The sequence below is a fragment of the Pteronotus mesoamericanus genome, unplaced genomic scaffold (genome assembly GCF_021234165.1).
Source record: "Pteronotus mesoamericanus isolate MK-2021 breed Mesoamerican mustached bat unplaced genomic scaffold, CSHL_Meso_final contig_347, whole genome shotgun sequence".
NCBI classification, from domain to species: Eukaryota; Metazoa; Chordata; class Mammalia; order Chiroptera; family Mormoopidae; genus Pteronotus; species Pteronotus mesoamericanus.
In genome coordinates this window covers 2,404,909-2,658,075 of record NW_026555137.1, presented here as the reverse complement: position 1 = coordinate 2,658,075, position 253,167 = coordinate 2,404,909, and the positions used below count along the sequence as shown (strand labels likewise).

General features: G+C 46.1%; 6 protein-coding genes across 13 annotated transcripts; 3 read left to right on the top strand and 3 right to left on the bottom strand.

The window, feature by feature from the left end:
* Window positions 1–12,801: 12,801 nt before the first annotated feature.
* On the top strand, window positions 12,802–72,570 carry LOC129072952 (complement factor H-like). Of its 5 annotated transcripts, XM_054576566.1 has the most exons (27): window positions 12,804–13,108; window positions 21,434–21,619; window positions 21,967–22,072; window positions 25,126–25,202; window positions 26,658–26,849; window positions 27,903–28,073; window positions 31,833–32,006; window positions 33,340–33,534; window positions 33,951–34,127; window positions 36,795–36,977; window positions 38,508–38,684; window positions 40,629–40,805; window positions 41,725–41,907; window positions 42,278–42,457; window positions 43,916–44,092; window positions 46,861–47,037; window positions 47,513–47,722; window positions 49,061–49,234; window positions 49,917–50,099; window positions 51,098–51,271; window positions 51,801–51,991; window positions 61,834–62,023; window positions 62,440–62,616; window positions 64,552–64,734; window positions 67,856–68,032; window positions 68,240–68,422; window positions 72,127–72,562. In XM_054576566.1, the coding sequence occupies exons 1-27, from the start codon at window positions 13,027–13,029 to the stop codon at window positions 72,321–72,323; spliced, it is 4,653 nt and encodes a 1,550-aa protein (XP_054432541.1). In that variant the 5' UTR covers window positions 12,804–13,026; the 3' UTR covers window positions 72,324–72,562. The 5 variants fall into 5 exon arrangements, with proteins under 5 accessions (XP_054432539.1, XP_054432541.1, XP_054432538.1 ...); XM_054576562.1 differs by lacking the exons at window positions 61,834–62,023; window positions 62,440–62,616; window positions 64,552–64,734; ... (1 more) ...; window positions 68,240–68,422; window positions 72,127–72,562 and adding an exon at window positions 52,413–52,786 and having other exon boundaries at window positions 12,806–13,108; window positions 51,801–51,983; XM_054576563.1 differs by lacking the exons at window positions 51,098–51,271; window positions 61,834–62,023; window positions 62,440–62,616; ... (2 more) ...; window positions 68,240–68,422; window positions 72,127–72,562 and adding an exon at window positions 52,413–52,786 and having other exon boundaries at window positions 12,805–13,108; window positions 51,801–51,983.
* Window positions 72,571–74,564: 1,994 nt separating this feature from the next.
* On the top strand, window positions 74,565–90,450 carry LOC129072954 (complement factor H-related protein 4-like). Of its 3 annotated transcripts, XM_054576567.1 has the most exons (9): window positions 74,565–74,743; window positions 75,147–75,320; window positions 76,660–76,854; window positions 77,282–77,458; window positions 79,394–79,576; window positions 85,578–85,694; window positions 86,086–86,262; window positions 86,470–86,652; window positions 89,992–90,450. In XM_054576567.1, the coding sequence occupies exons 1-9, from the start codon at window positions 74,683–74,685 to the stop codon at window positions 90,186–90,188; spliced, it is 1,464 nt and encodes a 487-aa protein (XP_054432542.1). In that variant the 5' UTR covers window positions 74,565–74,682; the 3' UTR covers window positions 90,189–90,450. The 3 variants fall into 3 exon arrangements, with proteins under 3 accessions (XP_054432542.1, XP_054432543.1, XP_054432544.1); XM_054576568.1 differs by lacking the exon at window positions 85,578–85,694; XM_054576569.1 differs by lacking the exons at window positions 79,394–79,576; window positions 85,578–85,694.
* A 985-nt stretch (window positions 90,451–91,435) lies between these two features.
* Window positions 91,436–101,607, top strand: LOC129072955 (complement factor H-related protein 2-like). Its single transcript, XM_054576570.1, has 5 exons — window positions 91,436–91,610; window positions 97,273–97,467; window positions 98,545–98,721; window positions 100,223–100,405; window positions 100,835–101,607. The coding sequence occupies exons 1-5, from the start codon at window positions 91,550–91,552 to the stop codon at window positions 101,032–101,034; spliced, it is 816 nt and encodes a 271-aa protein (XP_054432545.1). The 5' UTR covers window positions 91,436–91,549; the 3' UTR covers window positions 101,035–101,607.
* A 2,744-nt stretch (window positions 101,608–104,351) lies between these two features.
* F13B (coagulation factor XIII B chain) lies at window positions 104,352–118,081 on the bottom strand. Of its 2 annotated transcripts, none has more exons than XM_054576445.1 (12): window positions 117,969–118,081; window positions 115,998–116,198; window positions 115,043–115,228; window positions 114,127–114,303; window positions 113,566–113,742; window positions 110,907–111,086; window positions 110,624–110,809; window positions 109,197–109,379; window positions 107,463–107,663; window positions 106,554–106,736; window positions 105,429–105,642; window positions 104,352–104,476 (listed from the first exon to the last, which is right to left on the bottom strand). In XM_054576445.1, exons 1-12 carry the CDS (start codon window positions 118,030–118,032, stop codon window positions 104,443–104,445), a joined length of 1,986 nt encoding a protein of 661 aa, XP_054432420.1. In that variant the 5' UTR covers window positions 118,033–118,081; the 3' UTR covers window positions 104,352–104,442. The 2 variants fall into 2 exon arrangements, with proteins under 2 accessions (XP_054432420.1, XP_054432422.1); XM_054576447.1 differs by having other exon boundaries at window positions 104,372–104,476; window positions 105,552–105,642.
* A 6,604-nt stretch (window positions 118,082–124,685) lies between these two features.
* Window positions 124,686–152,613, bottom strand: ASPM (assembly factor for spindle microtubules). The gene is made up of 25 exons (XM_054576444.1): window positions 152,350–152,613; window positions 150,482–150,625; window positions 148,846–150,322; window positions 146,823–146,927; window positions 146,107–146,253; window positions 145,203–145,448; window positions 144,893–144,960; window positions 142,932–143,073; window positions 142,248–142,378; window positions 141,444–141,619; window positions 140,793–140,938; window positions 140,627–140,712; window positions 139,990–140,211; window positions 138,733–138,940; window positions 138,491–138,630; window positions 138,256–138,384; window positions 136,224–136,418; window positions 130,579–134,814; window positions 130,286–130,435; window positions 129,327–129,518; window positions 128,670–128,862; window positions 128,399–128,553; window positions 126,771–126,947; window positions 126,108–126,277; window positions 124,686–124,788 (listed from the first exon to the last, which is right to left on the bottom strand). The coding sequence occupies exons 1-25, from the start codon at window positions 152,611–152,613 to the stop codon at window positions 124,686–124,688; spliced, it is 9,402 nt and encodes a 3,133-aa protein (XP_054432419.1).
* Window positions 152,614–157,498: 4,885 nt separating this feature from the next.
* ZBTB41 (zinc finger and BTB domain containing 41) lies at window positions 157,499–177,196 on the bottom strand. The gene is given in 12 exon segments (XM_054576561.1): window positions 157,499–159,970; window positions 159,972–160,435; window positions 161,485–161,573; window positions 163,459–163,564; window positions 164,940–165,046; window positions 166,408–166,503; window positions 168,397–168,526; window positions 170,385–170,532; window positions 171,326–171,395; window positions 172,106–172,313; window positions 175,227–176,485; window positions 177,112–177,196. Coding segments are annotated over 11 exon segments (2,766 nt in total). The 5' UTR covers window positions 176,356–176,485; window positions 177,112–177,196; the 3' UTR covers window positions 157,499–159,751.
* Between the last annotated feature and the right edge of the window lie 75,971 nt (window positions 177,197–253,167).

The window sequence follows — 253,167 nt, the reverse complement described above, 5'->3', positions numbered from 1 at the left end:
TTGGAGGTGATTCAGCAGAGGCAACAGAGAGCTAAAATAAATTACGCAGCAGCCGTCTCAGTATGACTAACATGGAAGTCCAATCTCCCTCGCTGTCATGCAATGTCCCAAGGCTATAAGCAAACAGTTTTCATCGCAGAGAGAAGTGGCATAAACATAGCCCATAACAACAAATTAAGGAAATTAGAAAAAGCTCACACATTTTTTATACTGAACAATGTTAGATATCTTGAGATCACCGGTATGTATAAAAACATAAGATCCTGGACATTCGTATATTTTCTTTACCTATAGTGTGATGTTGTAAATATTAATTATACTACCCGTATATACCAAATGTGCATTTTTATTTCTTTTCAAGTAACTCATCACTTCACGGTATTAAACGGTATGTCTGTGTCCATTGTGATATTGATTTGGTCAGCTTGAAGGTATAAATTATTAAAACTTTGAGTGTTGGCTATATATTTTTCTAATGTTGTATATAAACTGAGTAAAACAGAAAAATAGAAGTACTGATACTAGTGAGAAGACACTGAGTTTCATACTTAGCGACTGAGGAAGGAGAGGAAATGAATAAACACGATCATAAGCTGCAACCATTTAGCCTCAGATGAACATTCTGACTTTAGTCTTCAGGGAAAGAACAAGGTCAGAGAAAATAAGATATATCATTAAAGCCAGAGATACATTATTGAAGAGGTTGATACCTAAAAGATGTTATGTTATTCATGATCGCACATTATTTTAGCTCTCTGAGACTGGACTATTTCATTCAGCATGTACATCTGCTACTTCCAAGTAGTGAGTCAGCATGTATATGATTTCAGTATAAAGACTACCTTTTCACCCCGAAATCACTCCAGACTGGAACGTACAAAAGTTGTATCCTATTATTCACACACACACACACCCACGTTAGAAAATCTCTTTTCCTGTTATTTCATCAGATAGGCTCTGAATTCTGGAAGTGGGCACAGGGTGTCCTCAAACCTTGCCCTTTTCCGCCCCTCCCCGGGCCCCGGCGCCCGGCAGCGTAGCCCCCCAGCAGGCTGAACGGGGGGCGCCGGCGCGCACCGGTTCCGAGTCCGGACCCGCTAGGGGTGCAGCCCTGTGCCGGGCCAGCGTGACTTCGGGCGATACACTATTTCTGGTTCCCCATCTACCAAGTGCAATCACGATAGCACTTAGTTTTTGAGGCTCAAATACACGAATACATCTAAATATTTTTAATGGCGTTCACCATGAGTTTCACATTGTTGTTACACGTGTTTTTCAAAATGGGGGCATGAACATTTTAAGAAGCCTTTTTTCCCAATATAAACATGTCTTTGGTGTATAGCAACTAATGAATTTAATTATGTTTTTCAAATTCCACACAACCAGCTGAACAGCTTTGATTACCTTTTAAGAGATAAACTACAGTATGTACCCTCAGAGTAATTGAAGCAAATAAATGGACTAAGGTTAAAAAGAAAAGAAAACTGGCTGCTCAGTGGTTCTCCTGAACTCCCATGGAAATAATAAATATGGACAATCAGAAAATATTTCAAATATTCTCCAGGTAGAAGCCAGATCACATAGGCATTTAAAATTAAAACAAACATCTTGAATTAGACTCACTCTCAAAGCAAACAATAAATATATATCCACCATATTGAGTTTGTATGCACCAGGCTGAAAATGTGCGGCCAATCTGAATGAGTAACGCAGTTTTTACCCTGGATCCACACAAACGTTAAGGTTGCATAAAATAAGAACATGAAGCAACCTGGACATGTGGGGCCACGTCAGTCATTAAGAAGCTACTCCACCACCTCCTACTCAGATGTCAATACAAAATATATTGAAATACTGATTAGCCTGCAGAAGGGCCATAAATGGCGCATAAGCATACGAGGGCTAGCACCCCCCACGTTGAGGACATGGAAAGATGCCCACAAGCCCATGCGCTCACTGGGGTTTCAACCTGGAAGAGTCATCAAGTTGCTCGGTGTAGAACAGAAAAGCTGAATGCCATTAGATGTTAATGACATGATGGCAAACAATGAGTTTTTCCACTAATTTCCAGAATCATTCGTAGATTATTACCCTAGGCGTTAACTACCAAATTCTCTAAGTCCATCATTTCCCTATGACTTATCCGTTTTGCTCAGGCAAATCTTTAAAATAATGTACCCATAGTTTAATTACACTAGAATACAGGTCAAAGGGGGCTGAGACAGCTGACATAATAGATCGAATTGTTTTGTTTTTTTAACTTCCCAGCGATTGTCCCTCTTTTCCTCATGTTCCTTTGCTGCTGAAATCTCTTGTGGAAGATCAGCTTCCTGATAAAGCCAATCTCAGGTGATGGACTAATTCCAAATTCACAGGTGGAAATCAGTGGCTTAAAAAGAGAAACCTAGAAGTTAGGTCATTTGTTCTAGAATCGTGTGAGAGCTCATGAGCAGGAATGAATTAAAGTGGAGAAAAAATATAGATACCCAGTCATGACTCAATAGTAACAAAGAGATCCATGTCAGTGATACTACAAACGCTGAAAGAAGGACCAAGTGAGCGGGTCAAGTGAAGAGTGAAATATGGGCGCTGATACTGGGGGCACTTCTAAGGACTCGCCAGGGTTAGATACAGAAAGAGGGGTTGTAGAAAGAGCGACATCGAAGAATATTAAGGTGAATGTGACAGACCCACACAGGCGCATCGGTAATTCTCAGATAAGGAGGTTTCGACATTTGGAAAAGGCTAAGAGTCAAAATGTCTAGGTGTGTAACTTAAGACGTTCTCGATGACTAGTGACAGTACCTCATCTAGTATTCTGTAAAAAATTGAAGACATGTGTTCATTGTCCTGCCTTCTACATCCCTCCCTGTGATTTCAGGGTGGCTGCAGAAGGGCTGGGATGAGTTTAGCCACTTCCAACAGAAACAAGAGAGAGCCTTTAAATCCAGTAGTGGCAGCAAAGGGTGGAGCTCCTGGGGTAAATACCCAGGGTCCTTTGTTTTCCAATCTGCCCCTAGAGAATAAAGATCACAGAAATAGCCCAGTCTCATGGTTTATTCTTTCTTCCAATCCTTTGGAAAACAAAAGAGCCTTCAGATGCTCTGCCTGTATTTAAAGAAGAAATATACCTTTTCTGAGATTGCATAGCCACCAAGATGTTGAGATAGAACGTCCCAGTTATTGTATTAGACTGAGCATCCGGTCCTTGTATGTGTGAGTCCTGCAGCACCTTCCACTCAATTGTGGCAGGATTCCAGCATCCACGCCTGCACACCTGCATGGGCACGGGACCCAGGCTGGGCCACACGTCGCAGACGATGAGAAGGAAGCATCTTCTCTGTGTGGCTCTCCCTGCAGGGCTCCCAACTAGGGACGTGTGTCCTTCCTGTGAAAGACTTGGGAACAGGCGGTGTTTTGCAGAAACTTGTAGGAATCAGTAAGTTCTCTTTTTACTTAGGATGGTTTGAACTGAATTTCTATCCGTTGTCCTTGAAAAGCTTACGAACTAATAAATATATTTATGCTGCCGACAGCAATCTCCTCGGCAATCTATAAATAATGTCTTTCTCGGCGCAATACCAGAAGCATGCCTCATCAGACTGGCAGCTGTGCATTTTGTCTCTGAGCAGATTCGCTGCTGTTGGGATGTCGAAAGCATTGGCAAGGATTAGCAGACCACGCCAGGCCCCAGACCTCACCTTCCGCGGTATCTACATGCCCACCCCCAGCAGCAGACCGCCTGATCCCATAGAAAAACGTCAGACTGCATAATGACAGCCTTCAACACATAAGCAGTGAGAAAATCCTTTGCTGACCAAGGTTTTACCCAATTTCAGTGAATGAAGCATTCTTTGCTTCTGTACTTGTATCTGTTTTCCTCTGTAATGCCAGCTGGAACAACAATGAAATATAAGAAATAGAGACTGCTCTGGTTTCACTGGGACCAGGAGAGAGTCACAGCTTGAATCACAAATTCCAAACAGAAATTTGAGGGAAAGAGGGGGAGGGACTAAGAAGTGCAAACGGGCAGTTCCAGATCAGTCACAGGGACGTAAAATACTGCCCAGGGAATATAGTCAATAATGATTGTAACACCTGTGCACAGTGCCAGCTGGATACGAGAAATATCAAGGGGAACACTATAAAAGGTGTATGATTGGCCCAACACCGAGCTGCACACCTGAAGCCAATACAAAATAAAATCAAAAGTAACCTGTAAAAACAAATGATTGGGGTCAAAATGGCAGGTGACAAGAGTGAGTGCCCACTTCCTTGAAGGAGGTCAAAGCAGCTCCCCCGGAAGGGCTGGATGAGCACAGGTGTTCCGACGCAAGGCTGCCGAGCGGGGGGCCTGGGTGAGGGGCTAGGCACACGCGTCTTATTTCCAGAAAGCAGACAAGGGCGAGCACGCACCACGGTCATCTTGGCGACAGCTAATCCAAGCCAGATGAAAATACCTCAATCTCGGCTAAACAGGTCAGAGACAGCCAGAACACAGGGCTCTAAGTGGCAATGCTGAAGACCCCCTGCTCACCAGACATGTGATATGGGACAAGGAGCCGCAAGCTGAAAACGCAAAGGATTTTGATTTCGACGTGGATAAAGAATTCTATGAAGATAATGTTCTATTTTCTAAACATGGGGAGGTTTAATTTATAGTAATTCCTTATGTAGGTTATAAAGAATTGTGTGTGTGTTAAATGTTGACTAAAAAATAATCAACAAAACAAACAAGTCAGCAAAACAGAACCAGAGACATGGAAATAAAAAACAAACTGAGAGTGGCCAGAGGGGAGGGGGGAAGGAGATAATGGGGAAAGAAGGGGAAGGGTCGTCAAGACATACAAATAAGGAACAGAAGGACCTGCAGGCGAAGACAATGGGGAAGGGGAGGGTTGAACGGGGGAGGGAGGGGCAGGGTGCTGTGGTGGGGGAGAAACGGAGACAACTGTAACCGAATGCCAATAAAAAAAACTGCAAAAAGGAAAGTGTCTAAAAGGTTTTTTAAAAGGTAGAATGAAAAATAGGAGAGAATGGAACGAATCTGTGTATCTTTGTATGTGGGTTTGAATAAAAAGCCGTCGAATAGAATGAAACTGCTAAATAAGTGACTCAGACTACAGTGCATTATCGCTACGAACACACCCACAAATTACTAAAGTGAACACATCCGACGACGCTGCGAACGGGAAGGATTTGGGGGACGGGGCCCCTCAGTTACTGTGGAGAGGCAGGGGTGCTGGTGTCGGTGTCGCAGACGCTCCTCGGCGGCGCGCACTCAATCCGAACTCATGCATTCCCTCCGGCTTCATTCCTAGGTATATAGTTTAAAAATGTAAATTCATGCGCACCGAAAAACACGTAACATGTATGAAAAATGCCCATAGCAACACACCTCATGACGGTCAAGAAACACCCCCGTGCCCATCAGCTGTTGAATGAATCAAGAAACCGCGATTCAGTCACACGGTAGAATATCATCCAACAATGGGAAAAACCAAGCGCCGCGTGAGGACAACGCTCCCAATTACAAGCTGGGTGAAAGAAGACCCAACGGAACAGACCGTGCAAGGCGGCATTGACACAGTGTCTCCAGCACCTGCCTTAGAAGTCAGGCGAGTGAGGAGGGACGCTGGGCCTGCTAGGAATTGCTGTTTAATGAAATAGGTCCCCATTTCATGGGTCTTGAGTGGATAGGATTTATGCTCGTTTGTTTCTAATATTTTAATAAAACATCTTTCTCCCCCGAAAAGACCTTGCTAAATAGGCTTGTAATCCCTAGCCTAAGGTAAAGAACAAAATGTATTATTGAACGCATGGCCATGATTCAAGATTCAAACGTCCTTTCCACATAAGTCCAAACCTTGATACCAGCAGGTATGGAAGGAAATACAGGCTACTTTCAAATGGCTCCTTAATTCAAATGGGATTGTTAAAAATATACATGCCTTCTTTCAATTGGTATTATGCTATCAGTAAACAAATGCTTTTACTAAAAAACAAAATATATATATAAAATGACCTTTCACTTTTTTGTGTCTATGTGAAATTTTATTTACCAAGGAACTTCTTTGTTTTCTGTGTTTTTAAAAAACAGGCGAAAGTAATCTACCTGTGAGAACCCGGGTAACAGTGACCCCACAGGGAACAATGAAGAGGCTTCCAGAATGCTGGTCGTGGACCGTTTTTGCCATTCATACGCCGCTTCCACTGCTGAATTAGCATTTATAAAATTAATGCTCTTTAGACATGCGATTTGCATGTTTCGTATCTCTGTTATAATGCAATACATTTTATATTTTTAAAAAGAGTAGAAAAGCAAGATCAGAGAGATGAGATTAGTGGAAGACACCAAGGCTGTTGACATTTCCTACACCTCTGCGTGACATGACATTCCAATGGCATGCCTTCTTTTGTAAATTGAAAAGCTTAATAAAGTTAGATTTAAGTTGGTTAAAAAAAATGAAAAGTATCCTATGGCATCCAGGGAAAAAAATCATACAAGAGAGAATAATATGAATAACATTCAAATATTGCACGTTACCAAGTTAAAAGCGAGTAAAAATAATGTTTATAAAGTCCTCATGAAAAAAAAAAAGCAAGCCTTAAGACATTTTATACTCAGTCAAGTTGACATTTTACTATAAAAGAAATTCATGAATATGCAATAAATCAAGGAAGAATCCAAGAGCCTGTCTTAAAATTTTGATTGTGAAATGCAAGGGGGAAAAAATATCAAAGATGAGTCAAAATTAGGACCTCAGTCACAGAGAAACCACAGCCAGAAAACACGGGCAGTGAAAAAAATAGTAAATCCGCTTGGATACAAAACTAAGATTTGAAGAAAATGGAAAACCTAGTTATAAAATTGAATGTAAATGTTAGACGCAGAGAATAAAGGTGAAACCTGACGAAATCAGGAAGGAGTGAACGGAGAGGGGCTGGAGGCACACACGAGGGCCACCTTCGTAGTTTTTATACGGCGAGTGCGCGCATGGAACCTGCTTTGGACAATGAAATGGGAGTTGAAGGCAGCCGCGCGTGTAAGACATTGGAGACGACGCCTGGGTCTTTCTCTGCGTCTGCGAGGAGCTGTTGGGCTGAGAGTGTGTATTACAAGATGTCCGGGAGTTCTTCCCCCCCGGATTCCTCGGGGTCCTGCCTGGGACCGAACTCCCTTCTGCTGTTCGGTCACTGTGCCCAGCCCACGTCTCCCGGAGTCGCAGGCACAGCCGGCTCACACGGCAGCCCGGCCCGCGAGATGCCCGGAGCTTTAACTGCGTCCCCGGCCGTGGGCCGTCTCCCCAGATGCCTGATGCCCGGCCCAGGAGGGGAACGGCGTCCTCCAAAATGCCAAGGTCCCTGCAAAGCCTTGCCTGCCCCTCTTTGTTGTTCTTGGAGGCTCTGTCAGCTCGCACCCTTGCGATCCCAGCTCCTGGAAAACACGCATCTTCACAACCTCCCGGCGCGGCGCCTGGCCTCGAATTTCCTGTGCGTTCGGCGTGCACCTGCCGCTCGCAAAGCCCGCAGGGGCCTGTGGCAGAGATGGGTCTCTGCCGCGCCGTGACCTTGGGGGTCCCGGGGAAGGTCCACGTTGTCCCTCCCGCGTGAAGGCAGGCTGGGCTCAGAAGCGTGTTACCAGAAGCGTGTGCTCATCAGGGCCTTGTCCTTGAAGTCTTTGAAGATGAAGCACTTTTGCACGAACGCTTGTGTTAATAACTTAATAATATATTAATCACTTAGGGTAATAACATATTTAATAAATAATAAAAATAATGTATGTATACAAAATAACCTAAAGGAAGCATCGTCACTTCTTATTAGACAATGCTTCCCAGGTAATTTAACATATCTAATAAGCTTAATTAATTTAATATTTCTAATAAAAAGAGAGAATATATCTTTAGAGATGTTCCAGGGATCCTCCTAAAGAGCCCCAAGTTAGTTCAAGGTCAATAAGACTTCATTTAAAATTTAATTCTGGTGAAGTCTGTAATAAATGTCAAAAGATATAAAACGCCCAATTAAACAGGATCATAGGTCATGGTGAGAAAATATTTAGTTACTCATTTAACCAAAGTCACAATTAAAGAAATCAAAGGCAAATCCAGGGTGTTTTACAGTTGTAAAAAAAAAAAAAAAAACCCCAATAAACAAAAACTTCGCCCTTTGAATGGAGAAGAATCAGTTTTCCTTCAACAATCTAAGACTCGATAAAGCAAACGGGAAACACAGGAAATCATTGTCATAAAGCACAGAATCGCTGTTTCCTAGACAGATTACGCAAAAGGTAAACATAAGCCTTTCACAATCTTATAAAGAACAGAACAAGAGTCCAAGAAAACGGTCCTATCAGCAAATGAGAGAGAATTAAGTTTCAGTTTTACATAAATATGCTATTAACATGAAAGCTAATTTTTAAGACAACCAAAGAGAACTTTCTTATGAAGTAGTGTTGGCAACATCCTTGGGTCCTTGGGAGGCAGAAGAACCTCACGCAAGCGCAGTGTGTCCTGCTGAGCCTCCTACACCTCCCGACGCCGGAAAGGCCCCTTAACCTTCGCTCCAGACTTCAGCCATGAGTCAGACACTCTCTCCCGTGGCCCAAGCTTTTCCCTGATATTTGTGGAGAAGACTTAAAATGTGTGTATTTCCCCTTGACAAATAACCTTATGCAAGATTTGGACAGATTTGGGGCCAGGTAGCTTCCGTGCAGCACTCTGTGTTTTAAAAGGCCTCTCTCCCACCTTCCACCCCACACCTGATTTTTCCTTCACTCTCTGTGGACAAAGTTTTAGTTTTTGCCCGCGGTGTTTACATGTGCCAAAGAGACGAAAAGATTCACAACTTCAAGGGGCAGAGCAAAAGGATGTACCGTATCTCCTAGGAGTTTGGGTGGGCACATCTCTATTATCAGGAGTCTAGCTGATTGGTATTTAAACTCTTCCTTTGTTTTAGGGATGGGAGAACACGGAGTCACTTGTTCATCTCATGGACCAATTCTAAGAGTTTTCTCTGTTCAGGGCAAAAACTGGTCACAAAGTTTGGGAGTCACACGCGCTTACAAGAGTCAGAACGGCGGTCAGCCAAGTGTTTACACATCTAACCATGCAACCAGGCAGCCTGGGTTCGAATCTGAAGTAGGCCACTAAGTCACCTGCATAAAAAGGGGGTGATAGAGCCAGTTTACGAGGTTTATGAGGGAATTAGAGTAGATAATGTATTTAATACAGCGCCTCACACATAAAAGTTAATCATCAACCAGCCATAGTTGCTAGGTCAGGGAGAGCATGAAGCAGTCTCAGCGGAGAGGCAAACAAGGGACTTTTGCTCACAGATTCTTAATAGAGGCTTGAAAAGTCTCCGAAAGGTACAGCGAGGCTGTGTGTGGACCCCTGGGATGGGAGTGTGGGGACCAGGGAAAGGGGCCAGGAGAAGAGGAGGGTGCAGGGGAAGGAGGCCCGACCTCCCCACAGGCCCCCGGCTCCCAGGCTCCCCGGCTCCCCGGCTCCCCAGCAGGCCGAAGCAAGTTCCAGGGAGATGGTAGTGCTTGTCCTCCTCTTCCTTTAAGAGGCTGGATTATTTGAAGAGCTTGCCATCTAGTTGAAGAAAAGCACCTAATAAAATAAGTGCAATAAATAAGAATGGAGGCCCTTGTGTTTTCATTTCCTCCCAAATAGAATTAAAGAGAATGCAGAGACATTGTTCTTTGCTTTCCTATAAGTGATTACATTAGCTGATGCCAGCAGAGCAGCAGCGCCCGCTGGGAAGAAGCGAAAGCACGGGCGTCCTGGGAGGGAGGAGAGGGCCCCCCCCCTCGCCCCCGGCATGGAGGGCACTGGGTTCACGTGGCCCTTCACCTCGGTCCGCGCTTACCTGGGGTAAGCCGCACACTGTTTTTCACGGGACCAAGGAGGAAAGACGAGAATTCCCTACGTTCTCTCTGGATCAGATGTAGAAGAACTGGATTTTTAATTTAACTAATTTAAACTTCAACAAGAGTAAGTGTGTTTGTGGCTGCCATTATAAACAAGGGTTCAGAAGCCAGAGCGATCAATGGCCTATGACAACCCAATGACAAAAATCGTTATTCAGTGATTAGCTTCAGGAAATATTCAAAGTACAAAGCACCGTCCCTTAAAAAGATGTCTCTAGGACTATATAAGGGGCCTTAAGGTGTTATAGATGTCATAGACTGACCTTTGCTGTTACCTGTCGCTTTTAATACTGCACGTAATCAAGAAAGATCCGGTGTTTTGGGATGTCACATACAGTTTGGATGGACCACCTAAAAAAGGACGCAGACTGAGAACAAATATTAGGTTTGAAAGCAAGTATTGACTTAAAATTAGAAATTAGAAGTGAATTATTGCCAATCACAAAGTCAAAAAATTTACAAATACCATAGACATTATAAAAACCAGAAACAACCTAATATTTACATTAATTGTCTGATACCTTTAATTTTTACACTTTTGGCTGAATTTTGGATTATAATCTCTTCAGGTGACACAGTTTTTCTAATATTTACTGTATGGAGACAGTAGAATAATAACTCAGTCTTTTCTTTAGCATGTGTGATTTAAATCTGTGACTTGTTATTGAAATATTGAAAAGATCTTTCAGGTTCACAACTCATGATTGTACTGTTCTATAAATTGTTAGGATTGTTGTCAAGTTTTGGAAAAACTCTTGTCAACTTTTCTTGATATAATGAAGTACCAAATGTCAGGGCATTAAAAGGCTTTTTGTGCTGGGATCAGTATTAAATACTCTTTGAGCCGAGGTGCGTAAACTAGCTTGCCCTCGACGTCGTTGCCGAGACAACGGTGTCACGGTGTCTTCGCTGATGTCATTGCCTCATGCAGACAGGAGCAAACCCCCATCCTCGCCTCACCTAAATTGCTATGTGTTTGATGACGATCGTTTCCATACGTTAACAAACGTGTTTCCTCTTCATTGCCCGTACAGCTCCGGTCCCGGGCACCACCGAGCACGCTCACATGCGTGTGCGGTGTCCTCAACCGTTGTGCCGCGGTGCCGACGGACTGCGCACACGGGTGACAGGCATATTCCCAGGGGCCAGTCTTACCCTCGCAGGGCCCCGGGTTCCCACGTTGTTTACCACTGTGATTGCGGAGTATCCGTGACGGGCCGCAAGCTGGGCGGGTTCTCGGCCTGACCTCCCGGTTGAGTCCCGCGCCTGCCCCGGGCTGCCTGGTGTCAGCTGGCGCGGTGGAAGCGTCATGGGAGGCGAGTTTGTGCTCTTGCTGTTAAGACATCTTTTCAGTTTTTACGAAAACATCATAACCATGAAGAAACATCACTGGGGTTGCTTTGAGGTCCTCGGCTGTGTCTGTTCGAATGAGAACTCCTGAGGCTACATTTCATTAGTGCCGACTCTGTCCGGCAGGCCTGCCTTTGTCTCCTCGTTCCGCCTCCGTGCCATTGCTGCACAGTGAATTCCTTCAGCGACCTGCTCGCCTGGTTCGCGTCCTTCCCAGTCGTCCCCTCTCCGCCCACCCTAACACAACGGCCCAAGGTACCCCAATACTGCACTTGGTGCATTCCTTTTCCTTGATTACATCTATCAAAGGTTACATATTGCCTGTGAAATAATGTACAATTTTTTAAATCTGAAATTCAAAGCTCTCCTCATTCAAAAGCCCTCTTATTTCCTTGGCAACTTCCCTGTACAACACCAATGCTCCAGTGTTGGGACTCTGATTGATTCTAGAACATTCTATGCTTACCTATATACTTTGCTCAGTCTTTGCTCAGGTGCACGCTTCCCTTAAACTACCACTTAATAATGAAATATTCTTGAGACCATCCCAAATCAAGTCTTTGTAGGAAGTAGCTGCTTCTTCCTCCACACTCCTGTAGTATGTATTGATTTTAACAGTCGCTTGCCACTTAGTATAGATATGACCGACTTCTAATTTTAAAAATATGAAATGCTGATTTTTTTAAACTTTGAATAATACGGCAGCCCACACTAGAATCTACTCAGATGCCCCTTCACGGGCACGCAGATAAATAAAATGTGGCTTATTCAAGTAACGGACTATTACACAGCTATAAAAATTAATAGTCTGTAACTACATGCAAAAGTGTGGTTGAATGACCTAACCAAAATTTTTAGTGAAAGGATCCAAACTCAAAAGGATCACTATATTATCTGATTTATGTAAAGTGTAAACACTGGCCAATCGATTCCATGTTTTTTGAGACCAGGCTAGGGGGTGCCCTGTGTGGTGGAGAGGGAGGGCCTGGCCCAGAGGGGGCACTTGGGTTCCTGGGTCCCAGCGAGAGAGTCCTGTTCAGTGACTTCAACTCTTAATATTCAGCGAACATTTTGCTTCTGTTCCCTTCCTGCATACTCTCTCAGGACAGAGTTTTAAAAGCCAGCATTCCCATTTCGTGCTTTTAGAATTCTTCAACTCCCTTATGCCCCAGGGGAGTGAACCTGTTGCTTGGCACACAGGAAGATTAATTTCACAAATTGCAGGAAAAGCAGGCGCCCCAGGTCAGCCCGCCTTGCATTCTTGGCAAAGTTTACCCACGTTGTCGTCGTGGGAGCCTTGGCTACCCTCGGGCTCCGTAAAGGGTTTTTGGAAGAGCTTCCGCACGCCATCTCCTGGGCTCCCGCGCTCTCAGCCTGAGTGCGCTTTGAGTAACTAGAGCGTCTCCGAACCCAGGGGGCATCGCTCCTTAGGGCTTTGCACCTTTCCAGAACCCGAGCAGCGTCCAGCAGAGGCCCTGCCTGGGTTTATAAAGACAAAGCAAGAGCTGGCTCAGCGGGAGTCCCTGACAGTGTCTGCAAACTCTGCCAACTGCTGCCGCTGGCGGTGGATTTTTTTTCTCTAACTTTGCAAAGGCTGCTGATGGGAGGGGCCTTTGGCCACCTCTCTGTTTTCCAAGCTAAGTTTCAAAACCCCCTCCCGGAGCAAGTACTTTCCTGCCCTAACCACAGCTTCTCTGCGCAGAGGACCAGAGAGAGTGAGCGCTGTCCGCTATGAAATGTGCCCCTGGAAGATCCCCATCATGAGATTCCCAGCAGCGGTCCTGTGCCTGGTGTTGTGCACTGTTTGTGTAGCACAAGGTAAGAGTGAGAAACGAAAGACTGTGTTTTCTCTAAGTCTAATATCAAGCATTTGCTAATACGCTTTTCACAGGGGTATTAAAAATGGGGTCTAGAAAATGCGGGGTTTTTACTGCTCTGTAGCTTGGTGTTTAGTGGCTTGGACAGTGTGAAGTCCAAATCCTATACAAAGCTTATCTGAGTGAATACAAACAACCTGATTGTTTACTGTAATTCTTTCTAATGTAAAATTCCAGAAAATATTCTTAAATATTTTTGAACATTATAATATGTATAATCGCTTCCCTGGTAACTGTCTTAAACTATGTTCTTTTTTTACTTGGAATTTTTACTGAAATGCTTTAGGTCAAAGTATTAAGCAGTATGTGAACATATACAGAACCTGAACATAAATTAGACAATAAAATTCTTATTTTATATAATGATTGGATTTATTTCTGATACAGATATTAACTCTCTCTAAAGAAATATTTATTTATCATTTAGAACTGATACTGTTATGGCCTAAAAGGCTTGTGGATGAGTATTGGATCCTTAGAATCAAAATATCCCCTAAGTTTGAAAAAAAAAAATGAAAATGCAATCTCTGTGATACCTGCGTTGTTGAAAAGGGGTTTTCCCCTGTGGTTTGTATGTAAAGTATATTCTAGAAGAACACTCTTTAGCTGTAGTGAATGTGCATGTAGGAGTTTTTTTTCCCCAGTATCAGGGGGATAATTTTTGGGTTTATCATTAAATTTAATTCTATCACTGTCTCTCAATAGATCTGTAAGTTTCTTCCTGGAGGAAATCTGCTTTCCTAGTTCATGACAGGCAACTATGTGAGAGGTGGCGCATTGACATTTTCCAACTGAATGAGTTACTTATCACTCAGAAATCCCCAGTCCTCTTCAGCAAGGCAGCAGGTTTTGAGTGAAACGCTTCCTCCTGTGCCCGCCTCTAACTACTGAGGAACGTCGTTAGCAAGTAACAGGAAAGCCTCTGTCCCTGAGGGTCCTCTACTACAGAGTAAAGGCAGATATCTTTTATTTTACTTGTATCCTTTAGTAATTTATTTAAGTCTATTCCAATGTGTTTAACTCTTTTTGAAAAATACAGCTTTTTTAGTTATACATTCTGATATACTCGGGTGTAATTTTTTAGCTTGTAAACTTTACATCAGCTACTTTTTACACTAGGTATGCCATGATTTCCCTACACATATCAATATTACAATTAGTATTTAAAAGTAAAATATTATTTATTGACACACCGTTCAGAACAATGTTAATGTTACTAACCATAGAGAACTTTTTCTTTACGTGTCTTCTTTTAGTAGGAATACTTTTAGGGTTACACCATGTACATGTTGTTTTTTGAGGTTTTATGGAGACATCATTTGTCATGCAGAGATTTGTCTTATTTCTCGCTCATGTTTAAAACTCCAGAATCGTGCCAAGTTTAATAAACTGCTTCGGTGATTACCAAGTGCAATTTGAAATGTCAGGATTCAGTGCTACCAAGTATTAAGGGATAAAAGTTAAATAAAATGAGTTTAAATTCTTTGCTGATGTAATTGATTTCAGATGACTTCTAGAACTTCTCTTTCACATTTAAGCATGACGTCGGCGTCCACCGGGGAACTGGTCACTGTGCGTGCCACAGGGAGACTGACCGTATGCCTGGCCCCTTCCTGCCAGGTGATGAGCAGATGCCACGTGGACACAACACTCACGCTGGCCTTGCGACCTACACAAAGGCATCCGTGATGCACAGCCAGTGGAGGGAAATGGTGTGAATTTTCAGTGATTAGAGAAGAGCCGTTTTTTTCCTTGTCTGCAGATTAGTCCTGAAACTAAATTAGTTTGCCGTGACTTATTTTAAGTTGATAACTTTTCCGCAACAATTTTAGTGGGGGAAGGTAGAAATGGATGAAGAGCAGGATAAGAACCAGACTAAGTAATTCTGGAAGATGGCGCATTTCCAGGTAGGCTCGGTCCGGCGGGCTCAGGGACCCCGGCATCGCCTGGGGTGGGGTGGGGACATGCCGAAGCAAGCCTTCTCCTTTTAAGGCTAGCCTGTCCTGGCAGGGCATCTGCTCCCGGCGTGCTTGCAGAAGATGGTAAACTAGAATGGGACTGTTTCTGTATTGCTAAAATTATTCTCAGCTAGAAGGACGTTTCCAAACAGAAGTGGAAGCCCAGGTTAGTAACGATTCTTCACTCTCGGCCTTTGATCGTCAGCCCTGGAGCCAGAATCTAAGGTGATCCTTTTTCATTTGCTCGAACCCTGATTGTTCCACTGCCGTTACCACTTTCCCTCCTTTCCAGCTCTGCCTCCTCCCCTCCCCTGACACCCTTCTGCCCGCTGTCCGGCCGTGGCCTGCTGCTCACCAGCCCATCCTGTTCTCTAAACCCGAGTGCGCTTGACCCATTTCTTAATAACTGCAACCAGTCTCAGAACACAGTGCTTGAAAAGGACATGATGTAACGAAGAAAAAAGTTATTACAGTTTAGCTTGAAATGATAAGGAAACATAAAAATGGCTCAGAGAAAGTGATGGGATAGAAAAAAATCACAAAGATAATAAAGGGAAAGGAGAATAGAAGATTTGACAGAGTACTTTTACTTGTTGTTGACATTTTAACGAAGAGAGCCAAGTTTCTCATAAACCTTGTTAATTAGAAATCCAATAGATTGAAAAGAGATTGTAAAAATCTTCCTTCAAAGGTTGCCAAAAGATATTTTTGAGCTAAGTTGATCTCTGACTTCAGAGAGTATAACATAAACTCAAACCTAGGGCCATGGGCAGGCTGGACAGCGGGGTCGCAGAGGTGAGAGCTTCTCGGGTTCGCCACCTGAATTTTTGGTCCTGTGTCCTCCTCTCTCTCCTTTTATATTTGCTCCCATCTATGGTCCTTCCACAGGCCGTCCGTAACTACGGATACAATGGAAAAGCCCCCAGAGACTTTCGTATTTGTTCATTTCTTCATTCAATGATTCTTTCTTGACTAACTGCTGGGTCCTGCGCTCACTGACCAGCACTTTCCAAAAGAGGGCCGCTCAGTGGGGAAAACAGAAGGAATGATTATTGCACTTTGTTAACACATTACATTTTATCATATAAAGTATCGTGATGGAGATTAACAAAGGAGACTGTAGGGTCCTTTCGGGAAGGCGAAAGGCCTACGCTGGGCTGACGGGGCCGAGGGACGGCGCCCGCCCGGGGAGCTCGGCCGCCAGACGCGAGGCGGGGAGCGCGCGGGCCTCAGGGTTGTGATGGGAAATTCTCTTCTGCTCTTTCTCACTACCAACGTTTTAAAAGAAATTGTATAAGCATCTGTTTGAATTTCGTAAACATGAATTCGTTTCTTCAAATGATTATTAAATGCAGCATAGTCTTTTTCTGCTTTTCTAGAGTTTATTTAAAAAAAACTTTATTGTAAGTAATATTTTATTTACGTGAGTATTTATTTATATTACTTCCCAAACTACCTTTAATTATTCTGTTATTTGTAAAATAACTTGAATATCTCCTGTTTTGAAAAGTGAGTGGGATATCATATACCTGCATATATAAGTAATGTGCATATATACAAATGAGGAGATAGGAAGGAAATTTAATATCAAATATTTTTGCTACTTCCATTTTGTCCATTTTTAAACTGATTTTTAGTTTTGCTTTATAATATATTTTAATAATTACTAAGTTTTCAAGGAACATGTATGAATGACCCATGGACATGGACAACAGAGTGGGAATTGACTGGGAGCGGGGGGGGGGGGGGAGGGGGGGCGGGGGGGATGGGGGGAGGGGGGAAAGGGGGGAAAATTGAGACACCTGTCATAGAATAAACATGATTTATAAATTAAAAAAGAAAGCAAGTAAAAAAAAATTACTAAGTTTAGAATTAGGCTATTTAAAAAGTAGAATCTGCTGTTTCTTCCCAAAATTATTTTAGAAAAATAGATTAATTGAACAGAGAGACCAACTTTAGTTTACCAAAGCAATGCGGAACAAATTTGATTAGGTTTTCTCAAAAGTATAATTTTATTATGATTTATTTAATTTGATTAAGAATACTTTTCAAACAATGTGTGTGTGTATGTGCACACACACATTAAACACAAGTAATTAGCTCTGTGTTTGCATGTCAATAATACTCCTTCAAAATTTGAAAGTGGAAAATTGGGTGAATACTGATTATTAAAATATCAAGTGTATTTGTTTTTTAACTTTAACCAAAATTTTATAACCATGTCCCTCAAATTAAAGTAAAATGAATTCTGTTCCAGTCTAATAGCCAAATCTATTCATACTCTTTATTTATAGACTGAATAATTTTAAATTGGAAAGTCAGAACCAAGTGAGTAAACAGTTCACCCAGGTAGTGTTTTACAAAGAAAAAATGAATTGATATTTAATGGACTATGCAAACACAAGATGAAGTACTCATCGTTTAAATCCAAGTAAATATTTAGACTTAAGAAAGCTTAGTTTACTCATTAACTTAGAACTTGAGAAATGTGATGGCTATTCAAAAATAACAATAGTAATGACTTTCAGATGACTCCTACCTCAAACCATGTTCCCATGCTTCTGAAACTATTTTCATTTCCTTTAATTCAAGCGAATGTGGTGAATGTACCTACATGCCAATAATTCTTTTTCTAATTGAAGTTTTCGAGAATGCATTTGAACAGTTAGCTCTTTGTCAATTCAGGCAAATAAAAGTTATATCCTAAGATAGGTCTAATTATTGTTGTAACACAATTTAGCGAATCATTACTGTAAATATTTTGTTATGACGTGAGTGGATAACACCCAAAGTATTCACGAGCAGGACAAAAGCAGGCAGGAAGCACAGGAGGCATTAGGAGATGTGGGTGCTAATGAAAATTCCTCCACCGTAAAAACAGGCAGAGGGGGTCCTTACCCTGGGGAGCCTATATAGGTGAAATTCTAGTAAACATAAACGTAATTATGGATCATGAGCTGTATTGTAAAGGAAGTCGTATGGAAAGGCAGCCAGAAAGATGAGACAAAGCCAGCCGTCACCAGTCTGCAGTCAGGATGCTTCAGGGTCAAGGCACCGGAAGAGAGCACCCAGAGCAAAGCTCGCGGAGAGCTGGGGAAGATCGCAGGCGGAGCAGGGGTGTTATATCCTTTCTTACAAGGTCAAGAGATGCCTTTCAAAGTCCCCTGAAAGAAGCACAGAACTTTAGGTATTATTCGGAGTGAAAGGAGAAATCAACTTGGAGGCTCTGGCTGTACAGGAAGCAGGAGTCAACGCAGACTCCAGGACAGAGAATAAATGTTGTGAGAAGCTGATGGGAAGATTGTGGGAGACATGTATCTTTTTGCCTTTTATAGCTGGTTGTTAAAAACAATTCGGTAAATTTGAAAAATCAAGAATTAGAGGTATAAATCTGGAAATATAACAATAACCAATAAGAAAACTCATTGACTAGGGCCAGCAAATGGGCTGAATTTTTTGTGGCTGAATTCCTCTTTTGTTAAGATCACTACATTAGTAAAGATAATTTAAATCAAATTAATTAATTGAAAATAACTCTGCTACCCTTTCCTTGTATTAGTTTAATAACAGAATGGGAACTGAGTTTCTCAAAATCTCACTATATTAGTGGAAAAATGTTCTCTACTCACTATATAGGCATCTTCCATTTGAAATTTAACTTATTTATTTTACTAATAATCTGAAGACCATGAAGTGGGTCTGAACATCAAAAGTGAAAAACACTCTTATTAGTCTGTAATTAAGCAAGAAATTTTCATCTAAAAACAAAGGAACATTGAAGTTGTAAAAAAATAAAACAAAAACTTGCTTTGGGTGGCTGAAGGGGGCGGGCTCTTTGTGTGCTTTTCTGACAGGGTATTACCGCCATCTAGTGGCAAAAAACATATTTACTTAACTTACAAAAATCAAAACTACTGTGGAATCATTTATTACAAAGTTCCCTGAGAAAAATGTGCTAAAAACTTGTAAAAACTTCAGAGGAAAATTAGCACCTATGGAATCCCACACAAATAGTATTTATTACAGAAAAATATAGTTTCATAGGAGCTTTCTATTCTATGAGGTGTTGTGAAACGTTTTAATAATGAATATTTTCTGGGATGAGACCTGGCTCTGTTGATTCTTTTTTTCCCTTGTCCTTTAAAAAGAAATTCTAGAATAGAATGTTAATCTGTGAGTTTTAAAGCCAAGTCAGGAAGGGAGTTATTGAATGTAAAAATACCAATAAATGTGTGGTGATAACTATGTATCTTTAAATTTGTCATTTTTAAAAGCAGTGTGTTGGGGGCTTACTAGCGTAATCACTCTAACATCAGGGGTAGTTATATATAAATTAAGTGATAGGAAAGATTAAAATGTTAGCCATAGTAATAGTAGGCATGAGCTTCATTGTTCATTTTCTGTGTTCTCTTTATATGTCATTTAATTCATTAATTTTTGCAAAATAAGAATCATACAGTACATGCAGATTCTGCTACTTCAGTGTTCATTGTAAAATATAATACATGAGTAAATAAACTGTGATTGTACTGTAGTACAATTAATTATAATCATCATGTCCAGAAGTAGACCATCCGCCATAACCTGTAGGTTTCTTTTAGATTAATATTCCTGCCTTCCTCCTAGAAGAAAATGTTATCTTAATATTTATGCTAATTACATTTTTGCTCTTCTTCAATGGTTTCAGAGCCTGTGTACTCATTCCTGATCTATATGTCTGTTCTTGAATTTTATATAGATTAAATAATCCTGTGGTAGTTGACGTACCTTTCTTTCTCCTTCGTGTGATTATTTCTTTTTTCTTCTCACGTCCCTTTGTAGTCCTGGTATATTATTCCATTGCAAGTCAATGCCGTTCATTCTTACGCATGCAGCTCTTGGTGGCCGTCGGAGCTGTTTCCGTATTTGATTGTTAAGAAAATTGTGTGGCTATTAAGTGTTCCCACGCTTGAAGTCGAGTTCCCTTGTGCACATATTCCTAGAAATAAAATCTCTGGGTGAGAAGCAACTGCACCGCGAGCTGCCGGATGCTTTTTTGTCTCGGCACCTCCGATTTTCCTCCTGCCGTCAATCCCTCGTGCTCCACGTTCTTTCCACGTGGTAGGACTTTTGGAGACTTCTCAAATATTGACCAATATCATGTTATTTTCCTTAGGGTTTCATATGGTTTTACTTTTCAGTGGGAGCAATTCTTCCATGAGTTTATGGGCCGCTTGCATTTTTTCCTCTTTGGTAAAACACATGTTCCTGTCCTTCACCATTATCTTCTTTGAGTTTTTTAATTGCCCATCTCAGCTTTTGATAACTAGGTTATTTCTCCTTGTATGTTTTATAAAAATAGCAGATGAATTCTGCTAAGTCTATACATGGATGCTGGAGTTTTCTTTGTATGCTTTGGTTCTAGAACTCTTGAAGTTTTGAAATTTCTTTGAGTCGGTTTTAAGTCTTTTTTTCCCTAGGAATTCATCTAATTTCATCAGTATCCTGTTAAAATCTTTTTTTTTAATTGAGAGATTTTTTAAAAATATTTTATTTATTCTCAGAGAGAGGAGAATGGAAGGCAAAAGAGGGGGGAACATCAATGTGTGGTTGCGTCTCACACACCCCCAGCTGGGGACCCAGCCTGCAACCCAGGCCTGTGCTCTGACTGGGAATCGAACCAGCGGCCCCTTGGTTCACGGGCCAGCGCTCAATCCACTGAGCCACACCAGCCAGGGCTGTTAAAATCTCCTTGATGTTTACAAGGTTCCTAAAGGAGTCCCTTTCTGATTCTACATCATGGTTATTGGTGCCTTCTTTCTTTTTTATATCTTGATCAGTTTTGTCAGATTTTTATCACTCTTATCAAAATTGATGGCCCTGTTCCATCCTAGTCTATCTTCTTTGAAATGTTTTCATATATTTTTGTGTCGCTTCACCATATTTCATATTTTTAAAGAAAATTAATCTATCTGCATCTCTCTGATTACTTATTTAATAACTTACTTCCCTACTAGAGCAGATACTTTGTCTTTTTTATTCATTATTTTTTCTTTACAACTTCGATTAGTGCCCAAGAAATATTTTCCAACTGCAGTGCATCAGTTAAAACAATATAGTAGAGTAGAACTATTTCTCTGGAAAGTAGTTCTTTCTAGAACTCTTCTTACAAATTTATGCAAATTCAACTTCTGTAAGCATGCGTGTGTATGTGTGTGTACACACACACATCTGGCTGTACCTAGAACCACGTAGTTATTTTTAAAAGCAAAAATAACCTAAGAATAAATAATTATATGAAGCTCTTGCTCCGCCTTTATCGTTTGCAGATTGTGAAGGACCTCCTCCAAAAAAAGAGAGGGAAATTCTCACGGGTCTCTGGTCTGAACAAAGCTACCCAGAGGGCACCAAGGTCGTATACAAGTGCCGCCCTGGGTACAGGACATACGGCGTGATTACAGTGCAGTGCACGGCGGGGCAGTGGACGGACCTCAACCCATCAAAAACATGCCAGAGTAAGTAAGCCATGCCTTTGTTTTTTAATTTATGAAAACTTTCAGTTGCGAAAATACTGAATGTTTACTACTGTAGCGATATGGACTGCATTATATCGCTGCTCTCACTTACATACTAAACACACCACCACCATTATTCTTTAAAAAGGGGGTGGTAATCTTCCAAAACTCAGAGACGAAACCTACAGATCAGTTCAGTTCTCAAGTAATAGCCTTGCCATTCTTCACTCTTGCACGGCCTCAATACTGTCCTCTGACATAAAGCAAATGTCCTTGTCCCTGACCCCTCCATGTAAAACACATTTCCCACGCTTCGTGCCGCTGTGACATCCTTTCCTTCGTTTCAGAAAAGCCCTGTGGCCACCCTGGAGACACGCCCTTTGGGTCATTTGATCTTGTAGAAGGAAACAAATTTGAATACGGTGCCAAGGTCGTTTATACATGCGACGAGGGGTGAGTGGCCAGTATAAAATGAGGTCTCTGGTTGAGGTAATGGATCATGCATATGATAAATAAGAACTATCCTAATTTATATTTCAAAGGTTACTATATTTTTCTATGAGCCTTTTTACAGGTAGCATGCATGGAACCCCCAAAATTAAAATTAAATAATGAAAATGATTATATCTGGACTCCGTGTTATCTCCTCAACGTTGAAAAATTACAGTGAAGTGTAATTACTCTGTTAGAGTAGGAGGGTGGGAAAGTAGTATGTGTATAAATAAGAGTTCACTCCAACGAGTCCTCACTACATGCTATCATGTGCAGAGGATTATGGGAATTCAGTGGGTCAGGAACAAAGGACATGGTGAAAAATTAGACGACCTACTACCTGTTTTGATAAAAATCTTATAAAATTTGGGAGAAGCAGGACTTTAACACTGAAATAGTAATAACTATTCTTTAGGGTCCCCTGGTCTGTAAATTATTTTTATCATGTGGGCCCAGAAATGCTCCTGTGTTTATAATCGTTGACTCTGGTCTGTCGCTGGGCGTTCAGGTCAAGTCTTAGCACCCGCTTGCGTCCCTAGGACCTTTCTCCCCTGTCGTTCCCAGCCAGGTCACACACGGGTTCTGGAGAACGTTCCTGACACGGTAGGAAACCAGGGACCAGGCGTGCGCAGAGCTCGGAGCCGCCAGGGCCACCGCAGCTGTCTGCCGCATCATTGCAAATCGGATCGAGAGATTACAAATGCTGTCTTACTCCCTCCGCATTGACTTCTTGACGCGAGGCAGTCACGGGGAGTACTTGAGCGGCTTCGGCTTTGGAGTCAGCCTGCATCCCAAAGCTCGACCCTCAACAAATGGATGTGTTTAAAAACCTCCCACTTCACTCCCATCTCCCCCCTTATGAGAGCAGAAATGCGCGGGGCGCACCGGGGCACTGGTGTGAGAAATACCCGAGGCACCCGCTGGAAGCCCTCGGCTCTCCCAGGGCTCCGCAGACCCCCCCCCGCCCCCGCGTTCGGCCCTGCGATCAGTCTCCCCGCGCTCCCCGCCTGAGGGTCATTTTCGGCCCAGCCTTCCGTCCCGTGACCGCCAAGGGGAAGACCCTGGGGCGAGCGCTCCGGTGTCCCCCACTCTTCACCTCGGAAGCGTCCCTTTCGGTCCAGGCTAGTTCGGCCTGTCCAGGCTGCCCCTCTGACCTGGAAAGGAGAGTGGAAGCTCCCAGGCGCCATCCGCTGCGTCTCGGGAGCCAGGCGCGCTTAGCCCTCGGGAAAGAGACGAGCGGCCCGCGGGCCTGTGACGCTGGCTCTGCGCCGCCCGCCTGGGCCTCCGTCCCCTTGTGTGAATCGCGGGCGTCCTCAGCTGGGGACACCAGCAAAGCAACAGTCTTTGCACCCAGCTGCGGGCTCCGACGGGGCCAGATTATTTGTCAGCGCAAAGAAGTCCTTGGGTCACGGAAGGTCAGCAAACAGAAGTATTTTCCGCTGTTTTTAAATGTCATTGGAGATATTGCTGGGCCTGTCTGAGGGCATGTGAATCTGTTGACCCAGCTGTGGGACCTAATGGTAGAATGGGTGTACTACACCCATGGTTTCTGCCTGTAAACTTGACCTCGGACCCGTTGTCCCCGCTCCCCCACTCGTTGCTGAATAGCCATTTAGCTGAATACCAGCCCCTTAGGAGGACTTTCGGTTCGGCTGCCCAGTGTCGTCCTCTCGCAGGAAGGGAGTTTGAAGGAGGCACTGTGCAAACAGTTCGCTTGGCATTTCGCCTGGCTGGGGCTGCAAAACAGGAGCCCTTGTCCCCCGGCCCCACGAGCCCCTGTGTGGACGGTCGCCCCCTCTTCCCCGTCCCCGCAGGCACGCGGGCTACGGGAGGTTTGGGGTTGAACTGGGCGGAACTGCTGAAGGGGCCCTGGGCGGATGGGCAGGGCTCTGGTCTAGGCGCAAAGTGGGAACCGGGGAATCTGCTGCCTCGGGCGGAGGGGCCAGGGCGGACCTTTGACGGGGCTTCGCTGTTGGACTCCAAGCTCTGTGGTTCGCAGTTAACCCGCTGAAGTGTTCCCTTCCCTTAGGGAATAGGAGCAGACCAGTAAGACTCAACGGAAGACGAAGTATATTTTGAGGAAGAGAGTTCGTTTGGTCTACTTGTGCAGTCGGTGGAACTATATACATCCTTATTCGCAGATGGAGGAAACATTTGTCTGTGTAGAACTATTGAGGAATTTATCAAAGCCCCTTACAACACTAAGTGCCTCGCCATTATCAAAATGCCTTCCCGCTATTTAATTTGGGGGGACCAGCTTCGGCCTCATGGCTACCCACCGGAGCTTTGTGGAGGCGGCTTTGCCTGGATCGATGGCTGCCTGTTCTGCACCTGCCTCAGGAACTGCCCTTCATGTAGAGAATTTTAGATTTTATGGGCAGCCTTGATGAGCCACTATAACCAGATAAATTCTGCACTGCATGGGCTCTGTTAGCAGACTGGACTCCATGGTCACACTTCGGAAAGACTGTCTAGGCCAGAGACGGGGACAAGTGCTGAAAATGCATCCCACCCCAAGGAGTTTTTGCTGGCACCGTCCTTGATTGCATAAAAAGCCCAAAGTGACCAGAAGACACTCCTGTCTTGGAGGGGTGGACAGTGGAATAAAGCTGAAGGAGGGGGACCCCATGGTTGGCTGCTGATTACTATCATTTTATGGTTTTTCTTTTGGGTGACAACTGACGGAGCTTTACTGTTAAGTGCAATGAATTAACTGACTCAGTGAAGAAACAACAGCAAATTGTGCATGAAACAGTGGATCTATGTCACCAACCAAGGAGTAAAATTATTCCCAGTCTGTCTCCATGAGCATTTGCGGCCCTTTCTTAAGAAAAAAAAAAAAGAAAGAAAGATAAAAACGAGATTTAAGAGATAAAAACAGAGAGAGATAAAGAAGAAAATGTATATGCTCTTCATGTTCCCTGAAATGGAGATTGGACATTCAGAAAGTTATCAAAGTTAAAACTGCACATAAACACACATCAGCTCATGGCCCTGTTATTTCTGGGTTTCAGGTACCGAATGATAGGAGAGGTTAATTTCCGAGAATGTGAAGCGGATGGATGGAGTAATAACGTTCCTCTCTGTGAAGGTAGATAAAATACTGAAAATGCCAAAGGTCTTTTGAAACATCTTACATTAAAATATCCTTAAAGTCTATAATCAAATATTTCTTACTGAAATTATTTTTATGGTTTCTAACAGTGTGGAGTGTATATCTAACCTTTTTAGCACTGCATTATTTTGTGTTTCAATAACCAAATATGAGTGCAGTCTCATCTGACCTAATATTTAAAGTATTAGAGCTTAGGAAACCTAACACTTACTTTTCCTTCCTTTTGGATTCTCACCTCTAGAAAGAACACAGATATCACTATTTAACCTGATGATCAGAATTTCAGCTTGATTGGATCCCCAAAATCCGCCCCCCAGGCACAGGCTTTCTTGGCACAGCCGATGTGGAGAACGTGACTGAGACCTCGCTCCCTTCCGCCTGCCCGGGGCGGGGGGCGGGCCGGGGCGGGGGTGTTCCATAGTCTTAGCCTCTCTGAAAAGAGAAGAGAAGAGAGAGCTCTGCCCTTTCGTCCTGACCCAGAAAGCGAATAGTGAGAATGGGACCATGCCGATCCTGTCTGCAGAATTTGAGCGAGTAATCCCAGTATCTGGTCATCGTGGGAAAAAAGAGGTCAATTAGAACGGGGTTTCCCAGTTCCATGGTGAGGAGTAAAAAGAGAGGGTGAGAGAAAGAAGCAGGAAGGATGGTAAGTGGGGGGAGGGGTGAGAAAAGGGAGAAGGAGGAGGAGGAGAAATGTGGCCCCGCCAAAAAGAGGAGGCAGGTGCCCTAGAGAACACCTACCTCGGCCATCACCTGGGGCGTTAGTTAAAGTCTGACCTTTGGGGTTACTGAAGACGCCCTGGGGGTACCTGCGGAGTGACAGGCAGGGAGGTGGCTGTAGGCTCTCCGTTTTAACAAGCATCCTGGGTCATTTGACTGTGAAATGGAGCTTGAATGCCATAACCTAAGGGATACCGGAAAATATTACATAAAATCTAAAGCAGCACTTAAATTATTCTGAATGCTGATGTGGAAGAGGAAGGAAATTTTAAACCTATTTCCCTAATGAAGTAAACGTAATAAAAAAGTTTGCTGTTACACCTTTAGGAGTATAGTGTTACATGGGTGTGGAACTTAAGTGGAAATTGTCTATTTAATTATCCCAAGCTTTATATTTCTCACTTGTTTCAGAAGCATTTGTTTGTTCCTACAAAAATATAAACTGTTTATCAAAGCGGTAGTTCTCTTTGCCCACCTCCATAGAAACGTACCGAAGAGAAACTCAATACGGGTTTTCCCTTAGCAGGCTTCGTCTCCAGCAAACAGGTATATTGAATGCTTTTTGGGAAAACAAAACCAGAACCACAACCCACATCTAAGTAATTCTCTCCAATCTTATCTTGCTGAACTTATATTTCTACATGGATCTATGCATATTTTTCATGATAGAGTTTCCAACTTCTATTAGAAAAAGTCCTATTTCCTTTTCAGTCATTAGGTGTTTACCCGTGGCCGATCCGGAGAACGGCAGGGCCATCACTGGCGCGATGGAACTGAACCAGGAACACTTTTTTGGACAGGTGGTGAAGTTTGAGTGTAATTCAGGCTTCATGCTTGCCGGCCCTCAAGAAATCCATTGCTCGGAAAATGGTGTTTGGAGTGGAGAAAGACCAAGTTGTGTGGGTAAGCTACACCTGCTATTTATTTGATTATGCGAATGATTTTGGGTTTTCTCATGAACATATGCACTTGAAAGCACTGTGCCTCCTAAAAAATCTAAGTGATACTGCTAATAAGTACCGTTTATTGAGCACTTTCTACTTCCCAGAAATTCCTCTGAGTTCTTTATACGCGTCATTTCATTTTACATGACGCGTGTCAGTCATGTCAGCCATTTTCACCTCTGTCTTATCATTTGAGGGAACTGTGGTATAAGGACATTAACTCGCATGTCCACGGTCACCCTGCATAAATGGTAAAGCTAATACCCAAACCCAGGTTTTCTGACACTGAAGTCTATGCGCCACGCTGAAGAATTCGACTTTCATTCAGGCTGAAGGGGGCGTTCATGGAAGGATCTTAAGTGAAGCAATGAAGTGACAAGAAAAAAAAGGTCATTAAGTTACAAACAGGAAAAGCCGTTGGAAAGGTGGGAGAATAGACTCTGGGAAATTAGCTCCTGTCGCCGTTACCCCGGGGGGATGGTGTCAAACATGGCGGCCGGGGGTCCCGGCGGAACACTTAGGCGAGGGCAAAACCACACAAGCGGAAGGTCGGTCACTTTTTAGAGCTATAATGACCAAGAGCTTAATTGATTTCTTTGACAAAATCAATAGGTAATAGTTCTGTCAATAATTATTCTATTATTGATAACAAGGAAATACGTAATTTTGCAGGTTACTCAGTGACAATACTTATCACAATAGCCTCATGGCTATGTTCAATTTGATATACACGGTTGATGAATGTGGCTGCCACTATTTATTTCAGCAGGACTATCTTATCCTCCGATCAAATGAAATTAGCAACATAATTATAATCAGAATTTTAACTTCTTTCAAAAATGAACATGAAGAGCAACAGATAAATTCATCAGGCATCCAAGTGAGAACAGAGCTTTCTCTTGGTTGCCTGCTTTATTCAATGGGAACAGAATTACGTCTCCTTATAGCTATGCCTTGGATACAGTCCATTAATATATAACAGACATTCTGGAATGCAATCCCTTCTATTTAGAAATTTCCTGCCAAAGACCAGATATTCTACACGGAGTGCCTCTATCCTTGAAGAACTCTTACAAGGAGAACGAGAGACTTCAATACAAATGCTCTGAGGGCTACAGTTACAGCGACAGAGCAGAGGCAGTTTGTACTCAGTCTGGGTGGACCCCGCCCCCCTCATGCAAAGGTACGTTCCCTTCCTCTTCGAAAGCTTTTTCTCTGTGTCCTGCCCATTGTTGTAGTGACCTTCACTCCCTGTACCTCACCTAAATGTGTCACAGGTGCACCTTACTTTCCTGCTACAGCAGAAAGACCTACCTGCTGATCATGAAGAACTCCAAAATTATATATATTTGCCTTAAATCTATAAGACATTTGAAATTAAATAATAAAAGAAATGTTGAAAGGAAACACTGTAGGATAAAACACTTCAATCTTCTTCCATCTGGTCTATGGTTTGTATGTGTCAGGGGTTTTATCTGAGGGAAATTTATCAAAACTTCAGTCTCTGTACCCAGTAAGGGACAATCTCTGACAACAAGTTACTGACAAGAATAAGTAAAAGTACCAAGACCTGCTAAATAAAAACCACCCTTGATCCAAATTTATCTGTGCGCTGTGCAAACTGGATTTTCTACTGATTCACAGTAGAGAGTGCCAATATTGAATTATTATTATTTCAAATCTTAATGTCTGTTTTTAACAGCAGACACACGCAGCCTCTCACACTTGGGCGGTCTCAAGTGTTAGCATTTTGGAGAGAGGCGCCTTTCCTTGGCAATGTTGTGGCAGCACCCTCTATTTTAATGGAGATCATAAGAGTAGGGGATGAAAATTTGTCAGAGGGTGTAGGCCCGCTGCTTGAAAGCAACCACCAGAAGTTCTTCTCCTCTTAATGAACCTAACAAAATTTCCCAAAATTATTTGGTTTTTCTCTTAGTGATGCTTGTGATTTATTTTGTAGCATTGTAGCGTTTGACGTCAAACCCTGGTGTTAAGTTTAGCTTTACTATGAAGTGGAAACTAAGGTACGTCGATTGGGCTGCGATGGGAATAGGGAAACATGACGGATACAGCAGATTAAAGTGAGCGGAAAGCTCTTCCCATATTGAAGGTGCATTTGAGGTTAGTGTCAACATCAAACACTGAAGATATACTTCACCTAAAACTTGTACTTAGGTGGTCATATATATTTTCTCATTTTTAATATGATCATTGCTAATACATGTAAGTACCTTGGCTAATTAGATCATGTTTACGATAGAGACATAACCAAAGCTTACTCTGGCAGAATGGGGTATAAATTTAAGTCCCAGTGAGAGACTACTACAAAACTCTGGGGGCTAAAGGTGCACCGCAGGAATACGGCCTGGAGAAGAGGACATATTCAAGCAATCGCAACCCTAGGGTCTGACTAAATGCCTGAATGCTCGGAGGAAGAAAATGGGGGTGTGCCTCAGGCTTCTGTCATGGGGTCCTGTGTCAGAAATTAAAATATTGAAAGAAGAATGATGATTTTAGTTGGATATGTAGTAAGTTGGATATGCCTTTGGTTATATGCATGAACCTGTCCAGTGTGAAGCTGCCGTTGGATACACACATTAGAATCTTGTGGTAGAAGATGTTAACATAAATGGTAGTAGCTTTTGATCATGGATATGTCTTGAATCACGCAGAGAATGTGAAGGGAAAGCCAACGAAGTCAAGGATAATTACTCACGCAGAACCGTAACTGCTCATTCACACGTATCTATGTCGTCTTTCGGGATGACGCTTCTGGGGAAGTGATAAGGACCAATGGCAGGATCCGGAGGAGAACTGTTGAAGGAACAAGGCGTGAAAGCAGACGTGGTAGGAACAAGCTTGGCTGCCGGAAGGCCTGGCAGGCTGCTATGCTGGCAGCGCGGAGCATAAGGAGGAAGGTCGTAGGGGAAGAGACCCGAGAAGGCAGGGCCCCAAGTTTAGTAGAGCAGTGGAAGGGGAGCAGCTATAAGGAGACTAAATTAAACAAAATGGCGTTGTTCACGCCAAGATAAGGAGAGACAGGACGACATAAGAAAGTGAGGCACTGGAGGACTTCAGGAAGTCAGTGATGACTTGTGTGAAGGTTTGCAGAGGGTTTTTATCGATTTAGTTCAACAAATAATTAAGGAGCCCCAATTCTACACCAGCCACTGCGATATGTGCAATACAAGAGTTGGGGGATTTGGAAACTGGAGAACTTTGGTGACTTTTGCCAGAGAGATGCCAGCACAGTGGAGACACCAGAAGGCAGAGAGACGAAGGCTGAAAAGCACATGGGAGGCTGAGCCAAGCGAAGACAGCGCTCACAACAAGGCGCCTGAAGGATCCTGGCTGTGAAGCAGAGGAGAAAGCTCATGCGTTCGCTCCGCTCAGACAACAGCAGAGAGAAGGGACTTAACACTGGAGAAGTTTGAGCATCGAGAGCAAGCGATTGACGGAGTGGGAGAGAGGGAAGGGACAAACAAAGGTTTGCAATCCATGGGAAAATAAAAGGTCTGAGAGGCTTGCTTGAATATAAAAATAGGAAAAGGCTGACGTTCAGAACAGAGGCAGCTAACGTTAAAGGGACTTTAAGAAGCTCAAGAGAACCTGCAGCTGGTCGTCTCAGTTGTTTTCTAGGGAGGCAAGACTCACTATCTAGCAATAAAAGAATGTGTTAGGCAACTTGAGTAAAATGAGGAGACTGTTGGCCACTTACTGTGGGGAATAGAATAGGAAGTAAATTAGGGTTCTATAACTGGATTTGGGCAACACTGAATGTCCGCCACAGGTTTTTGAGTCCGAAGTAAAACATGGCACCAAGGTAAATGGTAACAGAAACTTTCTACAATAGTTTAAAGGGATGGTATTAATTATCTTGATCTTGGCAATCATTCCTCAGTGTGTATTTATATCAAGTCATCATGTTCTACACTTTAAATGCATACAGTTGTATTTGACAATTATTCCTCCATAAAGTTGGAAAAATAAATTAGTTAATTGAATTGAACAAAAAAGGCATAGCATTTTATCTCACAAGGGATATTGCAAGTTGATCTATTGTTGAGATGTAGCAAAGCTGATAGAAAGGACTGAGAGAAGGAGCTTCATCCATTCGGTCACGGGACACAGACCCAGGTCAGACCCCGCCTGTCCCCTTTTATAAGCCGAGTTTTGTTAGAACGCAGCCCTGCCCGCCTGCTCACGGATTGTCTGCGGCTGCTTCTGCAATACAAAGGCAGAGCTGAATGGTCGGCACAGACTTTTTATCTGGCCCTTCATCTCCAAACCCTGGACGAGGTTATCCTGTTACAGTGAAGAAAAATATATTCCAAAATTTCATTAGCTTCATAAAGTAAACTCTATTTCCTCACCATGCAGGCATCCAGGGTAGGTCAGAAAGGGACTCTGCTCATTCTATTAATGGTAAGAATCAAGAGACAGAGGCATGGTCTTTCCTTGCCCATCTCTGACCACTGCTGCTGTGGGGGATAAAAGATAAAAATTCATGCAATGGCTTTTAAAACGTCCTTCCTAAAAGGAAACATTACTGCCACACGTATTTCATTCAAGTCAAGGAAGAGACGCAGGATGTGTGTGGGCAGTTCTGTTCGAAACATCAGAAGCCAAGGAGGTTGAGGGAAGAGGAAAGCGTAGGTGAAGTCATCTGTTAGGAATTCATGGCCACGCGTGGAAGAGCATGGTGGATACGATGGCTTTGGAGAAAGAGGACCCAAGAACACAGGGGGAACAAACACGTCAGGTGAGCAAGGTGAGGTGGGGGGAATCAGCGATGTGGGGAAGGTTGGGAGGCTGTGCTCCCTCTAATGACATTTTGTTCCATGGTAAAGACAAAAAAATGACCTCCACTCTCTTCTCAAGGACTCGATTCTTTGCATGCGCAGTGACTTCTGCATTCTCCACATGTCCTTTTTCTTTTCAGAAGTAACGTGTGACCCTCCAAGAATTGCGAACAGCCACTACATCGCTGACAGGCCCAAATACAGACTCGGGCATGTGGTCACGTACCAGTGTAAGAGCGGCTTTTATCACTCAACCCGAGGCAGCACGTCACGCTGCACTGTTATTGGCTGGGAACCTCCTCCGAGATGTAGCTGTAAGTTCCACGCTTATCACGGCCCGCTGCCTAACTCTGAAATTTCTTCTGTTGAACAAAAAATAATGGGGACCAAGTCCCAATGACCGCATCCTGGGAATGCAGGGCAGGGGACGGGGCAGTGCGCGTGGCTCTTCAGAGTAGCCAATCCACATGAACTTCAAAAGACATTTTTCTTAATGAAGACCTAACATTTGGTACTCAATGTTAAATATGTGTGGGTGTGAATATGTATTTCTCTCACTATTATTCTAACATGTGGATTAAAACATTGGGTAAGAATGCTACCACTTAACAGCTAGCATATCAGTTAGTTATTGCTGTGTAACAAACTTCCCCGTAACACACTGCTGCGAACCACACCCTCAGCTGACTCACCCCCGTTCCCAGCCGCGCTCCGGGCAGCACTCGGGACGCGGGCCCAGGGCGTGGGCCGAGGGCTGGGGGGGGCAGGGACCTGCTGCCAAGAGGGCGCCCTCCCCTGGCGGAGCAGGAGCCTCAGGGCCTCACCACGGGGCGCCTCCTTAGGAGCCTGAGTGTCAGTGACGGTGCCCAGAGCGAGTGATCTGAGACACAAGGAGGAAGGACACCTCTGCGTCGGCTGTGACCTGCTCACTGACTGTCTCCTCAGCCGGTCGTTCCCTGTGGAAGAGGGTCCCAGAGTCCAGGCCTCACCCAAGGGGCGGGGCACTGGCTCCTCCTGGGGGAGGAGAGGTGGAGGCACTGTGGGTTGTCTGACACCATCACGTGTCACAAAATGCCACTCAGTTCAGCCGGGCGTCTATGTCTGGGGGTTTCTTTGGCCCCCTTTCCAAGTGCTTCCTGCCTCCACCACCACGTTCCTCGTCCTCACGGGTCAGGTCGCTGTAGCGGGGGGTCCACCCTGCGGCTGGGAGTCCATGGGGGAGAGTGAAATGATGCCAATAGGAGGTCAACGGTCTCAGTGTCAGTTCAGGACAAGCGCCCACATGAATGTGACAGCGCGATGCCCTTAGAGAGGATGCTGGCATCTCCGTGACACGGACCTCAGTGCGTGTGCCAGTCACAGGGAGGATGGAAGTTATTCATTTAGATAGAACTGTCCGGTAACCTTGTATTGTTTCAGGTGTACAACGGAATGACTCCATGTGTGCATGTATTGCGAAATGATCAGCAAACAGGTGTTATTTACACCATCTGAATTTATAACTCTTCTTGTCCTAGATCCCTGACGCAATGAGTATAATTATGGTAATAAGAAATATGATTCATCAAGGAAACCATTAATGTCTCATTAGATTCTATTAAAGTAAAACATTATTTATACTGTGTTTTTGTTTGTTTTTATTGCAAGTTAAGCCATGTGAGTTTCCAGAAATAAAACATGGGAAACTGTACAGGGAAGACCAAAACAGACCATACTTCCCAGCTTCTGTAGGACAGTGGTACTACTACAGCTGCGATGACAACTATGTGACTGCTACACGACACTTCTGGGATAGGATTACTTGCACACGAGACGGATGGTCGCCGAAAGTGCCGTGCCGCAGTAAGTAAAGCCCTTCGTCCTGGTGCGCGTGCAGGTATTTCCGAGAGGAGGTAGAATTACTCGGGTGAGAACAATGACGCTGTGTGACCAAAATAAGGTCCAGGGATGTATGCTGTGAGCAGAAAGAACAATATAGGTTGTTCGTTCTGAGAGGTTTCTCATTAGAAACACGAGAGGGAAAAGGAGACTCCACAAGAATACCTATGTCATTTATGCGTATTCTAATAGTGAACTACCGAGAATTATATTTAATAATGCTTGTCAAAGAACATTTGGTACCAGCCTCAGGATGTCTTAATCTACATGTTATTTTTGGTTGCTTCTGCATTGTAATATAAATATCATGAGCATAAATTGTAATTTATTATTTTGTCCCAATTATTGGGCCTCTTTCATTATCATTTTATCATTCTTAGGAATATGTGTTTTCAATTATTTGGAGCACGGATATTCTCCATGGTCTCCACAAGAATACTTTCAGAATGACTCGGTTACAGTTACCTGCCATCCTGGATACAGTCTCCGAAATCAGCAGACCTCCCTGACATGTAGGGAGAATGGCTGGTCCCCTCCTCCCAAATGCGTCCGTGTTGGTAAGAAAGCTGGTCTAAGATCCAGTCTGTTTGTGATCTTGTAAGATGTACCTGTAATTTCTGGGGCAAAATGTTTATATCAGCTTCTTGTTTGGCCAATGGACTAATTGGGTTCTTTTCAGGTGTGTTTAAGTGGAAATGCCAATATCTTGACACATCACTAGCATAATAAAGATGCCTACTGGTAGACATTAGTTTTTAAAAAACCAGCCAAAGACCGCAAAGAGGAACCATCTAACAATGGAGTGGCGAGGGCAGGGCGACCTGCTGGCCGTTTATTCGTGTCTTTGTGTCTTCCCCGCAAAGAACAAGGATTTTGAACACCGCAGCGGATGAGGGCATCTCTGCGAGAGTCCGGGAATCTAGCAGACAGGATTCCCACACCCCTGGGGCCCACAGATCCAAGGCTGGATCCTCGCAGGGTCGGGAGCTGAGGTGTGGCCGCCCTGAGCTGGCCCCGCCCCTGGAGAGCGCCCTCTGGTGGTTGGGGCGGAGACCTCGCGTCTCCCTGGTTTTGCACTGGGTTTTGGAAGGCTGCGGGTGATCAGGTTGACTCGGTCCACTCAAGGCTTGTTCCTAAGCTGGTAAAGCTGGTTTGGGTGCCTGCCCGCGAGGACCAGTTCATTCAGAACAAGGATGAAGAAGGCCTCCTCTGGCCTCTCTGCTAAGGAGGAGGGTTGAAGGACACCTTCGCAATGGGGCTGATCCAGTATGAGTGTCCGCCAGTGCTGGGTGGGCCTGCGAACCTTTGAGTTCAGGGTTTCCTGCCAGCTCTCCCTGGAGTTGCTCTTCCCTGCCCATTGTCCCGGGGCTCGGCCCTGCCCCGAAGTGTGATATAGTCAGCTCTGCAGATCTGTGGAGCGCTCTCCTTCCACCACTCTTTCCCCGCGGTTCGGTGGATCGCAAGCTCAGGGACGTCACCCTGCCTGAGAACGCCGGGTTTTGCCTCTTCAGTCCGGTGTGACTGACGTTTTGGCTTGGGTGTGTTCTTCCGTGTTGCAATCTGGAAAAGCCACACCCACCAACTAAAGCCACTTGGAGGATGGAGCTCGCATCCTTAGCCTTATCTTCAGGAATCAGAGCCGCGCGCTGGCCTTGTGCGTGCAGCTCCCAAGGTTAATTTCATAGCTTTGGTGCAGATTCTTCATTGTGTGGGCCTGGAACTCTCTTCCATATTCTCACCTTGCTTTTATAAGTTTTATTGAATTTCTCCAAAGAACCACCTTTAACTCTCCATTTTCTTTAGTGTTTGTTTTCAATTGATTTCTGCCGACATTGTTATTCTTTTCAAACCTGTTTTTCTTTTTTCGATGTTAATGGGCTATAATTGAAAAAATGGGATGGCATGTACGGAAGCTTATTTTGACATAAGCACACGTTGTGAAATGACCACCAGGTCCAGGCAGTGTCCATACCCGTCACCCATGTAGGTACGGTCGTGTTGCACGTGGCAGGAACTCTAGGCCCCACCTCCTCAGCAACGTTTAATTCTCTCCCTGGGGGAGGGCTCGTGGAAGGGCGCACGGCAGGCGGGGGCGTTCCCCTCCACTGGGCAGACGGCATTAGAACAACTTATTTTTGACATTTATTTTATTTTTAACTTTCTTTTTATTGTTGACACTATTACCGATGTCCCCTGCCCGCCTTTGCCCCCCCCCCCCCCCCCCCCCGTCACGCCGACCCCATTTCCTCCCTGGGCCGTTATAGTAATTCTCATAAGGCATTCTGAGTATTTAAAGTCTGTCTTAGTTCCTAGATCTTTTTTATAATATCTTTTTAAAAATTGATGTTGTTCAGTTACATTTTCCCCTTGCTCACCCTAACCCCGTGCCCTCCCCTGCTTCCATAGGCCAACGGCCCCGTGCCCGTGCCCACGCGCCCTCTATTCCTGTTCCTTCACCTGCCTCTTGCCCTTCCTTCCCCCATCCTCTTCCCTCCCCCCCTCTGGTCACTGTCTCTTTGTTCTTTATTTCCAAGTCTCTGGTTTTATTTTCCTCATTTGTTTTGTTGATTAGGTTCACTGATAGGAGAGATCATATGGTATTTGTCTTTTACCACCTGGCTTATTCCACTGAGCATAATGCTCTCCAATTCCATTCATGATGTCACAAAGGGTAGAGGTTCCTTCTTTCTACTGCATAGTACCCCATTGTATAAATGTACCACAGTTTATTGCTCTGCTCCTTTACTGATGGGTGCTTAGGCTGCTTCCAGCACTTGGCTACAGTAAACAGCCCTGCTTTGAACATTGGGGTGCATAGGTTGCTTTGAATTAGTGAGTCAGGATTCTTAGGGTATAGTTCCAGCAGCGGCATCGCTGGATCAAAAGCCAGTTTCATCTTTAGCTTTTTGAGGAAATTCCATACTGTTTCCCACAGCCTCTGTGCGGGTCTGCAATCCCACAGGCAGTACACGGGGGTTCCCTCTTCTCCACAGCCTCCCCAGCACTCATTGTCTTTTGATTTATTAATGATGACAATATCTTGATTTAATATTTTTGGAATCACATAGCTTATTTTCTCTGACACAACACCTTGAATGATGAGGATTTTCCAAGGTTTTCAATGACAACAGACACCTTATTTCTTACTTGTAATATTGTTTGATCCTGATGAACATGTTTATGGGCCATATGCTTATCTTTCCGTCACACTCTCTTCCCTTTAGTAACATGTTTAAAGTCGGATATAGAAATTGAGAATGGATTTATTTCGGAACCTGAATCTGCATATCCCTTATATAACGAAGCAAAATACAAGTGCAAACCAGGTTATGTAACAGAAGAAGGTCAAACATCAGGATCCGTCACATGTCTGCAGCGTGGATGGTCCGCTCGTCCCAGATGCATCAGTAAGTCACTCATGACGTTTGCGTGATCGCCCTGATAACCGTGGCACAGATGTTTACTCTACCTGGTTGCTTTTCCTGGGGGTGGCGGGAGCTGAGGTGGTTCCATTGGAAAAGACAAATGAAAAAGTATTTGAGAAAATGTATGTAATCTTTTGCCTTTTATAATTAATTACTGGTAGGCAGATGTGAGGCCATCTTTCAGCTGAAGGACTTTCCACGGTAAAAGCCCCTGTGATCTACAAAGTGGTGCAGGAGCCGTCTGTGCGTCGTGGTGGCCGCTCATTTATTTCTGGCTGAGACCGTGGCCTGTCCCTGTTTTTAGGGGATCGGACTTTTATGTCCGAGTGGTCATTCCAGATGTTAAAGTTATGCTTTTAAGTGAAAATGTGGGTTCACAGCACATAATTTTGGAATTATGTCTCCTGTGTAATTTATATGGTTGATACTGCAGAGTAGGCCCTCTTCTGGGAAAAAAAAATATTTTTAAGACAACAACATCAACATCTAGTTAGACGAGACTAAGTAATACTTGTAGCTTCCTCGATGTTCATGAGACTATTCTAAGAACACGCCACTCATTTTATCTTATGTATCCCAAAGCCACTTAATTATGTTTTGCATTCACTTGAAGTGACGAGAATACTTAAAATATCCATCTTTAATTTTTTAATTTTTTTCAATTTCTATACTTACTGTGGGAACTAGCCAAAGAAAAAGTGATGAAGGTTGCCTTCACATCAAACGCATTCTATATTAAATTGTGATCAATTACCCATTACAGCACCCCTATTCGGAGAGAAAAAATGTCTCTATTATTATTTTTATATGTGTTTTTTCTTTATTTTTTAAATCTTTAAACTAGCTGGCTACATGTTATAAAATGTGAGGTAAGCTATTTAAAGTAGTATTAACATCACTCCAGGAAGGTGTTTGTAAAAACGGAGACTATTTTTTTAGCAACTTAATTTCTTATTATAAATGTAGAACTATCTCTACATTCAGCCTTGAAAAGTGTAGAATATATAATAATTCAGAAAATATTTGAGAAAAGCTAAATTACCACGTGAGGTTTAAAAATTAATATGTTTTAAAGTAGAATTCTATAGAATGTTTAAGAATCACTCTCATTTTGAAAATTAACCTTTTCATTGAACCAATAATATCTTTTTTGGCATCGATGTCACAGCTGCTGCTGAGTGTGGCACCTGCATTTATAGCGCTTTCCGCTTTGCTAAAGCAAACGCCCAGGATACCTGTTGCGGTCTAGATTATTGCTAGCAGGGAGTACATGTCTGAGGATAGCGGAATTGAGAAGAAGGTTCTTACATTGTTCAGATGATTTAAACAATGATAAAACTGCTTCGTAGAAACACACGGCTTTGTCTTGAATAACAAATTTAGGATGATGACTTAGCACTGGTATTCTTAGATTATTTTAGTATGATACATTTCCTTGGGATGGGACTTACTCCATTAGAGTGTCTGTTAAATAATACTAGGCATGAAATCTTCAATTCTATTATGCATTAGAATCTTGTGATATGCCAGTGTTTGAGAACGCCGAAGCCAAAACCAATGGCACATGGTTTAAGGTCAATGACAGGTTGGAATATGAATGCCAGGACGGATATAAAAACAGAGACGGAGACATCACAGGCTCCATAATATGTAAGGACAATGGTTGGTCTGATACACCCACCTGTCACAGTAAGTCGTTTTTCAGGATTATCGTAATAAAATTCGTTTAAACTGTTTGCTTTTTAAATAAACTTGGGTTACGTGGAATTACTATTAATAAATGATGATTAAAACTAAGGTGTCTCTTGATTTAATGTAATTCGGGAGGAGAGGGTGTTTTGAAATCAAAAGATACCAATCTATCAACCCAGTGCCTTGATGTGACCTGTAGTCCACACACATCACAGATTTGTCATTAAAGTAAGCACATGCTGTCTCTCCAAACGTAAGCTTTTATATATTGTAAAGGTATGTAAAACTGGACTCTCATTACCAAAATTATATTTTCCTACAACTTCCTCAGCAGTTTTGCTCCCAAGTTTGCATTCACACCTAAGTCTCTGCTTGAGTGTTAATTGTAAAGGTATGTAAAACTGGACTCTCATTACCAAAATTATATTTTCCTACAACTTCCTCAGCAGTTTTGCTCCCAAGTTTGCATTCACACCTAAGTCTCTGCTTGAGTGTTAATTGCTGCAGGTCCCGAGAAGAGCTCTCTGTTTTCTGATTTCCAGTAGTTCTCTGGACGGTTACATGAATCCCCTTGATGTTTGCCCATCAGCTGTGTGTTCTCCAGGGTTAGAAATAGAACTTCAATCCCTGGGCAGCTGAGCGATGCAGAGTAGTCCCGCTGTAGGGACCGATGTGTGCCAGGCTTTGCGTTCAAAACAGTACTTGGGAAACATCAGCGGTTCTCCTCGAGCTGCGGGAGAATTTTAGGCGGGGATTGGGGGGGGGTGATGGCTGAGGAGAAGCAGAGCAGGGGACAGATTGGGGGTACATTTTGGGGGTAGAAAACACAGGTAATTGAAGTGAGGAGTGTGGACTCCGGATCTGGTGGTCCGTGTTCGGGGGTCACTAAGGTGGGAGCGTAGACTCTGGTCCTGCAGAGCCCATCCCGGGGTCGTCACGGGTGGAGGAAATAAAGCAAGCCATCCCGGACACTTGTCCGTCTGCCAGGAGAGGGGACGGCACTTCCCTCTAGTGGAAAAGGCCCCGAGCCCCTGTGTCCAAAGCCTTATATTGGAACGGTTGTCAGTGGAGATAGGGGGTAGGAATGTACAGGTGATCTCATTACCTCAGGTAATGTGGCTGGCCGTTGGGTGTCAGACAGGGTAAGCATCAAGGGGCGCTTGTGTTTACTTTGAATCGTTTCCGTAAGTAGCCGGCGCGTGGAGCTGCCTCCCTGTGAGGTGCCGCAGGCAGTGGGAAGGGCACTCGGAGAGGGACACCTCAGCTTGACTTGGCACGTGAGTGTCCCGGGGACAGTCAGGACCGGGCTGCACACTGCAGAGCTGAATCTGTAGGCCTGGCCAGGAGACGTGCATTTGACATTGTCACATCAGAAGTGGTGGCATCAAACTGGGAGAGAATAGAGAATAAAAAAAGGTGGTCCAATCTGTGATTTTCTGAGACCCAGACTTATTTCTATAGCCAGTTTGATTTATTATTTAAGTGACTTTCAGTGCTCCTCTAACTGAAATATATCAGAAATGCCACTCTGAGGGTCCTGTTTCCCATGTATGTCAAACAGAAATGCCACTTTTTATTTAAGCATGCAAATTAAAATTGGAGCATCGGTGTTCTTTTTGTGAGAGAGAGGGTTTTTTTGATAAAACAAAAAAAAGTAACGTTAAATTTCGTAGATGTCAGTGATAAAATCAGGTCCACTATGAGGAAGTTGATCTTGCAGACAAATTTTCAGGACACATACGTTGTTGTTCAGAGAGTCCCGCATGAATTTGAAGGGTGTGTGAAAGCTGATAGATAAATGTTTATCCAGGAAGAGGACTTACTTGATGCCGCTCTGAATATGCAACGCCCAGCAACTTATTTTTGCACAACATATAATGTTTACATTTGTGATGATTAATTATATATTCTCATTAAAGTATTTGATAAATTATTTTGTAGAAAAAGAATGTATTGTTCCTGATATAGAGCAAAACATAATTGCTGCGCCCCAGAAAGAACAATATATTATCGGGGACGTGCTGAAATTCTCCTGCAGACATAGACTTAAACTTGTTGGACCAGATTCAGTTCAGTGTTACAGCTTTGGATGGTCCCCGGATCCTCCGACATGTAAAGGTGACTGTTTATCTGATAATTGCTCAAACAAGAATTAGAATTTTGGTTGTCGCATTGTTCTTCTCTATTAGTCTTCTGTTGGTTGCCAGTGTGTCTATAATCTAGGGCATTAAGCCAGAGGTTTACTTGAGAAAGACACGTGTTGGTAGGAGGCACCTCGGGTTTCCTTATTTAGGACGTTAACCTTCGATGGTGGCTGATGCTGGAGTCACTTCTTCAGTCGTACTTTTGCGTCTTGTTCTATCAGCATGGGCTTCGCTTCAAGTTTCACTGAGTGTGTCTCAACAGTATTTCAGCATTTACAGTCAATTCCATCACCGACATGACTTAAAATTTGTTGAGCAAGTGCTTGCCTCAAATGATGGTATTTTCTCAAAAAGTTGTGGCCCTGGCCAGGGAGCTCATTTGGTTAGAGCATCATTGCACTGCACCAAGGTTGCAGGTTCAAACTCGGGTCCGGGCACATACAAGAAGCAACCACTGAAAGCACCAATAAATGGAACAACCAACCCACATTTCTCTCTCTCTCTCTCCCCCCCCCACCATCATCTTCCCCCTTCCTCTCTACCTCTAAACCCAAGAAATCAAGAGAAATTTAAAAGTTTTGATAAAATGTCTCTAAGGAACGTGAGTATCATTGTAAGTTACGCAATCATATTTGTTAATTAGTGCGCATTTGTTTTTAGCTTATCTAGAATACGGAACATGTTCCCTGGGCCTAAATATACTTCCACTATACTGATTTGGTGTAAGTAACAGAACTGGGAGACATGAATCCAGTGTAAACACCTATCTTTTCCTTTGTCGAAGACCGCTCTAATAAAGTCGATAAGAAGTAATAAACCGAGGGCAAGTTTCACGGATTTTAAGTTGTAAAATAGACCGTTGAACCCCTAATTATACGGCATCTCTACCGTAGAGGAGGTGAGCCCCTGCGGCCCACACCCTGAGCTCCCCCACGGCCACGCCGCAGACACGCCGAGGGAGGAGTACAAGCACGGCGAGGTTGTGGAGTACGCCTGCGGCCCCCGGTTTCTGCTGAAGGGCTCTAAGAAAATCCAGTGTGTAGATGGACGGTGGACACCCTTGCCCCAGTGTGTAGGTAATGGAAACAAATTTTAGTATTTTGACTTAAGTCAACACTTTGTGTTTCCATTCATAGAAACACATAATTTATATTTTATTTTATTTCATTTCATTTTTTTCCCAGTTGCTTTTAGGAGATTACTTTTTTTAAATCTTTTTATTGGCGTTCAGTTACAGCTGTCCCCATTTTCCCCCATTTCTCTCCCCTTGCCTAGCCACCCTCCACCTCCCGCATTCAATCCTCTCCCCATTGTCTTCGTCCCCAAGACCTTTATTCATGTTCCTGGACTTGGCCCGCTCCCTTCTTTCTCTGTTAGCCCCCTCCCCCTCCCCCCGGTCACTGTCAGTTTGCTCCTTGTTAACAATCATTTGTGACATTTTCACAGAGGAGAACAGTTCATGTGAAGATATACCTGCAGTCGATCACGGCTCCATCGATTCCCATGCCCCTCCCTACCACCACGGGGAGTCAGTGGACGTCAGCTGCAGAAAAGGCTTTACAATGACTGGTCACAGGACAGTTACATGTATTCGCGGAAAGTGGACCCAACTACCTCAGTGTATTGGTGAGAATACCTTTCGAAAATTGACATTTAATGAAACTTAATATTTTAAGTGTAAAACCCTTGCAGCCACATTTTTGAAACTTGGAGATATTCTTGAAAATATGAGGTCCTAAATTATAATGAGCCCTAAGATTTCTTGTTTATCGTTCAATACTGTCTACAGAGGAAAAATTGAAACCAGCGATAGAATTTTATGAATCTGTTTCTGATGTTAACATTTATTACAAGTATGGAAGTTAAAGTTTACTTGTAGATAGAGACAGGATTAATATTTTCTCCTTCTATTTTTATTTGGTAGCTCCCCATAGTCTAGCTTTGCTTCTGAAGATGTTTATTTTTTCCTGATAAAGAAACTTTTTCAGAAAGCAGTCCTCACTGGACTTAGGGCACCAACCGCACAGCTCCTGACTGAATGCGAATGTGCCTTCAGTTACACCCACTGAAGATGAACGTCGGTTTTGTCTTTCTCAACACTTGGGACAAGTTCTGGAGAAACAGGACTAATTCACAAGACTCTAATGTGTTTCAAATTAGTCCCCTTTATTATTTTTTTTCAAGGCTGCATTCCAAAATCCTCACTATTTTTTGGCCTATTAGTTGAATTTTCTTTGCTCTGTTCATCTCACTTGACTCCGTCATTAACAAATTATTAACAGTACCTGAGGCCTCCACTGACATCAAATTCCAAAAGGATTTGCCTTAGGCGTGGAATTTTTGAGATATATAGTTGAATAAAAACTTTAACAGTCCATTTATACCATGCTGAAGTCAGCATAAATTTGGTATTATGGCATTGTAATAGTGTTGGATTATAGGACGATCTAGTGTATAAAACAGCTTCTCAAAGATTCTAAAGTATATATACAAAATAGGTCATGGCTGAAGCACCTAATTTCTTGTTCTTGACTTTGGTGATCATGCACAAGCTATGCTTACATAGTCACATTCTATACACCTTAGATCAACTTTTCTTGTTATTTTACATTAACTTTATTGAAACAATTTAATTCAGCTGGCAACTTCATGTATTCTGTTTCCACAGATCTTTTTTTTTTCTTTTACCATTTTAAGATTGTGGATTAAAAACAATGTAGAAATGTTTGATATCAAGAAAAGAATGGATGTGAACATTTGCACAGATTTCAAATGGGACCAGATTTAGTCATGTGATCACCCTTCAGTACGTTGACAAAGCAGAAAGCCTCTGTGTTCTTGCCTGCCCCAAAGTGCCAGGTGTCTTAATGAGAGTAACTCTCTCTGAGGCATCAATAATGGACACAGGGCTACGTTCCTATGTGATAGCCCACCTCACGCCACGGGATCAGGAATGACTTTGCTGGTAGAATTTGTGGACCTACATTCAAATCTCATTATATTCTGGACTCTGTAACTACTTCTTGTTTTAGTTGCTTAGATTCTCATATTCAGTGTTTTCAAGGGAATATTTTCATTTTATAGCAACAGGTCACGTTAAGACATGTATATCACCCAAGTCAGATGATTATGAGATAACCCAGTCTGATATGGGTAGCTCTGAGGATAGTATGAAAGTAAATTACATGTGTAGGAGAACGTCAGAGCGGAAACACTCAGTCTGCGTAAATGGAAAGTGGGACCCCCCAGTAAACTGCACAGGTAAGCTCTTGATTATAACGTTTCCAGATTTCACTCTATTTCTTCCTACCTTGCAAAGGAGTGTCTTTGTGTCGTTAAATTTTTTCTTAACTATGTTTACAAATAGTTCCCAGCCGGAAGGTGATTTAGAATATACCCTGAGCGCTGCTCCCAGGTATTAGCTGCCTCATGTGTCCACATCAGCAGGGTAACCGACCACCGGGAAACATGGCAACTTCGGCTCTGGGCAGTGGCTGTGCTCATTGCTATGGCGATGCCATCGCTACTAATTTTGTATCTTACACGTGGGCTGACACCTATGCCTGCAACTCTTCCGTATTCCCCAGAATTACTAGGGATATGTGTATCCATCTATTGATGTTTCCATCTGTCTCTGGCTCTCTGCCCATCGAGTCATCCATCATTTTGTTTTTCCACGTCTGTCTTGGAAACAGTCTTATTAGGGCCACCAACTCCAACAGCGCAGGGCGCATTCCCCTCCCCGCTTGTCACGTCTGTATTGGCCTTCGCCAACTCTAGGGCACTTCGATGCACCATCCTCGGCATTTTTACGAATTTCCTCAGGCCTGGAATACACAGAAAGTAGTTTCATACCAATACAAAGTTCCACTTATTTTCAGATCTCCTTAATGGAAACAAGCAATTATTACAGTCAGTGAAATACATGTGTCTGTCTGTGTTTTCTTATACGAAGCTTTATATTGTGTTTGCATTTATATTTAGGTGTATCATTCATGGTAAATTAAGTGTGAGTATGGTGTAAAAGAAGGGTCGGTGTTCTTTTTTGTATAGGGACATTTAATTGTCCTAGCAATATGAGCGGGAGAGACTTCGAAATAAAAATCAGTTGTGTCTGGAAGTGACCGTTTATTTCTCGACCCTCCGTTTCGTCTGTACACTCAATTTTCTATCCTTACCCCCACCGCTTTGCCTTGGCAAGCATAACTTCACAGTAAGTCTTGGAGTCTGATGTGTTTTCACCACTTACGCTCCTTGTACTCAAGATTGTTTTAATTGTCTGGTCTTTTCATTAGCGTAGAAATTACAGGAAAAGCTTGTCGATTTCTGCAGTGGATCTCGTTGTGAAAAGAAAGGGATGGCTTGTCTAATGAAAGATAAATTAGGGAGATCTGGCATCTTCACCATACTGAGTGTTCAATTCATAAACTTCATATATCTCTTCAGTTATTTACTTTGGCTTCTATTTTCCCTGCCGTGATTTGAGTAGAAGATTTAGAGTTTTTTTAAGTGTATTTATATTTTGTATTTTATATTTCAAATGGTATTTTGCATGTTTACATTTTCCAATTTTTGCTCTAACTATAAAGAAATGTACTTAATTTTTAGATATTGATTTTATACTCTGAAACTATGCAAAATTATATTATTCATTTTATTTATTCTTTCGTAGATCAAGTGTGTCATTCAAATACACTATTAGATTTCCACTGGTGCCTTTTAATTTTGCTACTCTGTTTTCTTTATTGCACTTGCTGGAACATCAGTGCAGTGTTGAAAGGAAGTGAGGAAAACAACCATCTTTATCCTATTTCTGACCTCTGGGAGACAGGGCTTAATTTCTTACCCCAATTACACTGTTAGTTTAGAATTTTGTAGATGCCTTTTAACAACTTAAGTGAATTTCCTTCTACTTCCACTTTGTGTAGTGAGGAATTTTATCATCAACTACTGTTGATGTTTTTAAATGCTTTTTTTGAACTTATCGACATAATGAGACTTTCTTAATTTTCTTAACATTGACCTTCATGTAAAAATCTCTCATTCCTGGAGTTAACTCTAGTTGGCGGCAATATGTTATTCTTTCTTTATGTTCATGTACTGGAATTGCTGACACATTTTTAAGGCTTTTTTCATCTGTGTTCACGGGGGTGTTAAATTACAGTTAGTTTTTCTTGTAACGCCTCTGCCAGGTGTTGCTGTTAAGGTTATGGTGGGCTCAGAAACCCCACAGAGAAGTGTTCTTTGCTCTTCTGTCTTCTGAATGTGCATGTGTAATATTATTACACATGGTGTTATTATATTGTTTTTTCCTTTAAACAATCGACAGAATTCACCTGTGAAAGCATCTGATATGTAGTTTGGTTTCCTTTAAAGATTGTTTGCTGATTAATTGAATTTCTTTAACAGAGAGTAGGCTATTTAAATTTCCTATATTGGTTTTTGACCAGTTAAGGCAAGCTAGGGAACAAAACCTTGCGGGCCAGTTTTAAACTCTTAACAGTACATCAGTCACTAGTCAGCACATCTAATTCATATCTCAGCCACGAGTCTGTGTCCTATTAATTGATCTCTAACTAAATGCAATTCTGACCTATGGCTATTCAGCTTCTATTGGTACAACATCTGGTGAGGGTTTTCATTGGCTCCCAATACATTTGATCATTGATATCTGTAAAAAAGATTCCGGTGTCAGTCTTGATTTAATGTGTGTTGTTGAATTGATAATCCAATTAGGACATTCTACTGGCTGGAAATCATTAAAATAGGTTTTCCCTAAATTATCCAAGATTGACCACAAAGAATAAAAGAACAAATCTACGAAGAAGGCCATGAGGATATAAACCCAATGTGGTATGTTAGAATGCTAAAAAAGGAAAAAAAATTATAACATACTTAAACCTAAAACATAACATGATAATTTGATCTTTTCAGATGCATTATTTCTGACCGTTTTCTTTCTTGAATTGGCCTCTTAATATTTTTAACTTGTGACTTTTCCTCAAGAAATCTGACTTTAATATTTCTAGAAATACCAAGATGTCCGCCTCCACCTCAGATTCCCAAATCTGAAAATATGACAACTACAGTGAATTATCAGGAAGGAGAAACAATCTCTATTCTCTGTCAAAACAATTCTCTGATTCAGGAAGCAGAAGATATCGTGTGCCAGGGTGGAATCTGGAAGTCAGTCCCACGCTGCATTGGTCAGTAGTGTGTCATTTGCATTGCACCTGTCTATCAAATGAGGGTACAGCTCCCCTGTGCTTTGTGTAAAGAAACAAGATGAAGCTCTTTCTCCATATCCATTCCCCTTCACCACGAAACCCTACACCGCAACCTAGGTACAGTAAGCAGTCAGCACTGTGCCCCTTGTGTTGCGAAATGAGTGCAGACAGACGCGTTGGGTTTCTGCGGAGATACCAGACGCGATTGCTCTCGGTGCGAGTTTTACTCCTCAGGATGAACAGGAGGGAACAAAGGGACCAAGGGAGTGAGTGGGTGGTAGCATTGATTTTATGGAGCCCTGTGTCTTTGCAAGTTTCAAGTATCGTTTAGTTATTAAATAATTTTATTTGTTCAAATCATTCTTATTCAAAAACCCCAAACGTGTCTGATGTTATTTTCCGTTGCAAACGTGATCTTTGTACCTGACCCTTCAACCTCTGTTCTTCATCGTAGAGAAAACGCCATGTCCTCAGCCACCTTATATAGAACATGGAACTGTTAATTCCTCCAGATCAGAAGAAGAAGGAGGGGAAAGACTGGAGCCCAAGCTCTATGTGCATGGCACTGAATTAGGTTATGTTTGTAAAGAGGGCTTCAAGTTGACTGGGAGACATACGATAATGTGCCACCTGGGGAAATGGAGTCGTCCCCCTCAGTGTGTAGGTGAGGACATCGTGCAACTAAAATTCTGTTTTCGGTGCAATTCATTAATATAATCATCATCAAAGTCAGGAGATATAATTTATAGATTTGTAAGTTTACAGATCCATTTATATCTTTACATGCCATTTATCTAGTAACATATTTTACCTAATAATTCTTGCATAAACCTATCCTATTTTTGTTAATGCCATGGGTTTATTATGACATCGCTTTACCATTTCTTTTTCTCTTTATTGTTGCTGTTGCCACACTTACTAATGTCCCCATTCCCTGCTCTTCTTGCCCTTCCTACCAGCCTCCACCTGCCCCGCTTTATCTCTGGCCACCACCTTGCTGTCATCTGTGCCCATGGGCTATGCATAGATGGCCTTCAGCGACGTTCCTCACCTTCGTCCGTCGAGTCCCTCTCTCCCGCGTTCCCTCTGACAGCTCTCAGTCTCTCCCTTGTGTCCATACCCCTGGTCTATTTTGTTCACCAGTTTATTTCGTTCACTCGAGTCCACAGATAAGTGAGATCGCATGACACCTGTCTTTCTTTGACTAGCTTGTTTCACTTAGCTCAGTTTTCTCCAGGTGCATCCACACAGTTGCAAAAGGTAGGATTTGCTTCTTTTTCCTGGAGCAGCCACTGTGGAGAAGAGTATGGAGTTACCTCAACATATGAAAAGAGGAATTGCCTTCTCACCCAGCGATCCCAGGCCTGCGATTATATCCAGAGTCCCCTGAAACACCAGTTTGAAAGACTATATGTCCCCCTATGTCCATAGCAGCAGTGTTTACAGTAACCAAGATGCGGAAACAGTCCAAGGGCCTATCAGTCCATAAGCGGATAAAAAAACGTGTAGCACATGAAATCACTTTTAACTACGGCATTTTCCCTGCTAAAACTGCATGTGTAGGGAAATTAAACCTAAGTATTCATAAAGGTATAGCTATTCCTATTTCTGAATATTCGTATATGTTGTAGTGAAGTCTCACACCCAGGTTTTTAAAAAACTTACGTTTTTTCCACAATGTCTTTTCTGACCTCTTACAATAGATGATAGTTTTCTTAACATGACTCTAAATGTGGCTCTTTTCACTCCTCACGGCTAGTTGAAGAAGCGTGGGTAGCCCCATTCCGAACTATATTGACGTATTCCATTTCAGCTCTTCTCAAGTCGGGGGCGGGACGCGCACCACAATGCTGGTTGCAGGAAACACCTGCGCGCCTTTTCCGTGACGTGCTATTCTTAGCACCTCTGCGATCAAACAAAAGTACTTACCGTGACAACCAGTGCCTGAAATAACTGTCAGAGTGAGGGAAATATGCAGGCATTTTTTCCGTGTTTCTTTCAGGACTTCCTTGTGACTCGCCACCCTCTATTTCCAATGATGCGAATCGTAACAGGAAAAACAGCTACAAGCATGGAGAAGAGTTTACATACAGATGTGCCCAGGGGTTTACGGTTCACGGACCTGCGTCCGTAACATGTTCCGGAGGGAAATGGGGCCCCCCGCCAGAATGCATAAGTACAGTGTATTTCTTCCTTCTCGGGCTGATAAATATCTGTGATTTAGAGCATCCATGATATGAAGTTAAAACTGCAGTCATTCTAGAATTTAATAAGCTATCTCCAGAAAGTTCTGGATTCTGGTAGAGAATGGGTAGCCCTAGTCACACGAACAGGTTGGCAATGGGAACCCAGTTATTGCACTTAGACGTCACTGGTGTTCGTGCGCCTCATGCTCTGATGTGCGTACACGCTGAGGCTCCCCATCTCTGGGCGCACAGCTGTCCCCGCTCATCAGCCCCGTCGTCAACCAACTCTCTGTTAGTTTCCCGGTTACCTGCTTGTAAATACTCATGGAATTTCCTAAGATGTTCCACGTAATTCTGGGAAAGAGATTTGACAGAAGTGAAGGATAGAAATAGGGCTACAACGTAGGTGGCCTCTATGGACGAAAAAGAATTGGAACGTCAGAGGATGGTCCCGATCTCTTCAGGGTTCAGGACCGTCCCGTATGATACTTGTGATACATGTAGAGTCTTCCAGTGAAATCGAATCAAGACTGCTAAGATATTTTCAAGTTATAAGACAACTGTTGTACAGTATGCATTGGTTTGGTGGGTACCTATTCTTTGAGAGTAAAATTATTGGCCCATATGTATTTTAAAAGATTTCCTGAACAAGTATTTTGTTGTTCCTTTCAGAAAGGACTTGCTCTTCCCCGCCCAGCTTTGATAATGCCATACCCAGAGGTCTAAGCCAGAACAAGAGATCTTATCAATCAGGAGAGGAAGTAGCTTATGAGTGTCAACAATATTACCAAATGCATGGATCCAATGTGGTACGGTGCATAAATGGCAGATGGATAGGGAATCCAACATGCCGAGGTATTTTGATAAACTTTTGAAATTTACTTTTTGAAGTGTCTCAAATCATATAATATAGAATCGCTTCTTGCGTCATGAAAAACCGAACACAGGTTATGTCTTAGGTCAGAGCAAGGGAGGTTCGTGCTTTAAGCTAGAGGGATGGAGTGTGCACGTGGCGGCTGACCGTAGAGCTCCAGTGTCCTCTGCGAGTGGCCCTGAAATGGCAGCGTCAGTGCCTTCTGGGAAACTGGTGGACATGCAGATGCAAGTTCACTGGCTCACTCGGAAGCAGCGTCAAACACTTCGGGTTGCGACCTGGAACCCCTTTATCAATCCCTCGCAGGTCCCATACACACTTTTGCTCGGGAACGTTAGTGCTTCGTAGCCACGGAACCTCGTTGCTCATGGCAGCGCCCTTCACCATTTGCCCCCCTAAAATTACGACAGCGTTTCTGTAAAATTATAAATTCATTTTTCTCTCATTTTCCTCACCCTCTGTTTGGATCTTTGAGAGTTCACCTCCCTTCTCTAACTATGTGGTAGTCCTCAAAGCATTCAATTCTTGACTTATTTCCTAAGTAAATGGCTACTGTACCTATTTTTCTAAGGGCCTAAAATTGCAATTAAGAAACATGATTTCAAAGCAAATCTGATGCCAAATAATCTGTTATTGTGAGTTTTAGGGTTTACAAATTCACCTTGAATTTATATAGCTTATATTTCTTTTACTAAACTAAAGGGAAATGTCCAGAAAAACCATCAGGTACATTGGCTAAAAATGTCTATCAGTCTTCGAGGGAGGGTGGGAAAGAATTTTAGGGTGTAGAAGCTTAACTCTCACCAACAAAACCCCAATTATCTTTATTTCTCAATCACACATGTCAATTTATGACATTTTTCAGTCTTCAAGACCCATTCATATTGACTTTCAGTCCGGAAATATATGGGAATCCCAATTGTTGATTTGAGTTCTAAAGAATCCTACAGTAGGTATCCAATTTTTTCTTTTTATTCAGACACTTCCTGTGGGAGTCCTCCCAAAGTGGAAAATGCCAATATACGAAGCACTAAACCTAGGTATCTATCTGGGGATGCAGTGCTTTATGAATGCATCAAACCTTTTGACCCCTTTGGGGAGGTAGAGGTGATGTGTTTAAATGGACATTGGACAGATCCACCTCAATGCAAAGGTACAGTATCTTACTCTTCTCCTCAGCCCCGTTTTAGGGTCTTTATTTGGGACAAAATGCGTTGATGGGAATACATACTGAAGTAGTTCCTACGGAATAAATGAACTCATGCAAGTAAAATGATGGTGCTCACAGCCCAGTTCTCTCTGTGGACTGAATAAGTAATAAGGTATATTCACACTATGGAAGATTTGGCTGCAATAGGAGTAGCGATGCTCTGTGCTGGGCGTTCCAGAGGGAGGGTTGAGAGTCCACGCACCTTCCTGGGGGTTTTCGGCCCAGGTGTCCCTCCGGCTTCTCAGCCACCGCCTGTGGCTGCAGGGTCCAAGCTGCCCGTATCCCCTCTCTTCTTACCTGTCTCTCTGGCTGCTCCTGCTCATCCTTGGCTACAATACTCTTGTTCAGCCGCCCTGCATTTGTGCTGCTCACTCTCTGATTTAGTGGTAAATCCAGTTTGGCACCAGGTCGAGGTTGGCGTAGCTTCCACCTACTCCAGAGGCACCTGAACTCAAAGACTATCCTTTTTCAGAGTCCAGAGGAAAGTGTGGGCCCCCTCCCACTATCGACAATGGAGACATCACCACATTCTCCTCAGCGGTCTACGCTCCAGGAGCGTCCGTGCAGTACCAATGCCATGCTTACTATGAACTGCAGGGAAACAGGGAAGTAACCTGCCGTGACGGACAGTGGTCAGAACCACCCAGATGCTTAGGTAAGTGCGTTCCTGCCCTCACGGGTCCTGGGACATCTGTGTAGAGGGTGTGATGTTCTGCCGTGTATAAGAGAACTTGCACGGATTAACCATTACTCTGTCGAATGTTGGACTGCCTGATAGTGATGCACGAGCAGATGATGTTTGCAAAATTCTTAAGTAACAAGAGCAACAAAGGTTCTTTTATGAAAACTCTCCACATGATAAGTGGTCCTGTGAACTTTGGTGACAACATTTAGTTACCACACAGAGTACGTCATGTTTACAATGACTTACATCTACATGATGGCTTTTCAGTGAATTCCATTGGAAAAGGTTTTGAGAATAAATTCCTGGGTCAGCGTAGAAGATTCTGAAAGGCGGTCTAAAATTCAGCAGTGAGCATCTGTATGCCGCTTAATGTTTTATGTCCATTGTTTTTACCTTCAGAGCCATGTGTCATATCAGAAGAAATGATGGAAAAACATAACATACAGTTCAGATGGAGGAATGAGAGAAAACTTTATTCTAAAACAGGTGATACTATTGAATTTGACTGTCGATCTTGGCGTCATCGTCGAAAGTCACCACATTCTGCATTTCGAGTAACATGCCAGGAAGGGAAAATTGCTTATCCCACTTGTGAATAAAATGAGAGTTATAGTGCAGTCTTAAAATTTAAATACAGACATTCCTTGAGAATTCTTGATATTGATCCAATTCTCAATTTATTTTTTCAGGTATGGTTTAGCTCATTGTTATTCATAAGTCAGAATTTATGTTGCTATCATTATAATCTGAGACCAGTCAATCACTTCTGAAAGTTATTTCATTAAAATGTGGCAAACCACAATGCTGTGTGTTCCGTGCATGAAACGTCCGTGACCAAAATGAGATGCCGGCCCCTCACGGCCTGCAGGCCCCCGGCCGTTCCCCTCACCTTCTCAACACTTGCTCCGTCTCTTCCGGGGCAGTTTCAGGCTCTTGTTTCAGAGGCAATGGGAAAATATGCTTGTCTCTATCTTCGAAATATAATCACTTCACAAACATGTAAAAACCAAACTATGTCACACCCGTGTTGGCAATAAGATGTCACCTGTTAACCTGTATCCACAGCGAAATATTCACCAGACGTGGGAAAAGGCATGGCCTTCCACTACATGTCCCCCAGCACATGAATCATTCAAAGCAATTAGAACCTCATTCAATGCATAACTAGTGTAATACTGCCGTGAACACCGGTGAAAATGCAGCATCAAACATAACCACATACACGCATTCCCACAGCATGCTGTGGGCAGTGTCTAAATGTTCATAGAACAGAGATTGGCAGGAAGTGCAATGAAACGCTTACCATAACTATGGTTGAATTGAAAGATAATGGGGTAGGAGTTGGGGTTGAATTCCTGTATTCTCCCATTTTTCTATCTTGAACCTATACCACCTTTGAACCACAAAAATGGGATTTTAAAATATATATACACCCAAGTAAGACAAAACATGTTGAGAACCAGAAAGAACTCTTCATAATGATGTTTGGATCAAATATGATTTTCTTGATTTTGCTGATACAGAGTTTTTGAAACATTCAAACACAAGAGTCTGAAATATGAGATTTGTGTTTGTGCATTTCAAGCACAAACTCAACTAAAATCAGTTGAGTATAGACATTTTTATTTTCTGCAGAAACATTAATACCTTAAGATGAAAGTGAAGATATAAACCTTACATTTTGCAAGAGCATAGATGGGTCCAGAGAGCCTTAGCGAAGTGAAATAGGCCAGGCAGAGAAAAACAAACTCCATAAGATTTCACCCTTATGTGGAATCTAATGAATGAAAAAAACCAGCAGAGAAAATGGAGACAGACTCACAGATACAAAAGCAGACTGACAGCTGTCAGAGGGGAGATTTGGGGGGCTACGTGACAAAGATGAAGGGGTTAAAAAAAGTAAAATAAAACTCGTGGACATAGACAACAGTGTGGTGATAGCCGGGGGGAGAGGGAGGAGAGGCGGGTGAAGCAGGACAGTTAGGACGGAAGGAGGCCGATGGGGCGGTGCACACCTTGCCATGTAGACGTGATGTGTTGTGGAGTGTGCGCCTGGAACCTATATAATTTACTCACCAATGTTACCCCAGCAAAATCAAGAAAAGATTTCAGAAATGAAAATAAAGATAAAAGTAATTAAGCTACAAATACTTTGAGGCGGTACCTTGTGACCTGGTATTAAAACCAAAGGCGGGACCTTGCTCGGGTGAGGATACTGGCTGTCACCAAGGACCTTGTGTATGGAATGGGAGTCACTGGGACAGCCGGTTCCTCTCACGTAAAGGATCGTCGTCACAACGGACGAGTTTCTTGGCTACTCGTGTTAATATTTGTGTATGTAATAGTGCTCCAAAACCTTTTACCCAATGGTAGTGGAACCAGGCACACTTGCTTTTAGTCAATTATTTCATTCATGGCCGCAAAATAGTAATTTTGCAGATCAGTTCTATCATTCTTCTGCATTTATTAACTGTCGCTCTTGTATAGAGGTAGGCGTTCCTTTACCAACTCTGCTTAAACTAAACTTTCACCGAAAAAGATGAGGTTAATCGTTATGTTTGTCCTTTAATCTCCCGTTTTTGGAGTGAGAACTTGTTTTGCATCCTGCCATGGTCGTTTTACATTTACATTTTATGTTCTGGGTTTTTTTGTTTTTGTTTTTATTTATGGTTCAAACACAGTTCCTCGAGCCGCCCTCGCCTGCCCCACGCACGCCTGCCTTCCCACTCTCTGTCCTCGCCCCGTTGGCTTTGTCCACGGGTCCCTTACACATGTTCCTTGACGACCTTTCCTCTTCCTTCCCCTGTTAACCCCTGCCCCTCACCCTTCTGGTTACGGAAAATACCGTATGATCTCACCTATTAGTGGAGCCTAATCAACAAAAAAACAAGCAACCAAAACATAAGCAGAGTCATCAAAACAAAGAACTGACAGTAACCATGGTGGTTTTGAGGATTTGTTCTTCCTCTTTAAAAATGGTGTATGTATCACCATGAATTCAGTTTTTAATATTCCATTTGTCACAATTGGTCATATTCATTCTTCCGGTGGAGGCCCAAATTCTCCCAAATTTGGCTAGTGGTTGTCTCCTGAAACAGATTTCTGATCGCTTTGGCTCTCTCCATATTTAGCTGTTCACCCTTTCTCCTTTTTTTACCAGAACATGTTGTTCCATGCTCATTGGGTACCGCTTCTACCTATTACACGCACATATACACCTATGTGCTGGAACCTCTATGGTTCTGAATGCTATTTCCCTACTTCAAAAAAAACACCTGTGTGCTCTTGGTGCCAGATGGCCAAGTTCAATGGTGTTGCAATGTTTCTACTCCTAGGTTCTTTTGATTGTCCGAACTATTAAAAAGAAATGAACTTTAAAATGCATTGCAAGCGTTAACAACATGCCCATTAAAAGAATATATATTTTTATAAGCATGATGTACTATTTTACAAAATATTCAGCTGTCTCAAATAGCAATAGAGTGTTGTCATGAGACAATGAACAGATATTGTCACAAGAGTCAACACAAAGCAAGTCCCACGGCAAAGCACAGTGTCTGATATGCAGAAGGTGGTCAGTAAATGTTTGCTCACCCTTGGCATTAATACACACGTGTGTGACATGGTAAACATTCAGCTTACAATGATTTCACATAGTATTACGAGAGCTGGGACTCCCACGGAGACCCCGGCTGTCCTCAGGAGTGGACTGCAGCCTGTGTGCCGACAGAATGAAATCCATATTCCGAAAATAAAGCAAGCAGTAGCCTCTTTGGGATTTTTCAGTTCAGATTTAATGATATGGGCTTTAGAAAATCTTCAATACATTTTTCTCTCCTTCCTCATTGCTTCCACATTCTTATATTTCAGTTTCAAAAAAAAGAAAAAGAAAAAAAAGCTTTAAAAGCGCAGTGCAGCCATTGCTGTTGGCACTTTAACTGCGGAGCGAAGGTCGAAACTCCCGCGCATTTTGTCCCGGGATGTATGACAGCCTCTAAGTATTCAAAACGACGGGATGTACTTCTAATTCCTGGTTGGCTTGCTTACCACACTAGTAGCAACCTCTGACCATAGTTTTATTGGTGTATTTTCCAATTTTAGATTTTGTGCCTTCCCCTCTATGAGGCTACTCCTTAAAATGCGCACCAACACCTGGATGTTGCCACAGTCCAAGGGACAGCGAAGGGTCTACGCAGGGTCACGTGACACCCTTCAGCCCCGCCCCCCGTTTCCTACGGCCCAGGGGCCCGGTACGTTCAGTCGCCGGAAGCGAGGTGGTTTGGCGCGTCTCGCGGTGCCTCGCTGTTTCCGGTTTGCAGGGCGTCTCCGCGAGTCCATTCTGATCTCTTACTGTGCCCATAGCGACTGACGCGGGAAGCCTGCGCCAGCGGACGTGTCGTCGGGGAAACTGCCGGAGGGGAAATTCGTGGGCCCTCAAGCCGCGTCGCTGATGTTTCTGCTCCTTCTCACAGAGGCTCGTTGTCAACCTGCTAGAGGTGTTCCCACTTCAGCAGATAACGCATGGTACCCCTGTGCAGATTTAAGGTGTATTTTGTTTTGAATGTGCTTATGTGCACTGAAGATATTTAAGGACCACTTGTTCTGTGTTTTTGTTAATGTTCTGGGTCAGACACTGGTCCCTGTTCCTACCATTTTTTTTTAATTTTTTTATTTGTAAACCATGTTTATTCTATTACCGTTGTCTCAGTCCTCACCCCGTTGCCCCCCGTCCACACATCTCACCCCCACCCCCCCACAGTCAACTCGCACGCCATTGTCCATGTCCCTACGTCATTCATACCTGTTCTTCGTCTACTCCCTTCCCCTTCTTTCCACCACTGTCCTCTTTCCCCATCCCCTCTGGTCCCTCTCAGTCTGCTCCACGTTTCCGTGCCTGTGGTTTATTTTGTTCGTTAGTTTATTTTGTTGAATAGAGTCCACCTGTAGGTGAAATCGTATGGTAATTGTCTCAGGGCGGGGTGGAATCCCACCTGGGGGCGCGGCCATTGGGTCCTCTGACGCTGGTGCCGCTCAGGGGCAGCGGTCTCTGCCTGAGCAAGAAGCGGGGGGCTGCCCCCTGGGGGATGAGTCAGCCCCAAAATCCCGCCGGCTGCTCTCTCAGTTCTCTCCCCAAAGCCGCCTTCCCCAGTCTCTCCTCGGGCGTCTCCAGCCCACTGTGCCCCCGCCTTTGCCGGAGACCAGGGTAAGTGGCTGCAAATAAAACTCTTGCGTTGGCCCTTTAGAAGGCTCTTTGCGTCTCCAGCCGCCTGTCTCTGGCAGAGAGCAACCCTGCCGCTTTTCGCAACTGGCTGTTAACTGTGTACTCTTTGGGCTCTGGTGCTGTGGGCTAGAGATCCCCGCTTTTGGTTTAGACCCCGCTCTTCTCGGGGATCCAACTGGCCATTTCAATATCCTTCTGGCGCTGCCGCCCGCGGGCGCCCTGCCCACCTTCTCAGGTCTGTACCACACTCCTTGCCAGTTAGATTGCGCTACAGCCGATTCTGCTGTCTCCGAGGTTACAAGGCTCCTCTCTCGCTCTTGTTCAGTTATTTGTTCCAGGTGATTTCTCCACAGTTTAGTTGTAGTTCCAGGTTGTTCCTGGAAGGAGGTCAGTGTGACTTCCACTCACTCCTCTGCCATCTTGATAATGAAATGAGATGAGCGTTTTATTCCCAACATTAAAGGCTACAAAGAAGTAGGAAAAAGTGTCCATCAATGATGTGAGAGAAGGACCGATGGCGGCCAAAACGCTACACTTTGAGGGGGCCGTTGCCAGGCCTTTGCTGAAAGTAAGACTCTAGATGTGCAGCGATCAAAGTTTGTAATCCACCGGACAGTCTGTACAAAGCACTTGAAAAAGTCTGTCCCCAAACAGTAAAGGAAACAGATCAGGAAACTTGGAGATGAACGTGACACTGCGTATCTGGATTACCTGTGTGTGTGTTCGTCATGTTTTTCAACGTCATTGCTTTCCGCTTTTAAGGCTGGAAACATATTTTGGGATAAAAGGGAATACTGGTCTGGTATAAAAGTACTAGAGTATTTCTAAATCATGTCATGTAAAGGGCAATTGTCTCAATAAATATGTACAAATATTAATATACAACATAGCACTTGCACATATAATGAAAAATATTCAATAGGTGAAATAATGCGATGAAACACAATTACATCTCTTTAAGTATATTTTTTAAGATACACTTAAAAACACATTTTCCAATTAAAAGCAGAACTAAAGCATCAAATGTTTACCATAATTATATACAGAGTAAGGAATTTTTTTTTTTCTGGTTAATAAGAACATCTTGTGTAAATGACTGTTCTGAGACAGGACTAAGATGTTACTTTGCTGTGTGGATTGGTCAAGAGAAATATTATTTTCTCTGTATATATTCAACTGTCTCTAATAACTAGGGGGTGGAACCCCAAGAATGTAAGAAACACAAACAAAACTAGAAAAAAGCATAAAGCCCCGCCATCTCTCTGCATGAAGCTGGTGTGAGAAGGGGAAACCCAGGCTCCCGTTTCTGATGAGAATGGAAAGAAGGAAAACGGGGAGGAGTGAGCTGGGAGGGGAAAGCAGCCCCGTCGCTGGGACAGGAGCCCCCTCCTCCCCCAGCGCCGGACCCCAGGGACTCCGGGCAGCGCAGCAGGGCCGTGTGAACAGTTCGCTTCCCGCAGAGTCCACATCCAGGGTCATACGTCACGGGACCCCAGGGCGTAATCTCCTGCAGGTCCACAAGACATCCTCACGCAGCTGGGCCTCCGAACTCTGTCACCCTCCTTGTCCCGGGGACCCTCAGGTCAGGGGGAAAGCGATGCTGAAGAGGTGAGAGTTCATCGACGGAGCAATTCTGCTGCTGCTTCACTGGCCATGGAAATGAATCCTTACTTAATCTGCCCCTCATTTTTTATTGCAAGTGACACCGTGAAATACTCCGTGGAGAAAGCATAGATGTCCCCACGCGAAAGGCAGACATGAGCCCTGCTTCCCAAGGACAGCAGGAAACGGTCTGCTCCTGTGAGGACAGCTGTGGGGCTTTGTCACGAGGTGGCCGATGGCATCGCTGGCCCGCGGGAAGGACGGTCGCCCAACGTGCCAGGCCACGGTAAGTGAACCTGCTCGAAGCACCCTGTGTGTGTCTTTCAAGGACCAGAGACGAAAGTGCACGTGAGGGGCACAGCCAGGCCTGAGTGACAACGATGGGGTGAAGGGGTAGTCTGGGAGCAAAAAGACCCAAAGAGGCCTTTTCTTTAATGAGAGCTCTTCATGGAAATCATGGGACGAAAAGGAGTCCTTACAAGACTAAGAATATAATTAAACATTACTGAATAACAAAGACTTCAGTAACATTGAGTGGTAGGATTTTAACAAACGTTTGTTAGTCGCTTTGGTTATTGGTGGTCACAGATGCTGGAGGACCAAAGCTGGGTGGGGCCCATAAAGGACAAGAGACAGTTACAGGGACGTGGACTCGGAGTTATTCCTTCATCATCTCCTGCTGGAGAAAGAACCTCGCTCTTCTCAAGAATTTTTTAAGTTAAAAAGTAGTGTTTTGTTTCATTTTGGTTGCCTGTGAATTGGTATTTCTTAGGAAAATGACACAAGTACAACGAGGTTGTGAAATCCTGAAATGATTGTGAAATCATTCATGAAAGGTTAGAGATATTGTGAAACTCTCTGGACTTTGATAGTCACTCAGGGAGCCCGGTAACGTAGCTTCCCGGCAGGGCACTTAACTTCAGCGCCACACTAACAAGGGCGCGAGAGGCAGACTTAAACCCCAACAGCACGACTGGGATCTGTGTATGAACGCACCATCGGGGGTGCCCGACATGCTGCTGTCCCTGATCAGCGTCATTGTCACCCTGTGGGTCTCCGGGGCGCATGGGCAAGGTAAGCTGAAACCAGAGCCGCACACGCAGCCTCGCTCTAACCCGCAACTTCGTGCTGTACCTACTTTCACATGACTCTAGGTGTCAGTGGATCGGCTCGTAGGAATAGTGTGTATTCTCACGTTAAAGAGAATAACTTACTGGAAGATTATGGTATATTCATCTCAGGGGAAAATGAAATAAATAGTATTCTATCCTCTGAGTTCCATAGTCTGAAAGCCTCTCCACAGGTAGTAGAGTCGTGTGAAAATGCTCATGAAAACGCGACTGGGAAATGTGTCGCAGAGAAGCTGGGTGGTACCCAAAGGTCTGGGGGATTCCTGTGACCTCCACTCTCTTCTCGTGGACTGGACTCTTTCCATGGGCAGTGGCTTCTGCATTCTCCACATGTCCTTTTTCTTTTCAGAAGCAACCTGTGACCCTCCAAAAATTGCGAACAGCCACTACATCGCTGACAGGCCCACATACAGACTCGGGCATGTGGTCACGTACCAGTGTAAGAGCGGCTTTTATCACTCAACCCGAGGCAGCACGTCACGCTGCACCGTAACCGGCTGGGAACCTCCTCCAAGGTGTACCTGTAAGTTCCAGTCAAATCATGACCTGCTTCTTAATTCTGAAATTTTTTCTCTTAAAGACAAAAATGGGGAACTAAGAAGTTGTAGTCTATGACTTACTGAGAATGGGGAACAGAGGATTAAAAACAAACTTTGCTTCTCAAAGCAGCCAATTTTAAAAAGGATAAAATCATGTGATTGCAGTTGAAAAAGTCTTAGGTTTTTCTGTTCGATGATAAATATGTGCAGGTGTATTTAGTTCTTTCTATAAATAATATACTTCCAGGATCTGAACTAAAACATTGGCTAAGACTAGCGTTGTCTGGCAACAAGTATATTAGTGTTTGATCTCTTTGTAAAACTTCCCCATAACACACTGATGCGAACCACCACCCTCAGCTGACTCACCCCTGTTCCCAGCTGCACTCCGGGCAGCACTGGACGCGGGTCCAGGGCGTGGGCCGAGGGCTGGGGGGGGCAGGGACCTGCTGCCAAGAGGGCGCCCTCCCCTGGCGGAGCAGGAGCCTCAGGGCCTCACCACGGGGCGCCTCCTTAGGAGCCTGAGTGTCAGTGACGGTGCCCAGAGCGAGTGATCTGAGACACAAGGAGGAAGGACACCTCTGCGTCGGCTGTGACCTGCTCACTGACTGTCTCCTCAGCCGGTCGTTCCCTGTGGAAGAGGGTCCCAGAGTCCAGGCCTCACCCAAGGGGCGGGGCACTGGCTCCTCCTGGGGGAGGAGAGGTGGAGGCACTGTGGGTTGTCTGACACCATCACGTGTCACAAAATGCCACTCAGTTCAGCCGGGCGTCTATGTCTGGGGGTTTCTTTGGCCCCCTTTCCAAGTGCTTCCTGCCTCCACCACCACGTTCCTCGTCCTCACGGGTCAGGTCGCTGTAGCGGGGGGTCCACCCTGCGGCTGGGAGTCCATGGGGGAGAGTGAAATGATGCCAATAGGAGGTCAACGGTCTCAGTGTCAGTTCAGGACAAGCGCCCACATGAATGTGACAGCGCGATGCCCTTAGAGAGGATGCTGGCATCTCCGTGACACGGACCTCAGTGCGTGTGCCAGTCACAGGGAGGATGGAAGTTATTCATTTAGATAGAACTGTCCGGTAACCTTGTATTGTTTCAGGTGTACAACGGAATGACTCCATGTGTGCATGTATTGCGAAATGATCAGCAAACAGGTGTTATTTACACCATCTGAATTTATAACTCTTCTTGTCCTAGATCTCTGACGCAATGAGTATAATTATGGTAATAAGAAAATATGATTCATCAAGGAAACCATTAATGTCTCATTAGATTCTATTAAAGTAAAACATTATTTATACTGTGTTTTTGTTTGTGTTTATTGCAAGTTAAGCCATGTGAGTTTCCAGAAATAAAACATGGGAAACTGTACAGGGAAGACCAAAACAGACCATACTTCCCAGCTTCTGTAGGACAGTGGTACTACTACAGCTGCGATGACAACTATGTGACTGCTACACGACACTTCTGGGATAGGATTACTTGCACACGAGACGGATGGTCGCCGAAAGTGCCGTGCCGCAGTAAGTAAAGCCCTTCGTCCTGGTGCGCGTGCAGGTATTTCCGAGAGGAGGTAGAATTACTCGGGTGAGAACAATGACGCTGTGTGACCAAAATAAGGTCCAGGGATGTATGCTGTGAGCAGAAAGAACAATATAGGTTGTTCGTTCTGAGAGGTTTCTCATTAGAAACACGAGAGGGAAAAGGAGACTCCACAAGAATACCTATGTCATTTATGCGTATTCTAATAGTGTACTACCGAGAATTATATTTAATATAGATTGTCAAAGAACATTTGGTAGCAGCCTCAGGATGTCTTAGTCTACATGTTATTTTTGGTTGCTTCTGCATTGTAATATAAATATCATGAGCATAAATTGTAATTTATTATTTTGACCCAATTATTGGGCCTCTTTCATTATCATTTTATCATTCTTAGGAATATGTGTTTTCAATTATTTGGAGCACGGATATCCTCCACAGTCTCCACAAGAATACTTTCAGAATGACTCGGTTGCAGTTACCTGCCATCCTGGTTACAATCTCCAAAATCAGCAGACCGCCCTGACATGTACGGAGAATGGCTGGTCCCCTCCTCCCAAATGCGTCCCTGTTGGTAAGAAAGCTGGTCTAAGATCCAGTCTGTTTGTGATCTTGTAAGATGTACCTGTAATTTCTGGGGCAAAATGTTTCTATCAGCTTCTTGTTTGGTCAGTGGACTAATTGGGTTCTTTTCAAGTGTGTTTAAGTGGAAACGCCAATATCTTGACACATCACTAGCATAATAAAGATGCCTACTGGTAGACACTAGTTTTTAAAAAACCAGCCAAAGACCGCAAAGAGGAACCATCTAACAATGGAGTGGCGAGGGCAGGGCGACCTGCTGGCCGTTTCTTCGTGTCTTTGTGTCTTCCCCGCAAAGAACAAGGATTTTGAACACCACAGCGGATGAGGGCATCTCTGCGAGAGTCCGGGAATCTAGCAGACAGGATTCCCACACCCCTGGGGCCCACAGATCCAAGGCTGGATCCTCGCAGGGTCGGGAGCTGAGGTGTGGCCGCCCTGAGCTGGCCCCGCCCCTGGAGAGCGCCCTCTGGTGGTTGGGGCGGAGACCTCGCGTCTCCCTGGTTTTGCACTGGGTTTTGGAAGGCTGCGGGTGATCAGGTTGACTCGGTCCACTCAAGGCTTGTTCCTAAGCTGGTAAAGCTGGTTTGGGTGCCTGCCCGCGAGGACCAGTTCATTCAGAACAAGGATGAAGAAGGCCTCTTCTGGCCTCTCTGCTAAGGAGGAGGGTTGAAGGACACCTTCGCAATGGGGCTGATCCAGTATGAGTGTCCGCCAGTGCTGGGTGGGCCTGCGAACCTTTGAGTTCAGGGTTTCCTGCCAGCTCTCCCTGGAGTTGCTCTTCCCTGCCCATTGTCCCGGGGCTCGGCCCTGCCCCGAAGTGTGATATAGTCAGCTCTGCAGATCTGTGGAGCGATCTCCTTCCACCACTCTTTCCCCGCGGTTCGGTGGATCGCAAGCTCAGGGACGTCACCCTGCCTGAGAACGCCGGGTTTTGCCTCTTCAGTCCGGTGTGACTGACGTTTTGGCTTGGGTGTGTTCTTCCGTGTTGCAATCTGGAAAAGCCACACCCACCAACTAAAGCCACTTGGAGGATGGAGCTCGCATCCTTAGCCTTATCTTCAGGAATCAGAGCCGCGCGCTGGCCTTGTGCGTGCAGCTCCCAAGGTTAATTTCATAGCTTTGGTTCAGATTCTTCTTTGTGTGGGCCTGGAACTCTCTTCGGTATTCTTGCCTTGCCTATGGTAATTTCATTCAGTTTCTCCAATGAACCACCTTTTAACTCTTCATTTTCTCCAGTGCTTGTCTTTTTTCTGATTTCTGCCGACATTGTTATCTTTGTCAAATTTGTTGTTCTTTTCTAAATATTAATAGGCTTAATTGAAAAAGCGGGAATGGCATGTACGGAAGCGTGTTATTTTAACATGTGCACACATTGTGAAATGACCACCAGGTCCAGGTAGTTACCATATCCGTCAGGTCACGTTGGCACCGTGGTTTTCCGTGTGGCGAGAACTTAGCTCCACCTTCTCAGCAACGTTCAGCACAGGCCCTGGGAAAGGGCCCGTGCAAGGGCCCACGGCCGGCGGGGGCGTCCCCTCCACGGGGCGACGGACTCCTCGTAACTTACTACTGTTACATTTCTTTCATTCTTTAACTCTATTTTTATTGCAGACACGCTCACAGATGCCCCCTGCCTCCCGCCTGCCCCCTGCCCTGCCCCCGCCTCCTCTGACCTCACAGTAATTTCTCACCGGGTGTTCTGAGTATTATAAGGCTTACTTAGTTCCCAGGTGTTTTTAAATGCCCTGATTAATATTTTTGGAAACGCATGGCTTATTTTGTCTGACACAGTACCTTCGATGATTGGGGTTCTTCCAGGTTTTCAATGACAACAGAAACCTTTTTTGTTGTAATATTGTTTGATCCTGATGAACATGTTTATGGGCCATATGCTTATCTTTCCGTCACGCTCTCTTCCCTTTAGTAACATGTTTGAAGTCGGATATACAAATTGAGAATGGATTTATTTCGGAACCTGAATCTGCATATCCCTTAAATAACGAAGCAAAATACAAGTGCAAACCAGGTTATGTAACAGAAGAAGGTCAAACATCAGGATCCGTCACATGTCTGCAGCGTGGATGGTCCGCTCGTCCCAGATGCATCAGTAAGTCACTCATGACGTTTGCGTGATCGTCCTGGTAACCGTGGCACAGATGTTTACTCTACCTGGTTGCTTTTCCTGGGGGTGGCGGGAGCTGAGGTGGTTCCATTGGAAAAGACAAATGAAAAAGTATTTGAGAAAATGTATGTAATCTTTTGCCTTTTATAATTAATTACTGGTAGGCAGATGTGAGGCCATCTTTCAGCTGAAGGACTTTCCACGGTAAAACCCCCTGTGATCTACAAAGTGCTGCAGGAGCCGTCTCTGCGTCGTGGTGGCCGCTCATTTATTTCTGGCTGAGACCGTGGCCTGTCCCTGTTTTTAGGGGATCGGACTTTTATGTCCGAGTGGTCATTCCAGATGTTAAAGTTATGCTTTTAAGTGAAAATGTGGGTTCACAGCATATAATTTTGGAATTATGTCTCCTGTGTAATTTATGTGTTTGACACTGCAGAGTAGGCCCTCTTCCAGGAAAAAAAAATTTTTTTTACGAAAACAATATGAACCTCTAGTTAGAGGGGACTAAGAAACACTTGTAGCTTCCTCGATGTTCATGAGAATATTCTAAGAACAGTTTGCTCATTTTATCTTAGTTATCCCAATGCCACAAGGTTATATGTATCATTCACTGGAAGTGGATATTTAAAATATCCACGTTTATTCTTTCAGTTTTTTAAATGTCTGTACTTACTATGAGAACTAGCCAAAGAAAAAATGATGAAGGTTGCCTTCATAGCAAACTCATTCTGTATCAAACTGTGATCAATTAACCATGCCAACAGTCTTAATAGGAGAGTAAATTGTCTGTATTATTATTTTTATTAGTATACCTTTTCTTTATTTTTTTACATTTTTAAACTAGCTGGCTACGTAATATGTTATACAATGTAAGGAAAACTACTTAAACCCGTATGAACATCATTCCAGGAACGTGTTAGTAAAGATGGAGGGTATGTTTTTAGCAATTTAATTTCTTATACTAGTTATAAATGGAGACCGGTTTCTCCATTCAATCTTGGGAAGTATAGAAGAATAGAGTGATTAAGAGAGTATTAGAAAAAAGGTAAATTAGCCTGTGGGTTTTTTAAAATAGTATGTTTTAAAGAAGAAATCTAAAGAAAGTTTAAAAATTACCCTTCTTGTTGAGAAATACTGTTCTCGTGGAACGAATCACTTCGTTTCTGGCATTCGGGCCTCAAGGGCTCCTGCCGAGTGAGGCGCCCGCATGCGCACAGCGCTCTCCAGCTTTGCTAAGGCAGACGCCCAGCACGCCTGTCATGGCCTCATTTCTTGCTGGCAGGGAGTGTGTGTCGAAGGGCAGTGGAATTGAGAAGAATGTTCTTAAATCGCTCATGTGATTTAAGCGATGGCTTTGTGCCAGGCTTTGGGAACAAAACAGTACTTGGAAACTATGAGGAATTCCCCTCAAGCCGAGGGAGAATTTTAGGCGGGGCTTGGGGTAGGGTGATGGGTGAGGAGAAGCAGAGCAGGGGACAGACTCGGGTGCGTTTTGTGGGTAGAAAACACAGGTAGTGTGGCTGGCCGTTGGGTGTCAGACAGGGTAAGCATCAAGGGGCGCTTGTGTTTACTTTGAATCGTTTCCGTGAGTAGCCGGCGCGTGGAGCTGCCTCCCTGTGAGGTGCCGCAGGCAGTGGGAAGGGCACTCGGAGAGGGACACCTCAGCTTGACTCGGCACGTGAGTGTCCCGGGGACAGTCAGGACCGGGCTGCACACTGCAGAGCTGAATCTGTAGGCCTGGCCAGGAGACGTGCATTTGAGGCTGTCCCCTCAAGCCGTGGCGTCGCATTGGGAGAGAACAGGGAATGCAAAGAGAAGGTGCAGTCTGTGATTTTCTGAGACCCAGACCTATTTGTACAGCAGGATTTATGTTTCACATCTCAAGCTGAATATATCAAGTCCTCTCCACCTTAAAAAAAGACACAAGTACTTTCGCATTCTAATGGTGTCTAAATAGCTCAAAGTTGTCGTAACCATTAGAGTATGCTACCTTATCTATTAAGTAACAACAGAGCTATACTTCATGAATGCCACTAAATGATGTGAAATGAAACAGAGTTAGAAGTCACTCTACTATTTACACTGAAATCCTGCTCAATGTGCTCATTGAAGAAAAAGTTAAAATCAAAATTTAACTAAATTTCAAATAAATGCTCTGGCTTCTCATTGCCAAATGTAGATCTCTCACAACCATTTCACATATAAGTTTATATCTTAGAGCTATGATGTGTTTAATTAGCACTTTAACTTTTAAATGGCTTTCATCTTTTAAGTTGGTAGGAGTCTGTTAGTTGTTTTGTGGGTTTTGGTTGACATTTAGAAAATAAACTTTATGGACATTATATTAGAAATCACGAACTACTAGTGCTCAACTTTGATGGGAGCCGCCTTCTGTGTCTGTAGGGAAGCCGTGATCACTGAGCGTGGATGGGAACTCGGGAATCTAGTGAGCCCTGGCCGAGTACCAGTGGGGAGCTGAAAGATGCTCTTTCTCCTGCATTCCCTGCACATAGAGGGGATGGGCTATTTACCGTTAATTCATTCAATAAAGATGGCGGACTAAGCACATTGGTAGGTGTAAAGAAAAACGGATACAAGAAAAACTAAGCTTATGTACAAAAATAAGGAGATTAACTGAGAGAAAAGCAAACAGCCAGGCATTAGTGACTGTGAACAATGCCGTAAAGGACATGGGGCGAGGCACAGGGGGACATACAGAACATGATGCTTCTCTGTCGTGGTGTTTGGTGGGAGGCCCATATGTTGCTTCTTAAATGCACAAATTTCATTGTCCTTAAATCGACAATGTCATCATAAAATTATACTTCAATAACAGCCCATGACATGCAGCTATATTTACACGTGACTACATGTTGTGGCCATACATTTAGAGGCTTTGGTGATCGGCGATCAATGCACAGGGAAGTCTGCTTTCTGGCAGGCTCTCCAGCACAAGGTGACGCTGAGCATCAGGAGTTTGCAAGGGACCCCTCACTGGCCTACACACTCCGACGGGAACGGTGGTCACTGCCGGCATAAGGTCTCTCGGTTGGGTCATGCCTGCTGTGGCCTGAGGCGTACAGCTGTCAGCCTTATTTCCCTTCAGGACTCTGTGGCATGCCCGTATTTGAGAACGCCACGGCCGTCATCACAGGACAAGTGTTCAGGCCCAATGACACGCTGGCCTACCAATGCCTGGATGGGTATGAAAACAGAGACGGACGCACCACGGGGTCCATGGTGTGCGGTGAGGACGGCTGGTCCCACCTGCCGACCTGCTTCAGTAAGTGTTTTCGTTCCTGGGTTTCCTTGGCCGAGAGTCGAAAAGTCGACTTCAACGTAGCGCTCGTTTGAGGGGAAATCCTCCCCCGTACGTTTACGTCACAGGTTTACGATGCACCTGTGACAGGGTTCCGAGTCCCGTGGGCTGTATTTAGGTAGTCTCCACCAAAACTCCCACTCCTTCCTCAACGCTGAAATTGTGTTTTAGAATCTGCAGAAAAGTGTGGGCCTCCTCCAGCTGTTAGCAACGGGGACCTCACCTCCTTCCCACTGACTGCGTATCCTCCGGGGTCAAGAGTGGAATACCAATGCCAGGCCTACTATCAACTCCGGGGTCCTAAACATGTAACCTGCAGTTATGCCAAGTGGTCGGAACCCCCGAGATGTATAGGTAAGTTCTTCATACTCTTCTGGATCCTGAGAAAATTCCAGTCATGCCAAGTGCTCTTTGTAGCCTAATATCCGTGCAGTGAGTGATGTTCTAGAACTGTGTTCTCTGACCGCTGTCCTCCTGAATGCTGGACATTCCGACACTCCTGCGTAAGGCAATAAGGTGGGAAAATACCTGTGTAAACAATACAAAGTTTCCTTAAACAGGAATATTCAGACACACCGATTTTTTTTTTTCCTTTTTCAGTGCTTTTATTGAGGGGACATGGTTAAGGGAGTTATACAGGCTTCGGGTGGAGAGTTCTACAGTATCTGGTGCGCTGTGTTCCCCCCCTAAGCCAAGCCCCCTTCCACCACCACTCCCCCTCTCTCTGTCCGCTTCTGTCTCCCTCCCCCCTTCCCTCTGGCAATTACTATACTGTTGTCCACGTCCAGGGGTCTCACCCAGCCCCCAACCACCAGCGCCTTTCCCCCCGGCAGCTGTCCGACTCCTCTCTGTATCCGTGCGTCCGTCTCCACCGTGTTAGTTTAGTTTGTTCATTTGATCCACGTATAAGTGAGATAATATGATGCTGGTATTTCCCTGACTGGTTTGTTGTCCTCGTGTACTGCGCTCCAGGTCGATCCGTGCCGTCCCGAAAGGTAAGATCTCCTTCTCTCACACGGCTGAGGAGGGTTCCACGGTGTAGGTGGACCACAGCTTTTTTACCCGCTCACCTACTGGTGGGCGCGTGGGCTGCTTCCAGATCGTGGCTACTGTAAATAACACTGTCATGAAGTTAGAGTTGTCTATATCCTTAGAGTTAGCATTTAGATTTGGATAAATCCTGTGAAGAATTCCTGTGAAGTGGGCGGTAAGGCTGTTTTATATATCATATTTTGAGGGAGCTCCGTACTGTTGTCCACAGGGGCGCACAGGCCGCATTCCCACCCGCAGTGCCCGAGGGCCCCCCTTCCTCCACATCCCCACCGGCACTGGTGTCTGATGTTTTCCTGCGACAGGCATTCGGACAGGTGTGAGGTGATAGCTCTCAGACAGCAATGCCCCTATAGTTGCTTCAAAAAGAGTACATAATTCGCAATAAATTTACCAAGGATGTAAAAGACATATTATATTCAGAAAATTAGAAGACATTGAAGAAAATGCAAATAAACAGAAGGTCTGTCATGTTCATGGATAGAAAGAATTAAAGTCATAAAATGTCCCCACCACCCTGAGCAATATGAACACTATTCTTATTAATGCTATTCCTATCAAGATACCAATGACATATTTGACAGAACGAGAACAGATATTCCAAAAATTGACATAGAATGAGAAATACCCCATAGAGCCACAGGAATCTTGAGGAAAGAGAAGGAAGTCGGAGGAATCATGCTTCCTGATATCAAACTGCTTTACCGGGCCACCGTTATCCGGTCAGCGTGGTGCCGGCATGGAAACAAATATCTAGATCAACGGCGAATAGAGAGCCCAGAAACAAACCCCACGCCTTTAGATGGATTGATGTCCAACAAAGGAGGCAAACACACGCACGCCGATTGTGACACAGTAACTGAGCCCGCTGTGGACCAAGCCTTCTCATCATCTCCTGTGTGTGTGTCCCCATCTGTGGGATTTCTGGCAAAATCGGTGCTCCCAACCCTGGAAGTGGCAGGACTCGGGTCAAGATGCATATGCACAAGTCAGAAGAGTCTAAAATGGCTCCACCCCAGATTTTACAGAAAGAAAGGTGTTGAACTTAAAAGATAAATTCTCAATCTCACGTTTGAGAGACAAGTCTAATGCAGGGTTCACAGCACAAGTGTTAGCTTTTTCAAACATTAAGAATGGGAAGCAATTATTGACATCTGAGGACATAAACTCAGTTCTGTGACAGACATAAGACTTTATTTTGAGTCATCGATTTAAAATTTCAGATGTTCAATCCCGTTTGGGGTTATATGTCCCTGGATGTGTGTGGGAGGCAACCAATGAAATTTCTCTCCCTCTCTCCCCCCACCTTCCTCTCTCATGAAAAAATCAATATATTTTTTAAAAATTAAATTAAAAAAGCAAAAGAAAAGTCACGGAATATGTTTGGAGGTATGTAGACCTCATATAATACATACTCTTGTATATTAACATGCATGTGAATGCACATTGGACTTTGAAAACTTACAAATATCCCTAGTGATATGTATTTTTATAATGTTTCATCTTGTAAAGGTTAATGGGATGTGTGAAAACATAACTGTGAGCTACTTTTAAGGCCTTATCGCTATTAGAGATGACGAAACTAGAATGCAAAATACTTCAGTGAAATGAAGAGGAAGAGGAGTCCATGGTATGTTCAAAATTTGATATATGATTTGGAAAAGAAGGGCACACATATATACAATGGAGCACTACTCAGTTATAAGATGAAATACTGACACGTATGATAAAGTGGATGGATTGGGAACATCATGCAAGTGAAATAGTTCAGACAGAAAAATATGAACCATATGGTTTCACTCATATGTGGGATATCACACTGAATGTACTGGATGAACAAAGAGGGAAAACTACAGACACAGACATCGGTACAGTGGTTTCCAAGGGAAGGGGGCGGGGAGATAGAAAAGGGAAAAGGGGCTCAAATGCCTGCTGACAGATGATTTGACTTGGGGTGGCGGACACGCAATGCCAGATATAGACGATGCATCATAACATTGTGCACTGGAAACCTAAACAACAGTATTAACCGGTGTCACTCCAATCCATTTCACAGAAAAAAATTAAAATTTTTGCATGTAGTAATTTCTACAATTCAATAGCAACTTGTTTATTGAGAAAAGACAAGGTCTAAAAGAATATTATAATACATCAAATATTGCTTACAGTCACAGTGCACTAGCAATGAACTTGAAACTCTCTTAATGTCACAAAAAAAGTCTAAAAAGGAAACATTTGTATTGGTTTTACAGATGAAGGCACAGTGCTAGAGTGAGGTAGGAAAATTTGTCCAAAAGAAGTTGGGGTTCAAATCCACTCTATGCATATATTCATGCCTCTATGCAGCCTGTCTTGACCATAGAGAATGAAAAAATTAGAACAATGGATTATTGGGTGGGTGGGTGGATGGATGGATATAGAGATGGTTGATGTATATATGTACACATAATTGTATTTTATTAGAAGATTCTTTATGAGAAAGTTTGTGGTTTTGTGCAGTTCTCTTTCAACACTGGGCAGAACAGAAAAACACAAACCTTGGTGCAACTCAGCAGAGTGCAGATGAATTTGGAGCGTTTGTAGTCACTGCCAGCGGAACGGGAAACGGAGAACGAAAAGCCAAGACCGCGTAGCAAGGTTCCCGCACCTCCCCTGGACGGGAGCTCACGGCGGGAGGCCGAGCGCGCCAGGGCCAGAGACCAAGGCTCCGGGGACAGGGGCCGCGACCCCCGCCCATCGTCCCCCTGCTAAGCTCTGTGGCCTCGGGCAGGGGTGACTGAACGGCCCTTTCCTCAGTTTCCCAGGGTGTGACCTGCAGCAGCTGTCTGCTGGGGCGGCTGGAGGGCATCCCAGGAAGGCACCAAGGACGGCACTTGGCCCACGACAACGTACATTAGCCGTTTAGATGACGTCGTCATCTGATGTAATCCTCAGCGACTCCCGGGGTGCAGCTGTGTTAGTCCAGGAAAGCAAAGAGTACTAATTCTTACTTATTTTTCTACTTTCAGATCCATGTGTCATTTCTCAAGAAATCATGAATGAAAATAACATAGAGTTGAAAGGGAAAGACGACAAGACATACTACGCAAGAACAGGGGATGTCATTGAATTTACGTGTAAATCGGGACACAGCGCGGTGACATCAGAGCAGTCATTTCAAGCCGTGTGTCGGGAAGGGACAGTGCAGCTCCCCAGATGTGGGTGACGCGGCGACCCCGTCCGCCCGCGCCGCCTCGCCGCGTGCTCAGACGCTCCTGGCCCTTCCTGTCTTTCCTCCTTCATGTCGAGGAAATCAGTACAATGTGGCCCCTCAGTTTTCAGCTTTACCTTCTCCCACGGGTGTCACAATGAACGGTACCATCGTGCGCTCGGTCCCTAGACAGTCATTACTCACCGTTTCTGGGACTGTGCTACTTGCCTAGGCTTTAATAAAGCGCAGTGTGGATACCAATGTGGCTTTGTGCATCTTGGATTAGAGGTTTAACAGTCAAACCACGTGAGCTTAGGGCTTATTGGGGGAAATAATACCATCAAAACATTAGCTGTTAAAATGCAAAGTGAAAATAAGCCCATCGCTCTCTGCCCTTGCTGGTGTCAGAGGGTGAATCGGGGACCAAGGACGGAGCGTTGTGCGGGTGAAACGCACTTCATTCTTTGTCCCGTTTCCGTCTTCACGGTAGGAACTCTTTCACGTTGTTGAAGAGTTGCTCTTCTATTTGAAAAAAGTACTAAATTTATAACTTGAAAGTTGTAAATCTTTGTTTTTTTAGTGCACAATATTGTAATACGTGTGAATATACAAAGTTGTTCAAAATGCAATGTTTAAAGATAAAATCCATCTGTAATAAAGCTACACTCCAATATCTAAAATGAGTCCTTAGCTCCAGTTAGAACCTAGTTCATTGTTAGGCATGCCCATGAGATGAAGGGTATCCATGAAAATATATGCAGAGGGACCATTTCTATCATTTTTTCCCTATTTCATCTGAAATCCAAAATATACCAGGCTATAAAACCACATACGACCGGCATCATATTCAAACCAACCCCCTCCTATGCTGTTCCTTGGCTCTCTTCAAACCAGACCACTTCGCACAGACTTGGAACGGAAAATGCATCACTGTACTAGGACTGATTTAGCATTTTACCAAAATGTACCTTTAAACAAATGACATTTTAGCGTACTGTACCATCATCTAGATGCTCAACTACGGAGTAACCAATTAAGCAAATACTGAGTTGGCCAAAAAGTTAGTTTGTTTTTTTCCTGTAGGATGGCTCTAATAGTGCTTAGTTGTCTTCAACTTCATTCAAAACAATTTTGTTAGATTGTATTGTGGTAGCTATTATATTATTGTACATTTTTTTAAAAATCTTATCAAAATTGGTGAACTTTTGTGTAGTCATTTTAATATTGAAGATGGAAGAAAATATGCAATATTTTCAGCATATTATGCTTCATTGTTTCAAGAAAGGTAAAAACACAACTGAAATGCAAAAAAAAGATCTGTGCAGTGTACGGAGAAGGCGCTGTAGCTGATCAAGTGTGTCAGAAGTGGTTTGCAAAGTGTTATGCTGGAGATTTCTCGCTGGACGATCGATGCTCCACAGTCTGGCAGAGCAGTTGAAGTGGATAGTGATCAAATTGAGACATTAATTGAGAACAATCAACATCGTATCACGCAGGAGATAGCCAACATACTCAAAATATCCATAAATTTATAACTTGAAAGTTGTAAATCTTATAATATCTAGTCATAGAACCCTTGATGCAAAGTAAATATAGGAACCAAGTTTTTATTTTCTCCATGCTTATGTAGACAGCATATAAAAAAACAACTAAGGTTCCTGTCAAATTGAAACCCTCTCTAGTAACCAGTCTCAAACTGAGCTAGAGTTAGACTGTGTATTTCCCATTCTTTCCTCCACGTATGCCTCCGAACATATTGAACATATTGAACAAATTAAAAGGCACCTCCATGGACATCAGTTTAGCATATCTCAATGCCAAGAATGTGCTAAAAACCTCTGTACTCCTTGGTGGGGTCTAATATGGGTTTGCAAAGAAAAAAAATCAGTGTTCTTCTATGGAAAAGGAAGGACACAGGCCGGGGCAGGGGGGGATACCCTGCTTGGTGCTCGCAGACCCTGAGGTCTGAAGCTGGCTGAGGCCCCATGTGGACAAGAGACAGGAACGTGGAACCGGCGTTGTTTCCATATGATCTCAAGGCTGAGAAAGAACCTCCACCATTTCAACAACAGATTAAGTTAAAAATTAGTGTTTCATATAACTTTTGTTGCCTGTGTATTAATATTTCTATGGAAAGCTTGGCAAGTACAATGAGGAAGTGAAGTCCAGGCATGATTGTGAAATCATCAGTGAAAATTTACTGATATTGCAAAACTCTCTGGACTTTGTTAACCACTAAGGGAAGTCTGTAAACTAGCTTCCCAGCAGGGCAGTCAAATTCAGAGTCACATGAACAACTGCTCACAAGGAAGATTTAAACCCCCAACAACACGACTGGGATCTTTGTGTTAACACACCATCGGGGGTGCCCAACATGCTGCTGTCCCTGATCAGCGTCATTGTCACCCTATGGGTCTCCGGGGCGCATGGGCAAGGTAAGCTGAAACCAGAGCCGCACACGCAGCCTCGCTCTAACCCGCAACTTTGTGCTGTACCTACTTTCACATGTCTCTAGGTGTCAGCGGACCGACTCGTAGGAATAGTGTGTATTGTGATATCATCATCTAGACTAACTTATAGGAACATTATCGTATTTTCATCACTTGGGATAAAAAATAGTGTTCTGCCTTCTGAGTTCCGCAGCCTGAAAGCCTCTCCACAGACACGAGAGTCTTGTGAATAGGCTCATGTAAATTCGACTGGGAAATGAGTCGCAGAGAAGCCAGGTGGTACCCAAAGGTCTGGGGGATTCCTGCGACCTCCACTCTCTTCTCGTGGACTGGACTCTGTCCATGGGTAGTGGCTTCTGCATTCTCCACATGTCCTTTTTCTTTTCAGAAGCAACCTGTGACCCTCCAACTCTGGAAAATGGTCTCTACATACCTGTCAGGAAAAAATACACACTTGAATACGTAATCACATACTGGTGTAACAAGAGACATTACCCTGCTCGTGATGGATTCACAACGAAATGCACAGAGAAAGGCTGGCATCCGCCTCCAATATGTGCCAGTAAGTTCTGTTCAAATCATCACCTGCTTCCTAATGCTGAAATTTCTTCTCTTCAACATAAAAATGGGGAACTAAGAAGTTGTAGTCTCTGACTTACTGAGAATGTAGAACAGAGGATTAAAAACACTTTGCTTCTCAAAGCAGCCAATTTTAAAAAGGATAAAATCATGTGATTGCAGTTGAAAAAGTCTTTTAGGTTTTTCTGTTCGATGATAAATATGTGCAGGTGTATTTAGTTCTTTCTATAAATAATATACTTCCAGGATCTGAACTAAAACATTGGCTAAGACTAGCGTTGTCTGGCAACAAGTATATTAGTGTTTGATTTCTTTGTAAAACTTCCCCATAACACACTGATGCGAACCACACCCTCAGCTGACTCACCCCCGTTCCCAGCCGCGCTCTGGGCAGCACTCGGCACGCGGGCCCAGGGCGTGGGCCGAGGGCTGGGGGGGGCAGGGACCTGCTGCCAAGAGGGCGCCCTCCCCTGGCGGAGCAGGAGCCTCAGGGCCTCACCACGGGGCGCCTCCTTAGGAGCCTGAGTGTCAGTGACGGTGCCCAGAGTGAGTGATCTGAGACACAAGGAGGAAGGACACCTCTGCGTCGGCTGTGACCTGCTCACTGACTGTCTCCTCAGCCGGTCGTTCCCTGTGGAAGAGGGTCCCAGAGTCCAGGCCTCACCCAAGGGGCGGGGCACTGGCTCCTCCTGGGGGAGGAGAGGTGGAGGCACTGTGGGTTGTCTGACACCATCACGTGTCACAAAATGCCACTCAGTTCAGCCGGGCGTCTATGTCTGGGGGTTTCTTTGGCCCCCTTTCCAAGTGCTTCCTGCCTCCACCACCACGTTCCTCGTCCTCACGGGTCAGGTCGCTGTAGCGGGGGGTCCACCCTGCGGCTGGGAGTCCATGGGGGAGAGTGAAATGATGCCAATAGGAGGTCAACGGTCTCAGTGTCAGTTCAGGACAAGCGCCCACATGAATGTGACAGCGCGATGCCCTTAGAGAGGATGCTGGCATCTCCGTGACACGGACCTCAGTGCCTGTGCCAGTCACAGGGAGGATGGAAGTTATTCATTTAGATAGAACTGTCCGGTAACCTTGTATTGTTTCAGGTGTACAACGGAATGACTCCATGTGTGCATGTATTGCGAAATGATCAGCAAACAGGTGTTATTTACACCATCTGAATTTATAACTCTTCTTGTCCTAGATCCCTGATGCAATGAGTATAATTATGGTAATAAGAAAATATGATTCATCAAGGAAACCACTAATGTCTCATTAGATTCTATTAATGTAAAACATTATTTTTACTGTTTTTTGTTTGTTTTTATTCCAAGTTGAGCTCTGTGAATTACCAGAAATAAAACATGGGCGCCTGTATAGGGATGACATACTTATACCACGCTTACAGCCTTTTGTCGGGCGACAGTATCCATATTCCTGCGATGACAATTATGTGACTCCTACAGAAAGGCGCCGGGGTATAATTACTTGCACACCAGACGGATGGTCCCCGAAAGTGCCGTGCCTCAGTAAGTAAAGCCCTTCATCCTTGTGCCCATGCAGACATTTCTAAGAGGAGAGAGAATTACTCAGGTGAGAACAATGATGCTGTGTGATCAAGGTAAGTTCGAAGGATGCATTCTATGAGCAGGAAGACCAATATAGGTTGTTTGTTTGAGAGGTTCTTCATTAAAAACACGAGGGGTATAAATAGACTCTACAGAATACCTATGTCACTTATCCATAGTCTAACAGTGAACTACAGATAATTATATTTAATATTGATTTTTAAAAAACATTTTGTAGCACCTTTAGTTTTCCTTAAGTTGTGTGTTATTATTGGAAGGTTATGTATGCATTGCTTATGCATTCTAATTTAAATATCATGAGGATGCATTTTCATTTATTATTTTGACAAATGGACCAGGCTTTTTCATCATCATTTATCATTCTTAGGAAAATGTGTTTTAAATCGATTGGAGCATGGATATTCTCCAATAAATGAACAAATATATCTACAAGGTGAATTTGTACAAGTTTTGTGCTATCTTGGATACAGTCTCCTAGATCAACAGAACACCCTGACATGTACGGAGAATGGCTGGTACCCTCCTCCCAAATGCGTCCGTGTTGGTAAGAAAGCTGGTCTAAGATCCAGTCTGTTTGTGATCTTGTAGAATGTACCTGTAATTTCTGGGGCAAAATGTTTATATCAGCTTCTTGTTTGGCCAATGGACTAATTGGGTTCTTTTCAGGTGTGTTTAAGTGGAAATGCCAATATCTTGACACATCACTAGCATAATAAAGATGCCTACTGGTAGACATTAGTTTTTAAAAAACAAGCCAAAGACCGCAAAAGGAACCATCTAACAATGGAGTGGCGAGGGCAGGGCGACCTGCTGGCCGTTTCTTTGTGTCTTTGTGTCTTCCCCGCAAAGAACAAGGATTTTGAACACCACAGCGGATGAGGGCATCTCTGCAAGAGTCCGGGAATCTAGCAGACAGGATTCCCACACCCCTGGGGCCCACAGATCCAAGGCTGGATCCTCGCAGGGCTGGGAGCTGAGGTGTGGCCGCCCTGAGCTGGCCCCGGCCCCTGGAGAGCGCCCTCTGGTGGTTGGGGCGGAGACCTCGCGTCTCCCTGGTTTTGCACTGGGTTTTGGAAGGCTGCGGGTGATCAGGTTGACTCGGTCCACTCAAGGCTTGTTCCTAAGCTGGTAAAGCTGGTTTGGGTGCCTGCCCGCGAGGACCAGTTCATTCAGAACAAGGATGAAGAAGGCCTCCTCTGGCCTCTCTGCTAAGGAGGAGGGTTGAAGGACACCTTCGCAATGGGGCTGATCCAGTATGAGTGTCCGCCAGTGCTGGGTGGGCCTGCGAACCTTTGAGTTCAGGGTTTCCTGCCAGCTCTCCCTGGAGTTGCTCTTCCCTGCCCATTGTCCCGGGGCTCGGCCCTGCCCCGAAGTGTGATATAGTCAGCTCTGCAGATCTGTGGAGCGCTCTCCTTCCACCACTCTTTCCCCGCGGTTCGGTGGATCGCAAGCTCAGGGACGTCACCCTGCCTGAGAACGCCGGGTTTTGCCTCTTCAGTCCGGTGTGACTGACGTTTTGGCTTGGGTGTGTTCTTCCGTGTTGCAATCTGGAAAAGCCACACCCACCAACTAAAGCCACTTGGAGGATGGAGCTCGCATCCTTAGCCTTATCTTCAGGAATCAGAGCCGCGCGCTGGCCTTGTGCGTGCAGCTCCCAAGGTTAATTTCATAGCTTTGGTTCAGATTCTTCTTTGTGTGGGCCTGGAACTCTCTTCGGTATTCTTGCCTTGCCTATGGTAATTTCATTCAGTTTCTCCAATGAACCACCTTTTAACTCTTCATTTTCTCCAGTGCTTGTCTTTTTTCTGATTTCTGCCGACATTGTTATCTTTGTCAAATTTGTTGTTCTTTTCTAAATATTAATAGGCTTAATTGAAAAAGCGGGAATGGCATGTACGGAAGCGTGTTATTTTAACATGTGCACACATTGTGAAATGACCACCAGGTCCAGGTAGTTCCCATATCCGTCAGGTCACGTTGGCTCCGTGGTTTTCCGTGTGGCGAGAACTTAGCTCCACCTTCTCAGCAACGTTCAGCACAGGCCCTGGGAAAGGGCCCGTGCAAGGGCCCACGGCCGGCGGGGGCGTCCCCTCCACGGGGGGACGGACTCCTCGTAACTTACTACTGTTACATTTCTTTCATTCTTTAACTCTATTTTTATTGCAGACACGCTCACAGATGCCCCCTGCCTCCCGCCTGCCCCCTGCCCTGCCCCTGCCTCCTCTGACCTCACAGTAATTTCTCACCGGGTGTTCTGAGTATTATAAGGCTTACTTAGTTCCCAGGTGTTTTTAAATGCCCTGATTAATATTTTTGGAAACGCATGGCTTATTTTGTCTGACACAGTACCTTCGATGATTGGGGTTCTTCCAGGTTTTCAATGACAACAGAAACCTTTTTTGTTGTAATATTGTTTGATCCTGATGAACATGTTTATGGGCCATATGCTTATCTCTCCGTCACGCTCTCTTCCCTTTAGTAACATGTTTGAAGTCGGATATACAAATTGAGAATGGATTTATGTCGGAACCTAAACTGGCATATTCCTTAAATAACGAAGCAAAATACAAGTGCAAACCAGGTTATGTAACAGAAGAAGGTCAAACATCAGGATCCGTCACATGTCTGCAGCGTGGATGGTCCGCTCGTCCCAGATGCATCAGTAAGTCACTCATGACGTTTGCGTGATCGTCCTGGTAACCGTGGCACAGATGTTTACTCTACCTGGTTGCTTTTCCTGGGGGTGGCGGGAGCTGAGGTGGTTCCATTGGAAAAGACAAATGAAAAAGTATTTGAGAAGATGTATGTAATCTTTTGCCTTTTATAATTAATTACTGGTAGGCAGATGTGAGGCCATCTTTCAGCTGAAGGACTTTCCACGGTAAAAGCCCCTGTGATCTACAAAGTGGTGCAGGAGCCATCTGTGCGTCGTGGTGGCCGCTCATTTATTTCTGGCTGAGACCGTGGCCTGTCCCTGTTTTTAGGGGATCGGACTTTTATGTTGGAGTGGTCATTCCAGATGTTAAAGTTATGCTTTTAAGTGAAAATGTGGGTTCACAGCATATAATTTTGGAATTATGTCTCCTGTGTAATTTATGTGTTTGACACTGCAGAGTAGGCCCTCTTGTGGGAAAAAAATATATTTTTAGGAAAACAATATGAACCTCTAGTTAGAGGGGACTAAGAAACACTTGTAGCTTCCTCGATGTTCATGAGAATATTCTAAGAACAGTTTGCTCATTTTATCTTAGTTATCCCAATGCCACAAGGTTATATGTATCATTCACTGGAAGTGGATATTTAAAATATCCACGTTTATTCTTTCAGTTTTTTAAATGTCTGTACTTACTATGAGAACTAGCCAAAGAAAAAATGATGAAGGTTGCCTTCATAGCAAACTCATTCTGTATCAAACTGTGATCAATTAACCATGCCAACAGTCTTAATAGGAGAGTAAATTGTCTGTATTATTATTTTTATTAGTATACCTTTTCTTTATTTTTTTACATTTTTAAACTAGCTGGCTACGTAATATGTTATACAATGTAAGGAAAACTACTTAAACCCGTATGAACATCATTCCAGGAACGTGTTAGTAAAGATGGAGGGTATGTTTTTAGCAATTTAATTTCTTATACTAGTTATAAATGGAGACCGGTTTCTCCATTCAATCTTGGGAAGTATAGAAGAATAGAGTGATTAAGAGAGTATTAGAAAAAAGCTAAATTAGCCTGTGGGTTTTTTAAAATAGTATGTTTTAAAGAAGAAATCTAAAGAAAGTTTAAAAATTACCCTTCTTGTTGAGAAATACTGTTCTCGTGGAACGAATCACTTCGTTTCTGGCATTCGGGCCTCAGGGGCTCCTGCCGAGTGAGGCGCCCGCATGCGCACAGCGCTCTCCAGCTTTGCTAAGGCAGACGCCCAGCACGCCTGTCATGGCCTCATTTCTTGCTGGCAGGGAGTGTGTGTCGAAGGGCAGTGGAATTGAGAAGAATGTTCTTAAATCGCTCATGTGATTTAAGCGATGGCTTTGTGCCAGGCTTTGGGAACAAAACAGTACTTGGAAACTATGAGGAATTCCCCTCAAGCCGAGGGAGAATTTTAGGCGGGGCTTGGGGTAGGGTGATGGGTGAGGAGAAGCAGAGCAGGGGACAGACTCGGGTGCGTTTTGTGGGTAGAAAACACAGGTAGTGTGGCTGGCCGTTGGGTGTCAGACAGGGTAAGCATCAAGGGGCGCTTGTGTTTACTTTGAATCGTTTCCGTAAGTAGCCGGCGCGTGGAGCTGCCTCCCTGTGAGGTGCCGCAGGCAGTGGGAAGGGCACTCGGAGAGGGACACCTCAGCTTGACTTGGCACGTGAGTGTCCCGGGGACAGTCAGGACCGGGCTGCACACTGCAGAGCTGAATCTGTAGGCCTGGCCAGGAGACGTGCATTTGAGGCTGTCCCCTCAAGCCGTGGCGTCGCATTGGGAGAGAACAGGGAATGCAAAGAGAAGGTGCAGTCTGTGATTTTCTGAGACCCAGACCTATTTGTACAGCAGGATTTATGTTCACATCTCAAGCTGAATATATCAAGTCCTCTCCACCTTAAAAAAAGACACAAGTACTTTCGCATTCTAATGGTGTCTAAATAGCTCAAAGTTGTCGTAACCATTAGAGTATGCTACCTTATCTATTAAGAAACAACAGAGCTATACTTCATGAATGCCACTAAATGATGTGAAATGAAACAGAGTTAGAAGTCACTCTACTATTTACACTGAAATCCTGCTCAATGTGCTCATTGAAGAAAAAGTTAAAATCAAAATTTAACTAAATTTCAAATAAATGCTCTGGCTTCTCATTGCCAAATGTAGATCTCTCACAACCATTTCACATATAAGTTTATATCTTAGAGCTATGATGTGTTTAATTAGCACTTTAACTTTTAAATGGCTTTCATCTTTTAAGTTGGTAGGAGTCTGTTAGTTGTTTTGTGGGTTTTGGTTGACATTTAGAAAATAAACTTTATGGACATTATATTAGAAATCACGAACTACTAGTGCTCAACTTTGATGGGAGCCGCCTTCTGTGTCTGTAGGGAAGCCGTGATCACTGAGCGTGGATGGGAACTCGGGAATCTAGTGAGCCCTGGCCGAGTACCAGTGGGGAGCTGAAAGATGCTCTTTCTCCTGCATTCCCTGCACATAGAGGGGATGGGCTATTTACCGTTAATTCATTCAATAAAGATGGCGGACTAAGCACATTGGTAGGTGTAAAGAAAAACGGATACAAGAAAAACTAAGCTTATGTACAAAAATAAGGAGATTAACTGAGAGAAAAGCAAACAGCCAGGCATTAGTGACTGTGAACAATGCCGTAAAGGACATGGGGCGAGGCACAGGGGGACATACAGAACATGACGCACATAGGGCGCTGTGCATGGGCCCAGCAAGGAATGTAACAGAAAAGACCTCAAAATATGCGTAGCTGCCATAATATTTGGGTGGATGAGTATTTAGAGAGAGATGACTTTCTAGCGAAATGTCTTAAATTTAAGGAAGGATTTCTTTCATTGTGGGACAACTGATGGCCAGTGTAGCGCACACAGAGTGAGGAGAGAGAAAGTGGCTCACGTCGACTGGGACGCGCTGAGCGGCGTGTAACAGACCTGCGGTGAGAAGCCCCCAGAAGGTTTCCTGGACGGGAGCGGCAGCACCAACGCAGACAGGAAAGGTCCTCTGAGCTCACTTGCTGGAGAATGGACTATAATCCCTGATAGGACAACCCAGACGACAGACCGCAATACGTCCCAACGTAGGTATGGAAGTGGGATGAGAAGATGTGTTGGAGGAATTCGTGGACATGATGGTGTCTTCATCTGACCATAGACGGCATGGAGGTGACTCTGTAGGAATCTGTTTGATGGGTTTTACGGAACGATCACTGGGATTTAATATACAAGGTTTATTTCCCCAAAATAAAACTCCCGAGGTGGGAAACCTCAGCGCCCGTTGGCCTGAGTCATCTGGGTCCAGGCTTCTGCTAAACACCATCCTGGCCACTTGCAGTCCCCAATTCCACAGTCACAGAAGGGCGGGTGGACTCGTAGCTTCAGGTTTGCTTTCAGGAGGAGGAGGAGGAGGCTAAAGACACAGGTGGGGTGGGGATGGAATGTTCCAGCTGGCCTCCAGGGGAGGCTAGTGCTCCTCTCACTCAAACTGACGGCGGCGGGGGGGGGGGGGGTGGGAGGGGGCGGGTGATAAGGCAGGTGGGGAAGCGGAAGGGCCCAGTCAAGGAACATGTATGAAGGACCCGCGGGCAAAGACAGCGGGAAAGAACTTAGAATGTGGTAGGTGGGGGGCGGGTAGGGCGGGGGGAGTAGAGTGGAAATGGAGAAAGAATGTTAAATCTCGCTTCAAGCAATGAGCAACCTAATAGCATTATAAAAAAGGTATTTTCAGTCACAGCATGAAATACATATAAAAACTAGCATTTTCCAGTTATTTTTTCAGCATTTTCAAGTTGAAAAAATTCATTATAAAAGACTCAAAGATGTTGCCACCTTTACTTGAGCATCTTTGACACTGTAAAAATAAGAGAATGTTGGCATGCTGCGTGGCTGCTGTAGGGGCGCGCCGCCGCGGGGGAGCGCCGCAGAGAGCGCTGCGCTCCCTGAAACCGGAGGGACACCGGCGGGGGCCCGCTGAGGTGGGAGCAGGGCTCTGAAACCCGCAGAGCCCGTCCCGGGGTCGTCACGGATGAGCGGGAATAAACACAAAACGCTGCAAACACCTCTGTTTGCCGGGAGAGCCGGTGGGGCGCTTTCCTCCCACTGGAGAAGGCCGTGGCGCACCCTCCTAGTGGGGAAGCCCCGTCACCCTTTGTTCCAAAGCTTTTATTGAAAAACTTCTCAGTGGGGTAGGCAACAGGAATGCATACATACACACGTTTACATTAGCATGTTTAAGTTTCACAGAAAATAGATGCCTTTAAGAAAACAGGTGGCAGGAGTTTACTGACTTACTTGGGCCTGCGAGGAGACTGGTCTAAACAAAAGAGAATGAAGACAAGGGCGAGCGCCTTAATGACAAAGGGCAAGGGGTGTAAATAACGTGCAGGTCCTTCGCAGCATGAGCTGACCAGAGATATGAGGGAGGAACAGAGTGCACTCTAAAGAATTTACTTTTAGGCCTGATTACCCTGGCAACCGCCACATCTGATCTAGGGCTGTTTTTCCTGCACTGTTAGCCAGGCCGGGGGAGGGAACCACCAACAGATAAGGAGACTGCTTTTCAGCTGTGACGAGGACTCTGGCTGTGTCCAAGTCAAGCTGAGAGGTGTGGGGGCCTCTTTGCCCCTTCTCCATGTCCCCAATTTCTTATCTGCTGCTCCTATTGGCCAAGGCCTGTCTTAGGTTGCCCCTCCCCCGAGGGGTCTTACCCATCATTGGCCATTGACCCTCACAAGGCAAAGCAGAGGTGCGGGGGCGGCGCCACGGCCCAAGGGAACAGGTCAAGTCGCCTCAGGATCTTGTTTCTCCAAGGCCTCTTGATTATTTCCCACCTTGGGGCCCTCCGGCCTGCTGGCAGGGTTACAGCTCCTGAGGCCGGGCCGGGCGTTTCCCAACAGAATGTCACAACTATAACCGTTGCGACTCAAGAATCATCAAATGATTGGATGGAAATTTGCCGAAAATGCCCTTTGTTTCCCAATGAAATGAATAAATCTAAACAATGCATATTCTCTAAAACTGTCCTCCAGTGTGTCAATATACACGTTGTCTTGGCAAGATGTTTGCTAGAAATGAGCAGGACAGTTTTCTCTGCCACTGTCATCTGGCAAAGATGTGAAACCAGACTGCCTCTTCCTGCCAGCTGGGCTGCCCTCTCCTGGATCACGCAAGGTGCGAGGCCGTCAGGACAATGAAGTTCTGTCTTGTGATACTGTAGGTATAAACATAAATGGGAACATCACGTCCCATATCGTGAACACATTGGAATTCCCAGAGGGAGCACAAAGAGAATCCTTTAGCAAACTAAACTGACTTTTACAATGGAAAGACAATCAGCAGAGTGTTAATTCTACAAGTAAACAATTTTAAGAACTGGTGGCAGACAGGCGTTTACAATCTTAGCCTCCTTTTCAACGTCTTGGAGGCACATGTGGGCCGATGGTTGTAGTGCTGGGTATACACTAATGTCGGTCTTCTGTCGTGATTTCTGTAAGGAAATCGCATGTTTGTGGGTCTATCTACTCTATGGATTTTAAGAATGCTTAAGTGCGCATATAGCAGATAAGATGCTGAGTAGGTCATATTCACAAGTCTCTGACCAAACGTGTCAGACTTTTCAGAGCTGTTTCCTTTGTGAGGCTTCATTTTGGGTATGAAGGTCTTTTCTGCAGTCCATCCCCGCGCCTGAGATGTGCACTGATGTAGGACCAGTTTATCGTCCCTGCCTCAACACTCACAGAAGGCCCCAACTTCCTGGCCAGGAGAAGGGCAAAGGACTGATTCACAGGAATAAACAACTGTTGGGAAGCCACAGTTCCAGGAGCTCTTTGATGCAGGCAATGAGTCCTCCGATGGTGGCTCCGCTCTACGGTGCACTTCTTTGTGTTCGTTAGAGGGGTGTCTCCCACAGCCTGTACAGGATGTCAGTTCTTCTCTTGGTGTCGTTGGTAGGTTCCTCCGTTCCTGGAGACACCGCAGCAGAAGAGGGCTCGGCAGTGGCTGTTCCTGAGGAGAAGTCTGCAGGTCCTTCGCTGTCAGCCGCGCCTGAGGGACGGTGCTCCAGCACAGGTTCCCGCTCCCCAGCCATGGCGTTCAGTGGGAGGCCCATACATTGCTTCTTAAATGCACAAATTTCATGGTCCTTAAAACGACAATGTCATCATAAAATTATACTTCAATTCAATAACAGCCCATGACATGCAGCTATATATACACGTGACTACATGTTGTGGCCATACATTTAGAGGCTTTGGTGATCGGCGATCAATGCACAGGGAAGTCTGCTTTCTGGCAGGCTCTCCAGCACAAGGTGACGCCGAGCATCAGGAGTTTGCAAGGGACCCCTCACTGGCCTACACACTCCGACGGGAACGGTGGTCACTGCCGGCATAAGGTCTCTCGGTTGGGTCATGCCTGCTGTGGCCTGAGGCGTACAGCTGTCAGCCTTATTTCCCTTCAGGACTCTGTGGCATGCCCGTATTTGAGAACGCCATGGCCGTCATCACAGGACAAGTGTTCAGGCCCAATGACACGCTGGCCTACCAATGCCTGGATGGGTATGAAAACAGAGACGGACGCACCACGGGGTCCATGGTGTGCGGTGAGGACGGCTGGTCCCACCTGCCGACCTGCTTCAGTAAGTGTTTTCGTTCCTGGGTTTCCTTGGCCGAGAGTCGAAAAGTCGACTTCAACGTAGCGCTCGTTTGAGGGGAAATCCTCCCCCGTACGTTTACGTCACAGGTTTACGATGCACCTGTGACAGGGTTCCGAGTCCCGTGGGCTGTATTTAGGTAGTCTCCACCAAAACTTCTACTCCTTCCTCAACGCTGAAATTGTGTTTTAGAATCTGCAGAAAAGTGTGGGCGTCCTCCAGCTGTTAGCAACGGGGACCTCACCTCCTTCCCACTGACTGCGTATCCTCCGGGGTCAAGAGTGGAATACCAATGCCAGGCCTACTATCAACTCCGGGGTCCTAAACATGTAACCTGCAGTTATGCCAAGTGGTCGGAACCCCCGAGATGTATAGGTAAGTTCTTCTTAGTCTTCTGGATCCTGAGAAAATTCCAGTCATGCCAAGTGCTCTTTGTAGCCTAATATCCGTGCAGTGAGTGATGTTCTAGAACTGTGTTCTCTGACCGCTGTCCTCCTGAATGCTGGACATTCCGACACTCCTGCGTAAGGCAATAAGGTGGGAAAATACCTGTGTAAACAATACAAAGTTTCCTTAAACAGGAATATTCAGACACACCGATTTTTTTTTTCCTTTTTCAGTGCTTTTATTGAGGGGACATGGTTAAGAGAGTTATACAGGCTTCGGGTGGAGAGTTCTACAGTATCTGGTGCGCTGTGTTCCCCCCCTAAGCCAAGCCCCCTTCCACCACCACTCCCCCTCTCTCTGTCCGCTTCTGTCTCCCTCCCCCTTCCCTCTGGCAGTTACTATACTGTTGTCCGCATCCAGGGGTCTCACCCAGCCCCCAACCACCAGCGCCTTCCCCCCCGGCAGCTGTCCGACTCCTCTCTGTATCCGTGCGTCCGTCTCCACCGTGTTAGTTTAGTTTGTTCATTTGATCCACGTATAAGTGAGATAATATGATACTGGTATTTCCCTGACTGGTTTGTTGTCCTCGTGTACTGCGCTCCAGGTCGATCCGTGCCGTCCCGAAAGGTAAGATCTCCTTCTCTCACACGGCTGAGGAGGGTTCCACGGTGTAGGTGGACCACAGCTTTTTTACCCGCTCACCTACTGGTGGGCGCGTGGGCTGCTTCCAGATCGTGGCTACTGTAAATAACACTGTCATGAAGTTAGAGTTGTCTATATCCTTAGAGTTAGCATTTAGATTTGGATAAATCCTGTGAAGAATTCCTGTGAAGTGGGCGGTAAGGCTGTTTTATATGTCATATTTTGAGGGAGCTCCGTACTGTTGTCCACAGGGGCGCACAGGCCGCATTCCCACCCGCAGTGCCCGAGGGCCCCCCTTCCTCCACATCCCCACCGGCACTGGTGTCTGATGTTTTCCTGCGACAGGCATTCGGACAGGTGTGAGGTGATATCCCTCAGAGCAATCCCATTTATGATTGCTTCAAAAAAATTAAATAGCAATACATTTAACCAAGGATGTAAAAGGCCTTGGTTTCAGAAAATTATCTAAGGATATTCAAATAAGTGGAAACAGATATGGCATTCATGGATAGAAAGATAAAATCATAAAATGTCCGTACTACCCAAAGCAATATAGATTCAATGCTATTCCTATCACAATATCAATGACATATTTCACAGAACTAAAACAAATATTCCAAAAATTGATATAAAACAAGAAATACCCCAAAGAGCCACAGGAATCTTGAGAAAAACATAAGAAAGTTGGAGGAATCATGCTACCTGATATCAAACAATTAAACAGGGCTATCGTAGTCAAAACGGCTTGGTGCCGGCATAAAAACAGACATATAGATCAGTGGGACAGAATAGAGAGCCTAGAAACAAACCCCACGCCTTTAGATCGATTAATATCCAAGAAAGGAGGCAAACACACACATGCCCATTGTGATACAGCAACTGAGCCCGCTCTGGACCCAACCTTCCTCATCATCTCCTCTGTGTGTGTGTCCCCTTCTGTGGGATTTAGAGCAAAATCGGTGCTCTCGACCCTGGAAGTGGCAGGACTGGAGTCAAGATGCATATGTACACGTCAGAATAGTCAGAAATAGCTCCAACCTAGATTATATGGAAAGACAACTACTTAATTTCAAAGATAAATTCTCAATCTCATGTTTGAATGATTAGATGGACGAGTCTAATGTGTGATTCATGCCACAAGTGTTAACTTTTCCAAACATTAAAAATGGAAAGGAATTATCCACATCTGAGGACATAAAAGCAGTTCTATGGCAAGACTTCACTGAGTCATTGATTTGAAAGGTCACAGGTTGAATCCTGCTCAGGGCTCATACCTAGGTGCGGGGGTGGCCCCGGGTCTCTGTGCAGGAGGCAACCAGTGAAGTTTCTCCCTCTCTCTCTCTGTCTCACTTTCTATCACTACAAATTAATAAATACAAAAAACATTTCAAATAAAAAAATAAAGTCATGGAATATATGTTTGGAGGTGTGTAGACCACAGATAATATACACGTTTGGATATGAACAGCATGTAAATGTAGTAAGGGACTTTGACAACTTTTGAATGTCACTAGTCATATGTATTTTTTATGAAGTTCCATCCTGTATGTGTTACTGGGATGTGTGAGGACATAGCTTGAGCTAATTCTAAGGCCTCGTCAGTATCAGTGATGGCAGAAATAGAACGCAAAATACTTGAATCAAGAGAAGAGAGAGAGGAGTGCGTGGTATGTTCAAAATTAGATCTATGATTTGATGAAGGGTACGCATATAGACAATAGAACACTACTCAGTTATAAGAGGAAATACTGGCATGAGGGGTAACATGGACGGACAGCGAGAACGTCATGCAAGTGAAATAGTTCAGACAGGAAAAGACATGAACCATATGGTTTCACTCATATGTGGGATATAAAACCAAAAGCAAAAGATGGACAAACAAGAAAAGCAAACCAATAAAAGCCAGAGACCCAGACGTTGGTATAGTGGTTATCCGAGGGCGGGAGGGGGAGAGTGGTGGTAAATGGTAAGAGGGTCAAATATCTGGTGACAGAAAAGATTTGACTCTGGGGGTGGGCACACATTGCAATGTACAGGTGATGCATCACAGAACTGCACACTTGAGGCCTGTATGATCTTACTCAGCAATCCCACCCCAAAACACGCAATAGAAGATTGTTAAAATTTCTTGCAGGTAATAATTTGTACAGTGCAACAGCAGCTTGTTTATAGAAAAGAGACAAGGTCTAAAGAATATTATAATATATGAAATATTGCTTACAGTCACATTGCAATAGCAATGAACTAGAAACTCGCTAGTGTCACAAAAACATTTCTAAAGAAGGAAACATTTATATTGATTTTACAGATGAGGGCGCAGTGATATAGTGAAGTAGAAAAATTTGTTCAAAACAAGTTGGGATTCAAATCCACTCTATGTGTACACCTGTGCTTACATGCAGCCTTTCTTGACATTGAGAATGAAAACTGGATAGATAAATAGGTAGGTAGGTAGGTAGGTAGGTAGGTAGGTAGGTAGATACAGAGAGAGAGAGAGAGAAGGGGAGAGAGAGAGAAAATGTAATGGATGAGGGTGTGGGTGGACAGCACTTGGCCCACGACAACGTACATTAGCCGTTTAGATGACGTCGTCATCCGATGTGATCCTCAGCGACTCCCGGGGTGCAGCTGTGTTCGTCCAGGAAAGCAAAGAGTACTAATTCTTACTTATTTTTCTACTTTCAGATCCATGTGTCATTTCTCAAGAAATCATGAATGAAAATAACATAGAGTTGAAAGGGAAAGACGACAAGACATACTACGCAAGAACAGGGGATGTCATTGAATTTACGTGTAAATCGGGACACAGCGCGGTGACATCAGAGCAGTCATTTCAAGCCGTGTGTCGGGAAGGGACAGTGCAGCTCCCCAGATGTGGGTGACACGGCGACCCCGTCCGCCCGCGCCGCCTCGCCGCATGCTCAGACGCTCCTGGCCCTTCCTATCTTTCCTCCTTCATGTCGAGGAAATCAGTACAATGTGGCCCCTCAGTTTTCAGCTTAACCTTCTCCCACGGGTGTCACAACGAACGGTACCATCGTGCGCTCGGTCCCTAGACAGTCATTACTCACCGTTTCTGGGACTGTGCTACTTGCCTAGGCTTTAATAAAGTGCAGTGTGGATACCAATGTGGCTTTGTGCATCTTGGATTAGAGGTTTAACAGTCAAACCACGTGAGCTTAGGGCTTATTGGGGGAAATAATACCATCAAAACATTAGCTGTTAAAATGCAAAGTGAAAATAAGCCCATCGCTCTCTGCCCTTGCTGGTGTCAGAGGGTGAATCGGGGACCAAGGACGGAGCGTTGTGCGGGTGAAACGCACTTCATTCTTTGTCCCGTTTCCATCTTCACGGTAGGAACTCTTTCACGTTGTTGAAGAGTTGCTCTTCTATTTGAAAAAAATAATAAATTATTTGAAAGTTGTAAATCTTGTGATATCTAGCCATAGAACAATTTACCTGACACAAAGTAAATGTAGGAACTGAATTTTTATTTTCTCAGTGCTTATTTCAAAAGGATATAAAAAAACAACTAAAGTTACTGTCAAATAGAAGCCCTGTCTTATCACCAGTCTCCAAATTACATTCAAACAGAAGCGTATTAGTCAAACTACTTCTCAGGGTGAGGCTTTGTTCTTCCCATTTTTTCTGTTGTGCGCACCTGAATATATTGTACCCTAAATAGCAAGGTATCTCAAAGCACATTAGTTAAGAAATCTTAATGCCAAGAATATGCTGAAAAACGCTTGTACTGTGTCATGTGATCTATTATACATTTGTCGGGGGCAGGGGGAGGGGGAAATCAGTGCTTTTCTATGGACAAGGAAGTCCAGAGGTGAGGGCAGGGTCCAGAAATACTAGTTGGTGCTCACAGACCCTGAGGACTGAAGCTGGGTGAGGGTCCATATAGGACAAGGGACAGTTGCAACCTCACGCATTTTCAATAACTGTTTCATTTAAAAGTCAGTGTTTCATATCCCTTTTTGAGCAAGTGTGTTACTATTTCTAAGATAAGTTGCACAAGTACAATGATGAAATGAAGTCAAGAAATGATTAACCATTACGGAAAATTTATTTGCAAAACTCTCTGAACTTTGATATTCACTAAGTGCCATCAATAAACTAGCTTCCCGGCAGGGCAGTCAAATTCAGAGTCACATGAACAACCGCTCACAAGGAAGATTTAAACCCCAAGCAGCACGACTGGGATCTTTGTGTTAACACACCATCGGAGGTGCCCAACATGCTGCTGTCCCTGATCAGCATCATTGTCACCCTGTGGGTCTCCGGGGCGCATGGGCAAGGTAAGCTGAAACCAGAGCTGCACACGCAGCCTCGCTCTAACCCGCAACTTCGTGTCGTACCTACTTTCACGTGTCTCTAGGTGTCAGCGGACCGACTCGTAGGAATAGTGTGTATTCTGACATCATAATAGAGAATAACTTATAGGAAGATTACTGTGTATTCATCTCTGGGGAAAATAAAATAAATGATTACTAATTTTATTTCCTTAGTTTCACAGCAAAAGGACTCTCAAAACCAATTATGGAGGTTATTTAAATATGTTCACAGAACTTTAAGAAGCCTTTAGGAACAATGGATAGTCTCATAATCTTTTTTATTTTTATTTTATTGTTTTATTTATTAATCATGTTTATTCTATTACAATTGTCTCAATTTTTCCCCCCTTACTCCCTCCCCCCATCCCCCCCGCCCCCCACCCCCACAGTCAATTCCCACTCTGTTGCCCGTGTCCATAGGTCATTCATACGTGTTCCTTGTCTATTCCCTTCCCCTTCTTTCCACCACTGTCCTCTTTCCCCATCCCCTCTGGTCACTTTCAGTCTGCTCCATGTTTCCGTGCCTGTGGTTTATTTTGTTCATTAGTTTATTTTGTTGAACAGAGTCCACTTGTAGGTGAGATCGTATGGTATTGTCTTTCATCAACTGGCTTATCTCACCTAGCTTAACATTCTCCAATTCCATCCATGTTATCTCAAAAGGTAGGAGTTCCATCTCTCTCTCTTTCTTTAGCAAATGTAGATCGATTTTAGTTATTTATTTTTTAAATGTCAAAGTTAATTATAAAATATTTCTAAAAATTTAAAACCATTATAAAGTCTCAGCAATTAAACCAACATGACACCAGCACAGAAATAATCAAATAGATCAATGAAATATAATGAGCATTCTAGAGACAAACATTTCTATCTGATTAATATATGTATGATTAAGTTGATATTTCAAATCAATGGGTAAAATAGGGCTTATTCAATAAATAAGGTGCATGGACCACTATTACATGAAATAAAACAAATATAGAGCCCTATTTTACACATACAAGAAATGTTCAGGTGAGTTAAAAATCAATATGTAGAATCTAAGGAGTTTTAGAAGAAAATAGAACTAATATTTTTCATGACCTGAAGTAAAATATTCAACCCCAGAACCTATAAATTAAATGTTGACAATATGACTATATTAAACATTTAACTATATAGTAACATAGTATAAAAAAAGTTAAAGGACAAGGAATAGAATAGAAAAGTATTTGCAACACATCTAAAACATGGTTAATAGGTTTTTTGTTTCTTGGCTTTTTTTTTTTTTTTTTAGAAAAAATAGTTCTACAAACCTTTAATTAATAAATGGGTAAGAATTCCAAAAAGTCATTTAAAGCTTTTAAAAAAAAATAGAAATAGGAAAGAAATATACTAAAATAGGTTTAGTTTCAACAAATAATAAAGGAATAATTAAAATGACACATCATTGTCACAATCAGATTAATACATATTAAAAAATATTGGTAATATCAAGTATTGGCAATTCTGAAAGGAAATGGGTATTGATAGAAACTTTTTCTTCATCTTAAAGCAGTCCCTTAGTATATTTTGCAGTGCTGGTTTGGTGGCGGTGTATTCTTTTAGCCTTCTTTTGTCTGAGAAACTCCTTATTTCGCCTTCCATTTTAATTGAGAGCCTTGCTGGGTAGAGCAGTCCTGGTTGCAAGCCTTTGCTTTTCATGACTTGGAATATTTCTTGCCGTTCCCTTCTGGCTTGCAGTGTTTCTGCTGAGAAGTCAGATGCTAGCTGTATCAGGGCTCCCTTCTATGTTCCTACCTCTTTCTCCCTTGCTGCCTTTAGGAGTCTCTGTTTGTCTTTGATACTTGCCATTTTAATGATGATGTGTCTTGGAGTGGGCTTCATTGCGTTCCTCTTGAATGGGACCCTCTGTGCTTCCTGGACTTGTGTGCCTTTTTCTCTTCTCCAATTAGGGAAGTTTTCCATCATTACTTTTTTAAACAGGTTCTCTATCCCTTCCTCATCCTCTTCGCCTTCTGGTATCCCTATTATACAGATATTATTTAGTTTCAGATTGTCCTGCATTTCCCTCAATGCCTCTTCATTCTGTTTGAGGGTTTTTTCATTTTCTTGCTCTTTCTGGGAACTTTTTTCTACCTTGTCCTCCAGCTCACTGATTCAGTCCTCAGCTTCATCTAGCCTGCTTTTGATTCCTTCTACTGTGTTCTTCAGTTCAGAAATGGTATTCTTCATTTCCTTTTGTCTCTTATTGATAGTTTCTATGTCCTTTTTCATGCTGATATAGTTTGCAGTAAGTTCCTTGTAGTTTCCCTGTAATTTTTGGTAATTCTCTCTGTGCTCACTGAGCTCATTGAGTTTCCTTAGAACCATTGTTTGGAACTCAATATCTGAAAGTTTACTTGCCTTCATTTCATTTAGTTCTCTTTGTGGGGATTCCTCCTTTCCCTTCGAGTGAGGGATGTTTCTTTGTCTTCCCATTATTTGTGAGACTATTCTCTTTTGCTTCTGATTCTTAAGTTGATCTGTCTTGATTTCCTGACTTTGTGGTGTGAACTTCTATGGCTGGAGACCACTGTTTTTACTTTCTGGATCTGCCTCTGATGATGTCAGATGTTGTCCCTGTCTGACCTTAGGCAGTCTGTTCGAGACTTCCAGGAATCTACTGTTTGTGGCTGTCTCCTTCAGCTGTTTATCTAGTCAGCACTCAGCAGGACACCTTAGACAGCTCAGGGCGGGGCGGAGTCCCTCCTGGGGGCGGGGTTATTGGGTCCTTTCACGCTGCTGCCATGTTGAGGAGGAGTCAGCACCGGGATCCCCTGGCTGGTCTCTCCGCTCTCTCCCCAAAGCCTCCACCCCCATCTCTCCTCAAGTGTCTCCAGACCTCTCTGTGTTCCCTTTAGCCAGGGATCACTGTCTGTAGGTGCCACTCTGCACTCAGCAGGCAGCTTAGACAGCACAGGGCGGGGTGGAATCCCACCTAGGGGCGGGGCCATTGGGTCCTCTGACGCTGGTGCCGCTCACGGGGAGTGGTCTCTGCCTGAGCAAGACGGGGGCTGCCCCCTGGGGGATGAGTCAGCCCCAAAATCCCGCCGGATACTCTCTCAGTTCTCTCCCCAAAGCCTCCTTCCCCAGTCTCTCCTCAGGCGTCTCCAGCCCACTCTGCCCCCGCCTTTGCCAGAGACCAGAGTAAGTGGCTGCAAATAAAAATTTTGTGATGTCCTTTTAGAAGGCTCTTTGCATCTTCAGCCGCCTGTATCTGGCAGAGAGCAAACCTGCTGCTTTTCGCAACTGGCTGTTTTCCGTTAGTTCTGGGCTCTGGTGCTGTGGGCTAGAGATCCCGGCTTTCAGTGTAGACCCCGCTCTACTCAGGGGGATCCAACTGGCCGTTTCAATATCCTTCTGGCGCTGCCGCCCGTGGGCGCCCTGCCGCCCGTGGGCGCCCTGCCCGCCTTCTCAGGTCTGTACCACACTCCTTGCCAGTTAGGTTGTGCTAAAGCTGATTCTTCTGTCTCTGAGGTTACAAGGCTCCTCTCTCGCTCTTGTTCAGTTGTTTGTTCCAGGTGATTTCTCCACAATTTAGTTGTAATTCCAGGTTGTTCCTGGGAGGAGGTCAGTGTGACTTCCACTCACTCCTTCGCCATCTTGATTCTCCTATGTCATAATCTTACATATGGTGAATGTCTTTTAGAATCATGTGAAAACTCATTAAATCAGTCATTTCAAATATTTGCATCTTATAATTTTTATTATACCTTAATAAACCTGTAAATGTATTTAACATTACAGTCAATTTAATATTTCAAAAAAATTAGCAACAGGTGAAAACAAATATTTATTTCAACAAAAAGTAAAACATTCTTAATTTCCCAATGAAATTTGGCAATAAATTTTTATTAGAGTTCGGAGTTCTCTGAGAGATGATGAATAAATAAATTATTTTTGTAACATTATCTCTACTGTTCACTGATTTGTTTTCATTTTTATTGCAAAATATTGTCTACATTATCTCTAAGTGCAATCTACATATTAAACAATTATATCTTATAACCAGTAGAGTTGGTAGTTTAACTTTTATTTAATTAAAAAGTGATTTATTTTGTGTGTTAGTTTAAATAACATTTATTGCATGTATAGAAACTTTAAGATTTTATTTATAAAATTACATATTTCTCCTTCCTCTACCATCTTTCTAAATCCTTCCTTTCTGCATCTTTTAAAAGTCTCTTACTTTCCTTTAAAATCAAATACTCACATTCCTGAGTTAATGTAAATAAAACCTCTAATGTGCCTTAGAATCCTTCGTTCCACCATTTAGATATCGACTATGAATCACTATGTTTTATCCCTTAGTTTGCAAGAGGAATTCATTTAAATAGCTTGCTGCTTTGGTCTGTTATTTCAGTTTTTTATTTGGGTATATTTGGGCAATTTCCTTCTCTAGCTACTAACTGCCCCCCCCCCCCAAAATAACAACAGCACAACCAAGCTTCTATCCCGTTTAACACTATTTTTGTTAGTGAACTCTTTCTAAAAGTAACCCTTGAGCCAACACCCTGTGGCTGGGTTTCACCAGTGTTTGTGAAGGACAAAGGGACACACTCAGGGGACATTCTGTGTGCGCAGAGACACCTTTGTATATTCAGTTGGCTCCCTCCAAAGTCCGAATGTTGAAGTCCAAACTCGTAGGGTCTGCAAAGAGGTGACGGAGTCACAGTGGGTCATCACGGCAGGCCCGGGCCCACCGAACTGGTGCGTGCACAAGAAGAGACAGCGCGGACGCACAGAAGGGACACCATGCGAAGACACCAGCATGACACCCATCTACACACCACGGAGAGAGGCGCTAACCCTGCCGGCACCTTGATTCGGAACTTTTAGCATCTAGAAGTGTAAAAAGAATAAATTGCTGTTATTTAAGCCACGACCCTGCAGCAGTGGGCAAGGGAGCCCTGGCAAGCAAATGCAATGATCACTACATATTTTTTTAAGCGGACGGTAAGAATCGAAAACCACTTTTCTATTTTCCACTCAGGTGTATTTTTATACCTACATACACATTTTTAGGGGACATTTCAGAATTGAGTAATTCCATCTTGGTTGTACTGGTGTTGCTGATGTTGTTCACTCAATGCATATTTTTTATTCCAATTCTCTTCATGGCTTCATTGACAATGTCCTACAGGGTCCTACAGACACATATCCATATACAAAAATGCGTTCACGCATACATGGTATGCATCTCCTTGCCTCGACTGGGCCACGACTTCCGGGGGGGTGTGCGCACAGGACGCAGGAGGAAGCAGGACGGGAAGTGAGCTGAGAACTGCACACAGCCCCACGGGCGTCACAGAGCGGCCTCCTCGGCTCCGGCAGGGTCACCGGCTCCAGCCCCTACCGTCCTCTCCCTCAGCGTGCGCATTTTTCTCTGTGACTTTAATCTTGGAAATACTTCTAAAGAACTTAAACCTTAAACATCGCAAGCTCCTCCAATCCCTTTGAACTCTGAATTATAGATTATCCCAATTCTCCAATCATGAATACAAGCAGATAAAGTACGATAAACAAAATAATAAATTCATCCATGGGATTATTCAAATAAAGAAGAATTGTTCATTCATGTAGGATTCTGGTTTTTTTCCTTCAGGAAGAACTTGTGATTTTCCAGAAATAAAACATGGAAACATATATGAGGAAAACAGATATAAACAAACCTTCCCCGTTGCTACGGGAAAATATTTCTACTACACCTGTGATCATAGCTTTGCCTCTCCTTCGCAATCACTCTGGACTCGAATAACCTGTACAGAGGAAGGATGGTCACCTGCGCCAAAGTGTGTCCGTGAGTAAATACCCCGATCATTCCCCGTGAGTGAATAATTCAGCATATTCAGTGAGTGGGGCGAGGGGGGAGGGGTCGCAAATAGGGGTCACAGAGTCTAAATAATGACAACATCGGGGGCTGGAGGAACCAGCAAAGGGAAGGTACCTCATTCTTCAGGCATGAAATCGGCAAAAAATAAGATACAAACTTGGTGGGATATCTCCATTTTCTCAGTTTCAAATATTGATGGTTGATCACTTCAACTACTGTTTGATTTAAACGCTCTGACTTGGTAATTATCGGAACACAGATTCTTCTCGGGAGAGTTCATTTTTACACGTAATATCTGTTCAAAATGTACTGTTCTTTTGGATAAAGCACTTTATTTTAGCTTTTTAAAAAATGCGTTTGCTTATTTCTTGTTTTTTAAATTTCTGGTCCATTGCAGTTGTCCTAGCTTTTCCCCCATTGCTCCCTGCTGCCGGACACATCTCCCGGCTCCCACAGTCAAACCCCTCGTCCCCCGCGGTCCTTGTGGGTGGGCCCTTTATAGGCGGCTGTTCCTTGACTGGACCCCTCCCCTTCCTGCCCCCTTACCCCCTCCCCCTCCCCTCTGGTCACTGCCAGTTTGTTCTTTATTTCCACGTCCCTGTTTCTGTTTTGCTCCTTTGTTTGTTTAGTTCGTTTGAAAAAAGCATTTTTTACTATTTTCCCTTCGTGTTTCTCATTAGCTGCGTCTTTGTGAGTTACATCTGTCTCACCGCCTCAGTGTGGGCAGGGGCTGAAGGGTCAGAATTAGGAGAGAAAACGGAAGGGGCAGACAAAGGAAGTGAGTCGTCTCTTCCTCCAGAAAGCAAGTTAGCCAATCAAGTGAGAAAACAGTGGTCACTCTCGTGAAATCTAAAGGAACTTCACAAATGTAAAAATGGTTTCATGGGTAAGTAATGAGTAACGACATTACATGCCAACGTTAGCGCCCAGGAACTCATTTTCTAAGAAAGTAGTTTTGGCACTTTTATTTTTTGTTGTGAAGTTTGCACAATGTAACACCCTTCTCAATGTAAAATTTATAGAAGTCATCTTTTGGCTTTTCAGGACAGTGCTTTTTCCCTTGGGTGGAAAATGGCCATTCTGCATCTTCAGGACAAACACATGAGGAAGGCGACACTGTGCACATTGTCTGCGATACGGGCTACAGCCTCCTGAATGGCCAGGGTAGCATCACGTGTCTAGAAAGCGGTTGGTCCGCGGCCCCCACGTGCAGCCGCACCGGTAAGTAAACCGCTGTCCCCCCTGATCCTGTCTTCCTTTTTATTTGCTAAAGAAATGGTTGTAGTAAGTAAATGGCTGTAGTTTTAGGGTTCCAATTCTGTTGAAGTGGATGTGCCAGTCTCTGAAGAATCACTAGAAATTATTTTGCCTGCTCACGCAAATGAAATTTAGGCAAAATTAGAAAACACTCATCAGGAACACAGCAAAAATCTTTGCAAGACGCTTACATGTTTCAGCAATGTGATCTTAATGTTTACAATAAAATTATGCAAAATCAGTTGACATAGCATGAGGATAAAATTAAATTTCTCATGCAGTGATAGTTAAAATATCACACTTGTAAAATCACATGGCCAGCAAACAAATCTGCTTGGCATTAACAAAGTTAAACGCGTACCATTTAAAAACTAGCACAAAAGTTTTGATCACATCCTCAGAACTCTGCACCTGTGAAGTGACAGTTCTCAGGGTATAATTTATAATATGAAAAAAAAACACTTCATTAAGGAGCCATGTGGAAAATAGGAATATATTGGAGTTAAAGTAAAGCTGGAGTTTCTTACGCTTTTATATGAAAACCAAGGAGAAGCTAAATTTGAATCAGGAACTTGGGACCCTGAGAGTGGGCTTCTTAAAGCACTGTCAGTGGCTTAGGAGAACAGTCTCTAGGCTAGACTTTGTGTCTTCCCTCTCTGTCGGGGAGTTTGGTTACCATTTATTCATCCCCTCCATATTTATTATGCTGGTATTAAATTATGTTTATTGTGCACTTATTTTTATAATTTTTTAAAAACTTCATTTTTTAGGAAGTGGGGGAGGGAGGGAGAATGAGAGGGAGAGAAACACCCACCAGCTGCCTCTAACAAGGGACAGAACACACCACCCAGCAACGTGCCGTGGCCTGGAATCGAACCAGTAACCTTTGCTTTACAGGATGACACCCAACCAACCGCGCTACGCCAGCTGGGGCCATTCACAGCCTCATGTTGGTTTATATTTGTCCAGAAGTTGTAGTTGTATTTAGAAGAGGTAGCACAGGAAGTCCTGCTTCTAGTCCCTCTTTCCAAAATATGAAAGTAACATACCCTTTTACCTTCTACCAATTTATTTCTTAAAATTTTGAAATTTTTTTTTTTTGTTTAACAAAAATAAAAATTAAATGCCTAGAGTCCAAGGGATGCTGCGGTGCATTGTATGAGAGTACAAAGAGTCTTCTGTGACCATGAACTATGTGCCTGGCACCTGGTCATTACCAAAAACATTTTTGCACTGGAATGGGGCAAAGCAGACATGTTCCTTTCTGGTTTATGTGACCTTCACTATGGCATCAGCGAAAGCTGCAAAATGGTGTGATTCTCACTCTACATGATTAGGTTTTCTCTATTGAATCCTTTCCTCAGACTCGCATGAAGCTTCATGTTACATGTTGTACTATAGTTGTACATTCCTCTGTTTTCTGTTTGATGGGTTTGTCTCTTAATAAGTCAAATATTATCTGTAGGTTCCAGTGGAAAGTGTGGGCCCCCTCCCACTATCGACAATGGAGACATCACCACATTCTCCTCAGCGGTCTACGCTCCAGGAGCGTCCGTGCAGTACCAATGCCAGGCTTACTATGAACTGCAGGGAAACAGGGAAATAACCTGCCATGACGGACAGTGGTCAGAACCACCCATATGCTTAGGTAAGTGCGTTCCTGCCCTCACGGGTCCTGGGACATCTGTGTAGAGGGTGTGATGTTCTGCCGTGTATAAGAGAACTTGCACGGATTAACCATTACTCTGTCGAATGTTGGACTGCCTGATAGTGATGCACGAGCAGATGATGTTTGCAAAATTCTTAAGTAACAAGAGCAACAAAGGTTCTTTTATGAAAACTCTCCACATGATAAGTGGTCTTGTGAACTTTGGTGACAACATTTAATTACCACACAGAGTATGTCATGTTTACAATGACTTACATCTACATGATGGCTTTTCAGTGAATTCCATTGGAAAAGGTTTTGAGAATAAATTCCTGGGTCAGCGTAGAAGATTCTGAAAGGCGGTCTAAAATTCAGCAGTGAGCATCTGTATGCCGCTTAATGTTTTATGTCCATTGTTTTTACCTTCAGAGCCATGTGTCATATCAGAAGAAATGATGGAAAAACATAACATACAGTTAAGATGGAGGAACGAGAGAAAACTTTATTCTAAAACAGGTGATATTATTGAATTTGACTGTCGATCTTGGCGTCATCGTCGAAAGTCACCACATTCTGCATTTCGAGTAACATGCCGGGAAGGGAAAATTGCTTATCCCACTTGTGAATAAAATGAGAGTTATAGTGCAGTCTTAAAATTTAAATACAGACGTTCATTGAGAATATTTTTATTCCTAATCCAATTCTGTTCAATTTAATTTTTCAAGTATGGTTTAATTCATGTTTATTCATGAGTGAGAATTTATGGTATTAGATATCATTAGTAATCTGAAAGATCACTAAATCACTTCTTAAAAGCATCACATTTAAGTGTGGCAAAACAACATATTTTGTGTTCTGTTCATAAAACATCTGTGGCTAGAAATTAGATGCCATCTCCTCAATGGCCTGCTGGCACCCAAGTGTTCTCCTCACATTCTCAAAGCTTTCTCCGTAACTTCTGAGGCAATTTGAGACTCTTGCTTCAGAGGAAATGGGAAAAAATGCTTGTCTCCATCTTCAAAATATACTCACTTCACAAACACACACAAAAAAACAAACTATGTCACACCCGTGTTGTCAGTAAGATGTACCGGACTGTGTTCTAATCACCTGAGCCACCCGGCTACGGCTAACGTTGTAAATCTTAAAATACCTGGTCACAGAACAGTTTACCTGATGCTAAATAAATATAAGAACTGAAATTTTTTTCTCAGAAGTTATTCTGAAAACATACAAAAGCAAAGACCCTGTCAAGTTGAAATTCTGATAACTAGTCTCCAAATTATAAGTAAGCCGATTAGCCAAACTATTTCTCAGTTTGGATTAGACTTTACACTTCCCATTTACTCCATTTTTTTTTTCCTCCAAAGAATCACGCTCCCTTGCCCTGAATTCAGTTTTAATGTATAATGTTCTCCAGTGTTTTGATCCTTATCCTGAATAAATGGAGAGATACCTAGGAATTCTTAACTTCCTTTTGAAAAATGAAAGCATCTTGGTGCAGAGCCCAGGCAGCCCCCTTCTGAGCTTCGGCGCGCCCCAGGGCGCCCCCTTGTTCGTCATTCTTGGATCGTGGACCTCGCGTCCCTTTGCTACAAAGATGGCGAGTCACCCAAGCAAACTCTGCTTCGAACTCACTATGATTAAAAAGATTATTTCATAACCAAGTTCTCTGAAAAGCAGCGTGGTGGCGGCGGCTGCGACACGATTCTCAGCCCCTCACAGGTCAGCTGGAAGCGACAGTGCAGGGGGCAGCCCGTCCGCCGGCCGGGTGTGCTTGTCTGTCCAGCAACCCGTCCGCCTGCTCTCACCTCGGCCCCTCGCCACCTGGCCCTTCCAGACTTTCTCTGATCTCTTCAACCCCTTAAGCTCTCCCCCCACATACACCCCCTTGTTCTCAACGGATGACTTCCCCCCGCACAGTGGAAACAGAAGCCATAAGCCATGAATCACCTCGTTCCGGCCCCAACCCCTGTCCCTCCTCCCACCCACGAATGAGTCTGTCTCTGCTTGGGCCTTGAGTCCCATCCCTTGTCACTTGACCAGGAACCCTCTGCAATCCATTCGCAAACCGCCTCTGCCATATCTTCCACCCATCCTTCCCAGCGCCTTCCCATTTCATTAGAAGATGCTCACATTTTTTCCCCATTTTATGCAAAAAGACCTCCTTTAGCACTCTCTCCCCTGCCAAGCTACCTACCTCTGTCCCTTCGCTCTCATGCTTAGCGATAAACTCATTACACCCTGTCTCTTTTTTTTTTTTTTTTTTTTTTTGCACCTTATATTTTTATTCCTCAACCTGCTCCAGACTCAGCTTCCAGGGGATGCTGCTGTTTCTTCAGCGGTGACCAACCATTCCCAAACAGCACGTGCAGCCCTCGCCTCGGCCAGGCCAGCCTCCCCTACCGGGGGCGTTGGTTGCGCTGCTACCTTTGCGACCGCCGACCGCGACACCTTGGAGACTCCCCGAGCCCTGAACGAGGCCTGCTTCTCACCTCTGTGCCAACTTCGTTTCCATAGCCTCCTCCTAACTCCGAATTATGCCCAGTGCCCGGTTCTTTTTTTTTTTTTAATCAACTGTCCAATTTGAAAAGAATTTTTAAATTTCAGTTTACAGCCAATATTATTGTGTATTAGCCTCAGGCATACAGCGTAGTGGTTAGACAACTGCACGTTTTACGAAGTGTCCCCTGACATTTCCAGCCCCTGTCCCGTACTGTCCACGTGGTTGTCACAATATCATCGCCTCCGTTCTCCATGCTGCGCTTTCCATCCCTGCGACTGTCCTCGAACTTCCAAACTGCACTTCTGAGTCGCTTCGGCTTTTTCACCGGGCCCCGCCACGCGCTCCGGTGACCGCCGCGCTTAGGTGGCGCTCACGGCTCGGACCCCCAGGGAAGCGCGCTCCCACGCGGCAAGCAGCAGCCGAGAGGGGGTTAGGGGCTGCTCTTAGCGTCCACCCCTGCGGAAGGGAAGCGAGGCAGCAGGGCGGAGAAGCTGAGCTGCAATCAGGTTTCAAACTGTGACATCCGCCAACTTTATACAGGGAGCCCCAAAGCTGGGGTGACCCTTTAGAGCTAGTCTAAGTTGGGGTGAGGGGCCGATTCTTGACCACGGCCTGGGGTGGGCCCCCCGAAGGACCCAGGGCTCCCGAGGGAGCTGACCATTTTTGAACTCCCAGCCCCTGGGGAGCAAGTCGTTTCTGAAAGGAACCTCGGGGGCATATCGCAGCATCGGCCGCGAGAACCCACTGCTCCCTTACCCTCGTTGCCCGGTAACTACATTTTTGAAGGGAACGTCTTCCTCTGCTCGCCATTTGGTCACAGTCCTTCCTCCCTCGGTGCGTCCTACCCACAGAGACGGCCGCGCGTCCGCTCGGTCAAGCCGAAGAGACCAGGCCCCCCGAAGTCTCTTCTCTGCCTCCCGCGCTCTTCCCCCGCGTCTAATCCGTTACCTTCCTGATGGTTTCCCATCCTAAATCTCTCTTCTTTCCGTCTCCTGGGTGCTGTCTCTGCCGCCCCTCCTGTGCGACTGACCACCGGAGTTGATGACACTGTCATTGTCCCAAGTCCCTTTCCATCGCCGCTGCCGGATCAGTCTCCCTGTTACTACAGCCGCCAGAATCTCTTTAAGACCCACTATGGCATCTCACTCCAGTCGGTGACCGTCAGAAAGTCTCTTCTGCGTTACATAAAGTACCTATTCTAACACAAGGTAGACATTCTTATCGTTAGAGTGTGTGCCCTTAACATTGACTTGAAGGTTGAATTAAAAAATAATGGAAGGAAGTGGACAATAGAAGACAAATACTTTGATGCGTAGATCAACAATATAACAGAGGACAAACAAGGAATCGAAAGACTTGTTCTCGTTTTTATTTACAGATAAGGAAATGTTCACCATAAAGGATTTAGATTTGAATCTTCAGGCAAGTAAATACTTAAAGGTTTCCAATTCAATATTTTTCTCCAAAAAATTATGTTTCTCAAAGGATTTTATGATGTATGGAAATACGATTCTTCTTTTTGCGATCCAACTTATGTCCTTAAGGGTTCTTGGTAAAACAGCATGCTGGGGGCAGGGAGGAGGGGGAGAGAGAGAGAGAGAGATTGATTTTTGAAATAAGCATCATTTCTAGTTAAATATTTATTACAGTCTTAGCCCTTTGAGATTTCATATAATTAGTTGTTATTTTGACTAGGTACTTCTAAAGCATAAAACCACACTTGAAAAATTAGTCCACCAATTCTTTTTTATAAACTTAATGTCATTTACTACATTAACACTGGGTTTTTTTCATTTTTCTAAGTTATTTTATCTTAAAAATTAGAAATCCAAAATGCATGAAAACATTTAAATAACATATAAAATTTTTCTATTTTGAATTTTACCACAATTAAAAATAAAAAAGTTTTACACCCATAATTTTATTGTATTATTTTAATATTAGAAAAATAGGTTATTTTCGATTTATCAAGAAGTTGAAAATATATTTTTAAAATTTTCATATGTAAAAACTTTAGTAAGTGATTCCAAATTTGTATATAGAAATGTGCTTCTGATAATAAATACTATAATTTTAATCATTGTTTAACATCATCATCAATCAGCAGAAAGATTTGTATAACTGTTTCCAATCTTTATGAATTATTCATTAACTTATACTGGGAAGTGAGAGAAAATGTGATTTTTCTATCTCAGAACACATAGGTTAAGTCTTCCATATTTAAACATTGCACATATAAATTGACTTATTTACCAAATCGCCAAAGTGTTGTGTGTATCACATAACACACAATGCTTTGAGTTCAGACAACTCAGAAATCTTGTTGAATTAATTAATACTTCTAGGAGCTTGCTTGGTTCTTTATTATTAAGAAAAAGAAAATTATTATTTTCCTTTATAATGACTATAAAGTGCGGTGTTGTACAACATACTGTTTCTGAAATTTACAACATGATGAATCTCTTAACTAACGATATGACCAAAACAAAAGAGTTGTAGGTACAAGCCTCTTGTTACCTTTCTCTTTGAATGCATCTGGGATATTTTAACTGTCCTCTGTCACACTGTACTCTAAGTTCAGGTCCCGTGACAGATAGCTCAGCTATAAAACTATCTCTTTTGCAAACAAACTCAACATACTCGCCATGGAAAATAAATGGCCTGTTGTCAAACTTCCATTTCAGGAGTAAATTATTATTTTCCATTTCAATAAAAGATAATCTGCAGGGCTCTGAAAAAGAAAAAAAAAATTCATCTTGATACATGCCGTTACTGCCAGGAAGTGTTGTGTCCTCTACTCACGATAACCTTAAAATCTCTGGGCACGAGCAGGACAAGTGAGTTAGTCAGAGCTAATATTTAAGTTGGAAAACCTGCTCAGAGCTCACAGAAAACACGCCTCCATTTTTCTCTGAGGTCCTCAGAAGGTAGCACTACCTTCTTGGTGTGAATAGCTAATAAGATACTGACTTGCTTCATCTTTCCAGATTGAGGAGTTCACTCCTATCCCTGTTTCTACACTGTAGTCACGCTTTCAATTACAGTACCAATCACCCTGAGCGGTAATCACTATCATATTGATCCTGACCACTCCAGCTCAGCGATCTTACCACCCCTCCCCCCCCACTAGCTGCCTGACAAATGGCATGTGCCTCACAAGTATTTGTTAGGGCGAGCCGGGCTATAATTATTTATGATCTAGAGCAGTGGTTTTGATCCTTTTTTTTGTTAAATCTCATGGCACATAGAAACTAATTACTAAAATTCTGCAGCGCAGCAAAATATGTGTTGTATTTTTTGCCAATCTGATTTTTTAAAAAGTATAATTTTGGTTTATTCACACCAGCTGGCTATTGTTGTATTGGCTGTTGTCATTTTTTTTTTATTTGACAACCTAAGGGAAAAGGGGTCAGTGCCCCGGGCTTAATAGCCAGGTACTGCATGTGTTAGAAAGTCACAAGGCGCACTGCTTGAAAATCCCCGAGGAAAGAATAGAATCCAGTGATTAAATAAGCTCTCTAATAAAAGAACACAAATGCAGATGGTAAGCCTTATATTAGTGCTGGAACAACTCAAAGAGAACAGAAAGTGAAAGAAGATGATTTTATTTTATTAAATAGAGACATAAATAGTAGCACATACCTAAACATGAGGGCGGTGTGGTCCACACTCCTTCTAGACAATAGGACTCTTTAGGCCCTTGTAGGAAATAGTGTTGGAAACACCTGTATTCCACGGAGGAACCATTTTCATAGGGGTCGAATTTTAATTGAACAATGACTCCATTTTTAATAAATGGAGGAGATGCACACATTCCCTTAGATTCTGCAAAAATATATACAAGGAATTGCTATACTCGGTGCCCAGTGATCTCTTAACTGCTACAGAAATACAATGAAATACTTCATGGGAAAGCATGTATAAGACAGCTCTCAAATAAGTTTTAAATATCAGGAGCATTTCTGCAGTACTTCACATTATAAAATTCACGGTTGCAATTAGAATCCCATGTGGTACATTTAAGTACACATTTAAAATTAGCCAAGAATTGACCATCATGATTTTATTTTTCTCTTTCTACCTAGCTGAAAGTGACTGTGTGTGCAATTCCTCTTGAAGCTACCCTTTATGTATTCTCTTCCTTTTTTTCTTCGGACAGGTCAGAGTCTTAGGTCCAAGGAGTACACAGAATCTGTCACTCTACACGGAGCCTCCTTCTGAGAGAACGCTCCACAGCAAACTCCAAGGAGAGCAATGCTTTACAGAGTTGTTGGTTGCGCTAATGAGGGCAATCGACCACCACCCCACCTCCTTGTCTGGCGGTGCTTATCCAACCTCCTGATTTCTCCCTTTACAATACTGACCGATTGAAATTACATGAGGTCAGCGTACCCTCCTAATGAAGTGTATGTGTTGACTGGAAATTGATCAGGCCATTCCCAGTTTTATAGGTTAGAAGGTGATGGTGGCGAATTGCTTTGGGTCTGATACTTGGGATCCAAGTGACGACATTGATCCCTTGGGAAATTGTAACAGGCGCTATCGTTTTACCTTTTCTTACACATAAAGGATAGTTCACTTGTCCTCTATTGCACTGCACAGATAGCGCAGACAGTGGGGTTGATGGAGACAGATCGAATCCCTCCTTGCATACAAAGTCTATTAAGTCTCCATGCAAAACCTTCCCTTCGTACTTCCACTTCATCTCTATGTTGTTTCTCTTCATGTCCTCCTCATTCACAGTGCATGGCTCTGCAAGACAAATGCTCTTTTCAATTCTTTACTCACCTGACGAAGATGAAAGCGCCATGGTCACAAAATGAAAACAAGGACAGGCACCCACAGCAATGTTTTATATTTAACATTGACCGTGACTAGACCGCCTCAAACATGGACATAAGGAAGTACTTACTTCTTATCACTGTCAAATGAATGTATTCATGTCCCTATTATTTTCCTTACATCGTAAATTAGAATGACTGACTTTTTTATAATTTTTTTAAAAATTTCCAGTACAATCGACATACAATATTATATTAGTTTCAGGTGTGCAGCATAGAGCTAGGCATTTATGTGCATTATGAGGCGACCAGCCAGTAAGTTTAGGACCCATCTGACACCATATGGATATATTACAAAATTATATTCCTGGCTTTTGTAGTTTGCAGGGCTATTATTTTTAATTGACTGGCTATTTTAACTTATGGGAAATGTATCCTTACTATTAGCAAAAGTCACAATGCAACCAGTTAACTGCAACTGTAGTGACCAGTCACATTACTTTTAAATATCACCCCGACTAGCAAAGTTATACAAACGAGGCAAAACTACAAGCTGAAAATGAGAGGTGAATATTATCTTCTTGATGTTCTCTCATTAGGTACTTCTTTACAGAGCTGCCCCCATGCTCTGCTGGAAACACTACCACGAGCTACACTGTGTCTCAAAGCAAAATATATTTAGAGGAACTACAAATACATATGTCTTTTTTTTGCTCAACAAGATATAAAAAAGGTGACGGGCCATTCAAGCAAAGAGGTGATAGCAATGAAACTAATAACAATACGCTGTGCTGAGGAATGAATCAAATTGACCAGGGCTCTCCTCATGAGTTCCTGAGTTCCATGCGAGCAGAGACTTTGAGTCCCATGCTAATAGGACGCGTCACTTAGGAGAAAGGTGACACAGAACACGATGAGTCATAAAAACATAAATATACTTGATGCCACTGAAATGTACCCTTAAAAGTGGTTAAAATAATAAAGTTTTGTTGTTTGTATTTTACCACAATTTTTTGAAGTAGCAGGGTAAGAACTAATATAGTCCTAGGCCCTAACCTATTGGAGATTTTCTGCTTAGAGGAATGATAACGGAAACCATGGGGAAAAAAATTTACACAAAATTAGTATTTCCATGCTATAAAACACTGTGGGAAAATCGCATAGAAATACAAACATAATGGTAAAAGAAAATCAATATGTTTTAAGAGAAATAAGGTCCAGGGGCTTAATGGCCAACATGGCAGCTGCCGTCCCCAGTGCCGTTTTGCACACTTGAAAGTTACCAAGCGAGTAGGTATGAAATGCTCTCATTAAACATAACAACAAAGAATGGCGCTTAGGCGGGGTGAGGGCTACGTTAAGCCACCTTATTTCGGTCATTTCACAATGCTCTGCGAGTGTGCCAACTCATCTTGCCTGCCCACCTCTATCTCACACAAGGTTACACGTCAGGTGTACCGGGGAGAGAGCTTCCGAAAAAAATCCTCTGTGTGGTCTGTGTTACCTAGGCAGACAGGTGGGTCCGACCATTGTCCGTGTTCACAACGGGACCTTTTTTCTCCCTTCAGTAAGTAGTACTGGTTGCACTTGTACTCCACCGAGGAGCCCGCTGTGTAGCTCGCCAACGACCCGTGGACGATGGCGCCGTTGACGACACCAGGTGGGGCTGGACACGTCTCCCTGTTTGCTGAGACAAACGGTTGTTTTAAAATTCCTGTGAATTTGATGTTACCATATAGCCCCCCATACAATAGTGCACCAAGATTGGAACCATAGAATTTAGACAACTGATTTCAAAGTCACCAGAAACAAGAAATGTTTTTCAGCTCCAACATTTTTTCAATGTACAGAGCAAGACTGGAGAGCAAATGTTTTGCCCTCGCTCAAGGATGGCTATTTTTTCACTCTTCTTGCCTGGGGAAGACTCGTGAGTCAGATACTCCTACAATGTGTAGAAGGGGAAGCAGCGCTCTTTAACCTGGTGATGGGGGCGAGTCTAAGTCTGTCCCCGGTCACCATCCACATTTGTTCTTTCCTTCCCACGTCCCTTCATCTCAGACAGCAGCCAACCCAGGGATAAAAACTACCATTTCTCTTTCACTTTCGAGTCTGCCTCGAACTCTGCTCATTTCTCTGCCGTTTCTGACAGCCCTTCTATTAGGCAATTTACACCCTCGGTGCACGCGTTGCGGAGGCCTCTCCGGGACCCGACGGAGAGACCAGAGGGAGAGCAGACGGGGAGCACCCGGGGCAGGGGCGCACCCGGGGCAGGGGCCCACCCAGGCTTGCCCCTCGGTGAACCGGAGGCCCAGGAAACTGTCTCAGAGGGTGGAGGGGCCAGATGCCAGGGTCCGGAGCAGGGTGCTCTGTCCTGTGAGGAGGGGTGCCCAGCCGCAGCCCGGGATGGCTGTGAGGACGGCCCAACACAAAACCGTAAATTCACCTAAAGCCTTTCTTTTGCTCATCAGTTTTCATTAGTGTTTGTGTATTTAACATGTGGCCTAAGACAACTCTTCTTCTTCCAGTGTGGCCCAGAGACGCCCAAAGGTTGGACACCCGACGTAGGACATAAGGGGAGAGGAAGTAGATCAAGGTCATGGCCAGCCACTCCGTCCATCATGTCCTTGTTGGTCTTCCCCAGTGAAGCACAACGATACTAATGTGCTGTCATTTAAAGCTCCTAAGTTGTGACACCAGGGCAGGTAGGAGTGGCCAGCCCTACTGGGCATTGGATTTTTTTTTTAAGTTTTCCAATCCCTTACACTGGCTTCCATTCTACAGATGGCTCCCGAGAGTCAGAAACAAAACAAAACAAAACAAAACACAAAAAAATATTCTCTGCAGTGGCCTCTTGCTATAAGGCTGTGGATTAAATAAAGAGGATGAAACTTTTTGCCCAGTTAGCTATTGACGCTGCTGTAGCGCACATACCCGCACACTCAGGGGGGCGTGTCCAGTTCCCATGGTTACAGATTATTTCTTTTGGTCCGCGGAGGTGATAACCGCTTTGACAGCTGTATGTCACTCTGTCCCCATTGTAATAAACCCTAGAGTGGAGGTCCGCCGCACCGTTCTCGACCAGCGGTGGCTCCTCACAAGCTGTCTTCCCCTTTACCTCTGAAAAGGCACAATTTCAAGGGAAGACGCCGTTAGCAATGCAGCAGATGCCACTTTAGGGAAGGCTTACGGGGGCGGGGGGGGGGGGGGTGCTGACCCACGCATTTTGGAGGTTCCGTCCAGGTCCCATTGTTACAACGTATTTCCTCTGACCCCTGAATCTCGAAATTCAGCTCACATTCTATCCGAATTGTCTCTCCAGGACGATAGGTCGTCGAGTAGGTGCGAATCTTGGAGTTCAGAGGCAGCGGTGGAGGAGGGCATCGATTTCTTCTTCCTGACGGAAAAGCAGCCGCGTATTTCATCATCTAATTACCCAAAAAAACAATGCTTAAGGTTTGCCGGGCATGCTCGCTGTGCCGAGTGCCCTAAGAACGAGGGCAGACGGACCCTAGGGTCGCCTCCTGCGGCACGCGCGTCCCCAGGGGCAGAAGGGAGGCTTGCTTCCAACCCGCAGAGCGCAGCGCGGGCAGGCGATGGGACGGAGGCGAGCGGCCACGGGTGTGATTGGCGACGCAGCAGGGTGAGGGCCTTCTTGCCGAGGGGAGCAAGCTGCTGCGTCCCCCTGAGCGTCTAGGAGGCCGGGGCGGAGGGAGGGCCGCCGGCGCCCTCCGTTCCGCCGCCTGCCAAGCCCGGGTGCCGCGGGCAGCCCCGTGGGCGTGGAAGCCCACTCTCCAGTCAGGCCTCGCGGGAGACCACAGTTCCCCCCGCCCCTGACTGCCACCGTGTGAGCCTCGGAGGCCACCCCAGGGCGCGGTGGAAGCTGCTGAGGCTGCGACGACGTGGCTTTGCGCCACTAGAAACCTAGAGAACAGCAAGGGTTTTACCTCCCTGGCCTTTCCTAACCCAAAAGTAACCTTATTAAGTGGGGGCTCTAGCAACTCCCACATTCCAAAGAAATGAAACGTATGAAGCAAGCTAATGATTAGTAAGTGGAGGATCTCTTCTTGAACCCGTGTCTCTCTGAATTAAAATGTGTTCTTAACTTTTGTAAAATACTCACTCTCTGAGTTTTCCACAGCTGCTGGGGCAAATCTGCACAAGGCAGTGGCTTACAATAGTGCGCATTTACTCCTTCACAGCTCTAGACGCCGAAAGCCCAGACTCTGCTTCCCGGGCTAAAGCCGGGTGTCAGGAGACCTGCGTCCCTCCTGGGGCCTTTCGGAGAGGCTGGGCGTCTTGGCCCTTTGGGGCTCCTGGGGGTCGCCTGCATGCCTGGCTCGTGACCCCTTTCTCCTGTCACTCTGGCCTCTGGCTTCTTGGTTCCTCTGCTCCCTCCATAAGGACATCTGTCGGCCAGGGCACTGGCAGGGTGGGAGCCATTGTCCAGGCTACGACGGTGCGGCCTCCCTCCGTCCACCAACGGCTGGAGAAAACAGCGAGCGCACCGTGGCGTGCGGACCCATTTGGATGGCGAGGCGCGTGGAAGGCGTGACAAGCAGGCCTGTCTGCCCTTGGTTTTGGGAATAACATGCGACACTTTGCTCACCGTTTTCTTCTCTGCTGTGACACCAGGCTGGTAAGCAACGCTGGAAAACTTGTCAATTGATTTGCTAATTTTAAAAACGTTATTGCCGCATGCCTTCGAAGGATTGCGACAGCTGCGGGCCCTCGCTGGGCCAGCCCCGGGCTCGCCCCCTTCCTGGCTCCTCTCGGCCCCTGTTTCGCATTGTCATGCCTCTCACAACAGGCTCTTTCTCCCGCCCATCGGTCCTGACCCTGTGTTCTGGGTCGCAGAGGAAATAGAGGCTACCAAGCCCTTGACCCCTTCTCCCCATCCTTTCCAATCCTCCGGCTCCTGTTTGTCTTTTAAGGCCCAGGCCGAATAGTGCCTGTCCCCTCTGTGAACTTGCTCCCAACGCACCCCTGCATCAGAATCGGTAATGTCTGCTCCGCTCCTTTGTACCAGACTTTGCTGTTCCATCTGTCGCGTCCTAGCACTACCTCTTTCGCGTCTGTTTCCTGCGCCAGACAGGGAGCCCACCACTTTGTAGGTGTGATTACATGACTAGCGAACTGATGTCTCCCAGCAGAGAGTCCTGCCACCTGCGTGGACACGTCAGCCATAGAGATGGAACCATAGCTGTTACATGTTAGGACAGCCCCCCATCGACGGCCTCCTTTGTCATCTTCCCGCTGGGTGACACTCTTGCGTTTTCTGTTCTTTACCACACGATTTTGCGGTGTATTTTCACCTCAGGAAATACGTGGTCAAGCAAGGCAGTTCCTGGTGAAGCTGCCGGCTTGGGATAATTGAGTCTAGTAATTCCCAATTAGAAAAATGTATTTATCATAATAAGAGGTTTAAAATGTAGAAAAGAGGTTTTTAAAAAAAAAAATGCTTAGAAGGCATAGCCCTTCTACAATCTAATACAAAACTTAAGATATCTTTAGATAAACTGTATTAAAGTTTTCTGAAAATAGCACCTATGTAAAAGACATGTGCTATTTTTTTAAATAGCACTAAGGACAAGAATTGGATACCATCCAAGACATTCTTTTCATAGAATTAGAGCTTGTTAGTAACGACGCGTGGGGCCCCGTGGCACCGGAGACCCCCGGGCGAACCATTGTATAAAGCACATGACTGTCTAACCACTACGCGGTGCACTCAAAACTAACACGGAATAACGTTAAAGGTAAGCTGTAATTGAAAAGTAATTTGAACTTAAAAGAATAAAGTACAGAAGTATTTCATTAAAAAAGAGAAACAAGGCAGGGTGTTTTATTTGTATGTGTGAAATTTTAAAAATTACCTTCACATACAGGAGCTTCTGGGTACCAGCCAAAGTTATAGCATTGAATTAAATCTGATCCACTTAGATAATAATTTTCATTGCAGAAAAACTGAACTACCTCTCCTTCTCCATAGGCTTGCTTGACAGGATGAAAATAACCATTTTCTAGGAATCTTAAAGAAGGGCATTTTAATTCTAAAAATAAAAAAAAACAAATAAAAACACAACGAATTGTTATTTTTCTTGCTAGAGCACACAATTCACTCACCACTTATAGGCCATATCTGGAATAGAAATCTCTAAATTTGCCATGTTTTATTTCATAAAATGAAAGCTTGTCAATTTATATATTTATTATATTTCACTAGACTTATTTTAACTTAATTATTTGAGCTACAAGGATTTTGTCCCCCTATTAGAGCACCTTTGAGGACCAAAGCCTACTGTCAACATAATGAAAACCAGAAGCAAAAAAAAAAAAAAAATGAAATTGAACATAATTAGCATCACAACTCATATGCACATCTGCCTGAGAGGACATTTTCAGAGGGAACCTGATTGTCCAAAATGAGCACCTACTGGTACATTTCGGCGTGAGAGACCACCCGTGCGTGCGACACTCGGCCTCCTCTGCGGACGCCCCCCCGGCCGTGACATAGCCGGGGGCACACTCGTACCGCGCTTTGTCCCTCACTCGGAAGGTTTTCTGTGTTGTGGTGTAATTTCCGTGCTGTAGTTCGGGAGCCACGCAGGTCTCTGACAGAAAGAACAGGAATTTATGTTATGGACTTCATCACTAAATTTGCGATAGCAAAAAGAAATCTCCAAATGAATTGTCGCTGGCTCAAGAATATAGGGCAGAACCAACCCTGGGGAACCACGAAGGAGTCCACGTTTGCTTTGCCTCACTGTTCCTCCCCCCGCCTCCCGCCACACACACACCCCTTGTGTCCTAACCCCACCCACCTTCTATTCTTACAATCCAAGTCTAGTGTATTTGACCAAAGGCCCAGTTCCACAGAAGGCTCAACAAGTTTTGGTTATGCACCATTTCTGGGTTTGTAATAATTTTAACAACTATCAACACACTAATAAAGTCTGCACGTTCAAATTACTGCACTATTTTAGGTATACCTGAGATTAGTCTACAACATAAAATAATGTACGTGGCCTCGGTGTCTTCTCTAGAAAAGGAAATAGTAATTTAGACATGTTGCAAGACATGGGTTTATTAAGGTGTTTTCCTTTTATTTCACTTGAATATTGTTATGATTAATCAAAGGTGAGAACGGCCGGATTGGGTGTGTTGTGGGGGTTGCTGAGAACCTTGAATAAAGGAAACACCTGACATTTGAGAACAACAATATAACTTCCTACATTTGCAAACATACTGAAAATTCAGTTCTGTTAAATAAAAGTGCCCATCGACGCGCGTGAAAGCAGAGCCGCAGGAGAGCTTCCCCTCCGTTTTGGGAAGTGCACGTTGGGCGCATACCTTGTCCCTTACTGCAGGCAGGCAGAGAAGACCACCCACTGGCGAGACACTGCACAGCTTCTTCGTCCTGCCCCCCGGGGGTCTTGTATCCCGGGCCGCAACGGTAGCGCAGGCGCTCCTGAATGGTGTACAGCAGCTTCGCCTCGGGGATGTGGCCGTGTATCAGGTCAGGCTTAGTGCATTTTTCTATGGGAGAAAATAGTTCTTTGCTTAGCTCGATGAAATTCAGCTTGTCTGCCACTAAGTTGCAAAACGGAGGCAGAAGTTTAATATGGTCCTTTGAATTTTAAGGAGAAAAATATTCACTCTACGAGCCCTTGATTTCATTTAATTTTGGAAATGACCTGCATGTTCTGCATTGAATTCATTTAAAAACTGATTCAATTTGACATTAACATTCTTTAGTTCTTACAGTCATTCCTGTCTCTCCCACGACTACTTCCAGAAAATATATGCAGAGCTCTTCACTGTCACTAATGGCAAATAAAAAGGAAATTTTTTTTTTTGGATTTACTTCCCACCCTTTTAAGTCCACTGTGATTGATGGTTTTTAACGTCCTTAACAAAAACACATCCTTAACCAACTCTGACACATCAGCACGTACCCAGCTTCCTGTGCGCAAGTTTTGCCTTAGCACGTAAAGGAACGCAGTTGAGTCTCTGTTCCTTGCCATGTGATGAATGCCCATTTCAGTTACTATTTCTATTTTCTTCACAGATTTTATTAACAACAAGTAAAAAGTAACATTTTTAATGAGAAACATTATTTGCAGAATTTCAGAGCATGCCTTCATTTGTGGCGGGGAAGTGGGGAGGTGGGGAGGCAGCGGGCCAGCCCTTGTGCTGCTACGTACCGAAAGGACGCACCACCTGCTGTGTCGTGTGGGCCCCTTAGATTTACGACCGCAGGGACTGGCATGACGCAGGTGCCAGTGGCCGCGCGGCGGGGACTTACTGAAGCACCGGGGCTCCGGGGACCAGCCCTCGGCCGTGCATGCTGTCCTGTCCTCTTGCTTCCCGGTGAGCGTTGTGTAGCCCGCCAAGCAGGAAAATGACAATTTTTGGTTTACACTCATTGGAAAGTAGAAACTTTCAAAAGTATAGTAATATGGGGCAATCCTCCCATTTTTCACACTAGGAAGACCACAGGGCTTCTCTGAAATGAGAAAAGAATCACGCTGAAAACCGAAAAATGGACCTAAAGCCATGAACTTGGCGGCTGAGCACCAAGACGGGTCATTTCAAAGCGTTTGCAGACACGTTGCCTGGTATTATTTTTCTTACGTAAATTTTGAAGTCCTTCTATGACCATCGTTTTCAACCAGACTTAACCTGCAAGCAGCCCCGACGCCCGACAAGCAGGCAGGCGGACACTGGGCTGGCCGCTTCCAAGGGAACCGTCCCTAACTTCACACCGCAGCGCGTTGCACTTGGAGTGTCACCTCAGCCGCCTGTGATTGCGCGTTGCCGGCAGCCACGTTAATAAACAGAATAGTTGGGGTTAATTTCACTAATAGGTTTTATTCGCCCGGTATGTTAACAATATTTTTCATTCTTTTTTTTCCTTAACCTGTGTGGCTGTGCGTCTTGACAGAGAGCACACCCCAGTTTGGCCCAGCCACACACGTCAGCAGCCGCACGCGGCCCAGACCAGCGTGCGGACAGCAAAGCCCAGGACAGAGGAAGTTCAGCCTCAGGCCACAAAGCCAGGGCAGAGGTGAGAGTGTGAGGCCGCGGTCTCTCTCTCCCGGCAGCTCACGTTTTTTTGTGTGCAAAAGCAGACAGTAACTATGTAGTAATTAGAACATGCTGGAAGATTGCAATGCCTTCATGACATGTGTAATAGACAACTGTATCAGCTGGCTTTTCTATCCCGACCCAGACAGAAAAATAAAACCAAAGGAAACCATTCATGCAAATGCTATCTTACTGTGGAATTAAATATATCAAAATATGTGTATTCTATTTATTTCACTTACATAATTTTAATTGCAGACTCTTCTTTTGGTAGAAAATGTATAGTAAACTATTTAACTGAAAGCAATTATAATCTGTTAGGATATTTTATTTCAACAAATTCCCTGCAGTGTTTACTTTAGAAGCGTCTGATGCTGGGGTTTCCTGCTTGGCCTTCTCAGACTTGCTGACAAGGAATTACCTGCCGGGTTTCTCAGCTCTGCAGCCCGCTAACACCGCCTGCCAGTCGCTGCACCTCACTCCCACGCTAACCTCGCACTAGGCGTTGGGCAATGAAGATTTCCCACCGATACGGAGTTGACAGCCACTGGTTTGTCTAAACAGTCCTCATTCACAACTGCTGTCGTGCGGAACTCTTAGCAGAGCCCCTTCCACTCTCGAGAACGTCCTCATTGGCAACATCAATAAAGGGTCCTCCTGGCAACCGCTACTTAGTGACTTCAGTCAGTAAATAAAGTAGGATGAAAATCAATTTCAAGAGCCCAACATCTTTCTGCTGCTTTATGCCCTTTCTTTTACAGATTTCCCACATTAAGCTTTCACTTTATGAACAGAGAATTAAATTTACCCAAGCTCTGCAGGGCTAGGAATGGACCATCATATGGCATGAGAATGAAGGTTAACAGACTACTTCTAAATGGCCACACTGTGAGGCTGACACCCCTTTACAATATCGAGATCTTGATCTGGGCCCCCGATCTAGAGATACAAAGGGTTTTCGGTCTTGTTCCATTTTTCTAACTTATGTTGCTATAAGAATAGTTCACTAGTTTTTCCCAAATGAACAGCGTCTATCTAAATATTATAACACATTATACTTATAAGAAGTATGTTTTCATAAAATTGATACATAAAAACAAAAGACTATACTAAAAGCTCAAGTTAAATGAATGTTAGAATTTCCTTGGATAATTTTGAGAGGATAAAGAATATTAAAAATTAATTTTACCTTCTGCATAGAGCTCTCCTGAGATGATTAATATGATAATAAAAGCAAAGCCTTTCGACCTCATCTTCAACGTTGCGCTTAACAAAGATTTTTAACAATTTGCAAGCCCTGGGGCTCCTCATTAAGTACATAATACTCTCCGGGAGCAAAAGTTAATAATTTACAACATCCGTCTAAGTCTTTTGGTAACAAGCCTACTGGTTCAGCTAAAATGTTTTTGAATAACACTAAAACAACGGAACTAAGGGCATCGACAATACTTCTCATGCCAGAATCCAAGGAGAGTGTGACAACCGACACGCAGGCAACAGGGGCCGCAGGACAAATAATGAACCCGGACTGTGTAATACACGGGGTGAACGTTCACCCACATTCCCCATTAGAAGCCTGCAGAGTAAAGTTCACCCCGGGCGCTGTCGATCAAATGCGAAGGTGAACTTGGGAACAGGAGGTAATGAACAGCTGTTAAAATATGGTGGTGTCTCGATCACACTGATTGCAGAGAAAAGTGACTTCAGTAGCTCTAAGCAATGATAGAACAATATTATTGACCGAACCATCGAAGGCCGGAGAGCTGGTGTTTATTCAGTGGCAGGTGCGCTGCGAGCTGTGTTCTGAGAGCCGACGGGGCAGCAAGTCATGTGTTCTCCTCGCGTGGGGACAGAAGTGAAAAACCAGAGGAAAATGGCTGCCCCTGTCAGGCTGATACGTTCTGATGGGTTTTCATTTAAACCACAAAATAAGGTCGTGCGGAGGGAGCGATCATGATTTCAAGTTTGTCGCTTCTTAAGGAACACAGCGCAGTAAAGGAAAGCGCGCGTCCCCTAGGGTCACGGGTCAGCGGGTTCCCGCCCCGGACCTTGTGCAAAACCAGCAGCCAGACCAAGAGACCACACGACAGCGTTTCCCTCCGAGTCCCCGCCCTCAATCGCCGCCTCGACTTCTAACAGCACAGATGGGTGTCACTGGTTTATCTGCGGAAATGAAACCACACAGTGTTTTTTACACGTCTGGCATCTCTTGTTTAGCCTTTCGTCGGTGAGAGCCATCCGCTCGCTTCTCGGGCTGTGGTGGCTCGTTCCTTCGCCGTGCGGTGTTTCTTTCTGTTACTAAGGCACAGGCTACCTATTCACTCGCCTGTTCGTGGACATTCAGGGGACTTCCAGTTTAGGGATATCCTATGGTCGCTGCTCATTTGCAATGAAATTTTTTTTTTTTTTTAAATTTTAAAATCGTCAGTCGCCCCCACCAGAGAAACAGGGCATGCGGCGAAACGGCTGTAAAGGGAAAGGGCTCACGGACGCCCAGGGAGGTAGGAAGGCCCCCCGCGACAGACGGGAGGCTCGGAGCCCGCAGAACGCCCGCCGGGCCGGCAGGGGGCGGCCGCCGCCGCCGCAGCCCCGAGCGCGGCGGCGGTCCACCTTCAGCGTCTCCCGGCGCCTGTAAACTAGTGAGTAGAATTCTGACAGAAGTCAGGTAAATTGACTTATAAAAAGTAATAATAGCAGTAATTATCTACCCTTTCTGCTCCAAAGTGACTTTAAAAACATCAAGTGCCTATGCTGGTATATAAGGGTGTCTGGCACCAAAGAATTAACAGGTCAGATGCAACCGTCCTCTGCAAGATCACCAACAGGACGCAGCTCTTATTCTGTGACCTGTGTACTCATGGTTCAAGACACGGCGTCCCCACGGGACGGCTATCGTTGTGTTGGCTGTTGTCATTTCTGAATTGGACGGTCTAGGGGGAAACTGGTCCGTGCCCCCGGCTAAACAGGCAGGTGTTGCATGTCTTAGGGGTTCCCGCGGCGCGCTGGTGGAAAAGCACTGCCCTCGCCTCCTGTGCCACTCACGGTAAAACATAAGCTGCCTAAACAACAGCCGCCCTCCCCTGGGATAGGAAACAGAAGCCCGTGGAAGGAAACAGCGTGGCCCACAGGGCTCTTCCGAGAAGACTCCGCCCCTTTCCTGGAAAAATCCTGAGCTTCCTCCCTCTTAGTGAATGATTGAATGTCCCGCCCCGCAATTAACTGAGCCCCAGTAAAGAAGTAAATCCCGGTGAGGGGGGCCCCGCGGGGCAGTAGAGCGCCCTCTGTCCCGCTGATTCACTCCTGAACTCTCTCTGTCACTTGAAACTCTGTGCTGGTTCGTTTTGAATGCTTTCCTGTTCGAAGCCAGGAATCCACAGCGGGCTGTGCGACCTTCAGGTCCCGGGACCCAGAATGCTTCTGTCACCTGGATTCTGTTATGAACATCTGAGACTTTTAAATTACATATGTAACCCTCTATCCATCCATTCTTTTTTTTTTTTTAATGCTTTTTAAAAGTAAATTGCAGTTATTTGCGAATGCTCCTCTAAACACTTAAGCAAATAGATCATTAACTCCAACTCACTCTTTTCTACAGCTTATTCTTTGGATATGAAATGTGCAAAGAAATGCACAGCTTTTTCAGCATACCTGCTCTGCATCTTGAACACCGCGCACACCCCCTACCTCAACACCCTACCTATTACCAGGGACCCTGAAAATTCTCCCCTGTGCTCCTTCCCGGGCATGACCTGTCTCCCCTACCCCACAGGCACCCAGAGTTCCAGTGGCTCCACCAACCACGTTGCCTGTCCGTTCTAGGACTTCGTAAACGTGGAAACACGCAAGTGCTCATTTTTGTAAGTCTTCTCTCGCTCAGCGTAACGTTTGAGATTTATCCATGTTGTTGTGGGAACCAGTACTTCACTCCTTTTTATTGCGCTCGTACTTTTCAAAACAGTGCAGTGACCTTAGAGAGTAGTGATGGTGAAGAGGCTTGTCAAAGATCGCAAAACTAGTAAATAGTAGAGCCAGGGTTCAAAGAAAGTCATTTTTTAAGAGGTAAAATATATAAAGAGGCATCAAAATTAAATTTCTAACTTTGTAATCAATTCAAAGTCACTGCCACTTACTAGTTTTAGTAAATATAGAAAGTATATAGCATCTAGAAATACAATGAAATAAACAGGTTATTTAGCTTTTCAAAAATCACGGCTGGAAAAATCTTTTATATCAGGTAAGAACAATGGTAAGCAACCCAATTTTTTAATGTTTTTTTTTTAATCTATTTTCCTGGTACAGACATCAAAGGGTATAAAATAAAAAGCTGCTGTCACTTGTCCCTCGGCCACCCCATTCTACTCTCTTGAAGGCAAATGATGTCCTTAGCACCTTCTGCTTTTCTCAAGCGTCTTCCTGGCACACGCGAGCAAATCCACACCTTCCAACTCATTTTTCTAATTACCGGTACGTATTGCAGATGGCTCCATGGCAGTATGTGAACGCTTGGTTTCCTTCTTTTCCGATCAGCGTCATCTTCCAGTACATGGACATATATATAATTCAAATCAAGTTCATTGCCGTTGGATAAAAAAGGTGCTTAAATGGCTGGAACATCTAGTGCAGCACACGGCTTTTTGCACGTGCGGATATCGAGGAGAATAAATCCCCAGAATTTAGCGTGCATTTATAATACAGATAAATAGTGCTGAACTTTGGGAATGGGAATCATGCCAACTAACTCTCCCAGTAACTCAAGGGGCGTCTCCCACAGTCCTGAGAGTGTTGACAGACATGTCATGTTTGCAATGTGGCGAGGACAAACCTCATCTCAGTGTAACTTCAGTTTCTCGTGCAAGTGAGAGTGAAGGCTTTTACATGGATTTGAAAGGCATTTTTAGTTTCGTGCATGTTCTAGGCTTATTTTTCTGTTAAACTGTTGTTTTTTTCTTATAGGCTTGTAGAAACTTTTTATATATTAAGGAAGACAGAACGGGTGTGTGGTTTTGAGTTGTATGTTATTTTTTTTCCTGGAGTGCTATTTATCACTTAAGCTTGTTACGGTAGATTTTGCAAGTTAATTTAGCTTCTCCTTCAAGATTTTTGGATTTGCTCTCATTAAAATCACTCCAAAGTTGTTTTTTCAAAAATATCGCCTGTTTTTTAATAGTACTTCTTTGGTTTAACTTTATAATCGATGAATATAAAGTAAACCTTTGTGAAGGGTGTCGCTTAAGTACACAGCTCATATGTCCCCAGAGGTATCATGCTGCTCCAATTAGTTATCAAATAAATAATTTTTTATTGCCACTGGTCTGAATTTCCACTTTTCTCACATGCCAGACTCCGGTGGATCTCTTAGGTCTCCTTTCAGATTCTGTGTTTCAGGCCTCATCTGGCTGTGGTTTCAGCCGGACTTCTAGCCACACCAGCCACGGGACGGACTAAGCACCTGGTCTGTTCCGTCCTCCCTCTTGTCTTCTTTTCCAGAAATTTCCTGTCTGGTTTTGCCTGCCTATTTACCGGAATTCTCCTTCTCTACCTACCACTTTTTTGTGACATCAAGGATCAATGACTGGTTAAACCATATAAAATTAAAAGCAGGCTTATTAGGACCCTTAGCACTAGCAACAAGCAATCGTAAAAAGAAAGCGTCTTTTTAATGAGTAGATGTTTTTAAAATACTAGGCTTTCATTGCTAATAACAAGTAATTTAAGTTCTAGAGATAATAAATCGTGAAAAGAAAAAAAGCACCTACCCATTGAGAAAAATTTGACCATTTAAAATACAGAATGCACAATGTCAATTTCTTCCTTTCGAGACGGAGCGAAAATACGGTGTGAGTAAATAACAAGCTGAATTAGGGATAGATAGATAAAAATATCCAAGCAGGTAAGTGTATGTACTTTATTTGCAAAAATCATAGCTCTGAAATATTATTCATTTGTACATTTAAACGAAGTTTAAAATGACACTATGCTCAGGGGGACATCTGCTGGAAGTTTGAGTTATTGCAGTTAACAGGCCGCTTCCATTGAGACTCCCCTAACTTCACCATCAAAAAACTCACCTAAAATTAGATTCCAATGAATTGAGACTCCTTCTGTAATGTAATGTGATCACTGTTGAAAATAGCTACTTCTCCAGGAACAGGCTCAATAAACCTCTCATCGAGCCCTGCCACCCACACACACCCAAATACACGGCCTTTTTACCTTTTGGGAAGGCTTAGGATCCTGGTGTGGATTTAGCACATCAGGTTAGGAGAAATACCCTTCACTTAAAGAAGGGGCTCTACAGCCTCAGCTGGTGTGGCTCAGTGGGTTGGGCGCTGGCCTGCAAACCAAAGGGTTACTGGTTTGATTCCCAGCCAGGACATGTGCCTGGGTTGCAGGCCAGGCCCCCAGTAGGGGGTACACAAGATGCAACTACGCACTGGTATTTCTTTCCTTTTCTCCTTTCCTTCTCCTCTCAAAAAGTAAACAACATTTTTAAAAAAACAAAAATAGCCTATTACGTAAAATTTTGAGATTTTAGTCTGAATCCCAACATCAAAACTTTGAACAGCTCAAGTCATCTTCTTGCATGTGTAACTTCGTAGAAACATGTCCTGTGCAAATGCAAACTGGAGATACCCACGCTGGAGGAAATTGATACCAAAGCTGCCCTGGCTGGTGTGGCTCAGTGGATTCCGTGCTGGCCTGCGAACTAAAGTTAAAGCAAAGGGTCGTCAGTTCAATTCCCAGTCAGGGCACATGCCTGGGATGTAGGCCAGGATCCCTGCAAGAGGAAACCACACATTGATGTTTCTCTCCCTCTTCCCCTATCTCTAAAAACAAAAACTTTTTTTAAGAATTTATGCTGGTTGTTGACATCTTAGTATAACTTACAAAGAGATTGTCTATGCTAAAATTGTGTTAAATGAAAGAGGAAAACAAAGCACTTCAGAGAATCAACAAAAAAATGTGTTTGGAAAATACTGACTACCAAGAGTTCCTAAAACACTTTATTAGAAGAAAAAAAAAAAAAGCAAGCAACACCAAACTTATCCAGTTTAATTTCAATGTACTTTTTAATACACCAATATGATTTTTAAATCTATCCTACCCAAACTCCAGGCAATTTCAGGCTAATTAGGCCTAATCCTTATTCTAAAAAAATTAGTAAATTAAGTAGTTACATGGTCTCTCCATTTTTAGCTACTGACTTTATCCGTTACCAATTTTCGGGGCTTCCACTGATGGACAGACTTTAGGGTCCTATCAGATCCCACACAGCCGTGCAGGAACCACATGGGTTCAGCGCCAACAACCGTGACCCAAAAGCATAGAAAACCAGTTTGCTCCCGACCGGGACGACGTGAGGCTGCGGCGCGCGACCCAAGGCTCCGCTCCGAGCCATGCCGTGGTCGCCCCGGCCGCCTGGGTCCCCCAGCGCTTTGAAGTGGGGTCCGCTCGGCCTGGCCTCCGCAGCGGGCTCCTGCCGGTCGGGCCGGCCCAGGCAGCGAAGGAGACGGACGCCGGTGTGGGCTGTCAGCCTCCCTGGGAGTCTTTTGTCCTCTCAGCGCTTGTGAGCTGGCAGAATCTTAAATTTCCAACATTTGTGTCAGAAAAACACCCCGATTTATCAACAAGACAGAGCTAATAAATTATTCTACTCCCCGTAGAAATAGGATGATATTCAAACTAACATAATGTTTTAAAATAGCCATGAGTAACAGTGTTACAACCATTTTAGGAACATTAGTTTCTTCTGTGCATAAAGCTGTTAATAAAAGAAACAATGACATGAAAAAAAAAAGTTTATTTGGTACATGTATTTTTAAATTTTAATACAAAAGCAGATTTTAGTTCTACGAAAACAAAAGCAAGCCAGGCCGCTTCACACACGATCCGCTCTGCCGCCTCCCTAGTGAGGGACGCCCAGCGTGTCCATCACCATCCGAATGGCCTGCAGGGGGTCCGTGATCTCCCCCACGCTGTCCCGCCTCAGAGCCCAGTCTGGCCGCAGCCTGCGGAGAGAGCAGAGGTCTCGCACCCATCCAGGTCCTCCCTTGGACGAGCCGCCGCGTTTGCGTCTAAACTACCACGCGGCCGCTCCGGGGCCCTCGCTTCCCCACCGCAGGCTCCGTTACTGACGCCACCCTCCCTGCGGGGACCCCGGCTCCCGGGACCCGCCGCAGGCCACTGCGCGGCCCCGCTGCGTCTGGCCGTTCGCCAAACCCCGCACTTCGTTCCTCGCAAACCTGGTGCTTGGTCTTCTCTGTCTCCTGTCACCGTCCCGTCCCCAGTGACTCCACCATCCACATAGTCAAAATGCCAACAACCTCCCCGGCCCTGTGCCCCTTCTTCCCACCTGTTCCACCTCGTCCTGCCCCTGCTCACGCCGCCAAGGAGCCCTGGTCGCCATCAGAAGGGGCGCCACCGCGGCCTGCGCACCGCACCGGCCCGCGCCCCCCGCCGCGCCCCCCGCCGCGCCCTGCCGCTCCCCTGCTGCGCCAAGCCCTGCAGCCCCCCACGCCCCCACTCCGCCCCCGCCCCCGGCCCCCCGCGCCCCCAGCCGCCGCCGGCCCGCTCAGGACGGCCCGCTCAGGACGCTGCACAGCCCTTCCGCACCGCCAGGAGCTCTAACCCCTCTTTACTGCTGAGCCAGCCGGGAAGCCCTGCTTGGGTTTTGAGGGGAACCCTAGCCCCACTGCCTCCATGGCTGTGCGGCGGCCTGTCGCTGGAGGAAACGCAGAGGCGCGGGGACCGGTGGTGTCGCGCGAACGCTGGCGGGGGCCCAAACTCGCCCGCCGCCCCACACCCGCGCGGCCGCTCCGCGGGTGACCTCGTCCTTCCCCAAGAAAACGGCGTCCACCCGTGAGGCGCGCCTGCGAGCCTCCCCTGCAAACCCCCGCCGCCCCCGCGTGTGGTTAGCCTGCTCCTGCGCTGCAGACACGCGCACCGACCAGCGGTGTGGGGCCGGGGCCGGCGCAGCGGGTCCACGCCAGGGAAGAGGCTCGGAGGCCGCGGAGCGGCGTTCTCGTCCAGCGGGGTGAGGCCCAGTAAAAGCGGCTGGTCACAAAGGTGACGTACTGTCGGATTCCCTTTATGTGACGACACAGAAAAGGCAAAACTAAAGATCCCGAAATCCCTCTTGAGCGACAGCGTTCTCACTTCGTTATCGACAGAGACCGCCTCCCTCGGACTCGGCAGCTTCTCCTCCTGCTCACCTGTTGTTTCCCCGTCACCAAACACCGTGCGTTCTTTGTAGCAGCTGCTCAGTGAACGCCTGCTGAGTGCGTGAGCAAACAGTGGCACAAAACTACAGAACACGCCTCCTGCTTACCTTGAAACCAGTCTGGTTCGTACAGGTGTCTCCGGAATGAAGGGAAGGCTTAGAGAAGCAATCCTGTTTTGTTTGTAAGGTATTCCTTCGGTATTTATCCTATGTTTACGAGCTGTGAGTTTGTAGATACTATAAACACAGTCAACAACCTTGGACCTATTTCGAACATCCTAAAAAAGAAAAGGCACAGTGATTAAAACTAGTAAGAAGTAAACTTTACATTGCATCTATGCTACCAAAATCAATTGTAAAAAATCAGTGCTATGAAGTAAACTTGTGAGCTTTTAACAATCAAAAACCAAGCTCTCAAAGTTCAGAAGTTAGACGGGTCTGAATTATAAGCTCATTTGTAAGACAGTTATAAAGAAGGCAAATATTAAAAAACTGTATGCTTAATACAGAGTAAAAAGGCAAATATTAAAGTCAACACCCATTATATTCAGTCACCAAGTCTTGCGACTTTACCTCTTCTGAGCTGCCAGCTGTGCAGCCTCGGCCAAGCACAGCCTCTCGCCTGGGCCGCTACGCACCTACGCGGGCCTCTTGGCCGCCCCCCTCCCCGACCCCTCCCCACCCCCCGCCTTCGGGCCCTCCCAAATCCGCTCTGCAACCGGCGGCCAGAGCCACAGCACTGACAGCGGAAACCAACGGAGTGGGACTTACGGAGGCCCGGCTTGTCGCCTTCAGCAAGACGGCCAACAAACAACAAGTTTTGGTGAAAATGCTTCTGCTCTTGTCTGCGACTTTGTCACCAGGCTTTTCTCGGTACATCTGCAGGAGCTCCAGCAGCGTGTCCACGCAAGCTTCCGCGTCATAAACGGCGGCGGTTGTCCTCTCATACTTGACGAGAACAGAGTGAGATTAGAAGCCAGGACAATCACATACAGTCTTAGGAACAACCTGACCAACGCGAATCAATCAATAAATAAATAAATAACTACATAAATAAATAAATAAATAAATAAATGCTCAGAGCCAAACTTTTGGACCACTGCAGCGAGCGCAAAACTCAATAGAAGGACTTTTTGACACTGCTATCAATTCTGAATGCATCTTAGAGGCACATCTGCGTTTTAATTTTTCTCTTCCCTACCTACTTCAAAATGCCACACAAAAATGAATCAAATCTAAAATCTCTGAGAGCGAACACCCTGAAGTCAATACAAACCAGCCCGGAGCGAGGCCCCCTCAGGACACAGACGCCCTGCGCTGCCTGTGCGCGTTCGTCGCAGGGCGGGACCATGAGAAAGGCAGGCCTGGTTGGTGGCCCTGCCGTGCGCCTCCGCAGGGGACCTGCGCTGACAGGGGGCACACTGGATACTAACGGGTCTGAAATACACTCTTGTGCCTCAGTTTTCAGGTGGTGTCATCACGTTCATGCGCATGGTGACAAATAATGCTCATGACAGGGAGATAGAAATAACAAAACAAGATGAACAGCGAACGCTTCTTTGGCGCTCCCACATGTCCAGTTCTCTGGGCTCTTTTAATCCTTCCAATGACCCTGAGGTAGGGATGTCACCACACCCCCTTCCCAGATACAGCCGGTGACCGCAGGGAGCCTCGGAGAAAGCCGCGGGGCTGGGGCCCAGACCCGGGCAGGTGGCATCAGGCTCTGTGTCCCTAACCTCTCCTCCTCGCTAAGAAAACACAGGGTGACAGGCTGAGGGGCTGGGTGGGGACGGCAAGTCTGCCACCCCGTTGCCTTCGGCTGCACATGTCGCAGGTCAGTACAGGTACCTGCTACCGGGCCAGACCCAACAGACTTCAATGCCAGTAGGCAGAGCAACACAGGGCGACTAGGTTACAGAAGTCTCTCTATCACATTTTGCCAGACGTGTACACGGGAGGCCCTATTATTCTGAGACGGCGCGACAGATAAGAACCCCAGTCTAGCAACAGAGAGACAAGGATCCAACATCAGTTCCACCGCTCAACACACTTGAGTCGCCAGCTAAGGAACTTATGTAAAAATTATTCCTACTCACTAAAATGAATCATACTATGCAGTACCTTTGAGGTAGGTCTCAATCAGTAAGTACTCAATCAATGCTAGTAATCACTGTTACTAATATTATAAGGACAGAAGAAATAAAACCAGAAAGCATCAGTGCTTCCTGAGCAGTCCCGTTAACAGATTACACATTCCGCGCGCCCCCCCCCCCAAGACTCTTGCACATGAACTGAGTTTTAATTTGGGACCTAAGCTCTAGGGATGAGCAAACAAAACTCAATTGCCCGAGCCAGACCTCCGGACCCGGGAGGACCCCATGACCGGAACGGAAAACCACCTTGGCCACGTTGAGCAGGACCTGCACGGCGTAGCCAACGACTTCCATGCACGGGATGCTGCGGTTACAGCTCCGGATCAGAACGAAGACCTTGGTGACAGCTCCGCTCTGGGCCATGCTCTCACAGCACAGCGGGGACAGCCTGGTGACCACCTCTGAAGGGGAAAGGCAGCGGGTGAGTCACAGCGACAACGCGAGCTCCCCGCCAGCACGGCCGCGATCCACGCACCCCTGCGGCCTCAGGCGGCCTGGCTGGGACCCGGTGACTCACCCAGGTGCTTCAGAGCCTCGAGCACAGCCGACAGGTGCCGGTACGTCAGCAGGTGGTGAAGGGCAAAGGCAGCCCTTTGGTACAGTTTGTTTTCTTCTCGAATCTCCCCGTTGATCATCTGGAGGCTTCTGCGAACAGCTGTCAGTTTTGCACAGTCGTTCTTCTTCCTCCAACAGTAGCCTCTCCACAGTGCCTTCCAGACAAAACACTGCGATGTAAAGACTGCAACGCACACTGCTGTGTCTACATTTATTTCCACGAAGTAAATGTTTTCACTAAATTTATATCATGGGACCAGGCACTTTGCAACTAAAACCTCTTTTCAGCTTCTAAGAAATAGCTAAACGAATTTTTCAAAAAAGAAAAACATTCATATTCCTGTACATAAACTGAAGTTCGTTCCATAACCAAAGATATTTAACCTCTCTTCAAACGGCTAATATACTTTTTCATCTCTCAAACATAAATTTCCTCCAGGAAATCTGAGAAAGTGAAAAAGGGGTGTAGCAGCGAAGCTGTAGTGGCTTCGTATTTATGACTCATCCTATTGAACCATCTCAGTGTTTTAAAATATACGTGCCTCTTTACAAAACATTAGACTTCATATAAATGAACTGCCAACCAAAGTCTTGAACTGAAATCACAGTAGTTTGTTACCTGGATTTTAACGATCCCATTATTAAATTTCTCCTGCCTCCTGCGGCGGAGGAAGTGGCGCGTAGCTTTCTGGATCACTGATGCAGCCCGGTTCTGCCGCCTCTGCCATTCCTGAACCTCACGGTTAATGTTTATGACCTTGTGACGTATCTGCATCAACCTCTTTAGCTGTGATCTTGTTCGAAACCATCTCTGTTTGAAACATGAAGATTTTTAAAAGTAAATAAATGCATAGGTACACATGTACCTAATGAAACAGAACAGTTCACGTTTACTGGGACACGGAAACCACCAGCCAGCCCTCCTCCCGGGGAACCGCCCCCCCCCGCCCCCACCCCCAAGCCTCCAGGCCTCGCTGGAGGGCGGCAATGTAACCCCAACACTTCCTTTCACAATTTCTGTAAATTCTATCACGCTGCACGTATCATTCTGCAATATGTGCCTTCACTCCCTGTTTTATGTGTAAATGGGTTAACATACACAAACACGATTCATATCCAGGTTATATAAAGAACTCCAATAAAGCATAAAAAAAGAATACCCAACAGAAAATGGGCCAAGTATATATCAAAAAACCATGTTTTAAAAAAGCACACAACACACAGATAACAATGTACATCCGAAACAAAAATGAGATACAATTTGCCATTCATAAAGTGGCAAAAATCAGAAAATCTACTAATGCCCTATGTTGGCAAGGAGGTAGAGAAACAGGTCCCCTCAGGCGCCATGACAGGAGGCTAAATGGCACCATTACTTCAGAGAGTAACTCACGGCTCTATTGCTGTGTTGTAAAACATCAGCCTCTCCCTAACCCGTCAGATCATCCTAACAGCTTGACGGCAAAAGGCTAAACATTATAAAACCTTAGCATAATGTACTTGGAAGTTACTTATTAAATGTCAAAAATTTATAACAAAAATTATACCCCCTAGTTGCCCTGCAAAGGAGAAGCTAACCTGAATACAGATCACTGAACTAAGATGATTCTTGGCGTTCCTCAGGGCCACGTGCCGTCTGTACGCTCTCTGGATTCTGAGAGCAGCCAGGTGGTGATACGCAGCCGCGGAGAAGCGAAGCAGCCTGACTTTGGCGCTCTGTTCCGATCGCTAGAGGAGGAAAAATGGTGATGAACATATATTTGACTCAAGACAATCAAGACTGACGTTTACCTCCATATATGCTCAATGTCAAATAAATTAGTACTTAACTTTTAAATATTAAAACGTTCTATATTTAAGTAGTTAAATACCTGAATTTTTAAGGCGCTCTCTTTCATTTTCTGAAACCTCCGCTTCTGGAGAAACCCTCTCGTCCTGGCTTGAATAACGACAGCACTGCTCCTGATCTGTAAGTACACGCGTCGTTGATGTCTCGCGGCCAGGCAGGCCCGGAGGCGAGTCTGCAGGGTCACCACCGCCTTCCGCCACAGCAAGAACTGCCTCCTGGTCCGCCACGCCCGGAACGACCGCTGCAGAGTGGCCGCGGCCCTCCTCTGCTGGACAAACCCCCTCCGACACACAGCCATGCGCAGGAAGGACTGGATTCTCAGGGCAGCCCACAGCTGTGGGTCCCAGGTTCCTGTGGCCATTGTCCGAAAAGCACTGGGAACGGTCACCGCAGCCTTGCTTTGAGAGTGACCCCCTGTGGCCCAAGGACCCACAACCAGACAAGCACCGGGGCACAGGCCAGGCCCGGCCGCTGAGCTCTGGGTGGCTTCCTGTCCAGCCTCGGCCGTGCCACGGCGGGAGGCAGCGGTGAACGCCATCTCTTCCTCGCAGATGTTTTCCAATTCAAGTCCAGCCCCCGGGCCCCGGAATGTGGCCTGAGCGGCGGGCGCAGGCGTCCGGGCCGCTGAGAACTGCCTGTTCCCTGCTGCTGCTCTGACATGCGGCTGGCAGGGACCCCGCGTGGCAACAGCCGTGCTTCTCTGCGCATGGTGAGCAGCGCGGGCCCTGGGCGGGCTGCAGGAGGACCGAATGGGGGGCGCGGCCAGGTGCCGACCCCGGCTGTCGCTCTGCTCCTCGCAGCCTCCGGGAGACGCCGGGAGACGGAGGGCTGCCTGGGTGGGCGCTGCAGCGAGCGCTCTGTACCTCCTCTGGACGGAAACCACGGCGGCTCTAATGCGGAGATAACGCCTCCTTGCTCGGAAGGCTTTGAAGTGCTTCTGGACAATGGTGGCAGCCCGATGTCGCTCCTGGCCCTCCTTCCCCGTGGCCGTGTCCCCAGAACCTGCCTGGACTCGGGCAGCTGCTTCTGTGATCGCGCTGGGTTCCAGGGCCTTCTTTTTACTTGCCCTGTATTTGTCTTGTATCAGTTTTGCAGCCCACTGAGCCTTTTGGTAGGAAACAGACTGCCAGTGCATCCTATACGCGCTTTGTATCCGGAGGGCGGCTCTGTGCTTTTCCAGGAAGAGCTGTCTCGCCCTCAGCCCCCTGAAGGCGGCCTGAATGACCACAGCGGAGTGCCTCTGCCGGACGAACCTTTCTCTTTGCAGCTTTGCAGCCCTGCACGCCCGGTAACGCCGCTGCATCAGGACCGCGGCACGTCTTAAGGCCTGGTACCTCATGTGCGCTCTGTGCATCCTGAACGCGGCCTGGATGACTGTGGCGGCCACGTGCATCTCTTGCAGCCTTTTCCTGACTGTCCAGCCTCTGAATGACGATTGGATCGTGATCGCCGCCTCTCGCGAGCGCTGAAACTCCAAGTGACGCTTGGTGCGAGCGTTGGCACGGTATTTTCTCTGGACCCAAACAGCAGTTCTCCGGAGGGAGAGGAACCTCCTTCTCACCCTTGCAGCCCTCCATCTCCTCTGAATGCGGGCTGCGGCCAGGTGCATCGCCTTCACACGTCTCCTGGCTTTCATCCCCCGGAAGGCGGCCTGAATGCGGAGCACAGCGTGCCTCAGCCGGCCGTACTGTTGAAATTGCTCGTTCCCGGCCTTCAGGGCCCGGTACTTGCGCTGCACTGTTCTCGCCGCCGCCTGCAGCCTCCGGAAGCACGCCTGCTCCCTGTGCCTTCTGTAGCTCGACTGGATGACCACGGCGGCGGAGCGCATCGTGCCAAGAGTCCGCCTAACTCTCGCTCCTCGAAAACGTGCCTGGACGGTAACAACAGCGTTCAGAACGGCCAAGTACTGTGCACGCTGAGCTTTCCCGCGACAGTAGGCCCTGTACCGGACTTGGATGACGACAGCCGCTCTTCTCATTTTATGGTATCTCATTTTCAACAGATGCATTTTAAACGTGGCTTTAATAAAAGTGGCTGCCGTGTGCATACGGAGAATACGTCTTCTGATTCTCATACCTCTATAAACGGCTTGGATTGTGGTTGCTGCTGTCTTTAAATGAAGATACTCCTCGCGTTGGCGGTTTGCAGTTTTGACGTTTCGGTACCACCTCTGAATGGCGACAGCTGATGCCCTGCGGGCGGCCTGGCGCTTTCTGGCCCTGTAAGCTCTGTATGCAGCCTGTATGGTGGCCACGGCCTTGCCGCGCTCCTCTGTGCTCTTCCTTCTCTCTCGCATCCTGCGGTAAGCAGACTGCAACACCAGGACGGCCGCCTTGGTCTTCAAGTACGAAAACTGCTGCCTCCTTCCCTGGCTGTGGGCCCGGTACCACGCCTGAATCAGGCGAGCTGCCTTCCTCATGGCGACCCACCTCCTGCGCTGCGCATGCATCCGGTACCAGGCCTGGATGAGGACAGCGCACTCCTGCCGCCTCTGGGTCTGCCGACGCGCTGCTCGGCGTCTCCACACGGCCTGAAGGGTCAGCGCCGCGTGCCGCAGCCGCAAGTAGTCCCTGCGCTGCGCCCGGCCGGCGGCCTGCGCTCTGCGATGTCGCTGGACGGCCAGTGCGGCAGCTTTCAGCCGTCGAAACTGCCGCTGGGCCCAGGCCCTTCTGAAGGCTGCCTGAATCGCCACAGCCGCCCGGCGCTCCCTCCTGATCTGCTCCCGGACTTGCCAGCCGCGGTACGCAGCCTGGAGAGCAAGCGCTGCCGCCTGTGTCTTTAGAAACTGAGTCCGGAGACCGCGCATGGCGCGGCTCGCCCTGAACCACCTCTGAATGTGGACGGCAGACTGTAGCACGCGCCGGTAGTTCCTCCGGTCCCGGTGGCCTCGGAAGGCCGCCTGCAGGCAGGTGGCGGCCCTCTGCACTCGCAGCGCCTCCTGCCGCTGGCGCAGGGCTCGGTGCGCACGGTAGCACCGCTGAATGACAATCGCCGCTCGGCGCGCACTCAGGTAGCGCCGCCGCGCCATCCTCATCCTGAAGTGGGCCTGCAACGCAGTGGCCGCCATCCTCTGCAGCCGCACCTGGCGCCGGACCATGTGCCCGCGAGCCCAGGCCTGCAGCCTGACACAGCCCTCCAGCACCCGCCTCTGCTCCTCTTGCCGGTGTGCGGCCCACCTTAGGAACCGGTACCTCTGCTGGACGAACAGTGCGGCCGCCCTCAACCGCAGGTGCTGTCTACGAGCTTGTTGCATCCGGACAATTGATTGTAACTTCACTGTGGCACGCTTTAGGCTCAGGAAATTCCTTCTGCAGACAGAAGCTCGATAACACGTCTGGATCCTTATGACACAGGTGAGGGCGTGATGCACGGTCTTCCTGGCTCGCCTCGCCCTCCATGCAGCCTGCAGGACAATCACAGCGGCGCGCGTCCTCTGGTAGGACGCCAGAGCTGTCCTGGCTGCCACGTGTGCTCGGAAATGAGTCTGAATGACGAGGGCAGCTTTCTGCATCTTCTTGTACTTCCGTAACTGCTGATGCCTTCTTATGTGTGCCTGCAACGTGATGATCATCTTCCTAAGGGCTAGGAACCGCAGCCGCTCCCGGCTCGTCCTCCAGTACGACTGGAGCACACAGGCAGCCGCACTCTGTCTGTGCAGCTTCCGGGCCCGCGCCGCCCTGAACGCAGCCTGGATGCGCACGGCCGCGGCCCGTTTCTGCAGGTAGTGAGCACGCGCCACCTTTCCCTCCACGTGTGCGCGCCAGTGCCTCTGGATGGTCACAATGGCCTCCCTTTTCCTTTGATACAATTTCTGGGCTTGAAAGCACCGAAATCTTGTCTGAATGGTAACAACACAAGATCTAGTATGAAAGTACCTCCGCAGTTCTCTATGCCTTCTATACCAGGACTGTATGACAGTTGCAGATTTTTCTTCTCTGGCTCGTTTTCTGGCACGCCATCCTCTAAAGGCCCTCTGCAATGTTATTGCCGCTTTCATTTCTAATTGCCTCTTACGGTGCTTCCATCTTCTGAATGTAGACTGGATTATAAGGCACGAAGATCTGAGCATCTTATATCTCTGCTGATCCCGTTTTCTTCTTACCCAAGCACGCCAATGCCTCTGTATTGTAATGGCAGCCCAAACGTAGCGCTTATAAGAAGCAACGGCAATTTTCATTCTTATCCTAGACTGCAGGATGATTGAATAATTTTTCAATTTCAGAAATTTTTTTCTAGTGGAATACCTTCTCCAATATTTCTGCAAGAGGTAAGAAAGAACACAAGGAGACATAACTTTGTATACGTAACACATTTGAATGTACTAATTGTTTAAACATTTTGCTTAAAAATACATTAAATTAAAAAAACAATGTATTTTTGAAAAACATATTTATCTCTTCTGTTTGTGGTTTTGCTTCTGCATTGCTACAGCTATCGCCAATCCAGAAATCTTTGTCTCAACCCTAATATGTATATTACATTTGTATTCCAGTGACTTAAGGAGTATCAGCAAGTTGAGGTTATGTTAGAATAACATATTAGAAGAGACAAAATAAAGCTATCATAATATTCTGCTATCTGTTAATTGATTCTAAGCAATTCCGTACCAGTGTACCTCTGCGTCCTACGTTGCCCCCTCTGCTGAGGCTGCCAATCTGTCCTGTAATGGCTGGAAACCGTTTGGGGGAGGAGTCCTATGCTGTCGCTACAACACAGGCCTGATGGTATCGACACAGGAATTTGAAAAATAAGGGACCCCGATCACTCTCAGAGGCATTATTTTCATTAGCGTTAAAATTACTTCCTTTTTCCAAGTTTAGAACTTATAGATACATGGTCAAAAAGCAGAATTCTGAAAAGACGTGAGAAGTGACCAACTGTCCCTTAGGAGCGGTGCAGCGCCCGGGGGAGGAAGCTTGGCCGTCCCTCGCCAGCAGAAGCGTGGACCGTCACACGGCCAATGGCACTCACACAGGGCCGCTGTCAATGACGCAGCTCTCTGATGCGATCGCAACAGGATCTACGGGAGCATCAAAAACTAACGTATAGATGTAAGCAATGTCTACGATATAAAGTAAACATGTTAAAGATTTTTTTTTTTAACTAGAAAAGTAGCATAAGCCTGCTACAGACCAATTATAAGCGGTATTTTCATTGCGTGCCATCTAAGCGGGCTAGAGAGGAAACGTGCACATTTATCGCAGAGAGAAAAGTTTCCAGGTTCGCAGCGAAGCCACAAAACCGACCCTGGTCGCGTCCGGGCGCAGAGCAGCACGGCCGGCTGAGCGGGAGCAGAAAACCTCTCCCAGAGCAAACAGCAAAGGCGAAGGAGGCAGATGGTTGGCTCCTTCGAGGTAGAGCGGGCACTTCCGTGTGTCTGAGCCTTATGCTGAACGCAGCAGAGTTTCACCGGGGGCGGGAGGCGGGGGGCGCAGTACTGAGTATTTGCTTTTTTGGGGGGGGCATTTTTCTAACAATTTGAGTCAAACCAATGACATACACTAGCAGCAAGATCGCAAATGCTCTCCCAAAATATTTGCTAGAACTAAGTGCTAGATAAAAATGTAGAAATCTAAACTATAATAATGTAAAACTTTAGCATATTTCACTTTCTTCCTTAAAATGTGATTAAAAATTTTCAAATTCAAAAATCCCAAGACACTATACCTGAATAACAAGTGCTGATTTATTTCGAATTTTTTCTAGCTTTTCCCTTTTTAACATCAATAATTTTCTCTGTTGTAAGAATCTTCGCCAGTGTTTTTGAATGACCAGTGCTGCGTTGGCTTCCTTTTTCAGTCGTTGTTTAGCTAGAAAATTGATTATAGCTGATTGGATTATTCTTGCAGCTTTGTCTCTTTCCTAAAAACAAAATTAAACAGTCACTTGAGACCCTAAATTACTATTTGTAAAAAAAAAAAAAAAAAAAAAAATCATCTGTTAAACATTAATCAAATTGATCCTGGAAATAACCGCCCCTCCCCCAGAACTCACTGCAAGTCTGATGCCCCTCCCTGCTACCGCCGGGGACAGCCCCCCATGCAAGGGCGGGCTCAACACGGAACTGGGCACAGAGTCTAATTGTCACCTCGCCATAATCAGTTTTTGGTATCGTCACAGTCTGAAAACACAGCCATCTACGGAAGGGATCGAGCTGCTACTCTTACAAAGGCAAACGGTAGTTCACGGATTGAAACACGTCCACAGAGTGATGGTCACACACTGGCTCATTCGCTGAGTGAGAAGACGACCAGCCGGTCCTACTGTCAGGCTGGGGAATTATGTCCGACAGATGAGTAAGCCCCTCACAGCACGGCCGGCGCCCCTGTGAAGCTCCTCAACGGGGCGCTTAAAAACAAGTCAGACGGCCAATTTCATGGTGTGTGTTCTTTACCATAATTACCAAGGAAATTCAGGTGAAAATAACAGCGGCCACCGACCGGCTTAGAAAAAATATGACGCAGGTCAAAAGCGGCCCTGCGGTCAAACTCTCAGGGCCGGGCGCCCCGGGTCCACCCGGCGGAGGACTCTGGAAGTGCCCTCTGTGTGGAGCGCCCCTCGGCCTCCAGCAAACCCCCAGGACACCACCGGCCGGGGCGGGCAGGGCGCTCCGGGGCGGGGGCGGGGGCGGGAGAGCGGACGGATCTCCTCCCAAGGCCGATGGCACGAGCCGGCGACCCGGGCCCCGGCTGCAGTCACTGCCTCTCCTCCCTGTGGGACTGCGTGCCATCGCGGTTAATCCTGCGCTGTTGCTGAGCCAATGTGCTACCGACCTATTTCTCTTTTGCTTGTATGCAGGCCAAGTACAAGGGTTTTCTTTGCTTCAGAGTCTGCGCCCGTCCACTAACAGGGAGACCTGAGAGGCGGGACCCTGTGCAAACCCTGTGTCATCCATCAGGTAACTCCGGCCGTTTGCCAAGGCTTCCTTGCCGCCGAGAGCTGATCTGTCTCGGCAGAGAGTTCACGTGAATCACTGCCGTGGCAGGAAAGCAAAGGGCCGAGCCCAGGCAACGGCGGCCTCGGGGCGATGCTCCTGCGCTCGCTGGCCTGCCGTGTTCCCACGAGAACACACAGGGACCTGCTGCTTAGTGTTCCCAGTCACAGATGACACGTGTAACCGGTGTCACGGTGTGACTGCATGGCAAAGGAGCGTGGCCCCTGCAGGAAGGAGAGAAGTCATGGTCTTCGTGAAGGGGAAGCTTCTACTGCTTGGACCACAGACACAAACCAAGAAAAGAAATCTCACCAGCAAAAAAGCTAAGAAACCTCTGCAGTTAATATCGGATTAGCTTGGGGGGAAAAAAAAAGTCTGAGGACAAGAAAGCAGGTTTCATTCTTTCAAAAAAACCCAAACATTCCGACGGCTATCTGTTTCCTAGAACTCCTGACCGAGGAGGAAGGGGCGGTGCCGGGGCGGTGCCGGGGCGGGCGCCCCCAGTCCACTCTCCCAGGCTTACACAGCCGTGAGTCCTCCCTCTCCCCCGCAGCGGACTGAGCGGACGCGCGGCCAGATGCAGCCAACAAAGGAAACAACGGGGATCAGGCCACCGAGACCGCCGTCCCTGACGTAAAGCCCACACGATTATGGAAGTTTCCTCAGTTATTTCCAGCATCGGTAAAATATAAAAACCACATCAAGAGTCAGGCAGGCGGCAGGCCAACAGCGGGTCTGCGTCCCGCCTGAACGTTTCAGGGGTACCTGATGGCGCCTCAGGTCTGACTGCAGTTTATACTTTCTCCACGCCATCTGGATAAGCCGAGCCGCTCTGGCTTCTTTGCGGAGATCCAAGAGCCTCGCGCAGAGAAACGACAGGAAGGTGATGACCACCTACAGGAAACAAAAGGCGGAAACAGAAGAGCCACACAGACTATCCCACTGCCGTCCTGAGACGCTTCTGCCTCCGCGGCCACCGAAGAAGCCCCGCTTTGCGCACCTTTTCGTCTGGAATCGTGTTGGACATGTCGGAATGGTGAATCATAGCGGGGATGCCACCGAGGTCTCGAACTGCTGCCCTCACCAGCTGGAAGTTCTTCCTCTCGTTCTCTAGGAGCTCTCTGTGCAGTTCGGAAGTGTCTTCTGTTATGCAAGGAAGAGAGAGAGCTCAGACGGCTCTGGCCGAAAACCAGACACAGCAACGCTGAAGTTTGAAATGCTGACCGATCTAGAGGGACTGACCGTGCTCGAGCGCTTTGAGAGACACATCCAGGCAGCTCTCCTCAGACTCGGATGACGAGTTCAAGACCACCGAGCCTGTCTGCGTGCACTCCACGGTCTGGGTGGTCCGCTGAGAGATGGCCTCAAAAGGCACATAGCAAGGATGATAGTGGTGAATCAGGTAGCACAGCACGCGGCCGTCTGAGAAGGACACCGTAAAATTCTCCACCTGGTGGGAAAGGCCAGGAAAGGAAATAGATGTGTTTATGGAGCAACAGAGAAACGCGTGGTTTTGTGGTCCCCATTTCCTTTTAATAGCTAAGAATTTCACATTAACTACTCTTACCACCGAGTGTCATAGCTCAATTCTCAATTGTAAATCATTAACTCTTCCAAACAGAATTCGATTAAACAATTGTGCTGGGTTGGAGTGTGTTTGTCAGAAACTCATGTCCTTCCCAGAATCTCGGGATATGACACTATTCAGACAGAGGTTCACTGCTGATTTGAGGAAGGTGAGCTGACACTGGAGTAGGGTGGATTTTGGATACAGGGGGCCTCCTTATAAGCAAAGGAGAGAGACGCAGAGACGGGCCCACAGAGAGGAGGCCTCGCGAGGATGGGGGCAGAGGCAGGGACACGTCTGCGAGCGGAGGATGGCCAGCCGCGCCGGGGGTCCAGAGGAAGGCGGCGAGCGCAGTATCCCCCAGAGCCTTCAGCGGCCTCCAGGTCATCCTTACAGCTCACAGTTTCTCCAACCACACTGGCTCGGGGCACAGGAGTTCACCGTATTTAGTCACGCGCACTCCGTACCAGTTTTCACACGTTATTTTCCTTACCGGGTACCTTTTTCGCGTGTGTCAGCACAACGCTTTCCCAGGTACTCACACTCACGGTGCATGTCATGATACAGCTTGGACTTCCCCTCCTCGCCCCCTCCCTAGAGCCGAGGCGCTCTGCTGCCCCGCTCTGCTGGGGGCTTTTCTGCATCTACCTTTACCGCAAGGGGAGGTCCTTCGGTGCCCCAGTTCTATGCACGCGCGTCCTGCTAATTCCCACAACAGGGGCGTTTTCCTTTCTTAGTGACACATAAAATAAGCACAACTTATCCAGCGGTGGCATCGGTCTGTGACGATGCCTTCGCTCACTGGGGAAAAGTCCGCTTACACATGAACACGCAGTCCTTTAAGAAATGCCAAGTGGAACTGATGCATTGAGAGTAGCTGACTTTAACCAAGGCTTAGTGAAACCCGCGCTGAACCGGGCGGAGGCACTCACCCTCTTGCTGTAGAAGGCGCAGACGGCGCTCACCCACTCCATCAGCAGCGCGACGCTCTCGCCGTGCTGGGCGGCGGGTGCCCGCGGCCTGGGGCCGGCCTGCGCGCTGCCGGCAGCGGGGCGGCAGCAGGAGCCCGTGGACGCCGTGTTCTTCAGGTGCCACGTGCGTCTTAAGAAGTCGATTTCTTCTTTCAACTGATCTAAGTTAAGAGAAATGTCCACCTGCAACACAAAAAAAGAATAAATATCTCTGCCCTGCAAGAAGATTACATATCTTTTGATATGTTATTTTGGAGCCACAAACATGAAAGTCTTATTTCTTTTTAAGGCAAACACGTCTGCATGGAAGTGAGGGGATGTGCGCCGGGGGAGGCCCTGGGACCCCAGGCCACACGAGCCTGGGATCCACCCTCGGCTCCATCTCCTGCCCCTGGTGCGACCTGTCCCTTCAGGTCCCTCACCTGTGCGGTAGTGACAACACCCACCTTAGAGGGGTGGGGGGTGCTGAAGTTTAAACTGGAATAAATATAAAGCGCTCACCACAGCTCAAAGTAACGTCTAGTAAGTAAGAGTTGTTATTGTTAGTCTTTATTCGACAAATTGGTAACAAGTACAAAATGTACTAAATGTCCAATACCTGGAAAGCCAATGCTATTTTCCAAAGCAATGCCAGAGTTTTCTCCCTGTGCCTGTCCACAATGTCCTTGGACAGGATCGCGTTCCCTGCAAAGGAAAAGAGCTCCTCAGCACGAGGCCGGCACCCGGGCCGCCCAGGGAGGGGACAAGGTCCGACTCGCGTGTACCGTGGTCGTCCTGCAGCTGAATTCCTCGGGCCCTGAGGGCCTGAAGGGCGAGGTCCACGTTGTGCATCTTCTGAAGACGACTTATGGCGGGAACTCGGAGTCTCTCCGAGAGGCCCCAGTTCCGCGTGAGCAGCTCCACGACTCGCCTGACACACAGGAAAGGGATTTTCGGATGAAATGGTTACGTAGCCACGTACAAGAAGAATAAACTTCACTTAAATATAGTTATCACCCGCATAAACCCCCCCAGTTCAGGGAGCGCTAGGTCAGAAAGACTCTAAAACCCTACCAAATCTGCGCTGATCCTCAGTCAGCAAGCACGGCCATTTGTCACAGTAGGCCCAGGGGGTGGAGGTCAGTGAGCAGGTGAGAAAGCAAAACAGGACACATACACGGGCGCAAGGGGACACACCCTACTCCCATGTGGGCAGGGACACCGCTGGGCACAGGAGGCAGGGTGTCGGGGCCCAAAATTGACACCATTTTCCAGAAGCGTAGCAGATATCTATTCCAATGCTATAACCCTAAATTCATTCCATTACATGACATAGCGAGAGAGAGATGTAAATACAAAAAAAAAAAAAAAAAAAAATGTTTTCCAGAAAATTTTAGTCTATCCCTAAGTAAAACAATTCTGTTTCTTATACTTACACAAGACGCACCCCGCACTGCAAATCTACGGCAAGATTAGTGACAGCAAAATCAAATTCATCAAATGGCGTCTGAACATGGGTGACCGGCAACCCCAACAGGCTCAGGTGGCGGGAAAGGTCGCCTTCACCGCTCAGGAAGTCTCGGGAAAAGGCCAGGAGAAGGCCTTTACTAGCCTGCGGAGAAAGGGGTCAGTCGCAGGAATTATGTTCCAACAGTATCATCTTCTTGGCCAAAAAAAGTATCCTTTAAATCATCCTGTACCTGTTCACCTTATAAAAATTTGCTCTAATTAATAACGCACTCTACAAATTAGCACTGATTTGCTAATACACTAGATCAGGACAGAAAATCCCCCGCAACCCGATTCCTCAGAAGCACAGCCGGTTCATCCTTAAAGCGAGGCGCAGGGCATCAGGCCGGAGCAGCACGGAGCCCCTGGAAGGACTTGCTGGACAAGCCCCTGCCCCACAGGGCACCGCCCCTCCAGAAACTGGCTTCCTCTAAAGACAGAGATACAGGGTCCAGCATGAACGATGCTCCCTTTTTATTACTAAATCTTTTATTACAAAACCACAGGCATGTAATTCTGTACGATAACAATTTCACATGCAAACACACCTCATGACATTTTAGGTGGAATGTTCAAATTAAAACTATAAATTATTACACCCACATTAGTACCCTACCCACCACACTCAAGCAGGCCTTACGGAATTCTGCCGGACCCTGTACGAACAGTAAGAGCAAGCAAAAGTCCTGAATGTGAAATACACAGCATAAAATAGAAAATGAACACGGTACCTTGAATTCAGCATCTTTGCAGAAGAGACAAGGATCATGATCAATAAGTCTGGAGATTTTGGCATAATCAAGGAAACAAACCAACAACAATAACTTTTTCAATGTAAACTTAGACAAAGCTTCTTCATGACCTTGAAGAGAATACAAAAAAGCATAGCAAGTCACTGGCTAGTTTCGCCTTAAGATATGGTGATAGGACTGTGCTTGTAAAGAACGCAAGAGGAGCACACAGAACACCACGTGCCCTCCTTTGTGCTTCGAGGCTGGATTCGTCTAACACGACAGAGCCGCGGGGCAGGCACTGGGCGTATGTCCAGTCCGGGCCGGAGGAAGGGAGGCACAGACGCACCAGGGGATTCGGTTCATCCCCCTCAGCCATTCCTTAGCGAGCGCCTCGACAGGCAGGCACCACCCCAGGCGCCACACGCAGCATTACAGCTAAAGCGAACACCATCTCCTAGGGCTACAGCCCACGGAGGCACGTGGTGGGGAGAGGCAACAGACGGGTGGAAATAATTTCGGGTGGAAATGGTGGGGACTGCGGGGGAGGAGGAGGAGAAGGTAGTGGAAAGAGGATCCTCTTTACATTGGTCTCTCAGGCAGGTGAATGCACGCAGAGGGAGGAGGAGGAGAAGCCGTTTCCACGCTCGGGGCAGAGAGCGCGGCGGAGGCAGAGCTGCTTACCGTCTCGGTACAGGTGAGGGACAGAGGGGTGTCTGTACTCAGCGGCTATGTCAGGATTCCACAGCAGGCGGTTCAGAATGAACATGGCCATCCCCACGACGTCGCTGTTGTCTTCCAGAGCCAGGAGTTCTCCAAAAACTGTCTGGAGGGAAACGAAAGCTGAAGTCAGGACCGGGTTGTCTCTGAGAAGCAAAGGGCGCCACGGGAAGGCGGACGGCAGTCTTCTCAGGGCCGGTAACGGCCTCCTCAGCAGCAGGGCGGGACGTGGGTACCGGCCACGTAACCTCTTCCAGCTGGACGCACACGTTCTGCGCATCTTTTAGTGTGTGCGGTATATACCTCACAATGGAAAAGACAGAAGCTTAGGACTCAGATCATTCTTCAAAACCCACTGACAGGCAATAGTGGTGTTTTAATTTTTCTTAAAGTCAAACAACTCTCAAATGTAGACATGTTCAAATTAAATTATAACTGTCCCACTAAGTATATCCTGAAGATAAAACAGACACCTAACTATGCCCCATTTTCCAATAGATACGTTAAAAGCCACCTGTAAATCACCTACGGTAATAGTCTGAGAAGTACAGATCTGTTTATAATGAATGATTCAAATATGAAATCAATTTAACACCGTTGTGTTATGATTTTGAAAGCAATTAGGAAAAAAAACAAAAAAATCAAATTATTTTCTCTCACCTGACACTGACAAGACACAGGGACGAAAGCATGGGAAAGCGTTAACACTTGCCGGCTCACACATTTTGGCCTTCGATGCTTCCTTCAGCTCCGCCAAGGTCACGCCCGCTAACAGGACCCCAAGGTGCGGGGGCCCGATACAGCGTTTTGTTCACAGTCCCTCGGCCCTCCCGGCCCTCCCTGCATGGGCTCAGACGTCCCACCGACGGCCACAGACCCGGGCGCCTCTTGTGGGCGGACAGGCAGCCCTGCCTCCTGGCCTCTGGCTGGCCGGCGGGGCGGGGCGGGCGCGGGGTGTGGAGGAGACGGCTCCCCCAAAGCACAGGCGCTACACGGCCCCGGGAGTCTTCCTAAGCCTCCCTTTTCTGCGGCGCTGAGGCTCCGGAGCCGTGTGGCCCGAGACTGTTCTCACTAACCTTCCACTGAAGAGATAAGAAACCGAACCGAATTTCAATTCAATTAAAATAAGGCTTAAAATAGGAAATCTTAGCAAGGACACTATCAACTTATGGGACATTAATGGGCTTACTGTTTGCTCTCTCTAGGCCTCAATTTCTTGATAAATAAAAGTCGGACTATTATTGAAAGATTCCTTTCAGACCCAAAGATTGTTCTATACCAAAACCTGCAATAAGCTGAAGAACAGGGTATCCCACGTGACACAGGTAAAAAGCCAAAAAAAATACAAAAGTATGCCAGTAAAAGACAGTGGATATCTTTAATAAAGGCATACTTTTTTCTAACAGTCAACTACTAATGTCTTTCTAACTTAATTCATTTTAACATGCTAAATATTATTGAGCCATGAACCACAGGAAAACCCCCAGTTCTGGTGACATTTTTGTGAGCAGAGTCCCACACAATTACAATGGCACCGGCCTGGTCACCGTTCACCTGAGCGTCTGTCCCATCTGTGAAGTGGGGAACACAGCACGTACCTCAGTGGCTGTCACAAAAGTTTGAGTTAGAAAATATCTCTTAAGAAAACTTACTTTGGCATTTGTAGGTGCTGAAAAAGGAGCTTACTCCACTTGATATCATACCTAGTACCGATTTATATGTATATTTAAAAAACAAACAAAAAAATTGCTATAAAATTAAATGGCAGTAATACATTGGCACGGTCTACTTTACGTAATAAGCGTTGATTAAAGGGCCTTTCATTTAAAACTGAAAGATCCATTAAGCTGACCAAGTGACTTCATAAGGGAAGCCATATTTATTAAAAATGTAGTCTTTTTCTAACAGCTGAAAGGCCCACTTACCTCGAGACCGATTCGAAGCCACAAAGGGTTGTAAGACAGCAGCCAATCCAGAACCTTCTGCCGCTCTCCTGTGACGCAGGTAAAAAGCAAGAAAAATCAGGCCACGACAAACCAAATTTCACAGAGAGAAATCAGTAGGAAAAAAGGATAATCACTTATATGAAATAAGTCAAGCTAAGTAAACTACACTTCCACTCAAATAGATACGATATTTAAAAATGTGAGCCTGTAGGCCACAAAGCCTTTAACTCTAAAACAAAATCTCTGTGTTTTTAAAGAAAGAACCACAACACTTGTACAGTCTTCTCACCCACGTCTTTCCAGAGGTGTCTGTCTGTGCGAACAACCAGCCGCCGGGCTTCGATTTCCATCTCCAGCCTTTTGATAGCTTTCACCATCTTTTCGGAAGTGAACAGGCGGCACGCAGCACGACGCAACCTGTTCAAGCGGCACCGGGCCGTGTAAGCTCGGAGAGACATCTCGTCCTTGGTGGGGGCTCTGGGGACACTCTGCTTGTGCTGACTCTCCGCCCCCAGGAGCAGCGCAGCGGCGTTCACTGGGTGAAGACAAAAGCACAAATGGGTGGACCCGTCACTTCTCGGGGAGGCGGCAGAGCTCAGCTTCGTCCCCTTTCCGGAGGAAGCCCCAGCGTGTGCAGGACAGCGGGCTTCCCTCTTCCCGCACGAGCCTTCTCCAGGACAAACCCCGGGGTGTTTGAAAGCCGCCCTTCGGCCCCTGGTTTCAGAGCCCCCAGGATTCTGTCGCTCGCCTACAAAGGTCTGAACTAAGGTGCTTGGGAGAAGAAGAAGAAGAGAAGGTGGAGACAAGGTGCCTAAAGGATAAGGCCACACACGACAAATCTATTCTGCAGGACGCGACGCTTGGTCGATGCAGATAACTCTGAACTGGACTTCTTGGCAGCCATGTTTCCCTGCAACTCAGGCCGAATCGGCACTGAAATGATTCCTCTGGAAATGGCTCTGGCTGATGAGTGTGAATGAAAAGTGAGAAGAAAACGTAAAGCTCGGGGGGTTCAGTCGGGAATTCCCTAAACATTCTCACCAACACAATCTTTAGCATTTATGTCAATAAATTAGTGAACCATGCCATTAACTATAATAAAATATGTGCAATTAAAAAAGGAAAAATTCGTGTCACACCCTATTTGTCAAAACAAGGGTATTATCTAGCTCCAGCATGGACGGGACACCCACCTTCAGAGACGCTTGTCTTCACAGTGAGGTCGTCGGGGGTTAACAGGAAGTTCAGCCACCACGTGAACCCTTGTTGCTGCTTCTCCTTCCAGCGCTCATCGTAAAACATGTTTTTCGCGGCAAACGGCATTGGGTGTCTAGGGATGTCTAAGGACACAATTAAGTTATTGCATAAGAAATGTTCCTTTAAGTTATTACACAACTTATAGCAAAAGACCACTTTCACTGGCAGGGCGCTCAATAATACTTCCCTCTCCGGTACCTGCTGCAAATAGTGGGCAGCACTTCGGGGTAGGAAATGCAATCCAGGCGGAAAGGGACCCAGCGAGAAAGGAGGAGGACTCGCGGCCGAGGTAACAGTGCGGCGACTGCGGGGCCGGCGCAGGGGGGTCGGGGGGAGAGGGACGAGCGGGCCGGGGGTAGCGGTGACGGGAAAAAGCACAATAAAAAGCCAGGCTGCTGTTTTTAAACGGAACAAACAAACAAGTGAAAAAGGAAAGTAAGGCAGCGCCTCCTGGTTATTCAAAAATCCCACGTCACAGAGAGTCCGTTTCATGCAGGTCAGGAAACACATCCTAACTGCTGTGCAAATACAGACTGTAACAGCCCCTCAGGGCTCCTGTTCCACAAAAACTTCCGTTCCTTTCTGCCCGGAACACAACTACGGCTTCACCCAACGGCAGCTTTTCAGGGGCAGCAGAGACGGTCACACTTGCCTGTTTTCAGCGGCTTTATGAAGGTCAGGTTAGACTGTGCCACGGCAACGATGCGCTTCGTCCTCTTGCCTGTCTTAGAACTAGGAGTTTTGTACGCTAAGGGGTCTAAAATAAATCATAAAGCAGAATGACAGCATTAAAACATGGAATGAGTTCCCTGAATGAACTGTTTGCAAGTTACCATTTGAGTTCCCCACAATCACGTCCCTTCAGCAAAAACACTAAGCAGCAGGCATGACGCTGTGACTCAGGGGGCGCGTCAACCTACAGGGGCAGCCCCGGCCCGCCAGCGCCTCAGGAACCGGGGGGCGCAGGGAGCGAAAGGGGTCAGCCGCAGAGGCGCGGAGCGAAGAGGAAGCTGTGGAGCGGCCGAGTCGGCCGCGGTGAGGCCTTGTTAAGGGAGAGGCGGCGGGGACAGAGCGAGCGCTATTTTAACAGCGCAACCGACAGTCTTCGTAAGGAAGGGGGCCAAACAAGGGAGGTGTTAGAGCTTTCAGGGGAAAGGAAGGCTCGGTGGAGAGGGCCTGCAGCAAAGTGATCAAGTCGATAAACCGGGAAAATACAGCCAAAAAGGGTTAAGGGCTTGCTTGAGGTTAGAGGTCCTGACTTTAAAGGCCAACCAGCAGGGTTCGGGCACAGAGTAAGCACAGGTGAAGTGGGACGGGACTTGTAGACAAGCACAGGGAGGGTAAGAGGGGTGAATGAAGTGTCCCTAATGGATCACGGGGCCCAAGCTGCGTTAAGTACGGGCGCGGGGCCACGCTGGACACAGGGGTTGCGGCCACGGTGGATCGGAGGCCTGCAGGTGTTAGACGGGGACAACGGGGAGCTGGGTTTCCGGAGGAAATGCTCTCGTCAGGGGGGTGAGGAGTAGAGATGGGGTTGCTTTCAGGAGAGCGTGGCCCACGTAGGTTGGAACTCCAGGGCCGGGGTGTTGGAAGGCTCTTCTCCAGGTTTTAAAATCCTAAGGAACAATGGCAGCAGCTGAGAGAAGGCCCCGTGAGTCAGGTGGGAAATCCTGAGAGCGAGGCCCCCGCAACAGGGAGGAATGAGGCCAGGAGAGCGCGACGGGGGGCTTCCTGCTGTTCGGTGCTTCTGCTTCCTTTTCCTTGTTTTTAAAGCAGGCAAGGGAAAAACAGGCTGGAAGAAGGCAGGAGAAGGCAGGGAGCCCCGGGGGAGCGGCCAGGGCGTGGGGGGCGCCCCTGGAGGGGGGCGCGGGGAAGCGGTGCTCTCAGCAGCCGCAGGAGGACGATTCAGGAAGAAAGGTGGGAGCTGAGGGGCCTGGTGAGTCCAGAGGGCATGGGTTTAAGTGGCCGGAGAGACACAGACCAGGTTCAAGTGGGGTCTGCTCCGAGGGAAACGAGATCCAAATATGGATGTGTGACGCTTCCTGGGGGTCCTAGGATCCTTTTAAATCAGCTCCTCAATAACTAGTGGCCTGGGCCACGGCTGTCCCATGAGGCAGTTTGGTCGGAAGGGCACGACGGGACTGGCCAGACGTGGTGGGGCTGTGGGTCCGGGGAAGGGCAGTGGAGCCCCGGGAAGGCCGTCTCTGGGGCCCCCTCCATCCCAAGTCCTGGCGGAGCCAGAACAGCGTCCCCAGGAGCGCAGGTGAGCGGAGGCCTCGCCCGCGTTGCCTCAGGCGGTGTTGGGGGCCGGGGACTTACCCGGGCCTCCCCACCTGGGCCCTGACTAAGCGACTAAGGCAACGTAAGGGAAGTGCTGCTCTGCGTCCAAAACTCGGGGCGGGGGCGGGGGGCTCAAAAACTCAGTAATGGTAAGTATGTGAATGCAATAATTTCAAACATGAAAAGTCATGAGGAATACCGAAATTTAAATAAGAACAAGATCCCAGCTATTTCAGAACCCAGCCTCACACTCCACTGGTCCTTCTGCTAAGCAAACAGGCAGCTGAAGAAGGGACGTTAATTCAAGCTTCTCAACAGCAAACTTATGAACTGAAAGAAACAGGAAACATGCCCCTTAGAAGTAAACTTTCATTAAAGTTTTACAGATAACTCACCAGTTTTCTTCTTCAGGTTTAGTTTCTCTCTGCCGCTGCTGTGTTTTAGGACGGGCGTTATCACCTTTCTTGCTTTTTTAGCGGTCAACGTTCTAGACTCCACAGGAGAAAAATGGATCCTTTTGATGTCCGGTACTTCTGTATGTTCTGTAACTGTAATCATCACATTTGCATCCTCCTTGTTTCCCTCACTCCTTCTTTTACGAGCCCCAGAAGCTGCCTCGGAGGAAAGACTCGTTACCTTTTTACAACTCTTAGACTGACTGACTACTGGACCTATGACTGGAAGATAAGGATGAAAAGCATCTTTCGCTTCCACATTATCAGTTATTTTTTCACATTCACTGCGGAGACATCTTCTTGCCCTCGGTTGGTCAGTCTCAGTTTTGTTTCCTCTGCTGCCCGTGGGCTTCAATTTAGTGACAGTTGCAGAAAGTATGGGGCGTCTCTTAGGCTGTGCGGTGCGGCTGTAACCAGAGATACCCTGAACTGCAGAAGATTGAGGCTGAGTTTGTTTTGTAAAGCAGTAATAATTTGGTTTCGTTTCTAAAGATTTAGGTTCTTCAAAAACGGCTTTGGGAGAGTTTGGACCCTGGCGTTCAGGAACACACAGTGAAGCTTCATTTCTTCTCTGCACTGGAGGGAACGCTGAGGCCTGAGAATTCTCCCTGAGCAACGGCGATAATTTACATGTTTGCTGAGATACAGATATATATGTTATATTATCTTTTAGAAATTGATTTGGGGATAGAATTGGATTCACTGATTCTGATTCTCCCTCTTGATTTAGTCCATAATTATCCTTTATGAAAGAATCTGGGCTTAAAATTGTCCTATAAACTTCACGTACAGCTTTTGATTCCAAATGCACGGGCCCTGCATTATCCTTCAGAAAGGTACCCGATGAAATACATGTCACTAATTTTAGGTCACTGTTAGCTGCATGGCTATTCTTTAGAAAGGAATCTGGACTTAAGAAATTTCCTTGGCTTTGTGTGATGTTCAAAGTTGAAGAAGAGTTAGGAATGAGAATAAGTTTACTATCCTCTTCAATTTGGCCATTATTATTTATGGAGTTAAAGGAAGTTTCCGTTAGGATTTTCTCATTAAAATCTTTGGAAATGTTGGCATCTTCTAATTTCCATAGTTCCCCACTTTCAGGTGCATGAAGAGATGTGTAGGTAGTGGACCGACGGACACAAAGGGGCAAGCAAGTCTCCCCACGGCATTCTTTGTAAGTGGGACTGATCGGTGAAATGGGTATTTTATTCTCTTCAAGGATGATCGAATTGTTTTCTGTTGGAGAACAGCCTTCATTCCTAGCCAAATTTTCACAAGCCTGTAGAGGGCTCCTAACTCGGTCAACTTTTTGGGAAACACTGAATGTTTTATTAACATTTTGAATATTTGAAATCCTCTTCTTACGATTTGAAGGGGCCAAAACTTTCTTCTTATTAATGGTATCCCAAAGACTTCTCTGCAAAAATAAGCAAAAAATACAAATTAAGTTGGTGACTACTGACTATTGCCTTGAATAAGAAATTTTATGTATGTTCCTCACTTCAAGAGTGTTAGCAAAATAATTTTTACATATTATTTTCTTAGAGTAAATCAAAGAATAATGAAAACTTGTTACCTTTTTCTTTTTTGGCTCTTCTGCATTCCCTAGTAATATAACTTCATGTTTCAGAATGCCATTTACAAGAAATGTCACAATCTCTCTCACTCGGCCTTCTTTTAATGGTGTCCAGGTAACAGAAATGACAATTTTTTCCTTAGGCTATAATCAGAAGAACAGTTTAAAATTACTATAACAGTAGATGGTGCATACTAACCAAAACATATTATATACAACTTAGACTACAGTGTAAGATTCATAATTGTTCATCACCAACACTCTCTACCACAATAACATTTAATTCAAATATACTTTCCTCACCTCTCATTTTATTATCAGGGAAAAAAAGCTACTAGTAATAACAAGGTTCCCAAGAAAATAAAACTGTAATAAAATCTTCACTGTAAGTAAAGCAATGGAGCAGTATAAGTTCGTAGCATTTTTAGTTATCGGTGGTTTTTAAAATTTTAATCACATAGTTCTACTTTTTTAGAATCACATATATTCTAATCACATGGTTCTTCTAGGTCAAATAGAGAATTTTCATTGTGAAGACTTTCATCAAAAAACTATGAGAAGAATGAACTAAGTCCTTTCTCCCACCGACTTCTGTACCCAGATCATCGTGAGTACCAGGATCCGTTAAGCACTCATATTCCAGACACAGCCCAGGGGCCTTCCGGAACACCCGGCCTCCCATGCCTGGGACACAGCGCTGTGCCTGTCACATCTGACAGACATACAGACACCATAACCAAGGGCCAGGAAGCTTTGAGTATTTAACTCAAACCATTAGTAACCAGAACCCAGGCAGTCTGCCTCTAGAGTTCAGACTTGGACAGCTTGCCCCGCCACCTCAAACCCTTGCAGGACAGAACAAACTCTGTCTGCGCCTTTCCAAGGGAGGCGGGGAGACAACTATTAAACATCAAAAACAGCTGGTTTCAGAAAATAAGAACAGTGACTTTTTACTCTGCAAAACAGTGAATTCTAAAACAAACCAAAACACATTTTTCGTTCCACATAACAGAAAGGAATCATTGTGCCCTGGAGAGAAATCCAGGGGAGGGGGACCAATGGTGGAGCTCAGGTCACCGAGCTGAGCCCTTGGTCTCGCCTTGAACTGGTGACACTCAGCTTTCTTTTTCACACTTTCACAGGTTCTCCCGAACGGAAAAGCCAGCGGTCAAGAGAAGCACTGACCTGCTCTGGTTCTGCTGACAAAGACAAAAACATTGGCCAACGCCGTGCAGAAGAGCCACCGGGGAGATTCTTGGAAATAACACTGATAAAATTAAATCGGACTCATTCACCGTGAAAACTGCACGAAAGCAACTCCGTATATGCTTGTGCACAATAACCCGACAGCGACGCTTCTGTGCCTCTGGTGCAGACATTCCGCCCAAAACTATCTCACCAGAATACACAGTGGCCCTCAGCCTGACGGCTCGGTTCCCCCGACACCCATGGCGACTAAAATGCATTTAAGATAGCTGATAGGGAGCAATAAAAAGATGCTCTAACCAGGGTACGCCTCTAAGCATTATTAAAAACACACAAAGTGTTTATTAAAAGCGCGGTCTACTTCTTTAGAACCGCAGGAAAACGCCTAAATCCACGAAAACGCCTTTCTAATAGGCTTTTGAGATGCTCCCAAGGATGTTCTGCGCACGCGCGCTGCCGAGCGGTCCCCACCCACTCCCGTCCCGGAGCCCGGAGACGCCGGACCGGGACGCCCCCGGAGTGGACGAAAAGACCTGGCTTCATCCTCTAAAGTACCCCGCGTCTGCAGTTTGCTCTCCAGCCCGCACGTCCCCTCGTTCCTACCCCCGGCAGAGTGGCGGGGAGAGAGCGGAGACGCGATCAGGCCCGGCCCGCATACCAACCTGCAGCTCGAAGGCGCAAGGCCAGACCTGGAAGCCCTGGGCGGCGGCGGGACAGCGCGGCAGCGTCACGGCGGCCGCCTCGGCGTTGGGGTTGAGCAGGGCCAGCGGCAGCGTCCTCGAGGCGCCCACGCGCACGTCCCCGAAGCACAGGAACGGCTTGGGGCAGAAGTGGCTGAGGGTCAGCACCGGCGGGGACCCCCGCAGCCCCGCCGGCGACTTCCGCTCTGAGGGGCTCGTGTCGCGGCAGTCTCGCCGCGTCTCCATGGCAGCCCGACGGCCGCAGGCCGATCCTCAGCGAAATCGCCTCCCTTTCTCTCCCAGTCGTTCGCACCGCAGAAAACACGAAACGAACCCCGCAAATTCGCCAAAACAGGGCAACACAGGTGTGGCCTCTGCCTCGATTTAAACTTCCCTCCTCCACCAATGGGCACGCTCAGCACCGCCCCATGCCTCCACAGAACCAATCCGCGAGCAGCGCCGCCGCTGGTCCTCCTCAAGGGCCAATCGGTGAGCAGCAGCCCCGGGCCAATGAGACGGCAGCGCTTCATTTAAATGATTGCTCGACCGCCTGTCGCTCTCTGAGGAGCCTAAAACCGAGGCGGGGCTTTTGTGACAGCCTGAAACTCGCGGTTTAGAATTGAAATTCGCCTTTTGGATTTTAAAAAAGGTGTCGAGGGGAAGAGAGTAGCAGCACTTCCACAATGAAGGTAGCCATCCTTGCGGTTGCCAGAGGCAGCCTTAGGCAAAACCATGGATGAGGCAAATAGTGACTTCAGCCGTCCTCCTATCCAACGTACCCTGCCCCGATTTATATCCATTACTTTCCTTTAGCGGTTCCCGGGCCGAAGGTGCGAAAAAGAAGACAATTAAATGTATAGGTTGTGTGAACGAGAGTATTTCCGTGAGTGACCATAGCAGGGGCCAGTAAATTTACATGCTAGTTTTTTTTTTTTCATTTATTGGGGTGACATTGAATAGTAATATACAGGTTTCAAAGGCACAATTCTATGATACATCATTGGTACATTGCAGTGTGTTTGCTGGTTCTTGGGATCCCGGGAGCAAAAACTAGATGCAACCCAAGCTTCATAATTAATTCACCGCCGATGGTGTCGACAGGCAATCCCCTGGACAAATACCCCCTTGGTTTTACTTTTATTGTAGGTGTCCACTAATAGTGACTGTAGCCCTTGACGGGCATCGGCACCCATCGCCTGCATTTCACAGACGGGCCACGGGGCCTGGAAGAGGCAGAGCCAGGATCTGCACGCAGGCGGCTGGCTCGGCTCTCGCCTCCTGCTGCCCGGAGACCGCGCTGCCCGGAGACCGCCCCGCCCCGAAAGACAGCAGGAAACTTTAAAACTACGCATGATGTGGGTATGTGTGCACAACATATGGGGGGGGGGGGCGAAGCCCGAGTGGAAAAACAATAAGGTGCACTGACACCCAATGGGGCCTGAAGTCAAATCCTGTTACATGAACAATGTTTTTAAAAAATTACTACAGTGGTTTTTCTTAGTCCGTTGACAATGATGTGTAATGAGGACACTACTACGTGTTTTTAAGAAAAAATGTTAATATGAATGATAACTCCCAAAAACGGTGTCTATTATTTCATACTGCGAATATTATTCATCAAATTAACATCGCAAATAGCAGCCCTCATACATAAGCTTCAGTCGCAGAACTATTTGTCTCAGCTCAAGTGTAGTGCGTTTTGTTTATGAGTCACTATTCGTGTTTAAATTTATATCATTTAGCCACTTAAAACCATTAAATCATTTAATGGTTCGTATATTTAATATGCAGAAATACTTCAGAATACTATCTAGCTTATGAGAAATAAAATGTACATCAATGTGCTCCAAAAGACGTGTTTCCCGTTTGCTCAGCCTTTGCCCCACCATGCAGAGGTTCTGCACCCCATGCTGGGAAAGTGTGTTCAGTAAAACCTCAATGTGCTTTATGAGGACCAAAAGACTTTATATTTATTTTAAATATCAAAATAACAGAAAGAACTAGTTCAATATACAATACACTTCCTAGTCTTCACAGAGAACGAATTTTTCTATAAAGACATTGGTACTTAAGAAACATGAGACAGCCAAGGTATCTATAAAACTCACAAGGTAACTTTATACACAGTTGACAAAATAACGCATTGATATTTTAGAGTTTTCTGTGTAACTGCTTTGAAACGCGTCCTTAATGATGAAAAACTTATGATTTGAGGCTGAAACTAAGTGTGAAAGCATTTTCACTGTAACGCACATCATAAATCCCCTTCCTCGGAACAGTGACTGTACGACGTGGAGCAGCTCAGCGTCCGGCTCTGCACTCGTGTTCTGGCAGCCACACTCATCAACTGCGACAGCGTCGCCTACAGGCGTGAGGAAGTTCTGTGATTCTACCACGGTACGCAGACCAACGGTAATGCAAGCAGGAATACCAAGCAAAGAGGCTAAATAACCATGAGAAGTGTACATGCGCTTCATTCAAGAAATGTTTTAGCATTTCCAACGGTAATGCAAGCACTGAAAATACTTCTTTACCTAAGAATTTGAAAAAAATAAAATAAAAAAAGAGACATGTCCTTATCTGTATAACCTCTATTCTGTGAATATAATTCGTAATTTCTGTTTACATAATGGCTGCTGAAGGTAAATTTAAACTCTGGGGATTTTCCAATAGACATAGATTTGAGACCAATCAATACATAGCAAGTTGATATTTGAAGAGTAAACAAACAAAAAAAACCAGGCGTTTTCTCTACCGAAACCTCTCATCTTCCACACAACCTAGTCCTCCTATTTTTCCTTATTAATGCTACTTCGAAAGAGGAAGTGCAGAAAGCATGCTCACATTCCAGGAAAAAAAGGATCTCTGAGTAAAAATAACTTGGGAGGAAATAAAGTGATTCCCCAAAAACCACTATAGACTTTACCAAGAGAGGAAAATGCAAAAGAAAGGGGAGGATCTAAGGAAGAATGGTCTATAGTTCTTAAATATTGTTTAGAAAATTATTCTCACATTACCCATCATTCACTCTCAATAGTTAAGTGACATTTCCTATCATCCTATTTAAAGTTTTAGAAATGCTACGTGTTTCTTACACATTTTTCATTATTTTAACTTTGGCACTGAGTCTGCACGTAATCCTAACACGACTTCAGAAGTCCTAGCTTTTCCTGAGTTGATAAACTCAGGTTGCATGTTGGCTGGGACGTTGCTGCTCCCAAAGGGAAACTCATCTCAAACCATCATCTCTTGTTCAGTCTTAGGCAAAATGAAATCAGAAGCGGTTCCATGTCCAGCTGGGCGTTATGGTAACTGGTTATTTTTAACTCTGGGGACAGGAGGAGACAGAGAGGCAGACACGCAACTCATTTTATTTTACTTGTTAGGTTCCTCTAAGAAGCGTGTAGAGACAGGCTCATGAGTGGCTTTACAGTGACTATAAAGGCCCAAACAGACATCAGACACAGAAAACAAATATTCACACAAGTGTTTAGTGCCTATTTGCCTTTATCAACAAAAAGCAACCTAAAAAAAAAGTGCTCTCTGACCAGCAGGCAGCACAAACATAAGACTCACAACAAGAAAGTCAAGCTCATTTATGAACGAGCGTGACCCAGCCAGCAGAATCAACTCCAAGCCGCGAAGGATGGAAAAGCGCCAGGCGGTTACCGCGGAGAAGGCGCTGTCCCCAAGCGCCGCTCCCAACCTGCCCGCTTGCAAAGGGGGCGGCACCGCGGTCACAGACAAGTCAAACTTACAAACATGCCAGTTTGGCAGGGTTTTTCATTTGTTTGCAATAATAGAATGAAAAACAATGCATGATACTTAATGACTTATTAGCCCTTAACTAACAGTTTATAGTCACCCCGCTATATTTTGACACTTTAAAGGTTGACAGAAAATTAGTGTACCTATTTCATGACCTAAAGTCACTTAAAAGGAAGTCACTGAATAAAGCACCAGTTTAGAACCCTATTTTTGCTACTCCTCTTCTCCTAGCAGTAAACTGAATTATTTAAAAGTATGCAAAGATCACTGCCTTCAGAGTTGGTTAAATCTTGCTGGCATGAAGAACAAACCCTAACTTTAAATGGTATTTTAGGCTGCAAAAAATAGGTGGGGGTTTCTTACAAAAATAACTTCAACTCGTCATAAAAAAAATTCTAAGGCAAATGATTTTAATAGTGTAGTGTAAAAAATAAGCTTATTATTTTGCATTTAATAGTGTCCACTGAAAAGATAACATTCAATTAATTAAACTGAGGAAAACTGAGTATTCTTACTTATAATTCGTCAGTATGACTATCCCAGAGTGTTTTCAACACGAACACTTAATCTTAGTATTCAGACAATTTTTTTTATTTTTAATTCGTAAGCCTAGAACTTCAACTGTGCTTCTTTGGACAAATATTTACTCAAACAACAAAGAATTTAAATTCTTTTAAACTATTTTAATACCTACTATAATCTTTGGTGCATTTAAGTAAAAACCGATTAGGTTAACAAATGTCTACACTTAATAAATTATTCACCTTACATATTAAGTGCTAACTGCTATCAGCTAAAAAATTAATTTAAAATAATAAATTATGCTCATAAAATATTCTGAATGAGGCTAAACTTAGTTGCAAGATTCAAAATTTAAGTACAGATACAGAATTAATGAATTTTAGAGTTAATGGAACATTTGTCCACAAAACTCCCAAACACTACAAAAAAGGTTAACTGAAAAGAGTAGGCCTCATTTCATATTTTTTGTGCCAACTGCAAAAACTTATATACATTCAGTTTGCCCCCATCCATGAGGTTTTTACAATGTTAAAAGTTTCTTAGAATCTAATTTGGAAACAAGAGGCAGCACCCGCCGAGGCGCTCTCTCGTGGGAACTACGCTCCCACTGCCAGTGGAAAACGCAGGGCCTGGCCCCCGGGACGCGCTCACTGCGCATTCGGCCGCGCCTCCTGCCCTGGGACTAGCGACTGCCACCGACGGCCGGTGCGAGCGGTGCGGAGCCCTTCGCCGCGGGTTCCCCGGCGTTAGGCGGGGAGCGCGGCGCGCCCTCGCCGCAGAGCGGCTCCGGAGGCCGCGATGAGACCACGGGACAGCGCTGCGGCGCCCCTGCCCAGGCCAAGCTCTCCGCGACAGCTACGCCTCTGTTTCCCTTTCTGGAAGAGACGCGCTCCAGAGAAGTTGTCTGCTGTAAACCCATTCCGACAATCGAATCCTATACTTAAAGCATGAGGAGATTATTATTAAAAGAACCCTAAAGTAAATACCTTGAAAAAAACCAAGTATTCTTTTCAATGTGAAAATGCAACATCTCTTTTTCTGCTACCAAACATAAAATACACCATAGACACATACAAATATACCATCTGCCTTTTCGGAAGTCCCAAGTCTTCCACGCAGGCTTCCACGGGAGGCAGGCTACATTGTCAGGCATGATTTCTTTTCTTAACAGTAAGTTTCTTAGTTTAAGGTCTTGCTGTTCTTTATGATAAATGTCAGAAAGAGATGTAGTTTTAAACGTCTCTCGAAAGGCTAGCAGACTAATAGTACCTCATAATCAAGTTCAATCATCTAAGTACCCCAAATATAATAACATTTCCACACAAAAGAACATTTCCAAAAGAATACTACATTAATTGTATCTACTGGTCCCAGGATAATGATAAGCAAATCTCAATAGATGAGGCAGAACCCAGGCTGGTTTCCTCATTTACAAGAGCTCCGTGGGTTGAGCGCCTCAGTTCGGGCACTTTGCCCTTCTATCCCCACCCGTGCGGCGAGCGCTCCCGTGACGTTCCTGGGCTCGAAGTGCTTCGGCAAGCACGCTTCCCATGAAGTGGTTAAATTTTATTCATTAAAACTTCATTATTTTATTTGTGATTTTTTTCCCCCCACAAGGCCCGGGCAAGACTTTATAGTTTACACACACACACACACAAAAGTGCTTAATAGGAGTGTAAACAAAACAGAAAAAGGAAACTCTTAAAATTGCTATTTTCCAGTAGTTTACATACACATGACATGCTAAAAAAATCAACCCTGCCTAGTCTAATCCTCCAAGCAGCTCTACCAGGAAACAGTATCCTAGCTGAAGTTCAGATTGACTTGAAGATATGGAAAGTGCACATCTTTAAAGGTATTTTAAAATTACCTAGCATCTGACTAACGTTTTCCTCAACTAATTTTAATCAGTTAGGTTTTGCTGTAACTGCTATTTCCTTTCGCCAAGTGCTCAACTTTTGTCTCTCTCTCTCTCTCTCTCTCTCACACACACACACACACACACACACACACACACAAATTGAGGTTAACTAGAAAGTAGGCTTATGTGAAAAACAAACATAAATCTGGATTACGTGTAAATTTGTATACACACACTGGTTCCCTCTCATTAAAGTAAACAGCACTGAGTTTAGTTAGACACGAATTTTGTAATTTGGTTGGCACTTCTAACAGTTAGGCATGGAGTATCTTGGTTCTGTTTCCTCGAGTTTCAGTTAGCCAAGGCCAATGAGACCGAAAAACCCGACTAAACCTGATTAATTAGTTATCATTTCCCCACCTTTAGTGAGTCAAAGGTATATTGTTAATGTGAAATAAATGGCAAAATAAAAGTGGCGAACTTACCTTGAACAATAACTGTCACATTTTGCTTTTAACATACTATCAATCGGTATAATGCCTAGAATCACATCTGCATTTCTTATTCATAATTAGAATAATTTACTTAGGATAATAATTATTGTGAGTAATTTCTTATTCACAATAATTTGCATTTCTTATATATAACCAATAATTTGGATAATTATTTCAATTTTACATTTCACGGAACAAGCTGCTTTTTTACATTAGTTAGCTTTCTGGCTTTGAGTTCGTCAAAAGGCCAAAGGATGGTGAAATTATGGCCAGATAAAGGAACAACACAGAAATATCCAAGACTTTCCTATAAATTCAGATTCATAATATCAATTATTTAAAATCTGGAGGAAGTAATGATGATGCTTGTATTAGGATAAGGAACAGTTGCAATTATCAGTAAACTCTCACAAATTCTTTCTTGAAGCCTACATGGTCCTTAAGCTTGTTTGGAAGATGGGAAAGGGAGAAGAGAGGAATAAGACTACAGAAAAATAAAATTTCCACCCTTGATTAAAAAAAAAAACATAATGTCAACAGCTAATAATTTTTAAAAGTTCGAGACATTAATTAAAATTGGCACTAAGTAATGTTTTAAAATCACGGAAGCGTTCACTTCCGACGTGGTACCTCCACAGGCGCCCCGCGCGGGGGTTGGGCGGACAGGCGCCCTGCCCGCAGCAGGGCGCGGGGCGCGGGGCGCTGCGAGGCGGAGGGACGCGGCCGCCCGCGGCGCCGCCTAGGCGCGGTGCTCGTCGCCGGGCAGGCTGGGGACGGCCGGCGCGCCATCGAGGCCGAGCAGCGAGCCCAGGTAGGACTGCTCGCGCGGGTCCAGCAGCGGCTCGGCGCGCACGGCGTGCACCAGGCCGGCGGGCGGCGGCGGCAGCGCGTACTTCTCCAGGAAGGCCAGCTCGGCGGCCCGGGGGAAGTCGCCCGGCGCGGGTGGCGGTGGTGGCGGCGGCGGCGGGCGGCGGCGGCGGCAGCAGGTCGTGCGCGGGCGCGGGCAGCGGCGCGGCGTGGCGGCCCAGGTCGCCGGGCGGCTCGGCCATCTGCACGGGCACCAGCGTCACGGGCACGCACACCTCGGCCGGCACGTGCGACAGCAGCGCCTTGGCCTCCGCCGGGTACCCCTTGGGCCGGTCCGGGAAGGGCTTGGCCTCCGCCCGGAAGAGCTTGTCGTCGGCCGGGCACTCGGCTGGCGGGGCCCCCAGCTTGTCCTCGGCGGCGCCCGCGGGCTCGTCGGCAGCCTTGATGCCGTGCACGTGGTCCGTGTGGTACTTGAGCTTGTCCTTCCGCTTGAAGGTGGCCGTGCAGTGCTGGCAGGTGAAGGGCCGGGCGTCCGAGTGAATGACCAGGTGCTTCGTCAGGGTTTTCTTAATTCTGAAGGACTGGTTGCAGATTTGACACTTGTACGGTTTCTCGCCTGTATGGACGACAGCGACACTAGGTGTCAGACCCACGCGCTCGGCAAGACAAGGACGTGCAGCGGCGTTTTCCAGCGCCCGGGGCTGCGCCAGGGACCCCGCGCAAGAGAGCGGGGTCCCCCAGCCCGCACCGCCCGGCACCGGGAAGCGCTGGGGGGCTCGGCTGGCGCCGCTGTGCCTTCCTTCTGACGGGGCCTGCGGGTGCCCCCAAACCAGGCCCGCCTCGTCTGGAGCGAGGTGAACTTCCGCTTCCAACAGCGGCGCTGTGGCGGCAGTAAGCTCCTCCCTGTGCTTCTTGGCTGACGCCCGAATCTAACCATTGCCCGTTGCGGTGCTGATGAAAGCCGTCATCTTTCTCTCCCAGAACAGCAGTGTGACAAAACTCACACTACATCTAAAACCAAGCAGCTATAAAAGCATAAATGAGTGTCTCAAAAAAAGAAAGGCACTAAAACCTGTTAACTGAGATGAGGCGCCGCACAAGGACAGTGACAGCACGTAGGAAGGGACCCGACACAGCCTGCGTTTCAAAACAAAGCAGCGCTACCAAGGGGGAGAGAGAGATTTAGAAAATGGCAATTTCTGGCAAGCAGCGGAAGCAACTCCTTCTACTCCAACTACCTACAGGTGACAAGTGACTGTCCGAGGAAACCCGCAGGGCGGTGAGCTGGTAACGGAGGTGATGGGGCCATGCTGGAATGACTCTCTTCAAAGAGAAGAAAATAAATGGCTTCAGAGAGTCACAAAGATGTAGAGGAGCCATAACAAGGAGAAGAGGAACATGAGAGAGAGGAGATGAGTCAATTCCCGATGGGAAAAAAGTTTTCTCAAATTGTACATAATGACGTGCATAGTTTTGAAGCTCACGTAATACAGAATGGAAGACCAGAATATTGCTCATTCACGACATCGACTTTAACATACTGAGTAAAAAAACTTACTGGGGAAAAAAATCAAAAAACTTTAACCAACAACCAAGTTTAAAGGCCCATATTTTACTCCTGAATAATTACACCAAAATATATATAAACTGCCCATTAAGCTTTACCTGAATGCGTCCTAAAATGCATCTCCAGACTGGATTTGCCTTTAAAAATCTTCTTACAAACATCGCATTGATGAAAGGTTGCTTTATATCTAAGAAAACAGAAAGGGTTTGAGTTTCTCAACGTAACTTTAATAAAAACATGCCGCAAACCCAAGTGCAATGACATCTCAAAGGAGAGCACCGCTGAGCCTGGGCTGGGAGCTCCAGTAGCCACGTTTTTCATGGAACAAATACCGTTCTGCTTGAAAGAATTAAAGGCAAACTTCTCCAGGAAGGCCAGCTCGGCGGCCTGTGGGAAGTCGCCCGGCGCCAAGGGAAAAAACTGACAGTATTTGTTAGTGACAGAATCTGAGCTTTGCAGCTGCTGTGGGAGTTTTGGAAAACACGCACCGTCCCTGTGTCCCAGCCTCGCTTTCCCTGAGACGCTGGCGGCAGGGTCCGCGCACGTGACTGCTGGTCCTGCCCCCGAAACACGCCAGCACTTGGGAGACCTGCATCCCTCAGTGAAGCCCCACCTTCCCAATGACAAATGCCTGGTACTGCCCTATTGTGTGTAGGCGGAACGCCCATTCAAAGTACCAGGCAGACCAAGAGATTAAACACAGCAGAGTGTGAAGACTTCATGAATCTTCTCTCAGGTTCCACCTTGCTGCTACTTCCCTTACGAAACGACCACTTGTTTAGTTTTAGTGTAGTAGCCAAGGACAGCATCCACAATTATCTAAGAAAAAGGCTATTAATAATGCTCCCCCTTCTACCAATCATGTATCTGAATGAGGCTAGATTTTCTTCATTTACATCAACCAAAATAACCCGTGGCAATTCAGCTACTAAGCCATTGAAGAGATTTACAAAAAGGTAAAACAATGCCACTCTTTTAATAGTTTTTTTGTTTTGTAAAGTCCTTATTTTTCACATAATTACCATTTATTTAGCATGTGATGAGTATGTTATTTTTAAAAAAACAAGTAACTTTTTCTCATTTTAATTTCTAACGATTTATGTAATTTATTTAAACTGTAACACAGTATCTACGTTAGAGTGTAAGTGACATTCAGGGGCTGAGGAAAAAGCTTAGGGCTCTGGAGGGAGTGAGTCTCAGCCTGTTTCCCACCCGTTCGCACGGTGTGTTCCAGCTCGGATTTCCTCCTCCGCCAGCATCATGGGGACGTTTGTGTCCCAGCCCTGGGCAGCGCTGCTGCCACCTAATGAATGCACGAGTACAATGACTATGCTGAGTACGTCACTGAGCAAACTCAGTGAAGGAAGCACTAAACCAGCACATGCAAATGTACAGAATCGGACACGAACCAGCACAGCCTCCTGGTCCCCGGGCCAGCCCGCAGCTTCTGCACCGAGAACACCATGTGGGGAGCGCCGCCGAGCCCGGCACCTATCTAGCTCGGCCTCCCAGCACCTTCGGCCAGGCCATTACTGTGCTCTTGCTCCAAATGCCTCATCCAAGAGCAGGGACCCATCCAGTATTTTACACTTGACAACTCAGTTAAACTTGGATATCTGGATCATACCAAAAAGCTGATGTTCAGGCCCTGCATGCATCCTTCAAAGAAAATACCATTTTAAATGCTTGTGTGATTAGAAAGGTTTAAATTCTGACTACAAACATTTCCCAATAACTGCTGTTTCAGTAAGAATAATACATAGGCAGTAAATTTATACACTGAAAGACCCACAGCATCCAACCAAATGAATTCCCCAAAGAATGCCAGGGTTTTATCTTAGTCATTATGTTCCATGTCTACCACCTCCGAGCCTTTGAATGACTGAAAACAAGGACGAAGGTTGTTTTGCACAGTTCCTTCAGGTCTGCAGAGAAGCTACGGAAGCGAGAGAAAGAGCTGACCGACCAACCTGTCCCCCAATAGACAAAACAAAAGAGGAGGTACATGGGCCGCTGCCCAGCTTAGGCTCTGCCGACGCAGCCACGAGGGGAACCCTCGCCCCCCGACTTACTTTTGCCACACCTTCTCTCCAAGGTGCACGCTCTTGTAATGCACGGTGAGGTGGTCCCTGCGGCCAAAACACTTCCCGCATTCTTCACACTGATGCGCCTTTTCACCTTAAAGACCCAAATGTTTTGATTACGATGTGCACTTCAGTTTTCTGCCCCACAAACAGATGACGAACAGGAGGAGAACACGGGGAGAAACACACCAGGAGAGCCAGGCCACCCAGTTCTGGGCTACGGACGCCCGCCCCTCACTCAGACGCCTTCCCCCGCCGGCTGGCGCTCCTCCCTGCGGGCGTGGGTCCTCTCACCAGCGTCCGCAGCCTTTTGCCTCCCAACTCAAACCTCGCCTCCCAGCGTCACAGAGCAAGACAACGGAAGCTTCCTCAGAGCTCAGGGCTCTGGGGGAGCATGTATGTCTGGGTATCAAACACCTTAAGTGAACGTACATGGGATCGAACTGAGGCTGTCTTACTGTTTACACAAAGGACCTGAACATTTTCAAATCTTTGCACTTTTTTTTAAGGACTTTTCATCTACGAGGATTGCTTACATTTGCAATGAGGCAAAGTACAAATATAAAAGGAAATTCTAGATGAGTCCAATTTCTCATCTCTGTTCTTACATTCATTTGCAAAGGTCTGACCTTTAAAAATCATTTTCCCAACTTCATACCCGCATGCAATTTAAGCATATGGCCTCTAGACTGGAAATTTAGAATTGTCCACCTAAAAATGAAAATGCATAATTCCAGTAGGAAAAGTCATTAAGATCTTTAACGTCCTACAAACAGCCACAGCAATTCAACCTGCCCCACTGGGACCGTTTCCGGACCCAGAGACCGCGGGCCGGACGCGCGGTGTTTGTGTTTGCAGGGACAACAGTCATCGCTGGTCTGCTGGGCTCCCAGCGCGGGCTCTTTCGCTCTCCCTGAGCGTCAGTCAGAGAGGGAAATGTGGGACCCCCAGAACAGAAAAACTGTCAGTGTAGGAAAAAGATCTGAAATTGATCGGGATGATTAAGGTACTCTTTTCCAAAGACTGGGTTTCAGTAAACTTTAATACCCAATTACAATCGTTTCCCTACAAACGTCTAAGGCTTGCTAACTGCTTTCAACTTCAGTCGCAGCGATCAATGTTGTCTTGGCAACCCCCGCCTTGGGCAGCTGTCAACAGCAACTGTTGTTGCTTATATCCACGTCATATGCAAAATGCAAATTCTGAGCATTTGATTACACAATTTTAAAATATAGTCTGTAGTCATAAAAGGCAACCAAATGATTAAAATTACAGTGAAGAAAAACAAGCCATAAAATTATGCTCCTTTCAGATGCTTTTAAAAGAAGGTAGTTAGAACCAGCATTACCGAGGGGTGGCCAACCTACACCAAATTATCAGAACCTGGGCCGACACACACTCAGGGAAGTGCGCCCTTTGCAGCCCCTTTAAGAAAGGACTCCGGAAGCCACCCTACCACGTGCACCTACCTGAATGTATCTTCTTGTGCTTCGTGAGGTGGTCGTGGCGGATGAAGGTCTTCCCGCACTCGTCACACTCGTATCTCTTGTCGTCGTGATGGACCCGCAGGTGAAGCCTGCGGAGGAGGCGGCGGCAGGAGAACTGAGGGGCAGAAGGGCCCCAGCCCGCTCCCAGGCCTCCTCCTCAGCTTCCCTCTCTCCAGGAAGCACCCCAACCTCTGCCCAAGCTCCCTCGACCTCTGGGTGGCATTCCTTCCTGGCTTTTCCCACCCTCGGTCTGCGCCACTGAACCCGCCTAATGTCTAGAGTCGTCTCTGCCCGGCCACTGAAGTCTCAGAACAGCAAGGGCAGGTGTGAATCCAGGAGGAATCAGAATCAGATGCAAGGGACAAAGGCCGATGGCGACGCAGGACACCACCAGTAACCAAGCAAGCCCTTCCGGCTGGCTGACGGTGTCCTTACGGACGGACAGCTGAGGATTCAGGGAGTTTACAACTCCTCCGCCTTGTATGACAATTACACTTTACTACTTTCTAACTGAATAAATAACCTTATAATTCACTGGTTGTAAGTGAACGTGTGACTCATCAACTTTCTGACAAATGCATTTTACTACTTTCCTTCACATTTCACCAAACAAAACATGGCTCATTTCACAGTCACCCAAGGAGATTATGAAAGGTTTAAATTGTTACAACTGATTTAACTAGAATTACTTTTATCCTTGCAACCCCCACCTACGGATGTCCCAGGAAAGCTAAGAGCCGTCCCGCCCAAGCTGCCCAAACGTGCCACCGCCGCCGCGGCCGGAGCCCGTCAGCGGGCCGCACTGCGTGCACAGGGGAAGCGTTTTGCTCGGGCTTAGAGGGGGCAGGTAATGGAGGACGTGCTGAGCAGCAAAGCCCTAAGATTAAAATTCTTCAGAGCATTCATAACAAGCAGAATTGTGCACATATGTCACACATAGTCACCTATTATTTATGCAGGAAAAAACAACTTTTCAGAAATTCCCAGTGTGATCAGGGATTCAGTTATAAAAATAATTACGTAAGCTTAAAACAACAAAGTCTTTCAAAAACTGAGAATCCTGGAATTTTCAATTTTGCCATATTTTCATACCAAACTGTTCTGTGATGAATAAGAGTAAGGAAATACACTAAGTTTAGAACAGGAGTTATAATAAATTCTACTCAAAGTAATGAAATAAATTGTTAAGTAACATCAATTGAGACAGTAAAGCACCTACCAATTTGGTGGTGAGGAAATGTTTAACAATATTTTATACCACAGAATGAAAAGAACATTAAAATTTGTAGGGGAGAAGTCTATACAGGTTTTCTGCACAACTTTGCTTGTCATAAATGCTAAGAAATGTTTTAACCCAACAAACAACTAAACCACTGGTTTAAAAAATAGAATGAAAATGAAGGAGTAATTTTATCTTCCTCAATATAAAGGGAAAAATGGCCTCACTTACCTGTATGAGCTTCCATGGCGAAAACTTTGCCCACAAATACTACAAAGATGGGGCTTTTCTCCACTGTGGATCCTCAGATGTTCCTTCAAGGTAGTTCTATGTTAGAAAACATGTATTGAAACGAAAGACTTTTTAATGCCAATGTATGTACTAAACACAGATTTCCAAACAGCTCACTAGAAAGGTGTCCAAGCGAACAGTCTCCCTCTGAGACTAGTCCGCGTGAAAAGGGAAACCACACGAATACGACTGTCGTCACTCCTCCGTCCTCCAGCTCCGGGTCCCGGCTGGGCCACGGCGAGACCGCGGAGGTCCCAGTGCACGCCCAGCCTGTTCGGCAGTCCCCTGCAACACTCAGAGGCGCCCCACCCCGGCGAGGGCCGACAGCGCCGTTTGGGGGGAAAGAAGGCACAACGCACGGCGTCCGGCCCTGGCACTGCTGGTTTGACTAAGAATGGAACTCGAGGTTGGAAACATTTTTCCTTCAGAATTCTGCAAGTACAACCGCAGAGAAAAGCCTGAGCAGCCTAATTCTCATTTCAGCAGGCGTTCCTTTTTCCCTAGAAAGAACCAGAAGCGCCTGTCTGCCCCCAGCGTCCAAAGACGCCAGCGCTGCGCCTCAGGGGGGTCTACTGCCGTGGGCCGTCCTCGGCGTCGGAGGGACCACCTGTCTCGCAGCGCACGGCCTTCAGTTCTGGGAGATCACCTGGGATGATTTCAGTGATTTTTTTTTTTTTTATCCATTTTCTCTGTTCTTTCTTTCTTGACCTCTTGCCTGGTCGGCTAACATTCTAGACTTTCTTTTACATTTCTGTATAGTTTTGTCCCACTCTTTGGGGGATTCCTCAACATCCCCCTTCGAGCCTTCCATTGGTCTTTCCCTTCGCTATCTTGCTTTGAATTTCTGGGGGCTCTGACTTATCATTGCAGACTTTTATATAACAGCCTGTTCTTGTTTAATGGATTCTACATCTTCAACTGGGAATATTAACTGTTTACTTATTTGTCTGCAAGTTTCCTTTTTCCTGCATAACCTGTTTCCCCCAGGTTTTCTTCCTTTTCTGTTTGTTTGCGCTGAACCCTGCCCTCCATGTTAACCGTTCTCCTTCCGTATCCTGCAGTTCGCCACTGAGCGCTCGTGGTGAAGTGTGATGGGGTAAAACCTGGAGAGAGAGAGATCGAGGAGCGTGGGCAGGCTCTGAGGGCGCGGCTGCGCTGTGGGCGACCTGGGTGGGCTACCTGGGGGGACGGCATTTGCCCGTGGGTTGCTCAGATTTTCAAGGCGTTGTTTTCCAATCTTCTGCCTGCAAGGTAAACCCTATAATCCACGATGTCCGCAGGGACCAGGCCTGCGGCTGGCTGCCTTCAGCCCTCCATGGCCCAGCATGAATCCCACTCCTGCCGAGCTGGGGGAGGGAGGTGCCCCGCAGCAGGGGCCTGTGTGGGGGAGACGAGCCACGATCGAACTTCTCGAGCCTGTTCACTGCAGAGCCCCTTTCTCTGCCCCTCCTTCACTCTGGCACCAGGGCACCTGCAGCTGCTACTTCCTACGCCTCCTATGCCGCTTCCACACCGGCTCTCCTGGTCTGCGTGACCAGCTGGGGATTCGTTTTTCTTAGGTCTCTAAGTCACTTAGCAGGGATCCATTGGCTTTCTAGCTTCAACCCTGTTTGGTTCTTGTCCCTTTCTCTTCCCTCTGTCTTTGTAGCTTACTGTCTTTAAGATAAATAAGTGAATGAATAACTTTAATGTATATCTAGCGGGATTTCAGAGACAAAATGGTGTCTAGCTTACATTCAACTAAAACCACAAATCCTGACTTTGTATCATCTCCTGTAACATTTTCTATACTTTCTTCTTCTACCTTTACGTTTCAAATTAAAGCGCAATCCAGCACGTGGCGCCGGCACTACTCCACCCTCGTGCTCCGCACCCGCCGCTCCCACCCGGCGGCGCCAGCGGTCCCCTGGGCCTGGGGCGACGCCTCACCTCTCTCGCACCGATTTTCCACAGATGAAGCAAGTCCATTTTCTCTTTCCACCATGGGTACATTCTATGTGGCGTTTCAAATTCCCAGTGTCATTAAATTGGCGACCGCATATGTCACATGGAAAAGGACCTGAAGAGGAAAGAACAGTGCGTACGTGAAGTTTAAGGAGCAGATTCTAAGTTCAACTTAATTGGTACACGGTAAGAGAGGCTGCGGGTTAGCTGGGGACCCACGACTTGCGCCTGGCACCTGGGCCGAGGGGCGGGGTGGTGCCGGCCTGAGCCCTAGCCTGTGGGACCTGTCGCTGCCTCCAACCAGAGTGGCAGAATTGAGTCACATTGTCTCTGTGATGACAACAAGCTGCCATCAGAGTCTTGCTTATTGTTGTGAGGAAAACACCTGCACATTTGGTGACCAGAAGTTTCAGAAGTGGAGTGTTTTATGTGAGTAACAAAGGGGACTCACAAGGAAGACGCGGCGACTAAGAACTGGGTGTCTCCCTGCACAGGAGACCGCACTGGGTTTTCTCCATTACAGTATGTAATAAACTTATGCCTACTTTTCTTAGTGCATGTATATAATAACAGTGCGACCCCTTATATGGAGCTTTCTCTTTCCTTCTTTCCTAGAAGGCAGGGCCACAGTCATTTCTATATCTCTAGAGCTGAGTACAGCACCTGGCTCTAATATAATAAATGCTGATAAACAAATGAGTTCATACACTGAAATGGCCAATTACTAGATTGAAATCAGACTGGAAAAAGTAGAAAAGGTTACATGCTAAATTTCTGGAATAAGGAAGTAATGGAAAACTTTGGAAAAATTAGAGTTCATGGGCTGAAAATGTATTGCTCAAGGAAGAAGCTGTGTATTTAGAAGATGTCTCAGAATTTGGAAAAATAAACTAAAAAAGGAATTAATTTGTTAATTAATGAAGAATTAATTGTAACATCACAAAAGAAATGGCATTGGAACACATTTGGAATTCAGATGCATGTCGATGAGCAAAACTGCTCAGAGGCCAAGTAATTCTGGAGAACTTCCCACATACTATATGCGGCAGAATCGAGGGGCGACCTCCACATGCACTTGTATCAAATGTCTTTAACATGTTCTCATTTAATATCCCCACTGTTGCATCTTCCCCAGGAACTGAGTCTTTTAACCATTAACTTGCTCAGCGAGTGCTTAGTTAATTAGCTCACTTTTATAGCGTGAAATAAGTAAAGCGCTGTGAAATACCCCTCCTCCTCCTCCTCCCACCCAAACTCCGCTCATGAGTCCGCCTGCAAAATGAGCTTGGATCCTGGACCATTTTACAGTTACCTCAGTAACTAAAAGTCAGGTCGTCCTCATGCCTGCGAGTCTGTGTTTATTCTTTATTAAATTTATTTGTTTTGACCTTTTGTACAGCGCAGAGGTTTCTTTTTACAGCTTTATTTTCTGCCCCGTTTACTAACCCTGCCAGCTTTACGTTCGCTACAAACTTCAGGAGCACGCAGCACACGTCTGTGTCCGGCTGTCTGTGCGCACACGGACCAGGCCTTCCCTCCAGCCGGCACGGCAGCCGTCCGTCACCGGGATTAACGTCGGCACCAGGCCTGGCTGCACTACCCCGGGGACCCCAAGCCCCCACCGTGGCCCTGAGCGCTGGGGAGGGAATTCATCCAGTGCGACACTGAATTCCACGGAGACTAAGTTTATCGCACCCCCAACACAAAGACGCCGTATCCCAGCCACACTCACGAGGCCGCCCCACCACCAGCTGTGAGCGAGCGCGGCTTAGAACCACGGACACATCTGCCACTGAAACAATAAATGAGAAAAGAGACGTGTGTCTTCGTCCCCAGATTCCACAGCAAAGGTGGCACCCCCTCAACCGACGCGGCGCCTTCTCCCAGGCGGCCGGACAGCAGCTGGCTGCCCCAGCACGAGCCGTCGCATCAGCGGGCGCCACGGCTGCTCTCACACAAGGCCGTCTGCTCACCCAGGTGGAACTTCTCTTGATGCTTTAACCGCGCAAACCGCGACTTGAAATGTTCTTCACAGTAGGTGCACTTGAAAGGCTTGTCTTGAGAATGCAGAATCATGTGCTCCTCCAAGTGAGGCCTTCGAGTGAAAGACTTCTTGCAAATCTGAAAGAACATGCACACAACATGTAAGGGAACCTGAATTAAAAAATTAAAGTACGAAGCTCATGATGAAGAATAAACCCATAAATTCAAGCAGTTAGAAAGAACGTGCTGGGAGTGCTGCTCTGGAGCTGGAAAGCTCCGTGGTCTTTGCGGAGGCTTCCTGGACCCCAGCCGCCATGCCAGCAAGCGGCTCAAGTAGCCCATTGAGTGACCACGGTAGAGAAGACTCAGGGCCCCCGCCACCTGTCCCTACGGAGCTCCCAGCTGTCGGCCCCGTGAGTGAGGCCACGTTGGAAGTGTCCTCAAGCCAGGCCAGATCAGGCCGCGCACCAGCGGAAAACAACGGTGCAGCCTCGGCGGAAGCCGGGCGGGACCGGACAGCCCTGCCCCAGATTTGCATGGCTGACCCATGAAATGGTGAGATACAGTAACCACCTGTTTGAGGCCACTTGGTCTTGAGGGGGTTTGTTACGGAGCGACAGATAATCAGCAGCAGAGGAGGAACCCTAACAACGGACTCCCACACGACCCTGATGTCGCAGTGTGCGTACACAATGTCAAGTGCGCGGCAGGGTGATCTCATCACAATAAAGCTGGGGTTCCGCTGGTCAGGGCCACCATCCAAAAGCTCACTGCGCCAGCCTCAACTTATCAGAGTATCGGGACGCCTTTGCGCAAAAGAACATCTAAAAGGGAGCTAAGCTCAGCTTGTATTACTTGAAAATCTAACGACTTTTCCAAAAGGTACTATTACATTTAGTTTGGTTTTCTATTACAAATTAAAAGCTATTACATCACATTTCCAACTTTCACTCTTAGTCTTCTTAATGGAAATAAATTCTTGTGCATTTTCAGGATGAAATCTGGAAGAGAAAAATAAAAAGATTATTTTAAAAAGGTTGTATTAGTCAAGTCAGTATTCCATATAATCTGAGGACAGTGATCACAAGAATCACACAGATTCCTTCCTTACACAGACAGACACACGTGAGTACTTTAAGGATATACATATCAATACAATACCATTTCAACAAATGAATGTATATGCCTAAGTTTACGCAGAAAGTTTCAAAGAAAAGTCTAGACAGATTTTAAATACATTCAGGGACCTAACTATTCACAGATCACCTTCAAGGGAATTCATTTTTTTTTTTCAGTCCAGGTTTCAATAAATTTAATTTCTTAGAGTTAAATATGCAAACGATACTAGTCTTTCACAAATTTTTATTTTATCAACAAAAGGCAGAGTGCAGCCTGAGGAGTAAGTTTCCTGGAGTTCTAAGACCATACGACCTTGGACACGTACTTGCCAAAACCCAAGACAGAACACAGGATCACTTTAAATTTCTATTGTGAAGACTGAGGAGCCCGTTTCCACATCAAGAACTTCGTCTCAATGGCATTGATAAAAAACATGAACAAACTAACACTTGCTGCTCTTGGTAAATGGGAAGCCTGCAAAACACGAAGCGCTGAAGACACCAGACACAAGGCCAGCACAGGTGTCTCGGCTCGCTCTGCGTCTAAACTCGAAGCGCAATGAAGTGTATTACGGAAGCAAGATCATACTTGCCTCTTAACATGCTTGGCTAAAGTCTTCTTGCTTGCATGGAGCTTATTACAAGAAGGGCACCTGTGCTCCTTCTTATGAAAGTCTGTTTCATTACTGTGCTTCTTTCTGTGAACAGTTAGGTTAGACTTTGTCGAATAGCGCTGGTGACAAATATCACACTCAAAGGGCTTCTCACCTGTGTGAACACGTGTGTGGCTCTCATATTTCCCTATGAAAAGAGAGAAATCAAAATTAAATTCAGCACATTTACCAGAGTGATCGAAATTTGACAGGGGAAAGAAAAATACCTCATGACTCATAGCCTACTTAGTACACAGACCCACAGCCACACCTAAGCATAATTTCCCCTAAACTTACAATCTGATAAGCCTCGAAGACTTCATGCTCTGAGGTGACTGCTCCAAATATACCTTTCCTTGAAAACTTGGGTCACCTCTTCCCCTGCTCCGTTCAAGGGATGAGGTTTAACCCTGTGCTTTACTGGGGGACAGGCGCCCTTGCCCAGCACCAGGCAAAACCTGGCCTGGGCTTCCACAGACACCACAAGCCGCAAGTGGGTTTATAAAACAGGAGTTCAGCTAGATTCCCACTCAGGTCCCTGTTTGCGAGCGAAGGGCCATGAGGGTTCCAAGACTCAAGTCCTCGGCACCGAGGCGGGAGGAGTGCAGAACAGAGCAGAAGCTGCCGGAGTTCATGACACCAGCTGGCGTGGCCCCGACCCTCCACTGTCCGGGATTAGTGACCAGCAGGGGCAGTAGCATTCCTGGAGCGCCTTCGAAATTTCACGCATCTTAAGTGGTTCACCAGGACTGCCCCCTTCGACCCTTGTAACAACCCCCAGGAGAAGGTACTATTCGCAAGTCGCACACCACTTAGAACAAACAAAGGGCAGGCTAAGTGACTTGCCCGAGGTCTGGATTCAAAAATGCAGGCAACCGGTCATCCCCAGCTCCTGCTTTTGTAGCTTTTGTAGCTTTTGTAGCCAGTGTGGTAGAATTTCAATCATAATCTCGCTCTAAGAACTGAGGGGAAGTCCACAACCCCAATGAGGCTAGGCAAAGGGTGGGTCGGGGGAGGTGGTGAATAAAAGAGGTAATATAGAAAGGAATTCAGAAAGGTCGGCTAGAAATAAGCCGACGATGTGACCTATTTATGCCCATGATTATCTCGGATGCCCTGGGTTTAAAAGGCCCGCACTGGGTGGCCCACTGGGAGGGAGATCTTCCCAACATACCGAGGCTGGGGTTTGACCCAGCCAGGGCGCATGCGAGAAGCAACCAGTGAAGGCACAAACAGGCAGGGCAGCAAGTCAGTGCTTCTCTCCCTCCCTCTCCCTCTACCCCCTCCCTCTCTCCCCTCCCCTTCTTCTCCCTCTTAAAAAAACAAACAATTTTTTTTAAAGCTGTAAAAGGCTTTCCTGCTAGTTTGTCAGGACTTTCATCTTGAACAGTATTTTCCCAAATTATGCGCAAAAAACTCTAGTCTCTTGGGACATTAAAAGTAAATACCCCCAAATGCCCTGTGATAAAATTATTTCAGGAAATGCCAGGTTAAGTAAAAGCAACAGGTTTCTTCGTTGAGAACTGGCCGGAGTTAACAGTGACTGTGAACATTGTGCCCGGCTTTCCCGGTCCTACTGGCACACGGGATGCTCCTCCTAAGGCGCCCGCAGGCCCGGCGTTCCACAGCGCCGTCTGGGACCTGGGGGCTGGCCTGCAGCGCCACTCACGAGTTCACCTCCAGCTGAGCTGGGTCAAGTTCAGGCAGCACACAGGAAACATATGCTAAGAACCCAAAGTCTAAGCAACAGAATCTATTGGAAAGATGAAGTTTTCGTGCATCTCAATCCAAAAGCTGCTCTCTGCTCTCCGCCCCGCACAGCACTTGTTCCCAGCGCTACCAGAGCATCTATCCAGCCTGCGCCGAACAGATTCACGCATGTCCCGGTGCCCCTGCAGCTGACGGAGCTGCTCGAGTTCCACTGTTCATGTCTGTACAGAGCCACACAGTAAAAACAGTAATAAATTATTAAACTGGGTTGCCAAAAGTAGTCTGATCTGGAGTGAAAAATATTAAGAGGCGTAATAAGCAAAAAGAGGTCACCACTGCCCTGCCACCAAATATACGGACGCATATTCTGAGAGGCAACGACCACCAATACCTTATAACACCAATTTCCGCCTATGCCAGTAACATACGTAACTCAGTATTGCAAGACACTCGGGGATATATTAAACCAAATAAGTAATTTTAGAAGGCCGGATTACATTTACGTGTTCCTTTTATCATTATACATGGTAAAGTATAGTTCACAATTTCATAATTTTAATTTATATATAAATACCCTTAATTGTTGCAATTTAGAAGTTCACATTAGAATAGTTCATATGACCTCAAAAAATTATTTTACTAGCAAATATTAGCTCTCTTAAACTTAAATATTCACTGACATGTTTTCAACTTAAGCTGACAGCCCACATTTCCTATGTATACTTTTCTAAAAAATAAAAGTTGATTTACTCATAAATAAAAAAGCCAAAGAACCTACTAATTAGGACACTTCGTAAAAGGCTCTACCTACAAAATTAAATTACATTCGGTACAGTTTTATTCTCAACTCTGTTTTAGTGTGATTGGAAGCATCCCAATTCTAAACAGCACTAGACACTGGAAAGAAGACTGTATTTCTAACTCACATATTACCAAGTTCAAGGGGAAATGGCATACAAATTATTAAATCTAATATAACCTAATTCAATCCTCTATAATTACTCAGAAATAGCACTTACCTATGAAATTAAATTAGCATCTCAATCAAACCTCTGCATTCATCATAATTGACACTCTGGAGTTTCTCATACCCAATACACGAACTAATGATCTGTGTCCCCTGTTGGGACGCGAGGAACACAAAATGAAGGCCAGTATCAATACTGCGATTAACTCCTGAACGACACCAAACTTACGCTAACGGGATAAAACTTGCACTGAAAATCCAAGACACACCCTAGTCAAGCCTTCTTTGTAAAATTTACTTTGCAAGCTGTTTTTAATCATCGCCTTTAAAAGAGCCCCGAAAAGAAAGTCACTGGAGACAGAACCAGCAGCGCTCTTTTCTCACCTATCCGGTCAAAGGTTTTGTCACACTTCGGGCACTGCAGTATTTTTTTGCTGCTGCGCTGAAGGACCACGGGCCGGAGGCCCTCGCGAGCGCTCGCCCCCGCATCCTCGGCCTCCTCGGGCTCCTCCTCCGCGTCGTGCTGCTCTTTCTCGCTTTGCTCCTCCGAGTCGGAGTCCTCCTCCGACATTTCCTCGTCTAGCTCATCGTCCTCAGCGTTATAGTCGCTGCCGGCATCCTCAGAATCGTTCCTGTCGGACTTCTCCTGGTCGAAATTTTCCAGATTCAAAGTGTCAGACCCGTCGGCGCTGTCTTGCTCTTCCTCGTCGCTGGTGTCATCGAACTTCGCGGGGCACTTGCGGTTCCTCTTGGATCTCCGGGTGGAAAAGCTTCTCTCCAGCATCGCTAACCCATGTTGTTTCCCTAATAAAAGGGACCTATGGGTTTTAGCCAAATGATTCTCTAAAGACTTCTTGTAACAAAAATGTCTGCTACAGAATTTACACTGGTGATTCGTCGAGAGTCGTCCGGTCAGTTCGCTTAGGGCTTCTCCAGGCGACGACTTCTCCGCGAGCTCGGACTGGAACGGGGCAACGCTCTCGTTATTGAGCAACTTCACGGCATCGATAATGTCCAGAAACTTTGCGGCCTCTAAAACAAGGGGTATTTCATACTTGTACACAAAAAATTCAGATGTGTAAAGAAATTCGAGCAAGTGCTGAAAAACCGAATGCGTCACGTGGTCCAGGGTGACCACATCCGTGCTCGGGTTTTTGCTCAAACACGCATGAAAATAGCTGCTCCCCACAGCCACAACCACCTTATGGGCACTGAATTCCTTTCCTTCGACTATGATAAGCAAGTCACAGAAAGACGGCTGCTTCTGCCTGTCGTCATTTAAATACTTGAGCAAATTCTTATTATACTGCAAAGAGCTCAAAAGCTTCCTCTGATCTGGAGACGGGGGAAGGTCCTGGTAACGGTGCAGAGCTTCGGGAGCCGGTCTGTCGCCGCAACGGGTGTAGGTCAGCGGGTCGCACGCCCCTGCCACATGTCCTTCCGCAGAATCTTTGTGATAGCCCAGATGGATCTTCTCGTCAAGACTGGAAGCAACCTTTCTCCTTTTCTTCATTGCAGTACAACAATTTCAGAACAGGAAACTTCATAAGTGTCTTCAGGGATGTATCAAGGAAAAAAAAAAACAACAAACTAGATTGTCTGGGTTAACAGCTTCTGGAGGGGCGTGCCCCAGGGTTTCATGGCTGCAAAAGAGTGGGAACCGCGTTAGACAGCTAGCTCCAAGGCAAAGCCACCCTAAACCCTGCACGCCACCCGCCAATCTCTTCTAAACCCTAACGACATGATGAGAAAGTCACGGCTTCCACTCGCTCGTGGCTGAGATTTCAGGGCGGAGAACACGGAGGGCTGCGCTAGGAAAAAAACATTTTAAAAAACCACCAACAAAAGAATCGTCGAGGAAGCCCGAGCGCACGTCTGGGGCAGAGCGCACGCACAGGGTGCGGGGAAAGGAGGGCCGGACGGGGAGGGGCGCCCGCCAACCACCACGAGTGCAGGTGGACAAGGGGCGCGGGGCTGGCGACAATAAGGCCTTCACGGCCGCGACCCGCAAGTCTCTCTGCTAACATGCTTTCCAGGGCGGGCAAGGCGCACGATTTCGGAGACGGCGAGCGTCCCTCAGGCAGCGCCACCCGGCGGGGACGACCCCAGGAGGGCGCCGCGCAGGACGGTGGGGTCAACCGGAGGAACGACCCCCGCCAGCACAAGCGCCTTCGCAGGCCCAGCCCCGGCAGAGAGGGCGCCGCCCACGGCCCGCCCGCTCCCCTTGCCACCGCGGGGTTCCTGGGCAAACGCCCCACGGATCCATTACCGGGAACCCAGGGCTCCCCCGCTGGCTCCCGGCCGCTGAGCTCCACTCCGGGCGCGCTCGCTCCAGCGCCGACCCACTTCCGGGTTCAGCCCCCCTCCCTCCGCGCCGGCCCCACCGAACACGTCAACGGCGCGCGCCGCCGCCCGGCCTCCCGGCCGCCCGGAGCCCGGCGCGCGGCCTGGCGCCGGCCACTGCGCATGTGCGCGCGCCCTGGGTGCGCAGGCCCCGTGAGCCCTCCCGGCCCGCGCGGGGCACCGAGTAACGCGCCAAGTCGGTGCTTTCGGGTTCTCGCGGTGGTCTGGTGGCCCGCAGTGACTGAGCCCGCGGAAACCGCGCCGGGAGCGTGGCTGGCGGGGGACGGAAGCGGGCGGCAGGGACGGGCGTTGGGGCGCCGTGGGCAGCGGCCGTGATCGGCCACGCAGCCGCTCGCAGAGCCTGTCCCCAAACGCGTCGAAGAACCCGTGTGCAGGGCGTTTCCTTATTTTTCTGAGTTAAACGGCTGACGCGGTTTCCCCTAAAATTATTCTCTGGCTTCTTACTGAGCACAGAAGGCTGGGGAGATGTACAGATAGGTATAATATAAGCGGGTAGGCCAGGAAGAGAAGCCAAAAGAAAAGAAAAATCCACAAGGACAACTTTTGGAGTCAGTAGCTGAGATTTTTGCGTTTGTAACAGAGTCCCAGGTGATACTGATATTGCTGTCCCGAGGACTTATTTTAACAGACTCATAAAATTGATAAGTGCCCGCCCTTCAATGTGATACACTTAAAGGACGAAAGAAAACTTCTGTGCATTATTTTGCCTGTAGTGATTTCGGTACTGGATGCGTAGGTCACCACTGACCAAATTATAATGCATGCTCAGTAGTGCATGGCAACCCTAAATAAAGTCATTTTAAAAAAGAATGTCACACAGACACATGAACAGCCACAACGAAGTAAAAATAAAGTAGAAGTATTTATACATGAGTAAAACAAGTGAATAAGGAATGTAGAAGATGTAGAAATAGAATCTGGGACCAGAAACATCAAAACATTGAGCTGGAGTGAGGAAGGGGTTCAGGGTGTGCGAGGACAAATCTCCCTAAAGGCTGAAGGCGGAGGCTGCTGGCAGGTTACAGGTGGATGATGAGGCTTCCTTTGCCTGGCGTGTGTAAAGTGAGGGCTAGAAAGAATTAGGGAAATAGAAGCGATTTTTTTGAGTAATTGTCTGCAGCTGCTTCTGTGCTGCCATTGCCAAGGCTGAGCAGTTGCACCAGAGACTACAGTTCACAAAGCCTAAAACGTTTACTATCCGATCCTTTATAGAAATCGGCTGACCTCTGTGTCCTGTGATGGAATGAGTGGCTAGTCTTTTATTAACAGACCTGAATAGTCACCTCCTCAGTCAAAACTAGAAGGGAGGAAGTGTGTAAATTCAGGAAGCCTGTACTCAGTTTTACACCCTGGTGGGTACAGCTTTGGTTGAAATGTTGGTCAGGAAAGATGATGATACCGTAGAAGGTTTTCTGTACTCCTATTACCTGGTATTCACATTTTTTACAAAAATAACATAAATCTTTAAATCTTCAGTTCTAAGAGGTACTTTTTCCACATTTCAACCTCTCTAATGTGACTTGTCAGTGTAATTGGCATCCCTTTTTTCTTTCTTAGTGGCACATATAAAATGATGATGCATCTTATAAATGATAGTGTCTTAGACGTAATGGAACATGTTACCGCTCTGGAGCAATCACAACTCCTTGGACAGTGAAAATACATACATTTTGGAGGTGTGCAGGTTATATCGAATAACTTCTGCTTAAATACTGACCTCAAAGTCACCCTTTCAAAATTCTTGTTAATTCAAATCTTTTTTCCCATTAAATGATTTTCTAGCAAACCCTGGTACAAATACTGTAACATTTTGTTTTTCTTTTTTTAAAACATTTTATCCATTGATTGTTAGAGAATGGAATGGAGGGAAGGAGGGAGACAAAAGTCGGAGAGAGAGAAACTTGATTTGTTGTTCCACTTATTTACGCATTCACTGTTTACCCCTGTTATGTGCCCTGACCGGGCATCAGACCCACCGCCTTGGCAAATGAGGACAGAAGCTCTAACCAGCTGGGCTGCACAGACAGGGCACAGGTTTTTTTCTACTGACAAAATGTTCCGCGAGAAGCTTGCATGCTTCCAAAAAACATTTCTTCTTATGATTATACATGGTTTTGTCTTTGTAACTTCTATTTGCGTGAGGGACTCCTATAACCAAGGCCATCACTGTCCTATAATGTTGACCCATTCTTAATCCCAAGAGTCATAAACAGCAAGTCCAAAACTAAACCTCAAAGGCAGGATGCAAGGAAAAAAAAAAAAAACCCAGTGGTACAATTTCCCACTTACCTACCTTTTCAAGGCCACTGGGCAGTTCGCGGAAGGTGATCAGTACAGACAGACCTGGCGATTAGAAGGTTCATTAGTGAGAAGGTACAGAATACGAGTCATGAGACCTTCATATGCTCTGACAAGGTCTGACCCGGCAGGCACTCACCAGTGACAGCGCAGCAGCTTCCTGCTGGCGGCGGCCGCAGGCGAGGCCGAGGCGCCTGTTCCTCGAGGAGGCATCTATCACATGGAAGCAGACCGTCATCACACACCGCCGCCGCCACCAGCTCCCCAGAGCGCAGCCGGCGTCTCAGCGGACCGGACGGTTTGGTCTGCCGGCCTCCGGGGAAGTGCGCACGTTAACGGAAGGCGGCGTCAGCCTTGGGCCGCCGGGGAAGCCGCCCGCACACGGAGGTGCGCCTTACACAGTCGAGCGGCCCCCGGTGCTGCTTCGGCCAATACAAAATCTGTAAGCGCAGGCGGTACGGAGCTACTAACCCTCGAGTAACTGTAAGTGTTACAGACGCTTGTAAACGTTTTCATTTTTAAATATTGTGAGACCAAAAAGTTACTATATTAATATCAATCAAAATCACATAGTTTAAGCCCAAAAAGATTTTTAGAAATGTACTGACATCGTGTGCTCACACCAGGTATTATACCTGCTGTGGGGCTGGACAAAAGCACACGTGACACGCATCCGTCATTGTAACACCCTGTGTTTTCAGGACCCTCGAAGTCCTCTGCTCTATTCGTCTCTCCTGGAGGTGTGTTTAGGACAAATGGGAGATTAAGTTGGTCAAGGATGTAAACTTCGCAGAGTATGAAGGGGTATGTGAGAATAAAGGAACCCACAGGGTTTAATGAGGGAATAATGTTCTAGAAATCGGTGGGGACACTCGGGTCCTAATGTTGCTCCAGGTTCTCTAGATGGTCCGGGCCGACTGTAGTTGCTGGGCATCTCGATTCTCCAGTTGATAAAATACAGGGATTAGAATAAAGGATGAAAATGCCTCTGTAATCTGAGTTTATTTTACTCTAATTGCTAAATCGCCCAAATTAAGTTATTGGCATACAATGGGAAAATCTTGAAAATAAGAACTGTAATGAACACTATAAGAAATAAATAAGTTTAAAAGGAGAAACCCCACCATGGCCAGTAAAATCCTCTGAGATTAAGGGAGAGATTAGCATTAATAGAAAATATTAAGAAAACTATCAAAATATTATTCCCCACTTAGATCAATGGGCATAAACTATAGATTTCAAGGTATACGAACAGCTGACAGAACTGCCGAACTTTACGTAAACTCTGTCCTATAAGCTTCATTTTACGTGTAACAAGCCACCAGTTTGAATAGTGGACAAAGGACCTGCGCTAGCATCAACCCCAGTCAGAGGCTGAGGCATTCCCATTTTAACTAATTGACATTTCATGAAGTGTCCGAGAACAAGACAATCTTAAGAGCCTGAACAATTAAATCTGGAGAAAAAGACTGTAGTGTGCATGATAAGTATACACAGGTTTGCATTCAACATTGGTAAAACAAAAATTCAGGAACCCCCAGAGGACGTCAACATCAGGGTATAAATGGGCTCTGGGGTCGGAGAAGAAAACTCCGTTCCTCTCCAGAACTCCGTCTGTTTTACCAACAAGAGAAATCCAGCTGGGACAGGAGAGTGGCGTCAATGAGCAGGAAAGTTTACGTGGCCTCCGAGCTGTGTTCTGAAGATAAACCTGAATATATAGAAGGTACAGGGCATCCTTTAATAATCGCATGTCAAGAGAGCGATCAGAAATTCATTCCTGCATGAAGAGTTCATTGACGACATTAACCGAAGGCAGGTCTCTTTAGGAAGCATTGTTCCTGGACAGAAGCTGGCGGGAGAGGCGGCAGGGAGAAGGAGGCCGGTCCGGCATGGCAAAAATCGGCACCGGGTTTGAACAGCCTCCCCATCCATCCTCCAGCCAAAGGGTGGAGGCACACCTGCGTTTGGAGTCCAAGTCCCTGTGATTTCCGTGAAGCAGCCTGGAGGGCCAGAGACGGCACCCGGGGTCTCCGAGGCTGCAGCTTCTCCCTGAGTCAGGGGCAGGGCGGGAGCAGGACGGGGACCGGCCCACCACGACACATGGGAGCCTTCGCAGGACCGTGGCGCCCAAGAAAATCAACTCCCTTCTGGCCTCCTACCTCAGTTCCTCACTGCTCCTCTGCGTGAAAAGTAAGCCTTGCCCCGTGGATGGAACTTTTGGCACTTTTCCTGACTTTTAACTACTTCTTGCAGATAGTTTATAATGTGGCATGTTCTATGGTATATAATGCTTAAAGAAAAGTAACACAGATTTGGCTCTAGCAAGTGTCCTGTGTTAAGCAGGCAGCATGACCAGTCTTCTCATTCTGTGATTTCCAATTGGTATTTGGATATAGAGAATGTTCTTTCTTGGTCCTTCGAGCGGTGAGCAGGTGACCACAGAGAAAAGAAGGTCCTTTGTCATGTGTAGACTTTTACAGAATAATTTGGCAGTTTATGATTGATACACTTAAAAGGAAGTGAATCATAATCTACACAGCATTTTATTCCCTGGGCTCTGTGTTTATCTTCACTATTAAAGAACTTTGTATTCCAACATTTGCTCACATAATAAATGGGGTAGTAGCAATTTTTCCCAAAGGATAATGGTTCAAAGCATCTCTTCTGCCAGAGAGAGATGGGCTTCCTTTCTACTGTATGTGCTTTCGTTTTACAAATGAAGATAGCGTATTCCGCCAAGGTCCCCAAATATGAACAAGGGCACCGTTTCTGGGGTGATCTCGTCAGACGTGTGGACCGTCAGAGGGGACCTGAGCCTCGGCTCTGCGTTGATGAAGAAGGGTGGCAACCGGACCCGTTGACGAGGAAGACGGGTCGCGTGTGTGCTTGTCCACGGGGCTCTGTGACGTGTGTCCGATGAATCTGAATATCAATAAGGCAAAGCCTAGAGCAGCTGCTGTCGAAGAGAACACGTGGCGTGAACCCGCAGGGTCATGTGATCTGGGTCACCTTCTGCGGCCGCACCCAAAAGAGAGTGCTGGGTACAGTTTCCAGCTGAGCACGTCCCAGAGGTGCGCGAGAGCAGAGCGGGCGCGGCCGCTAGGCCCCCGAAGGCGCAGGAAACCCTAGTCGAAGTGGAAGTAAAGGCACTAAAGCGACAGTGAAATGCCTGTGCACGCACATACCCACACACAGGTGCCAACAGTTTTTTTCCAGCAATGTTTTTGTTGAAAAAATTGTCATTTAAATAGTTATTCATCCGCTTTGAAACTTAAAGTTCGCCCCCTACGATAGGAAGTAGGGAAGACGTGTTACGCTGAGGTGTGCGTTGAGCAGAAAAAGGCAGCAAAGAAATGACAAGACATAAAAAGCAAGCTGAAGCGCGTATGCAATACATTTATATAGCACAGAACTTCGTGATTCCAGTGCAATAAGTATGAAAATTCCTACCATTTGCTGCAGTTTACTTCTAGGATGATGAGCATGGAACCTCTAAATTATACATCACTTTTTTTTTTAAGGCCTCCTAAGCACGAACCTCTAATAATACACAAATGATTTGTTTTTCTGTCTTTGAGGGGGCGATTTTATTGACAAACTTGAAATAACCCTTTAAAAAAGATGAGAAATGGCCATGTTTTACATCTAATTTTTATTACTCACTTTGAGTCTGAACAGATGGAAATAAAGAGGTTTGGTCACCAATAGAAAAGCTGGTTTGGTTGTCTAATTATCATTTCTTTTCTCTGTAAAGTATAAATGAAATACCTTGGAACTTTTTATTGCTTGTAGTGTGTTCTCTCTCCCCCACTAAATGTATTTAGTCTTCTTTTCCTCTCCTTTGTCTCCAGCAACATAGAAGCGCGTAGGAGCGACACTACCTTGGGGATGGGTGGGGAGCAAGTGGGGCCTGATTGCAAAGAGATGAAAAAGTAGCGTCTCGTCTTTTGGTGGTTACTATAGCAATAATCATGAGGGGAGATTTCCAGCCGAAGCGGTTTCTATAACAACATGATAGGGGGCTTTAGAAACAGACCTGAGGTAAACAGATTCTTCAGGGCTCTCCTACCTCCTTTTAGACCACAGGATGAGCATAGACGATAGATAGTCACGAGCTTATCTGACGGAAGCCTTAAAAATATCGCTTTTATTTTTGGAAGATTAAACATTTGATTGTTCTACAAAGACCTGGCTTTAGCCGACAGGATTTAGGCTTCTTCGTTTCGGAAGATAATTGATAGCAGGCCCCGCTCTGTTTCTGCATCATGAACTCCAGAGGGTCTTAAAGAGACTCCTTTCCCTGCGTTACCCCGATGCGGAAAGAAGTAACTGTCCCCTCCTGCTCCCATCTGTCGGTTCTCTCCTAGGGCGCCCGAGGTGTTCTGCTGAGGCCTCGGACACACAGTTCTTCCACGTGATGGGCAGCGATCTTTCTGCCCTACCCAGCGGAGCCTCAATATGTCTCCTCTGCTGTATTTCATTCGTTAGTCATGGCTCCTGTTTGACTTACGTATCATAGGTGTCACACAAGGACGTTTGTTGAAAACGTTCTGAATGTATTAGGTTTTAGCACAGTAAAGAATGAGAGAGAAGAAAATGAAGGTGCGTCCCGTACCTGAGTGTCACTGAGGATCCCTGAGAAGTGGAAGACCTACGTGCATGCACGCGTGACGACTGCGTGATGCCGGAGGAGGGGCCCGAGGCTGGGCATGAGTTTGCAGGAGACTAAAATACAGGACCCCTAAACGCAGTCCCACAATCAACGAAACGGAGGGAGATGGGAATTCAGTGTGCTCGGTTTGTTCAATGATGAATTATTGATTATCTGCTCTGTGCTGGATACTCTGGAGGGACAGACAATGATGAATAATATATGGGCCTTATTTTTAAATGCCAAATTATCATATCAAGTAAAATCACTTTGTATCATGGAACAAAATATTGATTTACTTATTAAACTTATTGCTTAGAAATCAATGAATTATTTATTTGAATTCATTATTCGTTCCCCATGTATCTCCCCATCCCCCAAGCATTTCCGGTGCAAAGGCACAGCCACGCCTTCTCAAAAGAGAGGATCATGGGCCTCTCCGAGCAAAGGCGATTTCACCTGCGGCATGAAGTCTTGTGTCGCCACATGAAGCCACTTGCATGCACTTTGCACAGTAGCAGGCCCCTCCCTCAGGAAGCCGCCCGGCCGGACTATGAGGTACTCTCTCAGCCCTCAGAAGGACGGCGGCGGCCACGCGTCTCCCCCGATTTCTGAACAGGGCTCCAGTTTCCTGGCCCTGGCGTTTTGCGCTCCATGACCAAGCCTCACAGTTCATCACAGAGGCCCTTGCCGTGGCCTCCTGGGGGAGAGGTTGCCCAATGGGCCCCCAGGAGACCCAGCCCCTCTCTCCGTGGGTGTCACGGGGCCGTGCCCAGCCGGGTCCTGCTCAGAGCATGTGGGCCAGAGTGCAACAGGCAGGGAGCCACGCGCCAGGGCTCCCAAATCCGACCCAGAGCACAGGCTTGATGGCATTGTGCTCGCTGCCCTCCCGGCCAGGGGGCTGGTGGCTGAAGAAGAGAAAAGGAAATACATTCACGACGGCGCCCAAGTTATCCAGTAACCACGGTAACCTGGGCCCCCCCCCCCCCCCCGTCCGGCCCAGGCTGCGAGCTCCTGGACAGACACAAGGCCCTCTCTCCCTGCTTGAGTGCAGCGGGCCAGGAAGGGCGCAGGACCGACCTCTGGGGCAAAGAGCGAGCAACCAGCAAAGCACACAGTCGGCACGTGTTAACATGGGACGGGCACAGAAGACAGAGTGCCCGTACAGACATCCCCAAGGAGTGTCTACTATAGTTTCTGAACTTCAGGAGTTTGTTTGCCGATTGGAAGCGCAAGTCTCCTTGGGTGAAAGACAGAGCCATTTAGGTAACGCATTGCCCGGCGCAGAGCTGGGTCCTGACAACGTTCCGTGGCTGCCCAGGCTGGAGCCTCAAGAATACGAGCCGCGGGGAAGGCTCCCGGGAAAGCCTGCCTTGGATCCGGCTTCTCAGGGTGTGCACCGCTGGGACAGATGTCCTAGTGTAGAAGTTCTTGGAAAGTCCTTTGAAGGGCCTTTGTGCATGGCAACCTCTATCCTCATGTCAAAAAAGAAGGTCATTTAAATTTGCAGGAATGATATCTTACGGTTACAATGCACATTGTTTTTCTAGGCCTTAGTTCTCTGTACAAAAAAAGAAAAGAGAAGGAAAAAGAGGGAGCAAACGGTCACGTTCTGCACTGTCCCACAGAGCGGCCACTGGCCACACGTGGCTTCAGGGCACCTGAAATGCGTCTCAGCTGGAACTGAGAGGAGCTGTGGGTGTGAAGTACACACTGGATTCTATAGTTAGTTTGAAAAAAAAGGCACTATTTCATTCATTTTCAATCCTAATTAACACTGAAATGATCCTGTTATAGTTCCGTGTGATTAAATAAAATATGTTATTCAAGTTGGTTTTTCCTGATTCTTTTTCACTTGTACTTTTTACCGGGAGACTTCACACGACATACAGGGCTCGTGTGTAATAGCACAAACGCCTCTGCGCGACATGGCTGGGCGGACGCATGGGTTCGAGTGCGGTCGGCGGGCCAGCGCCACGCGGGCCGCAAACCCGGGGAGCGTCCGGTAAAGGCTCTGCCCCAGGCCGCGGCCCAGAACTGCGGGCTCTGGTCCGGCAGCCGGATGAGGCCCCGGGAGGGTCACGTGGACAATCAAGTCTGGGAATTGCCGATTTACATACTTTCTAGATGTTTCTTTTTTTATGATTCTACCTCCTTTTCATTTGAGATTTCTCAAATAAATATTTTGAAGCCTTCGTGGCGTCCTAATCTATTACATAGTAGCTGCATAAAATTAGGGGAGTTAATTAATGTTCCTGAACCTCAATTCCTTGCTTAGAAAATGGATAGAATACCTCTAACCCCATAATTTTTCTGTAGGGATTAAATGAAACACTAAGGAACCAACATATTGAAGGCATTTTTATAATCTCAATAATAACATTGAAAAGTTAGATTATTCTATTTTTTTTCATTCTGAGATTGTCCAGACTATTTTGGTGTGCAATAGATTAACATTTGCAGGGCTGTTTTTACTGATTTTAGCAATTTTGTTTAATGTTTTTGTTTAACCTTAATTGTGTATAATATGCTTACTTAACATGTTGATAATTCTAGAAAATAAGAAAACTTCCAGCCCCCTTTTTAAAACAAAAGTGCTGAGTATCTACATCCCTCTGTACAATGATTTTATAATTGAGGTTGAAAATATCTCTGTTCATTGTCGATTACTTAAAAACATGATGGCTTTATGGAGTGGGTAAGAGGCTTTCATTTTTCTTTTCATTTAAAACACTTTTGGCTTTCCTATGGGGATTTCAGTTTGCTAGAGACAAAGGAGACAATCAAAGGTAAGTCTATTCCGTAAGCAAAAGGGCCATCTAAGAGCCTGCCATCATTAGCATATACACAGATAATAATAAGGTCAGAGATCCAGGCCTGATGAGCTTTCGATGAATCTAATGCCAAAGGAACATAATTAGACCTTCATTAAAATTGTCCAGGATCGAAATTCAGTGGAAACGACTTTCTCCATTTGCATGATTCAGCCATGTTCTGAGGATGACATCCTCTCTGAGGTGGGTGGGCAGCCTGCGCTTGGTCCAGCCCCCGAGCTCCCGTGAGCGACACAGGCCTGACCCATCAGACCTGTGTGTAGGTCTGCGGACTGCGCAGACGAGGCCCAGAGTTCATGGGCACGGGAGAGCCTGGAGAGCAGATGACACCTCTGGAGGGGCAGGTCATTTGTAATGACGAAGGGAGGTGGTATATAAAAGCACCCAGCAAAATGCCGACCCGATCCTGGGGATTTAGGATCTGTCTACGGGAAAGTTTCTCGGTGAGGCCAGGCGCACTGTATAGAAGAGGTCAGAACGGCTGAGATGCAGGCGAGCTTTGGGCGCGACCTTCCCGTGGGAGCGGGCGGGCCTGTCTCAGAGTTGGCATGGCAGCGAGCCACCGTAAGCCAGCGGCTGGCGGCGTGGGGCTCCTGCCTGCATTATGGTTCTCGGAGAACGTGCGCTGACCATGAACTTGGACTCCTCGGGACTCCCACAACTCAGAACCCTCCTATGTCGCATACCCGCCCGTCTCTTCAATTAATTCACTTAATAAACGTGCACCAACTAGGTACATGGTGCTTTGCCAAGCACCAATTAGGTGTATGGTACTTTGCTGGTCCACAGAAGGGTACCAAGCTACATATATGCTTTGAACCCTGCATCGAAAGACAAATATTATTAACTAAGTAATTACTTTCTTCCAGATTTTCACAAGGAAAGTTATGTGTGTTACCCTTTTGACCCCTTCTGGTGATGACAATAATCACAACAATAAGAACACCGCGTGCTCTGCGCTGAGCACGGGTAAGCAGCTTGCAGACACCCACCTGGTCCCCACGAGAAGCCGTTGGGGTAGGTACCATGTTGGCAGAAACAGAAGCAGAGGCACGGAGCTGAATATCTCAACGAAACTCAGTTAGTAAGTGGCAGGGTCAAGATTTGAACCCAGGGTCCTCAGTCCTCCTCCTTAAGCGCTATGTGTATGGCTACCTATCAGCTCCTTTAGAAATGAGGAAACTGATCTTTCTGAAACCTCAGAGATGGAAAGAGCAGAAGTAAAATTGAAACCTCTGTCTTTCCATAGAATTGCTCTCTTGCCACTTCATGAGATTGGCCTCTGAGTATCTAAGGTCATGTGTGTAGGAACAACTACGTAGAGCTCAGCGAGGGCCTCGTTTCTCAGAGTCAGACAGCCCGTCCACGTCTTCCTTTAACTGCCCCATGTGGATCCTATCAAAGTAAGTGATTTACCCCATAATTTGGTCTGATTTGCTTGATTTTATCAAAAGAGGCGAAAGGCAGAACTTCACAGCAAGGCTTAAATGAGATTTCAGGTTTCCGTGCTCGCTCATTCATTATTCGACAAATCTCTGTCGACTGCCTACCACGTGCAAACCGTTTTGGCTGCATCCCGAGTAAAGATGGACCCACCCTGACCACACTCCTCCTCCTCATGCCCGTCCCAGCCCCAGAATTAAATTTCCTTCTCTGCAGAGAGCCAGGCTAAAGAAAATCTGCCAGCCGCGCACCGCTTATAAATGGAAATTCTTAGACCTGGAAATTTCTACTCTATTTCCAGCAGCACCGTTTATAGCTTCTATTTCATTTTAAACGCAGCTCCTTCTGGATCTGATTTGAAACCAGGAAGGTCCCAAATATTTGCTGTTTGAAATCCTTGGGTGGCTCACCAGTGTGTCAAGTGCCAGCTGATCTGCCACATAGTGGGACCGAGGGTGGTAAATCTTGCATAAAGAGTATATTTTCCTTGCACGGCTGAATTAAGTTGTCCTGCCACAACTCTCACTTCATAAGATGTGTCTCTGAGCCGCAAGTTTAAGTGGAACCCAAACTATATAGTGAGATATTAAAGACTTGCTTGTGAAAAACGAGCCTCGGAGAACAGATCCTTTTAAATCTAATCCACATTTATCTTCGTTTGATCCTGAGCAAGTCTGGGTACTTTCTGGCAGAAATGCCTTTGGCATGCCGAATGAGCCCATCGATAGCATCACTACGTAAGAGTATACTCGGGTTTGGGCTTTGTTTCCTGAAATAAAATCCCTGCAGTGAAAGTGTATTAGTGAGTTGCACTTTTTTTTTTTTGTTGTTATTATTGTTATTGCTATACTAATCCAGTAAAATTTCTATTAGGAATGCAAAGCTATCTCTAAGCATCTTTTATTATAACAGTAAGAGCTAACATTTATTTTGCACTTACCATGGTCTGCCAAGCGTTTAAATTGAGTGACTGAATCTGCACAGAAACCCTAAGAAGTGGGTTCTACTGTTCTCTCCTTTTTTAAGCTGGGGAAACTGAGGCTGTGAGAGGCAGAGCCAGGTGCGGGGTGGGTGTGTTTTATCTGAGGGACTTTGTTCCTCAACACTGTACCTCCCTTCTCTTTTTGGCAAATTTCTTATGATTGGCTAGTACAATTTGCCCCAAAATATTGGTAAGAGAAAAACATTTGACAAAATTTTCAGATTCATGATGGATGACTTTTAAATTGAAGAAATACCGGCCTGTCTCATAGATAAGTGTATAAAAATCACCAAGAACAGGGAGAAATACTATTTATAACAGTCTCGGAGGAACTAATGTGCTCTTCCCTCAAATCGCCGCTCAGTGTTTCATTGCTCTGAGCAAATATTATAATTGAGCTAAATTGCCAATATTGCTGTCTTCCAAGCAAATCAAACTATTAGAAAATATGCACATGCATACACTCAAAAAATAAATCCATTTACTGTTTGGGTTCTCATCTTTAAAAATGGCCAAATTAGTGTTTACTTCTCAGCAAATATTTGTATTTTTATGTATATTTATATTAAAAATTATACATATGTGTTTTAGCCATGGCAATACCAAAATAGCAAACACAGACAGAATTGCTTACAGTAAGTATAGATACTATTTTATTTTCTCTTGAACAGAGATTTTTGAGTTGCTACTGTCAACACCTAGAGGGAGACGTGGCTGGTAGGGGGCAGCAGGGCGGGGTGCGGGGGGATGCGGGGCGCTCCTTCCCTGCCAGGGCCTGAGCTGGTCACACTCATTGTTGTGTGACAAGATTACTCCGGACGTTTGCCTTTGAAGGGCCCTGCTGCACTTAACAAAGAACGAAAGAAAGAAAAAAGTCAGAGACCCACTATTCCAGAACTTCTTGTAATAGCCAGCAGATGGCAAACTTTGCTGCAAGAAAGCAAGTTGTCAGGCTGTATAAACTGGTCTGAAAATATCAACTCTACTTCATATCTGTGTATGGGGGAGGGGTATGTATATATCCGAATAGATGCTATAGCTATCACAGAGAATAAAACAATCTCTGGTACCCATCTCATAGAAAATAAAACAGTAAGAACTTGGGGAATTTAGACCGTTTTTCTTGGGAGGTGGCACATGAACATGGAGAAACCAGGCGTCCGTTTGGAGATGGAACGAGAAACCCAACATCTGGGGGGGGGGGAAACCAAAACAAAAACAAACAAAACCTCTCAGGTAAAGGACGACTGGTTGAGATTCCCCCCAGGGAACAGAGGAGGTTTGCTGTGGCGCCGACCCTCCCGGCAGCACCTGAGCACAGGTGGAGCGTGACGGGGGCGCTTGCAGCCCTTGCCGCCAGGGGGCCGTGCGCCGGGGCGGGGGACGTCTGGCTACTCCTGCTTCCGTGCGCCCGGGGAACCAAGGCCCGCACTGTGACTTGGAGGTGGACGAACGCGCCTCGGATCCCTGCGGGAATGAGGCTACGTGCCTCGATGAGATCGGACGGTACACTTGTATTTGTCCCCGAGATTATTCGGGTAAAAGTGATGACATTTGACTCCCACAGGCTGGGATTCGCTCTCTCTTCCGTTGATGTGGCAGCAGCGGAGGTGGCGATGTATGTCTCATCCAACGGCTTAGGAAAACGGTCTGCACGGGAATTCATCTCTAGGTAGAAAGCTCCTGAAGCCACTAAGAATGCGCTGTTGTTGTAAGTGCAGCTCTCCATTGGCATTAGTGGGATTTGGGGGGCCAAGCTATCCAGGGCAGGGCCGCGGAGGTTTCATCAGGGCCGCCGCCGTGTGCCCTGGCTCAGCGGTGCCCTCTGATGCCCAAATCCTGGCATGGCAGCCTGCGGGGGCGGCCGGGATCCCAGGGCGGGGGCCTGCGTGGGGTTCCGTCGCCGGAGCGTGACCAGCAGGGCTCTGCCCGCAGGCTGCCGGGCGCGGCGAGCAAAATAAATCATGACTGTACTAAGAGAGAAGCCACTTCTTGCTTAATCTCTTGGGAATGGCAAATAAAAGCAGTGTGCTTTTCACACATAGCATTTGGAGGCTCTGAAATGCATTACTCCCAATTAGGCTTTATTGATATTTCCCTACTAGTATAATTCCTGGATGAATTTTTGTAAAAGAATGGGACAATTAGGAAGTTTCTGTTTCTTAGAGAACCAGCCACAGGAGCGCTCCTCACTGGAACCACATTCAGTTTATGTCGCTACAGGAAGCTCTGACGCTCCATAACCCTAGTCATAATATGAAGGTTTCCAGATACATTGGACTACCCAGTTCAGGTTTTTGTTTTGTTTTTTCTTTTGAAGGTCGATTAATGGTATATATATAAGGACCATAAGCACATGACAGTAAATATCCAAATGGAAATTGTTGTTAGGTACCCAGATGGCTTATCTAGGAAGCCAAGCATCTGGAAATACAAAAGCATCTGGATGGCTAACTGCGCTTATCACTTCTCATCCAGCTACTTGGCATCAAGCCACAGAGACCAGAGCACTTTCGTCTACATCAGTAGCAGTGACAAGCTACCGTAAGAATGATGTTAATATTAAGAGTAATGCAAAAACGTAAATTGCCCCCAAATAAATAGTTGTTTGCACTACAATCGTGTCTAAGCTATTGAAACACATTCACACACCACTCATGAGACTCACTTCAATGCCAAGGCCGTTGAACTACAGCATGTGAATGGAGCATCGGTGCCTGACGCGTGATCGTGCATTTCTTAAGCATTAGGAAGTAATCCGGGTGTGTACCAGAGGAACCTACACAGTGTATTTAAATTACGAAATCCAATTTAGAGAAGTGTTCAGTTTTAAACCACCTTGGTTTTCTGTGTTAATACTTTTCTGCAAACAGACTCCGATCCCGAAGGACATTATTGAATATAAGCACAGGCACCATGCAAAGTGCATTGAGAAAAGATCCGGACTCGGCGAATCGCTGAGATGCTGCCAGCCACTAGCTATGGGCACAGCAAGCCCATGCGCCTTAAATACACTGGGGCCAAGTCGGAGCATACAGAGGAAACTACCCCGGCAGCCTGCCCTGCATAGGGGAGGCGTGTAAAATAACAGTCCATTTAAAATACGCTTCTATGAGATTATTACACTATTCGCTCCATTTCGCGGGTAAGAAAACTGAGACGAGCAAAGGTTGAGAGGAACTTGCCTACAGTCACACAGGAACTAGGTGGCTGGGCCACGGTCCCCATGCAGGCCGTTTGGTGGAGAGCGTGAGCTTTCACCTGCTGCTTTAGCATTCGATGCCTACCTGGAGTTAGTGTTTAATACCTGTGTAAAAACACTGTCCAGCCCTCTTAGGCTTCCAGCAAAAACATCGTACACAATAGCCTGGTTTAAAAAAGACTCGTTTCCGCCGACTGAACAGCCACAAGCTGTCGTTCGCAACAGGTCTTTGCTGCGGCCGCTCTGCTCTGCGTCACCTCCCACGAGCGCGCCCGAAAGTCAGCGCCCCTTCCAGTGAAGGAGGACAGTTATCTGGGGGAACACAATGTTTGCCAGAGCTCCGGTAAACGGAGCCTTGCCAAAGAGTTGAAAGATGAACGCTTGGCCGCAACTGTTCTTTCTGCATGTATTGACTTTTTAAAACGGTGTCAACTGTGAATTGGAAGTGGGTGAACGCGGGTCACGGCCCTGCTTCAATGGGGCAACTTTTGGGGATGCCCTGGCGGCCTATTTCTGTGACTGCCCCCGGGTTCCTGGGGGATCGCTGTGAGCTTGACATGGATGGGTGAGCCAGCCGGCCGTGTCTTCACGGAGGGCTGTGCCTGGATGGGGACAACGGGTTCGTAGGCGCGACGTGGGTGTGGCTGGCTTGGAATTCGCCGACCGGGAACTCTTTGGAGAGCTCCTAGTCTTAACATGTTTAGATTGTTTTGTACCTCGGTGAAAAGTTATGACATTCAGGTTTTACTGAAAAAAAAAAAATGCATCCTTCCTTGATCATCTGCCGCAGAGTGAGGACTTACCAAGTCGCCCTTGTAACAGTTTGGACCTGGTGATATTACAGGAAAATGCCAGCTTTTCCGTCCCATGGAATAAACCTGTTGCAGGTAGGGAAGGCATGAAAGCAAAGCTGGAGGTTATTCCACACGTGAATTTAAGGTTGTATTTATGTAACAACAAGCACTGGAATCAAGTGATGAAAAAATAAATCCTTTAGGGATTTTACATAAACAGTGTTGAAAGGGTAGTGCTATTGAATTAATTATATCTTGAATATTCAGGTGTTTGGGGAATTGGGTGACTACTGAGGCAGCAGAATGGTGAGAAGTAGCCATGGGATTCTGCTCCAAGTAGATTTTATTATTGACATTTTAGTTAAAAAACAAACAAACAAACAATAAATTACACCTTAATACGACGCATATAACAACTTAGGGTAATGGTGGTTGAGTTCATATAAAATATTTTTAAATAATCTTGTTAACATTTAAACCACAAGTATTGAGACCAAGCGCCTAAGCATCTTCAACAGCGTTAGCACTTCCCAGGGCCTTGTTGGACCCTTCAAGGTCACCGTGGAAGGCAAGACGGTCCTTGCCATTCCCACGTTACAAGAGGAAGTCTAAAGTTCAGAGAAGGAAGCGAACGCCCACAAATTCACACAGCTGATCCTTTGCAAAAGGAGGACTGGACTCAGCACTTTGCATCTCCGTTCCTGAATGTGCCATGGATAATTTTTCTATTTCCCCCTGATCTTCATTATCACTAGACTTGGAGAAGATAATCACAAGGTTGACAAGTACAAGCTGACTTCCTTTTCCGACGACAAAATAATTAACATACGTGCTCTGAGGTATGGAAAAAGTCACAAGCTATGTGCACGTGCGCACACACACACATGCACACAAGGTTCTTGCAGATCAAAGCACTATGCAAATGGAGTCGCAAATTCCATGAACCGAGGCCCACGGCCCGCACAAGCACAGGGCTCTGACCCCAGTGGTTGACACGCGTGGACTTTCAGGAAGCTTTTTTAATAAGTGGAAGAGTGCACGGAGGATTTCCAACGAGCCATATGCATAAAAATTATAGTCACCTCTTGCATTTGCTAATCTTCCAGTTTCCTTAGTGAAATATTAACGCCTGTGTTTGGTGACAGACACGCGGCCGTGGTGAGCAGGAGTCGAACTCGTTACAAGCTCACCGGTATCCTGTCCTGCGGATCCTCACTCTGCTTAAGTCAAGGGCAAGCCCCTGTTTTCGTGAGACTGAGTCCTTGAGAAAATCCCATCGAAATTAAAAGCCTCCTCTCGAGAAAGTCCTCAGCTGTCCCCACAGGATTTGTGTTTGGGTCTGTCAGAGAATCCTACACAATCAATGAAGGATTAGACATAGCAAGACTGAAGTATCCTGGTAATCTAAAAATAAGAGAACACAAGTCGCCACTCATATAATGAGGGCTTTTCCTGCTTTTTCATAATTTATTGTTTCATTTTTCATAAGGGACCTTATTAATGGGCTCCCTATATAAAAGAGTGACACAATGATATATGTCATTCTCTCCTGCCTTCCCAAATGTTAACTCTACTTGGTCCTACGTAGTAATAATGTGCTCAGTGTTTCTCATGCTTCACTGTGTCTATTCTTTATATGCACATTTAATTGTCACAATAACCCTATGACGTAGGCACTATTATCTTCAATTTATGGATGAGGAAACTGAAGTGAGCTATCATGATTTCCAAGCGACGTTGCAGGATAAATTAAAATACTAAAGCTGTAGTTCAAAAGATCATGAGATATTAATATGGAAACACATAATGCTTTCAGGCACATGGAGAAAATTCCTCTGGGGTCTTGAGGCAAATATTAAAAACCTGCTATAGGTCTCAGATCCGTGGACCAGAAAAAAGACAGATAAATATATTTGACCTCAATATGACCAAGGGCTGACGGTATCATTTCATTCATCTCTCCAGATACAGCTGTACCTGCACAGGTAGGGGCTTCACAAGGACACTGTGAGACCTTGATGCCTCTCTGCTGGTCAAAACCCTGTCACAACAATGCTACGTGTGAGGACAGTGCTGACAATTACACTTGTCACTCCTGGCATGGTAAGTGACAACATATCCTCCACCATATATATATTTTTGTTTAGAATAGAAATCAATTGCTTGTAGCAAATAGAAGTAAAGATTCCTCTTGTCTTTCCAGAAATAAGTAAGGGGCTCGTGTGTCAGCCATGGGATCGGGAGAGGCCAGTGTCCTGATTTGGGCATCTGGTCAACATCACGGAGTCTTACCTGTGGCCGTGGGTGCGGTAGGAGCCAAGGCCGCAGGCCGTGGGAGAGTCATGGAGGGTGACGATGTGATGCGGGGACATGGAAGGGGCACAGATTTTAGACAGTTCTGCTTCTGACTTCCTTTCTTGGGTCACTGAACGAACGGACAATGTGCCCACACCGGAAACTCAGAATGCCTCTGTACCCTGTTCTTGCCGTTACCTAGAAAGAGAAGATTGAATGCTACAAGCAACTCGGCTGCTCAATTAAGGCGATCACACCCCTGGCTCACGGGACAACTGCTCCTGAAACCAACAGCAGGAACCCATTGTGATAACTGCGTCGGGCCCTCATTTCCAAAGGCATTAATTACAAGAAGTGTCGGTCACCTTAAATGCTTATCTTAAAAGTTTTCCTCTTCCCCAGATAAGATTGGATTTGTTTTAAAAAGAACCATAAGAACCCTGGGGACTTGATTCAGTATCATATTGTTTCTCTGTATTTTTTACAGAAAAACTCGTTAAAACTATTGACTCTAGCCTTGACTGAAGGAGTCTATTTATATACATGGTTAAAGGGAAGTGCAAGCAAAATCCCCACGGGTCCCAGTGGTGGGGACAGGACTGGCGAGACCATAAATCAGAACCTTCCTAATGCTCACAGTAGGAGTAAGATAATGCATGAACCAGAAAGTAAAACAGAATTTATGAAGGTTCTAAATGACTTCCTAACCTGGCCTGTGTGGGCGTCTTGAGACTTAGAAATTGAAAGTGGTTGGAGCTTTCTTCCAGCACGTCCACTGTCGCGCAACAAACACCAGTTTATAAAAACTTGGGGAAACCGTTGTTTCGTGGATACCTGCGTGTCCTTAAATATGAAATAAACACATTTAAAAAGCAGACACTCGAGTTGAAGAGGCTGAAGGTTCTTGGCGGGAGGGTCACCCCAAAGGATTGTGGGATCCTGAGCTCACATGTGCTTTTAGTTTCCTTTTCCAAGTCTAAGTTTCTTCTTCAGGTGGTTGAGAAAGACCCCACGGGTCACATGTCACAAATGGATTATACCGGTGAGCCGCAGAATTTATGGTGCGGTTATAGTTCGACATCTGATCCTATCCAGGTTCTTATTAAAATTACAAAACGAGCGATCCTATCAGATTCCCATTATTTGCTTATTAATAGTCAATTCTCTAGTTTATATGCTAAGCTAGGATTATATAATCTAAATAGTTAATTAATGCTACTTGAATCGCACTCAGTCATCGATGAAAGGTCGTTTGACTCACATTTGCTCCGGGCTGGGGTGGTGAATGAAGAAACAAAGTCCCTGCTTTTGTGGAGTTTACAGTCTATTGGGAGAGGCAACGCTTCATAAAAATAAATACCTAATAAACATTATCGTACGAGAACGGAAAGAAAAGAATTGGGTAACGTGAGGAGAAGCAAGAGAGTCTCATTCGGAGCTGTCCTCAAGGGCGCGGATTCTAAGAAAGGAATGGGAGGTCACGTCCGAAGGCTAAGAGCAGCCAATCACAGTCCTGGAGGGGTGATTTCTAGGAGGGGGAAGAGCGTTACCAAGGCCCGGAGCAGAGGAGATTCTAGGACAGGACTGTCTCAGCGACAGAATGGGCCGGGTCACAAAGGGCGTGTTAGGTCAGTCGTTTTGAATTTTATTCAGTGTGGCAAAGGAAGTCATTAAATGATTTTAAAGTGAAAAGAAAAAATATGTAGAAATGTAAATACAGGGTGGAGCAAAAGTAGGTTTACAGTTGTTCATATAGAAAAATAATAAATAATAACACAAGAATAAACTGTTTTGTGTACTCGCAACTGTAAACCTACTTTTGCTCTGCCCTGTATACAATATATAATATATAAATAAATGTAAATAATATATAAATATATAATACATATAAATTATATATTTTACATACATTTTTTCAGATGCACATGTATGTAAAACCAACCAAAATAGGTACGTACTTTATATTTAATATTATATTATATTTAATGTTTAAATTTTTTATAAAGTACTAAATAATTCATGTCTTATTTCTGTTCTTGTCTAGAATAAGACGCCGCAGGTAAATCTATTCAAATACAAACTTTTTTTTTCTCTCTCCCTAAGTGTTAGGATGTAATCAGTTACCTTTCTTTTGAGTTTTAAGACGAGAATGTGGGGCTGGCCACGTGGATACTGCTACCTTTTCAGCTGTTTCTTGGAAAGCCTTGTATATTATTCTTGCTGAAAAGTCGAGCCACTGCAAAGCTGGAGGCAGCGGAGGCTTCCGTGACAACGCTTGGTTGAACCCAGGTTATCCCGAAGTCCCCTTCCCCTCCCGGTCCTGGTCCTCACTTTGCAGGGAATGTAGGTAGCACCACACACGGGGTCCCTTGGCCATCACTCCCGATTCCCAGCGAAGCCCCGCTCCCCCCGCCCCGCGGGCTCCCCTGCGGGCGCACGTGGTCCTGTCCCCGGTGCCTGCGCAGCAGCGGGGTTTCGCGCGGACTGAGCAGCTCTGCCCTTCCCCCTGCAGGGCACAGGGTGCCCAATGTGAGATCGACGTGGGCGAGCGCCGGAGCGACCCGCACCAGTGCGGTGGGGAGTGCGCGCCGTGCGCGCCGCGCGCGCGCTCAGGCGCACCGGGCCCCAGGGCTGGGCCGCCATCCTCGGTCAGCGGCCCGGGGCTCCCCGTCACGTCTGCACCTGGCGGCAGGGATTCAGAGGAGAGGCCCTAGGGCGAGACGGGCTTGCCCCCCACCTCGCCCCGCCCCTCGGTAGCGGGTCGTGCGAGCTATCGAAGGCTGGCTGAGCCCTCAATCCCTGCTGCCCGAACTCCGTTGCTATGGTGCAGAGGGTCCCCCTTGCGGGCGTGAAATATACCACTTTTCACAGATCCCAAGTCCTAAAATCACGAGAAAATGTTAAACACAGGGATAGACGAGGCGCAGGAAAAGGGAAAAAGTTTAATGTGTTATCCTGGGAAGTGGAGCCCGACTCAAATTCTTTATCTTGTAAACAGAAAATGTTGGGATTTTTATATTATTAAGTTGTATCGCGATGTTAAATTTTGTTATTCAAATTTGCTTTAAAAAAAGTTGACATATTTACACCGAGAAAAATCTAGTTTCATGTAATCTTCTTCAACTATCCAATAGCTAAGGTTGTTCCTTCTATCAAGATTAAATGACTGTATTTTCCCATAGGACTGACTCTCACTGAAGAACCCAGAGGAAATGCCCAGGCTTGTTTTCCAACGATCAGCTGTGTTGTGTCTGCTTCCGGGTGATGAAAACCTTCGGAAGTTTGGAGGCATTCCCATATTTGGTCACGAGTAGCAGTTTACCTACATTTGCCTAAATGCCGCGGAAAACCTAACTACAACCCAGATTTCTACCTTATTTTGTTCTCAATGGATTAATACCGGGGGGAAATATTTCCATTGTTATTGGAGATTTCGGAGGAAAGTCATTGAGAAATAAGAAACAACAGGGGTCTCTTGACCCTTAGGTTCGCCTTCCTTTTAGTATCTCAGTTTTGAAGTTTCATGACCTTGGGTCCCGGGCAGTGCGTGCTGTAAGGCTGATGTCAGAAGGCGTTAGTTCCTTATTCACTGTCCCCTCGATGGATGGATGGAGGATACATGCTTCCCCAGGCGTCAACATCAGCAGAAGTAGTATTTTTCCTCAACTACCTCTAGCTTGCCTGCTTTCCCCTCCCTTAATAACAGGCATGCAAATAAATCTCAATAAACTATAAAAAATGACATAAATCTTGGAATACAACACATTTCCCAATCTTGTAGAAATCTCCTGGTAAGCTTGTGTGCCAGGAACATGCATATGCATATTTACATCTCTCCCACCCCAGGATTATTTCAATTTCCTGTTTCTGTTCCTTAGGGTTGTCTCTTTTTTATTTCTTTCTAAATTATTTGGTCTTGATGTATGTATTTTTTGTGAGCTACCTGAAATCCTTCTTGGAACAAGGTAGGAGGGTTACAAAGTCCTTTTTTAAATATCTATTTTCAGGTCCTAAAGAGGAGATTCTATCAAAGTCAGAAGCCACTGCTAATATTGCCTCATAGGATAAAAGGATATGGTTGACCGATGAATCTGCAAATCCTAACAGGACAGGCAGTGGAATATTCCAGAAAGATGTGCTGGATGTGATTGCTAAGGAGCTGTCAGGCATGACTCAGGTAAGAGGTCCTGCTGCCCCAAATCCTCATCATGCAGTGAAATAGTTTGTTTTTCACGCGTGTGAATTCCAAAATTGGGTTGTCATGATCACTTGTCCTCGAAATGGCGAGTCAGGGTCCCGGGCTCACTTTTTCCAATCTCCGAAACGAGGCTTTCACGTTCACAGTGCTCTTCGGCAGCAAGCCTCCGGAGGCGGGCAGCTAACATCACAACGGAGCGTGGCATCTCGGTTCTCATGGGCCACGCCCGCAGCGTGGTGACTGTCCCTTCTACGGCATCCCGTTGGCCACATCTAGTCATATGACCACATTTAATTGCAGCCAAGGCAGAAATCAAAATTGTTGTGAACCTAAAATAATGAGAAAACATATTTCATGAGCAGCTGTCCACTTATCACAACAGCTGGAGTTGGCAGACAGGCGATAAAAATCTAGATTCTCCAAGTTTGTTCTCCTTCTTATGAATTTTTTATGTCTGAATGTGTCTTTATTTTTTTCAATTAAACTTAAAAAAAATAATAGTAGATTCACATGCAGTTATAAGAAGTAATACAGGGAGGCCCAGGTATACTTAGCTAGTTTCCCAACGGTAGCATGTTGATAAACATATCTTACCAGGATGTGGACAACGAGGGAGTCTGTATACCGAACAGTTCTCTAATCTCTAACACGCACTAATCAGTTCTCCTTTTCTATAATTTTGTCAGTTAAAGAGTGTTAGAGAAGTAGAATCACATACCATATAAAATTTGGGGATAGGATTTTTGGGGTTTTTTTTTTCCCACTCAGCATAATTCTTTGGAGATTGCCTCAGGTTGTATGTATGAATATCTTTCTCCTTTTTATTGCTAAGTAGTATTCCACGGTATGTACGTATCACAGGTTGCTAACCGTTCACCCGTTGAACAACATCTGGATTGTTTCTCGTGTCGTGAATAAAGCTGCTATAAACATTTTTGTAAAGGCTTTTGTGTGACTATAAGGATTCATTTCTCTGGGATAAATGCCAAGGAGTGAAATAGCTGGGTCATATGGTAGTTGCTTGTTTAGTTTTCTAAGGAAGCTGCAAAACTGTTCTCCAGAGTGGCTAGAAAACATTCCCGCTAGCGATATGTGAGGATTCCAATTTTGCATGCATGCTCACCAGCATTTTGTGTTGTAACTATTTCTTCATTTTAGCCATTCTGATAGTAGATATACAGTGATCTACCACTGGGGCTTTAATATGTATTTCCCTAATGGCTACTGACAATGAATTGTTTTCCATGTGCTTATTTTTCATCTTCATATCCTCTTCAGCAAATGTCTTTTGTCCATTTCCTCATTATTATTGCTATTATTTTGTTTTTACTGGTGAGTCTGTTTCAGCATCCAGACCCTGGACATTTTTTTGTTAAGTTTATACCTAAGCATTTCATTTTCTTTGGAGTAACTGTAAATAGCATTATATCTTTAATTCCAGATTATGCACATTCATTGTTAGTACGCAGAAATGTGACTGACTTCGCGTGTTATGCTGTATCCTGGGACCTTGCTGAACTCATCTGTGAGCTGTGGGAGCTTTGCCTTTGTCAAGTGCCCGGGGTTTTCTACGTAGACAATTATACCATCTGGAAATAGGAACAGCATTCTTTCAGAGGGTATATGAAACTAGTGTTAATTCTTCTTTAAATATTTTGGAAGAATTTTCCAGTATAACCAAATGGGTTTAGAGATTTCATTTTCTGGGCCTTTTAAATAACAAATAAAAATTTACTAATGGTTATAGGACTATTCAGATTACTCATTTCTCCTTGTGTGAGTTTTGATAGTTCATGGATTTCAAGGGACTGATTCATTTTTCCCCACCCTAAAACTAGTGTATTCTGCTGTTTTGGGGTGGAGTGTTCTAATATGTCAATTACATCCTACTGAGTGATTGAGTTGCTCAGACCTTCTATGCTCTTGCTGATTTTCCTGTCAAATTTATTAGCATAATGTCGGTCATAGCATTGCTTTCTTATCCCTTTAATGGGTGCAGGATCCATAATGATCGTTCTATTTCAGTCCTCAGTTTGATGATTTGTATCTTCTCTCTTTTTATTTTTGTCTGTTTTTTTAAAAAACAGGTTTATCAATTTCATTGATTTTTTTTAAGAACCAGTTTTTTATTTTATTGATTTTCCTATTGTTTTCCATTTTCAATTTCATTGATTCCTGTTCATTCCTACATCCTTCTCTTTATTTGTTTTGGGTTTATTTTACCCTTGTTTCCTTTTTTTAAATTTTTTTTAAATAAACAACAGAAATGTATTGCCCATAGTTTTGGAGGCTAGAAGTCAGGGGCCAGCATTGTTATTTTTCTGAGAAAGTCTTTATTGCCCATTCTTCCTAACGGATGGTTCTGTTGGATACAGAATTCATGAGAGGCAGCTCTTTGCTTTCAGCATCAGAAAAGTTCAACCCCACTTCCCTCTGCACCACATGGTTTCAAATGACAAATCTGCTGTCATTGTTGGTGTTCCCATACAGGTACTGCCTTCAACTTTGTCGCTGGTTTTCAGAAGTTTATTTATGATGTGTCTTGGTGTCCATTTGTTTGGGGTTTTTCCTGCTTGGGCTTCGCTCAGCTTTTCAAATCATTGGACTGATGACTTTTGCCAAATTTGGGAAGTCTTCACCCAGTTTTTCTTTAACAGTCTTTCAGCCCTCCCTTTTCCTCTCCCCCGCCCCGCTTTCTGGGACTCTGGTAATATAAATTGTGGGACTTTGTCTATTTTTCGACAGGATCCTGAAGATTTGTTCATTTTTTTTCAGTCTATTTTTTTCTCTGTTGCTGAGATTGGGTAAATCCCATTCATCTGCCCTCAAATTCACTCTTTCATCTCATCTCTACAACTGAACCCATCAAGATCATCATCATTTCTCCTGTTGCATTTTTCACTTGTATGATTTTTTGTCACAACCATTTCTTTGCTGCTATGTTCTATTTTTCTTCCATGTCAAGCGATTTTGTAATTGCTCATCAAATCTCTTTTATGATGGTTACTTCAAAATACTTGTTAGATAATTCCAGCATCTGATTCAACTTGGTGTTCACATTGGTCCATTTTCTTTTTTCATTCAAGTTGTGGTTTTCCTGGTTCTTGGTGTGACGGGTGTCTTTCAATTGTATCCTGGACTTTTTGGATATTATGTTAAGAGACTTGGAGTCCAGTCTGAATAATTTTTAAATTTTAGCAGGCAGTCTCCTGTTTAGGTTGGGCAAACAAGCCTTGGCCTCCCCTTGTGGGCCACAGGTACAAGGACCAGTTATTTTCCGAGTCTTCACAGTGTCGTTTGGTTCGCTTTGTGTATCTGGTGCTCCCACTGGTCTCTGCTGGTGACAGAAATGACACATTTTACTCCTTACAAGATACATATTTGTAGTTTTATCTCGTTAGATTAAAATAAAATCGACTTCATGATAAAAGAGATAGTTGCGCATGATACACGTAATGACAGAGCTCTGTTCACAGCAAGCAGCAGAGTTCTTAACTAACTATGGCTATAAACTATTCCCGTTTTTTTTATTACAACTAAGAATGTGTTTATGACTTTTCACTATGCCTATAGTTACCTTCCTCACTGAGAATGGTTATATAGAGAGCTTAACTTTCCTAACCTTTTATAATTAGGAGTGACACAGGCCAGAACAAAAATTAACTGAGAGGCAGAGACAACACTCAAGAGGGTGGAAACCATGGGAGCTCGGGGCTGTGGAAAATGAGAGACGGTGAAACTGGGGCTCAAGGAGGCAGAAAACCCTGGGGAGGGGAACCAAGTTCCCTGCGGAGCCACGGCTTTTATCGCCAGCAGGCCAAGCAAATTACCACGGCCCAGGGAAACCCGAAGCCTCATTCAGTGAGATAACTAAAGGAGGAAAACCTGAAGCTCCATTTAGGTATTTGAATGACTAGGACTGCTAGTTGGAAACACGTGTCTAGAGCAATAATGGTTACTACAGGCTAACTCCCCAAAATCATTAACGTTTTTTTTCTTTGGCAAAATACCTTCACGTACTCTCACGGCAGCCTTGTGCGCATAGCTGCGAAGCTGTGAAAAACCGGTGTGCAAACACTTGATGTAAAGGCCTGTGCGTTTACTTAAACCCACACAGTCACATTTGTAGAAGAGTAAGCTCAAAATATCTGTAACTGGAGAGGGCCTAGAGTTGAAAAACACTGTTCAGTTCATTCCAAAATCAGTAAATTATCTCTATTTTGCACGGTCATCCTTGACCGTTCCCGGAAGGAATGTTGGCTGCTTCTTCGCGTTATGTTTCAGTTTGGGGCCCTGGGCTCCATGCTCGGAATATAATGAGGAAAGTGCCTGCCCTCTGCCCAGAGCGCACTGAAGGAGGGTGAGGAAAAAAGATGCCTAAAAATGTGATACTGTAACTGATAATATAACAGGGGAGCCATAAAAAGGTACAGTTGGACAAATTAGTCAAGAGGACCCGTTTATGCTATTGATGCCAGATAGGATTTGGTGGAAATTATAAGAATCCAAAACAACTTGATAAGTTAACATTTTTTAACACAAATGACCCTGTTTCTTCTAAAACTAAAAAAAAGGATCTCATGACCTGTGTGCTTACCCTTGAAGCACCCTGTTCTAACCAACCAAGCTAAACTGCAAACAGTTGGCTGATGTTTTTACTGCTCACAATTTGTTTCTGTTTATCAAACTATGACAGTGATAATACCTTTAACAACTTTCCCAGCTGGCTCGTGAGCCAAGTCCAATGTTCAGTTCTAACATGCACCCACCAGCTCCAATTAGCATTGACTCCAACTAAAAAGCGACTGCCATGGCGCTCTCTGGAATGTTCCATTGTTGCCTCAGAGGCTGGACTTTATTCTGCTTCCCCTGTCTGCTCTCATGTGGGAAGAACTGGGCGTGCAGTGGGCATCCTGTGGAGCCAGCCTTCCAACCTCGGGCAGAAACAGCGGGTTCTTAGCCAGAAACACCAGATGACAGTCACCTGGCGCGGCCACTGCCCCCAGGGGCTTCCATGCTGGGGTTGTCTTGCTTCGAGCACAGTGTTGCTAAAAGTAAAGTGTTCCCTTACCCTGAAAACTTACATCTTGTCACCTTACCTAAATCCACTGAAATTGCCAGAGAGGGCCAAACAGGAGACAGGGAAAGCGTCATATATTGATGAAGCCAAGAGGCACATGGGACAGTCAATAGCTCCTGCCTCAGAGATGTTTTCAATAGAACTGGTTCATTTGCTGACGCTATGTTTTAGGCTTATTGTTCTTAGAGATGCAATTGTTTCCCTTACTTACAATTTCAAGTTTGAGAGCCTAGATCCTAGGTAACTTGAATGGGTATTAGAGACACATGTAAAACTCTTTTTTTTCTCTTTTTTCATCTCTAAATTCTGGACTCAGTCCTTGGGCGTCTTCTCTTTTCCACGCCATTGATTCTCTAGAAAATCTCATGTACTCCCTTGACTTGAAACTGTATGGAGATGTTTGACATCAAAATACTTCTCTCCAGCTCCAGCCTTCTGAACTCCCCGTAACTTTTCCACTTAGATGACTAAAGTGATTTTCCAACGTGACAAATCTTTATTTTCCACCTCCATGCATTCCAAATACAAAAGTAAACCGCAGCAAACAAAGGAACAGAAACAAAACTAAGAGCCACAAGACCTGGATGACAGACACTGTCCTCCCATCTCAATGAGATGCGACACACGTTCACCCAGTTTGTCAGGGCAAACACATAAAGGCATATTCATGTCTCCCTTTCTTTAACCACACATTCGATTCATCTGCAAGTTTTGTTGGTTTCTCAGCTCCAACTTTCTTCTTACCGAGAATTTAAAGATTCACAAAGAGAAACGCAAATGCATTGTGAGAGCTTGCATTTTTGTGAGAAACGCTTTTGTTAAAAATTAAATCCTTTAATACTTGATGAAGCCCTTATATGGGTCATCAGCTCACAATTTCTTGTTTTTGTGGGTCTTGCCAAATCCGTAGCGGTTATTATTGGCCGCGGATGCAATCGTCGGTACGATAAAGCACCTCCCGCGTAAGGCACGGTTGCCTGAGCTTGGCGCCCAGTCTCCCTCTGCCATTTCCTTTGAGTCCGGTGAGTATTTTTATTTCATTGGTTGGTGACAGATGTAACCTCTACCAGTTAGCTGTTTCAGTGGCGCTGCCCTTGCTGAGTTAGGTCAAGAGGGGGTCACAAGATTTGGTTGACATGTGCCAATGTTTTTTGGTTGTTCTTTGCCCTTTGGACTTCCTTGGTTTTTATCTCCCATAGTGTGTGAATTAAAAAACAAAAGTAAAAGAATAAAATAAGGCTGGGCATGGGTAGGCCTCTTCTGGCACATGTGAAACTTCAGTGCTTGCCAAGCATCACACAGTGATGTAGACACTAGCCAATGGTTTAAGACGTTTAAAATCCAGCCACGCAAAATGGCGTGTTCTCCACAAAGAAGTCAGATTTTATTTAAATGTGATTCACAGCTTAGCTCAAGATCTGTCTATTATTTACATTTTTCCAGGTAGTTACAGAGCTGTTTTGTCAAACTAGATTAGCCAGATTTAGCCCCATCTTTCTTCTTCTCCCTCCTCTTTCCTTCTCTCAATGACAATAGTTCCTTTAAAATTCATTAAAATTTTATGGGAAGAATTTTCCAAGCCAAAACTCTATGTCAACTCTTCCTGACAAAGAAGAAAGAGAGTCATATTTGATGCCACTGAGATGCAGTTTTGAAAATGTTGGGTTCATTTTCAACTCCTGTCTTGGTAGGCTGACCCCAAGAGGGAAGGTCGCGGGTGCTCTACTGCTAAAGCTGCCCGTTTATTACCTTCCTCTTTGGGTTTCCTTTCAAAGCGTTCTTTGCCAAATTAGAGTTTCCCTTCTATTGAAAAACAATAGTCATCCAGATATGGTGATCCCTCTTCCTTTTTTTTTGTTTCTGTTTCTTGTAAACATTTTATTGAAGTATAATGTACACATAGAAAAACGTGCTTGTCAAACATTTATAGCGCAATAAATTTGTTATCAAGGGCCCAGGTCAAGATATTGATTCAACGTATGCGACTTTCTTCTGAAGGAGTCGATTAGAATCCGTGCAGACAGTAACAGAGACAAAATTCAGCTTAATAAAGAGAGGGACGGTCAAGTAATTAAAGCATCTAGAAATAGGGCAACCATCCTTGTAAAGGAGCAAGGTGCCCCATGGTTCATGGACAGGAGAGAGAAGATCCTGAATCGAGCGGTGGGTTGGGCAGGATGGTGTCTTTGATTCTTTTCAATTCGAAGAACACGTACAAATACCGGCTGAAGATGACTGTCCCAGTGGTAGCAGCCAGGCAGTTACAAATGTGTATAAGGAAATGTTATTTTCTAATCGTCAGTGAGGATGATATTTAGGAGGCCCTTAAAAACAGTGTTTCGAGTTCATTTAGAGTGTGTGTTAAAAGAATAGTGGGACAGGCTTTTCTTTTCCATATTTATAGAATATTTTACTATAAGTTAAGAATACTATCGATATAGTCTGGGGTGGAAGGTTAGAATAAGTTTCAGAAGATAAAGGATTTATGAGTTAATTTTGTCAAAATAGTGAAATTTTACATTTTTTCTTATTAAAGCTAGCACAATTTTATTTTAACACAAAGATGTTCCCTAGATGATAACTATGAAACTCTTTTGTTCCTAGGCACCCCGAATTCAACCAGAGAATAACAATTTCATAATTTTGCACTTTTTTGTAATGATGACTATTCTCCCATATGTGAACATGTCATTTCATGATTTAAATGTTTTAATATACAATTTGCTTCAATGACTTAATACATTTTAAAAAGGCAAATAAAGATAAAAACTGTCTACTTTCCTCCTCAACACCTGGGTTCGGCAGAGCTCAAGGTGATTAAATTGAAGGTAGCATTCCTTCTGAGTCACCTATTAAACAGACATTCTGGAATATCATCAAAAGTTTTGGCACAGAAGATTTTTTTTTTTTTTTTTTTTTTTTTTTTTTTGGATGGAAGGTTAAGCAAAGGCCAGGGCCTCGGATTTATCTATTTCTTTGAGCGAGTTTTAACACCAGTGGCCTGGCCAGACTCCAGTCCCATTCATTTTATCTTGCCTGTCTCCCTCGTCCTTGAAATTTTAATAAGGCCCCATATTTCTTGTCTGAGCCCCATTTCACAGTCTGGCTGGGAGCAGCCCCCCAGCTGTGGTCTTTCACAGGAGCAGCTAGATTTATCTTGTGGTTAAGAGCATCCCTGTATCTCTTGTCCCCCCACAGAAGCAGGAAGAAGCTCAGTGAATTCGTTCCAGCGAAAAGATTTGAGCCGCTTGGACAAATAGGTAGGAAAATCCAAGTAAGATAATCCAATTTCTGATCGTGCATTCATTACGGAAACAAAGACAGAAGCGGGAGCCCGCTGAGCACTAAACATCAACCACAGTTAAATTCTGCGAAGCCCCCAAAGGTAAAACGCTGCGAGACATTAAAACGCTGGGAAGCTCGGATACTTTCCAGATCATCTGAAGCCTTTTTTCCCCGCCTCTGAATTCTCACAGTTGGCTCTTGGGTGCTTTGATCCCTCCTGTCTGAACACATCCCCAATTCAATTACAGAGAGCGGCCCAGCAGGACCCCTCGGCCCAGGAGCCGGGCGCGAGGGCGCATCTGGCGCACCTGTCCTCGCTGAACCGTCCTGTCGGTGCGGATTTTTAGGAACAAATCAGGCCCCTGAAAGCAGTAGGACGGGGGAGAGACTCTGCAGAGCCTCCCTGTTATTTCCTTTCAGGACCCCCCAATATGTCTCCTGACAACCATCCCCGCTGGAATTATCACTCGTAGATCCTGCAAGATCATTAATTACTATCAGCTCTTCCTTTAAGCAACACCTCACGAGCACCTTCCGTCGACTTCCGTTAAGTGGGTCTCTCATTCTGGTTTTCTCTCCTTTTCCCCCCTTTGAATATTTTACCCATTCAGTCAGTGCATATTGGAGAAATAAGAGACCTTTTCACTGAGTGTAAGGAATGTATTACACAAGAGAAACGAGACTGTAACTACACTTGAGGCACTCAGATTGTCTGCATAATACCCATTTACTCCGTATTTCATAGGCAACTTTAGATCATGATAGACATGCTGAGGATATAAAGAAATAGAGCATTTTACGTTCAGGTGCACGGAATAAGTAATTACTCTCTGCAGGGCCTTACAGAGATGTCTTAGAAAGGTTTTCTGCTGGGAGAATCATACATCCATTTAATTTGTGTACATGTAACTGAAAGTGCTTCCACACAAACAATTATTTTCTTTTTGTCCTTTGTAATAAATTCTGCAGCCGGAATGTACAAAATTGATTCGGTCACACAGAGCGCCTATAGAAAATGATTAAAGGCGGAGGTCACGCAGCCAGCCTTCCAGTTGTCAGAAGGCAGCATAACTCATCACAACAGTAATAATGAGCACTGTTCCCGTCTCAAATTAGAACAACTTCCCACGGCCGCTTAGCTCACACGAAAAATTCCAGAAATGTACACACCGGTCAGCGATGCAGAGTACGTACCAACCAGCGAGAGAGCTGACCTGTCAACGCTCTGCACTCTCGTGTGAGGGGGCTGCGCGATTTATGGGCTGAAGGCGGGGAAGCGGTCCCCGCACACGAGTTTGACGCGTCCCACACGGCCTCGCCTCCAGGCCCCGAAGGGCTTTGCTCCGCGTCGGCTTTGCAAGCCCAGGCCGCGCGCCCGGACTGCACGGGGCTCCCCTCTCTCAGGCCCAGAGAACCGAAACTGGGCTGGTGGGGAAGCGTGGGCTGTGGAGCCCGGTGCCGCTGCCGTGAAGGCACATTTTCTCTGTGTCCCTCTGTTTCCTCGTTTACAGACTATGGATAATAATAGTAACCTCCTTTGCAGAGTGGTCAGAAGGGATCAGTGGGTGAATGTGTGTAAAATGCCTAAAGCCGCTCTGGGAGCAGAGAAAGCCCAGCGCACATGTTTTCCATCATCAATATCTCCACGGAGGGCTGGGACCGTGGGCTCCCCGTTTCCCTTTCACTTCCAAGGACCGTGCTGGGTGCGGACTTGAAAGCCAGGGAAATGCATGATCAGTGAATGACGGGTGAATGGACGAGTGAATGAGTTCAGTGACAAAGTCTTGCTTTTTGTAACGACATGCAGACACTGCAAGCAAGAAAGCAAATCTCGGCAAAGGCACTAAAGTGATTCTGCTAAGATAATAAGACATTTTCCAAAGAACCGTCTGCGTACAAAGCAGCCTGTTTTAAGTATCCAGTACACCTGCATCTCACTTATATCCAGCAGAAGCTGCAAAATAGAAACTATGCCAAAGCCAAAATCGGCGTTGAAAAGAAATCACACGTGCATGTCTCCAGATGCACAGGAACAAGCAGTTCAGACCACGGGCCCCGTAACTGCGTGAGAAGAGCAGACTTTGCAGCTGACAGTGTTGCCTGGCCTGCAGAAAAGGAACAGACAAGACTCCCTGCCTCTGCGCAGCTTACCTTCTGCGGGGCAGAGGCGGCAGGAGGTCACACGGGAGGGCTCCTCTGCAGGGCACACCTTGACGCTCTCTCAGACTCCGCTGGCCTCTCAGCCTGCAGGCCAGCTCCAAATCCACCATTCAACAGAAGGGAAGTTTAAGTTCTTCCAGAATAGAAGTAGAGAGTCAGTAACGTCCCTGAAATATCTCCTAGACTAGCGCTACTTGTCCGCTGTTTTTGTCGCAGATTCTGGACCTCTGTTCCAGAATCATTCAAGGATTTGAACGGGCCCAAAGTTTCACCTGGGGCATTCTTGGCCCCCCAGGCTGTCCCCCAACTCTCCCTTGCTTGCCCCTCCCTCCTCCAACCCCCACGCACGCCTGCTTGTGGCCTCAGTGGATCTTCTTTTAGTCGACACCCAAGATGTCCACGTAGCTACAGTTTCCCTATGTCCAAGCTAAAATCGGGACTATGTGGGAAGGCTCCAGTGGGGAATCCTACCAACTTCCCGCCTCACGGATTCCTCAGCCTCGTCGCTGGGTCATCAGAGAACCTCAGACACGACGCGCCTGGACCCCACTCGGTCGCGTCGCCTCCCGCGGAGGCCGGTGCGCAACTGCGCGGCGCGCCCGGCCTGGCCTGGCGCTAAGGGGAGGCGCTGCTGCTGGCGGCAGGGCTCTGCTTTCTCGACAGAACCGCGAGCCCAGGTTACTCTCAGTTGAATCGTCAGCTGTCCTTTATACAAAGACCCCTTTCAGACAGTTCGGAGTTCTAAGCACGTGAGGAGATCCCCTCGACCGCATGGTGCCCGGCTTCCTCTTGCTGGACAGCGCGCCCCGGAGAGTCTCACGTGTGTGTTGGGCCTCAGCGGCCCTGCCGCTCAGAGCACATGTGTTTTTCTCTTCCTTGTCCGCAGGGTTTCTGAGTGTTCATTCGCTAGAACATTTAGCCTCTTCCTCCTGTTTTCACACTATTAAAATGCCCTTTGTATTTTGAAACTTGGGGTCGCTGACTCCCCGTTTAACTGAAACTTGGGCTTTTCATGTCCGCTACCAAAAGTCGTCTTGCTTTTGTTTTCAAACAGAAAGGGGATATATGAGGAAATAAGTCCTCGTGAACGTTGGCGACTGAACCGGAAACCCTGAGGAGAGTCCAAAGGGCTTCTTAAGAGGCTTAAATATGCTACTTCAGAGGTCACACTCTGAGGGCCTTGGGCTGGATTTTCACCTCGGAGGTGGTTTATTTAGCAGGCTCACCGTTTCTGAAAACAGAAACTAGTTATTAGCATTTAAAATTGGAAGATTGTTATATACAAAACTGGATTTCTGACTCCTTACAGTATCCTTGTGGTGTACAGGACTGAAGCGATCTCTGTGTTGGATGCCGCTCTCATATTCGACCGCCGCAGACACCCTCTGAAGTACCACTGTTATTACTGTCTCAGTTTCACAAATGCGTCACTCACGGCACAGAGCGACTCAGTGCCTGATTTGCCAGGGTCACACGGCTCGCACATGGCCCAGCTGGGACCTGGACCCAGCCGGCATGCTCTGCACGCTCCCAGGTCAGCCATGCTGGTCCCTAAAAGAGACCCACCTGCCCACCTGGCACCTGGCACCTGGCACCAGTGGCTGGAACAGAAAATACCAGGCCCTTTCAGGTGGTTACCCGGCGCGGATAGGCGTTCCGGCGCATGGCCTGTGCCTTCAATCTGAGCTTACAGCGCATTGTCTGCGACGAGAGCTGCCCCTTATATGAACCTGCTGTATTTTCCTGAAGCTAATCACCATTCATGGCCCCAGAGGCCCGGAGGGCTTCCCGTGGGGTCCTTGACATGGGCAATCAAAGGGGCAAATAAGAGCCAAAACACATTCCCCTGCTGGGCAGCATCTGACAGCGGTTTTACTGAAATCATCCCCGAGGCATCTCACACTTCGCTGTTGAGCTTTTCTGGATAATAAGGACAGGGATGGCCACATGTGTGCAGAAGTCACGGCCTTCGAGAAGCTGGTGTCCCACCTGCCCGGCCGACCATCCTGCCTCCCTGGGAAAGAGTCTCAGGTCGAAAAAAGCCAAAGTCCAACTAATCTCCTTCATTAAAGAGGGAGAGACTTTTAATAAAACGAGGCCCGCTCTGGACTTCAGAGCCTGGCGGAACCTTTGAAGGATTTTCTCACTGGCGGAGTTTCCGGGGCAGGAGCATCGGATGGAGTCGGCGCCTCTGCTAAGCTCATTAATTCAGGTAACTTGTTTCTAGGAAGGGAATTTTCCTCTGCAGAGCTGCCTTGGCAGACCTCGGGTGTGCCTTTTTTCTTTTCCGTCCCACGGCGCGCCGCTGCTGTGGATGAGCCGCATTAGCTGTGCCGTTGTCCATTACTGTTGGTGAAAACTGTCTTACTGAGTCCCAAGTTGCCATTTAAATTAAAAAAACAAAAAAGCAGGCAAGGATTGCTTTTCCCAAAGCAACTGTTTTTCAAAACATAGCGGGATAAATGAGTCATTCCTTCACACTGCTCTTTGTTAGCTTCTTTGATATTCTAGCGGGAAAGTGCATGTCTATGTTGTAGGTCATCAGATTGTGAAGGAAAAGCAAATTCTCAGGTTTCTCTTCTTTCTTCAGTCTTTTTCCCCCTTTCACCCCAACTCTTCAAGTTCAGTAGGTTATTTATAATAGCAATAATAACATATTCGAATATGTTACACTATAATACTATATATTCTATACAGCATTACTAGTCATGCAATGTACCAACATATTGCTATTAATATTGATATAGGCTGTTAATATTAAAACATAATATTATATACTATTATAAGTAGATCATTAGTAGTAGTAGTAGTATTTTTACTATTATACTTTTTAGACAGCCTTTACTCCCTCTGGATTGAGTGAAGGTGGTTTAAGGATACAAACTTTCAGGGATAGGATAAGTAAGTTCTTGGGATCTAACGTAAACATCATGACTGTACTATATTGTATTCTTGAAAGTTGCTAAGAGAGTTGATGTTGGAAGTTCCTGCCACATGTGAGAGTTGGTATGTGAGGTGACAGGGGTGTGAACGGGCCTTTGTTGGAATCGTTGCACGATATATACGTGAGTCACCCCATCCCGTTTCATACCGTAACACAAGGCTACATGTCATTGATATCTCAGCCAACCTGGGACAAAGAAAGAAAATGAGCTAATGAAAATATTCCCCCCTCCCCTTTTTCTTCCCATGAAAAAGAGTCCAGGAGTGTCTCTCCTTAATTCTCGGTGATCAAATGTCTTTTTATAGAAACACACTTCCTGTCAAAACTAATCGTTTGCTAGCCTGGGGCCTTTGGGAATATGCTGTGATAGGACTTTGCGTTAAGGCTATGCAAACACAGTCTCTTAGGCATTGCAGATTCATATATTTTGGAGCAAAATTGTTTTTCCTGAATTCCTAGGGATTGTTGAACTACTTTCCCCAGAAACTATTTCCCCAGGCAAGAGCTGAAGGCAGAAGCCGTTTCACAGGAGACAGCACAAGGCATTACATGCCAATCGCAATTAGGGCGAGCAGGGGAGTTCACCTGGAGAGAGAAACGCATTTCCTTTTACGGCACATTAGAAGCACCCCGATAGCTCTCAAAAGTGGGATTCATCAAACAGCTCACATTCTGAAATCCCCCTAAGAGGCTGTTGGAGTGAAAACAAATTTGTTTTTAGTGCGGTGTCCTCAGGAAAGAAACCTTACAGAATCATTTGCCTTGTTGGCCCGTCCACCTCTCATAATAACTATGGATCCCACCGGCTAATTTTGCCCAACTGTGATGGAAGGCCACGGGGTTTACGGCTGGACAGAGTCTCATAAATTCCTTGTGGTTTCTTCAGATCCCTTCAGAAGAGTTGTTTAATGGTATCATTTCAAAGAGTATAAAAAAAAGCAAACCAAGATTCCGCTGTGAAGTTGTCACTGTAATGGAAGATGATTACATCAGAAGAAGTTCAAATGGAAACAAATGTTTGTAGTCGCCTTGTAGTTTCCTGTTAACAAGCAAGGTGAGCATCATCGATAACTCCGCAGGCCAGCAGGCATCTCTGCTTCCGATAGTTGCATCCCGAAACTTTCTAACAAATTCCACTCTGGGGCTTTGCACATCCACGCAGCCAACTCCTTGTACAGCGCGGAGGAAGGTAGCCCGCTCCCAGGCGTGTGTTGCTGGGAGAAAGGCGCCCTGAGGGGTCTCGGGGAGGCGGATGGTGGACGGAACAAACAGAATTGAGAAAAATGTCAGGCAGCAAGCAGCAGGCCCTCCCACAGGAATGCTACCCAGGGTCACAAGTCAAGTTCAAGTCTTGGCTAGCCAGAATCTGAGCGGGGCCAGCCCTGCGTGTCCGGGGGATCTTCTCGCAGGATTTGCAGCTGAAACTTGGACGTCCCAGGGCGAAGGCACATTTTAGTCTGAGGGCCGCGCTCAAGAAGCGATGAGACAGGTGAAGCCAGGGGACGGTCTCACGGCTGGTACAGGACACAGCATCGTGTGGGGCCCAGATCCCAGGGAGAGAGGAGCACGGGACGCTCGTCGCTCCTTATCATGTGCAACGAGGGGCGCCGGACGGCGCAGCCAGCCCCTGAGGGCCCACCACACTTTCTCAACACCTGCTGTTGTATTTTTTTCCTCCGGTGACAAGGCAGAACACCAAACACCCCCCCGCCACACACACACACACACACTTATAGATACGCATTTTAATGTAACATTTACTATTTAGTATATTCTTTACGTATACACTTGGATATATATTACACCACACAGTGTTTCCATTCGCGAGGGAGGAAAATGGGCCCCGACACCGCGCTCTGGCGCAGACGGCTGAGGGTGCGCGCGGGGCGAGACGGCTGCCGGCGAAGGGGCCGCCGCCGCGGACAGGCTGCAACAGGCTCCGCTGCCCCGGCCTCCCTGCCTCAGCCCTCCCCCCGCGAACACACGGGAGCAGCGACGATCGCACAGAAAGTACAACAGAATTCTGTGCTTAGGCACATCGTAAAAATAATGCCAGCTCAGCAGGTGGCTAGATTGGAAAGAGCCTGTAGAATTCTTTTGGAGACTAGCCCATATGGAAACAAACCCATTTCACGCGGATACTCGCAATGATAGCTTCCCTTAGGCGGGTTTGATCATTATTTCTCCTGGTACCATTACTGAATTTTCACTTTCCAAACTCTGCCAGCGATGTTGTCGAACATCAAGACAGGGCCCAAGAACTGAAAGGGGACAGGGAAGTGGGGGTCAATTGTGTCCCCGAAACTACTGTTTCGCAAAGCACAGAACATGAAACAGCGGAGCTCTGAAGCCTCACTTAAGTGAATCAATATGGCCACAGGGAGCTTGTCACAAAATACCGCTTTTTAAAAAAAATACTCTGGATCAAATATAAGATGTGTCACTGGATGGAAAGCCGACAGATCTTCAGTGGCCCAGGGAGGCTGCCCTGGCAGGGAAATTAAGTCCCGCTGGAAGAGAGGGCGCGCGGCCGCGGAGCCGGGAATTTCCTGTTCCGGAGCGGCCGCCGCAGCGGCCAAGGAGCGAACGGCGTTACAGGCGCCGGTAGCCTCTGAACTTGACACCTGATGAAATAACGCCGGGGGAGAAGGCACGCGCCCTGGGGAGCACATGCGTGCACGTGCAACTTTATATCCCGTGTAGCAGCATCCAAACATATACCAGAGAAGGAAATTGAGTCTCTCTATAACAAAAGAAATGTAGTTAGGGGTGTATATCAAATCAAGCAAAAATTATTCCCCCATGGAGTGAAAAGCACAGATTGGAAAATAGGTTAAAATTGAAGAGCACTCGCACAAGAGGCTGCGGAACGGAAGCAGGACGAAAATCGCATACTGCTGGACGTCACATCCTCCTTCCTAGTGGCAGCACGGGACCTAATACAGACTCTTGATCCTGGATGCTGGGTTTGCTGCGGCCAAATGAGCAGCTTCGGGATCCCAGCCTCTGGGCTGTGCTGGGTAAAAAACAAAAACAAAAACAAAACCACGCGCAACAAGCAGTGAAGGGCAGGGCCTAGCAACACCATGGCCCGCGGAAGGCGGTCCCTGTCGCTCAGTAGTTACTGTTTGCAGAGAAAACGGGGACTGTTTTCAATTTTCTTTTGTAAATCTAGATGAATGCACCGGGTACCCTCGGCACTACCAACGGCTTTTATGCTTTTTCAAAGGATAAAAATTCATTATGTAAGAGGCGAAACCAAGAGGGGAGAAAATACTATTCTTTTACTGGCAAAGGTCTGAGGGTTTAAAGGACTTAAGTAACCAAACTCTTACCCCAAACTGCGTTCCCCAAACAGCGCAGGGTATGACGGCAGATCACGTCTCACCCAACGGACTTTAAGATGCTGGGGCTACGACACATTATTCCCATCTTGGAACTTCATAAACTCCACTTCCACGGGCAAGAATGGAATTTTTATGAAGATTAAGTCATGTTGGTCTGTTCTTTTACTTCATTTTTTCCAAACTTCTTAACTCTACAAAATACATTTAAATAAGCTTTGGGAAAACAAAATAAAGATACGCAAATGAACAGAGAGTAATAAAGAGTGCTTCTGTGGAAATATTTTTCTTTTTTAACTACAATGTAAATATGGTCTGAAGACCGATTTTAAAATCTTATTATATATAAATAGTGTTTAGGCATCCTTTTTAAAAATTCCCATAAAATTTATAAAGTTTTGGGTGGCATTTTATGTATATAAAATACCTATGTGTTATAGAGATTATAAAAGTACTTCTTTTACACCAATTAATAAAAAATATACACTTATATACTTTTATACGTTATATGTTTATATAACTATATATTATAATTATATTTGCAACTCATATAGGTTATAATTTATTTTATTAAAAAATGTAATAACCTCAGTGTTTAATTTGCTTTTTGCTACCCCCGTTCCAGGAACCTCTTTTGATTTCCGTTTTACTAAAGTGACGGTCCGTACAGGGACACTGTTTCTGGTCAGCAAGGGGACAAGCTGCCGGCCTCCCTTTCTCCAGCTGTGCTGGCGACACTGTTATCCACTCACAGGAGCCCCGTTTCACGCCCGGGGGACCCACGCGTTAGGCTGTGCTCCGATTCCAGGGCACCTGCAGGTCGCGTCTCCGTGCTTCGCGGCTCGGTCAGCTCCCAGGCCGCTGGAGAAATAAGAACCTCAACTTGGCGATCAAGGAGCAACATTCTCGCCGTTTCCTGTTCACATCAGCCCCGGGGTGGCGCTAGTGTTGCCCGCCTTGCAGAGAGAAGAAACGCGGGGCCTCCAGCATTCAACCCACGCTGCCTGAAGTCACAGGTTCCACGGGAAGCTGGACGTTGACCAGAATTCCTGCCCTGCGTCCGCAGCACCCGGGCAGCAGGAAAGCTCGAGAAAATTACCCTTCGGACTCCATCAGCGAAAGCTACCCAACGAGTTTGATCTATTCCAACACTGTTCGCCGTGAGAGTTGAATGAAATAACCTTCTAGAGGGGTTTCTTCTGGCCCCCAGTAATGGACGTTACGTCTGAAACTCTGACCTCGTCCGCACATGCAGGCAAGAAACAAGTTATGCATAAGCCCCCAATCCATTCCCGCTTTAATGCATATGCCGTTGGTGCATTGCTTAGAAGATCACATTATAGTCATTAAAGAAGTAAAAAAAGTAATAGAGAAAACTGCCAAGTTGGAAGAGGAGAGAAATACCGTATAAATATGTTAGGCCATGAGTCTAAAACTTCTTTTTATCTTGAAAGAATTCCCCGATTTTGCTGTGCCCACCCTCCCCCCTTCAGCCTCTGCCGACGCCGACCCGCTGGGCTCCTTGCACATCAGGCGCACACTCACACACCCCTCCTGGCGGCTTGCTGAGCGCGCTCCCCTTCAACCGGTGCTCAGAAGCCACCGTCAGCGAAACAGACCGAGGCCCAAAGAGCAGACGGAGGGGCCGCATTCGCGCCCAGCAGGGGAACTGAGCCCGGAGAGGGAGGCAGCCGGTGAACGTGGCTTGCGTTTCCGTGCGAGGAGCTGCGCAGGTCCTGCAGGGTAGTCCACGGCCCAGAGGGAGCTGAGCCCACGGGAAAGTCCAGGAGGAGAAAAACCAGATCAGGCAAAACCCAAAGAAGCAGCGACAGCACCTCGGACGCGCGGCGCGGAGCAACAGCCGAAGCTCGGAATGATCCGCTAGGACATTAACGTGACCCCTGCGGAGCAAACGCTTCATTGGCGCCGCTACCAGAGCACCTGACCTTCGCACATCTCCTTCCCTGTCCGCATCTATTGCATCGGCTAGGGATGGATACGTGAAAAAGCAACGAAGTCGATCTATGTTTATACAAAGCGCTACAATATGCCAAGACTTTTTTCAAGTCTTAAGAATGTACTAAGGATGAAATGGAAAAAAACAAATTATTAGAGCAAAGACGAGATGTGAAGAGAAATTCCTTGTGGCATATTTAATATGCTCTGTTTATTTTATGAAGAACATTATGAAATTTAATCAGCTAATAAGCAGCATGTGGTATGATCCATTGTATGTTAGAGAGTTTGAGTTTTGGGCAAATAGTAATTTTAAGGAAATGTTTTGGTGAAGTAGTTCCAGTCTTCTAACAAGAAACCTCAATTAACTTATTTGTTTGTCTAAGTACCATTGTCATTGGTTAGGGACAGTTTAAAATGTAAACCCAAAGCCTGGGACCCCAAATTGATACATTTAAATGGGTAGATAAAATTTATACCTGTAAAAAAAAAATGTTCTCTCCTTCAGGCTTTCTTGAACTTTGACAAAACAACCCTTTGAAAACTTGTTGAAATTTCAGACCATTCACAAGTAAACCATTTTCAGAATTACCTGAGAAGCTTGTAAAAATGCAGATATCTCGGTTTGATCCAGGGTAACAGAATCAGAAGCTCTAGGGACGTATCTCAGGAACTGGCATTGTTCCGCTGCTAAGCATGCCTTAGGCTGTTAAAGAGCCACTACCATAAATCCCCTCCCAGAAAAAAAATACAATAAATCACACAATATTTCATGTATTTTCAAGAGATTGATGTTCATTTACGGATGCTTTAGACAACACGAATGTCAGGTCCAGGGCTCTACTGTAAAAACAAAAGTTGTTTTCCAACACACTAGACTCTTCTGTTATGCAGAAAAGACTAAACGCATGTTTGTTTTAATTTTGGAAGCTTAGTGTTGCGCAGGCTTCATCAAACATATACGCATTATACTGTACTATTATACAGTACAATGTACAGCATATAGTAGTGTATTGTCTAATAAGTATACTAGAAAGTAAAGATAGAAAGAGGCACTTATACATACAAGCCTTATAAAACAGTAAGAGGTACAGTCACGTGCCGAAAAGTGACGTTTCATTCAACAACAAACTACAGAGACGATGGAGGTCTCGTAGGACAACGGAGCTAAAAAATTCCTATCACCTAGTAATGCCATCGCCGTCGAAATGTTGTGGTGAAACAGTGTGTGTTTGTGGTGAGGCCGGCGCACAGTATTTAGAACGCCTACGGTCACGCGTGGTCATGTCCTAGGTCTTTGCATTCGCTCGCTGCTCACGACTCACCCAGAGCAACGTCCAGGCCTGCGAGCTCTGCTCCTGGTCAGTGTCCTGCACAGGGGCACCATTTTAAATCTTTTTTACCATCGTTTCACGGCACCTATTCTGTGTTTAGATACCTTTAGATACACAGACAGCCGTTGTGTTACAGCCGCCTGCAGTATTCAGCACAGTGCCCTGCCGTAGGCTGGGAGCCCAGGGCTGCAGCCGGCCAGACCATCAAGGTGTGGGAAGGTGCCCGCTGCGCCGTGCACACAGCGATGGCATCGTCTAACAATGCATTTCTCCGAACGTGTCCCCATCATTAAGCGACACGTGACGGTAGCCCATGCTGGGTCCCATGTGGACAGGCCTCAGCTGCTTGTGGATGGTGCGTGAGTGACAATTGTCAGAGAGGCACTCCACGGGGGTGAGCACCAGCCGAGTTGACCCCCCCAAAAAGCTGGGGTTTAGAATAAGTGAAGAGAGGGCGCGAGTTTTGAATGGGCTTTAGTTTTTATTCTACTGAAGTGTTTTATCCAGATCATGTATGCCGTGGGCAGCGGAAAGTAATTCTGGGGGAATAAATAAAAGCCAGATTGTAGAGAGCCTTGAGCGTCCGGTCTTACCGGGTCAGTCATTTACTTGGGTGTTATTTTTGTGGCTGTGCAGAACAAAAACGTGAAAAGATTGGTGAGAAATGACCGTCAGCACTACTAACGAATGTAAAGCCAGTTTTTACCACGGCAGAGAAAGCAAACACTCCACGGAATGGCAACACGTCCGACCCCAAACCAAGCAGATTTTCATAATTCACCCCAACTCCAGTGTTCAATCACCCACTTTTGACAAGAAGAGGGAAAAAAAGAACTAAGCAGGAGCAGAGCCATTTCCGATGATTTACTGATCAAAGCCAATTAGGGTAGGTATGTTTGAACTGGATTGGGTTTCTCTGAAATTACTTTTCAAAGTAAAAACAACGAGAGTGAGCCTGCGCAATGCTGCGCTTGCCCTGTGTTAGTCCATAAAATCGCTAAAAATCACTTACCTCTACCCACCGAGCTTCAAAGTGTGACTTTTGAAGTGCAAAAATCAAGTGGAACGTAGAACTGAAATGCAAAGCTTTTTTGTAGCTATTTTGTCTCTCTTTTGAAGACCTCAGAATACTTTTCACACAATAGACTGAATCAAATCTTCCTCTGGGCTCTGAATTTTTTATCTGAGCAACCATATGGCTCTGAACAAATGTGTGGTCTGGAGAGTATGCGGACAGTCTCCTGAATCATAACTTTAAAATCGTGTAATAACAAAATGGGGCGCAGGGATGAACACCGAGGACACAACCCCACTCTCCATGCTGTGCGCGCGCACAGTCTCAGTAAACAAAGCAGAAGTCACCCACACCAGCCTCGCATTTTTCTGGTATCACTATGAAGTTGGGAGTGGTCCACATAAAAGGACTTTTAACGCCACACATTTTTATAATTCTTGCGGAAAAATCTGTTTTCTTTTCAGAACTTTGCATGACGCTATTTCAGAAATATGTTATACACTTTCTTGCATTTCTGGAAGAAATGCACTAAAAAGGCGTTTAGTGTTGCAGTCAACGTCGGATTTAACTGGTGGCTTTTGATATTAACTTAGGCAGGGGCGTCCAACGTTTTGGCATCTCTGGGCCACATGGAAGAAGAAGCGTTGTCTTGGGCCACACGTGAAATACATTGTGACATATAATCACAAAAAAAATCTCATCATGTTTTCCGTAAATTTACGATTTTGTGCTGGGCCACATGCGCAGCCGTCCTGGGCCGCCTGTGGCGCGGGGCCCGCAGGCTGGACCCCCCGCTGCGGCGTGCCTGTCCCATGCGGTTTTGCGGTGAGGCCACAATAGGGATATTGACGGGCTCTTATTTTCAACATCTCCAAACTGCTGTACTCTTTACATGATTGTATGCCAGCTCATTGCATTATATCATTTTCCTTGGAGGCCGTGTGTCAGGAAAAAAAAGCTCACCTCAGGAGGCAGGCTGGGGCACCGGTCACAGAGGGGCTCAGTTTCGTCACCTGTGGGATGAAGGCGGCAACACAAGCTCCGTCACTTACTGAAACGATTCAGCGGGCACAGAGACGAAGCCCTCAGCAGGGCACCTGGCACAGACGGCGGGTGCGGCGTTACTCCCGCGCCCTCGCCCTGCTGTCCGGCCCTCAACGACAGTTTCTCGTTGCCGAAAATATATGCAGCCCCTCCTCCTTACCCTTCTCTTTGGGGGACGCTACTCCGCTGCAAGCTGGGACACCCGACAGCCGAGCTTGTTTTAATTGTGTATAAAATAGTAAGTGACAAACGGGAGCCTGAGGAAGCCGTTACTATATTTGCAACCTCGCCCTGACGGGTGGGGCTCAGTGGGTCGGGCGTCGTCCTGCAAAGCGAAAGGTCGCCGCTTTGACTCCCCACCCGGCCAGGGCACGTGCCTGGGGCGCGGTTCCGTCCCAGCTGGGGCGTGTGCAAGAGGCGACACATCGATGTTTCTCTCCTTCTTTTTCCCCCTCCCTTTTCCCCTCTCTAAAACTAAATAAATACCGTCTTTAAAGAAAACCTTTGCCATCTCTATTTTTAAACATAGAAACTTCGGGGGCAGATCTCTGCTCTGGACGATGTATTCAGAGACCTCTGCAAAAGCGGGACCGGACTGCAGTGAACACCGAGACAAGGATGGATTGCTCGCAGCCTGACTATCCCCGGAAAAAAGGGAGGTAGGAAGTCACGGTGAGACAAGCAGTATTTGAGATCCTCCTGCCAGAACCGGGGGCGCACGCTTTGAAAACATGGTTTTATTTAGTTCTCATAACAGCCCTGTAAGGAACATAGTGTTTGTCCACCTTTAACAGATTTTTGAAAACTGGGACAAAGGTATAAAGATGTTAGAGCCTATTATATTCAGGATATTCTCCATTTAGAGATTGTCTGCATGGAAATGATGCCTACAGCACCCTCTTTACTGGAAAATCCTGAGTCTGGGGGCCGGAGGAATCGAGGCGGTCACTGAACCCACCGTTTTGAAACTTTCCTCTGTTACGTCCATGCTGCACGGCATCCCTTCTGTTTGCACATCTTCCATGTCAGCAAACGCCGTCTCCCAAGATCGCCGGCGCTGTGCTAATCAGCAGCGGCTACTAGAAGAGTCTGCAGAGGGAACATAGCATAGTGTCCACTGGCGGCTCACTGCGGGTGCCATTTTATCTGGTGGGACCAAATCAAACAAAATCTCACAGCTGGACTTGAGCCATGTGAAGGCCCCGCTGAAGTGCCCAGGGGTCTGCTTTCCCCCAGCTAGTCGTCGGCATTTCCTTCAAGAATTTCTCTAATGACCCAGTTTCAAGTAAACTTGTTATTCTGCTAGCGTTTCTTACTGGAAGTGCATCTTGTCGCTCTTCCTCTTAAAGGACGCAAAACCTAATTTTTAAAAATGTAGCATTAGAGAGGAATTACCACTTTCTTTGTCCCAGATGCTGTCATCCGCTGTGACCGCTGGGGGCCACAGAAAACTGTGGGAGCTCTGTCCCCACGGACCCATATTTCAAAGATAAGTTTGGGTCATATATAGAAAGTAAACCATAAACAGTAATACATGCTATGAATTGTAATAACAATTATTGGTCGTTATGAGGTTTGTTTTCATTTGAAAGGAGCTTAGTTAACTCCACCCAGCTCATGAAAAACTAACGTCTTTACCAAGGTCATATTGTCTACACATTGGCAAACACGCCTTCTATACTTTTATCCAAGTAATTTATACCCAAGTTCACTCATTCATTCCACGCAGAAAAAGAAAGGGTTGAAGCTATTTTGAATGACTCCTATGCTCCAGCATTTATGGTTCTCTTATTTGGTTCACACAGAAGTAACAGTTTAGTCGGCATTATTCTGTCAACTTTATAGATGAAGCAACTGCACCTGAAAGGAACTTCCTGTCTGCCGCACGTCGCCGTAGCCGAGTAAGTGTGAAAGCTGGGGCGCGAGACCCGGTGGGCCTGACCCCTGACCCGCGTCCACTCCGTTCCGTCCCTCGGGCTGCCTGATGGGTGTAAGGCTGCGGAGCACAGGCCGTCTCCCACAGGCGGCAGACGTGAAGTCTGGCAGGGCCACACGCCAATAACTCGGCCGCAGTCTCGGTTAAGTCCGATGAAAGCCCCCGAGGCTTTCTTAATTTCCCTTCCCATTCCCTGCATCGATTTTCAATACATTTGAACTCGCGGTGCATTTCTCAACTATGTACTATTCAAAAGCAAAACAGAACATATTTTTTTAAAAAAGCATTTCCATAGTTGTGCAGAAAACCAGAACCAAGCTCTTGTTTCCCACAGTGGAAGTTACCAAAAATGGGTTTTGCCCGAGCTCATTTTCCCATGACGATAGCGTGTGCGCAGTGTAGGGTACGGTGACAGCCACTGGCGTGACTGTAAGAGGCAGGCTCCGTACGGTAGGAGAGGAGCCACGAACGTGTCTGCTTGGGAAGCAGCGCAGGTGGGTCTTACGTTAAGCGCCATCCATCCAGCTGGGGGGGGAGGTTAGGGGGAGGGGGACAGAAGTCAAAACACGTCCTCACACGTCTACCTGGGGGAAGAGGCAGCGTTGAAAAACAAGCCCACGCTTTTAGAAATGGCGCAAAATCATCGGAAATTCCCGCTGACAGCCTCGTCGGTGCTTGGATGGATGTCGCATTTTTTACGGAAAAATGTTTGGAGCCAGGATGCATGGTTTTCCCATTTAAGGGCCATGCTCATCAGTAGCTCTGTTCCGTGACTTGTATACGCTGGTTGGTAGCACTGTTAGAGCTTTTAGAATGTTTATTTAGCAACTCATGTTAATGAGATAACAGATATTACTATCAAATGCAAATGAAAGCTTTTGAGTAAGAGAAAGTTGCTCACTGTAATGAGTAAAAGAAATGCTTATGCACTGAGCCCTTGGTCTTTGTATGTAACTTTTTTTTGGATATCTGCTTATTAAAATAAAGCACGGAAGTCAATCAAAATAGAGAAAGATAAAATTTACTTATTTGTATATGTTTCTGGAAAAATAATTTTCTGTCAGATATGTCATTAACTATGACTTTAAATAAAGTGAGAATTATAGCAAAAGTCGTTTTAATAGCCATGATATTGATATTAAACAAAGTCGATGTTCATTTTATTCATTAGTACAATTTATTCAGATGAAAAAATGGCTATCCCAGATACCAGAAATTTTTCCCTATCATGGTTAGTTGTGAAATACAATCTTGTCATGGAATCAGATACTAAACTGAAAGAATTTTAGAAAAATAGAAGAAAGTGGCAGTTTTTAGTCAATTAAATGAATTGATTCCACATAAACAAAATAACAGGAAGCGTCAAGTAATCCACCTCACACTACAAAAATTTGGGCATGAATAACCAATTCATTGTCAACTGAAATGCCCAATTAAGACTGAATGACAAGGGTAATCCCATAAACAAGGCCTAATCCCTTTATCTTCACGGACAGCAGATCTTGTTTATGCCAAAACAGTCAGAACAGCCAGTAACAGAAGTTTCTATCTTTCTTCACCCTTTCCGTTTTCTGGTTTCATCAGATAAATATGTGTGAGCCCAGCAGGGCTGACTGCAAGCCAAGGAAAAGCAGAAGCTCCTGTTACTGCGCTACTCTTACTACCGAGTCTGCTTATTCTCTCTAAACGACTGACCTTAATTCAGGCTTTCTCTCTGCTTTGGGGTTTGTTTTTTGGTGAGGGGTTCCCCACCGTGATGGTAAAATTTAAAACTAGCTTCTTTGTTTACATTTAAATGAAATACATAATCAAGTTATATGTGAAATATCAAATATGTACGCTTTAGAAATTATAAGAAAAAATACGGTAAAGAAAGTACTACCATGTGCACCTATTTGCTGACCAAGAACAATTAAAGGGTGCAGTGTCAGAACCTAATTATCTTCGGTGTTTACGGTTCCGATACCTGTGGAGCCAGTCTTCCTCTCTGGTTTCTTCTCCCTTCTCTCTTACGTATCCCCATGACATTGATCTTTATGAAAAACCTGTTAGTCTTCCACCTGACAGTTCCCCATTTTCCTCCACTGCCTTCAGAAAATAAGCAAATAAACAAATAAGTAAACAAACAGGTAAGTGAAAAGGAAGCAAAGCAATGAAACGTGTGTATCCCCAGCCCGTCCCCGGCCTGTCTCCTCTGAATCCTTCGGGCTCTATCTTCCTACCGAAACCCTGTACGTCAACGCGACCGCCACGGTCGCTGTCACCTCTGGACATCTGATGCTTTTCCACTGACTTCAGCTTAGTCATTTCCTTGCGCCTCTTTGACAATCTGATCTGTACGTGAAAACCTGTATCACATCCTATCCCTGTCAAGCCTTCCCAGACCAGCCCAGTCTGAAGAGAGTTTGAAGAGATAGTTTTTTCAAATTGTTGCAAATCTCCAAAAATTTTCTAATATATTTATTGAAAAAGTATCCACATATGAGTGGCCCTGCACAGGGGCAGGGGCGGGGAGGCGTGGGGAACCGTAAAGCACTCTGCACGCGTCCCTTTGGGGAACAGTTCATCTGAACGTCTTTGCAAAAGCAACGACCATCGCTCTTGAACGTTGTGATATTTCTTCTTGTTATTTGATTACATGAATTTTAATAATGGTCTAATTAGATGCTTTTCTTTCACTCGGAACCAGAAAAAATTAGTAAACGTAGAGAAACTACCAGGCAGAGCCTGTTTTGGGGTGGATTTCACGGGTTACACGAGAATCGTGCAGAGGAGGAAGGGGAACCCCCCACCCCCTCCACGGAGAGAGCTGCCCGGGCCGTGTGCGGGATGAGTCGGTTTGCAGGGTTGGGGGGAGGTCGAGCAAGGCGGAAGGCAGAGTCACCGCGTACACCGGAGTGAAGTCCCAGCCGAGGACAAGACGGACCGCATCTGAGAACGGAGTCCCCAAATGAATCCTTTGTGCTTGGCGTGGCTGCCTGAGACAGTCCCTGTCCCTCATTTCATTTTGATGATACTCAGCGTCACCCACCCAAGTCAGATCTGACGGTGGTGGCTGGCGGCCACCGCGGTATCTGACAAATAACCTACTTCTAAGAAGAACGCGGGGTCTTGCACTCCTCTGCCCGATCCACGCAGGACGATGGAACTGATGCTAGCTTCCCAATAACTTGTCACATTTTACTCCATTCCCGTCCCGAACCCGAGTTAGTGCTGTACTTCCACGAGACGATACGTGAAAATTGCAGGAAACTTCTATGTCCAGTCCGAGTGTGTGGGGTATCAACCGGCTCTTTATGGCCTCACAGGGCTCCGCTGTGAAGACGACATTGATGCGTGCTCTTGCAGCCATTGCCGCAATGGTGGCACTTGTGAGAACGCACCTGGGAGCTACACGTGCCACTGCCCCTCGGGCCCCAGTCTGGAACGTTCTATGGAGGAAGCGACTATTCCGACATCCTCCTGGGCTGCACCCACCACCAATGCCTGAATGAAGGGCGGTGCATCCCCCACTTCTGAAATGGCCAGTGTGGCTTCAGCTGCCTCTGTCCTTCGGGCTACACTGGGTCACAGTGCTGTCTTTTGAAGGCCATGGCCTCCTTCCGGTCACAGGTGGCTCAGGAACAGCCCAGGGCTTGGCGGGCGACCTAGCCCTCAGCTTTCAGACGGCTCAGACCACAGCACTTCTACTTCTCTGAGGTCACAGGGACATGTCCACGGAGCCGGAGTTGCTCAGTGGCTGCCTTCACTTACTAGTTCAAGTCAACGGCAAGTCCAAGGCGCGCCTGTCCATCTCCCGCAACACCGGCGACGGTGAGCGGCACTCCGTGCAGGCGAGGTCTGCGGAGACGGGGGCCGCCGCCTCAGCCTGCGGCTGGGCTGCCGGCGTGACGGCCACAGGCCAGTCGGACGCCAGGGCTGCTGGAGAGGTGAGCGGGGGCCGGGCCGCCGGGGCGCCATGCCTCCCGGCACAGCGGTGACAAAAGTGGCCGGCCTGCCTCTGCCCGATAGGACGCATAGTGACTTCTGCAGCTGGTTGCCTACTGATGACTTAAAAGATGAGGCTGGTGATGAGCGTAAGTTGATTTGGATTCGTAGGACACAGGGCCTCACTCGCACAGGGAAGTAAAAAAGAAGCCGGTAGCTCCAACCCAAACGGGTTTTCATCTGGGTGTTTACGAAATGCAGTTACAATTTTACCATGTGTTGTGTATCAGAAATGGACTGCAAGCCTTATCTGAATGAGAAATGGTCTCTTGGGTTATGGAGACGCTAGTCAACGCTAACGACCGGCACCATGTCTTGGATGCAGTAGGTTCTTCCTAAATATTTACTTCCTTGCACTTCCTTGGATGCAGCTCGCACTCCCAAGTCATGCTTGAGTTTCGCCCTTTTAAAAACCACCACTTTTATTCAAAAGTATATTTTCCAAAATTGTGTTAGAGAAAACAGACATTCTACCTAGATGTTTGAAAGAAAGAAAGAAAGAAAGAAAGAAAGAAAGAAAGAAAGAAAGAAAGAAAGAAAGAAAGAAAGAAAGAAAGAAAACATGGCAAGTAACAACCGTGAAACTTGGCAGACGCCACAAACTAATTGATCTAATTTCTCCAGCCAATCACAGCCTGAAATGCATTTCAAAACCCTTAACTTCCAACATCATTTCAAAGATTGCTGTTGATAGTGATCAATACATTCCTGTTTCTTTTTGTTATTATTATCACGCATTGAAAATGTCTGAGAGGTAATTGCAAGAGACCGCTTTGAAGTCCGGCTGTAATTTACCCCACGATTTTAGAGTAGGCTGAAGGAGGACAACATCTGGTAAATAGTCTTCTCTGCTTTAGATGAAGTAAAATTAAAACCAGTCTTCGCCTACGGCCGATTCCATGTACGAATGGCTAAGAATTATTGAAAACTGTTCACGGGTCTCCCCGCTGACCACACTATTCATTACACGTCATGGGTCTGTGTGACAATGAGGTATGCCATCGGCTACCTCTATGTCATATTTTACATGGAATGGCAAGTTGTTGGGTGATTTCTTTTTAAAGGAGAAAAGGGGAAATGATGCTGAGGCAATGTTCACTTTTTGAAGAAAAATGTAATTGACCCAAGGCAATACTTTTACTACATATTCAAAATAACAAACAGATGTTGACTCATTTTGACGGGCTTCCAAAGGCAGTGACCCATGAGGTTAATACTGACCACAGTGATGCTAACTGTCCTGGTAATTAGATTCAAGAGATGCCACTCCAATGGGCTTCTGGTTTTCTTTAGTTTATTTTTTCCAACGTGGTAATTCATGAGGTTTTTAAACCAAGCTCCTGAGTTGGTTACCCACCCCCACCCCTTCCCAGCCCCCAATTGCGTTATTTCCCCACATTGCGAGGAACTGTTTAACCCTCACAGAAATTCTTGGCTTCAAAAGACATCGTTATAAGGAGAGAGTTCTCAAAGATCATCTCTCTCTGAAAGTTCTCAGTGTAAGGGAAATTCTATTTTTCTTATCCTCTTTTCATTATAAAATGAAAATAGTCTGCATTTGCTGTTCTCTACGAGGACTGTTTGCTGGGAATCCATCCCCGTTAGAAAGAAGATGCTAAGAGCGCTAAGGAGAAGATGGCGTCTTTCTAGTGTTGCTCATGTCCATTCAACAGGGAGGAGACGCACCCCAAAGTACGAAGGCAAGCTTCTTCCACTTCATGAGCGTGACTCGATGCCCCCCAGCCATGGCGCACACTGAGCCTCTCGAGGAGGCTGAGAGCTGGCTGCCTAAACATGAAAGACGCAGGGACTTGCACTCCCTGAAAGGCGATCTTACGCGTCTCAACAAAGGGAGCTCTGAACAGCGTTTCTCAAAGCCGAGTTCCCAGCGCCGTCTGTAAGGCCGTCTCTGCCTCTCCGGTGTTGGCTGTGCAGAATCATACGGGGCCACGCTCCTGAGACCACGCTCACATGACATGGGTCACCCACTTCTTGCCTCATAGAGACGACCTACACCATTTTAATCTTCAGTCGTCCATCTGGACTTGGAGAATCTTGTCCTCTTAGAGTGAGTTTCTTAGGGAGAGAAGGCACTTCATTCTGTGACTGAATTATTTATACTGTCGTCCCCATGGAATGTAGTGGCCCGGACCTCTGCGGACACACCTGCAGGAACGGAGAACTCCCTCCCTCCATCTTTCTAGAATACGATTACCTGTAGCACTCATTCATTGGCAGCGCTGTCACTCTTGAAGACGCTCTGGTACAAATCCTCTGTCTCTTCTTCTTGAGAACTTAAATATTTTAAGAAAAGTATCTTGTGCCATCCAAGCCATCACTTTCATCCCTCTAAACATGCCTGGTTTTTTCTAATGTTTTCCATATGACCTAGTTTTCAGATGCTGTGTCAGCTGCTTACTTGCTTTGGGATAAATTTGTTTATCTGATTCCTAGATAGACCTCCCCTCCTCCTGCGAAATTCTATTTTTCAGCCTGACGTTGCACTGACCTTCCGACAGCCGCAGTCCGGGACTGGCTCCCTCTGGGCTGCTCTCGCTCACGGTGCCTCAGGGCCCTGCTTCTTCCGTCCTAAGCAATGAGGTACCTTTAGACCAAAGTGGCTGTTATTTATTCTTCATCGATTTCATCCCGGTGTAGTCCATAGGTCATTAGAACTTGTTGAAGCTATTTTTCAATCACATTGTCCCTGTGTGTGACTTATCAACAACACGCATGAGAACCATCCATGTACAAAGCCAAGTCATATGTGGCTTCGGGTGTTTCTAAAATCATGGAGCAAACCGCACTCTGACGCTTGCTTGTGATTTCTGAGGGCGAATGGGCTTGCTGGGCAGTGGTGTTTCTCAAAGTACAAAACAGCGCTGTGTTCTTTCAGTCTGGGCCCACAAAGCGGCGCTGCAGGCTCCCTTGGTGATCAGCAGGGACCCCCGCCGCCGGACGTTGTGCCCCACTGCGCATATTCTCAAACCCCAGAGGCTTCGAGAGCCCCTGTTTCCTCTGAAGCATTTCTCTCTCGCAGGAACCTGCGGCAGCGCCCGCCGAGAGGTTCGCCTCTTCAAACAGGCTGTTTTATCTAACAGTGCGCTTTGAAAGCTACCTGGAGCTGCCTGGAGTGGGGGTGGAGGGGTGGGGGAAGGGGTCCCCAAAAGCAGATTCAAAATGCAATGCTCCTGTGCAGAATCAAGCCCAAGCTCTGCGTATGTAGCCTTTTGTACAGAAGGTCTTCAAACACAGAGAGGTGCCTGAGCCTGTTTTACTATAGTTCGGCTCAGCGATGTCTTTCCTTTGCCCAAACTTAACTAAACTGTGATGGCATTGAAGCATGGTCAGATAGACTCTATTTCCAGGTTAGGGTTGGGATGTAAAACCTTGAAGAGAGCAATCTCTTTAAGACAATGCACGGGTCAAGTTTGTCAGTAATTTGTAGATTGCACAATTCAACGGTCCATCTTCAGTCTCCATCTTACTGGACCTCCCAGCAGCAGCAAACACAGACGATCGGTTCCTCCTGAAAACTCTGTGCTCATAGGGTTCAGGGTCTCGCTCCCCCTTGACCCTTCTGTGTTCCGGCCCCTCTTTTGTTCTTTACTTCCAATGTCAAGGGCTTAAGGGCTCAGTTGTTCCTGCACCTCTTCTTTTCTCTTTCTCGGTGATCTCGCCCAGTGTGATGGCTTTAGGTACCATATATACACTGACCAGTCCAAAAATACCACAGCTTCCCCAGAACGCCTCCCACGAACCTCTATATCTTACTGATTACTAGACATTTGGAACTGGATATCTGATAGGACATCTCAAATTTAACATGCGCTCTTGCTTCCCCCCGAAACATGTGCCTCCTCTTTCTTCCCCCATCTCTGCAAATGCAAACTCAATGATTCTTGTTGCTTAGACCAAACACCTTAGAAATAACTTGGCCCAGAAAACTTGACTGGTTCCTCCTGTAAATATTTCCGAGATCTGAGCAGCCTCAGCACGTTCACCATTACCGTAACCGAGATAAGCCACTGCCATTTCTTTTGTGAATTTCTGCAATACCGTCTCTTTCTTTGGGAATCTCCCCTGACGACCCCATTTATGGTTACATCTCCACCCCTATGCCCCACTCTCCCTATTCCACTTCTCTGCCTGACTTATTTTATACCAAAGGACCTACCGCCAGCTCGCAAATAGCTCACATCTTCACTTGTGTCTGGTCAGGCTAGTCCAGAGTGCAACCTTTAGGAGCACAAGAACTTTTGTTCCTACTCTATCATCAGTGGTTTTGAAGGTAAGCGGTCATTTTCTTTGTGAGTTTTCTCTCCAAGGGACGCACGCAGATCATATCGCACGTCAGTACAGAACTGACTTCTCTGACCAGAGCGGGTGCTGGCGAGTTTGGTGCCCAGCTTCGCCCCCTGTCCCTGTCTCCCGTGCCTCTCCTCCCAACCAGGACCACAGAAGGAAGACTCCTATTCCTTTGTTTAACTGCCTGGCCTCATTATTATTAGGGGTATTATCCCCAAAGAGGTCTTGCTAACCTAATTCTTTGACTTCTGTCCCTTACAGGAATAATTGGGTTTAACGATGTCAGCCAGCAGAGATGGCGGCTGCCTGAGGGGTCTGTTACAGAGGCTGAAGAGCTCTTGCCCCCAAATTTCTTCCACCAAGTCCAAGTGCAGTACTGGCCGAGAGTCCACCCTTAAGCCCACCTGTTCGGGGCAGTGAAGGGGAGGTTCTTAAGTTTATCCGTGCAGAGAGCTTCTCTTCCTTTTTTTTTGATTAGTGGGCCACTCCTATAAACTATAAGCCAAACGATAGCTATTTTCAGAACAAGGTACACTCAGAAGTACAGAAAATCAGGCCAACTTGTCATGATATTCAATAAGACTTCCGGATCTGTAAAAAATACGTATGCGTGCCCTTGTGTAGATGTTTCATCTTCTGCCTCTCCTTGCTGGTGAGTCTTAAGACGTTTCTTCTTTGTGTCTCCTCTCCTCTTCTGACACCGAAGTGTAGGTAGCGGGCAGATCCGGCCACGGTGGCTCCGGCGACACCGCATTGCGCCTCGCCCAGAGTCCCCAAGGGAACGTCACGCCGGCCTGCGGGCTTGCTGCTGGCACCGGGGAACACACGCATCGGCACCCCGCGTTCCGCGGGGGCGCGCAGGCTCGCCCTGCTAAACCCCAGCTCCCCGCTGAGGTTGACCCCGATCTCAGCAACGGGAATGTCCGCCTAATACCTTTGAAAATCAAGACAAATAAAATGGGCCTGTATCAGTCTTCACAAAACCTAGGGTTTATTTCTCCTCCAACATGGAGAATCCACAGAGGACATGTCATCTGCGTCGGTGGCCTGCCTGTCAGACAAGACACTGAAGTCTACGGTGGTTTCTTCCAGGGCGGTATCCAAGATACAAGATTAGATGACCAAAATCTGGAATTCTTTCCAAATTCAACGAGAAGGCACTGCACAACCCAACTCTTGTCGATGATTGTCCTGGGGACACGTGCAGGGTGTGAGTCTTCGCTCCAATTCTGTCCACTCTGAACACTAAAGTTCCTTTTTATTAAGTAGGTAACTTGCTGTTACCCTTTTCTGTCTGTGAAGACGACGTTGCTGGTCTTCAGCTGCAACGAGTATCATCCACAGGTTCCCGGGAAGGCCGTGCATTTATAGGGAGCCATGGCCTTGGCTTTGCAGGCACCTCGGTCTACCTGCTCCACCAAGAAAACTCCGCTCCACCCTTCTCCAGCCCCCGCCAAACCACATCACTTAAGGATCGGTGTGCTCTAATTCCCAGACCCTTAATGGCGTCTCAGAATTCTAACTGAATTAAGCCTTTTGGGAACACAAAGTAAAGTTTACCTTAAATGTCCAACTATCATTGTTTGGAACTTGTGTTATGTTAACAAGAAAAAAGATACCCAAGAGGTAGCTTTCTTCTGGTAGTCAGAGTTCAAATTCTCTGAAATACGCTTTCTCAGAGCCCACGTTTCCCTTCAAGTATTTCGTATGCTCTTCTACAAGCTACTTAAACGTGTGAATTTGTCAGCCCTGCATGACCTTTTGAAGGAAAAGAAGCAAATACCTTTGTATCTGTTGAACATTTTCCGAGCTCTGACTATTGCCATGCGCTGGGCTTGTTTTCCGAGACACAAGAACAAATCGCCACAGCAGGACCACAGACTCACGCCCGGTGCGCCGGGCGCTAATTTCCGCGGCTCCATCCATTTAATTCCGCGGAGGGACCACGGGGCAAAGCACGCCTTGTCATTGCCCCCACTTACGTTGGTCACAGAGAAGGAATCTGAAGTTTAGGGGAGGTTATGTAACTAACCCAAATCCTGTCCACGGTGGAACTCGGAGAAGCACAGCGTGAGCTCTCAGAAATTCCTTTGGAAAAACTTGCATGGGCAATGCTGAGTGAGAAACCTTGTGACAACTAAATTTGCAGTCGTGTGTCTCTGACTCAGAGGCAGTGCGGCGGACGCGGGGGACAGTCACCGTATTGGGAACCAGAGGGCAAATGTAAAGTAAATAGGAGGATGGACTTGGATTTCAATGGAGAAGAAATGTCTGGGTTTTGAAACCAAACCATCCAGCGCTGCCATTGTGGCTTGATGGCTTATCGCCGCACGACCGTGAGAACTTCGCTGCGCATCTGGGAGTCCCAGGGTCTTCTGTAAAATGGGGCCGATCATCAGCGGTAAGTCTGCACGCGAGGATTCGGAGTCAGAAGGAATACAAAAGCAACTGGCACGGGGCCAGCACAGAGCCAAGCGCCCGCCCACGACGGCGCGAGGGGAGGGCCGTGAGCGGTAAGGAGGGCGGCTAAGCGACGTCGGGGAGCTGATGGCGCCGCCATCGCCCTTGCCTCTTCTCCGCAGGCACCGCCAGCACGGCTTTTACCGGGCAAAGCAGTGGAATTCTGCTCAGGGGCAATGGGAATATTACCAGAGGACTCGCCAACGTCACATTTGGTTCCGGAACGAGGGACACCAGTGTCACCACATTGTGTGCCGAGAAGGAGCCTCCATTCCTTGACATGAGCGTTGACGATTCCAGATTAGTATCTCGGTTGCACGGCGGCCACGGCCCATCTGTGCTGAGTCTGACAAGTGTGCAGCCAGTAGGCAATGGCAGGTGGCACCAGGTGACTGTACCCACGACGGAGTCAGTGGCCCAGCATCCTGGTGGCAGACGGAGGACAACCAGGCGCCCCCTGTGACCAGTGCAGTGGCGGCTGGAAGCCTCAGCTTTTTGAGGGAGACGACAGACATTGTCGTGGGTGCCGAGCTGCCGATGAAGGTGCCTGAGCACAACAGAACTCGGCGGCGTTTCTCTCTCTCTCTCGCTTTGATGGTGTGTACGGCGTCTCAAATACGCCTCAGAAAAAGCAGTTTCTCAAAATCTCGTCCAACCCGGTGGCGACCGGCTGTTTGAAGTTCAGCATCTGCCACTCCAGCCGCTGTTGCACGGAGGAAATTGTGGACATCTATAGCTCTTATCACTATTCCTGTCCCTTGGGGTGGTCAGGGACACACTGTGAATTCAACATGGATGAATGCGTTCCAGACCCCGGTATCCATGGCAACTGCTCCGGCGGAGGGGCAGCCTATTGCTGCAGAATACACAGGTGTGAACTGGGAAGTGGACACAGACAATTGCCAGAGTCACCAGTGTGCAAATGGGGCCACCTGCATCAGCGACGCCAACAGCTTATCTCGCCTCTGTTCCGGGAATTTCACGGGAAAATTCTGCAGGTGAGCATAACGTTGGTATGAAGCTGGGTCTTCGCAGGGAACCTCTGTATTTTCCTCATCAGATCGGACGCTCTCTCCCCAGGACGCACATAGACCATGCTGAGCAGGACTGATGTGGGTCACTTCTGCCACAATCTGGTCGTGGGAGGACAGGGCCACCCCGGCTGGGAGGAGAACTTGACAGTAAGGAGGCGGTACTGTTTTGATCATACTGTAAGCCAAGTGCTTTCTCAGTCCCCTTTGTTAGACTATGTCTCATGACCTAAAGTCCGGAGTCTGACAGCCTTAAGCCGTCAGGAAACAAACCCATTTATGATAAATGCAAAAGCCGAGTTTTAGTGTTTGGGGCAGACACACTGCCGATCCCTGAGACAGTGTCCTTGGCTATTTCAGGCAGGTAAGTTGTCAAATCCTTGGAAGACTACAGTACAATTTCAGAAAGGGGAAATCACAATTCTCAGACAAATATAAATAGATTCATTTTGATGACTGTATCTAACTCATTAATTTATGAAAGAACCAGTAAGATAAAAACCAGTTCCGAGGACAATTATACTTATATGTATGTATATACATACACACAGAGGAGGTATATGTACATGTACATATGTATATACTTATGTACATGTATGTATGTATAAAATTACACACTGTTATGTATCTGTTATATATTCATATCATAAATTTATGATGTCATTGCCCACTTCAAAGTATTTCACAATTTTTTCTTTTTTTTTCTTTTTTTTTCAGTACTGTTCATCATTATTAGTCTGCTGAACTATGGTATCATCATTGTATCACAATTTTTTCTTAAACTACCAAAACAGCACATGCCTCCACTTGATGTTATAGGAACAGAATTGAAAATGAGTATTTTCTTGCTAAGGCACATTCCTTCCACCTTTCCACATAAGTGGAATTCCTTCCTGCTTTCGTAGTGCACACTGCTTCTAAATTCACTGAACAACTGCGTCCCCATGGAGAGGTGAGAGCGTTCTTATCAACAGGTAAGACGTGCCGGTCTTGGGTCCGAACCCTGGGAGCCGTGTTGGCCTGTACGAATCACAGCGATTCAGAGGAGGGGCCTTGATTTGAGGAACCTCCTGGCAGCTGCACCAGTAGCCCTGGCCCCCAGAAGACGTGTTGTCTCCATGACATTTGTTGCTGGGCACAGCCTCTGCGGAAAAGGCGCCATGTCCGGGGCTAAGTGGTGATGGTCCCGGAAGATGCCCCTTCTGGTGAGTTAACTGCTCGTTGGCCAACTGGGTAAGTGCCTGTTTAAGAGCCATAGGCATTCGGGATCAGAACGAACAGTCTGGCCACGCGGGCCGTGGGCTAGTGACATAAACTCGTACGCCCGGGTCGCTAGCCCTCCCGTGGTTCTCCCTGCCTAGTTCATCAAAGTCAAGTTCTCAAAGATTAAAGTTCTCAACAGGACCCTTCTAATGAGATTCAAAAATTGTCTGTTAAATGTCAGATGTATACAGAGCTTCGTATTTGCATTGCTAATTGACCTCTTTCAAAGCTGGTTGACATTTTTGGCTCTTTTGAAAAGTGCTCATGGTATTTTCATTTTAAAGTGGAATTGATTAGCTCTTATGGGGAGAGACACACTTGCCATTGTATGGCTTCTCCATATTAGCTGTGGTACCCACAACAGAAGATGCAACTCGCCTTTTACTCCCAAATATTAATTATGAATCAGATGGCATCTGAACTCCACCTGTCAAACCTTTTCAATCAGCCCCCTTCACACCGCTGGATTTCATCTGCAATAAAGTTCTGCCTGGCCTCTCACAATGTGCTCTGCCTTTTATAAGGGCTCATTAATAGATTCGTCCTCACTATACCTCCCTCCAAGCGCTCCCGTCGGCACCGCTGAGCGCCGTGCACAGCCTGCTGGACAGCCCTCGGTTTGCGTTCTGCGGAGCGAGGAAGTATTACGCAGGGAGCAGCGGGTGTGGGTGAGGCCACTGGAGTTCAGTCCCGAAAGCCCAGAGAAGTCACGTGAGGGCTTGGGCGCCCGAGCGCGGCCCTCGCTCTCCCGGCTTTTGTCAGGGACGCAGTTTTCCTTGGGCCGGTGCCGGTTCATTAGCAAAGCGGCAGCGCGGCCAGCTCCTACCGCCTCCCCCGGCGTAGATCTGATTCCGCCAGTGGCACCCGGACAAATGGAAGAGGTGCAGGCAGCTTGTCACAGCGCCCCGCGAGCTGCGCTGAGAAAGAGTTCTCCTATCGAGCAGCACGATTAAGCGTGTGTTGTTAACCAGCCCAAGTGCCTAATCAGCTCGGCATTGGCTCCGTACAAGGACTTTCCCAAGATGTGTCCTTGAACGACATGAACAAGACGAGCAGCTGTGGCTGTTCCTTTTATCTCGCTGGACACACCAGATCGCCCTCGACGGTCCATGGGAACGGGAGGACGACCGTCCCTCGCGACAGTGGCAGCCCCGGCGCAGAGCGCCAGGGTGACCTGCCGTGTGCGCGCCCCAGGTTGTGCCGGGGGCTGGTGTGCGGGAGTGTCACCCGCGCTGGACAGAGCAGGCCTGGGCTGAAGGACAGCAGGACGAGTCAAAGTTGACGGCTCCTCTGACTTTTTAAAAATCTCAGTTCCCACGGAAAGGTCTGTGCTGCAGGGTAGGTCCAGATAGAGTCAGACCATAAAAAAGAAGAACGACGGTTCAGGTCAAAGGAGAGGACACTTCATTAGTCAAGACTTCAAAGAGGGAAATGAGCTTTTGAAAAATGTAAAATGCGATACTTTTCTTCCTTACTAGTACTTCTGGATTCACGTCTCTTTCCCATTAATTCAAGTACATGATGCAAATATGGTTGCTGTTGAAGTGAAATTGACTATGCTGAAAAGATTGCCTCATAGAATTGCCTAGAACCTTAAAAGTACATACAATTGACCCATGAACAACCCGGGTTTGAACTGCATAGCCCACTTACATGCAGATTTTTTCCAAAAAATACTGTAAATGTATTTTCTCTTCCTTACGATTTCCTTAGTAACATTTTCCTTTCCCTAGCTTACTTTATTGTGTGAACATAGTATATAACGCATAACATACAAAATACATGTTAACCCACTGTTATTGGTAAGAGTTTGGTCAACAGATTGAAAATACTGTTTCCAGTCTGCAGCTGGTTGAATCCTTGATGTGAAATCCATGGATACAAAGGGCCAACTAGAGTCAAGTTTTGGGGGAGTCACAAGTTATACGGGGATTTTTCAACCATGCACTGGGGGTTGGTGTCCCAACTCCTACACTGTTCAAGGGTCCAATGTACACCACAACCACATGAATCTACTTTTCCCAGAGAAAGCCTGCAGCTCTCCTTTGCCTAAGGCAGGAATTGCAAATATGGAGCAGTCAGTGGAGTCAGACAACCTGCAACTTGCTAAAAATGCAGGCAAATTTAAGATGCATTCGACTGAGGGTGAGATCTGGGGTAGAAAGGCTGCAATAGCTTTTCTCAGATCCTCAAAGGGAGTGCACACCAGGGCTCTCGAAGATAGAGATACGAGATAAAGGGATAATAGACGCACAACCATTTGGTGATCATTGCACCTGGCTCTTGACCAACGTTATCTGTCATTGTCATTATTTCTACCTTGCATTTGTGCCCCTGAGGCTGAGAGGTTACGGGGCAGCTCAGGCGCCCGTCCGGATGGTTGCTGCAAATGGGCGGAGCTGCCTTCGAGTCGTTGCCCGCCTACCGACGCGCAGCGTGCAAGAGCGAACCCGCTTTTGGCCGCAGCTGTTAGGATGCTGTCCATCTCGTACAGCATCCAGGGTCGGGTGGACTGGCCTCGATCAACACTCCTCCATTGGACAAAACTGGGTAAACTGAAGTCAAATACGTTTCACAAAGAGATTTACACTGAATTGATTTTTTCCGAAAGGGCAGTTAATAGAATAATGATGTTTTTTGCCTTTGCTTTTTTTACTCTGTGACAATTACATTTTGAATTCATTTGAAGTTTTTCTTTTTCTCCCAACTCCTTTTGTCATTGATTTTTATCAACAGTCCTTTACTTTTTTGTTTCTGTGTACACTTTATATAGATACACATTCAGAGACAAGGACACTCCTTAGTTTGTGCATATCATTAAGGAGAAGAAAAGTACACTCAAAAGAAAAGAAAACAGGCAAATTTAGGGAAAGCATTGGTAAGGACGTTTCCACATCATTCCTACATGTTGGTGTGGAAACACAATTCTACGTCTCATAGCTTCAGAGGCCGGTAGGAAACCAGCCAGCAATTTCGATCACCTAATCCACTTGCGATCTGAGGGCATGATCCCTTTGCCATCACAAAGATACAGCTCTTTTGCCATGTTTACAAAACAGAAGGAAACCCAGGATACACTTGCATTTCACCCTTGGAGGTTCAACACAAGTCTAGTCCTCGCTTTCTGCGGTTGGTCCTAAGGGGCGCTGGCCGTCGAAGCGTATGCGTGCAAGAAGGACATAGACGCCTGCTTTGCCTCGCACCAATTTTTATCACGCAACGTCTTAGTAACCCAAGGCCATTCTGTGGCCTCCAACTCCACATATCACCGACACACTGCACCTGTTCCCTTGTCCTAAATTTCAAACAACTGCAACCATACGTAGGTGCCGGTTACCTCCTACCTCAATGCCGCAGACTCCGCTTAACGGCTCGACGCCCAGAACTCACCCAAAGCCTAGCGTGACTTTTCTCTCGCACTCCCGCACTGCCCCTATGCATCGTAAACATTCCCCTTTCCTCCCACTTCGGTGCACTTTACAAAAATATATCTGTCACTTGTTTAAATGATTAATTTGAGGCTCGGTAAGAAAAGAAAGCTCAACGTTTCCTTCCTCCTCCAGGAGCTTTTCATCTGGATACACTTCTCCTCTGAAAATAGACTTCTAACACAGTGAACACATTCCGTAGAGTCTCTACTGTCCTTAACCACCGCTAGTTACTGTGCTGCCTGCTGGCCAGATACATTTCTTTTGACTTCCCATCTATTAACTAAGCCCTAGTGCAAGAAGCAATAGTGTTTATGGCAAATGTGTGTGTGCTGTGCACTGTTTCATTCAAAAGAGACATAGATAAGAAATTGAGAAAGACCAGCTAGAGAAGACTCGAAAACACCGGGCAGTCTCCCAGGGCCTGGGGCGTGTGACTTGCATAACATCCCAAAATATTCAAGAGCTGTCCCCTCACCCTTTGCCTCCCCTCCGGCTAAACCTGCAGCTTCGCGGTGTCACGGCGGCCGGCAGAGATGATGGATGGCGTCAGCGCCCACCCAGGACACACAGTGCTCGGCCGCCTCCCTCCGCTTGTCCGGCTTCACTCAGTCTAATCAGGGGCGTCTCCTTCCAGCCCAGAAGCCCTAAGCCAAAAAAGGAAAAGAAATCTCCCAGCTCTGCTTGGTATCCAACAGGATAAGAAGCTGTGTTTCTGGGAAGAAACCTCTTTCTCCTCTTTACCTTGACCCTCTACCCCGCCCACGGCCTCAGCCCGTCCGCCTTTGAGCCTTGTGATCTGTCAAAGGCCCGAGCGGGCAGGCGTCACCTTTTGGGACGTGGGGAATGAAACATCGTTCCCATCAAGTTTCAACATTGTAGGCTGCTCTGTAGGGGACAGAGGAACATTTCAAACGACCTTAGAATTGATATCATTTGTTTTGGAAAATTTCACTTTTGAAAGTCATGCTACCTGACTTAGTTATGAATCACAGATCTGTTGAGCAACTGAAATCTTCTAATTATCTACTTGTGCTTTTTGTTTAAAAATGGGATGGGAGTCTGAAGGAAAGTAATAATTCATATTCATCCACCACTTTTCTTCCTGTTTTCCACAAGCTTTTGGCCTTCGCCTGAGGGCGCATTGCGTCAGCGCTCCGACAGCAAGGGGCCTGTGCCCCCGGCCCCCAGGTTGGCAAAGGGCAGCCTCAGCCTCGGGGCTCCTGGTGCCCCCAACACCCGACCTTTCATCCCGCAAAGGGGGCAAAGAAACAAAAACCCTGGGGGGAGAAATTGGTTTCTCTGTGGCTCCGTTTTCTCTTGGTTTCTAAATATGGAACCTGTTTTCCATTCTAGTGAATGTGTGCGTGCAAATTATTTCTGTTACCCCCCCAAAGTGGTGAAAGGAACCTGGAGAAATAGCCCCCCGATGAAGTACACACACATCGCCCGGGGTGGGATCCGCGACACTGCCGTTCCAGGCGGACGGGGCACCGCGTGTGCGTCCCTCGGTTCACAGCCAGCTCCTTCAGCAGCGACCCGGGTCTCTCCGTCTGAGTCCCTTTCGCAGGCGCGAGCGGGACGTGGGTGCGTGCGCCGCCGGCCCCTGCCCCCAGGGCAGCCTGTGCCGGGCCCACCGGCCGGTCCTGCTGCCTCTGCCCGCAGCTGGACCTAAGTGGCCTCGCCTTCCTCGCCTCCCTGCTGCTGTGGCAGATCCGCCCCCGTCGGCTGCTTCCCTGCCTCCTGCTGCGCACCGGCCGCCAGCCCGGGTGCCGCGGGGGCGCAGCGAGGCTGGTGACTCGCGCGCACGGCGCCACGCGCAAAAGCCAGGGACTCGCAGGCCTCCCCTCGGTTCAGATTGCGGAAAACCAACCAGCGCGCGCGCGCACCCCCACCCGCACCCACACCCCCACCCACACACAGAAAAACCTCGAAAACTAAAATAAGTTCAAGACCTATTTCAAGCACATGGCAAGCACTTCATGAGTACACCAGCTATTTACCTATTCTAGCGTTAAATATGAAAAGACATTCTCACTACAACCGGAGACCTCTCGTTGCGGACTATTCAGCAGAGATGGATCCTCGTCCTTACCGCTTCCGCTTCTGCGTTTACATCAAGAAAGCGTTTTCTCCCTTGCGACACGTCTGTGTGTGGTTTTAAATGCAAGTGGCCCTCAGCCACCCCAGTACTAAGTAATCTCTGTTCTTCGATACCCATTTATCTGTGACATGGCAATTTAAAAATTGCTGATCGAACTGTTTTTATATGGACCTATGTTTCTATACATAGTTTTTGAAATGAAGTGGTACCACTTTGCTAGTAAATAAATAACAAAGAGAAGACGGGGAATTGCATGAAGTCCCCAAAAATGCAGGAAGAAAATATTGTGTTATCATTAGTGTCAATACTCAAATTTGCCTCATCAGTATAATTTGATTTCGTAAAACCTTCACTCCTTCAATAAAATGACAGAAATCATTTCTTCATTTTTTTCTATAATACTTTTCATACAAATATAATACCATGTTAGTTACTTATAAATTTATAGGCTTATTGACATTTCTATCAAATGGACTAATATCAAGTTCTTTCAATGCATACCTAATATAAAATAAGTGCTATTGCATATTCATACAGCAAAAATGTATATTATAAAACACAGATTTCTTGGAGGCATATTTTTCTAAAATTTGCAGGTAAATTTATCCTCTTTAACTATCTTTCTGAAAAAAAGCACAGTACCTATTATAATTAAAATACATTTGGCATTTTAATTTTTAAATAAATGCCTGAAATGACAGATCCACAGAGCAAGTTAAAGATATGTACAAAAAATATATTCTTGCTTAGCTTTAGGAGAATATATAAAATAGAAATTGGAAAATAACCTTATTTGCTAATATTTTTTATTGCTTCCACTGGCATGCCATTTATGCTAAATATGTTTGTGTGCATACACCCTTCCAAAGGAGACATTATGTGTGTTTGTTTAAAGGGAAAATCATTTCAGTTAATAATTTAGAAAGCAGTCCAACAGCCATAGCCTACCAAGTGTCATTTTACAAATGCGTTTATGTCCTTAGGAGCTTCCCTGGTTTGAAAATGTCAGGGCAAATTGTGCATTGGATAACATCCAATACTCATGTAGCCCTAATTATTTTTAAGAAAGTTTCTGTTGGAATACAAGGCCTGACCAGAAAGTATCCAGCCATGTACTATGAAAAACAGAGGCATTTATTGAAGAAGATACAAGAAACACTGGACACAGGACAATGACGCCTCAGTCCCCTTCAAGGCAGGCACCGTGGGACCTCACACACAGCTCTCCCAAGCGCCATCAGCGACCCTGTCCTGTGTTCCTGAATCTCATTGATGATCTGAAATCTCTTCCCTTTCAGAGGTGACTTTAGTTTTGGGAAAAACCAGAAGTCGCAGGGCACCACCAAATCTGGGCTGTAGGGGGACTGAGTCACCTGGATGATTTGATGTTTCACAAAAAAAATCTCTGCGCGAGACGCGATGCGTGCGTGGGTGTGGTATTGTGACGAAGCTGCCTGCCGATCGCCAGCTGCCCTCGCTGTGTCCTTCTCAATCATCCGAATAGTTCCCACGGCGGAATGTTCGAGCTTAATGCAAAATGTGATGCCGACTTATGGCTCTACTTGCTCAGTCATTTTGAATGTGATGGCCACACAGAACACTCAACAGCGTCAGCATCTACAACCCCCACTGACTATACAGTGAGGTCGTCATTGTTCACACATGCGCATCCCAGTCCACTCTCCTTGGCTGCCACGTTATATTGATGTCACACAGACCATTCTCATTGTATTGACAATGGCTGGACATTCTCCAAACAGACCTTGTACTTGTTGCCAAGTGAGGAAACGTGAGATATTTGATCATACAAATAAAGATTTTTCCTAGTGGTGTAGCAATGTCAAATGGGTAATGACTTTGCCAGCCTGCGTTTTTGTTTTTGTTTTTTCCTTTAGTTATATAAGCACAGTCAAAATAGCTGCTTTAAAGTCCTTGCCTGCATATTCTAACACCTGGAGTAGAACTGTGGTTGGTCCCATGGCTTAAATTTTCCCTTGAATCGGTCTTTTTTTTTTTTTTTTTTTTTTTTTGGTTTAGTGATTTTGGATTGTGTCCCGGGCATTGTAAATTATATGTGGCAGAGACTATGGATTCTTTTCTATTCCTACAGAAAACCATTGATTATTTTGTTTTAGCAGGCGGCCAATTAGCCAAATGGAAAGCCTGACCTGGCGGCTCCCGCTGGGACAAGCCTCGTGCACGCCTCGCTCTGGGCTCTCGCCTTCGGTGGGGCTGCAGGAGGCAGCTCCACGGGCGCACGCTCAGGGCGTGTCGGAGATCGGAGTCGAAGTTACTTTCAGAATTTGAGGCTCTGCCTCTGTGGACCCCCTTCCAGGATTTCCACTTTATTTTCCAGCTGCCGTGATGAACCCTCCTCACCCTTTTCTGTGATTTCTGAGCCAGAAGAGCACACACTTCTCTCCTAGGTCTCATCAGCCCATAGGTAGTTTAGAAATAATATAAGGTGAAGGGGACATTTTCTCCAGAAAGCAAAGGCTGAAGGAAACCATGAGGCTGCCTTTGTATGTTTGAATAGTTATGAAAATGAAAAAGTAGATTCGTTCTATATTAATACAGAGAAGGGAAATAAGACAAAAGAGTAGAATGTACAGGACAAAAATTTCAAGGCAGTGTAAGTAGAAAAGCAATAGAACATCAGCACTGTTCAATAATGCAACACATTAACTTGTACCAAAGTAAACAAAACAGAGTACACCAGAAGGTTGTGGTTTTGATTCCCAGTCAGGGCACATAACCTAGGTTGTGGGTTCGATCCCCAGTTGGGGTGCATATGGGAGGCAATTGATCAATGTTTCTCTCTCACATTGATGTTTTTCTCTTTCTCTCTCTCTCTTTTTCTCTCTCCCCCCCTTCTCTCTCTTGAAAATCAATAAACATATTTAAAAAGTTATTTTAAGAAAAAGAACTTGTTCCCTGGCTTACTCATCCCAGTGAACATAGACTGAGACTGTATCACAAGCTCCTGCGATGACTTCCTAGGTCACAAAGCACCTGGGAGGCAGTGGAGACCCTTCCTGCCCCCCTGGCCGGTGGACCACGCACCACCGGGGCATTCTGGGAGCTGCTCCTCAGTTCTGTGGGGGACTTGGCCTCATGGTGCCGTCTAAGTTACCAGCTCCATTCAAAGCACACCGGCTCCTCCCCTCTGTTCTGAACTCGGAAGCCGACAGGGAGGACACGATGGTACATTCTGTTTGAACGCAGCTTTCCACACAGGGAAAAATTTGGACCTGGAAATCACACACTACGGCGGAAGCAGAGGACGCCACGGCCAAGAACGGGCCGATTCAAATTTTTGCTACACAAATTAGAGGTAGGTTCTTATAAATAAAAGTCGTTAGACTCTGTGACATTTTATATACATGGCCCACTGCCTTCCTTGATTTTCTGCGCAGCCGTGTAGGAGGACCTTGGGGCATCAGACACTCTACAAGCAGCAAGGCGCTTTTGCCACGGGATGGCTCAGGAGCCTCTTAGAGCCCATGGATCACCCTCCTCCACTGGTACCAGAGGCAGCGCTCACATCCCGGATGACAGTGAAGTGTGTGAGCGTGTTTTCACGGAAACGGTGTGGAGGCCAACTTTTCACATCTACAGGACAACAGGAGCTCCTGTATAATGGTTTTTGAAATTCAGCGTCTCCAAAGGAGAGGACAACCCAGTCTCCCAGTTCTCCCACACACATGGAGAACCTAAGTCCTTGGGCAGCGCACGAAACGGGGGAGCCCTCCTTAGTTCGCCCCTACGTGTTCCCCTAAAAACATTACGGACGCCTTCGATCGGTCAGAGACCAAGGGACCGATGTGTTTGGGCACAGACATGCAATGGCGATGCACTCCCATAGGATGAGCTCCTTGTACTTGGAAATCAGCAAGTAGATGTACGTGTTTAATTTCTCATACATTTCAAACTTCCCATCAAAGTTCAATTGCGCTGATGTCAGTCCAACCCGCCCTAGGCATTGGTTCAAGAACCTGCTGACGGGGCAAAAAAAAACAAACAGACTTGGAAACTTGTTAATGAGAAGTGCAATTATCTGCATCTCAGCAAATAATGCCGGGAATATGCTGAGCTCAGGCAGCCCAGAGCCAACGGAAGCTCTTTCTTCGCTTTGCTGTTAATACGTGTGTTGGACGCGATTCAGAGCTGCGATTTCAGTGCTGCACCTACACAAGGTGCTGTTGGCTCAGGGCCTTGTTTCCTGACGCGGAAGGTTGGAAACAGCTCCTTCTTAATCATCACCCGATAAGATGGTATTAGATCCGGAGGGGGGTGCATGGCCATCCCTTGTGAGTGATCGCCCTGTGAGGTCGACTGCATTGTTGAGTAGTTTTACTTCTTTTGTGTGTGTGTGTGTGTGTGTGAAGAGGAAAGGAACTATTTATTCAAAAGTTATGCTTTTGAATAATGGCTAAATGTCACCCTTAAACCTCAAAATCCCTTTAAAACAACCACCAGCACACACACCGTCCTGCCTTCCCCCCTTCGCCCAGTCAGGCCAGTCAGGCCAGTCAGGGGGACCGTCCTTCTGAAGAAAAAGAACAGAAGTCCGGGGCTCGGCCGGGCAGGCCTCTCGCGGGTCTCAGCACCATCCGCTGCGTCGCCGCGATCTCTAGCTCTTAATCCATAACCATGTGGCACCTTCTCATGGTCCACGAGCAAGAGTCCTTTCTCCCCTCTTTCTTCCCACGTGGTCTTCACACTGTTTTCCAGAGACTGTGTCCCTTGTTCTCTCCTGCAGGCCTCTGTCTCTCCTCCTCCTGTTTCACTTCTTGATAGACATGCTGGGGTGTTAAAACCATAGGATTGAAAGTTGTGAACAACAAGTCTCTTTCTCTGTTCTCCCGCCGAAAGTTTCAGGGTCTGGCAGGCACTGTTGATGGAGACAGCTGACCTCCCAGACGCTTGCTGGGTGCCACGTACCTTCCTTCCACCCACCAGCCTCCTACCCTGACACTTGTCCCCACGGGCTAGGTCGGTCCTGAGAACACAGTCAACGACGTTGACAAGCAGAGAAGCATGGCTGGTTCTAGAAGCACTGTACCTAGCAAGACACACGAAACATAAACTAAACATGACTGTTCAACCCTCCAAGTGTGACTGGGTCACGCACGGGCAGCACAGAAGAAGCGGAGGGTAGGCTTGGGGCGACACCCGTAGAGCGCTCTCCCTCGGACACGTCGGCGCGCCGCGCAGGCTCCACAGCCTACACACCGGGTCGGCCGTTACTGCGGGACTCAGGGCGCGTTGCTTCAATCGTCTCTTTTTTCCTTTCCAAAGGACATTTTATTTGGAACCTTAATGTATAAAACAGATACAAACAGAGTTGCTGTTGGGGCTCCTTGTCCTCTGAAGACGTGGTCTATCTACACAATGGAACAGTACTCAGCAATGACAGAGGATGAAATCCTGCCATTTGTGACAACACAGGTGGACCTGGAGTATCACATTATGTCAAATGAGTCCGACAAAAAGACAAATAGTGTATGATTTCACTTACGTGAAGAATCTTAGAAAACAACACAGAGGCCGTGTCACAGATGCAGGGAACGTGCTTCCATCTGACGTGAGGGCGCCCACGCCCCCGTCATCGGACTGTTGGGGTGGCTCAGCGGCGGTGGGATGTACAACGCCAGGCCCCCTTCAGACTCCCGGATCGTAACTCCGTGCCCCCTCCCGCCCCCCAACTTTGCAGGCTGTTTCATCCCAGAAACCCCACTAGGTGCTGAAGATCCCCTGCTCCATGAGAAGGCGCATGTCATCCGAGGCCTCGCTGCCATCTTTGTAGCAGAAATACTCTATTTATTCTGAGTTCCTGACATGAGACCTTTTAAAAAATAGGAGCAAAGAAACCTTAACGGAAGACAACAAGGAAGCTCCTGCATGGAGGACCCGCCCTCGGAACCACTTCGTGGCGAGGGCGCCCTTCCCCGCGGAAGCAACATCTCCTGGGGGCGCCGCACGGAGGCGAGGCGCGCTTGGCCGAGCTGAGCCGCGCGGGGACCCCTGTCCTCCTGCACGTTGCCGCTGCCCCCGCGGGGCTCTCTCTCAGCGGGTGGCTTCCTTTGACACGCGGTGCAGCCCCTCTGCACACGGGCAGTGCCAGGCCACGCGCGTCCTCTGGGCCGCGGGCAGCACTGGCGTCCATCCTTGTACACGGCATCGGGGAGGATTTCTCAAGACGGGCGGGGATTGCGGTTTTCTTCCTGAGGCTGTTAACACAGCCCTGTCCCTGGGGACAAGCCGTCTACATGGTGATGGAACAGAAAAGTGACAGGCCCAGGGGAAACGTGTTTCAGGGGCTGGGGGAGCGTGGGGAAAGGGAGTTGTGCTGAGCCAAAGACTGACGAGCCCTAGTTGACAGTTTGCCTCCTCCGTTCTGAGTCTCTTTGGAGGTTTAGAAAACCAAGCTTCCCTATGTTTCAGATAATTTAAGTCAGTAAGGGGAATATTCTTTTTGCAATTACCTTAAAAGTCAGGGCAGAAGAATGTAAATATAGCTGACCCTGAACAACCCGGGTCTGAACCGTGCGGGGCCACTTAGAGGGGGATCTGCCCCCAGCGAATACTGTAGATGGGTTTTCTCTTCCTCATGCTTTTCTTAATAACATTCTCTTTCCTCTAGCTTAGTTTATCATCCGAATACAGGCAATAATACACAAACTCTGTGTCAATCTGTTGTTTATGTTGTTGGTAAGGCTTCTGGTCGACAGCAGGTTGTCCTGGGGTTAGATTTTGAAGGAGGTCCAAAGCGCGTGCAGATTTTTAACTGCATGCGGGTTGGCACCCTTAACCCCCATATTCTGGAAGGGTGGACTGTAATTGAAATATCAATACAGCACAGGATATGAGAAAATACAGCCATCACCAGAGACTACCCAGGGAAAAACTTCCATTTGGAGAACATTAGCAGCAAGTTCTAGAACTAAAATATAACCCAATCCTTTAGCTTGATTATCTCATCTCTCCTGAAGCAGAGGAGGAAACCGAGACTCTGTTTTTATTAAAATCATGGCAATAGGAGAAGAGGAGTCTTCGTGTGACTTGTCCTTTGGGGCTTTTGTGAGGAAAGAACAGAGTTCGCGGCACTTCCAGGTCACGACCTCTTTTGGGCAAGGTCCCCAAACTGGTCTTTTCAAAGACGGTGCAGACATTTTGAAAATCCTAATTACTGCATGTATAGACTAGAGATACAAAGTATGAAGCCACCACCTCAGCTCCATTGTTTGTTCAAGTCTGTGCTAAATTTATACCTAGACAGGCCTCTGTCCGTTCAGCAGTATTTTTAAACTAATGGAAGAGCGCGGCCCGACTTCATTTTGGACCCTCCAGGGAATGTACCACAGTCCTCAGGCCTCAGATAAACGTGGCCTTCCCCGCACTTGGGTCTTGGGCACTTAGGTGGACTGCCAGCCACGTCAAACATAAGATTTTTGGTTTTGTTTCTTAATCTTCGCAACTGTAAAACCTACAGACTTTTACCAACTGATTTCTGGAATTTGAAAGCCTGACTTCTGAAGGAACCTTTTATTTATTTTTTTAAAAAGATGTTATTTATTTTTCTTTAGAGACAGGGGAAAGGAGGGAGAGAGAGGGGGACAGAATCATTGATGAGTAAGAGATACATAGATCAGGCGCCTCTCACACGCCCCCAACTGGAGACCTGGCCCGCAACCCAGGCGTGGGCCCCGACCAGGAATTGAACCCGCGACCATTGGGTTCACAGACCAGCACTCAGTCCACTGAGCTGCACCAGCCAGGGCTGAAGGAAGCCTTTAGCTCTGAAGCAGGGGTGTCCAAGCTTTTGGTGTCTCTGGGCCGCACTGGAAGAAGAAGAGTTGTCTCAGGCCACACATTAAATACACAAACACTAATGAAAACCAATGAACAAAAAAAAAAGGTATTAAATAAACGCACGATTTTGTGTTGCGCCGCATTCACAGCCATCCTGGGCCGCCTGCAGCCCCCGGGCCTCGGGTTGGACCCCCAGCGAGTGTAAAGGAAACGCTCCTTGAATAAACCTTCCACACGTGAAGGTGTCTCTCTCAACTGCAACATCCTTGGCACTGAAGTCACTTCGGGCTCGCAGACGTGAGCCCCGTGCCGTTCGGCCCGAGCAGCCCCGGCTTTGCCGAACCCGTCCCTCAGACCACGTTCTCAAACTGCCTGGAAGAGGCAGGGCTGCGCTGTGAGAGGACCCCCCATGAGAGCACCTTGCACATCCTCCCTCTTCCCAAGGCCGGCGTGGCAACGGGGTGCCTGGCAACTGGACGTAAACCGACAGCAACAACAGAAATGGCTCTTTCTGAGGCAACTTCAGAGGCGGCGCAGGGTACAGACGTTCATCAGTGAAACACTGGAAGAAAGGGTTTTTCCCTCTGCTTGCTTTTTGAAGAATGGAGTTAACGGCACAAGAGTCTGTAAACAAGAACTGCAACGACAAGATGTCGAAGCAAAGTAGTAGATTTTACATGCGTGGCTGGACACCACACTTTATCGCCTACGCGAGGGGAAGCCAACTCGAGTCCGGTCAATGACATCCAGGCCCTGGCGTGGGGGTGTGTGTGGCGCTCACCGCTGCTGGGGACACAGCAGGAGCGGGCACGGCTGCCAGGCGGCGGGCGTCGGGCAGCTAAGCTCTATTCGATGCCTAAACGGTTATGCTCGGGTGTCCGAAGGGACGGTGCCGTGGGTCTCGGAACGAGTAATTCCGAGGCTGCATCGAGAGCAGCCTTGCCCCCGCTGGAAACTGAAGTACATATGCTGCAAGTTAGGGGTGAGGGGGGACCTCATTACAGGCGGCTGTTGGCTGCAGAGGCTGGAGTCGTTGCTGAATTACGGAGGGACTCATTTGAATGTAGACTTGGTCCAAATAGTTTTCAGATAAGTTGGCCATAAATCCTCAGGAAAATAAGCTTGGTGTTCTCAGCATATCTATTGGCTTTTTGATCATTTTTATGGCTTCCCGTTTGCTGGTCGAATTATCCTTATATGCTCCTAAAGCTCTTCTGACATGGGTTAAATCAACACAAATCAATGGGCCTTCATTACTTGGGCGACTGGTTTTGATTTGGGGGTGATAAATACAATGGCCCGGACGCGATTACCTTTTGCCAGAGGGACATCGTGATAAGCCACAAGGATGTCAGGGATGCGGGGCTCTTTTCCCTGCGTCCTGGGAGGATAAAGGAACAGCAGGTTTGCCCCCCAAGGAAAGTGGGAAAGAAGAAAGGAACCCGAGTGCACAAAGGGCTCAGGCGTGGCTTTTAGGTCGAGGACGGTGACACCAGGTGGTTCTGAGAAAGTCTGCGACATGCACTGTGTGCCCCGTGCCGTCAGGCCTGGCTGGGGCCAGATCGGTGAGGAGGCCGACGCAGGCCGGGACCCGTGACCACGCTGGCCTCCCCGGGGCTGAGAGGACCGTCCTGGGAGTGGGAGTCCGGGGCCACGGCCGTGCGGCGGGCAGAGGGCGCGGCGAGGCCTGGGGCAGCCGGGGAAGGGAGGGGAGGGCGGCCAGGCCCGCAGATTTGAAGCTCAGAGGAACTACTGTCACTATAACATTTTTTAAAAAATTACTTTTCTAACTTTTTGGCGGGGGGAATCGAAGCCTAAAAATATTTCAAAACATAGGCCAGTGAACACACGTCCACCCTTAACCCAGCTTCTCTGGTTTTTTTCCAACGGGTCCCTACCTTGCTTACCTCTCTCTATAGATACATTTTCCTGCTGTATTTTTGGAAAGTAGGTCACAGACATTAGGGCACTTTTCTACTAAATGCTGCAGCAAGTGTCTCCTAAGAAAAAGGACTTCCTTCTGAAACCACAATACTCGTCTCACGTAATTTATCGTCTCATCTGCTATCCGCGTTTAGATTTCTTCTCTTGCCCCAGTAATGCCCTTTATATGTACATTTTTTAATCTAAGATTTAATCCATGGCATTTACTTGTTAGCAGTGACATGATTTTAGTACCATTTCATCTCAAAATTCCCCCTGCCGTTTTAATTCGTTTCCTGAAATTCTCTGGCTTTTGAAATTGTGTTTAAAACTCATTGGCCTACTTACCAATCACCTCCGAAGACCTACGGACCGCGGCAGAGACGAGGCATAAAGACCTTCAAGTCCTTTTGCGCCCAGGTTAGTGGAAGATGCTCGGGGTATAAATAGAAGCAGAAAACAAACAAACAAACATGAAGCCGAAATGCTTCCGACAAGGGGCTGAGGCCCCGTGGGCCAGGCACTCGCTCCTGGGGCTCTGGTCTGCGCCTCAGGGAGGGACAGGGACTGGCCTCCTGAAATGACACTGGGGTGGGTTCCTTGTGGCTACGGAAATAGCTCTTTCCAGCCATTCACTGAGAAGATGGTTCCAAGACTCAGGTGTGCGGGGGAGGCTCTTACCATCCCGCACGTGGAGCACGGCCTCGGGGCAGGACGAGGTCAGCAGACCGCTCTCCTCGGTCTGAAACATGGACTTTTCCTCTCTCTCTCTCTCTCCCTGCGTCTCTCTTTTTTTAAAAAAATAATTTGTGGCAGGAAGTTAAAGAGATGTCCTCATTTTGCT

Bases quoted from the DNA above. Each gene is read 5' to 3' on its own strand.
- LOC129072952 (XM_054576566.1), top strand. From the start codon at position 13,027: ATGTGCCCCTGGAAGATCCCCATCATGAGATTCCCAGCAGCGGTCCTG. The intron at 25,203-26,657 runs GTAGATAAAATA...TTTCCTTTTCAG, and splicing joins TAACGTTCCTCTCTGTGAAG to TCATTAGGTGTTTACCCGTG. The intron at 68,423-72,126 runs GTAAGTTCTTCA...TTCTACTTTCAG, and splicing joins GGAACCCCCGAGATGTATAG to ATCCATGTGTCATTTCTCAA.
- LOC129072954 (XM_054576567.1), top strand. From the start codon at position 74,683: ATGCTGCTGTCCCTGATCAGCGTCATTGTCACCCTATGGGTCTCCGGG. The intron at 77,459-79,393 runs GTAAGAAAGCTG...TCTTCCCTTTAG, and splicing joins TCCCAAATGCGTCCGTGTTG to TAACATGTTTGAAGTCGGAT. The intron at 85,695-86,085 runs GTTCCCGCTCCC...ATTTCCCTTCAG, and splicing joins GGGACGGTGCTCCAGCACAG to GACTCTGTGGCATGCCCGTA.
- LOC129072955 (XM_054576570.1), top strand. From the start codon at position 91,550: ATGCTGCTGTCCCTGATCAGCATCATTGTCACCCTGTGGGTCTCCGGG. The intron at 97,468-98,544 runs GTGAGTAAATAC...TTGGCTTTTCAG, and splicing joins ACCTGCGCCAAAGTGTGTCC to GACAGTGCTTTTTCCCTTGG. The intron at 98,722-100,222 runs GTAAGTAAACCG...TATTATCTGTAG, and splicing joins CCCCACGTGCAGCCGCACCG to GTTCCAGTGGAAAGTGTGGG.
- F13B (XM_054576445.1), bottom strand. From the start codon at position 118,032: ATGAGGTCGAAAGGCTTTGCTTTTATTATCATATTAATCATCTCAGGA. The intron at 113,743-114,126 runs GTAGGTGCTCAT...TTTTATTTTTAG, and splicing joins TCTCACGCCGAAATGTACCA to AATTAAAATGCCCTTCTTTA. The intron at 106,737-107,462 runs GTAAAACGATAG...ATATTTTTGCAG, and splicing joins TCCTTTATGTGTAAGAAAAG to AATCTAAGGGAATGTGTGCA.
- ASPM (XM_054576444.1), bottom strand. From the start codon at position 152,613: ATGGAGACGCGGCGAGACTGCCGCGACACGAGCCCCTCAGAGCGGAAG. The intron at 144,961-145,202 runs GTGAGAAGACTG...CCTGCGTCACAG, and splicing joins ACACCTCTGGAAAGACGTGG to GAGAGCGGCAGAAGGTTCTG. The intron at 143,074-144,892 runs GTAAGTGGGCCT...GTTTCCCTCCAG, and splicing joins GGCTTCGAATCGGTCTCGAG to ACAGTTTTTGGAGAACTCCT.